The following is a 288358-nucleotide window of genomic DNA, read 5'->3' as shown; positions in this document are numbered from 1 at the left end:
TGTACAAGTCGTAAGTTCGGTCCCATTCTAGGCGGCGGAGCGCGCGCGTTTCTACGGCCTTCGCAAGAGTCCTAGTTCCTGCCTGCGGCCGCTGCGAAGACCCGGCGCTGCAGGCCCAGCCTGATGCGCGCATTTCCGGCGCTTTTGCTCTTTTCATTTTTCTCTACAATCTCGTCTACTAGCCTCCGCAGAAGAGTGGTGATGGCGTGTAGGAGAACACAGACGGGGCCACCGGCTCCAACCACATCACCGGCTTTCAATCTTCCGATAATAATTTCTGCGTCGGACGCTACGCATAGTAGGCGGCATCTATGTAATGCTCCCACCAGGACGATGAACCATTTTGCAATTTCTCGAATGAAATTACTGAAATAATTGGAAAATCAGACAGAGCACTAAATCACCCTCCCCCCTCCAGATTTTATCATTACCTTAATGGATCCTTGCTCTGACTTTTTCTGTTGTCCTGTTTTACTTATTTACTTTTTTGGTCCCTCACGTTATACGTTATCCCCCCCCCCCCCTTTCCTGAACTAAAATCCTGAGTGCTTTACTGTTGTGGGCGCAAAAGATTCGAAGCAAAATTTTGCTCTTAACGCGTGCCTCATTCTCCTTGGCTAATTTCAATGTTTCGGGCTCGTATGCAGGTTTGGAGTACGTTGCTTAGCGGCATACTTTAATTGAAATAGGTTACTGCTTAAAACTTCCACAGTGGCTATTAAGTAACCTTTAAAAACGCATGCCGGAGAAAAATCATCGCTGCTGGATAACAGTGGGTGAACTGAAGGGCACCAGGGAGGCTGGAAATCAGGTCATTTGGGGAGAACCAGTGAGATATCATAAAATTGTGCATAAAAAGCACGAGAGCTCGCTAAAAGCTAGCCAGTGGAACACTGGATGATTGCGTCAAAGAGAATTTTACAATACATTGCATCCAACGGTAAAAGCACAACTGCACCACCTGATTACAAAAATAATAAAATATTTGTCAGTTCGAACACTAACTAAAAAAAAATCATCTTCGACGTTACCGAATCAGCCACGTTATCTTCCTTGCGCAAGAAAAAAAAAACTGTTCGAGCTGGCGTAGCTTTATAGTCGGAAGTGCTTCCTTGAAAGTTTCGGTACGTAGCTCATGGATCGTAGTCCGCTACTCGATTGGAATTAGAGGGATTCTGAGAAATCTCTCAGAAATAAAACTTCCTGAACGCCTTCTATGACTGATGTGAACAATTTGAGGGCAGCTCTCCACAGGCTTGTGTTGATGGTAATATTAACGAGTAGTTATAGGCTATTCGTGCACTCCGTCGACTGCGTCCAGCTTCTCAGGTCATCCATCTTCACAGATTGGAAGCGCACTAACTTTTTCCTTGTACTTACCTTTACCTTTTATGGTGTCACTCCTCAATTCCCCCCCCCCCCCCCCCCCATTTTTATACACCCTTTCTCTTTCTTTCAGTCCCCCCTTTCCCATTTCCCATGTGTAGAGTAGCCAGCCGGACTTTCCTCTAAGAAATTAACGTCCCTACCTTTCCTGTAATGTCTTATTCTCCCCTCCTATCCTTCTTTTGCCCGCAGGGGTCACGGAAGCGGAATTGTTTGGAGAGACCCCCTCCACCCTCATTCGGCGGCCAGGAGTTATCGTTCCCTGGCAGTGGTCTCCGCTATCCGGACCAGACGAACGTGACAAATATGTCGCCGTTTTAAAACCTGAAAATTTTCAAGGTTTATTTTTCGTGACAAAACCAGACACAGACTTTCACAGACCAGCTGACAATGTTTCCCCGGTTGGCATGGAACAAATGAGCACAGCTTCTCTGTGACTCTAAGTGCAAATATGTACAGGAGGTGATGATCATTTTCGTGGGCTGCGGTCTTTGTCACGGCCCCGGCAGCCCTGCTGCCAGCACCTGGAAGAGACGCGTCTACAGCGGCATGCTGACTTCATGCCTTCACACGCCGTCACAGCATCCGATCCCTGCGCTTCACGAACTTTTGCAGCAGGCAAGAGCTCAGGCGCTGAGCTTTTGGTGCTTCCTGTGCAACGAACAGACGAGGGTTTGGAGGGACATCATTCAGCACCTGTTACCAATAACAGCACTGTTCGCTTACCTTGATCCAAGGATCCGCCAAGGCTTTGCTAGCGGACGGCCGCTTGTGGGAGTCCACGACCAGCAACTTGGAAATGAGATCGCGTGCCCGAGCGGAGATGGAAGCTGATGCAGGGAAGGCATATTCTGCAGCCTTAATTTTGGCAGAGGTTTCTTCCTCACTGCGGCCAAAGAAGGGTGACCGGCCAACTAGAAGCAGGTACAGCACAGCGCCTGTGCCCCTGCAAAGGAAAAAAAAAAAAAAAAGAACGGACGTCAGAAGAAAATACGACGCAAATAAGCAGAGCAAAAAAAAAAAAACAGCAAGAAATAACGGTACCCGTTTAGTACAAAAGTTTTACCCTGCCATATCAACGAGGATTAATGGGTGACAACGTATGTTTCAATTCAATCTATACGCCCTTCAATGTTAGTTGTGTACTCCTCGTGAAGTCTTCCGAGTCGGCTGTGCCTTTCAGACTGCTTTTCCGCGCCTTCCCCTTGGCTGAGTCCATTTCCGGCACCCTTCTTAATAAAATTCTCGTTTTTCTTTTAGTTTACCAAAACATTGCGGCTGAATTTTACTCCGTAACTGACGAGTAAATGCGTTATAAACCCTCCTTGCTATCCTCTCACATTTGCCAAACGCAACACATTTGCTGTCATGAGCCCGAATCCGTTTGTGTCGCAAGGTTTTTTTGCCCCGGGATTTTTAAACAATCAAATTTTGTCCGCGACAAAAGCTGAAGATATGGAGAGATTTAACAAATAGCATAGTTATGAAACCCTGCGTACAGACACTGCTGAATGTTGATTAAACAGCGCAAACTAAACGGCACGAGAAAGGGGCACACAACAGGAGCGCTACAACAACTGAAGTTTTATTGCGCACTAACCTGTGCGACCTAACGCACTAGGGCTTGCGCACTAACCTGTGGTGAGTGCGTTTGGTGAGAGTTGAGCCTGTGGTGCGTGTGTTTGGCACGTAGTCTACGTCACGGCTGTGGTTAGTGCGCAGGCTCAACTCTATATGTTTTCATGATCTTCAATAAAACTTCAGTTGTTAGTAGCACCCATGTTGTGTACTTCTCTCTCGTCCCGTTCGGTTTGCGCTGTTTAATCAAAATCAATGTATACCAACCTGCCCAGTTTTCGACCTTGCTTCACTGCTGAATGCACACAGAGCACGCAAACACAGAAAATACAAAGGAATAGGACTCTCAGGGTTGACACTTTTGCGTGTTCATGCATATTTGCAGGAAATTGTGGCGGTGAAAATACTACAATTTGTGCTTATATTTTTGCGCAACAACAAAATTGTAGCTCAACTAGGAGGGAGCGAAATATAAGAATTTCAGAGTTAATTCCTTGTGCAATGAAAGTGGTGAAACACGGAATGTGAAGGGAGGACACAGATACAGATAACATCAATCCCGCTTTTACAGGCACACCGTTGAGACGGTGGAATTAAGCAGCTCCCCACCAAACAAATCCTACTCGTGGTTTTATTACCGCTTTGTTAAGCCTGTACTAGTGCTTGCACTGGAAGCTACTGTACAAAAAATTACAGATAATACGCAACGCGTACACAGTAGAAAACAAAGTTTTAAGGCAAATTTTTAAGTTTCTTGGGTACATTGCTCTTTTTAATTTAGATGAATGATCTTCCTCTCTGTTTAACTTCTTCACAATGCATACTGTATACTGACGACACCACCATCTCTAACTGCCATCAAAACGTGTGTACCTCAACTCAAATGATCCAAGCTGACCTGTTTTCCCTCGAACGATGGTGTCTCCTCAACAAGTTATCTATTAACGTACTTAAAACTTGCTGTCTGCTTTTTAGTTACCCTCAAAGAAAAATTTACGCCATCCTTTCCCTCTATATTTAAGGCGATAAAATTGAACTTCGTCGTAGCACTAATTTTCTTGGGGTAATAGTCGATTCTCACCTTAATTTTCCTGAGCCCGTCACCTTCATTTCAAGTAAAGTTACGTTTGGTATCAGAGTTTTTATTCGAGCTAGACCATACTTGCAAACTCTTCGAACTTTGTATTACGCTTTTGTCCACAGTCACCTAAATTACTGCATTTCTTCTTGGGGTGGTGCGTACCATACTTACATCGCATCATTAATAACACTGCAGAAACAAGCGTTACGCATCATTACATTTTCCCATCGACAAGCAGAATCGTCCCCATTGTTCTATCAGCTGCGTGTTTTGCCCCTACATCAACTTTATAGTTACAGCATTGGTATTTTCTTTTTAATATTTTTTACGATCACCTTACTTTAGATAATTTCCCTCAACGCATCACTTCTAATCTCAATTCAACGCGCTTTTCCTCACGCCAGAATCTGCTACTTCCGTGAATACACACTAACTACGGTAAACATACGATTCGATTCTCCGCCATTTCACTCTGGAATTCACTAACCCCGGATATTAAATCTTCTAATTCACTACGCGCTTTTAAATCTAAACTAAAAACTTTCTTGTTAGGCCCTTCTGTTTGATTGAATTGTAACTGCAGTATTCTGTTTGATTGAATTGTAACTGCAGTATTATGTATTTTTGTTAATGCGGCATTCGTATCCCAATTTGTGAATAATCTGGAGTTGTATTCATTGTTTTTTATTGTTCCTGGTTCTTAGTGTAATATTTTCTTTCTTTGGTTTTTGTATTCATCGTTCTCTATTTTATGCTGAGTGTTTATTTGCTGATATTGTATCTACTCTTGCTTGTTATTTATTCATTTTTTTATTTTACAATCATCATGGATTCTTACCTTGGGACCTCCCAGTGCCTCTGTACCCATTCACGTTTCATGTTCACGCTTTGTAAATAAAATTCAATTCAATTCTATTCCTGCGTATGGTGCAATGTAATTGTGAGCGATTGTGGCAAATGAACTGAAGTTCTTGGTCACTGGAGCCTTAGGTTTGCGCCTTCGGCGAGCTCTCGCAAAGACTCCACAAATTACCATTGATAGTTTCGCAAGACGGCTTTCTATCAACGTGAACAAGGTATTTGGCTACGTTGGCGAAAGCGTGCACCCGGCTGGAGGTTGGAAAATGAGCCTACAAAACCACACAAGCGCAAAAAACCTAGGGCATCTAACTAAAAGAAATGGAATGCACTTCTGCTGTTTCGCCTTGAACCGCGAAACGCACTAGCATTGCTAGCATTATCGGGCCGCGTTCGCATTGCTTGAAAACTATCCAAGGCAGTGCAAACTTCCCGCTGCTGATCTGACGCCATCTGTTGGCGCACCGCCTTATGATCCCCGCGGTTTCAGTGGGTGCCACACGGTGGCGAAACGGGATTTTTCGCTCACGCAATTTTTTCTCTCACGTTCAATGTCGCCACCGCCGCCGCCATGAAGAGAAAATGCAAGTTTGGTTCATTCGAAAGATTGCCTCGCAAACTTCACTAAAATAAGCAGCATAATGAGGAAAACAGAGAATGGGCATGCGACAACCCAGCTGGTTTTTCACACTGAAAGTTTGCTGCGATTGGCTGAGGCCGAAAAAAATCTAACAGAAATTGCAACCGTTTATCTGGTATTATAAGTTTGCAGAACGAGCTATTTGCGCTTAAATTAAGTGCACATCCTTTTTATAGCAGTAAGAATCTTGGGCTAAGCAGTCGAGTTTACGAACGAACCTATGAACGTAAACTAGCACTATTGCGTACGACGCGCCCTATGCCGGTTGACGCTGCACAGCCGTCAAGCGCGTTAGCTTGTCTCAACGTTTTTAGAAAAACGTTGGCTTGTCTTACATGACACATGGGTAACTGGCCGAAGCGGCACTGGCACTTACGTGATCTTTACTGCCGAGTCATACACAACACTTCACGACGCGATAACTATCAAGCATTAACAATAAGCTAGGTACAAATCCGGTCAGAAAAACAAACAAACAAAAAAACGTGTGCGGACAGTGGTTCTTCAGCGGTATTGTTACGGCATCTATGAAGCGAGAAGGTAACCAGGCTAACCAAATTTTGTTTTGCCATGAATGGCAGCCCTAGTCAACATACTAACTTTTGTTTCATAAACCTCCCTGAATACGTCATTGTCGTCGTCAAGAAACACATGATGCGGCGGGAGAATTAACATTTTGGCCTAAATTGTTTAATATCTGAGCGAATAAAGCATCCTTTGCTGCTGAACAAGAGCTGGGGACGCTATAAAACCCCAACTCTTCCAAATAAAACCAACTTCTATTTTGTTTTTAGGGCCCCTTTAACGCTGCGGGTAAAAACAGTGGCAGGAACGGGAATTGATCAAACTCAGGGACACGCGGTGGCAGTCAAGGAACGTAACCACGCCAACGTCATGCGGAAAGCGCTGTTCGAGGTACACGAAATATGAAGGGAAGCGTGCTAAGAAAACAAAAGGAGAAAGTGTCCCTCGAGTGGCTCCATAGCGGGTGCCTAATAAAAAAATGGAAGCTGCTTAGCTCAGCTGACCTTGGATATGCAAAGCAGAAGCTTGGCTTAGTCTAGTTGAGTCTTGGTTTCGCTCGGTTAAACCTCTGATGTAGCTGTACTGCCGACCACGGCTCAAAGCCGTTCGGCCCCGTGCAACGCTCACAGGAGGAGGCCCGCGCGGCGTTCATTCACGGCGAACGCGCCGTTCCTCTTCGCCGGGCGCGAGGCGAATCACGACGACCGAGCGGCGCATGCATGGGAGGCTGCGGGGGTGGTCGGCTGCCGATCAGCTGGTCGCCCGCTACCGCGGCGGCGGCCGCCGCTCATATGACCAGAACGACTGAAAACGAGGCCTTGTGCGCAGCGCCGAAAGCGAGCCCGGCGAATCACGCGATGTGCTTCGAAGGGTGTGTCGCGGGGTGTGTGTTTCCGGTCAATAGGTTAACTGTGCATACTCCGCGAAACCGCTGAACGAAAGTAGTAAAGCTTTGCTTTAAAAAAAAAACGCGCACTCCTCAATATAGTTTCAACCAGAGGTATAGAAACACTGCATTTTGGACATGGTTGGGTGCTGCTTCACGGGCGATTCGCACGATGGCAGAAGCTGGCCTAATACATGTAGTTTGAAGCTGATGCACAGAAATTAATTGTCTGATAGCAGTGGCGCCACTGTCAGCGCTACATAGTCTTCGTTGTCCGAATTGTTCAATCGCTCGCCAACTTTTGTGTTCTCACCTCACAAGAAGGTGCTTAGGGAACCCGTGCTACTTACCGTACTACACCCGTCTGAAGTTTCGTTCTAACTGGATGTCACATTCGCGACACTCTGGTGCAAGAAGACGCAGACACCAGCGAATGAGGAGTGTTTTGGCGTTGAACCGCTCACGGAAGCTGCTTTTGGTTCGCATTCAGTTCCTATAATTGGGTGCTTCCTTAAAAGTACTTGTAGTGAAGTACCCTTTACAATAACTAATCCTTTTTTAACGTTAGGTCTAAGAAAGCGAGAATATTCAAAATTATGAATGCGTATATATCGAATAGATCTTGTTATTCAACTCTTATTTATTCCAAAACATTTTATTTAATGTTTCAATATCTGGTCCTTATCGAACACATGGCCGTGCTACCCATATGCGGGTTAGAATAAACTTCTTAACATGCTGTGGACGATTGCTACGCACGCTGTAGCCCCAAAAGTCAGTATCAAAGGATAAATCGTGCCAGTTTCACGCTACATTTTCCCATGTCTGGGTTATTCAAGAGTTGAGAGTACCTTTGCTTGTAAACATCATTTCGTGTTCCAAACATAATATAATCCAGTGGAAAATATTCGTACCTTGATTCGACGCTCGAAACTAGTTTTTTATTAAATAGTTGCATTCGATTCGACCACAAAATTGTACTATTCGTGCAACTCAGATTTCGTCCCGCCATGTCTTTTGTAAAGTTGCCTTTATCGCTATGCGCTATTCCTTGCAGCAAAGCATTCCTTACAGGTTTGCAGGGCAGGTGCATTGCTGGTGCGACAGCCCTGGGAAGTCCGCCCTGTACAGCTGCCGGCTGCCGGACATTCAGTAACAACGAAAGCAATGCTGTGCGGGATGGCAGCTCCTATTCTGGTAGTTCCATAACGTCAGTACTGCGGCAACGAACACGAATAGTAGAGGCGACAACCAACTGGACATACGCCGCATTCACGAAGCGCTCTGGGAAAATGCCTCCGGAAGCCTTTGCAACGATTGAAAATGTTGGCCTTGATTGGTATGTACAGTGATGCGTAAATGAAACATGACCACGCCCACCCACAAGGTAAAAAATAATGGATTCTGGGATTCAAATTATGGCATGTTTCTTTTAAGGATTTCGAAAATGCTGGCCCCGCGCTGCAGTACCGATAATCCGGTTAGGTGGAGAAAAAACACGACCTTTGTGAGTTCTGATTCAAATTTTCATGTTCGCGCTTCAATTTTCTTTTCATAGTGCGCTTCTTCTAGGCCTTTTGGCAATATTAAGCTCTGTGAAGTTGGGCTCACCATTGAGGCTGCTAATAAACAATCAAGCACGCAAAAGGCATTCATACGAACAGTGTTTCTCACTGACTGAAAAAAGGTCGCAGCGTGAGACCGGAGTGACCGTGTTTTTTAGCGCAACCAACAAGCTAAGCGGTTTGTGTGGCAAAATAAACTAGGAAGAAACTGCCACAAAATCCTGCCCCCCCCCCCCAAAAAAAAAAATGCACGGCGATTCGTTCAATGCCAGTTGGGTGTAGTGTATGACGTTGCGCTGTCTTGCGGAATGTTGTATACGGGCCAAACAAATCGTCTGAATTAATGGCTGTGACAACATGTACGCACGCACATTGAAGAATGGTGCATGCAGTGCCGTTGTCCTTCACTGTTTGGAATCTTGTCCGCCATCAGTCAGCACACAGAATGATAGACGAAGTGGCTGGCAGTGGTCATTAAAACAAAAATGCTCAGAAAGCGCTTTTAGATGCGACTGCATCTCATTCACTCGCCTTGTCCCTCCATACATCGTCGTTGTCCGTCCACACCCCTCCCCCATTCTCCTCGCCGCGCGAGCTGCGCTCTCCGCCGCTCACCCCCTCTCCTCTCCGATAGCGAACACTCTCTCGCGAGGGGCATTGGATTGGATTCGATTGGATTGGCTTGAGTTGGCTTGGATTTGATTGGATTTGAATTGGATTGGATTAAAGTGAATTGTGTTGGATTGTGTTGCGTCATAGCCGCGCCACGTTGCGTCATAGCCGCGCCAGGGGGTTCACGGCACGTTTCACGCGATGGGAGAATCAACCTAACGGAAACAACAACGGAACCCCCTATGCGTCGCATCTACACAGGGGTTCCCGCGAGGGGAGGTGGGAGTAATTTTTTCTGTGGATTGCACAGCTTGTACCAACATGATCGACCAGACCGTACACTAAAAAATAAACCGCGAGAAATACCACTTGTTTGCGATAAAAATGGTACCATTGTTGTAGGCACAAAGCAGTATTTTTAATGAACCAAGCTTGTATTTTGTATTCACGGCTCCCTTAAACGGGCGATGCAGACAACACAATTAAGTTTGGTTCATTTGAAAGATTACCTCATTAGAATCATACTGACACCATTTTTAACGCACACTTCAGTCAAATAACCGATATAATTAGTAAAAAGGGAATGGCCGTGCAACCCACTAGCACATTTCCCGCAACAGAACATATGATGTCAATGTGCCCAGCTGTGCGATTGGCTGAGGCCGGCAAAAGCGAACGCGAATTAGGCACGGCTTATAAGTATCATCTTGACGAAACAGCGTAAAAAAAGGGGACACTAGGGGAGAAAAACGACAGGACGACGCTGCGTCGTCCTGTGGTTTTTCTCCCCTAGTGTCCCCGTTTTTTACGCTGTTTCGTCAAGATGATACATAACCAGTACCAACTCGCCCAAATGTTGATCCTTCTACGGCTTATAAGCTTGCCGAACAAGCTATTTGCGCATAAATGTCATGCATATTCATTTTACAGCAGTACGAGTGGTGCGGTAAACAATTACCGTGCTCTAAAAAATAAACCGCGAGAAATACCACTTTTAGGCACAAAACAGTATTTTTAATGAACCAAGCTTGTATTTTGCCTTCACGGCCCCCATAAGCATTAAGCAAATGCACGCAAGACTCACCAGAGATCTGTGCGGGTGGCCAGTGGGTTGCCCATGAGCATCTCTGGCGCCATGAACTCAGTGGTGCCGACGATTGACATCCGGCATTCAGCTCCGAGCACTTTTCGAGCATCCCCAAAATCGATCAGCTTCAGCACGTCGCTGCACTCTTCCACCAACAGGTTCTCGGGCTGGCAGCGGAGAGCAAGGACAAGAGCAATTTAGGCACGTGTGCTTCAGCAAGCGAAATCCACTAAAATTCCATGGAACGTTCAAGCGACACTGGGTTCCTGGCAAAGCTGTATCTTCGTAAAAGTCACACAGTGCAGTGCTTCTGTGGGCTGCATTTTTTATTTCAAACATACTCGTTTGCAGAAAAATGCTAAACAGACCTACAACTGCACACAAAATGAAAGAAATAGCTCTAATAATTTCGCGATTACTCGTAAGCATTATTATCCGAGTAATATTCCTAAACAGCCCTTACGTTGCACTTGTGCGGTTGTGGCTGGCGAGGTTATCTAAGGCGCTCCTCTGCACGTTTATGCACGTTTAAATCGTAATCATTCTTTGCCGAGCACCCCAGCTGCCAAATGTGTATCTGCAAAAAATGCGTAATTTTCGAAGCTACATTTAATCATTACAATATTGTAAATATGGATAACTTGTTTTAGGAAAACAAGAACAAAAAATACAAACAAAAGCAATGAGAAGGGAAGTAACGAAGTTGCACATGTCTAATCTACCGCCCTCACGTGATTAAAACAAAAAACAACAACAAAAAACCACGAAAAAGCATTAACCATACAGCGAGCTGTATTTGCACGGAAATGCATATATATATATATATATATATATATATATATATATATATATATATATATATATATATATATATATATATATATATATATATATATATATATATATATATTGAAAATATTGTTTCGTTATAACAGTGTAAATGAAGATTTCTTGTCTAGGACAAACAAGAAAAACAAGGATCAAAATTGAGAACTGAAAATGAGCTAACAAAATAAAAGTTCCGTCACATCTAGTGCCCTCATGTGATTAACTAAAGAAATGGAAATCGCCGCAAAAGACACCACCAAAGAAACGTAAGGTATGCGATACAGGGAAGCAGTGTAAGACCGCTTGCACAATCGTAGACATTTTTTGGAATTTCTGTACAATTTATCGCGAAGCTTTCTATGTTTCATTGATTGCCCGAAAAATGCGCTACGCGAAAGCCAACTTTCTCTGACGATGATGATCGCGGGTACTGATGATGATCGCGGGTACTGTGAAAAAAATTGGGCTCATCTCCCCACGAGGGAGACTCGAGTAAATGCGTCGCGTAGGGGGTGGGTGTATTGCGTTAACGTTAGTGTTTGGGGGGTGGTGGTGGGGTGGTAGTGAATGTGTTAACTATTATTGCTTATTACTATTAATTATTATTTCTTTCATATATTAATTATTACTTTCGTGATTTTGCGACTCGAGTCCCCCCTCGTGGAGAGATGGGCCCACTTTTTCTTTTTTTTTGTGACGCAAGAAGTGAAGGCAAGGAGTAGGTTGTTGTAAGTCGTTATTTATTTATTTGTTGCTGTTGTCGTTGTATTGGACGCTGAGAACGACGGCTCCGCTTTATATACCTGCCAGGCGCGTTGGAGGGAGAGGAGCACGGGGAGAGACGCGCATGCGCACACTTCCGTATACATGCACTCGACCCTCCGCGCCGCTATCGCGCAGCTGTCACGTTGCTCGCACGCCCCTATCACGTGTACAGCACGCCGCTAGCACGTCTCTATCACGCAGCTGGCACGCCGCTAGCACGCCGCTATCACGTGCACACCTGTTACTCAGCACGCCGAGCGCGGGGTACAGGTGCGCATGCGCGCGCAGACGCGCTCCTCACGCACCGCTGCACCTTTTGTTGAGAGCGAGGAGGGTACGGGGGAGAGACGCGCACCTGCGCCTCCCCGCGACGCGCATGCGCAGTGAGCGTGTGGATGCCGCCGCCGGCGGTCGAGGGACATCGTGCGACTAAGAAACGCTCCGCGTTTAAAATGGTTGAAACGTGAAGGTTTCTCTAGTCCAAAGTCCAAGTCCAAATCGTTACGCCTAAAACACACTGCAGGAAAGCCAACTTACACAATGGGTTCCCACAAATACACGTCAAGCGCCTCAAGAAAAAAATACTTCCTGTGGTCGGAGCCAAATCTGGGTTCCTTGCGTCACGAAGCCGAAGTCTATCTGATTGCGCCATTCTGACAGAGTCGAAGCAGTTTGGATTTTGGACTTTGACTTTGACTCAGGCTGCATGGGAGAAAGCTTCGCAATTTAACCATATTTCTCTTAAGAAAGCGGCTTTTGATTTTTTTTGTATGTGGTAACTCTGTCAATGTTTGAGGGTGAAAATTACGGGAACTATGCTGCGCGAGACATATACCATCGGGAGCCCTTTTAGGCACACATCATATGACCGACTCGTATTTCATCTTCTCGTAGCGCCGTCTCCAACCTTTATGTCGAGGTGCGCGATGCCGGACAGGTGCAGGTAGTCCAGGGCAGCCAGCAACTGCGACAGGTAGTGCGAGACCGTGTGCTCACTGTAGAAGCTCCCCTGCATGCAGATGTGATCCAGCAGCCGCAGCCCATCGATGCTGCAAGGGGGAAAAATTGCGATATTTTCCCTTTCAACGCCATTACGCAACTATCCAAACTCATACGCACAATGGGAAGATGAGAATGTAGTTTATGGGAGTGATGTAGCAGTCGAGCGGCTGCACCAGCCCTTGGTAGTCGAGCCCATTCAATATCAGGCACTCGTGCTCCACACTGGCACGGGACTGTTGCATGGAGTGGATAATTTTCGCAGCCACCTGCGAAGTGAAAAAGCAAGCAGTAAAGTCTCCGGACGGACACTGGTGAAAAGAAGGTACCATCCACAAGCGGTTCTGTCACATCCAAATTCATGAAACCGCACCCACTCCTACGAGGTAGTGGAAATTGTTTAAATGACCCGGGCTATGCAGTGAACGTGCTTGTAGTCGTTGCTGCTTTCCAGCAGAACAAACATTTTAGTGAGCAAAGTTCGTTGTATTTCCTGGTGTGTTCCAATCTATTTGAGGGGGAAATTGACGGATTATATATATAAGGTAGTTTTGAATAGACTAGATCTGAATTTATTAGTTCCAAAGATGCAATTGTTTATCTTTTACTTGCGGCTGCTCTGTGCCCTGTTGCGACCGTGTCATCCCAGCGCTGACACCAGTTGTTGCGACCGAGTGGGGGCACCCGATCCGAGCTCCGTGGCCTTCGACATACGAGTGGTAGCGTGTATGATGCGAGCGGCCAGCCGCTGTTGCAGCCGTGAAGAAGTCCAGAAGCCGTAGGCTAACGTAACTGTTTACTTCATAGCGAGAGGTGAGCCGAAGCCAAAGAACAATGCCCCGACGGGCGAGGTTACAATACAGGACTCGAGCAGAGTGCAGCATGGATTCGCTGCTCAAACAGGAATGGGTTATAGCGCTTGGGCGGCTTCTATTTATACCCAAAAGCGGTAACGGTCAAAACAGCCTTCCCTCTGCATTTTGCGCACGCCACGAGAATCACAGACACACACAACGCTCTTTCCAGAGCTCGTAAGCAGTCGGTAGCCTCGGCGCACGTTGAGTCCGAGAGAGGGGAGAGAGGAGGACTCCGCTGCGATCGCGGGGCCTCTGTGTCCTTGGGACGGGTCTCGACGTGCCGCTGGCAACCGCCGGACCTTGAAGCGTGTTGAAATCGAGGCGTCTGGCCCAAGCTTGTCCCGACGTGAATCATGAGTCACCGACATGGTGGCGCCTGACTGCTGAAAGGCGCACGCAGTGGCTTCGCCGCACAGCCGAGGCGTGATGCGGGAAAGTACGGCGGCGCGGGTCGATTCGTAACAGCACCGATGTATGCAGTATCTTAGTGATCTAGGTTGCAGAAGTGTAGAATTTGAATGTATGCAGTATCTTAGTGATCTAGGTTGCAGAAGTGTAGAGTTTGAGTTTATTTTCAGAGCTCGACGCAAAACAAAACTATGTGCCCATTCACAGTCGTCATTAAAACTGACACAATTGCGTTGCCCTGGTTTGTGATGTGGTTTGATTGTACGCAAGCCTTTTAAGTTTTAGTACTTTTAAATTCAGTATCACTGCCGATATGGTTTTGTTCCTGCATAACTTAATTGTGTTGGATCAATTGGCTAGCAGTCTGGTAAATAGCGCCAGCACTTGTGTCAGCACAGACGGCGTTACTGCGAGGCCGATAATGATAACAAATGCGTACAATATTGCAGAAAGAATTCAGACCTAGTCCTTTGAACTCAAAGTTGTACACTGATAAAGTGATAGACAATATTTGAAAATCTCTTTAGTGAGTCTCGGAACTGAATCTCGTTCCATCTGTTCAATCATGTGCTCAATTATTGGTGACAATGTTCTGATTATTAAAAGCACTACGTGTGCGCTTAACCTAAGGCTACGTAAGGTAACTCAACAGCTCCAAACTTGCACGAACACACTCACGCACACGTGCACACGCTGTACGTACACTTGTATATCGGTCTCTGTGTGCGTGCTTGTGCGCGCGTGCACTTTGGTTGCATGCATGAAAACGCACTTCGAAGGCAGGTGATGGGCACCCGCCACAACGGAGGAATACCCCGTATGGGTATGCACCTTATACTGCTCGTGTGTAAAGAGGACTTAAGTATCCTAGCGAGGTGTAAGATGGTTTCGTGTGGAGCTCGCCAACACCATAACCTAGCCAAGGGACGTTATCCTTATTAGCCATATCCTCATCATTATGACTGTGACGTTGCTAGTGAACGAGAATTCAAGATACCCGTCAACCGCTAGCATATATCAAAGCTAACCTCGTGATTACTATGGTGCTCAAGACAGAACTGGAAAACGCAGAGTAAAGTGGATCGCCAATCTTAATTGTGTCAGTAGAGACAAAAGAATCCAAGCCACCGGGCAAGGATCATTGTTAGCATTGAGTTTGTGAAGAATGCATAACAGACAGCAGGCACTGATCCTCTGCCATCGCTCAGTGCTCTTATGTTCCATCCTGGGCCATGGGCCCATATTACAATATCTATATATCCGTACTATAAAAAAATACATAAAGTACACGAGGAAGTAGAGGGGAGCGCAGCCTCCCTTTTTATTCTTGGTATAGCATAAGACGCATTATCTGAATGTCGTGGGTCCGGGTCCCACTTTGGGAGCATGCTTTTCTCCGCTTTCTCTCTGCACACTTACCTTCTCTTGCCCTCTTTAAAAGCTTCACTGCGCAATGAAAAGCTATAGCGGTAGGCTAGGCTACAAGAAAGAGTCACAAAAAGCTGCGCGTAGTTGGGATCTAGATCTTTAGACAGCGCCGTTGGAAGGGTATAACCACGTATTGGTAAGGAGCCCACTCCATAATACCACTAGAATCAATTCCTTTGCTTGCGGCAACCCAATATATTATTATCGAACAAATCTCCAGCTTTGAACTCCCCATCTCCAGATCACTCGCGGTGACCTTCTTCTCCAAACAAGTGTTCATATGAATAAACTGTTTCAGTCGTGCTTCTAATTGAGCGGAGACCGCGAAGCCATGGGGCTCTTAGTTACAGACAAAAATGAAATACTGAACAAGCAGAGGCGAGAAAAAAGGCCCTCTTACCCTTTCACCTGATTCACGGTGGATGTATTTCTTTACCATGGAGAACCGTCCCCTGAAAGGTTGGAAAAAGTTATTTGGGTGATTCGGACAAACGCCGTCATAATTATGCATCGAAACCACGTGAAGAATTATCCTTCTATTACGAAAGGGACAAAAAGTGTTGGCAAAAAAACTCAAACTGGGTTCGCGAGGCAACCTGAAAGTTGAAGTGATCACGTACGCACGCACGTGTGTATGTGCGTATGTATGAATTAATGTATGTATGTATGTATGTATGTATGTATGTATGTATGTATGTATGTATGTATGTATGTATGTATGTATGTATGTATGTATGTATGTATGTATGTATGTATCTATGTATGTATGTGGTGAGAGATAGACTTGCACAACTATTTCGCCTGAAACCTTTCTTCTACATTTTTCCCTCTCAGAAGCTTGGTACAGACTAACTGGCCGCAATGTGACTCCGTATAGAGCCAAACAGCCCACCTCATGTGCATACGGAACAGTACCCGGGATTCGTTACTGACAGTGAATTCCATAAATGCTGGCAGGAAGTAACTCACGCCTTTGTTTCCCACGCAGAACCAACACACGCTCTGCAAAACTCTTTGCATCTAGCATCTGCTTTGTCGCATATACATTAAGAAACAAATTTGAACTAATCACGTAGATGCGCCACATCTCTTCTACGCACCTGCTACACGTATTCAGTTTCACGAGGAATGTAAAAAATAAAAATATAACTAACCTTCCGCATTCTGCCACCGCGACGAAGTCTTCTGGAAAATTTTTTCTCTTCCACTCGACCACTCCAGAATCGGATACGAGGGCATTACCTAAACAAAGGGAGGATATAACATTCGCACGTATTACACACGCTTCGTGCACGGCTGCAGCGTACACCTCAGTACCATAAATAACAACGAGGGCCAAATGAAGTCTCAGCGTACACACAGCGTTCCCGGGGGAAGCTTGAATGTTCACACAAGCAGTATCCGAGAACCTCTGCGAGACGTGCACAGTTTAGTCTGACAAGCGTCCCCCGGGTGCCGGGAACAGGGAAGGAGCATAGCCGCCTTATAAGAATAGGGTGAAGCGAGGGGCTCGCCGTCCATGAAACAGTGGAAGTGTTCCCATTTAATAAGCGCACAAAATCTACTATTCCCCCTTCTCCTGGAAGAAACCAGACATTGAGGACTACTGCCCCCTGCCCATCACACATCATCCCCAGATGTTACACGGAGGTGCCATAGCCATAACTGCTGCTTCTCGCAGGACAGAAGCATCGCTGTTGCTTACATTTCGTGGGTAGGATACCAGAGCTAACAGAAGTCTCATTAACAGGGGCAGTCTCGGCAAGCGGAACAAGTTTAACCGCTTCCTTAAGGTTCCTTTCACTGAGATGGCACCGTAGTTGCGGCGCAAGTTCGAGCTCCTCACAGCACCTTCTTTCTTGTACGGGTAAAGAAACCTGGTAGTGATAATAACAGGTTGAGAAAAACGCATTACGTTCGACAAAACAAGAATGGGGCCACTCAACTCGTGAAGGAAAGAAAGTCCCCCTGCAAACCTCGTGGTCTTGTTGGAACTGACGTCAAAACTTGTGTATTTGATACACTTCATTAAAATAGGCGATTTGTAGGACGCCAATGTTGGAGCTAATATCGAAACTGGACTGTTTGATATACTCAATTAAAATGGTCAACCTGTAGGATTTCCAAAATCCTGTAATTCGTCAAGTGAACAGCTGGTTCTATCGGCATAACGTGGAAACGCGCAGATGTTAAATATTTCTGAGATCTGACAGCCTCCTAACGTACAGGTTTATAACTGGTTAATTTACAGGCTAAAAAGTGGATGAACAGTTGTGACTGCCAGCAGCACCAAGGTATGCGACGCGCTTGTCGCCGGGACTATCCAGGCGCCTGATGTAGAGTATGCCAGACCGAAGGGCACTGCCTTGCAAAGCGACATATACGATGTCTCATCATTCTATGCTGCGTTCATGGCAGAAATCGTTCCTTTAGGACACCAAGGGAACACAAGCACCTGTGACGGTGATCGCCTCAGACGGTGGGCCTGGATTGTTCATTCCAAGCTCTGAGTAGCTGACGACGCGGAACACGAAGCAGCCGGGATCGCAGTGGATGACCTGAGAGCAGAAGGCGGTGGGGGGTCCAGCCGGCTCCCAGCACTCAAGGCCTGAGTTAGGGAAGGGACAGTTCTACTTGTTGCATTGACCATAGCAGTTCAAGCAACTACGAAAGTGGTAAGACATTACCGTTCACAGTTTTCTCAAGCACGTATCCAGCCATCGGAGCGCCATCACTTTCATGAGCCGCTTCCCATTTGAAATGAAGCTTGGTCCCTCGGGCATAAACCAGGTTTGGTCGTCCAGGCTCACTTGGACTTCCTGGCAGAGCATGAAGGAATGTTTGTACGTTTTGTAGTATACACGAGCAACTGCGATTGACATTTTGTTAGCATCGAGATTGTCGCGTATATGCGGTATGAAAAGCTTAATACCACTTAACAAAGTGCAGTTTCTCTGATCTCTAGCTGCTTGATATCGCTTCTGCTTCAAGCAGCTGAAGCCTGTTTTGCTGGCGGAAAAAAAAAAAGATTGACGACGATTAATGCAAATGGCTGGATGTTTTACCGCAGACTCTATACTCGCACAGATGAATTTCTTGAAACACTACAGTATTACGTGCACCAGAGAACTTTGCGATCTGGTTGGTGAGGGGTGTCGTGAGTGCAGGCAAGCTTCATAGCAGTCCTACAGAATCTGCGAAAAGATGCACGAACGCGTATGCAAAATGTTTCTTTGAACGGCAGTTGAAAACCACGGTTGGTGAAGTCAGCTGCAGAGTACCAAGCGGAACTCCGAGTTTATACTCCGCCACTTATAACACGGCAGTGTATATCCTACGCTTTCCGCGCACTACGTATAGCTAGACAGAAGTAGACCATGCACAGCAGCGTTAAATCGTGCTTCGCCACCGATTTACAAAGGCTCACCGCGCTTGCGCCGCTGAACATTACGTGCACTACGTGCACCGTCTTTCGAATTTGGCGCTCCCACCTGTCACGATTAGGCGTGCGGAGACGACCGCGGCCTTAGCTCCGTCCGTGTAAAAACAGCAGGCGTAGATTCCGGCGTCCGGCAGGCCGCAGTTTGCTACCTCGAGTGTGCTCGAACCGTCGGCACGAAGCCGCGCCACGAAGCGATCGGCCAGCGATCGCGACGGCGCGCAGCCCGTAGGCGGCTCGAACTCCTGGGACGCGCCCATACGGAATAGCACGTTCCTGGAATCGTCAAGTCTGGAGGCCCGCACCCAGCTACCATCCAGAAGGTGCCACGTGGCTGCAATAGGCGGTGACGCACCGGCCTCCAGCTGACAGCGCAGCACGGCAGTGGTGCCCGGAGCGGCTGTCACCACCACACTCTGCAAGGGGACACACGCACACTTCTGTTTTCAGTTATTGGCTGCTGCGTTCTTGGCTGCGCGAGCTCCAAGCTAGCCGTTGAATGGCTCAACAACAACAATAAAAGAAATGCCAGCCCCGCCTTCCCGAGTTCTCTAGTTCATTCCACAAGCTGCATGGAGCAGGCTACATTGTTGTCAAAATTCCACCCACTGAGCACGACAAGGGGGCCTTGAAAGGACATTTCCTTCTCCCCTCTCGGCAGGTGCAACCGCAAAGGCCTCGGCGCCTTTGGTCGCTTCATTCACGGTGAATTGGGCGCCCTGAGTGGGAGGACTATTGACAACCCGCCGCGGTGGCTCAGTGGCTAAGGCGTTGTGCTGCTGAGCACGAGGTCACGGGTTCGATTCCGGGCCGCGGAGGCCGCTTTTCTGATGGAGGCGGAAAGCAAACACGCCCGAGTGTACGAGATTTCGGCGCACGTTAAAGATCCCCAGGTGGTCAAAATTAATCCGGAGCCCTCCACTACGGCGCGCCTCATCACCTGCGTTGCGTCGGCGCGTTAAACCCTACAATCAATCAATCAATCAATCAATCAATCAATCAATCAATCAATCAATCAATCAATCAATCAATCAATCAATCAATCAATCAATCAATCAATCAATCAATCAATCAATCAATCAATCAATCAATCAATCAAGGACTATTGACAACAATGTAGCTTCCACAGTACTGCACGCAAATTGTGGAATGAACTATCGAATTTGCTTAGTTTGAGCGTCTGGAACACCACTGTGTGACGTGATGCTGTGGTGGACATGACGGAAAGTCTCCATAATCGCTCCCAGAAGCAAAAGTACAGCCACACACTCTGCCGTCACCTCGCTGATCTCAATTAACACATTGAAGCCCACACTACATATCGCATGCATGCAGTTAACAATGGGACACCCTGACCGACTGCACGGAGAATCAAATGCCAGTTCCCCAGGGCGATAACGGGCGCCAACACATCCATGCGGCCCCATTTCCTCGCAACATGCACAATGACTATTTCAGAGAGAGGCGTATCGTCGACGTTAAAGCCCTCCAGGCCAGCAACCCTGACGTCTGCTACGTAGATGCTGCCGCTGTTTTCCCCATGATATCGGCGTTAGCTACGGCCATTGTGTCTGACTCCAAAGCTGCCATCCGTAACTACGCAACAGAATGGGCTTGAACCCAACTTACCAAGCAGCTAATCTCATACGCGCCGGCACTGGCAACACACTTCAACACGATCGCCTGGTTTTAACACCAGCCCACTCTCCCCTCGTGGGAAATGAACTGGCTTACGAGGCAACCCAAAATTTCGGCAACCGGGATGACCTCGGTGGAGATCTTGAGCCAATCAAAACGGGAGCGAGGGGCAGGCTGGCCACCCACCGGGATATTACCCAACATTCAGACTCAGCCACCTTCTTTATCCAGCAGCACACCCCATCTTCGAAATGATGACCGTCTGTCGCATGGTCAATACTTTCCCACAACCCACTCTAGTACCACAAATCTTTCAAGACACAGACCGAAAATGATGCACTGTTGCCGATTTCCCTCTTCTCTTACGCACATTGTGTGGGCTTGCCCACCAACAACCCTCCACATTAGCTACGCCAACAGCTGCCCCTATTACTGAGCGATGGGGGGGGGGGGGGGGGGGGCGTTAGGACTACCAGCCCAGCACCCATATCGCAAGTCATCATGCCAGCGAAGGACGCCGCGAGAATCCCTGGGCTCCTCGCCGACAGCACTCTCGCAGGGCTCAACCCACCTTAGCGAGCAATTTACCATAAAGTTTACCTCACCTGAAACAGTCGAGGGAGGTGAGCGACACTCCAACACTTGGACGCCATGGCCTGCATTCTTAAATTACGATTACGATGATGATAATGACAGACGCCTCATGGCGCCCCTACATTCTGTACCGAGGCTGGCTTGGCGCCACTTCTGAATGTAAAGCAATGCATAACATTTCGCATAAGCGGAACCGTTATGAAAAAAAAAAAAACTGCCAGGTGTCCTTAGATGTCGCTCAAGAGACGCGAACCAGGACTCTGGTTCACGTGGTATTTTGGGTGCATTTCGGGTCCTAACCGTTTGAGAAGCCATGCAAGATACAAAGTTCCATCGACATCAAAACCGCGTCCGCTCGTGCTACGAAGCAGCCGGCGTCGAAGCGGTGGAGTGCGTGCACACATAAAGTTATTTTGTGCACTATGGCCAAGGCCAAACGGGGACGTGCGCGTGCCTTATAACAGGAAGACACCGGCAAAGCTGTCGTTCCAGCAGTCATTCAAGAGAAAGATATCGCTATTTTTGGTACGTTGCGCGTCCTCACATTTTGGGACGACTTTGAGACGACTTTTTTTCTAGGTCAGTCAAGGTGAGCTCCCAATGAGGGCTTCATTTATTTGTTGCTTGTAATTTGAGGGAAAGAAGAGGAAATGAATGCACTGAGGATGTTACTGAGCTCGGCAGGGAGCTCAGTTGCATACAACACAGTGCGAGAGAGGGCAAGTAGAGGGAAAGTGAAAAGAAAGAGAAAGAGAAAAAAAAGATAGGGCTAAGGCAGCCCGGGCTACAGCCGCTGTGTTAGAGGCATGCACGCGTGACAAGCCTTCAAGAAGAAAGCAACCCGGTACATGTATCGCGGCTACCTCATCATCATCATCATCATCATCATCAACAACAACAACAGCAACAGCCTAAGAATGCACTTGGGCAGCGCGGGACAGGAGCAGGTGGAGGTCAGTGGGAGAGGCCTTCGTTCTACAGTGGACCTATAACTAGGCTGTTTTTTTTTTTTTATTCCTCTGATGCCCTGGGGCAAAATGGCGCAATGGGGCCCATATTAACCAGACATGACAGCATATGCGCCGCACATGTGACGTTAACGTGTAACCAATACCACTGCTGGCTACAAAATAATGAAGGATATGATTCTGTCCTCCATGGGTTTCCGAGAGTCCACGAAAACGTAATTGGTAGATTGCATGAGCTGAGAGGGGTAGTTTTGGGCTAAAAAAGTAAAAAAAAGAAACACTCTTAGAGCGCCGCCGTACGGCGCTCGAGACACTGACTGCTCTAGACTTTATAGCCATGGCTATATATATAGTGGCATTCGTATTTTTAAGGCTGGGCTGGCGCAGCGTAGATAGTCTGGCATAATGGTGCAGCGGTTATGTCTTATAGAGCTCCGCGATCTCAATGGTCGAGGTTCGAGTCCGGCGCTTGTGGGTTTAAGTTTTTTAGTTGTTTCGAAAACTGGTTTCTTTATTTAGGTTAATATTTGGTTTTAAAGCGTTTTAGATGATCGGTTCTATTGATTCGATAACGCTACTTTAGCTTAGGTTACTTTAGCTTAGGTTAGATCAGGTTATGTTAGATTTGGTTACGTTACGTTATGTCGATCAGGTCAGGTACGTAGGTTAGGTTACGTTAAGGAAAGTCTGGCGTTTTCCTTAACGTAACCTGGTGTTTTCCTTAAACGAAAAATAGTGCCAGACGAACAGTTACGCAAGATAATTTGAGCAGACCTCATTTTGTGTTGTGCTTATAGGGACGTCCGACGGCACTCTGGACACAGCGTAAAGAAAAAAAGAGAAACCATAAAAAGAAAACTCTTAACGCATTTTATATCGAGTCCTCATCCTTCGGCATGCCCTAAAATAATTCTACTTAACATAAGTAGAGGTTTAAAGAAACGGGTGATTTAGAAAGCGGATCTCATATTTAGCCCATTCAAGGTGACAGCCTCGAAAGCAAGAACATTTGGTCCGGGAAGATTCATTCATTCATTCATTCATTCATTCATTCATTCATTCATTGAAAATTTTCCCGGCGATTTTCGGGATGCATCACTACGAATCTCCGTTGAGTTGAAGATTATATAGGCATAATTACGTTTCTTCTTCACCTCAGGGCACTGCTACCTACCTATGATGGGGACTGGTAAAAGCCTGAAGGCTGAGGGCGTAGCCGTTCTGGGCGTGCTGGTGCCAATGAATGTGTGAATGAATGAATGAATGACTCAATGAATTTCACTTTTACGGAAAGAAATCGCGCTATCTTTGTATTCTTGTTCATCTTTTCGTGTTCGCGTTTTATTAGTCCATGAGTGTACATGTACTATACTCGCCTCGGCGGTAGAAGCATTTTCTTCAATAGAAAGGGACGCCTCGTCTTGCGACTTGCGGTGCTTCTTGTCAGCCCTGGAGCTCTTCTTCAGACGCAGCGACCAGGACCTTCTGCACAGAACGACGGTGGCGTATACATAGGTCTTTACACGTAAATATGGACTCGAATGGCGCTCTGCGTACTTCCTCCTGCCATCAAAGGAGCTTGTACAGAAGGAAAGGGAAGTACCAGAGAGCTCGGTCGGACCCATGGTGGAGGGCCTCCAACGTCGACGAAGGAATTAAGGAGGACATTTTTTTTATTTTTCTCTCCCGTGTAGCGCACCTTGGACGAAAAAAAGAAATGTTCTGCGCACGAACAACAAGCACACGGTTTCAGCAACGTATTGCGGCAATTAAAGCACGGCGACAACTGTAGCACAATCCTTGACACAGTATTCGAATCCTCTCGATATTTCGGAGAGGTCCGTTGTGAAACTGGAGCCGTTAGAAGCCCCCGTTCACCCATGTTCCCGAGTGCTCATGCAGGCAGGCATGCAACAAAACATGTTTGTTTGTAACTTGCGATTGCGCATTACTTCCTAGTTGGCCAGCTGAATGAAACTCGGAAGGCTAGTGTTTTATTCTAGCGGAAAAACGTGGGGCTGCCCGTTTCCCTCTCGAAGAAGCCCGTGTATTGAGGGCAGACGGGAAGTGCCGCAATAATTTCACCTCCGCTGTGAAATATGACAAATGCCACTCGGCGTAATGACAGAGTCACCGTTGCGGTCAATATCAGTATGATTTTTCCCACGTTACCTACATCAGATTGAGAGCTTCGAGAGAAAGCAGAGACGGGATTTTTTTTCGTGTCGACTACTTTTTTTTTTTTTTCTGTGACACACAGGCGTAAAATGTTTGGATAAGGTGCTCCTGCCCAGGGGTTCCGTAAGAAAATGAGTGAACTGTACATCACGGACGCCATCTTTTCTTTGTTGAATTAGTGGGTCAGTGACTGCAGTTTGTTTCTAAAACACACAGCCGACTGCGGTCTTACATTTGTATTCGCCGGCTGTGCCAATCCCGCTTTTATTTCTTATTTAAAACACGCTCTCCGTGCTCGGTCTTCAAATGTTGCTGTACTTCGTATGACGAACACGGTTCCCCCTCTGAAGCTTCAGTGTTTCGCCAACTAAGAGTGGAAATTTCGAGACTGGCGAACAAGGCTGAAACGACGGAGATGCGACCGAGCGATATCAGCGACGCGAATTATGGTTGGGGCTCGCAGGTGGTACTTTTCGCTCACCGATCCCTCGTTCCAGCTGGCTTTGCACCAGACTGTTCGTGGCGTTGCGAGCACCGCATCTTAAAGCGCCGATTTTCCCCGACACAGCTTACCCATTCCTGAGGTCGACCTGGTCGTCAGTTCTGTGGGCACCCGACGTGAAGCTGGCCACCCGGCGCCACGTGGACGGTCGATCGTCGGGGCTACGGCTGCGCGCTCTCTCGTCGTCGTCAGCCGCAGGCTCCAGGGCGATTCCCGGCAAGGGCCCCGTCTTCTCTCATGCGACAGAGCAAAAATGGAACCCCTCTTAACGCCACCACAGGCGGCTCGGATCGGCGGCAGCCTATCTCGCCACCACACAAACAATCAATCAACGTAACAGCGAGGCTGAGGACTCTAAGAAAATCCTGTGGTTCTGCTTCACCGCAATGCACTTGAGCGACCAATCCATACAGCCAACAATGAAATTACGGTGAAAGTGGCGCGAGCCTTTCTAAAAACCAACGTTATCCCGATGTGCTCATCTCCCCGAACGCCCCGCGCACTGCGTTGCAGTCCTCGGACATAACTCCCCTCACAGTACAGCCACTGCCACCATTCTAACCTCTAACATCACGACGGCGGAGGAGGCGGCTATTGCCCTCGCGCTTTCCCAGCGCCCCACCCCCCTCTACGTCCTCTCCGATTCGCAGACAGCCATCCGCCATTTTCTCCGGGGCAACATCTCCCCACAAGCCCTGAAAATTCTGACCACCCATCCCCCAACCGACACCGTGTGCCTGCTGTGGACTCCAGCCCACACAGGCGTGGGCGCTAATGAGGTGGCGAACGTACGTGCTCGTGAACTAGTAGACCGGGCCACCGCTTCATCTACGCCTACACGCGGTGCCCCTTCCGGTAGCCCCGCCGGGCTCCTGCATTACAGAGACATCACCCTTCACTACCGCCTCCTCCGCCGCCAGTACCCTCCACCACATCCCCAACTCACCCTAGACGCAGCTCACTGCCTGCGCGTCCTCCAGACCCACACCTTTCCACACCGCACTCAGCTCATTCACACCCACCCACACCTCTTTGACTCCCCAACATGCCTTGCCTGCGGGGCCCTCGACACGCACTATCATGCCTTGTGCGAGTGACCAGCAGACCCCTTCCCCCCCCCCTTCCTTCCCCCTCCCTCTGGGAGCAGGCGTTGCGCGATCCGGAGGCATCGAGTCAAGGCTTGGTTTGGTGACCACCCGGGCCCTGGCGGTCGCGGCGGCCCTGTGGACCGTCCCCACCCCCCTCACCTGATCCCTGAGCATAAATAAAGTTGTTTCTCTCTCTCTCGGTACGCTTCAAAGCGTGTGCGGCTTCGAGCAGGTTTTCTTGTGCACGTGGAAGCTACACATTCGGCGTGACAGTCCTCCACATTCATGCAGTTCCAAGCTAGACGCGGTACTCTCTAGATTTCACTTGGCGCAACATTGGAGGCTGTCCTTTATTACGTCCCTGAATAACTACAAATATGTTACAGGCAACGCCTTCTATTATGTTCCCAGATGTGGAATGCTGCGTGGTCTGTAAAACACGGGATAATATGAAGGCTGCATCAGATAAGTGCAGTCGTACTGCGAAGGTTCCCTGGAACACCGTTCCCTCACATGGACAATATTGGCCCTTCCAATGTAACATTCGGCTGCATCTCCCCATTGCAGGAGGGGCCTTTGTCATTCAGTGTACGTCCACGGTATCCCTAGTCCACGTCGTTCTCACTCTGCGCTTGACTCAGCTGGTATCCCTCAGAACTCCAGAGAGGTGCAACGCCGTTCGCAATCATCAGTCCGTCGGGCTGCACGACCTGTCTATAGAGAAAGTCCAACCAACTACCGGTGAACTGTGTTCCGTAGTTTTTCGGGGGGGAAATGCACTACACTAAAGCCTACAATTCCTCCGGAACGTCCATGGACCATGTTGTCAGGATGTTTAGAGGTGTTAAAATTACGGCCCTTACTGAGACCTATTTCAGTAATAAACATACCTTTGCGCGTACGTTTACGTAAGGTAAGAACTCCGCACAGCGGGCCTTCATTGTTTGGTGCCAACGATGTTTGGATGCAGCCCTCGGGAACAGTACCGTGCGTGTTTTCATTGGCAGGCTTTGGCGTCGCCTCCAGGGTGCAGTATTTTCCCCCTACGCTCACCAACTCATTCTATAGGATGGGACTTCCTCAGTCCGTCCTTTGTTGTAATATTTTACAAGCGACGTCAAATAATCATTTCGGCCACAGAGTACTCAAGTGTTGAGGAGATATATCTCCTCAACAGCGGGGCTGCGGTATACCGCAGCCCCGCTTTATAGCCAGTGCTGACTTTGAAGTCGTCCCGGTCCAAGAAAAATCATTTCGGTTCTTTTTGTCAACATCTGTGAAGGGTATGTTATTAGTACATCTGTTCATTTGTTTTGTAACGGTGGCATCATCCCTTCTTGCATGGCCAATTTGTCACGTGCGTCTTCAGTGCTAATCGCTACGAATACCCGTATACCGAGACGATCCTGCTGTGCAAAGTTGTACGTGTCGCGACTGTTGCGACTACCGCAACTGTCTCTCTTGTTCCTCTCTTCTGCCTGTACTTGTTCTGGCAATCCAACATCTTCGGTCAACGTCCTTGCAGCCAGAATCAGCCTTGATCTAGCTCTAACGAAGAAAGAGTCCATTGAATCTACTGAGCAAACACACATCGTCATTTTACTGCCATGTCACCACTTCAGCAGCAACTCATCTGCTAGAAACGGATGGTAGCCGTATTGTTCACTGTCGTCCCAATCCTGAAACGCCACGCTATCAGGGAAGATGTTGCGGTCACGCTGAAAAGCAACATAATTCGCCCATCAGTCTTCACCTGTTGTTTTGGTGCAAAAAAAAAGAGTGGGTGGGGGAGGTGACAGCGCTTTTTTGTATCTGTCTCAAGCCCCGCACCGGGGACGCCTCTGACTGTTTACGAGCCTTGATCTCCGCTTAGTGCACAGCCAGATTCTGGCGCCTGGAGGCGACCAAGATCAGTGCACTGACCGATTCTGATGCCTGAAGGCGACAAAGAGAGCACAGAATTTGCCACACCGAACGGCCTGCGTGTTGTTTTTGTTGAAAACGTTTATTGAAGAAGGAGGGAAAGGGGGTTGGGTCAAAAAATGGAGCAATGGGTGGCCATCCTATTCCGGTAGGCTGCGGGCCATAGCTGCAGTCTTCACCCGGGGAATCAGGCTTCATGTCCTTCGAGCTGGATGCAGCTCAGCACGCGCTTCCAATACTCAGCAGAGGGGAAACAGAAGAGAAGGGTGGGGATGAAGGGGGGGCGGACGGAGATGTCCAAACTAGGAGGCTGGTGGTGTTTGGAGAGTGGCAGGATGTACAGTTGAATGGGCAGAGGGTCAACCGCCGGCGAGACAGTAAAGACGGGTGTGATTGTATACGTCCGAATTTGTAGGCGGCGCCATATGCGTGTGTTGGTGGTTATCACTCGTGAGGGAGGAGTGGGGGGATGGAGTCGTCTGGGGTTCTGTTAGTGGGCTAGGATGTCGGCGTAAGTGGGGGGTAGGGGGTGAAGGGTTAACATCGTGGGCCTGTACTTCGTTGGACTCTTCTTGGAATGTCCGATAAGTGAGCTCGGCGTGTGCCACCTCGTTCCCAGGAAGAGATGTGTGGACAGGAATCCACACTATACGGGTCACTGGGAGCGCTGGTCGGCGTGCTAGGATGTTGGAGCTGATACGAGTGATGCTACATGTGGCGTTGCGGTGGCAAGCAGATTAGGAGTCGGTCAGTATTGTGATGTCCGATGAAGGTGCGTTGGTGATGGCCAAAGCGACTGCAGCCTCCTCGACAGGGGTCAATGGATGTCGTTTGTATTGTGGCAAAAGCTGTGATAGCATTGGTGGAGTGGATTGCTGATTCGGCATGTGATGGGTATACGTGCGGTATGGGGCTGGGTCAGCCTAGTAGGCGTCGGGATTGGCGCCGTATACCTTCTTGAGGAGTGGACGAACGCGATGTTGGCGGCGCCCTGCGTTGTAGGCGGGGTGCGCGTGATTGGGTATTGGGAGGGCATGAATCGCAGCTCGGTCTGGTGTCGAGAGGCTGCAGGAGGTTTTGGAAGCAAGAGCAGTAAAGTGGTCCAGGTGATCAAGGAGGATTTGAAGTCGATGTAGCTGGCTGGGAGTATGTGCTTCAATGACGTCCGACAGGGTATTCTGGAGTCCAAGCTATAGGCTATCTGTAGATGTGTACGCTGGTAGGCCTAGCGCTGACTTGTATGCTTTGCGTATGTGGATGTCCATCTTTGCTGTTTCTTGTGATTTCAATGCCAGATAGGGTGATCCAAGTGACATGCGCCTGCCCTGAGCCGCGGCGGCGAAGAAGACCCGTTGTATGAGGTGTGCGAATTTATCATTTTGCCCTTAGGACTTTGCAACGCTCCTTTCACCTTGGAGGAAGTGGTAGTGTCTTTCCTGATCCTAAATGAACGACTTACTTGTGCTACCCTGTAAACACTTTTTAGAGTTTTTCTGAACACATGCAGCGCATATCGGCTACGTAGTCAGAAACGACGGAATATAACCCGACAGAAAAATTACGCCCATCTTCCCGCGAGGGAACCCTGATGTCATGCGACGCATCGGGGGGTTCAATTGGTGTTTCCGTTGGGCTGATTCTCTAAATCGGGTGAAACGTGTTGGGAACGCGTATGATGCATTTCCATCACATGCGAGTGTTCTCATACGCGGGAAGATGGGCGAACCGCCGCAGCGCGATACCCGCTTTATATTCACAGCGCTTGAAGGAGAGGAGACAACGGAGGAGAGTCGCGCATGCTTGCGCACACCGCGCGTCGCCGCGCGACGGGAGCGGAGCGAAGCGAGCGAAGCGCGCGCACGCAGCTGTTGTTTATGATAATGAGACGGAGTGAGAGTGTTGCGCACAGCTGTTGCGCACAACTGTCGGAGAGAAGAACGGAGGAGGGATGCGGACGGACGGCGCGACAACGACGACGCAGGAGGGACATGCCTCAGAGCAAGAGATGTGTCGCATCTAAAAAATTGCTGCGATTGTTGATCCCCCCCCCCCCCCCGGCTTTTGTAACATAAGGTCCTCCGCAGCTTTCCTAAACTGGTGTAATTTCCGCCCCTTGGTCCGTAGCTTCGGTACCGTCGCTTCACTGCACCGCTAGTTTCTGAAACTCCTCTGACGTGGCTTGACGACTGCTTACAAGTCACTCGATACTACGGGCTAAACAGGCTTCCGCTCCCTCCGGGCCACCCCTACCCCAGAAAGAAACAGCTGGATCACTCGGGGCGTCTCCTTTAGACTAACACGTTCCCACAACGCGACCACACTCCACGTATTCTGGCTGCAGCGCAGTACGACCCAAGATTCAGATTCTGTAAGGCGCCATGCTCCCTGAATCCCATGGTGGGGGAGTGTCAGCTTGATCCCACCCTTCCCCGAATTCCAAACACCTCGATTGAGCAGTACGACCAGCTCTAGCCGCGATGACCAGCTTCGGCTGATCACGCGGGCTGAGACGGCTGGATATTCTAACGGTACGGGGAACTGCGGAAACGGGGCAGTGTACTTTGCGTTTAATAAAGTTTATTATTTTTTATCTGAACCGTTCTCAGACCCTTCAACGAGCACAAACATTGTATTCTTCGCACACACGCTAGTGGACACTAGCTGGGCCCTCTGATCCGGCAACTCAACGCTGAACTTCGAAAAAGGATTGCTGCATAGTGCATACGCCTGTCGCTGACTGACTCCTGCTGAGAAGTATACAGTCAAACCCGTTTATAGCGAACTGCAATATGCACCGCAATTAGTTCGATATAGCCGAACCTGCCTATGACGAGCTTATTGTTACGAGTTCACAATCCGAGGGAGCCCCCCGCCCCTTCCCCAACTCCGCCATCCGCGTATGCAGAAACGAACACAGTACAGTAGCCATTACCAGACCAAAATAATCCATTTTGCAAGTATCAAAGCTACTTTCCGCCTTAACTGCCCACGTTGCAAAAAAAAAAAAAAAAAAAAACGGTGATTTTTGTTTTCACTTCCGTTTTGGCGGCTTCAACTAGCATAGCATTCTCTACACGAAACATTGTTTGCACCAGTTCGAGGCCGTGTCCTCAAGAATCTAAGAAGCATTGGCGGAGCACGTCGACTGCCGAAAGCGCTTCATTATAAGCGTCGGACGGATTTCACTGGCGACATCATCGGGAACGTTGGCGAACTCTTCCCACAGTTCACCGATGCTGCTGTCTTGGTCCGCACTCACTGACTGGGCGGGTTCCGTTGCGAGTCCCGCGCATCAGAAACAGTTCCGGAAAGTATTGGGCGTCACGTCGCTCCGTGCGAGGCGCAATGTCTCAGTCGCGGCTCTTGCTCCGTGGTCGCGGCCAATCCACATCTCAATCGCCGCTCCGAGATCATGCATTTCGGCGGCCAGTCTAGGCGCCCAGAGTTCGATATATCGGATGTGAACTTCGTTATAAGGAATATGTTTCCCATGTATTTCCGTAACTGAATTATTTTTGTTCGATATATAGCATAATTCGCTGTATCCGGGTTCGTTATAGCCGGGTTTGACTGTATTAAATTACCGACCAGGAGTGTCTTGCTGTTGCTTGGTCAGGTCAGACATTTCACCAGTTCCTAAGCGGCCGTTCCTTCACAGCTGTGACAGACCATGCACCATGCACTCAGCTGGCTGCAGTCACTTTAGAGCTCCAGAGGTCGGGGCTGCTGAATTCTTTGCCTAAAAAAGTGCGCCTTTACATTACGTACAAGGCTGAGAAAAACCTTGACACAGGCACCCTTCCACGCTGCCCATTTATTCTACAGCCCACGCCCAATCATGACATCTCCCGAGTACATTTCGTCTACGGTCACTCCGATTTTGTTGACCATCAGCGAACAGAACTCAGCGTATCACATGTGCCACGCAGGCACACAACAGCCGAGACCTGAACCAAGTGGCTTCTTGACAGCGTATTGTATCGTTCTGCTCAGTGTTCTGACTGCCCCAAACGGGTCGCCGTTGTTGCTCGTTTACTTCACTCGAAACTTTTTGCTGCTCTCAGTGGCGGTCCCAAGGGGGGCGGTGCGCAGGGGGCAGTCGCCCCCCCCCCCCCCCCTCCCCCCTTAAAAAAAAGAGGTCCTCAGCTTCTTATTTTTTGGTTTTTTAAGCATTTCACTTGCCCGAGGTTAAATACCACTATTGCGAGGCCGCAAACGTGTTGCGACCGTCAGAAATGCCGGCTCGAGCCATCCGTTGCACCACCTAAGAGGCGCCAAAAAAACACTGTGTCGCTAAGTAATTTGTGCAAAAGCGGGTTACACCGCATACGCGCACACGCCTCCACAGAACTGGCGCAAGGAGGGGAGCGGTTATTTATTCGCCCCCCCCCCCCCCCCCCCCCCCCCCCAACCCCCCCAAAACCAATCTCTGGGACCTCTACTGGCTGCTCTTCACAATGACGCTACCACCGGACAGTTGAACTCTCGCTCCCGTACCCGTTTCTTCTGTTCTGGACTGTGTACTAGTGTCGCTCGTTACGTCGCCTCGTGAGCCCTCTGACAACACCAGAACATCTTGCTTCACATCCTTTTGGAACTTAACGGCTGCTTTCCTGTTGCGGTGCGCCTTTCGAAGCAGCCGACACTGTTTTGTTCGTCTCTAACCTGGAGCTCCGCGAGAACTAATATCTCGTCTCGTAGATGGCCCGCTTTGCAGCCATTGAAGCTCTTCGAAGGCTTCCAAAACGCACCTCACACTCCAGTAATTCAACGCATGCACTGCGCCTTGAGGCTGTAAACCATCTCGCCAAGGCCCAGACCAAATGCCCCTCGTTATCTCACGCGCTGTCCAAGTACTGAACCAGCGGCTACGAGCAGGCTTTAGCCGCACATGTGATGTCCCCGAGCGGTTGCGAAGTTACAAACCTCGTCGTCAGTACGAGGCCTTCAAGGACACCCACGACCGACCGACCGCGGCCGACATCACATCGATCATCCCGACAGCCACAATCCCCCAATCGGACAACCATGCACAGTCGCGCAAGATGTGCGCAGCAGCAAGGCTTTTCAAGACAGCGCCCTTCACGCTGAAGCCTTGCAACGGCTGTAGATCCGCAACTTCAGTAATCCAGCTTGACGAAAACACTGCAGTTAATGATGGCATCGTCACTATACTGATCCGACGGATATAACTTCCCTTCCGTAGCCCCCTTTGCATGAAATAAGGCGCCTCGATGCACGCGAGTTGGTGCATGGTGTTGGCTAGGGGCACCCTACCTAAAACCAAGGCGCCGTTCTACCAACATTTATTCATCATCATCATGCCATCATATTGTTTTTCCGAACCTCGATAAAAGCCAGCAAATTCTACTATTTTCGATATATGTTTACAAGGTTCTCTTGCTGTCGGGAATGATAAAAGGTTCTCGTGGAATCAATCAGTGGGTATGGTGCCGCACACAGAGAAAACGACGAGGCGGTCGCCGCAGAGTAGCCAAGCTCGCGGCGTAGCGTGAGCTCGCGAGGCCTCGCATTCCGCTCCAGCCGCGTCCGACGGGCCGCCAAGTCAATGCGGCGACATGGCCGACCGGCGGCGCCGAACACCACAAGGGCGACACATTCTATCCTTTTTCAGTGGCCGCTTGCGAGCGAAAGCCAGCAAGGAGGCCCCAGCTACTGACAAGAAGAGAAGGTTTAGGGAGCCGGGGCCGCCCCGCGCCAATGATAGCGCCGCAGCCCCGCCCGAGAAGCCCCAGGGGAAGATCAAACAAGCCGTCTACTACTGCTTTAACCTTAAGAGCCGGCGCAAGTCGACTGGCTCTCCCTCCCGACGTTCGTTTGCGTCCGGAATCTCAGCAGTGTCAGGAACATCGTCCACCGCTCAACCTCTGCTCACCACGAGGGGCTACTCAGAGGACCTCGTGATTCGACGTTCCTCGCGCAAGCCAACCGCTAGAGCATTGGCTGCATCTGCACCACCACACGCTAGGTTTGATTCAGGGGATGAAAAGGGCTTCGAGGACGTGACAACCTTCTCGGACGTAGATGACCAAACGTCTTCAGGGTACAAGGACCAAGCTACCATGCGTCACTCAAGATGCAAACGAGCCACGGAAGAAAGAACTGAGGGTCCTGCCTCTGACATCGGCCACAAGGGAGCCAAGGGGGACACGAGCGCTACCTTGGAGGATGATACTGCTCTGGAAAATGCGACAGGAGACGCATGCACACGTCCTTCCACGAACAGCAGGATCGAAGACCGCGAAAACTGCAATGCCAGCAGGCAGCCATCGCATCAAGAGCTCTTGGCTGAAGTAAGTGAAGACGGCATCAGCCGTAACACATCTAATACGTCAAATCAGTCTGCTGAAGACGTAGCCTACAACAGTAACATCGCTACGAAAAACACAGACCACAGAGACCTTGAAGCCTGCGCACCACTTGGCAAGGAGAGCACAGCCGCGAATTCTTTCACCGTCACGTGTGAAGACAACGACGACGAAGTAGAGACAACAAAAAATGGCCCTCCAGGTAACGCCCCGAACCTTGAGGGGACACGTACCTGTATCCTGTTCGGTGTTGCGAGCGAGGACCATGACGAGAAAGTAGTAACGCCAAAAAGCAGCCGTCAGGAAATTGGTGCTGGAGACCTCGACAACATCAATCGAGGGTCCCCAAACAATTCGTCAGCCCACACTCCTTGTAATACTGCATCACCGGACACTTTGGACCAAGCAGCCAGCGGCTGGGCCGCACTGCCCGATGAGAACGACGGGTCACCAAAGGAATCCGTAGGCTACAGTCCTGCCTCTACCGCATCTACGGACATCATGAACGAAGCAGCTGACGAGATAGGCTGGGCCGCACTGCTCACCAAGAACGGACTGGCCTTTCGCGACGACAGCACAAATTCGTTGACGATATCTGACGACGTGGTATCTCCGTCTCTCTCTCCGCACGTGATCAGCAAGCCTGTTTGGTTGGAATCCATTCCCGAGGAGGCCGACGAAGATGTCGCCGATGAATGTGACCCAATACATATGAGCAGGTCACTACCGAAAAGCAGCTGTTCAACACCGACGAGAAGCAGCTCAACACCGATGAGCAGCATTTCAATACCGATGAGCAGTAGCTCAATACCGATGAGCAGCTCCATACCGATGAGCAGCTCCATACCGATGAGCAGCTCCATACAGATGAGCAGCTCCATACAGATGAGCAGCCCTACGACCCCGAACGAGTCCGATCAGCCAAGCTACGCTGAAATCCCATGGGTGCAGCTTGACAGCCGCACTTCCGGAGACTCGGCAAGCGACGCTAAAAATGCAATCACAGAGCCCACAGAGATGGATAGTTTTAAGGATTCTGCTCACCATAGCGATTCTGAGCAAAGCTCTGGGCAGCAAACGCCCGAAGGTTTCCGTTGCCCTTCGAAGGCAAGTGGATTCGAGCCAGACCTACGGGGCCCTTCTACCACAGAAATCGGTTATCTAAATAAAGGAGTAGACGTATCGTGCACCGATTTACGAAAAAGCAGCGCGAGTGCCGACGCAACGAGTCGAAACAGCGATTGCGACCCCATCGTAAGCCCTTTTTTCTTCGGCGAAGAGGTATCTGAGAGTGATGGCCTCTGTGAATCTGTGCTGAAAAGCTCCCCTGAAAATGAGGCTATGCAACCTGAGGGAGCTGCTGGGGAGACGGCGATCCTAAGTGGCGATGGACAGTCAGGCGAAGTGAACGCCAGCCAACTAGAGCCGCCCGCCGTCGTGCCAGACCTACACCCCGACTCTGCCGAGGGACCTGATGACAACGCATTAGGCGCGTGCGGCTTGCCAACGGAAGGACACATCGCAGAGGCAAACCACGAACAGCCCACCGGCGACACAGGTTCCGCGCCGCAACCCACGGAGACAAGCGTGCTGGGACACAGCCGCTTGGGTGGCTTCGGCGTACTATCACTGCGTGCACGAAATAGCAGCTCTGCAGGGACTCGCAGACTGGGGCGGTATGAAGACACGCATGCTCGGTCATCCCGACTGCAAATGAGCCTGAAAAGGCGCAGGCCGCGATTTTACGATGACTGCATAATGAAGTTGCGTCCGAGCTCTATACTTGCGCTGTGGGGGAGAGAAGCGGCCATTGCCCCGTTGACGCACGATTCCTCCACGCAAACTGATGTGAGCCGCGCCGTGCCTGGACCAAGTGTGTCTACGCAGACAACGTTTGACCCGGCGCCATCGCAGTCTGATGGGCACCACCCGGGTCGCCAGAAGCCTGTGATAGAACCCTGGGTGCTTCTCTCCCACGCTGCCGTCCTCATGGTTGTCGCGCATAGCCTTGGCGCCTGGATTTTTCACGGAAAGCTGTAACACTGAACAAGCGGCAGGACTAGCTCGTCCAAAGCCCGGCGGAATGCAGGCCGCTTTATTTACCCGACTTGTGGAAGGCTAATGGCCAAGCTTGGATATTCAGGTTGCTTCCAAATCATCCGCGAGATACGCCTTCGTATGAGTCCATATGTTTGTTAAACTTTCAATCCTCAACGGAACACCGCTCCCCTCAGAACGAAATAAAATTGAGCCGCCAACCCGGCCCTGCGAAAGTAGGGGCTGTCCGACGAGTCTGTTCAAAATCACTAGTAGGGCTGACGGTAGTGCGCAAAGATTCGTTTTAGAGTAATGATAGTGACAATCATGTGGTGTCAACGTGGTGGCGTACGTGATTAGTTTTTAGGTGACATTCAATATTATTATTCAATATTCAATATTATTTCAATATTATTTCAATATTATTTCAATATTATTTCAATATTATTTCATTCAATATTATTTGGCCAAGGCCAAATCCAAACGCCATCTGTACCAACGTTTCTAGATCTGTACCGGCTGGTTAGATGATTGGAGTCGTTGGAGCCCGCGAGTCCAAAGCGGTCCTTGATGAAAACCAAAAACCAGTCCTACTTGTCGGGTTTCGCGATGTCCACATTGCAGTCGCAGACAATAACCACTAGTATGGCAACGTGCCTGGCCCATGTTGGTCACACTGTGCGAGTTTTGGGATCCTTAGGAAACAGAAAATCCCGGAAAAGGCGCTGGCCAATGCATCTCTGCGGAGATGAGCTGATTAAGTTGGCATGTGACACCCCCTGGTTTTGAACCCACCAGAAATGTCAAAAACCTGGTTGGACAATATATTAGTGCGGGTATACGTTTTGCCCTTGGGGTAGATAACTGTACGAATATTGGGACTCGAACATGAAAAAAAAAATATATCCCGATGAAAGCATTGACCCTTGATTTTAAAGGCCAACTGAACTCAGATTTCATCTCGGCCAAATTTACTTCTACCAAACCAGCTGGGACGTGACATGGTACTCGCGTTAAATGCGTTGTTAATTAGTTAGAAACGTTTACAATACAGTTTAACCTGGATATAACGAACCTCTATGTAACGAATTCTTGGATTTAACGCAATTTTTCAATTTCCCTGCGCCAATTTTTCAATTTCCCTGAAGACCATGTGTTTGCACCATCTATGTAACGAAGGCGTTGCGGCGCTTAGCCTTGATGTAACGAAGTCGGCAAGCTGATCAGTCGTTTTTTTGCACTTTTACTAGAAAATAGGCCGGAGAAACGAGCTAATTTAGCAAATACTAGCACTACTGCAAGAATTCAGCAGCAACAAAAACGTCTAGCATCGCCTAAAAACGAAATTCATTATGATAATGATAGTTGACAAAGACGACGATGTGACGATGGACGTTGATGTGGATCGATCGCTCTTCGATGATGTCGTAGTCGACGATAGATGGCTCGTTGGTCGAGGGCACGTAGCAGACGACTGACTTTTCAAGGAATATTTACAGTTTATTTACAAGTACAACTATGTACAGGGCATGTATTAGCCACTCAACATTGAGCCGAGCCCGCAACCTGCGAGACTCGCCTCGCCTCTCGATCGACCTGATCTCTCAGATCTCCTGATCTCTGACCGACCCTAAACAATGCACAACACTCGGTTTTTGATCACAAAAACCCCGCCTCTAAAGTGGGCGTTTAAGAAAGAGTGAAAATCCCTCCCAAAATGGTTCAAAATCAGCACTCATTGGCCACAATTACACCCAATCACGGATACATTCATTCCCACTCACGTGACCAAACGCTCTCTCTCCACCCGGGTTCAAGCAACAAACAAACCAAAATGGAGCACTATAGAACGGCACAAACCCGGTCGAGCGGTAAACAAACCGTTTCGAAGAACGCGTGTCTCTTACCACGCCGAAGCCTTTAAGGTCATAAATTTCCCTTTTCTGTGACTGAGCACGGAATCTACCGCGTCTGACACTCGACTTCCGCGAAGATGACGGTTCACGGAAACCCCGCTGCGCCATGAGTGCGAACCCGTGTTCTACAGCCTAGCCCTCTATGGGGTGGCTTGACATGGACGTTTGACGAAATGCGTACCGGAGCAGGGAAGCAAATGACAAAGGCGGCAGTGCTGTCCCCGGGTCTTAAGAACCCGTAATTTACTGCCGCCACGTGCCGAACAGAGTGCGCGTCTGGCATTCTGACTTTTCGGCTCTTAACGATTCCTGAAACCAAAGGCAGCAGAGTAAGTTGCCCGTCCGCCGGAGACAGTAGCGACACACACACTTATAAATCTTGACCCCCTCGCTCCCGGCCATTACTTTGACACTTCGTTTCACCGTGCGGTTGGACCCTCGTCGCTAGCGCGCTCCGGCTGCACCCTCCGCAGCGCTGCTCTGCGAGGCGGCGCAGTACCCATTCAAGGCTGCGGTCACGGCGCCGGGCCGACTTCGAGCGTCCCCGGCATCCTTACAACAATGAGCGGGAGCGCCAGGCGCGCCACTTCTCGGAACCTGCCTCATGCGCCCCCCCGACTACACGAAGAAAACGCTTCCCCATCGTCGCGTTCCGCTCTGCCCATTCATCTCCTCGTCCCAAAAAGGCGGGAAAAGAAAAACGAACGACCGTAAAACGAGCAGCTGGCGATCTTTGCCAATTAAGAAGGGTGCTCGAACATAACAATGATGATGATGATGAACGGAGCGGCTTGCGCGATCCCGTGGCTAGCGTAGCATCCACTTCGAGTACTGCTAGTGTAATGACGTGACACCACACCAGGCAGCAAAAGTAACCACACTTCACTTTTGTAGCGTGAGCTAAACTGGCCGAGGTTGAGCAGTTTCGCGTGGCTCCTGCAGCCGTGCTGTGCATGCGCGAGGAGCAGTGACATTTCACGGCGCACAGCTGGCGCGCCGGAGCTGCCGCCGCCGCGACTGGATTAGATTGGATTGGATTGGAAATCGTTTTAGCAGCAGTAAGCATGACAATCAGCTAATCCTGATAACAAGGAAACCTAAGAATAACCAGCTGAACCTTAGCTCACGCTAAGTATATCCTGGCATAGCCGAGCTGCGCCGCTGCTATTTTTTTTTCTTTTCGCCCACACCGCTAACTACTCTGTGCTTCCACGTGTACTGCACTGAAAATTTCAACCTCGTGAAACCGTTATTTCCGTATAGTCCGCCTAAAAAGACTGCAAGATACAAAACATGACAGCTGAAATGCGCGTATCTGCGGTGCGAACGACCATCAAAAATCGGTCATTTTGAATCCGAAATTGTGAGGAGCGCGTCCATTACGGCCAGGCTGAAGTGACCTTCCCAGCCCCCCCCCCCCCCCCCTTATTCGGCGAGCGAGAGGCGCGATCGGCCCGTAGGAAAAAAGCGCAGGGCCGGCCGCAATGTCACTTCCGCTTCATGGCTGTTTGCGCGATCCGTCGGCAGATGCAGCGTCGCCTGCGACGGAGCTCTTTTAAACGTTTCGAGCTAATTAACCACGCATTTCACGGAGCTACCAGTCATGTCGCAGTTGGTTTGGTGGTACGTACTCTACGTTCAAAGTCAATTTGGCCGAGGTAAAATTTGAGGTGCTAGGCCTTCCTGTCGGCGTGGAGTCGCGCGTCTCCACGCATGCGTTCGTCGCTGATGAGTTCTGCCGCCAGAAAACGAAAAGTTTTGTCTTTTCAAGACAAGTTCACAATTTTAAATGTCGTCTCCTCAGGCGAGAAAGAAGAATGTCGCCGCCCGGTACAGTATCCCAGCTAGCATACTCTCAACAATTTTGGGCGCGGAAAAGAGCATCAAGCTCGCAAAAAAGGCCCCCTTGTAGCACACGTTTGGTTCTTCAAACGCGTTAAAGGGGAACTGACACAAACATTTTGCATCTTGTTTTTTTTGTTGCGATAGGTACCTAATGATTATCACGTGTAGATCGAAACCTCATTTGCTTCAGCGCGCGATGGTTGTATAATCAAGGCGTTTTTAATGCGGCCATTCGCAGTTTCGGTTTCAGCGGGTGCGACGAAAGGCTGGATTTGATATAAACAAAGTTGCCCACGTGAATGTCGGACGGATATCACAGAACAGAGCTGCCGTAGCACTGTCGATTCCGCGCCGGCGGCAGCTTCTGCTAATGCCATTACGTACTGATCTCGTCAGCCGCATAATTAGCGACGGTGGACGTAATGCAGGCGCCGCGAGTGCAAATTGCTGTCGCGGCTACAGAATGACGCGCGACGCTGGAGACAGTGGGCAAGGAGAAACGCGCTGGGAGCAGCCGGCCGGTCTGCCTACATATGTGTTAGGTTTGACACTGCGGCGGATATTCGATTGCCGCTCACGTAAGCGGCGCAGATGACGATTTTTAATGCAATTCGCCATCGCATCCTTAACTCCTTTCTCGTATGTGCTGCCTTGTTTGGAATTCATGAGTCCCATTTCGTGCAGCAGTAGCAAGCTATCGGCCTGCGCCACTTCGCGGCCGTGGCCGCCGCCTGCGCATGCAGCGACCGTGCGGTTCGTTCAGTGCGGTTTTCGTGTCCCCGGCGAGTTTTCGCGTCCAGTGCAATAAAAAGCAATACAAATAGAGTGTCTTGAATCGCTGTAGAAGTCGAGAGCAACACCGACCTCCGATCGGAGCGGCTCGACAACAGTGCGGTAGCGGCCAACACAAACTCGTGACGTGTTTGGATGTTATTTATTTACTCCACATCCAAGGAATGTCAATTGGCGAAATCCTCCGCTGGCTGCTCGGTTGCGTTTCGCACACTTTAAAATTGATTTTAAATATGTTCTAGGCTGTATTTGCCGCTGATATTTTGCAGATGATGTACGTGTGTTCACGCCAATCTATCTCCGAAGTTATCTCTCCTTCAAAATTTTGTGTCAGTGCTCCTTTAAGGCATTGAAAAGTGTCAAAAGAAAAAAAGTGATACTTAAAGGGGACCTGTAACACTTTTCAACTTTTTTTTTGAAATCGTAAATGCTTGCAGAACGTAGTCACCCAACACACCCAGTACTTAGATTAGGGGGTCGCAAAGTACCTCAGCCAAAAATTACTGCTCTACCAGATTTTAGGGGAAATCGCCAAGGTGGAGTAAGTTTTTGCGAAGGAAATTTTGACATCCACCTGTGGATGAGGTGGATGTCAACCTTTCCTTCGCAATTACTGCTCCATGCCGATCAGATAACTTGGAAACTCGCTCGAAAGATTTTTCTCTCTTTCCCGGTATTGACGTTCCTCAACGGCCCGAATTACGTCACTGAGGCCATGTAGCCGCTGTCGGCCGGTTTTCCTTCAGTTGCAGCAATGAACGCTTTTCGATAGCAACTTTAAAAATAAAGCCACAGAAACAAAACAGAAACGGAAGGCGTGTCTGGTGCGACGAGCAAATCACGCAGTGCCGCTCCGTGCTGGCGATAACTGTAGCTTTTGCAGTGCTTCCAGACGCGAAGGAAAGAGAGAAAGCGTTTATCGAAAGTGTTGCAGGGCCCCTTTAAAGGGGCCATGCAGACAAAACGCAAGTTTAATTCGTTCGAAATATTGCCTCATAGAATCACACTGACACCACTTTTAACGTAAACTTCGCTCAAATAAGCTACATAATTAGAAAAAAGGGAATGGCCATGCGAACCACTAGCTCATTTTTCGCTACAGAACCAATGATGTCATATGCGGCAGCTCTGCGATTGGCGGAGGCCGCCAAAAGCAAACGCAAATTCGACAGGGCTTACAAGCTTGCCGAACGAGCTATTTGCGCTTAAACTATAAGGGCACATTCTTTTTATAACAGTAAAAATGGTGGGGTAAACTGCGTAAGTTACGAAAATACACGTAAACATAGAAGTACCTATGCTTACTGCAGTTGGTACTGCGCGCACTTGCTTGTTTTAGCTTCTCATCACTGCGGCGCGGGTTGTCTCAGACGACACTGGCCGATTGGAGTAAGCGACGGTGTCTTACGTTACCATATTTGTCGAGCGAACACCATGTTTTAAGAAACGAAGCCAGGTACAGATACAGTAAAAAACAAAGCACAGTCAGAAAACGGCCCGTCGCGGTATGGTGGCGCCATCTAGGTTGACTAACGGTAAACGAGGCGCCACAATCGGCTGGAGAACGGTTCTTGTGATGTCATTGCAGACGTCGCGAAAACACACGATTTAGCAGGAGAATCAAAATTTTCACTTAATTTCTCAACAAATAAAGCATCGTTTGCTTCCGGACAAGCGCTGCGGCCACTATGAAACACGAAATCTTTCAAATAAAACAAACTTGTATTTTGTCTGCATGACCCCTTTGTTACATTTGTGAATTTGTTACATTGTCATTAAAGGTAACAGAGTGGATCCCTAGAGAAGGCAAGCGTACAGGGACGGCAGAAAGTTAGATGGACAAAAGAGAAGTTTGCGGGGATAAATTGGTCGCAGTTAGCACAGGACCGGGATAATTAATGGGAGAGGCCTTTGCCCAGCAGTGGGCGTAGATAGGTTGGTTATGATGTGAATAGGGGGGTAAGTGACCTTGCTTCTTTGAAGCGCGTGTAGTGCCTAAGCTCGTACGAAAGTATCAGGCGCAACTCAACCAGTTTTTCTCTGGAAATAAATCCTTGAAGGCCGAGTTCACCTTCTCTGATGTCGAGCATTCTGGCTTCGTTTCTGCTTCGTTCCCGCGAGCTCTAATTTGAAACCTGCATGTAACGAAAAATTGCGAACTTTTGTCAAGTTCGTTACATCCAGGTTTAACTGTACCTCCGCCTAGGGTGCCTGGATGCGCGCGCCGGGCGCCCGCATCTGCAGGCACCCTACCTCCGCCGCAGGCCACGCTGCACCTACCGGCGGATCCCGCATCCCGCAAACAGACCATGAAGCGGAAGTGACATTGCGGCCGGCGGGGAGGTTGCACCTGCGGCCATGGCCAGGAGAACCGGTCAAGCTCCGGTGGGCGCGCTTCTGCTCGGGCGAAACATAGCGCGCAGGTGGCCGCTTGCGAGTGCTCGCTCGCCGTATGGTCCCTCGCCGGCTGCAACGTCACTTCAGTCTGGCCGTAATGGCCGCGCTTTTCTCAATTTCGGTTTCACGATCGCCGATTTTTAATGGTCGTCCTCGCCGTGGATACGCGTATTTCAGCTGTCATATTTCGTATAACGCAGTCTTTTTAAAGGCCAACTGCACTCAAAATTTCGACCGCGCGAAATCACTGTTCCTGCATAGTATGAGGAGAGTGAGAGCGCGCGCGTGCGGGGGTGTGGGAGGCGCGAGGAAAAACGAGCGCTTGTCCTGCTTGTCCCGCCACACCGCGTAGGCATGATGTCGCGACGACACTCGAAAAGGAGAGAACCGCACGGTTGACGAAGCCTCTTCGGAGCCACGAAGGCCAGGCGTACCGGCGGCGCGAAATACGAGTTTCCTGGATTCTCCCGCTGTGAGCCTGGACGGCTGTCATGTCACTTCCGCTAAATGGCTGTTTGCGCGACACGCCGGCAGGTGCTTCGTCGTCTGCAAGGGCGTTATTTCGAGTGCTTGAAACTAAATAACCACGCATTGCACAGAGCTACCGGTCACGTTGCAGTAGTTCTCATGGTACCTACTACACATTTCGAAGGCATTTAGCCCGGGTGAAATTTGAGTGCAGTTGGCCTTTAAGCAGATTACACGGAAATAAGGTTTTCAAGAGGTCGAACTTTTGGAGTGCAGTTGACCTCAAACATAATCAAGCTAGTTAGGTGGCACGAGAAAGTCCTCTAAGAAGGCCATGAGGAGGAGACGCCAAGAGGAGAACCACCTGCAGGAAGTGCATTGCGCAAAGCGCCCTAGCATGCCGATGACCGCTACGCCACTGGGCGAGGCAGTGCAGAAGTGCAAACTCAGCGGCGCGTGCTAGAATCACGTGTCCTCTTATCACCCTTTTTCATTTGCGTCTTGTCTTTCTTTCCGTTACTAGGATTAAAAGCCTTGGTCCATAGTCTTCGTTAGGCCTATATTTAGGCTTAACATTTGGTAGCCCTGTTAGGCCTAATGACCTGCCAAGCAATGTCAAACACATCGTACATCAAGCTGCGGGTACCGGTTGAAGAGGTTGGATCTCAGAGCTACATCGAAGTCATTTCACGTCAAGCTGCGAGTACCGGTCGACAAGCGTAACGCTAGGCTGGCACATACCAACCCTGCTCGGTGTTGAATCGAACGCTACACTATTTTTCTTTGTTGCATTGCAGCCTGCACCGAGTAGAGATGTCAGGCAGGCGCATATTCACATTCACAGCCAATGAGAACTCCTTTCCATTTTGCAGCCAATGGGAATTTTAAGGCCCACCTTATATGCCCCATTGTGTGATAAACCGGCATTGTTGTTCAGCACAGAAAATGGCTGCAAAGGTATAAAGAATAAATATAAAACCCACTTTTTTTTTATTGCGGATGTTTGCTATTCAGCATAAGGGAAAAACCCACTTGAGCTAGTGCGAATTGAACATGGGTCTCCAGAGTAGGAGCCAAGTGCATTACCTCGGCATGTTGCCAGCAGCGAACGAAGAATTTGCCTAACGTGTGCTGCGCGACAGGTGAATGTGATGGCACCCGAGTAGAGCAGGCCTGCCAGCCATCGGGAACTCTGATTCTGGGGAAGCTGTTGCCAATAGGCCTGTCGAAGTAATTTGCACCAAAAGACAAAGAAACAAGAACTAAGAACGGGATGTTAACATGATGTAGCTCTAAAGAAGCCTATCACTATGTGTTCGCCTTGAAAGCATGTAAGCAGGCTTCGGTGCCCTGAAGAGTTTTATCGGCCTCATTTCTGTCGCGATGGCTTTTTGCTCAATGGGTAACCTAAAGCTTTCATCTTAAAAAGAATTTGCATTGTAAGGACATAAACTCGCCTGCAGCTTATCTTGCTTACACACCTCATAAAAGCCTGGGGGTTGCGGGAGAGGCGGTAGTAATCTGTAACCTCCCTGTAAGTGGTGAGGGAGTCCCTGGTGGAGTAAACTCATTGACGGGAAGTGGTCTCGTCAGGCGCACGGGTGACGAGTGCTCGTGCCGCCTTATGAGCCCACTCCACGCCGTCTAGTCCCGTGTGTGCCGGTAATCAGAGGAGCTCCGTAGGATGCTGGGGGGCTGAATTTTGGGGCAGAATTTTGCAGGCTAGCGTGGAGATACAACCACTAGCAAAAGTTTTGATGGCCGGTTTTGAATCAGATAATATTAGACCAGGGGGAGGCCGGTGTGCGAGAGCCAGGGCTATGGCCACCTCTTCCGCAACCCATCCCTAACCCCCTCGGAGGAACGGCTTTGGCGCCTCCTCCAAACGGAATCACTCCCCAACCGAGCCCTCCTTTATCACATTTACCCATCCGCCTACCCCTCTCCACTCTGCCCGCATTGTGGCGCTAAATCCACAGTGCAACACCACATGTGGGCCTGCCCCTATGACCCCCACCCCACCATAACTTCCCCTGACCACTGGACGGAGGCCCTGGGCTGCTCGGACGAAGACTCCCAGCGCCCACTGGTCACCCGAGCACAAGCCGTGGTGGCGTCAATAACAGTTTTTATCTCTCTCTCTTATGTCAAGAGGAGAGCAGCTACAAGTCATAACACCACATATTTGTCCAAGTGTGTTTCTTATGCAGTAACGAAGTATTGCTTTTATCCGAATGAAACGGACACAAATGCCTTTTCGTGTTTTCAGCGCTCATGGGGATGTGGGAAACTCCCTCTGCCTGCTTTTCTGATGGAGGCGAAAAGCAAAAACGCCTGTGTATTCGAGGTTTCGGTGCACGTTAAAGATCCCCAAGTGGTCAAAATTAATCCGGAGCCCTCCACTACGGCGTGCCTCATCACTTACGTTGTGTCAGCGTGTTAAACCCCACAATCAATCAATCAGTCCGGGACAGCGTCCAACCAGGGATTTATACCCCCCCCCCCCCCCCCCCCCTCTCCACCCAGGAGGATTTCGATACCCTCCCAAAATCGAAATTCTGGATAAACCCCTGCGCCTGGCAGAAGGCGCACATGAAATAGCGGCACTGTGATGGTGCCGCCAGAAGCTTGATCGGTATGTGGGACTCTTCATCCATAAGGTGAAGTACGCATACCTCGTAAATTTTACCTCCATGAGCAAACCCACTGGTACTTGACACCAAAACATTTTACACAAAAACGAAAATAAGCTTACTCGGAATTTTTCGTGACACAGAGGCTTTCCAGCGGAACAGCGCATATCCAAGCATTGCCCAATATTTCCTCCCTCAAAAACTTGCCCGTGCACCTACCTAGGTGTCCCTAGTGTAGTTGCCCGGCGTCGTGGTACACAGCACTTGCACAGCATCTCAGCGTCGTTCTTTTGACATTTCCGAAGCTCGCAGATACAGAAACACTCACAGCAACATGAGCAACTCAACTGTGAAGAAATGCATGCCGAGAAAGACGTGCTGGGTAATGCCGAGGGGCAGCAGGGCCCGTCTTCTCCGGACGTGTGATGCTGCGACGTCGCGGTGACAGGTGCACAGGAGATCGAATCTGCCGAACTCATCAGCCGTCCCATGTAGTCTCCCCATTAGCTGACGTAGTGAGAGTGGAAAGGGGGCAGAATTGCGGCCTTCTCCCTTTCCCATTGGTGTTGGCCAGACGCTCCTCTCCGCTTTCTTTCTGCTGCATTCGGTCGTCTCTGGTTTCATTCTTTGTAGAGCCACGTGTGTGAATTCAAGTGACGTCGCATAGGTAATTGTTGTGGGTGTTGTTTACAGCTTCGCAGTCAACCACCTTCACAGCGTGGATTGGAGCCAATTTTTTATCAAAGCGCGAAGCCAGAAAAGCAGCGGCAGTAGCAGAGCACACGGCATGGAGACGCTTCTCGAATGCGTGATTTCAGCCGCTTATAGCTTCGGTACAAACAAAATGATGCAACATGCTTTTTTGCAGTATTGTTGGTCCTTTTGAGGAGTCTTGTTTCTTCAATTCTGAAGAAAATCGGGAGCGGAGTTTTTGTTTTCAACCAAATTTTAGCCAGAATGATCAAACCTTTCCGTGTGCAAAGCCCCAAAGTTGGAAAGCCGGAAATCACGCGTCATCCACGCCACCTTTGAAAATTTTTTTCTCGCAAAGTGCGCACGCTATAGGAACTGGCTTGAACATAACTCAAAAATATGGGGAAAAACAAAAAATGCATGCTTACACGCATGTTTGTCCTCTTGTGGAATCGCCCTGCAGCAGAAATTACGTGGAGGGCTCCGGATTAATTTTGACCACCAGGGGTTCTTTAACGTGGGCCGAAATCTCGTACACACAGGCGTTTTTGCTTTTCCCCTCCACCAGAAAAGCGGCCGCCGCGGCCGGGAATCGAACCCGCGACCTCCTGCTCAGCGACTTGTTTGTTTCGACTACCATGGTGAAGTTGAATAGCCTGCATTACATGATGGCAATCTGACTTGCTCCGACAGTACCACTTGTGTGTGTGTGTGTGCATCATTGTTCTAGCCTGTTCCGACAGCGGTTTAGCCATTTAAATACGAAGTCTCGGCTCTGTTCCCTTCTCTGCGTTTTCCCAGTCCCTCTTTCCCCCTGTGCAATAAATTTTTTATGCTGCAAATCTGAGCCCTTGGATTGATTATGCAAGGGTTATGCTTTGGGGGCTGCCCTTTCCACAACGGCGTGGAAAAGGGACATTTTTTTCTTCTCAGAGCAAAAAGGCGACACATTTGAACTTGTGTTACGGTTACGTGTGCTTTAATTTTAATGGTGCTCAAAGAAATGCAGGATAATTAATTCCAGTTGAATGCATGGTTTCAACGCATCCTTCACATTAACCAGTCAACCCAATGCATACGTATGCCTAATAGACTTTGGATGCACAACACAATTTACGTCCCTCCATAGGATTCCTTCAAAAGGGGGAAGGGGGGGGGGGGGGATTTCAAACCGAAAATTTCAATTAATGTGCTACACATAAGTACAGCAATGCCTTTTCAATGGGCAAAAAATGCGGTTTTTATATTTTCATTGATATTAGATCTCTACCACAGGTGCCGTTAAAAAAGCACGGGTGAGAGTGGGGAAGAAAAAAAAAGAGAGAGTCCAGTTCTGGGGATTCTTAAAATAGACATTGATCCCCTAGACCCTATTGTGACTGGTTACATCACGCTGCATTTGCAGCTGTGGGAACAGTTGTACAATGAGTTTAAAGAAACACTTTTCTGATGTGGCGTTCAAATGCACTTTACTAAGCAAATGGATATACAGTAAGGAGCTTTCACACCAAATGTGAGCCCTGTATGCACCTAACTCACACGTACTACACTTTGCAAACACTTTATAAAAATACCCCTGCCAGCCAACAACTCCACTACTTTGTGCATTTTTACTCAACCCTGCCATTATAGTACATTAAATGGAAATGCTACTATCGGCTCTACTAAGTGACATGGCATGTAAAACAAAAAGTATGCTTCCTGTTAGCTCCTCCATTTTTCCAATGGGCACCCAGCTCCACTGAAAACGGGGAAAGGCGACGCCAAACTTCAACGGCTCTAGTGCTACTAAACGGCGCCCATCATGTTAGAATGCAGGTCTCTGCTACGGCTTGCGAGGCAGCTCGCCCACACTTTTGCAAACACACTGGTTGTCCTAGCAGCTCCAGCAGGCTCGGTATGACCTTACAGTGGCTAAACCAATGCAGCAGCACCTTTCCTGGCACTGTTAAAAGTGTGTCCGCTGTGGTCGAAAGACTTAACCCGCCAGATGACACCGAGATTTAATGAACCTTAAAGGGACCCTGAAACACTTTTGAAAACGCTTTCACTCTTTCCTTCGCGGCTGGAAGCACTGCAAAAGCTACAGTTATCGCCAGCATGGAGCGGCACTGCGCGATTTGCTCGTAGCACCAGATACGCCTTCTGTTTCTGCTTTGTTTTTGTGGCTTTATTTTTAAAGTTGCTATCGAAAAGCGTTCATTGCTGCAACTGAAGGACAACTGGCCAACAGTTGCTACATGGCCTCAGTGACGTAATTCGGGCCGTCGAAGAATGTCAAGACCGGGAAAGAGAGAAAAATCTTTTGAGCGAGTTTCCAGGTTATCTGATGGGCATAGAGCAATAATTTTTGGCTGAGGCACTTTGCGACCCCCTAATCTAAGTACTGTGTTGGGTGTGTTGGGTAACTACGTTCTGCAAGAATTTAATATTTCAAAAAAGTTGAAAAAAGTGTCGCAGGGTCTCTTTAAATTGCACTGTCTCCACTGCACATGAAATATTGTTTCATTGGATTCTGTGTCCGTGACACTATTAAAAAACAATAACACTACATGTGTTGTGTTGTCTCTTGAAAGCAGCGGTGTGTGCTGCGTCATTGGTGCGAAAGTCGCCTTTGTGCTCACACTAAACTGTTGCTCATTTAGGTGAATATACAGTAGCACACCAAAGGTGATGCATCCAAATCACAGACAAAAAGCAGCAAAAATTTGAGGAGGATCATGTGAGGCAAGGGCCTCCAACATTGCAGGTACATAGTCGCTGAGTGCGCACAAACAAATGTAAAGTCAATGGACTGATGAGTGGGGCTAATTTCCCGCAGCATTGCATGGGCGGAAGGGGAAATCATGCGGCAAATAAGTATTCCATTATTGATGCTATGAAGCATCGAAGGTTTTTTAGTAATGCTTAGAAAAAGTATCCTTTCTGGGTCCCTTCAATGTACGAATTCATGTAATCATCCGAGAGAAAAGCAGGATCTATTTGTGCTACCCATTAGTAGTTCATGTTATGCCGCTCCTTGGTGGAGTGTGGTGCCACAACACCGGACAACAGCCACTGACACACCAAAGCGAATGAAGACAAACTATTGTGAATGCCTTGCACTTAAATTTGCAAGTGTGCCATTGCTGTAGTGGTGAATTCAAAGGGGTCCAACCAGCACAATGCGGTAACTATGTGGATAAAGCAGCTGCGTGGTTTAACGAGTGTAGTGCCATCTGGCTGTGTTGAAGCACTGGCCAACTGTGGTTACGTGTGGTGGTCAGACATGTACCAGTTCCCAGAGAAGGTCAATACTGACCCGCGAGGGTACACCAACCGCAGCCAAATGGCCCTACACAAGCAACCACTGAACACTGAACTACAGTGAACAGACTTGAGATAAGGCGGGGAGCACATCCCATAACAGCCTCCCACAGATGTTCCGTTCCATTTTCCCTAAACCCTGCAGCGACGTATCCTTTTCAGGTGCAGCGACTCCAAATGTACTCAAATGCATGAAACATTGCAGGTAAATTTTCTCTCTTTGAACTTCTCTCCACAGCCTTTTCTAAACCTGTTGAGGGAAAGTCAAGAAGTTAACAATTGCACTGTACATGGTGCACGAAGACCGCTACTGCAGGTCGCTGCTGAACTTTTTACACGAGACCGGACTCCATGCCTACCTTTAGACTTGTACAGTGTCATCAATTTCTTGACTACCTGCGATTTTGTACCCCCTCTCTCTCTTCTACATAATGTCTTATCTTTTCTTCATAAACCGCATGGCAAAAATGCGAAAAAAAAAAAAAAAAAAAGCTGCTGCGTCCAGGGCCTTCTGCACACTATTATTATAATGCTTAGAAAATAGACACACACATTTTACAAGACCGTTTAAAACCACATTTATAGTTTGTTTTCCACATGTACAGCTGATACCACTTTAGGAGTCTAAAAATAATGTAACTTCATTCTGGCCTATGCGACGTGTTTTGGTACAATTAAAATGCAGTGCCTCTGCAGTGAAAATGTTCTACTTTTGCGAATTATCCTTGTGACGGTAAAGTCGGGGCTATGACCAAGTGAGCTATGGATCACAGGTTTCCCCAGGAATGCAGTTGTGCACGAGGTGGTTTGCAATCAGACAGCCAAAATAGGTTTTGAAATTTACCTTCTACATGCCTTTTCTGTGGCATGTGGTTGCAGAACAGTCCTTGTACATTAAGCAGGTTATCAACAGAACATGATAGAAGATAGATGCATACTGTGACAGCCAAACCCCAACAACAGATGCCACACCGAGGAACTAAACATTGGAATGCCACTGCAGGGTTCGTACTGGCTTCAATGCAAAAAATGTACGAGTTTTTAAGGCCTTTCGAGGACTCCACCTAATGTTTTATGTGGGATTATCTAAAACTTTTTTTAATCCAATGCAAAAGTTGTTAATTGCACAATACCGAAGAACATTTGTGCACAATACTCATAAGTGCCGACGAATTCTTGCAAGCAGCCCAGCTTTATTTTTTCTTTTGTTTGGTGCAAGTTCTTTCTTCAGTTTTGCTGTTTTTCTTGGAACGTTTGAATTTACAATGTATGGAATGTCCCCTGTGCTTAGCCAGCAAAGGTACCAGCTGAAGACATTGACATGAGAAGACTATCCAAATGGCAGTGGGGCATAGCTCTGTGGTCCCAGCCTTTGACGACAAAGAAGCTCTGTGTGTGCATGCAGCCTGCGAAAGCTCTCTCATGGCTGCCATGTACATACAGTAAATATGTCAATCGCATCTCTTTGTAAATAGATCTCTTCACCATCAACCATGGACTGTCTTATCCCTGTTCTGCAGCCACGTAACAATATTAAATCAGAAACTGTTGCTGCAAGCTTTGCCTCAGTTTTTCTCAAGTTGTCAATCTCCTTTTCTACGCTGAGTCTCTTCGGCTGCCTTCTCCTGGAATTGTGAACTTTGTCCGCACCAAAAGCACTGTTTTGAGCTAACAGAGGTAGCACAATGGCTCGGCCACTTGCAGCATTCTATTCGGGTTCTTCGAACACAGATAAAACTGGAACAGATAAAATTGAATTGAGTCGAAAGTTCACCGCAACGAGAACGTAAGTAATGCACAACAGTGGAACTTCGATGGCATGAGGAGGGCTGACACAAATTTTGAGACAATAGAGTAAAAAAAAAAAAATTCCTGGACAAAGTGCATTGTGCAAAGTGGGCTAAACTTTCAGTATTATAAATGCAGTCTTGCACCACGATGGATAATAAAAATCAGCAGGAGCTATCATAGCCGTACAGTACAAGAAAACAGGTCCGACTTGCGGATTCATAGATATCGCATCTTACTATACCATTAGAGTTTTGCAACTCTAGGATTGTGGCAAGTTCAGGTAATTTCCTTCACTAAATATAGAAATTAGCACTCAAGTTTTATAATGAGTAATGTAGCCAGAAGGGGTATGGGAAAATGGCTTCAAATCTAGTTCCAATGCGAATCCCTTCAACAGAGTACCGTAAGAATTCCTGATATAATGAACAGATAACCCCAGCAAGTTTCATTTTGCTAACTTAGGAGCGCAGTAAATTGAGATTTGAGAAAGATTGTAATTTAGTATTAGTATTGTATCTATTTGTTCACGATTACAACGTGTCCCAGTAATTTCACCCGCAGTTCACCAAGACGGAATAGCCTTTGTGGCTATTGTGACGACACTGGCCGATTGGTGTAGGCGACGGTGTCTTACGTGACCACACTTGTCGAGCGAACACGTTTCGTAAAACGATTATTTTCTACCTTAACAAAAACAAGCCAGGTACAATACGGTCAAAAACAAAGGCAGAAAATGGGCTGCCAATGTATGGTGGCACCATCTAGGTTGGGTAACAGTAAACAAGGCACCCCAGCACATATAACGTCATTGTAGATGTTGCGAAAACACGCGATTTGGCGGGAAAACCAAAATTTTCACTGAAATCAATTCATTTGTCAGTGAATAAAGCACCCTTTGCTTCCGGACAATTGCTAGAGGCACTACAAAACACGAAATCTTTTGAATAAAACAAACTTGTATTTTGTCTGCATGGCCCCTTTAATATACTGTCTTTTTAGCACACACATTTGCAATATGGGCAACATCCAGTTTTCTGCCTCTAGCATGCCAGTTGCCACATAACTGGCCACAACAGCCCCAGTTAGCGTGTGTAAGTGGTTACGGAAACAGCCACTGCTGCTGCATTCCAGGCTTTCTTGCACGAAAGCAGTGGGAGAGGCTCCCCCAAGGCACCTTCAAGGAGGAATGGACGCATGCTGGGCTTGCACTTACCTGTTCGCTGCATGTTCCCACGGTCGGGGCCAAAGGGGGTGCACACGGTTAGTGCTGAAGAGCCCATTCAGTGAGCACAACAAACAAGGGGACATGCAAGTGAACAAGTTTATTATAAAATCATTTAGCCATAAATACTGACTAGTACTTTATACATCCCTTGCTTCCTCCATCCTGCAATGGGTCCATGAAACGCACATAATGTACAGGTTGTATTTCACACTATACAAAACAAGCCATCCTCCAGCCAGTGTAAAATATTATGCATCTCCCTCGCTCTGCCCAGCCACAGAGGAGCCCAGGCCACTTGCTCGACGCCACCCTCGAAAGACGGAAGAGGAAAGGACTGCGGCTGGCCGGGAAACACGGGCCGCCGCAGCAGCATTGCCTGCCAAGGTACTGTGTTTTTATGTAGTCTCATCTTCCACCGTGTGTCAATTTGGCTGAATCGCTAGCTCACTACCCATCGTCGGGGGGCCCCAGAGACTAGGAGGGCACGAGGGGGAACAACGGGTGCAACACTGCAGAAGAATCACAACGGCCAGAACGAACACTCCCCACTAGCCCAGGGGGGAGGGAGGAAGCTGAGCATTTGTCGGCCTCGGAGGATGAGGGACCCGTGGCCAGCCCGTGGGGGGCAGCAAACAACACTACGGTGAACAACAGCTAGGCCCGCCGCCGGACGTCCCCGTGCCAGCGAGGCACGCCATGTATACCTATGTACAACATTCAGACTCGGATTAGCAATGCCGTGAGTAGCCGCACACATGCCGCGCCGCCGCATGGGTGCTCCCGCGCAGGGCATTGGCCGACAAGCATGCGTGGTGAGTGGGGGGGTCACAGTGATCATCACACTTTGCAGCGGAGCTGTACACATATCTACAGTGGCGGTGTCAGTCCTGCGCGCTGCTGGCCAGGGGAGCCTCGAGGGGGGCCCTTACCGTCTCGGACCAGCGGCGGCCGTCGGCGGCCGGCTCGAGCGTGGCCGCCGCCCGGCTGGCCGAGTCCAGGCTGTGGCTGAAGCAGAGCGCTGCATCGGGCTTGGCCGCCGGCTGCTGCTGGGCCTTGGGGCGCAGCGTGTTGCGGAATCCCTCCAGGAAGGTGCGCTTGCCCTTGCCCGGGCTGTGCTGCGGCGGCTTGCGGTCCTCGGCCTCGGCCGGCCTCACCAGCTTCTTGTCCCGCTGGCGCATCGACTTGGACGTGCTGCCACCCACGCCCACGCCCACGCCGCTCTCCGCCACCGCCACGCCGCCCCGTGCGCACTTGTGAGCCGCCGCCGGGTGCGACAACGTCTTGCGCAGTGACGGGTTCCACAGAGAGCTCAGCTCGGGCGCCGAGCTGCAAGCACCGTACACAGTCAAACTCCGCCTACGGTGGCTGGGGGCAGGCCGGCACACGTCCGATCGCTCACATTTGTCAGGAAAAGAGCCTCTTAATAAAAAAAGCCCCTTTACAATCGACTGAATTTAAGTAAGACGTGCTCAGCCAGATCTTTTTTGCCTTTTTTTAAAAACTGCAGACGAAGAACTTAGCATTGTAGACAAGTGGGACTAGACAAGTGGGACATGCACAAGGTGAGAACCCTGGTCACATGCCAGACCTCACGCACAGCAATGCCAGATGTTATTTCAGCTAAAGGTTGTTCGCTACAAAAAAAAAAAAAAAAAAAAAAAAAAAAAAAAAAAAAGTGATCAGTCAAAAGGATTAGGAACCTGACATACTGCAATTTTGATCACCTTGATGCATTATAGCACCTACTGCTAATATATCTTGTGCAAACAAATGATAAAGCAAAAATTCCAAAGTCCAAAACTTCCAAAAAGCAAGGACAATGAAAGTTACTGTCATTTTCCCACCAACAAAGTTGTTAAAAGCACTACGACAGATAACAAATCTGCGCAACGGCAAAGAACTAGAGTCTACATTGCCACTATCTCCATCATGTTCTCCTTTAAAAGTGCCATCATAGCTCAGCATGATATCACTTGAGAGAGAAAAAAAAAAAAAAAAAAGCAACTGGCATGCTTTCCACCAGCTCATGATGCCACTGTAGCAACATCAGCCCATTCCAGCGATGGTAAGCTTATGAAAGCAAGACCACTGAAACTGCTCGCAGATTTGAACGCGGACTGCCTCTATGAAAACTAGTCTATAAGGAACAAAGACATTTTCAAATTTTCTATGCTCTTCACTACAGCGATGTGCTGGCAAAATTACAAAACCTGCACACAAAACTGTGCTCTTTTTCCAGATTGATAGAGATGGGGATTTGCTCACTATGAAACGACCCTTGCAGAAAGATTCTCCATTGCAGTGTGACAGTGAACATTTGAATCATTGCCTTTCACTTGAAGTCCATAAGTATCCATGCGCCAGGGCTACAAAGTTGATCACACCTCCCAGAATTCATTCTTCAGTGTATCATGCTGCCTTCAGTTAAAGTAATTTAACTTTCAGGGCATAATAATCTTCTCATTAAAGTCTACAGAAAAACAGCTTTTCGTAGCATGCCATTGCTAACCTTGAACACAGCCTGTGTGTCGACAATGAACACCCAAGATATAACTTGCCTTGAAAAAAATTCAAGTTGACATTAGGATGAAATATTAGAAAAATAAAAGTTATCAGTTAAAGGTAGAAAATTTCAATTTTTATGTGAGCAATTAAAGCATAAATTCTGCAAGCTAAACAAAAGGTCAATTTCAGATGCCATGCGAAAATGCATAGTCCTACAAAGCTTGCGAAAAGCAATGCGACAAAATAAAGAAAGGAGGTGAAGCAGGGTAAAAAATACCACAGCAATGTAAATGGAATGGATTGGGGAGGCCAATGATAAGAAAAATCATCTAGCACAACACAAGCTGGGGTCAACAAAGCATTGCTAACTAAAAAGAGCCAAGTCAAGCCTTGTTTATCCAATGCTCAATGAGAAAATTTAACATGAACAATCGCCATTTCAGTAACAGTGTCGCCATATCACCAATTGCCCATAACTAAGCAATAAATCCTGCAGTGCCCTATGTCTGTATGCTGAAACGTTCAAACCACCCCAGAAAGTGCTTGTTTAGCTAAAGTTCAAATTAAGGTACAGAAATTTTGCCTTTACAGTTGAATTACACGGCCACGGAAGCAGAAGATTCAAATTGAGGGGCTTACATGCTAAGGCTACATCCGGGCTATGAGGCAGAAAGTGGTGGAATGCTACGAATTAGCTTAGACCACTAGGCGATATTTAAGATGCACTGAAATCTCGTGCCCACAGCCTTTTTCGTTTTTCATCTCCATTAGGAAATCACCCCCTGTAGCCCTGAACTCGTGTCGTCGTGCTCAGCAGCACACATTAGCCACTGATCCACCAAGGTGGGCGTGGTTTGGGACAATACAATGTGAAACATTGGATGCGGTACCTGCATGACATGTGGCTAACAAGAAATGATTAGTTATCGTCCTAACAACAGGTTGCAAGGCCTACATTACTGCTGAAGTGACGTTTCGATGCACAAAAGCAAGTAAGCAAGGGAGTGCTACCAATGTTAACACTGCACAATTAAGTGCATTTCTAAAGACAAGACTATGCGTTTTTTGGAAACTGAAACACGTATAGCTCAAGGTGTCTACTGCTAAAGCAGATTGTTGAATATACCGACATTTCGACTAATACTTTAACAAAAGGCATGTCCACATTGATATATGTTACAAGATGAACTAGAATACCTTCAATGGCAAACTTTGACATAAAGGATTATGGGATAAGGGATTCCTGAACTGCTTTGCGCTAATAAAATTATCATCCTTATTGAATTTCCCTGATAATTTGGTAATTAAATCTCACAAAATTGTACATTTTTAACATCATAAACGTGCGCAAAGAGTCATCATTGTAATATTGTCACTTCTTGTTGGGGAAGCACCTACCGATACCACGGCACCACATTTAGTTGTAAATGCTATTGAGTGCATTACTGTTTGATGGCGTTGACTATGCGCATAGCTCACTTGCAGTCAAGAGTCAAGCCCTAACCAAGCCCTACTGAGGCAAAACTGCATCCGAGTCTTTATTGTGTCGTAGTGATACAGGTTAGCAACTTCTATGCACGGTGCCGTCAAGCAAACAGGGGCAGCTTCCTGAACAATTATGAAAACATAAAAAGTGCTCAGGATGAGTCAGTTTCTGCAGCAGCACAGCAGGTACGTCCGATGTAAGAATCTTTTGTGGGACACTGTTGGGCAACTGATCCCTGAATGCCGATCAGGGCACTTGTAACAAGCACAATACAAAAAGCGTCTCCCTAAGACGAATTTCTGATAATAAGAACAAATCCCTTCGAGTTCATCTTAATGGGAGCTTACTGGACAACAGCAGCGAGTGGTGAAGGTGGAATCCGCTGCCACAATGCCTTAGCCAAAGTGCCCTACACAACCTCAAATAGGCTACAGCCCATTAAGAACCTTTCAGCAAATCCTAACTGATGCACAGTGCGCGAAAAGCAATACCAATCGTTCCTTATGCACAGCTCGGTGGACCAGGGTACACGAATGACTGGTCTTTCCCCACCCTTACCCGACTTGCCAAGAAGCCAGAGGCAGCAGATAAACAAGGCTTTACTATGTCACTCAGAGAAAGAATGTCGGGCAGAGACAGCAACCTTACTTACAAAATAGAACCACGGGGTTGGTTATGCGGGGTTTTGGAAGGAGATCAAATTTGGAATGTTTTGCTTGGGGAAGGTGGCCTGGGGGAGGGTGCAAACAAAGCCAGGGTTACACATCTCGGAATGCCAGGGAGGCGCCCCCAACAATACAGCTGGCATGCAAGTGCCCACAAGAGCAGCCTGCTGGGATGGAGGCCAGGCACGATCCAGAGCTAACCAGCCTTGGCTCTCGGCAGCAAAATGCCAAACACAAATGCTTGTGACAGCAAAGCATATAGGGCCACTCTACAGCTCCGCAAATGATGCCTGCGGCCCAGCAGATGCACGGCCATTGCACGAGTACTGCTAACTAAGGCCAGGGCCGCAACATCTTGTCAAATGGTGCGAATGAAATAGAAACTCAAACTTGCGCAAATAAACGCTTGAAAGCAGAAGCAGAAACTTAGGCTCGCAAAAGCAATGCCACAGCATGGCAAGAAGTCTTAGCGCAAGTGCAGAATATATACATATACATGTATGCATACACGTACATACCACGCACCTTTTCTCTCACAGTAATTGCAAATACAGAAGTCAAAATATTCAAGAAAGTTGCAATGAACCAACAAATCGCGTAGTAGTTTACCAGCAGTAGAGCTAGCAGGTGCTACTTGCAGTTAAATTTTATCCACATGGTTATGCTGCAGCTTTTATGTTATCCTAAATGCTAATAAGTGCCATTTAGAACCAAAGACATGGCTAAACTGATTTTAGAGCACAGTTCCTAGCTTTGTTTTATGCAAGCTATAAGGGCAGGCCTTTGGATGGCCTGAATATTCCTGTCTCTACTTCGAGGGACCCTCCTGTGAAAGGATTGGTCAATCAAACAGCAACAGTTTTGACATGACAACTAACTGCAAACTTAATCATATCAGTTGTATAAAAAGGTCTTGTACTTACATGTCCTTCGTGAGCTCTTTTTGATAAGCTATAGGAGACTGTATGGCTGTGAGAAAAAGAAAAATCGCAGGTAAGTGACTCATGTACATACCAATAATGTTACACGGGAACATTCAAAGGTTATCAAAATAATCTTGGCTGAACATATGTTAAGGCCTATTCACAGTGGAAGCTCGACGATACGAATCTCGCGGGACTGCGAAAAATATTCGTGTCCTCCAAAATTCGTACGAACTAACTAAGACCGAAAATTGAGCACACACAAAAAAAGTTTGTTTATTTTCTTACTTTCACGTGAAGAAATCTGTGATGTTTTGCTTTTTTTTTAACCTCCATGTCGCCGAGCAGTCCTTTCTGGAGCGTGTAAAACATTGCACTCTTCTCACTCATCGTGCCCAAGCTTATTACATGCCACACCATGTCAAGGGCATGAAGGGTTTCGCTCATCGATGCTGCTTGTTCACTTCCACTGCAGTCCTCTTTTTCATTGATGTTCAGTCCAGCCGCAGTCACTTCCTTGAAGCACATCAGGTAGATGCCTTCAACTTTGACATGATGGGCTGTCTTGGCCTGCTTGACATTCACGCTGAAGTGCTGCACATTTTGCAAAATCATGCCGCGTTGCCCAACGATGTTGCACAATGTCGACAGCGGCAGGCTGAGCTCTTCTGCCAAGTCACTGCGCTTCCTTTTTGGTTTGCTGTCGGCTATTCAGAATCTCCAGCTTCTCCTTGAAGGAAAGGGCTTTCCTTTTACGCGACATAGCCGACAGCCTGGTTTATTTGGTTGGGAGAAGCCTGTTCACACTAAAAACCTTGCACAGACGTCTCAGCAACCAAACATCCACTGTGAGCAGGTGACAGCAATGGCGAAGAGAGGGTCAAAAGTCCCCGCATTCCGAAAGCACGGCCCCCCCACCTAAGATCAACGGGACTCCAGAAACTGAGCGACGTTGAGTTAATAGCCGAATGCGTCACAAGCGCCTGCCTGCCCAAGGCCATCAAGGCGTTCTTCTCCCTGGAGCGACGTTGCCCAGATCCTGGCGAAACGGCTGCAGTAAAATTGGAGCAGTGTGCATGCGTGCTCACCACAACAGCCCGGCTATTCCTGGAGGAAGTTAAAAAGACGAGAAAGAGCCCCTATGTCTGTTCCCGGAGAAAGTGTCACACAGAGGAGAAAGAGCCCGTGCGTCCATTCTTGGAGAAAGAGCGACAAAGAGGGAAGAGAGAGCTGGTGCCCTATATGTTGCCGTCACTTGCTCAGTGGTCACGGCGGCTCTCACACATCAAGTGCCTCCCCAGCTCGTTCGTGTCATCCGCCGGGTCACAGAGCCGAAATTTTTCCCATTGTAACAGCCGAAACAGCCGAAATTTTGCCCATTGCAAATAATCCAATTTTGCCAGGTCTTCTCACAAATTCGTATCATCCCGAAATTCGTATCACACAGAATCGTATCATCGAGATTCCACTCTAACCATACAATAAGCATTAAAAAAAAAAAAAAGTCACGTGTATCTTCCTTTAATTGTCCCGTAGTTAATTCAAATTTTCAATTATTGTGGCTTCTCCACGCCCAAGCTACATTTGGGCTATGAAGTGTGTTGTAGTGGAGGGCTCTGGATCAGTTATGACCAAGGTTAACAAGGTCCTTTTAATGACAAGCAACATGACTAAAAGGATTGACCAGGAATAATCAAATCTTGTTATAACAACTACTGATATAGTGAATTATTGCGTAAAATTTGAAATTTAGTCACTTAATTTCTGTGCAAGATTTGCTTTTATAATGAAACAAATAATATCAGATCATATTGATTTTAGTGAAGGAGTTCTTACCGCTGGTTATCTAAAAAGAGTGTCTAATTAAGAGTTGAAAGCCAAAGCCTATTAAAAACAATTTTCAAATGCAACCATGATAACACTACAACCACCCAACACTTCACAAGCCCATTTCAAGTGTTTGCGACATGTGTTCGCCTTGCATTCACAAAGTGAGTGGGTTGTTACCAACTTTTTTCTTCCCACAATGTCAGCTTTGTATACCCCCTTTGCCCACTCTGGGTCTAGTTTTTATGGCAGTATCCATTAACCTGTTGAATAATTCACAACATGTACTAGAGAACAACACAGATGAAAAGGAACACCACACAGTGTTGGACAAAGCCAACTTGCCCAGGAATCTGTACTTGCGTCCATAAACCTCGTATCACTGCCACTAAATGAGGATGTGAAAATGGTATGACTAGTGCCCAGCTATAAACAAAGCTAGCGAAACAACCGATTAGAATAAAAATGTAAGAAATGGATAGTTTGAGTCATTTCATTGTGCACAGAACCTAAACTGGATATAACTTTCTTCTTAAACGTATGGAATTTTCTTATATGCCAAGTTCTCTACCTTCGATCGTAACATCTATTGCAAGGTCAGTTACTGCCCGCTCAAAAGGGGAAGCAGAAAAGCAGCCAGATAGTACTTTATAACGTAAATTTCCATTCGTGTGGCTATAAGTTTTGCAGAGAGACAGCTGAAATTGAAGCTGCGGTGTTGTTACACTCTCCTCTGGTCCTTAAAGAACACAAGTTCATAAAAAGTAAGCCAATATCTAGTGCTACCCAATAAAGTTTGGGCCCACCAACTTATGCTGCAGTAGCAAAAACTGATTGTGTGGCTGTTATCAGCATCATAAAAAAAAAAAAAAAAACTATTAAAACAGCTACAACGTGAAAAGGAACAAAGACACGAAGAAACAACAGGACGAGTGCTGTCTCATGTCTTTGTTCCTTCTTCCGCTGTAGCTATTTTAATATGAACTACCAACTGGCCCAACAGCACATCCTGTTACGCTAAAAAACACTGAAAATTTTAAGTGCACAGGTAAAAAGTAATAAAAATGGCTTGGAGACCAAGGTTTCTCTTAAGGTTGAGTAAAACAGGCTTTGTTCGGATCATGATGCCAGACAAATTTTATGATGAAAGAGAAGGAAGGCAGTACCTCGAAGAAAGTCCAGCTGAGTTTCTAAAATGGCCCTGATATTTGAGACCCATTTGTTGCGAGCTTCCATGGAGGGTGTCTGGATGATGAAAGATACACCTTCCTGGTGTGGGTCTTTAGAGCAAAGGGTGAACTTTAGTGGGTCGCCATCTTCCGTGTGTTCGTTGAGCGACATCTTGTTAACCTGAGTAGGAAACAGTACATGGTTGGCAAGCTTAATAAGGTGTTCTGTAATACAGTTGTAAATGAATGACATATATATAAAAAATGAACTATACATGAAAAAGGATGCTCACACTGTTAAAAGTCTCATTTGTGCAAATCTCTGCCACATCTCTGGCTACAAGCTTTTAAAAAGCACACACAAAAAAGGTATATTAGGGGATAAAAGTTATGCAGAATTCACAATGTTGTTGGCTCCATTGCAATTCGTTGTTAGCTTCAGCTGTGCTCGTGCACTACTCCTCCATGAGACATTGGAGGGGCTTCCAATGAAATGGAAAGCACACAGTTTTGTTCACAAATCAATGAATATAAGAAGTACTTCTCCTTTTTACTCCATATGCTTATTTTTCCCCGAGGTCATAAATCATGAAATCACACATTACTTGCAGCCATTCGAAAACCATCCTACCAAAGGTTGCATTTTTCACTTGCAAGCTGATTTACTTTGACAATAAGCACAAGATATTACTACCGCCATTTGTGACACCAGATGCCAACAATAGCCTGTTAGCTGCAACAGCTATATGTGTCATTTTTGTGTTTGTGAAACAGCAGCTGTCACCCTGCGCACCATTTATGCGAACAACTTATGTTAATTTGGGAATAGAGGTAACCTTCTTCGTTAGTTTAGCATCCCTTTCCCAATTAGTAACTAGAACTTTCCAAGGTTAAGGGCATGCATTATAACGTTCTAAGAAAACCCAGGCAAAACAGTGGAGAGGTTGCAGCCCACCTTGAAGACCAAATTAGCCCGCACTAGCCAATTATTAAAGTGAAGCTTTAGTGTTCTCACTGATGGCGTCTGTAACGAGAAAACGCCCTGCAGGAAAGCCAACTTTCTCAGACGATGATGATGAATGATTGTGGCTGAAGTGAAAGAACAAAACTCTTCCCGTGGCTGGAATTTAACCTGGGTCACTCGCGTTATGAAGCCGGTGTCTATCTAATTGCTCCATTTCGACATGGTCGAAGCGGTTTCGAGACGACAACCAAAGAATCCATCATGAGAAATCTTCACATTCAACCACTGTCTTTGTTAGACGGAGGGGTGCACAATTTTACTAGATGGCTTTGCTGACCACACCATATCTCTTTGAAAATTAACATTATGCTAACTCGTACTGCTTTCCGATTATCCAGAGTACTTACGAAAAGTGGTAGTTTTCGTTTATTTTTTATTTCTTTTATTACGCTAATCATTAGTTTTCTAAGAGCTAGCACCAGGTCACTGAAGCAGGAGCCAGGATTATACTGATATGCATTGCGTGTTTACTTTCATGAAAGAGCTATTTTTAGCAGAGCACCTTAGTTCAAAGGAGATTTAACACCACCATATGCCAGAGAAGATGTCACACTAATCTTCGGTGCCCTGGAGAAAGGTTCAGATTTTTGTCTTGGAGTTCTGAAATTCACAGGACTGATTTCTTTGAAGCTTTGAACACGGGATACTGAGGCGGACACCTCGCCTTGTGCGCACTTCCAAGTTCAGATATTGTTTTACCAGTTCCAGGGTCATGGCCGCTGCCAGCTCCAACTTTGCGGGCATTAGATTTTCATGTCAAATTACACAAAAATGAGTTCTCCAGAGATACATAAATTTTTGCCCTGTTCACATTCAGGTTGACTCTTTGCCCTACATAAAACATCCCTTTTCTGCGATGGTTTTACCAGACTCTAAATGGTTTGCCTTTAGAGCAAAATTGCTGGGGATGGGACCAATTCATTAAAATCCAGTAAAGCAGCTACGCAATCGAAACCCACAGGAAGGCTATGGACAAAGCCCGTAATCTGGGATACTGGCGCCCCAGGGGCTCTGAATATGGCGAGACTCACCTGCAAGTGATTCTTGTAGATGTATGCCTGATTTGAGAAGGGCGTCTTCACTCCGACTGCTTCACTTAGAATGATGATCTGCTCGAAGAGGAACACCTGACGTTCCCGAAACTTGGCACCCGTTGACGGTTCACTCACTAAAAGCAGTCCCTGCAGGAGCAGCTTACCCTGGGCAGTGATCTTGCCCTGGCAAGAAGAAAGCAGCACACATAAAAAGCTTTGGCACAGGGAACACTGTCAAAAAAGAAGGATGCGGCCACGGGGGAAGGCACCTACGTCGAAACCTTGCAGCCTTCCCACGTTCATCATATCGTTGGCAGCCTTGGGAACCACATGCATGATGTGCACAGCTTTCCGAAGGTCTTCTGCCTCCTTATGCAACTGCGCCCTTTCAGTGTACTTCAGAATGTCCTGGAAAAAAAAAAACAGCAGCACACAATGCAGAAGCAAGCGTGCAGGCAAGCAACCACATCAATCTGTCAAATCTGTGGAAGCCGCACTGGAGGGAGGAGGAAGTTGAGGTTTAATGGCGCAGCAACCTTTCGGTTATAATGCGCCAAACACAAGGTAAGAAGATATCAATGTAAGTTAAAAGTTTTGCTCAAAGTATCATACATATAGAAATGATTATTTTTAAAAACAGTTCCGTGAGATGAAGTAGCTAAAACTGGTGTAAAAAGCCAGTGTCTCTGAAAACTTCAAAAACTTTAGTCAAAGGTACAATTGGTTCATCACCAAGTAAAAGCATTGGGTGTAAGGGTATACAAAAGGTGTATAAAGCTCTAAAATGTCTAATGCGGGCCGCTTCTAGGTATGGACAACTTATTAGGATATGTAGTACAGTAAGAGGTTCTCCGCAGTGCTCGCAAATGGGTTCCTGTTCCTTTTTCAACAGGAAGCCGCACTGGAGACACTGCAACTATAGGCCGTTGCTCACCTTAAGAAGCAGCTGGTACTTCATGATCCGCTGAACAGGCTTAATGAGCAAATCAGGCAGTTGCAACTTGTGCCCCAACTTCTGCCGAATTTCCTGAAAGCCAGGTCACAATGCAGTTTTTATGCAGTTAGCCCCTGTACTGCAATACTTGGGGGTTTGAACAAAAATATTCGCACTGTTATGCAAGAGGGTTGTCTTGAAAGCCCCCAACTGTTTTGAACACCTCATTCTCAGGAAGCAGTTGCATAGCATTCATAGAGCCTGGCGTAAATTGTTATAAGCAATGCCACTACTAACTCCACCCGAGTTTTATTTCCGACATCTGCACAGCCAAGCATGCATGCATACCACATGTAAAAAATTTGATGGTGGGTTGGGTTCTGGAAAAGAATTAAGTTATTTAGTGGGCCTAAGGCTGTGACCACTTGGTTTTTTTTTTTTTTTTTTCAATGCAGCTATCTACCAAGCTCTTAGAGCAATACACTGTCATCAAACAAAAGCCACCACTAGACAAAACACAAAGAGCAAGTACTTACTTCAAAATAAGTGTCGATGTATTCAGAAACTATATACTCAGACTTGGGTTTGTTCTGACAGTACACGACGTACATGTTGAGCCTCCTCTCGTAACGCCGAAACAGCAAACCAAGACGTTCTGGCTCTTCTAAGCATTTTTCTAACTCAGCTAAAAACAGGCTGGAAAGTGGAGAAGAAAAGAAAAAGAAAGGCACAGTTTAGACACTAGGCTTTTCCCTCAGCCTGCCTCTGATCAGACAGCAGAAAACTTCAACAAGGAAGAACTTACTCCCTGTGCCACTCATAGATGGCTTCTATGTTTCCGAATATAATTTTGTCTTTCCCATTTTTTAAGTCTTCCGGCATGGGTACTTCCCCAGACTGCATAACAGCAATGTAGCCCTGCACAATTAAACACAAAAAATGCACTGTAAGTACACTTCCCAGCCTGCATGCAACACTGCAAATCCCAGAGAAACAATGAAAATATGGGGTCATACCTCAACAATGTAGCCAAGGTCGATCACATACTGCTGCTCTGTGTCAACGAGTTCCTTCAACACGAAGCTGTACGGGGAAGAGTTGATTGAACCTCTCAGTAGGTGTAAAACGCAACCACATAGCACAGTTAAGTGCAGAATATCATTTGCTAGAGAGCTGTGAAATTGTGCTCAGCTGCTCTTAACAATGGGACCTAATTAACCAACATGTAAGGGTTTCAATTTTGCTGTTAGGGTATTCAGGCTCACACAAAATAATCAGAAGTCCCAGTGCTCAGGAAGGTTATTTTTACACCCCCAAGTACACTTATCTGGAAGTTTTGAAGTTTAAAGTAATATTGTAATCAGTTTACAATCAGCTTGAGCTATTATAAATACCTGTAAAACAGCCGTGCGAGTTACTGTAAAATACGAGCAGACGAAGTTGCAACCACCGAGTAGTACGCAGCTATCTTTAAGCCAAAAAGACATGTCGCTAAAGGCAGGCTCAGACGATGTACATGCCTGCGTTTTTGCAAGAACTTCTCCCTCTCCCTGCCATCAGGTACTGTTGTTTCAAGGCCTCCGTCGTGTGGGTCTTCTTGCGAAGTTGTGGTCTCAGAGTCATCATCCTGAGTGATCAGTGCCTGCAGAAAAAGAAGCTCAGTCAGTGATATCCATTTTACTTTCAATGTAGAGAGTTACTGAAAGAGCAAAAAAATGAGAATGGGCAATGTATCACCCCTTCATTTACACGGTGAAAATATTCACAGGGTGAAAAATGGACAGCAGAGGCAATACCGGCTTTACGTCAGCATTCCACCCAATCTGAGGCTTATTGAAGGAGTGCTCCTGCTACTGTATTTATTCAAATACATGTCAATCTTGTTTATAGCTAGGGGGGGGAGGAGATGCTACCAGAAGTTAACAGTGTGGCACGAAAAAGACTACATCCTCCGGCCACATGAGTAATGCTGACGAAGCACCAGTCTACTTTGACATGTGTCACACGATGGTAACAACGAAAGGAGAGAAGAAGATGCACCTTCTGACACCAAGACATGAACACATAAGTCGAAATATAGGTCGAGATTGATTTTTACACACACACACACACACACACACACACACACACACACACACACACACACACACACACACACACACACACACACACACACACACACACACACACACACACACACACACACACACACACACACACACACACACACACACACACACACACACACACACACACACACACACACACACACACACACACAAAAGAAAAAAGAAAAGCCAAAAAGTCACCCCTGGACCTATATACCGGTCATTGGTTTAATATTAGTAGCCATCTGGCAACTTTTGGCAACCAGGAAGCCAATCGGGCCAATCCAAACCGCAAAGGCACCATCCCCACCAACATCAATCAGACGTGCCACTACCTTTTATTTTGTTGCTTCTCTCACTGTCGTGAGCGCGTGCGTACTATATTTTCTTGCTCAAGATAAGTTCAGGCACTTGGCGCCAGTTCGCCACAGCATTTAAAAGAAACATTATCTAGTATACCTAAACCAACGGCAACATGTACAACTAGCACTAGTTCAGCGTCACCGAAAAGAGTGCACACTACTGGTGTAAGCTGGAGGGGCAGCTCTCGGCATGCAATGCGAGGAAGACCTCGTTTCGTGGGTTCCGCGCTGTGAACCAGGAATAGAAGGACAAGGTGGCGACTTTTGTCCGCGAGCATCGTGCGACGTCTCTACAAATGAATGGCCAGCGACAACTCCAAGATGCCTGCTGGCCGCCTGCAAGACCATCTCACGATGGTCTACACATGGGTGTCCCATGCTTGGCGCTCGCATCCTGATGACATGGTATTGTGAGTGTTTAAGAAGTGCTCCATAACCAATTCCCCGGAATGCTGTGTGGAAGACAGCCAGACAGAAGCAGTTGTCCAACAAGATTTCACACAGACCTAATGAGTGACTTTAGACAAAACAAGTGCTTATAATAGCCGCTAGGTAAGGGGGTCACAACCTATGTTCCGGCTCGACCTATATTCTGACTTAAACGGCACATGCTTCACCGTGATGCTGTGATGCGCAGCTGACGGGAGGAAGCTCCTGCCATACATCCACGTTTCGCCGGGAGACGAACAACAAGAATGAAGTCTTCCCCCAAAGTGGGATCATCAGTCAACGAAAAAGGTTTTATGAACAAGATTGAAATGGAATGGTTAAAGACTGACAAGATGAAGCACCACAAGTAACTCAGGGGCTTCTGAACATGCTGTCCATGGAGTCATTCAGGGGTCACATTTCACCGGGTGTGAAAAAGATCATCCACGAGGCATGCATATGTATTCCTGGCAATATGACGCCTCATTGAGCATGGCTGTAAACAAGCCTTTCAAGAACCACATCACCGCCCTTTACAAGGTGAGGATAAAAGGGATGATCTTTGAATGCACCGACAAGAGGCTCCTCTCTGAAGCTGTTACATGGGTGAAGTATACGTGGGAGGACCTGCTGCACTTCAAATGCACTTGATGGCACTAAGGATGACATCCTCTGGGGCTTCGAAGACGCCGAACAAAGCATTGGAAAACAACGACATATTGGCAAATTACGACAAGGATGCAGCTTTTGGCATGAATTCGTGAGAGTTAGCGGAACTTGCAGCTAATAATGGTACCAAGACTATTTGTCACCAAGGTTGTTGAACATGCTCCGCAAGAGGAGTTAGTGAAATTAAGAAAAGAAAAGAAAAAAAAAAAAAGTCTCGATATTCTCTTCACTATCTGCAGCGCAACAAGTCTATTACAATCTCCTCTTGATTTGGTCATGTTCACATCGCAGCCTTTTCTGCGCCAATAATGTCAACTAGCTCAGGGCAAAGTACCCTCACCACCAGAGAGGAACATTGCAATTGCTTTTTCACAACCAACTTCGTTACAACAAGTCTTGCCACTACGTACCTATTTATCTGGAAGGGGCACTAGCATTCTGGTTACCCCCTGAAATGAGCAATGTTCACATCATACCTGTTTTTCTTTTGATGGGTCCTCAAGCTCTCCAGGCAATGCCCTTTCCTCAGGTTCCTAAAATGGAAGACAGTAGTAGCAATGTGTAAAGAAGGAGCCAGTAATTGGTGCTGAGACCCAAAGAAAGACTCACTGCAGGATCAATAGTGAAGTCTGGAGTCTGCTGAGGTTTGAAGAGGTGATCCTGAATTTCCATTGGAGGTGGTAGCTCACACACTTCTTCCTCCTCAGCTGTTCCACCAGGATCAACATCAACAGATGAGGACTTGGTACTAGCACAGCTTTTCGGCTGCACTGCCTGCTGAAAACAAAGCACAGATTTCAGGCAGTTAAACTAGGTTTATTTGCTTAGTTCACATGCTGAGTGGGGGGAAAGACAGACTTTTTGCACAAGAAATTAACTGAACCACCTTGTACAGAAAGGTGAATGCCACGATGTATCAAAATAGCTACTTCACTTAGACTCAAACTAGGGCGGCAAAATTAGATGCCAAAGCAGCAACTGGGTTTATCTTCGCAGTGCAATACTAACAGGAGTAAGGAAAAAAGGAACATAGGTCAGCCCGCGTCCTGTATTCCTTTTACCTTAGTCCTGCCAGTTTTGCGTTGTGAAAATGAACATCAGTTCACCTGATTTTCAACATTACTGCAGCACCTGGGCTCAGAGGCGGTCTACAGGTAAATTTAGAAGACTGCCTGGGGATCTTTAACACGTGCTAAAATATGGTACACAAGAATGTTTGTTTTTCACCTCGAAAAATACAGCCATCATGACCTGAGGTTGATACCATGTGTGGTGCTTAGTAGCAAAATGCTTGCATTCATCCAAATATCAAGAGTCATACACAAATTGCTCTTGGGAGGAAACAAGGTGAAACAAGAAATTTCTTTTGAACTCTGCCTGCACTGTTACCCCAAGCTCTCAGAGTGGTTTAAGAGACAACACTAAAATGTATTCCTACACAATGAATTGTGAAGGTATAAAAAGGACTAAGCATTATAGTCATGCAGGTACGCCAGAAGGAGGCCGCTGGTCCGACAACATTCCCTACATTCCTTCTCATGCACCCACTGGCAAAAAAAGTACTAGTATAGGCCAGCTTGTACTTTTGATGCTGTGGGTGCACAAATCATTACAAAACATAGAAAGAAGAAAAATAGTGAGGTGGAGAGAGGCCAAAGGAAATTTGCTTTGCATGAGTTTAGCATTCTCATTTTCAAAGACCACCATTACCCTTACAATTTTATCTGGTTTGTGCAGACCATTCAATGCATACTAAAAAAAAAAAAAGAGAGAGAGAAAAAGGCTCTGCAAAGATTCTCATTCCACCAGAGCTACAGGCCCAAGAGGCAGGTAGTCTTCTGTTATTAAACAAATTGTAATGACATTACTATGCTTAATGCCACTGTTAACTTTAGCATCGGGTGGTAACAGCCAGTCATAATTTTGTTTACCCACTAGTCACTGATCTATTTTTTGGACTGCCCAATAGTTCGGACATTCGGTCCAGTAATATACCAGTGATTTTTGGACTCGATTATTCCAGACTGCCTGATTTGGACTCTTTTTACAAGCCACCCTGTCAGGTCTAAAAAGTCTGTTGTCAACTGTATAACCATGGGTCTTGCGTAGAGCTGCACACACGCCTCATGTTTAAGACGGCAACAGTGCCAGAAGTATTTCAAAAGCCTGCTAGATTCCACAGTAGATAATATGAAATATTTCAGTGTGTGCACATAGAGCTTAAATTTAATTTTCTCGCAGAGAGGCAAAATCCATCAAATAGGAAGCTGAGAAGGTGCAGTGTGCTTGCCTGTAACTGGACAGTGGAAGAACAATGCCCTTTCTTTTTGTGACAAAAGAGTAAGGAAGAGAAAAAGCTGGAGATTAAGTTGTCAAGCTTGGAGGCGTACACAAAAAGAAAAAGAAAGAAAAGAAAAGAGAAGAAAAACAAAAAAACACTGTTCATTGTGTAGCACACATGGCTTGAAGAAATGAAAAGACAACTGTTCCTTTGCAGTCCTTTCAAATGGTCAGACAGAAACATGGTATGCCAGATGCCAAGTGTGCTCACAATTTCTACTGGGCTTGCACGTACTGCAGTCGAACATGGATATAACTTCATTACAACATATCTGCTTACAACAGATATTCCGATACAACATACCGATTTGCGATGTTTGGTTAGTATTCCTATCTCTTCTATTGATTAAACTTCTTTTACTGAGGATTCAATTATAGCATACATTTGGATGTATAGCATACATACTATTGTATTGTATAGCTATTGTACAGCATACATAAAATAGCAAGTTCATTTTGCACCTCTACAGTGGATTTTTCAAGTGTAGACAACCTTTTCTAACATAAGTTTGCAGTGTGTTTCTAATTTGAAATGGTGATTGAACAAAAACAATTTGGAACAACAAAAAATAATTGTGAATTAGTAGAAGTGAAACGCTTTGCTTGCCACAAACTACCACACTATTAAGTCCATGCAGTCATGCGCCTACAGTATGCAACAAGTGTAATGTCCTAGCAGCCAAGTGATAGGATTTGAAATTCAACAATATTAGTCCGACATATCAGATGTTTGTACATTGTAAAGGTGTGAAGCACTGCAATGAAAAAGCTGAAAGCATGGTCAGCGGCCAATCCACTACAAAATTAAAGAGGACGGCTGTTGATTGGAAAAAGAGGAAGAAGCAGGAGCTCAGGCTTTTAGAATAAACATGGAAGTTTGAGAGACAGCCCCAGTTCATAACAAGATGGAAGTTACCATATTTGAAACAAAAGAATGTAAGCCCCATACAATATGCTAAATCTCCAAGCTGAGCAACAAGACCTTCACTTGCACTTTGCTTACATTCATGTAGAGACAATGGAAATGCAAGTGCAGGTTGAAGGAGTGAAAGAGCAGTAGTAATGGTATGAGTGAATGAAAAGACGAAGTGGGGGCCATACAACAGGAGCACAGCAAATATAAGAAGACTCGTGCGTGTGTGTTTATGAAGTGCTTCGTAGCGTCGCAGGAGGATGACACCGTCGAAAAACCCAAGTCATCCTGAAAGTTTATTGCCTTATCTAAACTTGAAAAAAAAAAATGGCCTGTGGCATACTTTCATTTTTTTTCTTTTGTTCTTCATAGTAAAGAAGAATGAACTCTTGTTATAAATCCTATCCATGATTCCATCAAATTCTGTAGTAACAGTATTTGGATTGTTCATAGTTCTTTTACAGCAGACTGAAATCATGAACACTATCATTGTCTGTTGTAACCTTTGTTGTTGAGGTTCTGTATTTTGGATACAGAAACCACAAAATAGATACATACATTAACAAGTCCCCAAACAAATGCATATACACCCCTGCCAGCTCCAATAAAAAGACTCGAGAGCCCCAAGCAACTGAAAAATATCGCTGGAAAAGTGAATAAAAAGCGAAGCTAAAAAATAGCAGGGCGGAAACACCTACTAGGCTCACCTGGAACCAGGGTGGGGCAGTTTCCCAATACAGAAGTGTTGCAGTAGTGTATTGGAGATATTTTTAAGTATCTCTATTCCTGCACTGCGATACATTTCCAAAAGGTATTTGCATCTTTGTATTAAGGTATCTTAAGGATTTATCAGTCATATCACGATAATCTGCAAGGCATAAGCATCTCGATGCCATTAATGCACGAACGTACGACGTGCTTGCACCTCGAGGATCATACATGACCGTTATCGGTTTTGCTATTCCCTTCTCTCCTGAGAGCATCCGAACTTGTTTATGTCTGGAATATATTTCGTCACCTTCACAAGATATCATCACAATCCAAGATTTTCAACCCATGAAGGTGGTATTTGAGCAAATGAGCTAATGCTAATCCACAGCAGGAGAAAGACTTCTCTTGTTTGTCACAAGCCTTGCGAGTTGAACCTAGACCAAGCTACAGCTGTTGAAAAATAATCTTTGAAAAGTGGTCATGTCGCTATAAAGTGAAATGAATGTACCTTTATTGCAAGCAAATCTTGCTTATGCAGGGTATTAAAACATTAATAAGTGCCTTTAAAAATTTTTCATGAACAAACCACTTCGCTTGCGATTCAACCTTGTTGCATATTGTGGTCTATTTTGTGCAACACGAATGCTGTTTATTCAGTAATCTAAAGAGAAAGATTTTCTCAGAACACAAACCTGAGTTAGTTTGTACATGTTCATTATGAACTGTGCACAAAAAACAACCACAAGGAGAGGAGTAAAAAACCCAAGTGCTCATGTCTTTCCTGTGGTTCTTGTTCTGGTTGGTTTAGTGCAATTTCTTGCAATGAAAATGATTTTTGCCTATAGGAGAGCCGGTGGCCATCTTGGGGAAATGTCCACCTTAGAACGGCGATGCCCCTTGGCAGGTCCAGAACAAAATGTGCAACGTCTGTTCACAGAAGGGTGCAGCCAAATATAACGAATCCCTTGCATTGTGCGTTTAGGATGATCCCACAGAGTTGCTACATTGTGCATTTCATTCTGAATGCGACAAGTGGTGTTGCAGTTCTAAGATGGTCCTTTTTTCAAGATGGTCATCAGATCTACCACAGGCCAAAATCATTTTTATTAAATTTTGAAATAAGCAAGTCAGTGCCATCTCAGTTCTTCGTGTTAAACAAAAGAGACCACAAAATGTAACCTTCCAGTAACATTTGAGTGCCACTGAAGCAGCAGTCCGCTCAGGAAAAATAAGAACACACACAGACCCAAGCTTATTTATTGTTGCAGGGCAACGTTTGTTGAAAACTCGCGTCTGCTTTTCATTCAAGTAACATTTTTGCCTTGCTATACAGGGCCCGTTGCGTGCATTATGGCATTAGTAAATAACCATAAGATAACCTTGCTAAAAAAATATATATAAAAAAAGTATTTCAATAACTGTATTCCTGTATCAGAGTTCTTGAGTATCTTTTTAGAGCATTTACAGAAGAACCTGAGATATCCTGTTACATTGAAAAAAAATGTTTCCAGTATCCGTACTCAGTGCTTGCAGAATGTGTATCGCGATACCACTTTTCCAGAATGCTTTTTTGGGTTGCTCTCCATAGCCCCGTCCGAAACTAACGAAGCTGAACAAAAACACTTTCAATAGCTAAATTGTGAGAAATACTGTGGAAAAAAAAAAAAAAAAAAAAGACAACATGGCGATATAACAGCATTTAAAGCAGGCCGACCAAAACAAAGCTTCTGCTGACAAGAAGCAATCCTACTACAAAGCAGCAAGCGTAAAGCGTAGTGCTGTAAGGGCAGACAAACACTGAAGAAGGAAACTAATGAAGCTGCTTGCCCATTTTAAGAATTGAGAGTAAATGCTTGAATGCAGAGAACACCCAGCACTGTGCTCTTGGATTGCACTAAAAGCCAAGCAGGATATTTCTACTTTTAGAAATGAGCTTTTGCATTGTTACACTTTTGCTTGAAGAAGCAACAAGAAACTTGGGAGGCATGAAATCTGCAATACCCCAAATTTCATTACGCTCAGCCAAAAGCATTTCCCTCCTTCCAGTGGCCGAGTCAACTCCTAATTGCTATTAACTGTTTGTGAATGGGAAAGAGTTCATATCATGAGATAATACTGCAGTAGTTTCTATTGAGCGAAAATGCCAGACAACCCTCAGACAGCACCATTAGTCTTACAGGTGCTCCTGCCAAACTTGTTTCGACCACGGCTGGCAACTTCTGACTGCGAAATCTCCAAGCCTCAAGGGACATTAGTTAAGACCACGCACTTTACGAGTATGCTCCGACATAAACACGAAAGTATTTTCACGCTGTTTTTATAAATGATTGTTGTAGCACACTACCACTGGACATTAGCCAAACACCATTCTCAACACTCTCCCCTCTTCTCCATTCTTCTGGCTAAATAACAGGAATCCACACCAACATGCCACGCTTTCTATTCTACTTCAGTTCCTTTTCTTTGTAAAATGGATCAAGCTCTGTTTTGTGTCCTATTAATGCTTGCTCCAAGACATTTTCCTGTGGGCTGCCTTAAGAAATACTTTACTAATTACTTACGCAGGATACAGAATAAGCTTTGCATGGAAATTCGCCATACTGCTAGTCTTCCCTTCACATAGCTCCTCTGCATTGCACTCGAGGCAACTCACCTCAACTTTGTTCAGCTCAGCACCTTCACTTGGTTTTGGTGGAGGTCCTGGAGAAGATGACTTGTTGCCCATGTCTTCCTTGTAGCTTAACAACTGGAATTTAATTTTGGCACCATGATTCAAGCTGCTCGCACAAAACAATAACACTGCAAAACGTTACAACGAAAAAGGCTTGCATACGAGAACCTCGGGGAAAAAAAGGGCTTCGAATATCTTCGAAAGGCTTCGAATGAAGAGAGAATACTTTTTTTTCACTGTTGTTAGTGCCATTTACTTGCACTAAACTTGCAGTGCCATTTAAACGTCTTACAGGCACGCCCTTTGGTGGCAAGTCCCTACCAATGAGCACTTACTACCCTGGCTGCCAGGATTGACTCGCCCCATACCTGAAGCCACAAATCACCAGCCCCAACAATGGACAGTGTCCACAAACGTCACCAACTGGTCTCCCTAAAAGGTTTGCAAATAAGGCGGGCATTCATCATTGGATGTGTTTTTCATTGTTATTGTTTTAGATATTTCTTTCTCACTAGTTTTCTTTTCAAACGCTAGGGCAAAGAGGTATCCTGTTTTAAATACTTTTCATTCACTCACTCGCACCATAACCAACAACAATAAGCACTAACCTAGGAAGAAAAAAAAAAAAAAAAACACCCTAAACCGCGCACTACCGTTTTCCTGTTTGCCAATATGAGACACTCCTTCTTGAATGCTGACTTCTGGGGACAGCATGTTTAGTGGTTGAAACTGGCCAGAATGATTGTAATACAGTCAGGAGGTATTCGAACAAATCAATGTTTAAAAATATTGACCATCAAATTCTCCAACTGAAATGAGTCGAATAACCAGAACTATCAGATTTTCATTCTATATTTATAATATTCAACACCCCTACGCAAGTAGCCAAGAACATGAATGAAACAACAGCATGTCAAAGCATTTACATGAACAGTAACTTATGCGTAAACTGTTCGATGTGTACAGTCGCAGTGAGTGATAAAGTTATAAAAAAAGTTGGGGAAGAAAAAAAAAAAAGATTTCAACAAATGACTGTTCTGCTGGACTCATGCTAGGGCAACGTTGATTACAGAATAAAAATAAATGTGGCAATTACAGTTGTATTAAACTCCTGCTAAGAGGAACTTAAGTTATGACCAACAGAAATTTTTACTGCACGAGCTTAAACTAAAACTGCCAGTCCCTTTAAGTTCATCTCAGGTATACTGTTATGGTGAAAAAGAGTGGAGGTGAATGATGAGATTTGAAATTCATTCTGAACTCTAATGTTGGTTATTGCTGTTGGAAACAATTACAAAGATTTATTGATGTTTTAACCGAAGTTTTATACTCCAGTCATTTTTAAGTTCTAATAAGCTCTGGGTCTGTGAAAACAAACAAGATTTACAATTGTATTATAAGGCCTTAAAAATGACTGGAGTATAAAACTTCGGTTAAAACATCAATAAATCCTTGTAATTGTTTCCAACAGCAATAACCAACATTAGTGTTCAGAATGAATTTCAAATCTCATCATTCACTTCCACTCTTTTTCACCATAACAGTATACCTGAGATGAACTTAAAGGGACTGGCAGTTTTAGTTTAAGCTCGTGCAGTAAAAATTTCTGTTGGCCATAACTTAAGTTCCTCTTAGCAGGAGTTTAATAGAACGGTAACTGTCACATTTATTTTTATTCTGTAATCAACGTTGCCCTAGCACGAGTCTAGCAGAACAGTCATTTGTTGAAGCCTTTTTCTTTTCTCTCCAACTTTTTGCAAGCCTCACCACTGACTGCTACTGTATACAAAAAAATACAGAGAGCAAAGAAAACTAAGCAGTGCAACGTTGAGCCACTCTTCACCAAAATCGCATCGATGCGCAGATGGCTGCAACAAGCCCACGACAAGTGCCCGCATGCAAGCCAACAGAAAGGCGCTTGCCTTCGAAGACTGCGGTGCAACAGCAGAAGATGCCAGCTTTTTTGAGGGTGGCGTTGGATTGCCCTTTGCAGAAGCGGGATCCGCCTTATCCAGGCGTCCATGGCTCAGCTTCCGGACTGGATTGGTCAGCCACTTCCTGCGGGCAGAAGAAGCACAGGAAGGCCACACACTGAGCATCCAGAACCAAATGTGATCGGCGTCGTGGCCAGAGTGCACCACTACCAACTATACACGATAACAACCATGTCTACCATTAAGCAAATAGAACAATAGAAACAATGCAAAGTTACGAATTAAAGATGCTTCTGAAGCCAACTTGCATGTGTTTTTCACACAAACAGTGCATCTAAAAACCCAGTTTTCGTCACAGCATTGTCCTGGCTGATTTGCCGACATCTACTATGAAAACACACTCACAATCGCAAGCCTGCACAGCAATATTCAGTGCATTGGAAACCCGTTTAGTCTGTATAACCTCTGCGTGAAGCAAAAGAAACAGTTTACAGACAGCATCAAACTGCATTGCAGTCATGTGACATCACTGTGTCAGGCAGCCACTAAGTGTCTTTCCCGAGCATTACGGATAAACAGCAATGTAAAGGATTACACGATTTGAACTATACAATGCAGCCCCAAATTCACTTCTGCGTTCCTTTACAAGCTTACACACGGTCGCATCTGTTTACGCGTCAAGGTTTGCTGCAAATGAGAAACGCAACTATTGTGAAATTCCCAGAGGATATGCACCAGATAATAACACCCCCCCACCAACCCGCACACAACCGTGACAGCGAGCCTTTGTTAACTTGCACGCTCAACTATGTTTCCTCACCCGAAGGATGCGTCCACCGAAAAACATAACAAATCAAGTACTGTTAGACGACCCAGTTTCCCACTGCATATTAGCAGTGACATCATTAAGGGCACACCAGAAACAGTAAGCATGTTAAATCCGCGGCGGTGTTCAAGCGGTGCGATCAAACGAAACAAGGGGCACCACTAGAATTTCACGTAGCTTTTGTCAGTGGCCGCCAATGGCCCAACTGTGACTTCATAGCAGGAAAATGGTTTCGAAAGTGGCTCGTGACTTTTGGTGGTGAAGTGAATTGTGTGTTAAGATTGGCATTGTTATTCGAATGTGGCAACCTTTCAAATCAACCAAATGTAATTTATCTTTATGGTCCTTTTAAATAGGACATAGTGACTTCAGTAAACTTTACAGGAAGAAGTTTCCCTCTCTTGTATGAACGGCAGGGTGCAAACACACACTTAACAGTGTTCATTATTTTGTAAAAAACATCAAAAGCTACAGCTTGCCCAACCTCAAATGTCATTAGGTTTTCCCTACGTCTGCTTTATGAAAGCTATGAGCAGATTTTTAGAATTATCAGCAGTGTAACGAAAATATCAAGAGTTTTGCAACAGATGGCTACTGATTAAATAACCAGTAGCGCTACAATAGTTGGCATCTTGAAACCTGTTTGCGCCCTGCACTGTCACTCGTGAGCTGTGGTCTGCCTCTTTGCATCCCCGTATACCTGTCTGGAAGGTGGATGGGATCCTTGAGCAAGGTTAGAATTCAAGTAGGCGGTAAATCTTGGTCTAGAAGTAGTGCAGGGTGCAAAAATTTTTGAAGAATGCTTAATAACTCAAGATCATTCATTAAAACAAACTTCTCAACAACAGCCCTCACCTGTATAGGCTTGCAGGTGGAGTAATATTATTTTTTCACCCTCACAATGTGTTTCATCAAAATACACGCACAGTGGTTTCCGACACACGCAAAGCTACATGTTCAGGGATAAAATAAATCCCTGTTGCGAGCATTAGCACTACAATCAGGGCAACATTCCTGTTTTCAGGGATGCATCATTTACTTGTAATGCATAGAAGAAATTTCATTTAATTGATTGCCCTTTGTTCTTGATGCAATATGTTGACTACTTGTGTTAACGGCACGTAAAAAAAAAATCGACACTCTACCAAAATGGTGATCGAGAATATACCAGTGATAATTTTCCAACGAGCAGCAGTCCACGATACTATATTGCAGTTGTGCAATAGTTAACTATCAATGCTAATAAATTGAGTTTCCCTATAGTGTACTATGGTACTATAAATCTCAATTGTGAGTAGACTACAGATTGTTTTGTTTCACTATCTAAGCATGCTTATTTCACTGTCTTAATTATGCATGGCTAAGCGCACTACGAGGGGGTGGGTCAGTGAGATGGAGTTATATTTTTACAATTCATGTTAAAAATAAAATTTGCATCCAACATCCCCCCCTCCCCCCCCCCCCCCCCCCCTCATGAAGCATACAAGAGGCACAAAAATGGAAGCTATAATTGACAGTTGTCAGCGTTCAAAATTTTGCATGCTTACTGCAGTTACCCTCAACTTAATTTCAGATCTGGTTGAACTCCTCTTTATCTACGTCCTCCCTATTTGCTTGTAGCTTGTTTGCCATAACCTGATTGATTTGTGTGACTACTCCAGAAAAAAAAAAAAAGCCTTGTTTTCTTGCCACTTTTTGCATACGGTTAAGAAACAAAAGTATCTAGGCATCTCAATTAGAAAACATTTTATTATGAACTACACCAATGCCATTTTCCAATCAGTGCCACTCACACTTGGGTCATTCGGAAGAAGACTAAAGCATGCAACTCCAGAGGTTAATTGGAGTCAAATTGGAGACATCTACCAATGAATGGTTCAACCTTCCTTGAGTATATGATAATTTTGGATCCAAACCTTTTTGGACCCAAACCATTGCTACTTACCAAGATTGTGTTGATGTTAAGTACATTTTTATTTTCTCAAGAATACGACAGAACACAACTGGTCACACCTAGAGTCACCAAATGACAGTTTTGCTTTATAGAAAATACAACAGCTGCCCAGCTTGTATTTGAATCCTCCTTGCAGAACATCAATCCCCTTCACAAATTGCCCTGATACCATCTTGCCTAATTTGTTTAGAGCTAATGTATTTAAATGAGCATCCTTTTAAAGAAAGCAACATAGCTCAAAAATTTAATGGCACTGGCTTCACTAATTCTTTCCAAAAGAAGCTGGAATGGCTATTTGCTGAAATTGCGATTGTATATTGCTCTTGTACTATTAACGTAAAATCCTGTCAGCAAAAAAAATTTATCCGGGTTGAGGGGTAGTTACAACAGCAATCCTCCCAGCCAACCTGTTCGCATGCTGCGGCAAAATACATAAATTAAAAAAATATATAAATAATACAGTGAAATTGGCAATAAGTATGGAAGGACACTGCTGCGCAGATGTCGACATCTGTTCGTGTTGGTAAATATAGATGTTTGTGCTACTAACAAGCTTTGGATGTCATATTGCTACAATGTTGCTTTGCAGAAGCTTCAAAACTAGTGACAGCCTAATTGAAGGAAAAGAGGGCAAACAAAAAAATGCATGGCATTGCGAAAATAGGAATAAAAAAAAGTTGAAATTTGAGTTTCCCACACGGAAGCTACACCTGACCTATGAGGAGTGTAGCAGAGAACTATGGAATAATTCTGGCCACCTGGGCATCTTTAAAGGGGCCATGTAGACAAAACACAAGTTTGGTTCATTTGAAAGGTCGCCTCGTTAAAATCATACTGACACCACTTTTTGCGCACACTTCGCTGAAATAAGGTATATAATAAGGAAAAAAGGAAATGGCCATGCGACCCCCTACCTCATTTCCTGCAATAGAACCTATGATGTCATATGCCCAGCTGTGCGATTGGCTGAGGCCGGCAAAAGGAAACGCAAATTGGGGAGGGCTTTAAGCTCGCCGAACGAGCTATTTGTTCTTAAACGTTATGTATTTATGTAATGCTTAAATGTACTGCTGAGCATGAGGATGTGGGTTCGACTCCTGGCTGCGGTGGCCGCTTTTCTGATTGAGGAGGAATGCAAAAATGCCTGTGTGCACGAGATCTCGGAGCACGTAAAAGAACCCCAGGTGGTCAAAATTAATCCGGAGCCCTCCACTATGGTGTGGCTCATTGCCTGCGTTAAGTCGGCACGTTAAACCTTGCAATAAATTAATCAATATATCAATCAATCAATCAATCAATCAATCAATCAATCAATCAATCAATCAATCAATCAATCAATCAATCAATCAATCAATCCATCAATGCTTTCGCCGGCCTCAGCCAATCGCACAGCACCCCATAATACATCATAGGTTCTGGCATGGGAAATGAGCTAGTGGGTTGCATGATCATTCTCTTTTTCCTAGTGATATACAGTGAAACCTCGTTACAAGAGAGACTGTTACAAGAGACACTTGGTTACGAGAGACATTTGAGTGAAAGCGGTTTGGTTGGCTTTCCTATGTTCGCCATGTTAGCAACATTACATACAGGAGACCTTGGTTACAAGAGACATGTTTTTTGGCTCCCTCGAGTGTCTCTTGTAATGAGGTTTTGCTGTAGCTTATTTGAGTGACGTTTGCGTCAGAGTTATTCTATTGGGGCAATCTTTCGAATGAACCAAACTTGCATTTCGTCTTCATGTGCCCTTTAAAAAGCACTAAAATCTCGTACGCACAGGCATTTCCGCCCTAGCATTTCAAACGAGCTGTGCACAATTAAAAAGATTGGTAAAAAAAAAATGACAGAAGGTTTGGCTGTGCCAACCACAGAATATTCGCCCCGAGCGCGAACAGAGTCGGCGCCCCTGGCGGCGGCGGGACGAACCGCTCCTAGTGTGGATGGCGCTCTCGCGTCGTCTGCTTTTTCACGTTGCGTGCGTCGCAAGACGCGTGCTGCACACGACAAAACAACCAATATGTGTGCTCGTTTGGCAGTAAGCAATGACATAGTTACCTCTGCTTGCGCATCTCCTCTAGAAACGCAATAATCAGCGGTCGTTGCGGGTTAATGCGCTGGCTTAATTCCACGAAACATCTTCGCCGTGGTCACCGCTTGAGTGTGCAATGTGTTATAAACATTGCTTCCACACATTGCGCTTTTTTTATTGAGTGCAGCCGTCTGCAGTTTCGGGAACGTCGAAGGGTGCTTTTTGAAGGTGGCATGGTGATTATTTAAAGGATAAATGTTTAGTACGCGAAACGGGTAAGAAGCAACAAGACCTGTGCATACGCGTGCAAATTCCACACCCTTGTAAAATTGCGCTGTGCCCTTATAGAAAGAAGAAACAAACAATAACGTTTACACTGCACACGACCCGTGCGCTATTGCCTATACATTACCGGACACGTATTTTACACCCGCAAGAGCCTGTGTGATCGTGTTCTTCCCGTACCTTTTCTAAAATAAATACCATTTTTGGACAGTCGTTGTTTATACTGCAGAGGATGAATAAACATTTATTCAACTGTATCGTGATGCTAATTTTACGTATTATTTAAAATACGTTTCTATGAATGCGCAAAAGTATTTAGGGGGGATTTTTTGGTAAAATTAGGCAGTTGTGAGTTTTCGTCTGTCATGTCATGTAAACCTGCTTGTCACTTTGCGAAAACCTAGCTAAACATGAGATGTTGATTGTACTGCGTGCGTTGACAATTCAATTCGCAAGTTCACTTGTTACGAAAGCCGTAAATAAGTGATCCGACACCGTTATTCATCAAACCTTCCTTCAGAGTCGCTAAAATTTCATTTAAAAGACCCGTTAGAGTGGTTACATTTATATCTCTGCGCTGATAAAAATTCAGTAATTTTATGTTGCCTTTTGAACGCACAAAAAACATCGTAAGCTCTTAGAAAGAATGTCGGGGCAGTTAAGTAGTGTTACCATTTCAGGGCACCCCACAAATGCAAGAATGCGTCATACCAGTGAAAGCGATCGAGATTGCCGTTGTAAACTGAATTTCAGAGATGAAGGCTTCCTGATTTGTTTCTATTTATGCTTTTATTGAAGGCTCAAAGCCATAGTACAAGTTCATTGTCACTTTTTCGGCCATTCTGAGATTCCCGATGGGTCGTCGCTTTTTTTGGCGTAATGAAAACTTACTGCCGCTTCCATGCTATACACTGAACGTTGAGGAACCGAACTACAGCATACCACTCTTGTTTTCACCTTTCGTGCGCACATACGGCGGGGAAAAAGGCACGAAGCGCGCCCACAGTGCGCGTTCTTACGGGCCGCTCAGCGCAGCATCCACACTAGCAGCGCGACGCTGTCGCCACCTACATGTCGATCTCGCGGCGAATAGTGTGAAAGCAGCATACAAAAAACACTGTCCAATACCTTACTGGCTAGACTAACAGAGTATGAGCAGAATGTTTTGTTGTGAAGCCTTCCATTGTCTACTGGCACCGACACCGAAAGCTTGGAAGTGAGTGTCTACAATGAGCACTTTTTCCAATGAGTGCCAATTGGACGACATATAGCCTCAAACTATGATGTTAGGCTTAACTTCCTATGTTTATGTTTAGGGTTTAGGCAACATTCAAGTTGAGCCTCATGACATGCCAAACATCATCTCGTTTTATGTCAAGCTGCGGGTACTGCTTGATGACAGACCTAAATTGTGGCATTAGGCCTAATGTCTGGCTGTCGCATACTCGCATACCCTCTACTTTCCCAATAGCAAGTTCTTTCAATGTAAAGTCTTTCAAGCAAAATCTTTCAATGCAAGGCCATAGCGCTTTCAGACTAAAACAGCAAATATGAGTTCTTTTTTTCCAAGAGCAGTGAATGAATAGAATAACCTTGAAAGTCATGTCAAACAAACTGATATTAACAAATTTGAAAGCCTACTTGACTTTTAGGCTTTTCTTTCTTGTTGTTCACTTGATATGCGCATAACGTGTTCTGGTTCTCGGTGTATATTGTGTGTGCCGGGCATTGATGTGCACTCTTCTTTTTGCAATGTGTGTTGTTCCGATGCGTGTATCGGTTTCTTTTTTGTGCCCTTCGACAGATCTATATCCCCGTGCCACTCTGAATTGGCAACCAGTTCAATCTTGTTTTTTTGCTTATGTTATGCATTCTTTTTGTCTGTTTTATTGTGAAATGTATCACACTTCTTTCAACCCTGCTACGACAAAGACTCTAGGGCATTGCAGAGAGGAGTGGGTATTAAGATGGGCATAGCGATCTACACACACCAAAAAATATCAATCTCTAATAGGGCTCTTCGATTCAATCTCGCACCCACAGTGGGTAGTCCAAATGTACTCAAAGGATTCCCCACACCATAGGAATATATACATATGTAAAAAAGGCCGGATTGCTGCTCGGAAAGTCCGCGGTGGGTCGGAGACTGATAACCGAAGAGCCCCAGTGAATTGTATGCAACGCTTCCACGGAGTCCCTTGGTATGAGGATAACGAAATGTCAAGTGCAGGTGCTTTCTCCATATCAGTTACGGACACAGGATCAACGCCCCCATTAAGGAAGTGAATACGCTGTGACTCACACAGTGCAGATAAATTTCTAATGAGTGATTCTCCGACCCAAAGTGCAGAGGAGGGCTATCGTTTACAGTAATATTATAGGTGTGCTATGTGACAAGTGGAGTGGAAGGCAAGAAAGGAACAGAGATTGTGAAAAGAATATAATATGATCAAAGTGCCAGAAACAAGGACAACCTTAAATGAATCAGACGTCATCACTGTTTGCAAAGCAAACTTCATGGGTTTGTAGATAAAGCATTGAAATAACAAGCAATTATCTATACGCACAAAACTATGGCCTCACGTTCACTAATCCCTCGACAAAACAGTCCCATGAACAAACATGGAACTGACCAATGGCTATGCACAGTGATATTTAGAGTGTACAACCTGCAAACATGTGTGCTATTGTTTGGGTGCAGGAGACAAATACATCTAATAATATTTTAGGCATAAAGTATTTTTTTGCCTGACTTAATCCATCTTCACCTTTTGTTATGCCTGTATGCACGCATGGACACCTTCAGCACAGATGTGAAAAATAAATATCACTTCACAGCTTGTGGGCTCTGGAGATCGATCCCCATACTCACAGCCTGGTGTTTCAAGCAAGTGGATGTGATGTCCACTTGGCTGCAATTCTTTGCCAATGTGGAGGGTTTCTATACAACTTCTTCAGACAGAAAGGTCGACAGAACAAAAAACTAACCATGTTTTGTAAATATTGCTTACACGAAACACTCGATCAAAAAAAAAAGAATCCATACATACACATGGAGGGGACCATGCAGGGAGGGAACTGGACAAATATATAAGCAGTGTGCCACATCCACAAATACAAATTTTATTGCATGCTTCTTTGCTTCGCAAGATGGTATTTTTTGCATTTAATTTACCTTCCAGGCTTTTTCGTGAAAATGAGTGGCTATTTCTGATGATGATGATGATGATGATGATATCTGGATTTTAATGGCGCAAGGCCAGCTAAGGGCAAAGAGCGCCAAACAAAAGTGATTTTATGACAGCGATGTGAAAGTAAAAGTAGAGGGTTTCAGTAAACATACACAAAAAACAAGCTAATGAAGATGACTGGTGAGTGGCTATTTCTCTTGGTAGTTTTTAACACTGCAAGTTCCAGTAACAAATTAAAAGTTAAATGCAAGAACGCAGCAAGTGCACTGTTACACAAATTGGGTGATTCGTCTGGTGGCGCACAGCGCCATAACTGCATGTAGTGTAAGCGATGCAACTTTTGTGAGCGCACAACTTTCGTGAATTGCTCGCAGTAATTCAGCAGCAGACCCCTCCAAGTGTCCATCCCCCCCTCCCCACCCCCCCCTCTCCCCCACATACACACGCAAAAAAAAAAAAAAATCACATTCCACTAATTTCAGCAGCAATAATATACGTGAGAACACAAATTGAAGGCTTTGACAGAGCCAGTCAGTTTTCTTTCTTAGAAACATATTCCTTCAAAATTAGAATAGTTAGTATAAATTTACAACCACAGAAAGTTCTCACCTTGAGGGAGTATATATAGATTCAAAACTAACGAGCAGGTATATTGCACCCTTGCAGTTCCTGCATGTGTCAATACACTGTACTCCCAGGAGCAACCTGGTGTTGGTGCTTCATCTGAGATGAAGGCAGATATTACTGAATGAAGCCCTTCAAGAAAGTGAAATATACGCACCTGTGTACGCATAAAAAATAAAATATAAAAATAATGAAATACAATAAAATATTACAATCCCCCTTTAGTAATAATGAAATAAAATAATAAAAGGAAATAAATTAATAATAATGAAATAAAATGAAATGCTTCTAAAAGGGTTATTGCCTGCTTGATGCTTAAAACAATTTTCGATCGTTCCAACCAAAATGTGTGGCTCAATGTTTCAGTGTGCCTACCAACTGGCTGAAACATTCCTATTTAATCAAGAAAATATTTTGCCGCAGATTAAAGAAAAAGTGCAGCCCAAGTTGTACACTAGACGAAGGTTCAGTACCCGTGGAACCGCAGATTACATTAAGTACACCGAATGCATAACTGTAATAGGCCAGTATATCGAATAAAAAAAAAAGCCACATAAGCAATCATGAGCAAGACATACAGCACAAACGTTTGTGTAGCCCTGGCAACCGAAACAGTTCTTACACCAGACCCATACTTCCTGCAACAGCTGCTTTATCTCTCTGCTTCTGAGAACACGGATGTCTAGAAAATCTCGATAGACGAGCAAGTAATCAGGAGAAAGAAACGACCATCGGCTGCAAGCCAGGGCAGAAGAAAAAGGAAGAAAGCGTTGCACCAGAAGGGAATACATTTCAGTTGATTGGGTCTTGACAGGGCAATAAACAAGCGGTTCCGAGGCGGCCTAACCCTGCGAGCTGTTGCTTCCCGGCCGCTCGCGTATGTAGGCAAGACGAACGCTGCGCGCGAAGCTGTGCCGACTGCACGCGCCTGGCGAGGGATGAACCAACGTTACTAGAAGAAAATCTAGTAACGTTGGGATGGACCGCAACCCCCCCAACAGGTTGGTGAGGAGACAAACCGGAGCAGTTCGCCCACAAAGGCCGCAGGCATTGACGGGCGCGAGCCATTTCGGAACATCTGACTGGAGCAGCGGCGATGGAGGCACGCGAGCCCCGGAAAAGCGGACCTGCTGCGACGTGCCGAGAACGCAGGAGGAACGATCGAGTGAGCTCATCGAACGCGCGAGATTGGTCGCCGATGAAGCAGAGCACCGCGGGAGCCAGCCCTACACCCGGCTCAGCCTGATCTAGCGCTACCGCTGACCGCAATGGAAGCGCACAAACGCGCCGAGCCTCATCTCCCCGTCGGTGCGCGGGGGCGGGGATCTGTGCGGGGCCACTAGAACGGGCCCGGTTTGCACGTGGTGCACTGGCCACGCTGCGCAAACAAAACAAAATCCACTCTCGCGCGGGGCAGCCGAAAACAGCAGCTACAATCACACTTGCGGGCACTTAAAGGCTAAAAATAGCGGGCACTCAAAAATAGCCCCCTCACCGCGCACCCCCGGTCGACGGGTCCGCGCAACAGGCCCTCGGGACGGAAGGCAGCGAGCGCAGGGGTTCCGGCAGAAGGGAACGAGGGGGCCCGCGAACGGCGCGCCAACGCCCAGGGAAGCGCCGCGCGCAGCCCGAGCCCCGCACGCCGGGGCCCGAGCGCGCGGTCGGCGCCGGGAGCGGGCTTTTCCCGCGAGCGCAGCTGCACGGCCGAGAAGCCAGCACGCATGCACGCGCGCGGTGCTGGCAGCGAGCAAGAGGCCGGCCCGTGGGGAAGACTCACCGGCGGCGGCGGCGGTGGCGGCGGCGGTGCGGCAGCGTCGCCGACGAGCTTCGCTCAGCGCGAGCGTCGGCGGGCGTCTCCTGGCCGCTGGACCGCCATGACGCACCAGTGGCGGCCGCGGGTCCGCGCGAGGGCTCTGACGGCCGCGCATGCTCCGCGCGCCGCGCCGCAGTACTCCTACGCGCGCGCTCAATTATTTACAGTCGACGCGAGGGCCTGCGCGGAACGCCAGTGGCCGCTCTGCCAATCAATGCCGCCGCAAATGCCGGCCTCCTCAGTAGGACACTACCGCCCAGCTGGGCCACCGGAGGATATGCAGCGCCTCCGCTGCGGTCTCCGAGGAGGCGGCTGAGATATGCACCCGCGATAAATTCCCTTCATCTCGCGGACAACGCTAAACGAGTGACGCGCATCCTCGGCCCGGCTGCCAACGCGGCGCCGTCTGTGGTCAACACGTCCGGCCGGCGGTTTGTTGTGACAGCAGGAGAACGACCACGAATCGACGCTCCTCGCGATTTCCGCCCGCATTGGCAGGCGTTAGCACTTTCCCTCCTCGTCGCCGACGAGCAGGCGGTGTGCGTCCAATAAAACACGCCCACCTCAACCCAGCGAGTGGCTGGCACAAAAGAGCACTTTGCTTGCCACGCTGGAAACAGCCCTGCAAACTGTTTCTCTCCCCTTGTTACTCCTTCGGCTACTACCACCAGAGTAACTTGAGCATAAACATAACGCTACGCAGTTCCCCAGCCAAGGGCCAAACACACGGGCGGAGTGCGACGCGTTTCGGCACGAGTTTTTTCCCTCTGGTCCTGTAGCCTTCATGCGTGTCCGTGACCGCTGCAGGACCGGTTTCAGGACAGGAAAAAAGCGTGCCGAAACGTGTCGCTCTCCGCACATGTGTTCGGCCCTTAAAGCAGAACAGGAAATAATAAAAAAAGAAAACACCGAATTATATCACTTCCGACTATTAAGGCACACAGTGACACTTCCGGATTTTTGCAGACGTCACATTACAAACCCAAGCATCATGGGCACATTTATCCGGGTATAAGTGCCCGTTCAGACGGCACCGTGATCGGCTACTTGGTTTTGAGCACGACCGGCTTTATAAGTAAAGCCGGTCGTGGTTTTGAGACACCGCGTAAAACGAAAAACAAAAAAAAAAAAAAACAAAAAACAGACGAAAATAGAGAGAGAGAGAGAGAGAGAGAGAGAGAGAGAGAGAGAGAGAGAGAGAGAGAGAGAGAGAGAGAGACAACTGCGCAGTTGCATTATGCATCCTAGCTATCAACCTGTTGCTTTCACCTGCAGTTTTAACGACGACCGCCCCAGAGCTTCGCCTTCTGTCCACCCACATATTATTCGAAAATACGGCGCAAAATTTCACTGCTGCATCAACTGCCTTTTTCAAACACAAGCAACAATAAATCACGCTGATCGTATTCAGGACAAAAACCCAACAATCGTGACGACTAATGGTTTTATGTGAACATTCTTAACGCGAAGCGTTGTTCGGCCTAGTCCAACGCGGCCTCCCCGCCGACACAGACGTAAGTTTGTCGCATTTCTGAAGCACATCGGGACTGCAAGCTTAGTGCTCAAAGCTGCAGCTTATCAGCTCTACACACGACCCATGGCGGCGGCGGCGCCTCCTGCCAATTAGCAGCTCAGGAGAGCAATTAAGATAAATCCCGTTCCGCCCGCAGGATGCGTCCCTGCTGCAAATAAAACGAAAATTTACTTCTACGCGAATGCACACTGATTGATTGTAGGGTTTAACTGGCCGACGCAACGCAGGCGATGAGGCGCGCCGTAGAGAAGGGCTCCGGATTAATTTTGACCACCTGGGGATCTTTAACGTGCGCCGAAATCTCGTACACACGGGCGTTTTTGCTTTTCGCCTCCATCAGAAAAGCGGCCGTAACGGCCGGGAATCGAACCCGCGTCCCTCGTGCTCAGCAGCACAACGCCTTAGCTACTGAGCCACCGCGGCGGGTCCGAATGCACACTGCCTTGCGTTTTACGGGATAACGTGTTAAAGCCAAGTTGATCTTCTACCAGGCTGAAATGCACGGACAAGACAGCTCTTAAAAACGAATTTGCTCGAATAGCCTCTTCGGCACGGAAAACCCGCTCCGAACGCTATACGTGCCACGACGGTCAGCGATGATAATAGACAGTAGTACCCTAACAGTCCACGATTCTGCGCCACCAGATCGCGAGGCGTAGAACACCTCGCATGGATAACTAATGGGAAGAAAAGCATGTCTTCAAGCTTCTTTAAGTACTTGACGGGCCCAATTCAAAAATATGCCAGCCTGACTAGGCTGAAATGTGTCAAGAAACAGAGCTTCCCGCAAATCACTGCATGGCCTAATGGCGCTGATTTTTTTTCAAAAAGAATGCGAGTATTCAAAAAGCTGCATGCCAAACGCAATTCGCTGCCAACACCCTCGCCGGTGTTTCTCAGCGCACTCGGAAGTGCACCAGAGACTTGCCTATTAACTCTGAAAGCTTGCATAGTTATTCTTATTTAGTAATTTGATAACGGACAAGACAAAATAATTATACTTGCGCAACTTACTACCATGCGGCGTACCTTTGTACCCGTGCACTGCTCCGTTCTTTTCTCTTAATAAACAACGGTTCAAGTTAGGAGTGCGGGACACCCAATATGCAGTTAGGAGTGCCCGTTACGCGACGGAAGGAGACAATCGGAAAGCGTCCTCCTGGACGGGGGCGCGGCAGCCGCGCTTGAAGAAAAACAAAACGATCGGCGCCTACCAACCAAATGGGCTCGCGGCGTTCGACACAGTAGGACTCCCCAGGCAGCTGCGGCTCCAGATCATTACGCACGCTCCCCCGCGCAGTTGCTTTGAAAGCCCACAAAGCCCAAATTGCGCTGCCGTAACACTGGCTGCTCACGTTTCACGGCGCGTTAAAGACGCCGTTTTCGATTACAGCGGGCGCGGGAACGGGCCCCGAGAGAAAGAAAAGACAGCGAAGGAGCACGAGATAAAGACAGGGGGAAAATCCCCGCCGCTCGTGGAACAGGGGTTCACCGCGAGCCGCAGGCCTCGCTGGCGGAACACGCGGGTTGGCTTACGCTTACAAAGAAAAGCTCAACTTATGAACAAAGACGGTATGTCGAAAGCAGCTGGTGGCTGCACAACTATTCATCGAGTACTCGAGAGAAAACACACGAAAATCCAGCAGTACTCAGGCTGTCCGGAGCGACAAGCCCGGACAGCCACCGAACAGAGCTCTCCTTTGGGGGCCAGCGCTGCCCGTGACGAAAAAATGCAGAAATGCTGCAAATACAAACCGGTGTGCGAAAAATGGCGACCAGAAAAATACGCGAAGCAGCTCCCGAATGAAAGCCGCGAAAATGGAGTAGGGTGCACCTACTGTACTCGCGGCCTTTCCACGCCGATGAGGCTTGAAACAATTAAGGCGGAAGTCATTAAACGCGAAAAGGGACCGTCGTCGCTTGCAAACATGACTGGTACCAAATGGCCGCCACTGTAAAGAAAAAAAAAAAACTGCGGTTGATTCCTCTGTCATAGGAACCGGTAAAACACGAAAGTGAAATGTGCAGCGAAATCTGCAGCTGAGCATGATTTCCGGGTCGGCGGCTGTCTTGTGGGTGTGCTTGGCGAGCGGCGTCCTGCTAGCGAGTCGCATCGGCAAAGGTGTACTGGCGTCATTTCAGTGACGGATATGACGTCAGTGAAATCTTGGTGTATCCCGGCATAAAACACTTTCGGGTTAAAATATAAAACCCGAAAACGAACGTACTCTTTAGTATTAAAGGTTGCTTCCCCGCAAGAAGACCCTGTGTGCAGGGGTGCACCCTGTACAGGCCGCTTGCTTCGTTGTGCTGGCGTCATTTCCGTGACGGATATGACGTCAGCGAAATATTCGTGTATCCCGGAATAAAACAATTTCGTGTCAAAATGCTTCCCGTGGTCGGAATCGAACCTGGATCCCTTGCGTTTGATTCCGACGTCTATCCGTCTATACGGTGCCTCTTCCACAAGTGTCGACAACCCTCAACGAAATGTTATATTCTCGAAATAAAATCCAGGCTACGCGTCCGCGCAACGATGGGCAATGAAGCTCTAAGATCGTGGGCTGTACCATAAACCGCACCTGGGCCGAAAGCTCGTCCAACGTCCCTCTCGTACGACTGATCTTGTGGCGAACAAGGGGGCGGGGAGGAGGATGAGGAGAGGGGGACGAACGTTTTCCGCCGCTAAACACGCTTCGTGGATACTGCCTAAACGGCGCGAGAGAACTGCGCTGTTGCGTGTCGGCGCAGATATGTCTGTGCGCTTCCATGCAGTGAAGCCCCAGTTTGGCAGACAGCCATTTCGCTCGAGTTAAAACGTTAAGGGTACACGAGGCCGGCATACCTACAAATAACAATAATAAAAGCATCCTGAAATCCTTCGCAGTCTGCCGCATTTCCTTTCCGCCCAAAAAGTTGAGGATCCAGCCAGATGCCCATCACGCCATAGGGGGTCCACTGCAGCGCAAAGGCAAATGTTCTCGGCAGCTGTTGCACCGATTAAAACAACACTTGCGGCATTTGGGGGTGAAAGCAAAATCCGGTGAAATGAAGGACATTTGTATGTCTCCCATCGCTCGCGTGTTTTGTGAATAAAAACCGGCTCCCCCGGATTTAGTTACGTCCACGCGTACCACACGTCACTGTAAAACCTTCTTTCAAGGCCGCGAGGAGGCGTTGTACGGGAGCGCAGGTCGCCTTTTTGAGAAGAATGGATGTCCTTTTTTAGAAGAAGCAGCTTTTTTTTTTCTCAAAAGCAGTAGCTTCGCTCGATGCGTCAAGTGGATCATGGCTGCAGCGAAGAAACCGAACTCCAACGCGAACGTCGGAGCTTAAACGCGCATTTTCTTTTGACTTCTCCGACTTCCTCTAGCGCGAGTCACAATCGGTCGAAGTACATAGGAGCAGGGAGGCAACAATGGAGCAAATCTCTACAAATACGACGTCGTCGACGCATCGCACGCGCTATTTGGAGCATGTGTCCCAAATTCACGCGTACTCAATCCGCAAGTTCAGTCGCGGCAGCCATATTTCCGACCAGTCGCGCATCGCACACGACGGCGTAGTCGTGTTTGCGTCTCGCGCTTAAGTCGGTGAGGCATCTGTCCGAGAAGCGTAAAATTATTTTTCGGGCGCGCTACCCAGGAGCCGGCAAGCCGAATCCCGACGGTTCCGCCGGCGTTGGAGCGGGAAAAGGCTCAGCGCGAGAGGCATGCACGCGGGGGGAGGCGAACGTCACTTGGCGGGCAATAAATAACGACCCCGAGAAACGCCGGCGCGACGTTCTTCTCGACGCCGCCTTTGGGCGCAGCTGAGTGACGCTGTCCTCGACTCGGACGGGTGCGCGTGCCGCGATCCTCGGTCGCCAAGAGATTAGGAAAGGAACCGCAAAGGGGCTGCCTGTTGCGGCCACGCGCTGCTTTCGCCGCAAGCGTAGAGAAGTGCAACAGGCTGCGTTTGGAATTTATGGCGGTTAAGGGTCATCAAAAGTGCAGAAATTTGGCCTCTCCCTATGGGTACATTACAGAGCCGCCAATGCAAATAAGCCGCTCGCGGCGGAAAATGCCAAAAGCGTGAAAACAGGTACCGCCACCCCGCAGGCTTTCCCGCACTACGCTTTGTGACGTCGCAAATCGGGAATGGCGAACCGGTATTGGTGGAACTTTTATAACCAGTTTCCTTCAACAATGATGAAAGCAGAGACACGTCCCTGCTTTACGGGAACGCCTGTTGAGGATATACGCTGTTGGGAAGCCAGGGCTGACTCCACTGTTGGGAATTTCACCGCTGTCTCCACTGTTGCGAACCATGGTAGCGTGGTCGATGTGGGCCGAAGTGGGTGAAGTGCCGGGGCAGTCATGACGGGCAAGTTGACGAAGAAGAAAACTTTATATACAAGTATTTACATCTTGGTATGAGAGCGGGCAGTGCGCTCCTGCGCGCGCGAGATTAAATAGGCACATTGGGTCCCTTCCCCTTCACCCTTTTTCTCCGGCTCACGTCAGGAGGCACCAATCACGGAGGTCATGGCACTGATAGGAGCGCCACCACGCAAAACACACGCGCACACGCACGAGACCCCTCCTCTCCTGGGCAGGTGAGCGCCAGGTTGCTCCCGCCGTGGCAATTCGCCGTGGTCAGAGCCCCCCCCCCCCCCCTTGTCCTGGCGATGTTGCACCACCACAAAGACTCCTTGCATCCCTCCGCGGGAATATTCTTCGAATGGCTTATTGAAGACAACACGCCACAAAAGGTCAAGACAATGAGGCGCGGGCACGCCGCCGAGGCTTGTTGTGCAGGGCTCCCAGCATTGCTTTTGTTAGCACCGCCGCTGGCCGGTTGGCGCTTTGAGAAGCCACGAGGTCGCTGAAAGGCGCATAGTTCAAGTAGGCGCAAAGTTCGCCACTGTGAATACGCCGGTTCGTGGCAAGTCGATGACGGAGGGTCAACGGCAGGTTTTCGGGGAATCAGCGTCGCAACAACGCTACAAAAAGGCACGAACTTTAGCTCTTACGCATTATTAAGCAGGTTCTCTTTCTACAACTGCTTATAAGATTTCGTTCGGATTTCTTTTTGGTGCAATGTTTCGCATACCGCCAGAAGACTTATGCGGGTGAACGCGCGAGCCATCGCCCCATTTTACTGCCCGTGTTTGTTTATCTGCAACCGCCGGCGAAACTCCGGGATTACTGGAGCAATCGGCTAAACGACCTGTCCGCCCGTCAGCAGCCGCGCTGGGGAAAGAGAGAAAACAAAATAGCGCCGCCAGTGGTGAAGGTTCTTGAAGGGACACTGAGGAGGGATGTAAACACTGTCAAACCCTTTAGCAGGTTAAAATCTAAAGCGTACCGCTGGGAGTTTTTTCGGGCCAATGTACACGCATCCCCACCCCCTCACTAAGAATTCCCGCCGCCGAGTTATTCGTATGGGCTGCGACGACGCATGTGAGCATCCGCACGGGGTGACTAAAGAATTTCCAGAATAAACTATGTGGAACTCATACAATGTTAAGTACAAAGAGGGTGGGAATCAAAGTTTTCAAGACAGGCAGCATTAAACCACATTCCGAACGGGTGTCACGTCAGTGCGGTGGATCGCAAGGCGGCCGCGAAGGGCGTGCCTCTCCTTCCCAGTTAGAGATCCAGACTTCCACCGGGCTATGAAGAAATAATGAATTACGCAAGTTGGCAATGCAGCCACTCGACCCCGCTGAGCGATCCCATCCACATCGGTTGGCTCGATAACGCACTTCCGCTGAAATGTGCGCATTTCGTATGTTGGAACAACTGGCGACTGGAACCAACCGAGTCACCCTGAAGGCGCAGCGATACCACCCAAAAACAAAATCTGCGCCGAAGCTACACCAGGGCTACGACGACCGCCGTAGTCAATCTCGACCACCTCAGGGGCCTTTAACGTGCGCGGAAACTCTGACACGGGGCACGAGCAGCCACCACGGCCGGGAATCAAACTCGCGTCCTCCGGCTCAGAAGCATAACGCCACTGAGACGCCGCGTCGGGCAGATTGCGTAAACTTGGACTTCTAATATCCCTCCCGCCTTTAAATGCGAAGGATTTGCATTTTTATTCCCGAAAACCTTCAACATTGCGTTTCGGCTATTCGCCATCTTTATTTATTTTATTCACAAAATCTTTACCATTGTGTTTCGGCTGTTCGCTGCTCAGTAGTCACACGATTCGCTTATTCTTGAGGCTAAACTTTGGTCCCCTTTTCGTAATTGTTTTTAAAGAAAGGCCGCCTTCTGAAGACGCTGCCGTTCGGGTTAGCATTTCGCATTGTTATTTGTACTCGATTTCTACCCTTCAGATGCGGGTACAACAGCTGGCATTTCTATTCCTGTTCTATATATATATATATAAAAAAAAAAACATACCACCAATTCGAACGCAAGTGAAACGCCACCAGGAACTGCCGCCCTGTCAGTTACGCGTAGACGGTACCAGCACGCTCAAGAGCGCAGCAAAAGCAACCTCGAGCGCGTCGCATCATAGCCGTTACGACACAGCGCGACCCAAGGTCACGTGTCCGAAAGTTTCACGTTACGCGGCCGGCCGAGTGAACTCTCCCGCTGCCTCCACGGCTATAAAAGAGCCGCTCAACTCGGCGACGTTCCCGAAGGTCGGGGGTACGACGATTCCCGCTTCGCAGCCATGTGTGGCGAGGTTTACTGAAACCGAAACACAGTGAACTCTCGTTATAACGAAATCCCTTTACTCGAAGTTTTTTCAGACCCCACTGCAATGGATTGAGAAGAAATCATCTTCACTTTAAAAGAAACCAGTAACTGTACCGAGGGCTTGGTTAAAACGGGGGTATACTGCGCTTATTTAAATGTCCCTCCCCACTGCAAATGTACGCGCTGTTCCTTTTTGTTCCTTTTTATACGCAGGCTCCCTTTCTCCCTTTCTCTCTCTCTGCGAGCGACCAATAGCTGCTGCCTCCGAGCAATTAAAAAGTCGCCATTCTTCCCTTAAGCCCTTTATTCCGCCTCTTTCTCCGAGGAACCCGGAGACGAATGTCCCACTCTGCGAAAACAGCCCGGCAGTCCCTTTATAGCGCTTCGCACGCTTGGAAGGAGACAGGTGCCCCAGAAACTGGGCTATTAATCCTGATGTGCGACTGTCCCCCACCGCCGTGTCGCTCGGAGCAGTTAAATATGGGTGCAACGTCGAAACAATCAGGAATCGGCTTAAATTGGAGCATCGCCGCCGAAGAGCACGCGCCCGATATAGCTCCCGGCGGGGCCGCCGCACGGTGCACTGGCCAATCATTTAAGGCGACGAGGATTGAAGGCAGGGCGGACGCCAGGAGACGCGACCTTGTCAACATTTAGCAGGCGAGACACCTGCCGGCCATTCGGGGCTGGCCAACGCTGCCGCCAGGTAGCGAAAATCCGGGCCGCAACTGAGGAAATCTCGGAGCGACCGGCCGTAACAGGCTCGTTTATTTATTTTTAATGACGATAGTCTTTCTTGGGCTACTAAAACACGAAAATCTTGATCTTGAACACGGAAGTCTGTCTGTCTGTGCCCCTCGATTTAGCCACTCAGCCAAAACTTCACAAAATTCTTAAACGGGAAGTTTATACAGCCAAACGGATATAGCGAACCCGAATGCGTCGAATTGTTGTCTAAATCTAGCAGTGTGAACAGCCCCTTGGAAACCCCATGCAATACTATAGCGCAGTTGTACGCGCGCATCGAACTCTTGATCACAGGCACATTCGATATATCGAACGCTGCGCCGGAAGTGCCCCTGCAAGTGCGCTTCTGACGAAATGAATGCGATGACGGTGATGACTTCTCGCGGGTGCTGTCGCGCTGGGTGAGCAGAAGGCGTCGTCGCCGCGTCGCTTCGATGGCCTTCGTCCCCTGCTTGCACGCTACAGCATGGGGGCAGCCGCAAGGCAGCGAGAACGCGGGAAGTGATTAGGTGCGAAAAGCAACAAAACAGCAAGGGAAACCAACGGCAAGCGCTCACTTTCCGGTGTTTATTTGCGTGCTTGAACAACTAGTTACCGCTGCTGGCTCGCGCAGAGGGACCGTGCGGCGCGGTGCGTGTTTTTTTTTTGTTTTTTTTTTTGTCCCCGGCAGGCGTTTCGGAGCCATGGTCGTTAAAAAAAAAAAGACCCCGGAAGATTTTGCTCGATAATTACTACGGCGCAATAAAGCAGGGACGAAGAAGAAACACGTACAAACAACATAGTACCAAAGAACTTGGATTTAGCGACGAAAGAGGACACTATTCGACGGGCACAGGCCGGTGAAAAGATGTCGGCTGCAGAGGTATTCGACATTTCTCGCAGCATTTTTGAGCACGGTACTCCGCATCAAACCTGGCGGCACGGCCACGGCCCGACCGATCCTGAGCATGTTGTGTGCAAAGCGGCTTGTTGCGCGGAACCAGACGAGGGGTGCTAGGATACCGAAGACGACCGCGCTGCAGGGTGCCTCGAGAGTGAATTTTGAGAGCTGTCAGCATTCCTAAGCGCCATTCCGAACGCCACAACGGCAAATAAGTTCGTAAGTGCTAGCGGTTCTGACGACGCTCCCAACCGCCTTCGCAGCGAGCTGGCGTCAGTTTTCAGATTCGCCACTGTTGTGGCACAGTGTACAACGCCGAATTTTCTAGTTCGGACAGCGTTCGTAAGCTTGAAGACAGTGTGGCGAACTTCGTAACGCAGAAGACGAAGCAAGCGAATCTCCCACACTTTTTTCATGTTAAATAAAGTGCGGTGGTCGTCGCACTGTGGTTCGAGTTTTCCGTGCCGTGAGGAACAATTCAGTAAGCAAGCGCTTGTTGCAATCTCGGAAAGCTCACAGTGATGTGCGGAGTTATCAGACAATCTTCAGACAGGCATATTTTGCGTTTCGTATCCCCTTGGAGTTCGATATATCCGCGTTCGACTGTACAAGCAAAACTTTTCCAAACCACTCAATCAGGAAACACAATTCATACTTGTCGATAATTTTCAGCAAAAAGAAAATACTAGGCATATTTGAGGCTATAAACATCAATACGTAACTGGCATTTGCAACGTTCTTTTAAAATAAAATACATGCACTGATTTTTGCGATAGAAATGACAAATACGCGTTGAAAACAACGTCTTGACCGAAAATTACAAAAAGCGCTCGCGCGCGAGCCTTGACCTCAGCATTTCAAGAAAGGTCCACTAGATGGCGCGCAAGGAGTGCAACGCGGGAAAATTGAATTGAGAAAACCCCCACCGCGTTTACCGTAGGAAGAGCAATAGAGTGAGAGGGGGGCGGGAAAGAGAGGAGAGGCATTTACATGGCAGGGGCCGCAGAGGATTATCGTCTTTATACGACATTTGAGCGAAGTGAGCAGATACGGGACCAATTTTTTTAGGGGGCGAAGACCCTTAGGCCTCGGGCTGTCGGCGTCTCCTGTCGTCGTCGTTTTATGTATTCACGGTAGTAAAACATCGGGACACTCGTTTAACAACGCCTCGCGCTAGAACGCTTCGTGCTTCAAAGGCACGAGACTTTTACAGCAAAGCTGTATACCTCTACCCCCAACGGTTTCATCTCCGTGGGCAAAAACGCCCACACCGCATGCTTCGCCCCTCTCAGGTTTCACGTTAGTGGAGATGGCCCGGGATCGCAGAACATAACCGGAATGGTTATGTTATTTCCAGGTGATTACGAATTATGCATGAAATAATAATGAATCGGTGAGAAATGAAAGTCACGGCCACCGCATTTTCCTCCTCTGGCCATGAGCGTTCACGCGGTTACCAATTCGTCGACAAGACTTTCGCATGACGACAAGCTGACTGACGGGTGGGGGTCATGCGAACCCTGTCAGCTCGTTTGGCAGTCCGTGTGTGGAGATTTACTTGTGCAAACGCAACAATTGAGTATTGTGTGCTCCCCGCAGGCCGTCTACAGTCCCTGTCGCCTTTAGTCATGTTATCACACACGCCCCGTTGCCTTATCCAGCTAGTATAAATCTGATTGCTGAATTCAAGGAAAGCTCTTGCTACGGCAGCATTCAAATTTCCCCATTAGACGGCTATCCACGCTCGCCATGTTAAGAGAGAGAGAGAGAGAGAGAGAGAGAGAGAGAGAGAGAGAGAGAGAGAGAGAGAGAGAGAGAGAGAGAGAGAGAGAGAGAGAGAGAGAGAGAGAGAGAGAGAGAGAGAGAGAGAGAGAGAGAGAGAGAGAGAGAGAGAGAGAGCTCTTTATTAGATGAAAGCAGAGAGGTTTGCCGGCATGTTCCCGCCTGCATGCTACTCTGCGGGGATGGGGAGAAGGGAGTATATGCCTTAAAAGAAGTAGGGCAGAAGAAAGAGGGGAAAAGAAGAGATTAAAAGAAAAAGTGAACACGAAGCTTTGCGTGGTGACTTAAGCCATGTTCTAATCCTAACGAAGCAAGCAACGAAGACTGCTTCACGAAGACAACTCGAAGTCAACAACAATGGAGGCTACCTTGCTGTCTTAAAGCGGCCACCAAGACAAAACACAACTCCGTGCAATTGGAAAGAATTAGCCTGTAACAACTTACTAAGCTCCCTTCCAGCCACGAAAGACTTTTTCACCGAAAAAAAAAAAGGGAAATGTGGGAACTTTCAAATTTCACGCTGCAGTTGCGTGGTATGGGGGCAAGAGTCACGTATTGCAGGATGTAAACTGCACGTCAGCATTCGAGTAGTGCGATCAAACCGCCCAGTCGTGTTTCTCGGCGGTGGCTTTGGTCGGCGGCCGCCAACCGCACAAACAAAATTACGTGACGTCATAGAAAGTTGCCAGAAAGTGGCTGGGCGCCACATGTTTTCTTTAATATTTCCATTATTTGTTTGGCGTTTGCGATAAAAGCGGCGTCATCGTTATCAGGACAACGCGGCCTTTTTAATGAGCCGGACTGGCATCATTGTTATCGGATAATCGCGACGCGTTTTTTAAATTAACCAAACTTGCACCTAGCCTTTATGGGCCCTTCAACTCGAAAGCGACGACAGCGTCTCCATAAGGGATACTAACATCGCACCAAACTTGGTTTTCGGGCAAAATGTTCCCAGTAATATATTATTTGTGTGCCTGATTTCGTTTACGCTTCTAATAGCGTATTATTTATGACAATACTGTCTGCTACGACGTTTTCGGCTGCGCCGTTCCAGTTCTTTTAACGTTAGACGTCAAATTAGATCGTTCCCTAAGCTATCTACCATGCTGTCCGTGAACTGGGACACACCCGAAGTACATCTGCGTGTTAAAGCCGCCACTAGAGCACCGTACAAACGCATCCCTGCAATCCCCGAGAAAGCTGACCACGCACGCGCAAAGGGCGCCTTCAGAAAGTACATCTCACGGTCCGTGCCTTTCCAGAGCGCCGCAGCGTATGCGAAACGTGAGGTACGAAATCGCCCACGGCTTCTCCTCGGGTTCGTGTAATTTTAACCCTACAACGTGCAGGTGAGCAGGCGAAAGCAGGCCGAAAGCGGGAGGCCGGAAGCCGACCTGGGAACATAATCAGCGACGGCCAAGTATACCGCCAAGATAGAGAGAGGGCCGCTTGTCGAGTTTTACAGCGGCATTCCGGTGCCGCGATTGCTCGCCGCACGCACTGTATAGCCATTGCAGTGTGCGCGCGGCAGCGGCTCGAGGCCCCCGGTGAGCCGAACGTCCCAAATTTGGCTTTCCAATCACCAGCCTGGCGCCCAGACGGACACGTGGCACGTGGCGGCCCCGTGGGAAATCGCGGACGCAACAGGCGCTCGGCCGCGCGGCACAGTAAACAGCGGCCCGTCCGGCGGCGGCGGCGGCTAAATCAGAGCCACTGGCAAATCTCTCCGCAAAGGGCAACGCGGCAGTGGCCGTGCCAGAGATTAGATGGCGCCGCGAAAGAGCAGAGCTGTTTTTCTCCTGCGAGCGAGAGACTTCGCCCCTTCTCCTCATTGTTTCCGGAGAACGAGGCGACCTTCAGACGAAGCACACCGGCAAACGACACGAACCAAAAGTAACACGTTAAAGCAACGTTCAGTACAGTGGCGCGTTGAAAAAGCGTTCCAAAGCTGATGTTCAGCAAGAAACGAAGGGTCAGCGCTATCCAATACACGCCGCCTCAGAGGGTACAGCATTAATTTACGCCAGGAGAAATTTGATCATCCCAACGCTGACGATAAAGCAAAACCCGGTGCGACAAGAACAAGATGAAAAACCCGGCACTCGAAAGATTTTCCGAACCGTTAGTGTCTCCGCCCCCCCCCCCCCAAAAAAAAAAAAAGAAAAAAAGAGAAAAGGTAAGACAGATACATACCATTAACGAAATGGCTAAGGCGCAGCTTGCTACTAGCATACGGCCATGCTGCTTTATGTGACAATGCACGTGACGCTTATAGCGGCATATGCATTTCCACATATTCGCTTCAGGCATGTCACTGATCACATTCCCACAAACGTTCAGACACACGCACACAGCTCGGCAGTTCCTCACCCTCCATCATTGTCTCATTATACTGAATTATACAACCCCGACGGAAATTGGCCGAGGTTACTTAGGTCTGTAGCCCCGTAGCAAGACTGCGACTAATATGCGGTAGACATTTGAAAGACCGCACACTTCTGGTCAATTTATAAATGCCCTGATTTGATTGATTGTAGGGTTTAACGCGCCGACGCAACGCAGGCGATGAGGCGCGCCGTAGTGGAGGGCTCCGGATTAATTTTGACCACCTGGGGATCTTTAACGTGCGCCGAAATCTCGTACACACGGGCGTTTTTGCTTTTCGCCTCCATCAGAAAAGCGGCCGCCGCGGCCGGGAATCGAACCCGCGACCTCGTGCTCAGCAGCGCAACGCCTTAGCCACTGAGCCACCGCGGCGGGTTATAAATGCCCTGCCAATGCACAGAAGGAAAAGAATCACAGCACTTCTACAGAGTGCTGAAGTGTAAACCACCTGCGAGATATTGCAAGTGACGGCAAATAAATGTCACTCAGCTCATTGCGACGTCTGGACATCTGAAACACACTGTTTGTGTACGGACCTCTCAAGTTCCATTTACATTTTCGTTGATGATCTTCAGTTCGTTCAATAGAAGTTTAGGTTCGTGTTCCTCTATGTTTCTGTGTACGATTTTTTTTACTTATTCCGAACTACGTTTTTAAAGTAACTATTTGCGCAACACAGATGTTGCTGGCCGTTAGTTTACCCAGACAGGCGAACATTACGATTTGCTCGTCGGAGCAGATGCCCCGTCCAATTTCGACTTTCCGTTTATTGCGATTTCCTATCGAATACGTTTACTGCTGAAACTGAAAAAAAAAACACACACACGTCAATAACCGCGATATGGTTTGAGTGACGTCCCTCAAACCAGCAAACAATTCACTGACCGAGAGCGAAAACGACCATTTTGACACCCCGGTTGACCCTGTGAGTGCAGTGTTTACCTTAGTTAGGGCTGTTATTCTTGATGGCCGCGTCATGGCCATGTCGGGCCTAACCCTCCACCCCCGGAGAGCTGGGCGCGGCGCCTGTGCCTGTCATGCAAGAGACATCGAGCGTCGGAGACGGCACTGTGCCCGTCTCAGTAGCTGACTCCAGTCTTCCCCTGGATACCGACACGGACCCAGAAGTAATGGAAGATGGCCACGCAGAGTCCAACGCAGGAAATAGCCATGGCTTCATCGAGGTCGTGTCTAAAGCGCAACGCCGACGCCAACGTGGCCTATAGCTACAAAAGGAAGGGCGCAGCCAGCCCTACCTCAAGCAAATGCAGGGGTGAAACAGCTGAATCAGATTTGGGAACAGTTTTTGGAGCAGCGAAATCTTGATTTTGGAGCAGAAGACCCTTGATTTGGAGAAGAAGAATGACATTTATGTCATGTCACCTTAGAAGCCTCAAAAATCAAATTTTAAGTGCGAATGCACTTCTTAAGCGACCCTGAATCACGCGTCCACCGCCGTCCGTCCATCCGCACCACATACCCACTTAGGGCGATTGGCCAAGAAGAGTTCCTAATTTCTTTAGCACATACCCACTTAGGGCGATTGGCCTAGTCCCCCAGCGCGCCACCGCGCCCGCCGCCCCGCCCCGAGCCTGCGCCCAGGCCACCGACGCCATCGACGACTGCTCCTTCGCCAGGAGCGGAAGTCGCGGCGAGTACTGCGGCGTCTACCTCGTCGGTCACGTCTACGCGAACCTCGTGTCGCACGCCGTGTCCACCTCGCCGGTCAGGGACGAGTCGCCGTACAGTGCCGTCTACACCGACGCGTACTCGGGCGACGGAATCGTGGTCGTCACCCTCTACCTCGCGCCAAACATCTCGCGCGACGACGTCGTCGAATACGTGGACGCGGCAATGGAGAGTGTGGCCAGGCGCGTAAAGCCCTCGGACCCGGTCGTGGTTGTTGGGGACTTTAACGTGGACGTGCGAAAGGGCGGCGAGTGGTTGATGGAATACATGCTCGCCAACCACTCCATGACGCGCCTACCGCTAGAGGCTCCCACCACCATCAACGGCAGCTACATCGACCTGGCCTTTGCGAGGAACTGTCTGATACTGTCTGTGTGTGTGATCTCCTCGAACATACACTTTAATTCACCAAGATTTCAAGAGAACGACTAACGGGGTGTGTGAATCCCCACTTGATCACGCGGGGGTGTTAAATGCAACTAACGGGCGAATGCCAACACAGTTCAACATAACTCCCCCTCATAGCATCACCCGTGCATTCGCACTTCCCCATGCTCCCCTTCGGGGAAATGCTGGTGAATTTTTTGGTAACTCGGGGTGGGGGGAAAGTGGACTTTTTAATCAGTTTTGAACGTACATAACACTGGAACAGCCTTTCAATAAAGTTTTTTTCTACCAGAGTATCACAAGGTACGAACTGCAATACCTTTATACAAACCATTTTTAAATTCTTAGGCTTTACGCATAGATAGCGTGGAGCTCCACTGAAAATATCGAATTGAAAAACTAAGCAATCGTAAGGCATTTTTATTATCATGTGAATGCCGAAATTATTATTTTTGTAATCCCAGAGTCGGCTTTAAAGGAGCCATGAAGAGAAAACACAAGTTCGGTTCATTCAAAAGATTGTTCAAAAATTGTTTAAATGCGTTAAGTATTAGCCGAGTTATCGCTCATCAAAAGGGGCCACCCATAAGGCCTAGGGCTTTCCTCCTCTAGTAGCTCCTCCGAAGCACTGTGGAAGCCACGACGTCATCGACCCGGCGCAAGACCACCGAGAGAAACAAGGCAATCCATCACCCTCCTTAGTGTACGTGCAGTCATTGGCTGCGCTAAGCCCTGCGCGCGTTTTTTTTTTTAGCACTCGACGCGCATGCTCCGCCCACCAGATTCCGGTTGCACGGTGAGCGCTGTCGCTGTGGTTCGCGTTCGCGGCGCCGTACTGGGCAATGTCTCGTGCGTCATAGAGGCGCGTCAGAGCCAGAAAGAACTGCGTCAGAGCGCGGCAGTGTGGCGGCAAGGTATGGTTGGTGAGCCAGGAGAGAAAGTGAAATCTTTTTTTCGTGTTTGTGCGGCCACTGCTTTACGCAGAGGTGTAATATTTGGTATACGTGATTGTGAAGGGGTTCTCTAGCGATTGCGCGATTGAAATGGCGACCTTCGAAAACCTATTTAGGGCCCCTTTAACGTAAACTTCGCTCAAATAAGCCACATAATTAGGAAAAAAGGGAATGGCCATGCGACCCACTAGCTCATTTCCCGCAACAGAACCTTATGATGTCACACGAGACAGCTGTGCGATTGGCGGAGGGCGGCAAAAGCAAACGAAAATTAGGCAGTGTATAAGCCTGCCGAACGAGCTATTTGCCTTAAATTTAGGGCACATTCTTTTTAAAGCCGTAAGAATGGTGGTAAGCGTAAGTTACGAAAGCACATGTAAAGATAGAAGTACCGCTGCGCACTGCTGTTGTTGGTACTGCGCGCACTATTCTTGTTTAGCTGCACAGGACTGCGGGTCTTTGGGGTTGTCTCAGACGACGGTGTCTTACGTGAACATATTTGTCGAGCAAGCAGTATGTTTCACGAAACAATTTTCTCCCAGAAAAAAAAAAAAAAAAAGGCAGAAAACGACACGCCACGGTATGGTGGCGCCATCTAGGTTCAGTAGCGTAAACAAACGCGCGAATACCTCTATACCAACTCTGCCGTACAGGGTGGAGACACCCTTTGAACGGTCCCGTGCCTCTGCGATTGGGTCAACGTGCTCAGTGCATTGTTCGTTTCATTTCCCACGCGACCCAGCAACGCGAAACGAATCAGTTGAATCAAACTTCGCCAGTTTACCGCGTTGCGGCGATACTTTTAGCGCGATTTTGATACAATGACTTGCTTCGGCGGCGAGCGAGCGATCCAAAATGGCGGCCCCAGCGTGTATGTGTCTCTACCCTGTACGGCGGATCACGAATCAAGGGATCCTAGGCTGCAGAACGATCTGTGATGTCATTGCAGCTACGAAAACAGACGATTTAGCGGGAAAATCAAAATGTTAACATAAACTGATTAATTTCTCAGTGAATAAAGCAGCGTTTGCATTCGAACAAGCGCTGGGGGCACTACAAAGCAAGAAATCTTTCGCATAACACAAACTTGAATTTTGTCTTCATGGCTCCTTTAAGCCCAAGTGCAGAGCCAAGGCAAAGCTTGCGCAAAGCGACGTGACAGTCAGCACACACCCCCTCCCCAGCCCTCCCATTTCAATTCCCACAGTGCACGCTCACTACGATCGTAATTTAAGTAACGTTGGCATGTTTAGCCACCTCTCTTTCGGCATTAAATTTCACTTCAGATAGATGAACCATTGCAATATTCCTACCTTGCAATAATAGCCCGTCCCGCAATCGGACACTGCTTGAACATTTTGTGGCGATGTAGCCAGCGCCGCCACTTCTGCATTGTCGATCGTCCCATTCCCGCCGCTCGCAAGGCAGCAATAACTGGGCGTTTTATAACACCACAATGAGTCCGAAATTTCACTTCAAGCACGCACTGCGCCTCAAAGGCCGAAACACAGCGAATTCGCGGGCACCACGTTGTTTTAGACGAACTCCATCTTTCGAGTCACGCAACTTTCCGCAACAGATCAGACGATTGAATGTAGACCCAGCCACCCCCATAACCACAACCACGGTACAAATCGGCAAAGAGCACTCTGCCTGAACCACGAGCAACTGCTTCGCCAGGCGGCCATATTTTCCAATCTTCACCACACAAAGACGGCGGCGCCATTCCGGAGATACGGCGCTCCAAAAATTGCCGTTTTTTTCATCTACTTGCACAAGTAGTTTGTCGCCTTTTTACAGGACTTTTGAATGTTTTTCGATGGGAAAACTTTGAAAACGCACAGAATATAACATGTGCAAACCGACATTGTGACTTTTAAAGAACTATCTCGGGGACAATGTGGGTTTTTTTTTTGTTGAATGATCAATCAATTAAACCTTTACAAACAGCACCATTTCGGGTAAAATTATGTCGTCAGTAAGCATTTTTCTCCACTGAAACTGAAGAAGAGTTAAAAGCCTCGGCTCTTAGACTGTTTTGGAGCAGTTTGGCGCAATTTTTGCGATTTTCAAGCTTTTGGAGTAGCCCGGCGCAGAAAAACCAATTTGTATCAAAACTGCGCAATATGCGCAGCTGTCTCACCCCTGCAAATGCCACTACAGCCTCTACGTCAACACGTAAGCCATCCATTCGTCCTCAGCCGCTACCCCGTGACGACTTCAAGCTTGTCTTACGACCTCAAGGGGGCCTTCGCCTCGTCGATGTTCAATACGCAGAAATCTACATCGCCTAAATCAATTTCATCCGGACTACTTGGCGACAGGCGAACCTGAAGCTACGTATCTACACAACCCAGAATACGGCTACAGTAAGCACACCTTATGCGGAGGCCACTCGTGCTCTAATCCAAGTTAAACAAATCACTATCGGAGCTGCCATCCACCAAGTCTCGCTCTGCGGCTTAGCACCAGACGACTCAATCAAGGGCATTATCCGTGGGGTACCCCTCCATTTCACAGATCAGGAAATCCTGAACCTGGACCAAGCCCACGACGAGATCTACGCAGTGCGCAGATTGGACCAAAGTACAACGGTCATCCTTACTTTCGCGGGATCAAAGTTACCTTATCATGTACGACTCTGTGGGGCCGAATACCCTTGCTTTCATATACAAAAAAACAATTCCCGTGTGTTCTACATGTCGTGCGATTGGACACCGTTCCACAGCATGCCCTCAACCGACAGCTCAAGTTTGCCATCAGTGCGGTCTTCGGGACCCTGTTCCAGATCACCCGTGCTCTCCCACCTGTGGCCTCTGCGGTGGCCTTCATCTCTCCGGCTCCCCTGGCTGCACCAAGCGCTACGCGGAACCGTATACTCTGCGTCAACGACGGCTTCGACAAGCCAGCGCGGAAAGCCGGGAGCCAGCGCGAGACCCCTCTTTGACACGAGGGCGACGCCGGGAGCAGTCTGCCACGCCGAGTTCGAGACTGCGCAGAAAATCCAGCAACAGAAGTTCTCGACCCGAGAAGACCGGGAAAACTGGCTCAAACGTGGACACAAAACAAGTAAGATCGGCACAACGGGTGTCTCCCACAGATCTCACCTCAACCTCTCCTTGCAACTTAAATCACTCCTACAGCTTCTTGAACAACAAAAATCAGTTATGTCAGCTCTTCAATCGCGTATTGATGCATTAGAGCTCACTAAGGGTACCGTGACCGAAAAACGCAAGAAACCCAACCCACAGCCCCCACCCTTGACTTCCGCGCCCCTTATCACACCACAGCCCCCTCCCTTGACTTCCGCGATCCCACTTACGCCACAAGAAACCCAGACCGCAGAGGCCGAACCCCAATCCGACAAGCCCTCGTTGTTCCAGTCCATGTTAACCAAGCTTGATGCCCAACATGGCACCTTAAATCAAGAAATTCAAAACCTCAGGCAAGACAACAACCTCCTTAAACAAGAAATTAACTCGCTACGAACCGAGCACCTAAATTTCCGCCAAGAGTTAATGTCTCTTCCTGCCCTGTCCGGTCATTTAGAGACCCGACCTGATGCCTTGTCCGGCCAGCTAGAGACCCGACCTGATGCCGGCCCCATACGCCAAGATAGACCTGAAAGCACGGGCTCTCGCTCCCACCGCCGACCCGCCCCTTATGCCAGATCCGTCGAACCCAAACCCTTCCACTCATCCCTTGATGACCACGACACAGCTTAACAAGCACGCCACTGCACTCCTGCAGTGGAACTGTCGAGGATTCAAGAACAAATCAGGCTCTTTACAACAATATATAAACACTCGATCCCCCACCTGAAATCATCGCTGTCCAAGAAACGAACGGCCTCACCAAGCTTCCTGGCTATATCAGCTATGAAGACCCCTCTAAACGAGCCACAGCCACACTCATCCGAAATTCAATAGCCTCTGTACAGCATGCCACGCCACAAAAAGGGTGCGAACATACACTATTAGAAATTTTATCACCATCGAACAAACTTAAATCCAATTTCTCATCCTCAACATCTACTGCCGGCCCTCCACCAAGAAACCTGACGTTCAATCTACGATACAGGATGCTATCGCCCTAGCTGGCTCCCGTCCGGTACTTATTCTAGGAGACTTCAATGCTCACCATCAACTTTGGGGCTACAAGTACAGCACGAAAAAAGGTCGGCAAGTTGCCTCGACCATTGAGCAGCTTAATCTCACCATCCTGAACGACTCAAACACACCGACCCGCACTGGCACAGGGACACCACCCCAGACTTGTCTTTGTTGGCGGGCCAGCTCGATGTCACGTGGTCATCCACCCACACTAACTTAGGCTCAGACCACGACATCATTCACCTCCTGTTGCGTAAGCGGGAATACAAGGCACGATTAGGAAAAACTCGGATTACGAACTGGGATAATTTTCGCAAGGCGCTGCGCAGCCACTCGCCAAATCCCGATCAGTCCTACACTGCAGACGACCTTCTTCAGACAGTTCATGCTCATACGCGAGCTGTAACCACGACTTATCAGACCCCTTGTGTGGATGCGAGGTTGCTGAACCTTTGGGAAGCACGCCATAGCCTTACCCGTAGATGGAAACGCCAGCGCCACAATCGGAAGCTCCGTAGGAGGATATCTTCTCACTCAACAGGCGGCGGAGTATGCACAGTCGTTAAAGGAGCCATGAAGAGAAAACACAAGTTTGGTTCATTCGAAAGATTGCCTCGTTAGAACCATAACGACACCACTTAAAAAACTTCGCTCAAATAAGCTACATAATTAGGAAAAAAGGAAATGACCATGCGACCCACCAGCTCATTTTCCGCAACAGAACCTATGATGTCACTCGAGAATGCTCTGCGATTGGCGGAGGCCGGCAAAAGCAAACGCATGTTAGGCAGGGCTTACAGTTTGCATAGCGAGCTAAATGCCCGTGAAACATACTGCACATTCTTTTTATGACAAAGGACGGTGGAGTAAACGGTTGAAGTTCCGAACGAACACGCAAGCGTGTATGCCAATGCGTACGAAACTACCGCCAGCCGAACTCGACATCTCGCTTGCAAACGGAGGAGACTTTGCAAACTTTGCAAACGGAGGAGAAAGAGAGCTAAAGGAAGTACGAGTGTGCTCGCTTAATTTCCGATGAAGTTATTACGGCAGGGACCCTTACGTTAGCTCACTCCTGGGACATGCTGGCGCTCGTCGCCGACTTCGTCAAATCGCCGTCAAAGCGCTCTGACCTTGGGGGGAAAAATTGCCGTACACACCGCGCATTGACGCTCGAATCTTTCTGGTCGGAGCAGAGAGCTCGAGCGAACGGCTTTCCATACACGACACCGGCCAACTGGCATAAGCGATACTGCTACTGAAATTGAAAATACGGCACATACGTACCAGTCTGTATTCGTCCGTCGCGACGGGGCTGACGAGGCAGCGGTGCCGACGGCTGGACGTTCGTCTGTTGTGGCTATCGCGGAATGGTCGCTTTCCCGTCGACCGCGTATCCCACAACTCTTGCCGCTCGTGCACTTAGAAGCATTGAGCGTTCAAGTGGTGTGAGGTTGTTAAATGCAAGCCCGAGCTCCTCGGCGAGGGTTTTGTTCTCCGGATCAGGCGATTCCATGACTAGGGCTGCGGGTGCACTAGGTTTTACTAGTATTTTTAAAATGGCTGCCGTCTCGGTCGACTCCCGCGTGTGGGTGCTATATGGAGTCGACATACTAAGTATCTGTTTCATGGACCGGCTCGTATGACGCCATTGTTCACGTGACGAAATGTGCAATTTTAGCGGGATATTTAAAATTTTGGCTTAAATTGCCTTATTTCTCAGTGAATAAAGCATCATTTGCTTCCGGGAAAGCGCTTGGGGTACTATGAAACACCTAATCTTTCGAATAAAACAAACTTTTGTTTTCTCTTCATGGCTCCTTTAAGCAAAGAAAATTGGCTGCAGCTTTGCGACAGCCTCCAGGGCATTCTGACCTCCCGGAAAACTTGGAACCTACTTAGGCACCTTATTGACCCCTAAACAGCAAGGGGGAGTCACAACGAAACATTGCCCGCACTCTTCCCGCTTACCCCGGCACTGCAGAACAGCTCATTCAAGACTTTACGGCTAAATACCTCCAAACAGAGATCCTATCCCCTCCGCCACCGTACTCTGGTACTCCCAACGCAGACTTGGACCGAGATATCCAAAATTTTGAACTGGAAGCAGCCCTGGCTGAATGCAAGAAAAGGAGAGCCCCGGGTCCTGACCAAGTAACCTATAAGCTCCTGGCCAATTTAGGTGACGATGAACTTGCCATCCTGCTTAAACACCTCAATGAATTTTGGACATCTGGCCGCCTACCTATACAATGGAAAAGCGCCGAAGTCCGCTTCATTCCTAAAGCGGGCAAATCCCCACACATAGACAATCTGAGGCCTATTTCCCTTACCTCTTGCGTAGGGAAGCTACTGGAACGCATTATACTCAAAAGGCTGCAGTCATACCTTGAAGACACCAACCAAATGCCGAAAACAATGTTCGGATTTCGACAACATTTAAGGACCCCGGATATTATGTTGCGACTCAAAGAAGAGGCAATTGCACCTGCCACTCGCCACTCCCCTCGAGCCATTTTGGCCCTCGACCTAAAAGGGGCCTTCGACAACGTTGCGCACGCAGCGATTCTCTCCCGCCTTAATAATATTGGCTGTGGCAACCGAATTCATTCCTACATTTCGGACTTCCTCACAGGCCGACAGGCTGTGCTCAAAATTTGAGATATAAAATCCAAACCAATCTCCCTTGGCAGTCGCGGTACACCGCAAAGCTCGATACTGTCTCCACTCCTCTTCAATATCGCTTTTCTAGGTCTACCAGGACAGCTAGAGCAGATGCTGAATCTTCACCACGCACTGTATGCAGACGACATCCCCCTCTGGACTGACACAGACTGTCTCGGTGGGCTGCAGGACACATTGCAGCGTGCAGCCGAAGAAGTCAATAATTACGTCCAGTCTTGTGGCTTATATTGTTCACCGCAAAAATCAGAACTTGTCATCATCCGGAAAGACCCCCCCCACGAAACCACGTCGAGCCCATCGAAATATCTCTTGACGGCCATTCGATCAAACCTAGCCACTCACTCAAGATATTAGGCCTTACCATACAAGCCAATACCCGAAATGACTTTGCCTTGTCAAAACTACATAATATGTCAGATCAAGTAGTGCATATGATTAGGCGGGTCACAAACAAGCATCGAGGAATGAAAGAAAAGGACACAATGAGATTAATTCAAGCTTTCGTCATTTCTCGCCTCACCTATGTCGCCCCATACATGGCCCTAACTAAATCCGACTAACCAAAAGCACTTAACAGGATCATTCGGAAGGCATTTAAACAAGCACTCAAGGTCATCTCGCAAGCCAGCGCCTCCGCCTGACACACACTCTAGCAGGCCGCTTTGTTCTGTAATGCATCAACGGGCCCTGTGCAGAACAAACCCACCTGGCCCCTTTGTCAGCCGAGTGGCGTAAGCATATATCTGTACGGCCCCTACCAAACAATATGAACCCCAGCCTCCATCCCGAGCGCCAGACCGCCCGCAGCAAAGCCCACGAACGCTTATATGGCAATCGTTCTGACGTGTGCTACACCGATGCGGCGAGCTACGCTGAGGGGGGGTTCAAGCGCAAGCGGAGAGCAACCGTCGACCGAAAGGCCGCCGGAGAGCGGCACACGCTGCGCGCCCGAAGGGGAGGAGACCACGGAGAGAGAGAGTACTGCACATGCGCAGCACCGCCCACCGGCGGAGTGAGAGCGCGCTGGGCCGCACACCCGCAGATGTTGAGACAGAGTGTTCGCTCTCACCTGGGCACCCGCCGGCGCCAGTGCGTCTGCCGCGGCTATGACGCAACACAATCCAACACAATCCACTTTAATCCAATCCAAGCCAATCTAATCGAATCCAATCCAATGCCCCTTGCGAGAGAGTGTTCGCTATCGGAGAGGAGAGGGGGTGCGCGGAGGAGAGTGCGGACGCCGAGGACGACGACGGACGCACGCAGGAAGGACAGGGCCGCCGACAAGAGATGCTCTCAGCGTCGCATCTAAAAAACCATTTAATTTCATGCGCATCCCATCCGTACGATATCCCCTCGATACGCCGAAGAACTCGCCATTGCCTTAGCCCTCATCCAATGCTCCAGCAGAGTCATCACGGACTCTCGAGCAGCCTGCCGCAGTTTTTATTCAGGGAGGGTGGCACCAACGACCCTACGGGTACTTCAGCGATACCGTCCATCTCACCGAGTGGAGATCGTTTGGACACCTGCCCATGCCTCTGTAACGGGCAACAACTTCGCTTACCAACAGGCTCGCGAACTGGCCCACCGAGCCCCAGAGGTCAGCGCAGCTCCGACGCCACTTCTCACCTATCAGGAAATTACTCAATTTTACCATCCCTCAGCAAAGCGCAGGAAATAACACTCCGACAATTGCAAGCAGGGAAGTACGTACATCCGGTTAGAATGAATTTATTGTTTCCCACACAGTACAGCGCTCTATGCAAATTTTGTCCACAGCTAGGTACCCTGCAGCCCATAATTGTGGAATGCGCTCACAACCCAGCCGTACAACCCCTCTCTACCCGGTCCTTTCCTAAGCTGTGGGAGACACTGTTGACCAGCTGTCAACCGGAGGACCAGACTCTCCTGGTGACACGGGCCAAGACGGCGAGGGCAACGCATGGATTCCCGGACTAGAGTTCCACTCACATTAGAGCTCATTAAAATGCTCTCTCTCTCTCTCTCTCTCTCTCTCTCTCTCTCTCTCTCTCTCTCTCTCTCTCTCTCTCTCTCTCTCCCCCCCCCTTTGAGTGACTTTCCAAGTCATTTCATGGGCACCTAAATAAAGGACTGGGCGCCCCTGTTGACTACGTTCTACGGCGTTTAATATTTTTGAAAGTGTCGGAGAACACCGTGGGCTAAGATCTGGGCTAAGTAATAACTAAAGCTAGCACACTTTAAAGAATCTGCAATCTGCCTTGTGGTTAGGCGCCTAAGTCCACCCTAGAATTGGCGCTCAAGCTCTGAATGCCGCCCATGAGGCGTCAGGCGAGGCATACCAGTTAGAACGGCAATGCAATTGACGGTGAACATTGGGGACGCACCTCAAACCATAAACTGAGGTCAGGATTTTTACAAAGTGGATGATCTTTATTTTAATTAGTAGCTGCTTCAAATTACGCCTCTTATAACAGTAGGTCTGAAAGGTACATAAAACTAAAACCCTTTTATTCAGCGTTAATACGATCGTGTGCGAATTGACGCTCGTTTGCCGCCGATACATAGCTAGCACTGACCAGTGAGTTTCTTACAATATACACGAGATGAATCTGGCGCTAGCGTCTATGCGGCTCACATCAAGGCCGTCTGTATCGTCATGGGCCGCCATTACATCATGCACTCGTCTTAGTTTCATCATTGGCTTGGATTGAAACGTTTTAGTGACCGCAAAGTTAAACAAAGTGCCACAAAAACGCGAAGAATAGTGTGCAATTATGTAAGTGGAAAATGAAACAGGCTGTTTTAAAACTAAAAAAGTAAAGCGTATTTTTTTGGCTGAACGGTTGTGCCTGCTATTCTGCGGCCAAGAGAGTAGTTACAAACAATGTTAAAATTTGGAAGGGGGGAATCATTAGACTCTTATTTTATTAATTTTAACATTACTTCAAATAATAAGTTGTTTGAAGAGGTTGGAAAGCTTTTTGAGCGTACCTATGAAAACGTCGCCTTCGTGGTGAACCAGTGCACCGACCGTCAGCTGCAGTTTAACAAAACTTGCTGCTGAGCGAGTTGGTTTATACTTGAAGAAAAATAAAATGTGGCGTTAAACAGTCGTGGACGATGACAAGATAGGACGGATTCAGGCGCCCGTATCCGACATATCTTGTTTTCGTCGAAGTACGTTTTGTTTCTTTTTTTCGTCGGCTACAAATTTCGCGGCGGCATATTACTCACTCAGTCATACGTCCCTCGACTGCGGCATGACCAACGTCAGGTACGATCACGCACTGTCTGCTGTTTCACCAAACACGGCTACCACAGAACCGGGAGGATTTCGGCTTCCTCGTAGCTCGTAGACGTGTCAATGCATAGTGAAGAAAGCAAATTCCAAAAACCGCTTAAGAATCCAATTGTCATGCCAAGTCCAAGACAAAAGCGGGGGTCTTCCCATAAACCCCCACGACGACATGGATTACCAGGCACAGTTTGCTATACTTACTAAGCAACTCTATGGCACTAATGTCACTGTAGCTGCCATGCTGGAGCAATGCGTGCTTGTACAGTGGAAGGCTGCAGCGAACTTATCTGCCGCTGTCATCTCGAACAGCGTAGAGAAAACTGAGAGCAGTGCACAAGAAATGACGGTGGTGACGTCATGTGCAAGCCATCTATAATGCCCATCCGGTCATACCACATCAAAACACTAGAGTTGCCTTCTTTGAAAAAGCTTTTCTATCATTTCAAAAAAAGAAAAAGACAGACAGAACCTCGCAAGTCATGGGCACATTACCAGTAAAAAAGTAAGTGTGACAGTTACCTAAGCCGGAAAAGTAACTCTGTTAGTTACAGTTTCCAAAAGTAACGTGTTAAAGTTACTATGGAAAAAGTAACGTCGTCATTTTGCCGTTACTGTACAAAACTAATAGTAGAAACCAAATGATGGAGTCCATTTAATAGAAACGTACGACGATATGCGGGTGGTCAGAATTGCACGCGGTAAATCCCTAGACGAAGGGGACCTAAAAGGGGGCGCACTCTAGCCCAAAGCTTAATTTTCATTGATGCCCAAAGCTTCATTGTGTACGCTTCATTTTGCCTCACCAACTATTTGTTGATACACCTTTGGTTTCATTATAAGTGCCCCGTTCTCGGTGTGGCCTTTCTGCGGTGGTCTTTCTTTACGAGGGTAGGCCAGCTTCCCCCTCGGCGGAAGTCTAATTGCCAGATTTTTCTTGCTTCCGCTCGACTCAAGACGAAAAAAAGTTTCGAAAAAACTAAAAAACCGACCTCCAACCCTGGTCTTCTGCAGGGAAAATAATCGTCTTAGCGACCTCCTCTCCGAAACTGCGAGGGAAGACGTGTTGTGGAAAGGTGAAAAGTGGAGAGAGGATGTGGCAAATAAGAAAGTCCGAATAAATGCTAAGCCTGAACTTGTACGCCGTTTATCGAGTGTTGCTGTCGGAAATTTTTTTATATAAAAAAAGAAAAGAAGTAACAGTATTACAGTTAAAAGTTCCTTTACCTAAAAAGTAACTAGTTACAGTTACAAGTTACTGAAAAAAAGTAGCTACTTACCAATAACGCATTACTAGTAATTAGTTACTGCCCAAAACTGCACTTTGCATACGCAGCGGCAAGTTCACGGCGCGTCTATGGACCTGCGTCGGCCTCTCGTCGCTTTCCATCTGTGACCTGAACGTCTACACAAATAGTTTGGTCATCGACTGCCAGCGAGGTCATTCCACCGGCAACCTGTTTATCGCGGCTTTTGGAGCTCGGCTCGACACCGTACAATAGCCAGCGGAAGTGTGCGGGCGGCGTGTTACTGGCGAACGAACAGTCCGCTGTCGGCGATCGGGTCAACGGATGCGCCATGCATGTGCGCTCGCCGCTCGCGCACGTCCACTCTCAACACGGCCCGCCATTCAAATCCCACAACCACGCGTTACAGCAAACGTTAAATGCAACCCCAACAACTCCCAGATAAGGATTGGCGACGGGAAATCGCGCGAACAAACCGGGGCCTGCATGCATGCATACCACTCCCATGACGTCAGGGCAAAGGTACAAATAAGCGGCCGTAAATAGTTAATCAACAGAGGGCTCCTAAACACGTCGACATTTCCAGCGGACACGAAACAAAGTGTTCACAATCTGAGCACCCATGCGCAACTTCTCGCAGCAGCAGCAGCAACACCGCAAATTAACTTTCGGGGCGACAGCTCGCCGAACGCGGAAGAGATAAGAACCACAGACGTGCTTACCAAACAAACGGAGCCCAAACCGGATGTAAGCGCCTCTTCGGCAAAGCGAATTGTGACCAGCTCCTTCCATGCCCCTAGAGATCGTTAAACAGCGCACATTGAGCGTCCACGTACAGGCAAGAAATCAAACAGTTGCTATAGCTAAGGGCCTATCGGGTCGTGCCTATCGGGAAGTCCCGCTGGGTTGCCTACAACACGGGCCACGCTAACAGCGGCATGGTTACAAAGAGGACCGGCATGCATTCGTGCCGGTTATCAAACGGACACTGCCCAGGTATACACGCCGGCAACGCCGGCGCAACCGTGCCGAGGGCTGACAAGCCTAGACGGCCGGAAGCTTGCCAGCGCCGCAAAGGAGCCCGGCGGCGGCGGCGCCGGCAGTCTTATCGATGGCCCGGCGACTCAATTATTTTACGAGCCAGGCGGCCGTTTCTTTCCTACGACCCGCCATCAACGTTGATCGGCGATTATCGCCGTCGAGCCTAGACGAGACATTTCCCCAGCACCTCCCTCGCCTGGGCGCAACGGCCGAAGGAGCGAGTACAAGCGGCTGCGTCACGGGGAAGACGGGGCAAGAGGACGTAGAAGCTCCACACCAGTAACATTCATCGACACCTTCATAACCCGTTTTACGGGCCGTTACGAAAGTGACTCAATTTATTAGGAGTCTCGGAACGGGCATGCGGTTTGAGATAAACATCGATCGGCAAAGTTTGCCCTTGACAATACTGCCGCTCCGTGCAGAAGTGAGGAGAGACTGAGGCAACTCGCGCTCAATCGTACAGCTCCCACAAGCAGCGCACGCGAAGCGCACATGACTGAAAGCAAGCTACGTACAGCGACTAAACAAGGGATTTAGTATACCGTAGCGCGAGGCCTTCTTTCCCGATCGGGCGAGGCAATAAAACTTCACTCGCCAATGGGCAACATAACATGGTACATCGATCAATTAGCCGGCACGAGGCGCTCGAGCGGACCTTCTACACGCCGCTGATAGCGGAGAATTAAAGCGAAATCTGGGCCGCCCTGCAAGCAGCAGCAGTGAGCGCGATCGGGTTCGCCGCTGGCGCTTGCGGACTCGCGGCCAGTAACCAGGAAAGCGAAAAGGCGATCGCAAACGGCAGTTTTCCGCGCCGTTCGCAAACCGACGCCCTCTGATTACTGGTGGCAGCACGTCGCCTACGCAGTGAACACTGGCCCCTGAAAGCAGAGTATCGGACACCAAAACCCTCGGAGTGAAGCCGTGTCGCAAAGCGCCGCGCGCTCCTCAACTGGCGGAAGTGAGCCGACGATCGTTGCGACACCGAACAACGCGGTCCGCTCACGTAACGTCGCCTGTAAGCGGAGCGAGTTCCGCAATCACGTTTGCACCAGGGCTTGCAATCAGAAGCAGGAAGGAGCACGCGTCGAAATCGGGGAGACAACGCGTACCGTTATACGTTCGCAGCAAGACGGTGAGGGGTACCCGCCGCGGTGGCTCAGTAGCTAAGACGTTGCGCTGCTGAGCACGAGGTCGCGGGTTCGATTCCCGGCCGCGGCGGCCGCTTTTCTGATGGAGGCGAAAAGAAAAAACGCCCGTGTGTACGAGATTTCGGCGCACGATAAAGATCCTCAGGTGGTCAAAATTAATCCGGAGCCCTCCACTACGGCGCGCCTCATCGCCTGCGTTGCGTCGGCGCGTTAAGCCCCAAAATCAGTCAATCAAGACGGTGAGGGCCATGACGGGCCACGAAGAAGGACTCGCGACAAGAGCGACCAAATTGATAAAGGCATTGAAGGACTCTGCTGATACGTTCAAATTTCGTGTTACACGCACCAAAGGAACACCCGCTCACCGACGAGGCGCACGGAAGCGGAGGGCAACGTATTCATGCGAACTTCTTTAACGCGCTGCGTACGCCGAGGGACACGGTACCACTTAAACGTGGCAAACCACCTTTTTGGTTGAGGCGACAGCCGCTCTTTAGACCTAAGCTTCGACTTAGATGCCTTGAAAATTACGGGACCAGCTGATGCAGGGTAGTTTGGGTGCGCAAGCACGCCTCATTTTCGTTACTTAGAGAGCCCAAATAGTTCTCGAGTGTCGTCTGCATCAGACTTCTATTCCTATCCCTACCACCCTTTCACCCTATCCGCCTTTCCTCGTCACTGCCGTTGCTGATCGCGGAGGCCGTGTATGTGCTTATACGCCTCGAGCGCTGCCTGTAGGGGCGCCACTGAAATCCCCCTAGCGACCCGTTTCGAAAGCAGTCGCGGGAGTCGTCGGCCCGCTCACCACTGTCGCCGCTGCTTTTCAGGCACGTTCGCGACTGATATTTTCCGTTTGCATGCGCTGGAAATACATATTTATGTGGGGCAGTCAGTCTGTTCGCACATGTGGTGTATTTACGAGCGTGTGAATGCTTCTGACGCGATCTTAGTGTGGTACATTCGGTCCGCATAAGCGCTAGGTGAGTGTCACAGGCCGGCCTCGCGAAACCGGCACATGCATGGAGCTGATCGTATTTCCATGGCCCTGAAATCTACTAACAGTACCTCTCTAAGTAGCATTTATTCAAATACTCATCCTGCTGCTATAAATTACGATGTAAATCGGTTTCGTGTGCTGACATAATCTAGCGGAGCACAGCTCGCGAGTTACGCTTTCTATCTCAGATATTGATTACTACCCTGAACAAGCCAATGTGACATTAATTTCACCGGCATTCTACAAAATAAGTACGATAGATAATGTAAAATTTTATGCGGGAATCAGCACACGGCAAATAATTTACTGCTGGGTCGTCTTGTCGTAAGGTGAGCACTCGAAAACATCCTCAGCTTATATATCCGCGTCCGCCACTAAACGCTTCCTCGAAACATCGTCATATGACATAGGCAGCCTGCTGAATCTAGCAAAAAAGTGAAATCAGAGGGCTTTCTTAAATACCACTCTTCCAACGACACCTTTTATCACTTGTGACTACATATATACTTACTGTATACTTCGAAAAATCCGTCAGCCGGATAATCAGCTGTTCGTTAAAGTCGAAAAACGAAATAAAAGTGAACGCGCAGCTTGTGTGTGTGTGTGATGACTAAAACGTCCCTTCGTTGATTTCGCTCCGCATTTGAACATAACGATCGTTAAGCGTCCTCCTCCCATTACCCCCCCCCCCCCCCCCCCCCCCACCACCACCATGTCTTGCGAAATAGCAGTGCATTTCGAATCTAGTGGTCGGGTAAGTGCTACCTGGCTTAAGTTTAGACGAACTTCTTTAGCATTTCCGAAGATACACTGTGTTTATTTTTAATTCCCTTTTGAGCTATTTCGTTGCTTCTGGAGTTGCAGACCATTAATTTTTCCGTGGTTTCATTAACGCCCTGGTTCTTGCTATAAGGCGTTAATGGGCACATATTTCACAACGGAGAGCCTTGTAATGCAATTAACATTTTCGCGTGGCCTCTATTCCCATAAAAGGCACGTTATGGTCAGGTATTAGGTAATCACATCCCCGAATCATATTTTTCTACGGCGTAGATATTCGAAACAACGCCGCATTCGTTGTCCGCGCTGCAAAACGAAACCAACCTCTCACTGTGCCAGTACCAGGTCTAAACGAGGCGACAAAAGCATTCACTTCCGCCTGACGTATGCGGAGGCGACAGTGGTGATATGCTGCTGCCGTCGCCGACGCCCGTAAGAGCGGCGAGGAAACGCGCACTTCCGTGTTCCCTAATCGCTCTTGTTGTCGTTCCAGCACTCCATGAGGACGCGTCAGTTTTTCGAAGTGCCCAAGACGCACTATTTGCTCAATAAAATAAAATTCAATAAAATAAAATGTGCACTATTTGTGCACTATTTGCTTACAGACATCACCATAACAAGTTATTTATGGCGCCGAAATGCAAAAGGAACCAAAATACTGCATGAGCCGCTACCAGCTGCGCACCGTCCATCCCGTAAGCGCCACCTTAGCCACGGAGAAGTGGCGGCAGGCGGCGCAGCGATCGCGAAGCTCGAGGCGTATATCCACAGAAGTACCCGGCGCCAACACATGCGGCAGACCGCCGTCGCGCTGCCCCACTACAGTGCCTATGCGCTAAGCACTATAGCCCCACTGCGCAGGCGCGGCGCGAGCTGATATCACGCGTCCTCTTCCATCTCCCCTCTCCTATCCTTCATTTTCCAACGCTCGGCCCTCGCGCTTTAAGGTATTCCGAGACTTTAAAGCACTCGGAGTTTTTTTTTTTTTTTTTTTTTTTTTGTCGACTCTTGCACTTCGCACGCATTGAGCGGCTTTTCAAAATATGGCGCGGAAAAGCAAGCTGGCGGACGACGAACGCGCAGGCGCACTACCCGGCTAGAACTGCGTCTGTCAAAAATGAGCGGGGCGTTGCCTCCTCGTTTGTCATCTTCAGCCGGACACCACCCGGAACGCGAGCCGGCGGTCTCTCAGCTATCAAAGGCGACCACACCATGGATTCGCCGATCACAGAGGAGATACTGTCCACTACGCTTCCCCAGCCTTCCGCTGTCCCTCAACACGACTGGCCTGGCTGCTCAGAGGAGCACTTCCTCCCGCGGTGCTTCAGAATACCGGAAAAGGGCTTCTCTCAGACGCTCTCAGCCTGTGCCCTCGAGCGCCCTGTAAAAAACCGGAAATTCGCCGCTCGTATCTGCGTTGGCTCCTCTATTGGCAGCCTGAAGGCCGCCATCAGAAACCTGCACCTCCCTCCCCCTTCCCGTTGTCATGTGTATTTTCAGACAACTCCTATGTTCCACTACTTCGACTAAAACACGAGCAATGTCGCGGGGAAAATAAACTGAGAACGTCCAACCCGTTTCACACAGGGCAGTGCTTAAAACGCTGCCCTTGCCTCCTGTAAGAGCTCAACGCGCGACCATGGCCACCGCCTCAAAATGAACGTTTGCACGGTGGTCGTGCTGGACAAAAATTCACGCCTATTGCGACTCTCTGCCGCGCTCGCGAACAAAAGAATACTCGCTGATGTGAACGGCATTCGAAAGCATATACGTACACCTGAGGCAGCCCATTGGAAATACATCGATCGTTAAGTAGCGCTTGAAACGGGACGACAGCAGAGAAGACACACACGACGGCGCTAACTCCCAACTGATTTTATTACGCACAAACACAAATATATACTCAGAATGAACACGTGCCGAGGCCAACCCCTCGAAAGTGCGGTTTGATAAAAACAAGATCACAAAGGTTACAGGATTACGATTCGATAAACACAAGATTACAATGTACGGTGTCAACAAACAACCCACAAAACACCTAAGTCAATGCATTTGATAAGAACAGATATTCCTTTTCATGTATATAGTGCCACGTCGACACGTGGCTGACACACTTTTCATCGTGCTTTCTTATACAGAAAGCTTCAATCATCTCACGTGTCAATTGGTGATTGTGCCGCCACAACACGCTGGTATTTTCAAAAAGTGGACAGCATCGAGCCTGGTCCTTATCTTTGTGGGTCGCGCAATGTCGAGTGATATGTGTATGAGGGTTGTTCTTGAGCGACCTCCGGTGCCCCATGAGTCGAACATTGATGCACCTGCCTGACTGGCCAATATATACGTTATCGCATGATAATGACAATAAGTACACAATTCCCGTGTTGCACGGTACAAATGGCGAAGCACGCTTAACATTGCAACAGCCATCAGACTTCTGTCCTGACACCTCACTTTCCACCATTTTACACAACTTACAAAGTTTATTCGGAGCAGAAAAAAAGTACTCTAACCCCGTAACATACGGCAACATTCTTCAAACCATGTGATAAACGGTGCATACGGGATCACAGCGGTTTTCATTTTTTCTGCCGCAAGGTCATCTTTCCTAGGTTGCGCTGCCGCACCCACCACTTTTATTAACTTCTGGGCAGTCTTGTGCATTATGTGCTCCGGGAAACTGGAGGCGTTAAGCCTGGTGATCTGCGCCTGGAAACTGTTCCCAGTTTTATGCAAACAGGACTTAAACACCACCGACCTGAACACAGAAAAGGCTATTCCACTTTTTACCAATTTAGAGTGCCCTGAATTGAAATTTAGAAGTGGTTTCGCAGATCTAGGGCAATACTCCGAGCAGACATGCCCTGGTTCCAAATACAAGCGCAAATCGAGGAATTGTAGGCATCCCTTTGTCGGAAGCTCACATGTGAAATTGAGTCCAAGAACGTACTCTTTAAACAATTTAAGCACATCAACGACTTGGCGTGATACATTGCAGTTCTCCACAAAGACAAGAAAATCATCCACGTATCTCACAACTTTGATTGCCAATCCACACAGGTTTTGCGAGTTAGCGCCGTCGTGCTAACTCGCAACGGTGCTAACTCGCAAAACCACACAGGTTTTGCGAGTTAGCACCGTTGTCTCTGCTGTCGTCCCCCGTTTCAAGCGCTACTTAACGACGTATCAACACCAACTAGCCAAACTGTCGATTTTACATTGGAAATACATTCGAATGAAAAAGCAACTCGCTGAACTAAACGGAACTACACTGAACTGGGAGAATGGCGGCAGCAAAACGCAAAGTTACTTTTAGAAAAAGAAAAAATCGCAAAATTGGACAAACCTGATGTGCTATTTCTATATCCACGCACAATATCAGCTATCATTTGCCGCAACTATCCTTTATTTCGTTCGACAAGACTGCCTTGAACTCGAATGGTGTATTGATAGATCGCAATTGAAAAAAAAAAAAAAAAAAGAACCCTCTCTCTCTCACACACACACACACACAGTACCAAAGGGGTACAGGTTTCACCCACTTTAAATGTCCGCAAGAGTGGCTATATAGCTGCTCTGATTTAGGACTTAAGCATAGCTGCCGACCTGGGGACCTCGAAAATCCGGAGACTGGCCGCGAAGGGGGCGGAGGGGGGTATTGAAGCACACGTGGCGGCCTGGCTAGCCCCTCGGAACGCACAACACTGTCTTCATCGCTGCTGACAAAGCAATTGTCCAAGGTCCCCTGCTTCTCAGCAGCGCAGTGATTGGTAGTTGCCAAATGCAATTCTAAATCGCTTTTCCCAGCGTGGGCCACGTTCATGTCACAAGCACAAGTCGTGCAAAACCCGAAGTGCTTGCCTTTCCATGGACGGCAGAAAACACTGAAATTCTGTACTACAAGACCTTAAGAAAAACTGCAAATACTTCCCCTACGGCGATGCTATATTGTCAACGGAGCCTACATGTTCACTGAACTCAAGAAAAAGGCCTACAGTTCACTGAATGGCTTGGATGAAACTTCCGCTGACTTCGGCTGGTTACCTAACTCATGACGGCAATTACGATGCGGAGGCGCTCCTTGCATGTTTTTTTTTTTCTTTCGCGGCGCGGTTGGGGCGATTTTTTGGGAGATTTATGACCGTTCTCGTACAATCGGGAAGATAGGCAAAATATCGGGAGTTTCCCGCACAAACCGGGAGAGTTGGCAGGTATGCATAAGATAGAGTAAGGCCGAAAGTTTATTTCTTAGTTTTCACATCCATAATAAAATAAAAAAATTAATCGGTTTCCGAGGGCTTCGCTTTTTGTGCTGAAACGCCTCTCCAAAGATGCAACGGAGTTAGGATCCAGTCAAAGCTTGGTCTTTATGTGGACACTATTCTTGCAATCCCACAGCTTCAACTTCCAAGTGAAAACATTAAGATAGACTAGGTTTACGTCGCAAGTGTCAATTCTGTAATCTTGAAATGATTAAACGTACAGAAGAAATATGACAGCTGGTGTTGTTAATGAACTACATAATACTAATTAATCTCGCTCTCTCTACCAAACTTGGAAAAACTTTTGGGGTATCGGTCACCAACGTCTGGCAGATGCACGTTAGGTACTCGGCGTTGTTTGCGGTATTTCACTACACCTGAATTCTTACAGACATCTTGCGAGTTCGGCACAATTCTACAAGCGACCGAAAAATGGATAAAAACTATACCCGAGTAATTATTTTTAGCCTGGTTTCTAATACTCTGCACCCTCCCGAAGCCTCGACCATGTCTTTCATCACACAGGCCTTCACTTTCATGATTGCGAAATGGGTTTGGCGCTGTTAATATCTCGTGGAGGACACCTCAGTCAGGCGGCCTAGTTTCTCAGGCGCCGGTGCGGGTGCGTCCTTCAGGCGACGCATTCGGATGTCATTTCTGGTCCAAACATTTGGACGATGTGCGGTCACGAACAAAACGCCGTTTGCGGCACGACCCGAAGAAACTGACATCACAGTGAGACATTTTCAAGTGTCAGGCACCCCTTGCTGATGATTGACTCATTGCCGAGCGGGGTTTTTTTAAGCGCAGTAAATGTCTCATCCACCCACTACACAAGCCGCAGGTGTCGGCGCAAACAAACAGCCGTGCACTGTTGTGATGCAGTTGATGAATTTAGCTCGCGAATACCGTGCTATCCCAGAATCTGACTCAGCTCTGCCACAAGTCGTTTTTAGACAACGTGAAGGTGTCGAACACCGGTTCGTCTCTGTCGCACGCCACGGACAAACAGGGGCCCCGTGCCGCAGGTCAAGCTTCATGGTCTAAGAGAGAATCCTTCGAAGACGACGAGAGGCGGGCCATCGGGCCCAACAATAGCAGTTCGCGCGCGCCTGTACCCGACGAGCGTCACGAACAATCGCCTGCCCAGAATAGACGAGGGGCAATCGGTCATGAGCTTATCAAGCTGCGCGAAATCGCGTTTAAAAAAGCACCGCGCTGCCGCAAGTTTCAAGCGGCCTGGCTAAGTGTTCTATAAAAAGGCTCTACGGGGAAGGAGCAAGGAACCCCTCGCACTAACCGCTGCGACACAAAGCCCGAGGAAAGGTCACGCCTTCAACGTATACAATGGCCCGCAAAGTAAAAAAGGCGGAGCAGACAGTTGCATCTCCTCGCTTCCCTATAGAATGCTGCCACTGATCAGCTGTCATGCCGACTTACGCGCAGGTTCAAATCGACGCCGCCAACGCGTCTCTACGTAAATAATACGAGTCACCAAGGGGGGCACGCACGCGCCAACGGTAAGCCGCTGAAAACACGGCTGCAGCTTAGCGCGCGGCAGACAACAGGCTGGAGGGGGGAGGACTCCGACAAACTCTGCTCCCCCTGGGGACTGCCCGACCGATCGCGCCCTTTTACTCCAAACGGGCCCGCAAACTGCACGTTCCGCGGAAACGAACTCACTGGCGCGCGAAGTAACGGTTGCAAGCCGGAGGAATTAAAACGGTGCGCCGGCATTCTACTGACGCACGGAACCGCAAATACAAGCGAACACAGCAATAACGAGCACAGCGCGCGTGTGCAGCAAACCAATGCCGTCGACGTTCGCAGCAAGGCTAGACGACTGCGCGGGCGCGGACTGACGTCGGCAGCGCTAGCTCTCTCGATAAGGTGGCAGAAAAGACTTGCCTTAGTGGGAGCCACCCCGGGCTCCATATGCCGGCAGCACGGGCCCGGGCAGTGCCGCGCACACGGCACTCGGTGGCCCGAACAACCCCTGGCGCTATCGGTGAAACGGCGGCCGGGAGGGAACCGCTCGGAGTAGCAGGCCCATCGTGCCAGCCGCGAGGCAGCAGCACAGCGCGCAAGCAAGACGCGCGCCTTGCACAGCCCAAGAGTAGCCCAGCGGGAGGCCCCGGGAGCAAAAGAAGGCGGCGCCCTGCTGCAGCGCACTTGTGCACGCCGTGCCAGCCGTGCGTCGACAGCCTCGAGCGCCGAGCAGTGGCCGTGGCGAAGCCGCCCGGGAGAGGCGCGCAACGAAAGCTCGCCGTGCACAGTCGAGTCCGAAAACTGCGCGGAATACGACGGCAGCCTTGCCCTTCGCGCGTCCACCCCGCAGTATACTTAAGCTTTGCCAGGTTACGAGAAGTCGATGGGAGATCCTTCCGCCATGGCCTGTTTTTCGTAATAAATGATATAAAAAGAACCGGCAAATTCATTTACATTCTTAAGCGCGATTTGATCGAGGGTTCCCTGTTCGTGCTTCGATAGCGCGCATTTCACGACTGGTCTCGACGACGCACAGGATCCAGCTACACTTTCACTACGGAACTTCCCAAGTATACATATGTAACCAGCAAAAAAGCTCGTCATTTCCGGCCCCGCAGACACGAGATTACGAAAATGGCGATACTCTGCGCGGTGTTTTGCAATACTCTCCAGACAGAGAGAGCCTTTGTTTTGTCAGACTCTCCAGACAGAGAGAGTCTCCGGACAGACAGTCTCCGCCAAGTGATGAAATTGAGAACTGTTTCCGCGACCTTCGCAGCGTCAAGCAGGAAGCGTTTACCCACCATTTCTGCCGTCAGTTCGATGATACGGAATCCGCGTAATTCGAACTCATTTTCCTTTTCCTTCTTTTTACTTTTCGGTACCGTGAGATCAGAACTAACGAGTTTGTACTGCAATACAACGCGCCAAAGGCTACGATTGCTGCTCGGTATAAGTTACGGGCTGTCGTGCGCACGCGATCGCTAACAGTTTCCCCAAGACATTCGCGCTGCGAGGTCCAGCGATGCGGGTATATCTTACAAAAGGTTGTGCAGGGACGCCGAGCTTTTTTTTTTTTTTTTTGCTGAATACTTACGAAACGGTTCAGGAAATTTTATAAGTAACCAAATATTACTTCGTTACATCAGCTAAGATGCTCTACTCATATGCCAAGACGGGGCCTAAATTGGATTAGACCTAAATTCCATTGAAATGTACAAACTGGAAAGCTCAACGACGGTTTCTCTGTTATAAACCACTATTTCGCTCTCGCAGTGTGCGGGCTAAACTAACACGCGTAGATATGTAATAAGGTGCCTACCATAACCCACACTAAAACATTCAAAATATAAGACCTTAGGAAATCATCGGTATACATGCTGCGCGGCTCCGCGCATATTACGTTTTGAAGTAACAAACCTTCAATCTAGAACTGTAAGGGGTAAAAACTCAATGCACCAGTTTACATAAGTGTATATCAATGCAAAGGCTTTCTGCACTTCAAAAGAAACGGCGTTACACTCAAACGACATGCCAGTGAAGCGCACCTCAGTCATGCACCGTGCACCTACCTGAGTGGGGATTCTCACATCGCACACCACCGCCCAGCCCCGTCCACCTTCGACGTTTTGTACGGTTTGTTCACACGTCTTGTGTTCGCAATTTCACCTTAGGAGCTGCAGCACAGTAATTTAAAAAGCTTTGGGCTCCATTCACACGCTTGAGAAGTTAAGCCACCTTAATTAATCACAACTTAAAAATATCCTGAGAGACTGATGCGCTAATTCGCGTCTATGACCATTTCTCTGCTGGGGTAGGATTCGGCCTCCATAACCTGAAGACGTCATGGGGGTAGGGACACCGCGTGTGCGCAAAGGAACCCGCAAAAGGTCATTCAGGATGTTAACCCTGTGCACTCCTTTCGCATCGGGAAATTTGCGAGCCGTCCACGGCTGACGCGACGTACCACCACTGCTGCACAACCATTACATCTCCGACATTCAGTGTATACAGATCTCGGCGACGGCAATAACAGCTTATCTGTCAGTTTTGTAGGATCCACGTTCCTATCTTGCAGCGCATTTTGCTTGCACCGCTTGACACTTCATTTAGGACACGCTTTCCCAGTGTATCTTCGTGTTAATTTTCTCCAAGTTAATTCTCAGTGCGTGAAGCATAGTTTGACCTCAGCGGGACTTTACAACCGTATCAACTGTCGTTGGCTGCCCGCAAACAACTTGAACATGGTGGTGTATGCGGACGCACGCGACCGAACCTGGTGTAACCGTAAGTTGCGCCTCGTTTCCCCGATAAACATTGCAGGCTACGACGATCGCCGAGCTAACTTTCTACATTTCACAGTCGTTCGCAAGAAATGGATAGAGCGGGAAAACATGAAGCGTTTACTGCTCGCAGAAACGCTCCGCACACACGCCCGCCGTGCCTGCCTCCACGGCCGGCCCACGAAGCGGCTCGAACCGACGCAGGTCGAGACATGTAGCAACACCTTGTCGCCGCTTTTTAAAATCACGCTGATCGCGGAAAAGAAGTTTCACATTCGCGAAAGTGGATGTTAGCGTGGCGAAAAATTGTGCTAGGCAGTGTCATCAGTGGGGATTTTCAAAGCGATGCTCAAATACCTGCCGCACCCGCCGCGGTACGTAGCTCAGTGCAGTGGCTAAGACGTTGTGCTGCTGAGCACAGGGACGCGGGGTTTGATTCCCGGCCGCGGCGGCAGCTTTTCTGATGGAGGCGAAAAGCAAAAACACCCGTGTGTACGAGATTTCGGCGCACGTTAAAGATCCCCTGGTGGTCTAAGTTCATCCGGAGCCCTCCACGTATACGGTGCGCCTCATCACCTGCGTTGCGTCGGCGCGTTAAACCCTACAATCAAATCAACAATCAAATATCTGCCGCGATCTACGCCGACAGGCTGCGGAGGTATGTCGGCGTAGATCACCGACAGACCCTTTATTTGCGTCTTAGTGGCCCAAAAAGACAATCACATTCAATATGGTATAGTAGGAGGTGCGCATACGCATGCGCCCCTTGTGCTCCCACTCGACCAGGCGCGAAAGCCGCAACACCCTATCTGTGGTGGTGCACCCTTCACAGGCGGTGCAATTTTTTTTCTTGGTATTTTTTTTTTTGCTAACGTCACCGAACCCAGCTCCAGCTTAAACAGCTCCGCTGGTAATAAATTATGCCAATTCACATTATTTTAAACATCGTAAGGTAAAAAACACCCCCCTGCTAGTAAAAAATGTTCACGTCCATCCCTGTAAACGGGAAGAACATATCTCCAAAGCTGGAGGTCTTTTACACCCTTTTTCTTGGTTGGAGGTCTTTTAAAACACAACCTTTTTCTTAGTTTTCAACACCCTAATTTGTAGCTTTACACCCACGTGGCGAAAATGGTGTTGAAATAATGAACAGCCTTTTTGGTGGGTGTCGAAAGGGTGTGGAATACGTGTTCGGCATTTAATAACATTTCATGACCTATTGAAAATAATAACCACCCCACGATTAAAACGTTTTCGCAAATATGCATGCTGACTTGTATATGCTCACATTAAAATGCACAATTCAAAAATTAGCGCTAAAATATCCGATTCTTGCGACAAGCCCACAGACTCTATCGGAAGATTTTCTTCTGCTGGCCATCAAAGCAAGAAGAGCAGATGTATTTCTAAGTATGTACTCACCCTACCCATGCATCCGGTCCGTTTTCTCGCTCAATTCATGGTCCAAGTGTGACTCATGCGTGTTGAATGTGTCTGTATGTCGTGCTGGCCGCTTGGCCGATCCACATTGTCACGCGTAGCTGCTCTACCCACACCCTTATTTTAGGGTGTCAAGCATCCTTCCACCCTTATTTTAGAGTGTTCACAAGCACATCCTTTTTTCATCCTTACAGCCTTTTTTAGCCAATACACTTTAAAGGTGTATGAGTCACGGGACAAGATTTTTACACCCTTTGCGGGCAAAAATGGTGTAAAGAAAAGTTTAGTGCGTTTCGTCCTAGTTGCGTGAAGCAGCATGTACATAATTAGCATTCTTAGCTCGTGTGCTGCGCCTCGCCCCACACGTGCAGAAGCGAGATCGTTGACACACTGCAGGCGTGACGAGGAGGGCACCCACACGACTCGGGACGAACTCATTACACGACGGGAAGCTCGCGAAAGTCGCACATTAACCAGCCGCTGGATTGCAGTGGGCAAAACGCGCATTCGAAACGAGCCCTTCAGGACTGCAATGCCAGATTGAACATGGTCGTTACACACTCATGAAGAGTTCGTCTCGAGACACCGGCAAGCGATTTGCATCCCGGTCGTACGCTTTCCGGGTTGTCCGAGTTGAGCCCCCACGCAACAGAAGCTAACTGAATGCGCGTGCGCCAGGCGTGGACCCGTCTCTTCTAGGGTGGAGGCGAACCGGCGGGGGAGCTTTTTTGTTCGCAGCTATAGCACACGCGTTGGATGATTAACGAGCGGTCGCAATCAGCCGCTCATATATAGGATGCTTCGAAGCGCGGCTCATCAATTCGGCCCCGCTCCCGAGCCTCCGCTATGATAGTCTATTAAGCGGACAACGAACAGGACCCATTCTCCCTCGGCCCGCCGTACGAGCATTCGCGAGGCTGCACCACACGCCAGCGCTTATGGTCAGGACGTCCAACGAGTCAGAAAGAACATCCACTAGGTCACGTGATACGCTACCAGCTGTCAGTGTAGCCGATAAAGAACACACCGCTTGAGCACGCTGCGCTTATATAGCGAATCAGAACTGGAAATGGGAAGCTCGGTAAATTAAGACACACATAGGGTAGGCAGTGTAGGAAGCCAAGGAAAGCAAAGGGGAAAATGTTGTAAGTCGTGAACACAGTAAAGCACAACGGCGACGCACGACTCAACCGTACTAGAATATTAACGCGCCTAGTCGCAAGTCAACCGATCTTTTTTCTTTTTGGCTGTTTACATCGAACAGGTTCGCCAACAATAACATACTCCAAGATCCACGATTCCGTACACCATGCACGAGCAACGCGCAGCATTTCTGCTCACCGGGAACCGCCCGGCTGACTTCATAAATTTTGATAAGAGGCTTCGGCGCACGCAGGCAGCGGCGCTCCCGCCGTCAATTAGTGCGGCAAACGCGCGCCGCAACTCGAGAATTTTCCACTCAAAATTGGGCCACGCGTCTTAATAACCGAGAAGGGAGGATACAGAACTCAATTTGTGAGATGCTCGAGATCCCAAGGCGCCCGCGAAGCCACGTAAACAAGGTGTACCACTGACGGCGTTCCCTCCCTTCCGCGCACGTAGCAGGAATTACAGCGCTCGACTGTTGTTTTATCATACCCCCAAAGTGTTCACCGGCCGGCGCAAAATGCAAACAGAGGCGGCAGACGGTGGGTGCCGGATTGAGCGTGGGAGGCAGCCAACAACGCCGGGCCCGCTAATCGCCGGCCTCGAGGCCCAGGATAGAGTCTCTATAGTTCGCGACTAATCACTCCGGCCACCTGAATGAAAGCGTCCATGAAAGACGCGCCCGGAACGGAAAGCGGCTGGAGGGCGCCTGAATTCGCGCCGCCGGAGGGCACTGCAGCCACAGCGTGGTTCGAAAAGAGTTTACGGAAATTGCGCACATAACGACGCGACTTTAAACATGCCGACAAAAGTACCGCACTCGTCGGGCCCTGCGGCGCCAACAGGCGCCAGTTACCACGTGTTTACTAAGCAGGAATGGAAGAGAGGCCGATTGGTAGTTAATTTCGGGAAAAAATCCAAGCGCAATTCGAGCAACACGCGCGGTCCCCTTGCGGAGTGCTCCAGCCCGCCTGAGGTTCTAAGCGTGCGTCGAAACGAAACGTCCCTCCACAGCTATTTGTTCGAAGCCGCGCACCAAAGTAGAAGCCCTGAACGCGAGATACGACACCCCGCTGCAATGAAGAGTAGAGGTAAAACAAACGCGCCGCGACTGCTTGCTAACTTGAGAAGGAAAAAAGGTCGCCATCCCGCCCTGCGAAAGTGGATGTCCAGCGAAGCAAATGTAAACCACTACCTCCACATGCTGATGGGGCGGGTATGAAAGTTACTTTGAGTAATGGTAGTGATAATCGCTTTGTGGTCGCTGTGGTACACCGTGACTGGTTCCGCGCCTATTTTCGCTAAATTCTCGGCGATGAGCAATTACAAACACGATCTGTTCGGCGTGGTTTCGAAGCGTTCTCTGCTTGCCCGTTGGCGGCGCTCTTCCTCGTCTCGGAGGGCTTATCGCTTGATGCTTTAAAGGAGCCATGAAGAGAAAACACAAGTTTGGTTCATCCAAAAGATTTCCTCGTTAGAATCATACTGACACCACTTTTAACGTAAACTTCGCTCAAATAAGCTACATAATTAGGAAAAACGGGAATGGTCATGCCACCCACCAGCTCATTTCCCGCAACAGAACCTATGATGTCACATGAGCTAAGCTCTGCGATTGGCGGAGGCTGGCAGAAGCAGACGCAAATTAGGTAGAGCTTACAACCTAGACGAACGAGCGATTTGCGCTTAAATTTAGGGCACATTCTTTACAAAGCAATAAGAATGATGGGACAAACAGTGGAAGTTACGAAAGCACATGTAAACATAGAAGTACTGATGCGTTCTGCTGTTCGTACTGCGCAGAGCATGCTTGGTTTCGCTGCACAGCACTACGGGGCTTGGGGTGTCTCAGACGACACTGGCCGATTGACGCAAGCAACGGTGTCTTACGTGACCCCATTTGTCGAGCGAGCACTGTTTCAGGGAACGAATATTTTCTCCCAGAACAAAAACAAGCCAGGTTTAAATGCGGGCAAAAACAAACCAAACGCTTGCCACGGTATGGTTGCGCCATCTAGGTTACGGAACGTAAAGAAACGCGGGAACAAACCAACACCGCTGTACAGGGTGGAGACAACCTTTGAACGGTCCCGTGCCGCCGCAATTGGGCCAACGGGCTCAACGCGTTATTCTTTTCGTTTCCCACGAGACCTAGCAACGCGAAACAGACAATATGATTCAAACTTCTTCAGTAAACCGCGTTGCGGTGATAATTTTAGCGCGGTTTTGACACAATGACTTGCTTCGGCGGCGAGCGAGTGACCCAAAATGGCGGCGCCAGCGCCCTGTACGGCGGATGCGTGAATGAAGGTGCTCTAGGCTGCAGAGCGGTCGGTTTCTGTGATGTCATTTGGGACCACGAAAACGCACGATTGAGCGGGAAAATCAAAATTTTAACCTAAATGGTTTAATTTCTCAGTGAATAAAGCACCGTTTGTATCCGGACAAGCGCTGGGGGCACTTAAAACACGACATCTTTCGAATAAAACCAACTTGCATTTTCTCTTCATGGCTCCTTTAAATAGCTGGAAGGGGCAGGCCAGCGGAACCAATCCCCCTAACTTGACGAATGCCCAAGTGCCCAGACGGGTCCCGGTCAACACGCTAGCTACGTACGCGACGGAACGGACGGACTGCTAAAACTCTAGTTTTAGCAGTCCGTATGCTCCGGCCGTTCCGTTCGTCACGTTGCTACCGGGTTTACCGGGACCCGACTGCGCATGCGCGCGCACGTACCGGGTCCTTTCCGTGTAGTGAGACGGCTGATTAGCCGAGTTGTTGCAAAAATCCACACGCTAAAAATACGTATATAAACAACGCAGTTTCCCCTAAAGCATTGCAAATCTAAAATAAATCGCGCTCGGCCAGACGCATTGTGAGGCAGGGGCTGTGGCGGCGGCAACGGCGCCAGAGCGAGCGCAGGTGACGACATGGTCGCGCGCCGTTCACGTGGAGGAATGACCTTGGCCTTGCCCGATTGAAGCGCTAGACACATGTACGATTGGTACACGCGATTCGTATGCGACTGATCGTTACGAATGTCACCATGACTAGTCGTACGCGTGAATTTGAGACACATGGCCCGATGCGGGTGTGCGATGCCTCGTCGGCGCCGCTCCGCCCACTGTTTTTGCTCCACGGTAAACTACGACGATCGCTGAGCTGAATTTGTAGATTCCGCGCGTTTGTACGCAAGAAAGGGATAAAGCAGGCAATCGTGAAGCGTTTTCTGCATCGGAAACAGTCCGCGCACACGCCGGTCGCGCCTGCCAGCTCGGCACACTCAGCGGCTCGAACCGGCGCAGACCACGGTAGCAACCGCTTGTCGCTGCTCTTCCGAATCAATCTGATCGCTAAAACGAAGTTCCACCTGCGAGAAAGTAGGTGTTAGTGTGGTGAAAAATTGTGCTAGGGATTGTTCTCAGGGCTTATTTTAAAAGCGGCGATCAGATATCTGCCGCGATGCAAGCCTATGCTGACCGGACGTGGATGCCGCGGCGCGCGGTGCGCCGAGCGGCCGAGAGATGGCGATACCTGCGCGGAAGCATCGAAACAGGCTACGCAGATGTCTCGGTCACCGATCGCTGAAACGGCAGTTGTAGCTCAAATAAAGTTTCACATGCGAGAAAGGGGATGATAGTGTAGTGAAAAGTTGTGTTACGGATTGTCATTCGCAGTTGCACAGATAGCGGCGATCAAATATTCGCCAGGACGCTAAGCCTAAAGTTCCCAACACCCGAGCCGACCAGAGCAATGCAAGCCGGTTGCGGGCTCCGGATACGGTAACACGGAAGCAGAGCGCCGGGAGAGACGCCGGCCGCGTACGGAACAAATGGCGCATGCGCAGTCGGGTCCCGGTAAACCCGGTAGCAACGTAACGAACGGAACGGCCGGAGCATACGGACTGCCGTATGCTCCGGCCGTTCCGTTCGTTACGTTGCTACCGGGTTACCGGGACCCGTCTGCGCCTGCGCGCGCGAAAGGGCGAGGAGGCGCGGACATGGTGAAGGCAGGCCAGCGGAACTAATCCCCCTACCGTGACGAATGCCCGAGTGCCCAGACGGGTCCCGGTCAACACGCTAACAATGCAGGAGAAAGGTAGTAGTTACTGGTGCCATTAGGGTAGTTACTGGTGCCTTTGAATTTTCGACGTAGACTATGCCCGGGGTGACGCCTACGTGAATTCGTTGCACAGCAGTATTGTTTTTTGTAGTCACGCGTCGTTCCAAAACACAACACGGTTTCCGGTTTTATTTCTGAAAATCTCGTACATGTTGTTTGGAACACACGGAACGCATATTCCGTGCGTTCCGAGCAAGAACCAAATTATGGGAATTCAACCGACCGAAATCCAACCATTAGTAAACACGAAAATACTCCATATGGCGTTTCCTTTTTTCTCATTTAAACGTGCGGTCTTTGACAGATAAAGTAGATGACATGGCAACACTACTTCGTTTGGCACAACTTTTACCGCGATACTATTAACAGAGACGTGGTACACTTCAGCATCTGAAGTGTATACTGTCAAAGGGCTATCGGTATTTTTTCCGCAATAGGCAGGGTAAACGTGCTGATGCCGTTTATTTGCATGCATGCTTGCATATACAAACGCACAGAGAGACTTCCAGTCTACCATAAATGGACGTGGTCTAAGTAATGCCATAACAATCTTTACCCGAGTTACGATTGGTATTTCTCCACTTGAAGTGTTTATTCACTAATATCCCGAACAACTTACTTACTGTGTACGCTCCGAGAATAGGAGAGTTAGACGAAGTTGTGGAGCTCGAGTGATTTGTGCGCACTCGGAGCTAGCGTCTAGCTGAAGTTCGAAGTTTTTCTTTTTATTTCTCATGTACCCAGTTATCCTACTGTAAATAGCTGTACATAAACTTCCGTTTCACTTAATCAACTTCAACGCCTCGAGTTCGTCAATTCGACCGCCGCCTCCAAGAACTTCAACACCATCGCCCTGCCAGCCTCCTGCCAAATCAACCGGAGCCCGGGCGATTGTGTTCCTGATCGACACCGGACTTCGGGGAAACGATCTTTACTGCCTATGTTGTGCATGCAGATATTAGTGATCACCTTAAATACTCACCGAAAAAAATAATGCCCTTAACACGTCATGCCCATAAATTATGTGCAGAATATTACCCCAGCAAATCTAGAAATTCAGAGACAGTCTTTCGAAAAAATAGACATGTAGAGTCGATAGCGGTGTGAAACGCATCGCGGAAAGCCATGTCTTTTTCACTCACGGCAAATTATTTGGTAGCGAGATTGCGGTAGGTAATTGAAACCAATCAGCATATTAAAATAAAACGCAAAAAAAATGACTGATTCGTACCCGTGGAAGCCTAGCAGATTATTTGACTATCGTAGTCGCCTGCCTATAAACAATACACGAGAGCTTATCGGTATTATGTTTTCGCGCACGTGCACTCACACGCGCGCACACACACACACACGCGCGCACACACACACAATGGATACCTAGAGCGTTCGAAACAACTTCAAAGGCAAAAAAAAAAAAAAACATATTTTCGCGCTGCAATATCCCGCGAAAATTCTGTAACACCGAAAAAAAGTTCAGCACGCTGGCATTCACTCTGCCCGAGATGACAGAAGCCTGGGCTATGGCATTCGCCTTTCAAATAAACGACCACTAAAGCTGCGTGCAAAGGCAATCGTGGGTGTTAAACAACGTACGTTAAACAACTTTGTACTTGTAGGATCGAATCAAAATACATAGACCACATATTGAGAGTTTTCTGGCACGAAGACGCGACAACGAAGGCTGATTTACAACTCAAAGCGCAGGTAGCGTCGGCCAGACGAGTGTCTCTTCAGCCTTAGGCTAAGGCCGCCACCTCGCAGCGGGAATAGGAATTAACAAAATTACACCTCTCTGCCTGGCTCCGCGCCGAATGGGACGGCCGGAGCAACTGCGTCGTGTTTATCCAACTAACGCACGTACCAGTGGCGCTGCCTTTTTTGTGATTCGCTCGCGCCGCACAGCGGAACGGAACAGCCAGTCATCCTGGCTAGTTGGCACAGCTCACGCAAAAACTGCTCGTTGGCATCGGAGTATCTTAAAATGACAGCTTACGCGATATCGACACACGGAAAGCGGCCTCATACAACTGGATGCGTCCAACTTCGTAAAGCACTTTGATCTAAAATGGCGCCGTTTGGAAAGATCGGGGGCGTCGGACCTGTCAACGGGTGGGTTCCCCCTGTACGGCCGCGCTGGCATCGAGGCACCCTCGTGTTTCGTTCCCATGACAAACTGGCGTCGCCTGACGCCAATGCAAGAAAAGACGAAATAATGGTCAGCTCTACGGGGTACCGCGGAGTGTAATGGCACAAAACCTTCTTCTCGGTGCTTGCCGTATCGAATCTTGCGATTCGGGATAGCGAGTGCACAAATTTCGACAAATGTTGCTTGAAGGTACAAGTCGGACAAGTATTGTCGGTGCCTCCATCACGGCTGCAATCCCAAGCCAAACTTCCCAAACGCTAGCGCCCACCCTCATCTGATGCGGCCACAGTAGAATGAACCACCCGTTCCACGTACACTATTATATCGCACGGTATACTCGCTCCCCCCTTTAGGAACGGCCCCCACATATCCCACCTGTTGATGATCGGCTTCCACTGCGGCCCCATTACCGACACGCAGAGCAACCTCGCGCCCCGAAGTCGTTTCAATGCGTAAAGACCGTTCTACATAGTGCGAATTCGCAGATGTGGCACCGCTTGTGCGGCAAAAGGATCTACTATTGTTGCTGTGACAAATTTGCAAATGTTTTAAACAGTCGAACTTCTCCTGTGAACGTCACTTGGAATTTGGCAGTTTGTCGCAGCAATGAAAATACGGAAATAGATCATTCTGCCGCACGAGCGGCGCCGCATCTGCGAATTCGCAGACAAAATTCGCACCATGTAGAACGGGCTTAAGCATTCTTATGCCATGTCCCCCGAAACGTGCCTTAAACGCGTGGGTAGCGACACGAGTACCGCTGAGTTTTGATTACGACTATGCTATGACTTATGACCGTTCTGATAGGTTGATTATGGGGGTTTAACGCGCCGACGCTACACAGGCGATGAAGCGCGCCATAGATTAATTTTGACCACCTGGAGATTTTTAACGTGCGCCGAAATCTCGAACACACGGGCGTTTTCGCTTTTTGCCTTATCAGAAAAGCGGCCACCGCGGCCGGGACTCGAACCCGCGTCCTTGGGCTCAGCAGCACAACTCCTTGGCCACTGAGCTACCGCGGCGGGTCTTATGACCGTTCTCGGGACTATGTTGATGGCTATATGACCTACGACTATGCATGGTCAGAAATAGCAGCCATAACCATGTATGAATTATTGCTACGTTCTTTGACGTATGTCAGTGCTATGCTAGGACTAGGGCCATATGCGGTATATGACATTTACACTGAGTAACTACTGTAACTACTCGAGTTCACCGAGTTCGGGAGCGGCTGAAAGACACGCAGCGTTCTTTGGGTCAAGGTGCACGCGATGAGATGAGCGGCTGGAAGGAATGTTTACGTCTTATCCAACGATTCCCCACTTGAGAATTTCTGCAGTTTTTTTTTTTTTTTTTCATTTTCAAGATCAACCTGCACTGGCGCTGCAAAGTGGGGCGACTACTGAGCGTCGGCTGTTCAGAAGAGTCAATGCCGAAGATCCAAACAACCTTCCATTAATAGACTGCGGCCACATTGAAACGGCCGCGCCTCCCGGAAATCACGCGCCCATGCTCGAAAAAAGCGGGCGTAAACTCACCGAACTAAAAACCCTCCCGTTTTAGCAAACAACTTGGCGGAAATGCGGATGCGGGAGAGAAAAAAAAAAGGCACACATCACGAGAGAAACGCAACCTTGGGCCGATCAAAAATAAAGGCCCAATGAACAATGAGCAAACAGTCCCAGAAACGTAACCACCAACGCTGAAAATATCGCCCGCGGGGAAAAGCGAGGCCCGTGCAGTTGAGCGCGCTGCTGCACGCTTTCTGCGCAGGTCGGCAAGGCCGCTCTCGAGTGCAAAAGCAGCCACGTAAACATGGGCTCATTTGCGGGGAGTTGAGCGGATATGGCTTAATGGGCTGGGCTCAGTTTCACGGATGGCAAAGAGGCATTAGTGGGGAGGCGAGCAAGGAAAGCAACGTGCGGGTCCGAGGTATTAATACAGATCGGCAAAAGCACATATCGAGCTCAGCGGAGCAGGTATCGTGTCGCCGAAAGGGGCTCTTTCCGGCGGTAACCGAAGCCCCGCAAATAAACATGCAGCGGCGCGACGCGTGGGTGGCGGGGGAGTGCAGAAAGCGAAGTTTCGGTTTCCTGAAAACCGATTAACCCTGTTAAGCGAGGCGGCAGCCGCGGGCGAACATCAGCGGTAGCCAAGCATGGAGACTGCAGCTGCAGTGTGTGCATAGCGCTGGGCGCGCTCGGACGAAATGAGCGCGCTGCTGAGGAGGAAAACGCACGCACGCACGCACACACACACACAAAAAGAAGTAACCGAGAAAGTAGGAAAAAAAAAAAAAAAAACGCCGCAGCAGCGGCGGCAGCAAACTGTAAACAGGGTGCCGTCTTTCAATGCCCACTGCAAACAGGGGCCACTGCATCGGGAAGGGATGGCCAAAATTAAACGCGGCCCCTCTGCTCGAGAGAGGAGGGGGGCAAGTGGCCGGCGTGACGGAGCGGCGGCGGCCTCGCGACTTCGATGTCGGCCAGCGGGTCGCGGCACAAAGTGCGAACAAAAGCGGTTCAAGGTTGGCGCGCCGGTGCCCAGCACGGGAGTCGCTGCTTCGATTTCCTATTACAGCGGCGGAGAAGAGAGACCCACTCAAACGCACATGCAGGAAACCTAGGTTCCGGGCAAATGGCGCACCCGCTGGGCCCCCAGAGGAGGAGGAGGGGGAAAAAACAATTCGCTCACTTAGCAGGGCTGCGCACGCACCACAGGAGAGGCGAAAGGGAAGGAGGGCACCTCCAAGGACGACCCAAGGAATGTGTGGCATTGAAAATTAAACGCCAAAGAAAGCCGGCGGCAGCGCCAACAGCGCAAACTAATTACGCGCCAGAATTGACGATCCCCCGCTTCCCCCGTCCTCCGCGATCACCGCGCGCTGACATCGCCGCCCTCGCAAGATTGGCTCGCGAGCTTCGCGGCGGCCGCCCATCCACGCGGCGGCGTGCGCTCTTTGAAATTGTCGAAATCAATCTGTCCCGCGGGCGACATAACGGCGGAGCGGCGCTGACACCTCGCGACGCCCAGTGATTGCCGCGGCCAGGCAACGCCCCACGGCATCCGCTCTCCAACACGCAACTGCCTCCTCTTCAACGCGCGCGGAACGGCCTGCCGTACCTTATTCCACCGAAGAACGGCAGCGTGAAGAGAATGCGTTAGGCGTGCTTCCGCCCGTCGAGAGTCTGAACCGCCGCTGTTGGGTCCCGCGGAAGCTCCCGTCGCACAAGCAACGTCACGAGATCGCCCAACGGCTACGGAAGTTGATGATTACGGGGTTTAACGCGCCGAAACTACGCAGGCGAAGAGGCACGCCGTACTGGAGGGCTCCGGATTTATTTCGACCACCCGGGGATCTCTAACGTGCGCCGAAATCTCCAACACGGGCGTTTTCACTTTTGGCCTCCATCAGAAAAGCGGCCGCCGCGGCCGGGAATCGAACCCGCGTCCTCGGGCTCAGCAGCACGAGGCGAAATAAATTACACGAGTTGTGTAATCGTGTCCACAGTACGTCGTCCTAGCGCGTAACCTGAAGATGTTCTCGCCCCTCGTTGCGGCATCGTCGCTGTTGGGCTATTACTGCACCTGTGGCGTAGGCAACTTTGCCAGCCACGTTGTCAGAGTGGCTAAGGGAAAAAAAAGAGAGAAAAGGGCAACCTTAAAGAGGCCATCAAGACAAGATGTACTTTTTCTTAATTTGAAAGAAAGCATAGGTGACTCACTCACTCCAAAGCTATAGGTGACTAACTCAACGCAACTGAAGACACCAAGGACTTCCCAACAGAAAAACGAAGGAACATATCAAAACTCGCACATTTGGCGCAACAAGATGCCAGCAGTGACGCAATAGAGGTAACACTGGGGCTCTCCGATTTACAGTCTCTGCATGACCGCGCATAGTCCGAGGATTCTTCACGCCATGGAAATGCACGCGAAAAACGAATGCCGGATTGCTGCTCGGGGAGACCGAGAATGGTAATCGAAGAGCCCCACTATATTCTAGTACACTATAGCCCCACTGTCAACTGCCTGTAAACATAGGTGAGCGGTAAAAAGCTCAAAGGCTCACGGGTACGTCGTCTGCTGCCGCCACTTCCGGTTCGAGGTGTCTCCTGCCCTCCCGTACGCCGGCGGCTTTCAGGCACGTGTGTGCGTGTTGTTTATTTGTCACAGGGTGCTTGCCTGTCAGAAAAACCCCTAGTAGGGTCAATCGTTATTTATGTTATTCGCGTGAAAGCCGACGGCGTACGGGAGGGCAGGAGAGCTCCCGAACCGGAAGTGGCGGCACTCCGCGGGAGAAAACAACGTGCCCATGGGCCTTTGCGCTTTTTACCGTCACCCATTCCATAGAGTTTCATACAAATAACTAGAGGGGAAACTGGCGCTAGTGTCAACGCGAAGATGGCAGCGGCGCTTACGCTTCAATGGGAATGATGGGTATTTGTGGAACCGGATTGCGTAGGATCGAAACTGGCTTATGGCTGCGCAAATTGTGTTTTTTGACAAAAAAGCTCTCATTGCCCGACTCTCCGTTTACAAATTACATGGCAAACAAGAAAGTTAGTGACGAAAAACCGAGTTTGTACGAAATAAAACCGCGCGTTAAAATAAAAAGCAGACGCGGAGTCGAGGGGGTTTGTGGAGCAGGTTTGCCATTTTGTGCCAATTACAGCAGGACGCGGACTTCTTTAAAAACTACTTGTAAAAATTTCGGCGCTGGTGGTTTGTAATAGTAAGAAAATTTTTATGCTCATAAGAAAAAAGAAACCGATTACCTTTGGAGAAGTTATATAGTGACATACATCAAGCTGCGTTCCTATCAGCCGCCGGTGCTGCTGTTTTACGCCGTAGGAGCCGGCGTTCGCACGAAAGGTGTGGCTGTTCCAAGTGATTCGCAACCGTCGTCAGCTTTGACCAGTTTTGCAATGCATTGCTCTGCCGAATGAGCAGCGCCGCAACTCCTAATTAGCAGACAACTTCGCCGCACAGAGCGCCGTCATTTGTGTTTACATGCTCGCTCTGCGGCAATGCATTGATAACCCACCCAATTCGCAACTCTGGTTATAAAACATTTCACTCAGGGCGGCGTCAGTGCACGCGAGGCATGCATGTTCAAGGAGAAACGTATTTTGATCACTCCTCCCAACACCCCGCCTAGGCAAATGCGTTCATGTAAATCCAAAACGAAAACGAAACTGCCTGCAATCCATTGTAAGTTCCGCGAGCCATCAAGCGCCAATCCGAATCCACAACTACCCATCACGCCCATTGAGGCGTACGATCGCAGCGCCAGTTTCCCCTCTAGTTATATTGTAAGAAACTCTATGACCCATTCAAGTGACACGATCGAGCGGAACTAGCGGCCCCACTGCAGTCGCACACTCGTGTTTCTCAAAGCTGGCTTTAACCCGCTTTCGCCAATCGCACCAACCGCGTTCGTTATGAACCGGCCAGAAAGTTACTGGCGAATAGCCACTGCATATGTTTTCCCGAATATCCAAGACTATTTGTTTCAAGTGTGCAGTAAAACTAGTAGCATTGTTATCAAAGCGGTCTTTTCAATGAGCCAACCTTTATTTTCTCTCTGCAGCCCCTCTAACTTAAAGGAGCCATGAAGACAAAATACAAGTTTATTTTATTCGAAAGATTTTGTGTTTTATAGTGCCCCCAACGCTTGCCCGGATGCAAACGATGCTTTATTCACTGAGAAATAATTCAATTGAAGTTAAAATTTTGATTTTCCCGCTAAACCGTGCGTTTTCCTGGTCTGCAATGACATCACAGGAACCGACCGCTCTGCAGCTTGCAGCACAGCCGGACTCGACTATCCTCCTCCCGCGCGGCCCCTCCCTCGTTTACTGTTAGTCAACCTAGATGGCGCCACCATACCATGGCAAGCCGTTTTCTGCCTTTGGTTTGTTTTTGTTCAGGGAGAAAATAGTCGCTTCGTGAAACGTAGTGCCCGCTCGACAAATACGGTCACGTAAGACACCCTTGCTTTCGTCAATCGGCCAGTGTCGTCTAAGACAAAACCAAAGCCCCGCAGTCCTGTGCAGCTAAACCAAGCATAGTGCGCGCAGGACCAACAGCAGTACGCATCGGTACTTCTATAGTTACGTGTGCTTTCGTCAATCGGCCAGTATCGTCGGAGACAAACCCAAAGCCCCGCAGTCCTGCGCAGCTAAACCAAGCATAGTGCGCGCAGTACCAACAGCAGTACGCATCGGTACTTCTATGTTTAGGTAGCATTTCGGCTGGCGTACCCGCAAATTTTCCCGACATTTTTTCACGGAGATACCACGGTTGCCAGACCAGGAGTGCCCTCCCCTTTACGGACTGCCTTTACGGGCCTCATACGTTAGTAGTACCTCCCCTAATGATGACGCGAAAAAAAAAAAAAAAAAAAGAACGAACCTTGGCCCGAGCCCGAGCAGGGGCGCGAGCGTGCAGGGGTTTGTAACCAGAGCGGACTGACAGATACGCGACCTTCACGGGCCCCAATATGTTTGTAGTGCCTGCGGTGAAAACAATGCGGATAAAAAAACTGGCTCGAGCTCGAGTCGTGTGCTTTCGTAACTTCCACGGTTTGTCCCACGATTCTTTATGCTTTAAAAATATTGTGCCGTAAAATTAAGCGCAAATAGCCCTTTCGCCATGCCTATAAGCGCTGCCTAATTTGCGTTTGCTTTCGCCGACCTCCGCCAATCGCAGAGCTGGCTCGAATGACATCATAGGTTCAGTTGCGGGAAATGAGCTAGCGGGTCGCATGACCATTCCTTTTTTTCCGAATTATATTGCTTATTTGAGCCAAGTTTACCTTAAAAGTGGTGTCAGTATGATTCTAACGAGGCAATCTTTGAATGAACCAAACTTGTGTTTTCTCTTTATGGCTCCTTTAACTACTGTACCACACTTCCCTCCCCCCCCCCCCCCCCCCCCGCTTTGCTGAGCCCAAGGTCGCGGGTTCGACCCAGGCCGCAGAAGTCGTTTTTTAGATAGTGGCGAAAAACGTTAATGTACTGAGACTCCGGCGCACGTTGAAGACCCTCATGGGGTCGCAATTAATCTATAGCCTACCACTACGTCGCGTCATATTGCCCACGTGCACAGCTTCGGCGCATACAAACCCCAAGTCCTCTATTTTTAACGTTGACACGCCAAACGGATGGATAAAAAAAAATGGCGGTACGAAATGCCAAGTGCGTGCCGCGGTGGATGGGCTATGCTAATTCCTCGAGAATGGGAGCTAAACGCCATTATTTTTATGCTCCGTTCCTATGATAACCACGTTCACGCTGCCTTATTTACCGCGCATTACGACTGCCACAGCCTAGTTTGCGTAATCCTGAAGGGGTAAGTGCTCCTCGCTCTATGTCCGCAAACTAACGCGCGAACGGGTCCGTTCACCGGAGTGCGGCACGGTCGTTGCGCTTCTTCGCCCACGCGCTCTGCGACGCATTTTCGGCGCCCTGCTCAACGCTTCCCGTGACAAGCAGCGGATACTTGCGGCTGATGGCGGCAAAATAAACAGTTCCCGCGCGCAACCGCAACCGCACTCGCAAACAAACGATCTCCTTTCTGCCTTGCGCCAGAAAGGTGGCAACGCGTCGCAGCGTCGACGGATGCGCCTTCCGTTGCTTCAACGGCCGCGCCCGTAAGCATTCCGCGACCGCCTCTGGGAGTCCCGCGAAGTCTTTGTATATGCGAACGCACGCTGGCAGACCACCCCTCTTTCTGACGTTCCCCGCCCCCCGATCGTGTACCAACTTCTTTTTCACAGCACGAAGCTGTAGGCTTCCGTATTTATTCAGACTCAAGCATTTCGGCAAAGCAGCGCTTTCAAATACACGACACCGTACTCCCCCTCCGCGCGAGAGCCCCAAACACTACCGCCTTCGTCCCCTGCTTTCACGGAAGCGCGCATCTGGAATTAAGTGAGGATGACATCCGTGCGGTATTTTGAAAAGCAGCACATATGTTACAAGGTCACCTGCAGCGCGTGCAAACGACAGCGGACGGCAGGTCGGCGGAGACTGCGAAGAGGCGTGGGGCGCCCGGCTGCGCGAAAAGACCGCTATACGACTTTCCAATACTGCCCCCTAATGGTGTAATCAGCTGCAGCTAAACAAGATCAGCAGAAACGTGGCATGTACCTTTCGCCCGAACAAATTATTTCAGCGTTATTAAATACCCATTAAATACCTTTTCCAGCATTATCAAATACTCATCATTTAAACAAATTCAATTATAATTCTTGTACAACCGCTCAACTGGAAAAGTTCTATATACATTGCTAATTTGCAGTGAATTGTGTGGCTATGTATGTTCATGCTTACTATGTTAGCATGTTTTTTTTTTCTCTTGCCATGGCAAAATGATGGAGTTCTATGTCCCCAATTTGTAAACACACAACCGTGCGTGGTTTTTCTCTTAATCTAGGTGCTTGGGTTAATTTCTCCTTCGTCCCTCGCTCGGCCATGCATTTTTTTGTTTTTTTTTAAGTGCCCTATCACTTGTACTTATGCTAGTGCATATATGTACAGTTCTTTTCCTTACGTTTCGTATATTTTTGCTTCACTTCCGTCCAGCTGCTACAACTTACACAGGTTGTAAGGGCCAGTCAAGTTGCTTATGTGCAACTTTTTCCCTTTCTTTCCGCATAACCTTGTACAGTTTATGAAAAACAAACTATTACTATTACTAAGTAAGGCCGGGGTGAGCTATTGCCGCAACTTTCTAATAACATTAAAGAATGATGTCATTTCACGCCTAAGCCAACCGAACTGCATGACACGCCGTTTTTTTTTTTTTTTTTACGTCCACAGATCACGATATGTCTTTTGCGTCGGTAGTCTGAACATAGCCTAACTGAACTAATACCAAACGGCAAGGCGCTGAGGTAACTGACACACAACGTCATCAACCTCACGGTTAAAATGGCCTGCTCCCCGCGCTGACCAGCCTGCACCCGGAGGACCAGCAACGCCTGATCAACCGGGCCACCCGGGCTGCGGAAGCGCGCGGCTTCCTCAACTGAGGACGCCACCCACCTTCTTTCTTTCTTTTTTTTTTTTGCTCAATAAAACGTTTTGCCTCCTCCTCCTCCTCCCGCTGCTGCTGAATGTAATAAAAGTGCTTAAATCACGCCGCTTATTAGGAGTACTGCGAACGAAAGCCGTCAATCATGATCAAAATGGTAGCAGCTCATTCGGACAGGAGCGGCGGCAGGCACTCGGTTACTATCGGCTGCAACCTTTAGCTTGCAAGTTGCTGTTCTCGCGCCCGCGCTGCGCCACAACTATCTTTTGATTGCCGCTCGGCCATTTCAATAAACTGTCTATGACAGAGTAACATGTGCAAGAAATGAGGAGTCTTGTTTTTTCTCTTCGAAATCAGCCAAATCCAGACACCGAACCTAAGTCCGATAAAACTGTAGTGACAAGAAAAACTAGGCAACTTCCCCCTGGAAAACAGCCTGCAACAAAATAGGTCAGATAACGCCAGGCGAACGTGTGCGCAGATCGTATTTTGTATCAAAAATGAGCCAGATCCTGTTGTGGAACGGATCAAAATGAGCCAAATCCATTGTTCCCGATTCGAGTGTTCTTTTGGTTTGACGTCATACAACCAACATGGTAGCCTCCTTGCGAGTTCCTGCCTGACAGTCCGAGCTCTCAGGCGGGATGAAATAATTACTTAAGAAATTAGTAAATAATAACTTAAAAATAGCTGATTAAGTAGCTACTCACTTTTTAGTTACCTGTGGCCGTAAACTTCCCCTAGCTCACATGTAAAACATATCACATTATAGCATTGACAGGGTTGCATTAAGGTCCCGTAACAGTTTCGCTGTTTCCTCAAATTCTGTTTGGACGGATTTGACTAATTTCCAAAAAAGAAAGAAAGAAAGAAAGAAAGAAAGAAAGAAAGAAAGAAAGAAAGAAAAAAAGAAAGAAAGAAAACCCTGCCCAAATGTAGTATACTACCGATATGACGCTTTGAACTGGCATCTCCCTTCGAGACAGCTTTCAATGGCTGATGTCCCATGGGTTCAGGGCGGCGTTCGCACCGAAGGCTGCCTGCAAAGGATGCTTCACCACAAGCCCGGGTGTAAAGAAGGAAAGCTACCTTCATGACGGACGAGTGCATGATGCGGATGGATATTTCCTTAACACGAAAGTGTTTTACTCCGAAATTCACGAAGACTTCACTTGCGTCATATCCGTCACGGAAGTGACGCCAGTAGAACGAAGCAAGCCACCTGTAAAGGGTGCACCCCTGCACACAGGGTCTTCTTGCGGGGAAGCAACCTTTAGTATTAAAGAGTACGTTACACTTAGGGTTGTTCGTTTTCTGGTTTTATATTTTAACACGAAAGTGTTTTATGACGGGATACACCAAGATTTTACTGACGTCATATCCGTCACGGAAATGACGCCAGTACACCTTTGCCGAGGCGACCCACCAGCAGGGCGTCGCTCGCCAAGCACACCCACAAGACAGCCGCCGGCCCGCAAATCATGCTCAGCAGAAGATTTCGCTGCACATTTCAATTTCGTGTTTTACCGATTCCTATGACAGACAGAGGAATCAACCACAGTTTAAATTTTACAGGATGCCTGACGATATTTGGTGCAAGGAATAAAATTGGAAACGCTTAGTTGCTCATAAAGACAGTAAATCCTAATCATTCCGCGTAACATGAGCCACACACCCTATTTTTATATCTTGGTTAGGTAACAAATAAAGGCTCTCCCATAAACTTGCGAACAGTCCTGCCTTGCGAAGCCGAGTCCGTTCCTTCCACCGGATTTTTAATAGCGGAACTGCAGTTACTAGTCATAATGTGTGCGGCGTCATCCAAAAGTTGGACATAGTTACTCCCACAGTTTACCACGCGCGTGAGCACGCGCCTTACGGGGAGCGCCCGGCGTCGGTCGTCCAGGCTTGCGCGTGGCCTTCGCAAAAATGCCAAGTAAACAGTTCACGTGCGCCCGCGCCTCAGCACAAGACAGGTCGTGCTACAGACGCCCAGTTCACGAAGCCGGTTACCTCCCGTTCTAGCGCGTGCTGACGCGTCCCACTTCGGGAGAAATGTGAAATCCTGCGGACCCGCCACAGTCATGCACGAGGAAGACGACGATATAGATGGATATGGCGATGACTACTACTACAACAGTGAAAAGCGACGATGGAACATGTAAATAAACAATTTCAAACCTAATGCAATGCGTGGTGGTGTGTCTTTCAGTGCTTACATAGAAAGAAATCCTGCGGCTTCGCTATGGTTCAAGCCTTGCGCGACTTAGTAAAAGCTCCGCCAATTTGTTTATTTATTTATTTCATCCCTTCACCGATGTAACTATCCTTCTAGTTCCGTTTCTCTGTAGACATTGTTACTATGCAGTGGTCAGTTCTCTGATTACTTCTTTTCTTAGCTTGAGCTATGATATGTTACACTCGACTTTCTCCATAATTCAAGACGCTCGTTTCCTAGCCCTAAGCATCACTCGTGTCATATGTTTCATTTCCATGGCTTGTTGGGCTGACCAAGTTTATTTCCAGGCGTTTAGTAAGCCGCCAAGTTTCTGGCCCATAAGCCCACTTCAGCAGTCCGCACTGGTTGCATACCATTATTTTCAGTGACGCAATTCCAGGCCGGATTTCGTTCTCGTGACAGGGATCAGTACCGACTTGCCCTAGATAGGTATATCCATCTGCTACCTCAAGCATGTCTGTCTAACATTTATTGCAATTTATTCATATTCATGTTCAACCCCCCGACGGAGCTCTGTGAGCGCCGGTAATGAAGCATCCTGTGCAGGTATCCTCCAAACTCACTAAGCAGTACAATGTCGTTTCCAACTCTCAAGTAGCTATTCTACACCGAATCGTTTGCCTGGATGCTCCCAGCCGAGCTTCCTAAATGTAACCTCTAGACAGAATGCAAACAATTTTGGAGAGATAGTGCCTCCTTACCTGACGCCCTTCATGGTAACAAATTTACCCCCCCCCCCCCCCCTTTTTATATTGTAGAATTATCCTTCCCGCGTGCGTGCTGTGCGCGCACGTGCAGCAGTGCGGTATAGCTTCATCCACACACCGAAAGAAAAAAATGTCCCGTTCCTATTTTTTATAAAGTGCCGCGAGTGAAAACCTGCGTGGTAACCGTTTTTGTCTTAATCAAAGGTTACACAGTTTCAAAAGTGCTATGGGACGCTGCACATAAAGTTCCCGACTCAAACTTTTAGGGAACCCGAAAGAGAACCCGCAGGTGGGCACCAATACGGAAATCGGCTCCCACGAGAAGGCTTCCCTCCGTGCTCTGCTGGGGGAGAAGGGGGGACTCACCGGAACGTGCCCCGCCGCTTGTTTCCCGGCGAAGGCAGCGGCGGCACGGGCGCGCCAGGGCTGAGGTCGGCCGGCACCAGCTCCTGGCGCCTGCCGCCGGCGTCGCGCGACGCCAGCGGGACGTGCCACTCGGTGAACGCCGGCTCGCCCTGGCTGCCGCTCGGGGTCTGGTCGTCCGGGTCCGTGCCACCCTGCGCGACACGGGAGACACGACGATGACCCTCCCACCCGCACAGCCAAGGCGAGAGACCCGCTCAAACGGTGGCCTCCTTTGCGGCCCACGGGAAAGGCCTGAATGGGCCCGCACGAAGACCGAAAAGGCGCAACTGCGATAATGCGACAGCTTGACGGCCGGAGTAAAGAAACCAGTGTGCTCTTGAAATAGCGGCCAGCACTGATTGCAATATATAGGCCGGCTGTTAGCGGATCTGCGAGATAACAGCGGCTCCGTCTCAGCATGTGTTAAACAGCGGAGCTGGGTAAGCTCGAGCTTTCTCCGCGAGGAACAAAATTATCATCACCGTTAGCAGAAAACTACCATATCATCGGTGAAGTGGAGCGGGAAAATGCGATGCGTTGTTCTCATTGTTATCGCGCCGGTCGGGGCGGGAACAAGTACAGAACGAGGCGCACGCTCAGTTCAAACAAGTTCGTCAAAAAACAAATAAATACTAGCCGCTGTTGGCAACATTTCTCCCACCAGTTAGAAAAAGAAACACAAAATAAAAAAAGGGGGGGCACATTTGGCAGCATTGAGCCTCGGGAAAGGTCACTGTTTCACGACGGCAGCGAAGACACTGCAGTGCTTTCGTCGCTGCATGGTATCATTATCTAAAGTTTTGGCGCGGGCACCCTGCTAACAGGAACAAAACTGTCCGTGTAAACAAAAATAATAAAATTCTGTATTTGAACTTTGATAACATGCGCTGAAACCGAATTCTTACACTCTAGCCCGCATGTTTCGACGCTTTTCTCCCGCGATAGCTTTTTTTTTTTTTCTGTCACAAACACAGGATGATTCGATCGACACAAGGCATATTGGCTGTGCCGGTGCCCATCTAGCGCTCCACACTGCTTTTTCTGTAGCCCTTTCCTAGCTCCCAGCCTCCCCACGACGCCTCGCGGTGCCCGTGTTTTCGTTTTACCGGACGACTACAGGCGCGTCTCAGCAGCTCACGGCGAAGCAATAATGGCTGCACGAACTTCCCAACCCCATTTCGCGCATGTTTTAAATGTTTGAAGAAACGTACGACCCGAAACACATCAAATGCGCGCCGTCTTTTCTCACAGGCAGCCGTGGGAAAATCCGCCGGCTGCGCCCACTCATTCCTGAGTGTAACGTCACTTCCGACCGTCCGTAATGGCCGCCCTTTTTTTCCCAGTTTCGGTTTGAAAAGAGCGCTTTTGATCTTCGTTTACGATGCAGCGACGCATATATGGGCCTCCAAATTTTCCAGGAAGAAACTTTTAGGGTAATACTACTGGAAAATAGTCAATTTAGGGACCGAAAATTTCGTTGCAGTTGGCCTTTAATCCGTACCTCGGCCAGGAATTGTTTCCGTGCGCAACGCCCTCACATATTAAAATAAAACGTGGACACTTCAACAAAGTCCGAAGTTATTTAATACGACGAGGAGAGTAAAAGTATTTAAGCTCGAATCACCTGACTTCTTCAGATGACTTCGAATGGCAGTGCTCGTTTAACAGTCTCAAGTCATTCAAGGAAGGGTGTAGAAGAGGGGTCTAGGACATTTCGGTGCAGGACATTTCGGTACCGGACATTTCGGTGTACTGACATTTTCGTGCGCAAACTTTTCGGCGACCGAATTATCTGGTGCTTGCCTGTTTGAGGCAGCCGTCATATTTTTATTTCTGCTTAACGTGGGTTATGAACAACTTTTGATTGATGTCGTTCGATCTTGGTCAGCTATTTTTAGAAATTCAGCCTTTATATATATTTTTGTTTACTACCTCGCCCTGGGGGCACCTGTTACGCAGCGAACCTACTGAATTCTTTAACACAGGTTTCGTTTTTCTTTTTTCATTTACGACAGGTTGTTAATTTATCTTCGCTTTTTTTGCGGCATGCAAATCAGCTAAGACAATTAACCGGTGTTTACGATGGTCTAATGCCTTCGTTATATCATTTTTAATTACATACACTCAAATTACATAAATTACATGCAAACACTCAATATCCAAAACATAAACATTCGGTAGCCCCAAAAATGCAGAAAATCTTTTGAAGAGTATTAGGTAGGCTGGGCTGTCATGCTAAAATGAATTTGCAGACACTGTTCTCGCCAGCTTCTTTTTTACGGACAAGCTAGGATATTGTCGTGGAGGAAGAACGGGCCTCTTTGAAAGCAGCCGCAGCTTCCATATCTCCTCAATGCTGATTAAGCGCATACGGGTTGTGCATAAAAATACCACCTATTCTGTTCGGGAAAACCAACTTTCATTTTATGTTTACATGCTTACATTCACCTCATTTTAATTGCTTGTCTTAGCAGCAACCCCCCCCCCTTCCCCCCATTCCTGCCTTCAAGCTTGAATCTCAACCAGATTTCTTTTTCAGCTATATTATTTTCGGTTTCCCCTGAAAATCTTACACGCCTCGCGGAGTTCACGGTCTCCGAAGCGTCACCCCAGTGATGCATGAAAAAGCTTTACATTAACCATAAGCTCACAAAACATCGCTCCTTCCAGTGACGCTGGTGACGCCACGCGGAATTTGCCCGAAGCCGGGATACGGTGATCGGCGGCCCGATCGTTCCGGCGGATGCGGCCGGAGGCATCCGCGCGGCTTCGCAGAAATGAAAGGGAAATAGTAATAGAAAGTACAGTAATCTAAATTGCCCCATAAATGAGCGGAAAATAACAAGCGTTCGTAACAAGCGTATAACTAACAAAAAAAATCTTCTTGAATACCAGTACACAATTAACAACGCCCCTGTTAGCTTAACAAGTAGCTTTAAGTACCTCGGTGTGACAATTACTGGCAACCTCTCCTGGTAGACTCATGTTGATAATATTTGCGCTTCGGCTAGAAGGAAACTGGGACTCAAAAATAAACTTAAGCACTCTCCAACCAACCTCAAATTGTTGGCTTACAACACATTAATTCGATCGCGCCTTGAGTACTCTTCAGTGGTCTAGGATCCGCACACAAAAAAAGATATCGGCAAACTCGAGCAAATTCAAAGACAAGCTGTTCGCTTCATCTATAACCGCTATCAAAGGCATGATTCATTTACCACACTCATGCAGAACAACAAAATTCCAACGCTGGAATCTCGGAGAAGAAGCAATCGACTAAAATTTCTCGCCGATCTCTGGAACCGCAAACTGTGCCTTGACCCATCATTATATCTTACCCCTCTTTCCTCCCGGCCTACGAGGCAATACCACCCTTTTAAATTTACCCCCATGTTCGCCCGCACAAACGCGTATAAATATTCATTTTTCCCGCGAAAAATATCTGAATGGAACAATCTCCCTGCCACTGTCTTTACTTCGCCGAATCTGCATGCATCAATTGAGCAGCTTTTTCATGCGTAGTAATATTGTGTTTGTAATTTTTGTTGATGTTTCCTAGAGATTGTATAATTACTTTTGGCTGATATATTATGTAATCACTTTCCCGCTTCTGCTTGGGCCTAATCCTGGCCTGCAGTATTGTCTAAATAAACAAATAAAATAAATAAATTCTATCAACTTTCTTGAAGCTATAAAAGCTGCGGGTAAATGAAAAAAGCTTTGAACCTCATCGGTGTCTGCTTGCTGGGCGCCGCTTTTGTAAGCTCTTTGTATGACCTCGTGATAGTCTTTTTCGGATACTATTTACATTCTTTGCAGCGTAATATGTCGACCGACCTTCGCTTATGCGTTGCTAAATTGGCTCAGCCCCACTGCTTTCAAACATATAAACAGCACAGGCTGCCCAATCCGCTTGGTTTTATTTCATTAAAGAAACAAATGAAAACCTATTGCACGCGAAGGCGAGAAGCCAATGTGGTGATGCGCTTATTAATTCATGACTCAATATATAAACAATTATGTTGAAGCAAGATGTTTTAGCAATGACAGTAACTTTGGGCGTGGTAGCTCAAATTCGAGCTCTTGAGTACATTTACATGGTAACCCCCGTTTTTATTTTCGGGATAAGAATCGACGGACTCATAAAAATCTTACCGGTAGTCAAATCAGCATAACGTAATTTCATCCAGGAGATTTCTCTTAAATTAATTATCACAAGCAAAAGGCGCAACTGTAAATTAATGCTTGTAATTTTCATGTGCGCTTCAGTACCGCACGCCAGTGTGTGGTACGCACGCGTAAATACGTAGGCTAGTATATATATTTATCATGTAATGCTGACATATTCGTATGTCTACCACTCGACGAGACGTAATGGAAGCCTCGTGTTCACGGTTTTACTGCCCGAAGTCACAACTAGCTTTTATACTAAACCCAAGCAAAACACCGCAATACGCACATATCGCCGGCGCACGTATGGTGCGCATGGGCTTCTGCTTAGCATGCCCACAGAAAAAAGATGAACACACCTGAAGTATAAAGTACACTGCAATAATGTCCCAAAACTTAGCGCTGCACATTCTACAGCAGTTTTCCCAATGCGGCGGGCCACGGGAATGTTCTCAAACCATTTCCCTGCGGCCTGAGCCATGCGCAGCGGATTGCCTCGCACTCGGCGCAATTGTTACACCGCACCAGATAACCTGAAACGAACCGAATGTCATCTCGCCTTCAGCGACGTACGCCTGTGTTTATTCTCCAAGAAAGTAGTTGTTTCTAGCCGGACTACGGGCTTTTAGGCCGCTACTGATGCTGGCGCGCATGCTGCTTCGGGGGCCCGATCAACTTCTCGTCCGTCATTGCCGTTTTCCGCAGCGCCACCTGTAGGGGCTGGAAAGAGCGGATAACGTGCAACAAAAAGCCACTGAAAAAGTCACTGAGGACACAATGGCCAGTGTTGTTGGCGCCTGTCGCCCCATCAATGAACAAGCTTGCTGGCTACACCCTTCTGCGCATCGCGGTCATGCCAACGGCGCCCCCTCTCCAGCTGAATCGGTCTTTCTTCGCCTACTGTCGCCCCATCGGCAAATAACCCTTCAAGTCGCGCATGTCACGAACACCCCAGACATTCCTGGCTTTCTTCCATTATTGGCCGCGAGGCCCACCACTGGAGAGGCCGGCGCTGCGATCGTTTTGACGTCACTTGTAGGATCACCGTTCCTATCTTGCTGCGTAGTTGGCTTGCTGCGAGTGGCACTTCGCTTAGGAAGCGCGTTCTAAAAGTATTTTCGTGTTAATTTCCTTCGTTTGAAGTTAATTATCAGTGCAGTTCGATCGTCAAGTGCAGTTCGACCTCATGGGGACTTTAAAACCGTATCAACTGTGATACATTATGCGCTAACACCATGAGCGTGGTGGTGTATGACATATGTGACCGAAGCGTAAGCAGCGGCTTGTTTCCCGATCAACAATGTGGACTACGAAGATCGCCCAGTGAAGTTTCTAGATTTCCCCTGTTTGCAAGAAATGTATAAAGCAGGAAATCGTGAAGCGCTAACTGCTCGCAGAAGCACACGCACCCGCCGTGCCTGCCCGCACGGCCGACGGTGCGGCTCGAACCGACGCAGGTCGCGCAGCAACAACTTGTCGCCGCTTTTTAAAATCACACAGGTCGTGGAAAAGAAGTTCCAGATTGGCGAAAGTGGATGTTAGTGTGATGAAAAATTCTGACAGGCAGTGTCATCAGCTGTGGTTGTCAAAGCGATGCTCAAATATCTGCCGCGATTTACGCCGACCGGCCGCGGAGGTCGGTCCCGGCAGCGCCGGCCCGTTCGCGCACGGTGCGGCGAGCGGCCGAAGAGTGGCTATGCTTGCGCACAAGAATCGGCCGAGGCCGTGCAGGTATCTTGATCGTCGATCGCTTCAACAGAAATCACCGCGCTTACAGAGTTCCCAGCGTGGTGAAACGTTCTGTTAGGGAGTGTCACTCGCAACTCTAACGGCGATGAAATATCTACTGCGACGCCGAGCCTAAAGTTGCCAACATCGATTGATTGATTCTAGGGTTTAACGCGCCGACGCAACGCAGGCGATGAGGCGCGCCGTAGTGGAGGACTCCGGATTAATTTCGACCACCTGGGGATCTTTATCGTGCGCCGAAATCTCGTACACACGGGCGTTTTTGCTTTTCGCCTCCATCAGAAAAGCGGCCGCCGCGGCCGGGAATCGAACCCGCGACCTCGTGCTCAGCAGCGCAACGCCTTAGCCACTGAGCCACCGCGGCGGGTAGTTGCCAACATCCGATTACGTGCATCCGAAGCCGGCTGCGAGCTGTTGGCGAAGGCCCTCCCGTCGCGCACGCGCGTGTTGCGTTTGGGTTCCTCTAACTTCTTGGGGGCCACCAACGCTCGGTTCTCCCATTCTAAATCTCCCCATTACCCGAAATCATCAACGACGTGTTTTGCCTCGTACGCAGCCTCGCCTTCTGTGAGCAGTCGTGAGTTTCGAAATTGATGCTTGAGAAAGGCCGGCTCATTGTAAACATACAAAACACGCTGCAATTATAAATTACCACGCCGAGCACCTAGTGAAAACTAAATATAGCCTTGTCCAAACCCGCTCGAAGGCGTTAAAAGCTCGCGTTCATACCGTTCATACATTGCGGACAAGTCGCGAAAAGTAAACATCAGCCGTGCAGAGTACATGTACAGGCTACGGCAGTGATCGTTAATCAAATCCGGGCATGACTATAAAAACATCGTACGGGAAATAGGCACTGATTAAGCCAAACTGCAGACCATAACAATACTTTTAAGCATGTGTGGCGAAGCAATCTGATCACCGTTCTCGCGTAGTCATTCATTTACCAGGCAATACGAGCAGTTCGCGCGGTGAGATCATAAGTGAGCGACGCGTTTCCATCGCTGTTACAAGGTGTTTCCTTGCACACACATGTCCCGTCACAAGTATGTCATAATGAATTTACAGCGTACTTTTCTCGGCATCAGTTGCATCGTCCTTGGCGTTAGCTGGCTGCGTATACATATGTAAGAGCTGTGGGTCGCGATGGTATCAACTACCTAAACGCGGCGGTGTCGCCGGGAACAAGCGAGTCGCCGATTGCTTGCCCGAATTATTTGGTTTACAGACAACTTTTTTGGTAATTTGCATCAAATCCACAAGGATGGTGCGAGACAGTGGCCAAAACCACAACAACAACAAAAAAAAAAACACGCTTCCGCATACGCACGGGAAATGTGTTGTAGCAGACGACAACACGATTCGGCGTCCTACAAGTGACGTCACTCGTAGGTGGCGCCACGGTATGTCCTCGAGGCCAATATGAAAAAAATTGAATAGGCTGGTTTTGTCGAGAGCTGCGACAGTGGGGGATCCGGACATTTCGGTGTAGGTCATTTCGGTACACCGACTTTTCGGAGCACGGACTTTTCGGTGTAGGACGTCTCGGGGCGGTCATTGCGGTGTACAGGCTTTTTGTTGCGCATTAGAGAGGTTGTGTGAGCTCGTGGTGAACGTATAGCTTTTTCTTGCATCAATGCGGTGACGCTTCGGAGGCCTGTAAGGTTTTCAGGGGAAACAGAAAATAATATGAGCGTGAAAAAGAAATATGGGAACAGGATTGAAACGTGGAGACGAGGGTTGTGAGGGGATGGGTGGAGGCTGGGACAAAGAATTAAAATGAGATGAAAGTACGCGTGCAAACATAAATCCTTAATACGGAAATGAGTGGTATCAGTGTACGCACAACCCGTACGAGCTTTATCAGCTGTTTTCAAAAAGGTCCGTTTTTCCTCCACGACAATATCCTATAGACCTATAAGTTGTTTGTAAGAAAAGTTAGCGACAACAGTGTTTGCAAATTCATTTTAGCGTGACAGCGCAGCCTACATAAAACTTTTCGTAATATTTTCTGCATTTTTGGGGGGAAACTGAATGTTTGTAAAGCAGCTTTCTTGCGATAGTGAAACTGTTCCTTTAATTGAAAGAAAACTACATAAAAATGCGTTAAAACATGGCAAACACTGCCGAATTCCCTTAGATGATTTGCGCGCCGCAAAATATGAGCGAATATAAATTAACGCCTTGCCATAAATTAAAAGATATATATATATCATGTACAAAAGAATTCAATCACTTGGCGGCATTACAGGTGTTCTCTGAACAAGGTAGTAAACAAAAATGTACAAATGTTAAATTCCTAACAATAACTGGCAAGAATCAAACACGTCATCAATGTAAAGATGCAATCACTTCGCTACATTATGGTTCATCACTCACGTTATGCGGAAATAAAAACATAACGGCTGTTTCAAACAAGCAAGCACCGAAAAGTTTGTGCACCGAAATGTCCTTGCACCGAAATGTCCTTGCACCGAAACGTCCGTGCACCGAAACGTCCGTGCACCGAAATGTCCCTGCAACGAAATGTCCGTGCACCAAAATGTCCGCACCGAAACGTCCTGCACGGAAATGTCCTGCACCGAAATGTCCTAGACCCGCGACAGTGGTCTTCAAGTTTTCGACGTCCAGTTTACGCGATGGAGAAGAACAAGTAAAACCCTTATCTCTACCAAGGGGGCCGGTAACCGACGGTGCTCATCCCTCCCTACCCCCACCTATAGTAACGCCACTGTAGGTGCGATCGTTGGTTTGTTTTAAGTTCGGAGCACTTTAGGCGCTCGCCTTGTCGTCGTAGCTCCGCTGAACCCAAGTAGAGCAACAGGGCGTTCCGTTGTAGCGCTGCTGTCGCGGCGTACCCCACAGGCTTCGAAAGCCAAGCGGTTTATATAGTCATAAGCTTTCGAAACCCGTGAACCGCTGGCGCTTGTCCCACATCTCCCCGTTGTTTAGCGCAGAGAAAACTATACGTACATTTGAGGCAAAATATGCGTAATAAACCGGCAGCGCCCGCGTTCATTTAGTTAGGAACGCTCGTTGGGTTGGTTTTTGCGATAGTAAGCGAAAAAAGCGGCCGCGCAAGAAGAAAATGGCGCGTTCTAAATGACGCAGAAAGGCTCCACGCGCAAGAAGAAAATGGCGCGTTCGAAATGGCGCAAAAGAGCTCCAGCATAGGAAATTAAAGCAAGCACAGAAAGAACAGAACTCCCACTGGCGCAGTTTCAGGCAGGGGGCGCGCGAAGGCGGGAAATTTGAATTGCATGGGGTGGTAGCAGTGAGCGGATAACGGCGGTACAGCCCATTATGGCGAATCACTGCTCTGCACTTCCGACAGCCTTCACATTAAGTGGAACGGCTTTATTTTTAAGCAGAACCGAAACCGAATGCAAAGAAGATGATATCAATAGCGAAATAATTAAAAGCGAATGTACACGCGCTTAAGCCAGCTCGTTTCCTTTCTTTTTTCGCGGCGGTTTGGCGAGGAGGGGGCGAAGAGGAAAGATTGGAATGGACTGAACGCAGCAGCATCTTTCAGCGTTTGGGGAAGTGAAATTAAAGCGCTTCGGTAACGCTTAAATTATTACGGTAGTTCACATAATGAAATAAAATAAAATGTCAGAATAATAAAAAAAGTTGAACGGAAGTAAATGAACAACGTTAATTTTTAACATTGGGTTTTACGCGCTAATTAATGCTCCGCCGCAGTTAAGCGTTCGCTTCCGCCCACGGCGCCGCAAATACAACTCTCGAAAGTGAAATCATATCAACTGACTAAATTACAATATTAAAGCTAAAATGTTAAAAGAATGCCGGAGACATCCTGTGCACCGAAATTTCCGCACCGAAACGTCCTGCACAAATGTCCTACACCGAAATGACCGGATCCCCGCAGTATCTGTCGTCAAGCGCTACCGCGCAGGGCCGTACCCAGCGGGGGGGTTTGGGGGTTCGAACCCCTCCCGAAATATTTTCCAGGCAGAGCGTAAGCAATACTTACTGTTGCTTTCGGCAAAACTACCCCCTTCCCGAAACCCATAACCCCCTCCGAAAAACATTTCTGGCTACGGCCCTGCTATCGCGCATGTAATGCTTGGCATGAACACGGCGATATCGATGCATATGACGATGACTACTACTAGCACAGTGCAAAGCGGAGACGGAACATGTAAATAAACAATTTCGAACTTGTACAAATGCTGGTGATGTGTGCTTCAGTGCTCATGTAGAAAGAAAGCCTGCAGCTTCGCGATGGTTGAAGACTTACGCTACTGAGTTCAAGCTTCGCCAGTTTTTTAGGTCACCTTAGCCTATCAACACGGTGATCAATCGGCCGATTCTTTCAGCACGACGCGAAAAAGAGGCGAACACGGGGTGCGTCTAGGCGGCCAGGTTTATGAAATACGCGTCCCGGCCCAGCAATAATTACCCATATGCTTGCGATACATAATGCCCTGTCTGTAATAGAGGGGGAGGATTGATAACAATGGAGCACGGCGTTGTCTATACGCCATTTCAATCCAATCCACGCAACTTTCCTGTCTTGCAGCTTTGAACTTCTTATTACAATTTAGGCATTGATAACGTGTTCGGTACTACCAGCACAAAGCATTTGTTTGCCCGGAGCAAAAAACTACAGCTCTGCACATGCCTAAATTTCTAGACCGTGGCTGGTGCATATTACGACAGACCAGGTCTGGCCCGATATAGATAGATTGATTGATGATTGATTGTAGGGTTTTAACGCGCCGACGCAACGCAGGCGATGAGGCGCGCCGTAGTGGAGGGCTCCGGATTAATTTTGACCACCTGGGGATCTTTATCGTGCGCCGAAATCTCGTACACACGGGCGTTTTTGCTTTTCGCCTCCATCAGAAAAGCGGCCGCCGCGGCCGGGAATCGAACCCGCGACCTCGTGCTCAGCAGCGCAACGCCTTAGCCACTGAGCCGCCGCGGCGGGTCCGATATAGATAGAGTACTAGCGGGCAGCTGGCCGGCCCGACCTGGGACCACAACCCCACGGCCCGGGCCCGGCCATGCCAATTGAAAAGTATTATGAAAACAAAATATTTTTTGTCCTTAAAAGATAGTTGCAAGTTAACGGGGGAAAGAACAAGGTAAAAATGAACGAAGTACACAATAAGATTTCGAAATTTCGTACTCAAGTGAGCACGCAGACGGACTACATACAAAAAGTGTTTCGAAATTGCTGTGAAGGAGATTGTCCATAACTTCTGCCACGCCTGTCTTGGGGAAATTTTTCGTCACGGTGGGTGGGCGTTCCTTCTACTTCCGGAACTACTGTACTGCGTGCTTCCGTGTTCTCCTCAGTTAATCCAAAGAAATGCAGTTCCTTCTGACTCTTATGATATTTTTTTTTCTAGGCATGTTGGAGACTAACTGGCCTGCCGTGCGCCCACATGGGTCTCAGGATCATGCAATGAGCCCGCATTTAGGCTGCGTCGTCAACGTGTAGGTTCCTGCTATTATAGAAAACCAAACTATCCCTTCTCTTTACCGCGCCTAACGCTGACGACCCGGCCGGACCTAAGCATTTAAATTTCGCCACAAAGGACGGGCGCTTTATTCCTCAGCTGCAGTTCTTTTTTCTTTACTTGCACGCAGGGAGGCACAACCTTCTTTGCCCCCCAAGCGGACCGAGCTCGCACAATGTCATGCGGGGCTTTCCTGCTCGTTCCCACTAAAAGGGCCGCTCCCCTCTCCAGCTCGAGGAGAGGGTTTTCGAGGCAGGGGGAGGCGCAACGCGTGGGAAGGAAGACAGGGGTTCCGGACAGTTGGATTTTGAGACAAGGGGGAAGCGGGGCGGGAAAACTGCGACGGGGGAAATGCGACACGGGGAGGCGTGCTACCCCCGTTTCTTACGCACCAATCTTGTAGCCGAGGACAATTATGCTGGCACTACATGCGAAGTAACCACAGCTCCCTTATTTGAGTCAAAAAAGCTATCGCACATCCCCGGTTTCCCCTACGCAAGCCACGGTAGTCCCGAATGGAATGGAATGCGCCGCTAGAATTCTGGCGTTGATAACGCTTGCTCGTCATGCACCGGTCTTGCAGACAAGCCACATTTTGCTAACACTACAAGCGATGTAGCCCGAGCTCCCATACTTAACTCATAAAAAGCTATCGCAAATCCCCGATGTCCCCGATGAAAGCCAAACAAGCCACAGAAGAATGAGCGCTTTCGAACAGAAACAGCTTGCAATTTGTCTCAAGGCAACCGATTACCGCAAGTTCAAAATAAATTGATCGTTTTCTGCTGAACGGAATGACCCCAGGCAACAAGAAGGACAGGAAACCAGGACGCTGCCGCCCGCTTTGCGATGCTTTCCCGCGCTGCGTCGACGCTCGCGTCGATGCGGGACGACGTCGACGCGTGAAAACGCCGGAAGTACGCTGCGTTAGGTTGGGCCTTATAGCACAAGCCAAATTATATTTTCCTTGGCGCATAAAGGAAGCTCTGTCATTATAGACACAAATGCTTCTTTAGCTGGCCATAGACGGGTGTACGCCTCTAAAAATATTATATTGTCACGTGTTCCTTAAAGCGTGAACCACATGGAGCGTTTTCTGCTCGCGAAAACGCGCCGCGCACGCCACAAGCGCGCTGACGCTGCCGCGGAGCCACCCGCACGCTTAATTACGTGCCCCTAACTCCGCCGTGCAAAGCTTCTGTAAAATAAAGACTGTCTTTTTATATCTAAACTCTACGTCACAGAGAAAGAAGGAAAAACCACGACCCCAGTGAGCGGCAAATGTGAGACCAACTGCGGATGCTGCGAATTCACAACGGTTGAACTTGCGGCACGCTGCCGCGGTTCCCGCTCTTCCCGTTCTGACTCCCGCTTTTCGGTCTGGCCCCCTGCGCCTTCCCGCAAGCCACTAACCGGCCTAGAGATGGGCAAAACGGCTCACTTCAGTGAGCGGCTCAGAAGGGCCCAGTTCACTGAAGTGAACCGGTTCGTTTGAACGGCTCAGCGGTTCATTCAAGTCTGTAACCTGTGTTAAGCAAAATCTAAATTACTTAATTTATATACGGAAACTTTCCCTTGTTATGGAGACCATTCTTGACAGCATCCGGTGTATTTGTACAAAAAAAAAATTGGCTGCATCGTCATTACAGAAGTTTTTTGTGTCTTCGCGGTATTTCAAGATCACTCTCGGTCGAAATAATAACAAAAAATGTAAAGTTTCTGTCAACTTTATACCTCACAAACACTAGTGATCTGTGACTCGAGAAAAAAACGATACAACAATGTAATTTTACGACATGAAATGTAGATTGTGGTTTATGAACACTTTACTTTGTTTACCCGAAGTGAGTGAGCCTGCTCAAGTCCTGCAGGCAAGCAGGCTGATGATGATGGTGATGATGATGAGCCGGCTCCGCTTTGCAGGCACGTGCCCACACAATTCGTCCAGAGCCACCTGGTTCAGTACGGTTCTCTGATCGAGCGAGGAGCCGTTGAGCGGCGCTTCTATGGGAGAGCCGCTCTTCGCCGTGGAGCGGCTCCGATCTTTTGTGTGGACGTCGAAGATCTTTTAACACGAAAACGTTTTATGCCGGTACCAGTATATTCTAGGCACTATAATGCCGGGGTACACAAACCTCACCTACGTCATATCCATCACGGAAATGACATCACCAGAAAAAGTTTCGTTGGCGCGGCGGCGCTGGGATTCGAGCCCACGATCAGTCTGGCCGCAACTGGAGGCGCGAAACGCTCTGCCAACTGAGCCATGAGGTCATCTCCGAAAAGCTGTATGAACGCGCTTTATGTCCTTCCGTCTAACTCCTCCATTCAGATGGTGCTGCCGTCTAGGAGAGGTGAAGCGAAGTAGTGCGTCATGGCGCTAATGAGCGCCGATAGTTGGCGCTCAGATTTTTTATTCCCAACAGTACATCTTTTAAATCCATTGTATCTTTGCCTGCACGAGAAACCCCAGAGCGGGCCAGCATAACATCATCTGCTCCTTGCCCCAAACTGCCGACGTTGGGGCTCCCGTGACGTAGTACGACGCGTTGGCTGAGGTTCGCGTCATGCTGCCCGGGCGCGTGGGGATGGTCATTGGTGAAGACCTCGGCCGGTCTGAGCGCGCGCGTCCACATCGGCATTGGTGCGACCATAATGGTGACGTCACGTGCGCCCCCCTGTCATGGCGGCCGCTCGGCGTTCGTTTTATTACAGTGGCTAGAATAGGAAAGTGTGATGACCGGGCCGTCTCCCGCGTGACGCTGTAGGAGGAAAATCCAGGTGGCGCTGTCGCACGATTACACGTTCGCTGCGACGGCGGCGGAATATGGAGTACGAATATATTTTCTTTCATAGCTATTCTACGTGGTCGCGCAAACTGAGATGCAATGAATGTCGAATTTTAAAGTACTACAATCGAAGTTTGCAACCGACTGGGCGCACTTTGACAGCCGAATATAGCCGGCTGGCTCGGACACTTCTGAAGCAAATCAGAGAATTGTGGACTGGTAACTAGTAAACACGCATTTTATTTTCGATGTGCTCGTTACAAACAGACAAAAACTACTCACTTTTGGTGAATTTCTCATGATTCGTCCATAATTGCAAAGGCTCGAAGCCATCAACTTTCTTTGCTCAATGGGCCTTGCCTTTTGCTGCTATTTCTTTGTGTGTGTGTGTGTGTGTGTGTGTGTGTGTGTGTGTGTGTGTGTGTGTGTGTGTGTGTGTGTGTGTGTGTGTGTGTGTGTGTGTGTGTGTGTGTGTGTGTGTGTGTGTGTGTGTGTGTGTGTGTGTGTGTGTGTGTGTGTGTGTGTGTGTGTGTGTGTGTGTGTGTGTGTGTGTGTGTGTGTGTGTGTGTGTGTGTGTGTGTGTGTGTGTGTGTGTGTGTGTGTGTGTGTGTGTGTGTGTGTGTGTGTGTGTGTGTGTGTGTGTGTGTGTGTGTGTGTGTGTGTGTGTGTGTGTGTGTGTGTGTGTGTGTGTGTGTGTGTGTGTGTGTGTGTGTGTGTGTGTGTGTGTGTGTGTGTGTGTGTGTGTGTGTGTGTGTGTGTGTGTGTGTGTGTGTGTGTGTGTGTGTGTGTGTGTGTGTGTGTGTGTGTGTGTGTGTGTGTGTGTGTGTGTGTGTGTGTGTGTGTGTGTGTGTGTGTGTGTGTGTGTGTGTGTGTGTGTGTGTGTGTGTGTGTGTGTGTGTGTGTGTGTGTGTGTGTGTGTGTGTGTGTGTGTGTGTGTGTGTGTGTGTGTGTGTGTGTGTGTGTGTGTGTGTGTGTGTGTGTGTGTGTGTGAAGAATTCAAGCATTTCGACGTTCGATTCTGCTCGACGTTCGATTCTGCTGTTAGTGAGGCAATTGAGCTTTAAATGCTTCTTCCTTTCACGAAAAGGCATGCCTTCTCCTTTTTGAATGCCTTTGTGTAAAAGTGCAGCTAGAGGACCAAAACGAATTTGATAGTAATGGACGGGGAGAGTGGCAGGCTTCTTCAGTATGTCAGATGTTTCGTAAATACTTCCAATGTCTGCAAGGGTACGTGTACGGGCTTTGGCTTTATCCTGCGCAGTGCGACACACGCTGTAAGGTACGGTGAAGGGCGAAACACTCGGCGTGTGGTTTCCCCCATGTTTCCGAAGGACAAGTTCTTCACAGAAAAGGAGCATGGGCCGGGTTCTTCAAACTCTGCACTAACAGACGAGTCACCATCCTTAGCGTTTTTATTGCTGGGTGGGGCTGCGGGTGCGCTTCTCGCTTGACACTTCCTGCTCGGGGAAGTTGTTTGGGTTGGTACTTCGGAAGATTGGGAAATTGCGTGGGCACAGCTTCCGGGGGCAACCGAGGCCTGCCCCTGTAGATTGAGACAACTTCTCCGTTCACGGTATGTTCAATGTGCCGGGAGATTTACCTTACGTCGAAGTGTAGCTCGCACATAGCGGTGTTTTCCTTGAGCCGCTTCTCAGTACGTGGTATTGCTCGTCATCGCCACTGCGCCAATATAGACGCGCGTTCTTCGGAACGCCACACAACGACAGTTTCTTTTTGCAGGACTTGTACACCGTAGAGCGGCCCGGCACAGAATTGTGGCTCTGCTTTGGCGGCAGTTAAACCTGCTACGGCACAGGAAACAAGCGGTGCTTCTCTCTAGTCAAAGCAGCAATCGCATTGCAGACGATCCGCGCGCGCCCCCTCGCGGATCCCTATCGGCGGCTTCAAAGCGCCTCATAGGCGCTGCATGCGCCGCTAATCACACTTTCCTATTCTAGCCACTGTAGTTTTATCGAAACCGAAACTGACATAAATAAAGGACGCCCTATATGATTGTTTACGCTGCGCTCGACCGTCTAAAGTGTCATTCTGTGATTAGTGGGCTGGTAGGCACCCATAGCAGCGAAAAAAAAAAAAAAAACGTAGCATAAAAATTTAGCGTCAGTACTTCTTTAACGCTGGTTCAAAACAGGCAAGTCGGTTGCTAACAACCGACGTCCCGATCAAAATGGAGAGCCACTATTAATCATCATTATCATTCAAAGTGTGCGGTTCGCGCCATTTGTTTGCGAACATGGCAGAAGAGCCGATTGCGGGATCCTCGCGCGTACGACGCCTTTTTGGCGATTCTGTTGCGTCTGAAAGCGACGGAAACCGTCCATATATGTATGGTTCAACAGCCCATTTCGTTCTTTCTTTACTCATATTTACTGCGTTTCTATATATGCCAAACTTGTACAATAAATAGATACAGCTGTGCCACCTGTGCCACCCACGGCAACCAGAGTTATACACGATCCCGTCGTGTTACGTTACGAAATGAGCCGGTTGCGCGGTGAAACTTGCAGCATGTATACCCATACCGTTACTGCAGCCAACATTACGAAACCTTTCGGAACTCTTGGGCTAAGCGCTCGGCGTTCTCAGGCTCTTCCCCGCGTATGAGAAACAAAATCGACAACAGACGAGAGTAAATCACACGGCCGGAACAACAACGCAACCGGAATAGACACCCAATTTTTGGGGGGGCTACCAGGTCTTAATATGACACAAACTTGAAACTTCACTTGACTTTAAAACGTATCTACACGCTATCACAAGTAAAGGAGCATCCCAACATGATATCTATAATAAACACCAATGAATCAATTTAACTTAGCCACCACGACACGTTTTTGCTTTCTTTTCGTAAGGCATGAGGAGACCACGTTAGGCGAGATACGGCCTTTGGTAACGGTGTAAGCAGAAACCATCACCAGCTTTTTCTCAAAAGACAGCCGGTAAAACTATTAAAGAATGTGGTTGATCCTTCTTTCGTAGGAATCTGTAAAACACGAACCTGAAACGTGCCTTCACAGGAGCATTTGAATATTTATTGTGCATCGGTATCAACTTGCACATCGTTATTTATATTTCGTCGGTATGGCACCGTTAGACGCATAAACATTAGACACTGATTGATTGATTGTACGGTTTAACGCGCCGACGCAACGCAGGCGATGAGGCGCGCCGTTGTGGAGGGCTCCGGATTAATTTTGACCACCTGGGGATCTTTATCGTGCGCCTAAATCTCGTGCACACGGGCGTTTTTGCTTTTCGCCTCCATCAGAAAAGCGACCGCCGCGGCCGGGAATCGAACCCGCGACCTCTTGCTCAGCAGCGCAACGCCTTAGCCACTGAGCCACCGCGGCGGGTAACATTAGACACTGGATTACAAGCGCCGGAGCAATGCGTAAATCCGACTGAAACCCCAGGCGCTCGCAAACCGTGCGAACGAAACCCAACGGGTTGTCAGCGAATCGTTTGGTGAAGTGACGGTCCGCTATACAGCGAAAGCAGCATGACTTGAAGGTCGTCAGCAGTCTTGTGGGTGTGCTTGGCGAGCGACGTCATGCTGGCGGGCCACTTAGGCAAAGGTGCGACCACATTGGTCTTGCTCCGTGGCGTGTACGGCCGACACTTGCGTTGCGACGAGCTCAGCTTGTGGAACGCGACGGCGGCGTTCCACAAGCTGAGCGGCGTTCCTCATAGGCGGCGGACGGATAAACATGCCCTATCGAGGCTCCAACTATCGGCGCTCATTAGCATTAGCGTCATGACGCACTACTTCGCTTCACCTCTCCTAGACGGCAGCACCATCTGAATAAACGAGTCAGAGGGAAGGTCATAAGGCGCGTCCGTACAGCTATTCGGACATGACCTCATGGCTCAGTTGGCAGAGCGCTTCACACCTCCCGTTGCGGCCAGACTAATCGTGGGCTCGAATCCTAGCACCGCCGCGCCAATTGGAACTTTTTTTCTGGTGATGTCACTTCCGTGACGGATATGACGTCGGTGAGGTTTGTGTACCCTGGCATAAAACACTTTCGTGTTAAATGCGATATTTCGCATAGAGCAAAAAATGACTTGGGTAGGCTATTAACACTGTGACCATACACTACAAAACTCTAAACGGTTATTTGTGTAATTCATTGTCAAAATTGTTAGTGCCCATAGGCTGAAAGTTGATAGTTTCCAAAGCAACGTGCTCAACTTGAAACTTCGCATACAGCAAACTTTCGTCCCCAATACTAGCTGCGCCAGAATTGCTATCGCTTCTGCGATCCGCGATTCACGTCTTAAACGACAGGCTCGCACAAAAAACATTAACTGTGACGCGCCTTGCAGGCTCACTTAAAGGAAATAATTTTCAGGGCGAATTTCTTAAATTCCTTTTTCACCCATTTCGAACGATTGAAAAAAACACGGTACGAATAATGTTTTTATTCTTGCTCTTCAAAAAAGAAAACAATGTACGGGACTCGCAAAATTAAGACAACGACAAACATAAGAACGCGAGGTTCGGCTCGCATACATTCAATAGCGCAGTCAAATTCCAGAAACATTAAATACAACGCCTCTAGAACTTCAAACGGCCTAGCTACCAGTCAGCAAAACAAGATGTTTCCTAAAATAACTAATTAAAAATTGATTTTTAACGCAATTCTATCAAAACCGCAAAACAATTCATCTAAATCGCTACGTAGAAATCCCAGCAAAGTACAGCCAATATTAACGATTTTACAAAATTGGTGCCCAATAACATGTGATTGCAACTGAATGGGTAAATCATAAAAGGTAGTAACGGTCATCCCCACTAACGTCGTCACCCCTAACGTCTCGAATGGGACATGGAGACAAAACACAAGTTCCGTTCACTAAAAAGACTGCTTTGTCCCGATAACAATGACACTAGTTTTATCGCAAACTTCGAACAAATAATCTACACGCTAGGGAAAACAGATAAAGCAGTGGCAGCACACCAGCGACTACTACGCCGGGTCTTTATGACGTCACAGGATTTGTTCGTGCTATTGGTTGCCGCCCACCAAAGAAAACGCCGTGAAACACGACTGTGCGATTTCGGAGGTGTAGCTAGTCCAGTTTTATATCACTTTGATGCTAACGTTCAGTTCACACCGATTAACTGCGTTTACAGAGTTCCATCTACTGCGTCAATGCCGAGGTCGTGTAGCGCGAAATTTGAAAGTTTTTATTCGTTTGTTACGGTTCTTGTTTCCTTAATAACGTCCTTTGGGGCTAGAATGGAGTTGAGTGAGTCACCAAACGCTCATTCTTTCAAAATAAACAAAGTTGTATTTTGTATTCATCGTCACTTTAGATATAGGGAAGACAACTCTCTCCCCAAGATGTACAACGTCATCTCAAGCACTCTTCCGGAATGGATTGAGGGATAGCGTTTATGTCTGTGCGCGCGTGTCGAAATCGACGACAGCCACGAAAGATTGCGGCCGCACTAGCAGCAACAGTTTCAACGCACTTACAACAACAAAAATACAGCATGCGCGAGAAGCACTCGAATTTCACTGGCGAAGGAAGGCTCTGCTTATCGCACGCGAGGCAGGCCTCCCAAGCACAGGAAAACCAGGCCAAGAAAACGGCGTCACAGAGCGATTGTTAACCAAAAGTAGCGGTAGCCCCATGGCGCCGAGAGACGATAAATAAACGCCACGACCGCGGGAGCCTCGCAACGTGAACGGACGCAGAGAGTTCGACCTGCGTCAAAATCGATGCAACCGGTGACAGTGGCGGTGTTGGGCAGAGTTCCGCGCACACGCAACACTCTCGAAGGACTCGCGTGAGGTGCCGGGGCGGAGACGGAGCTAAACTCGGTCTCCCCCGCGGACCCCTGCGACGGGACACGCGACAAGCACCAGCAATCGACCTTGGGGCTGCGGCCCGAGCACGCCACGAAGGACGCCCCGAGAAAGATCGCGGGCCGGCCGGCCGGCTCCGTCAGACGCGACAGCCGCTCGACACGCATGCGACGCCAGTTACGAGAACGGACGCTGCCCGGAAGCGGCGCAAAAATAGACGCACCACCGAGAAACGGCGGTGCCCCGCGACAGAAGACATGCGCGTACCTTGGACGTGGCAGGCACGACTCCCGGAGTGTAAGAGATACTTCGAAACCAGCCGACCTTCTTCATCGTCCGCCTCTCGGGGCCAGACGGCGACACACTGGCGACATGCCCGCACGCGGCCCGGGTGGCGAACTGAGCTCGACCCGGAACTTGGGAACACGGGCGCTTCACCACCGCTACCTGGTGGGTCCTCGCAGGTGGGCCGTGTGCGCCACCCCGGGCTCAGACAGCACTACTCGCTCGCGAGAAGCCCACGGGGACAGGCTGGCGCTCTTAACGACGGCCGCACACGCAGAGATTGGCGCCTCGGCATGCGGCGGATGAGACAACGGGCCCCCGGCAGGCCATATGGTTCCCGTTCAGGAGGCAGTTGCTGGCAACACTCCGCCAATCTCCAAACTGACGGCGCACACTACACAACGCTGCTCTGACCAAGTATGTCGCGCTGCTTTGCATGCTCACGCAAGAAAACGCCGTTGCACGTGGTGCAAAACACGACGACGGCCGAGTTGGGCGCAACACGGCAGGGGCGTCCTTCCGCGTCTTACCGTGCCGGTGCCATGCAGGATGAGAAACGCGCACCGCGGGCGAGGGCGAATAAAGGAAAGCAGTTTACCCGTCCGCTGTGCGCCTGGATCCCGGCCAGTGGAGCCCGCACCTTGGGCGGCCGGTACGTGCGCCGCCAGAGATGAGCTCCGAAGGAAGGCCAAGTGGCGTTCCGGATGAACGATCGCCAGGAAACAGCGAGCGGATATCAAGCGAGGGCGCACAAAAGGGCGGCCTTCCCGGGGGAAACAAAAACAAGCCGGCCCGGAAATTTGATACCATCTATAAAATGGGCCGCCGTCGAAAGGAGGAAGACGCGCGCCCGTGGCGATATTCGATCGCCGCAATACCCGGCTCCGTCGTTTTCGCCAACGCCCGAGAGAACGCAATAACCCTTTGCCGCTAGTGCGCGCACACAGTTTACCCCGGTACCCGCTCCAACTGCGGATTAACGAGCCGGGGAACGGCGGCTTCAATTTGCACCCCGCTCTGCCGGGGCGGCAGACAACCGCTACCTGCAGTCAAGGCTCGCGGGCTCCCACAGAGACCCACCTTTCTGCTCTTTGCCGCCGCCTACGCTGAATAGGCGAAGCAAGTGCGCAGTGAAGAGTATACGAGTATACTTTGCCCCAAAGTTACAAATGCCAAACGTGGACGCTACGGCGTAAAGGAGCGACCTATGGCTAAAAAAGAACGCAGTAAGCAAACAAGCGGCATCCGCGCCGCATAAGCCAAGGAAGGCGGAACTGTTTTTTTTTTGCCCATGCGCACAGAACGACGCCCGCTGAGCATCCGACTGACAGCTCGAGTTCCCCCGCAGGACGCCAGTGAGAGGACTAACTCTAAGCGACGTGATAGGCCCTCGGTCCAACTCTAAACGAGTACCTCGAGCGACAAAAGCCCTATTGTCTTTCTTGCCAAGCACAGGACTGGATCAGACTGTCTAAACAAAACTCTATTAATGAGTGCGTCATAGTCATCATAATCATCACTTCATCGATTTCATTTTTTTCTTTCTCACACATCTGGTGTAGAAAGCTAGGCGCCATGGCCAGACTGACCTCACCAGTGTCCTTAAAGACTACTCTCTCTCTCTCTCTCTCTATGAACCTAGTATGCGGGGGAGCCCCTCTCACCAGGAAGAACTGTCTGATAAAGGCGATATGGTGCGACGCGAAAGTTTTTAGCTTGAATAATAACTCGGCAAAAGAACTTGGCGGTAATCTGGAAGATGTTGTGCCCAAGTTCGCCAAAGTTGTCGCTCGTAAAGTTAGGCCTCCATCTTCGTAGAACCTGACCAGAACTGCAAACAAGATCATGGGAACAAGTCAAGCGCCAGGCACAACTGGAGGAAGTAAAACAGACAGGAAAGGGGCGCCCCTTTCCTGTCTGTTTTACTTCCTCCAGTTGTGCCTGGCGCTTAACTTGTTCCCATGATCAAGTACCAACTAGCACGCATCGACACATTAATGCAAACAAGAGTTCATTTCGCAAGCTGGGTGCAGCAGGGCCGAAGCTACGCGGCTTACCGAGGCGGTTCCACCCGTCCTGCGGAGGGCAGAAGTGTCGACCTTACAAAGCTCCGACGCCCATGGTCGCTTTTCTTCAGCGGGCGTCCTTAGGACGCCACAACGAGTTGGGCGCGCTCGTTGGCGTGTTATACTATACCATCCACCAGGCTGCAAAAGCTTGTGAAATGAACTACAGAGTCCGCCTGTTGGGTGCTCCGCAAGAGAACTTTCGCAGAACACCCGAGATCAGCTGCGCGATGCATTTCAAGTGCAAGTTCAGCAGCCGACATTTCGTATACGCACACCCTGTAACTCCTGTTATAAGAATTTTAAAGGAATAAAGCAAATCTCAGTTGGCTGCGAGGATGGGCGTTTTGCCGGCGAAAAATATTCCTACAGAAGAATCGTCAGTCAAACGCGCTGGATCGCGGTTGTTGCTCCGAACACGCGGAAAGTGGCAAGTGGCCGGCCGAAGTTGAACTTTTGGCGTTTCTCTTCCATGAAGCCATTTGCATATATTTTAATTGGAAAGGCGTAAATTCACGCACGCAAAAAAAAAAAAGGACAAAATGCGACTTCGATAATATTTATCTAATGAATCCTCGAAAGGGCGTAGTCGAAATTTGTTATGCAGACCCTAATTTTCTAGCAAAACAAGTACGTTGTAGCGAGTGTTGCACCTGAAGAAAGGCAAAAAAAAAAAAAAAGCAAAAAGAGCTTCGGCAGTAGATCTAAGACCTTTATTCGAAGCTATATCGGAGAGAATGCGTCGTTACAAAAAAACAGTTCGACAATTTTCCCACTCGGTGCAGGCAGGTTCTGAGCGGCCTTTTTCCGACTGCCACAAAGGATTTCCGTAAGATACCGACGTCCAAAACAGAAAAGAAGGATGGAAACGCTGCGCTCAAACCAAGTTTTTCTTCCCCACTCCTGCTTGGCCAGCAAAAGGTTGAAAACAAAAACAAAGTGGCGAGTCGAACGGTCTTCACTGCCAGCAGTACAGGGCCCGATGCTCGCGTGGTTGCAATTTTGTTCCTCGCCAAGATGAGAGATAACCGAGACATGTATAGTCGGCATTACACAAGGCTGTTGTGACTGCTGCTCATGGGGAAATTGCGCAACTAGTCTGTTATAGTAATTTGCAGCAGAATCTGATCGCTTCTGGAATGGCCATGAAAAAAAAAGCTGGCTGAAACATATAGGAATCCCAGCTGAATCGCCTTTGTTACGCTGTTAGGTTTTCCGGTGTTATTACTATTACTAGGGCGTTGCGCTGCTGAGCACGAGGTCGCGGGTTCGATTCCCGGCCGCGGTGGTCGCTTTTCTGATGGAGGCGAAAAGCAAAAACGCCCGTGTGTGCGAGATTTCGGCGCACGATAAAGATCCCCAGGTGGTCAAAATTAATCCGGAGCCCTCCACTACGGCGCGCCTCATCGCCTGCGTTGCGTCGGCGCGTTAAACCCTACAATCAATCAAATCAATTACTATTACTAATTTATTTTTATTCGCATGAATACGCTGGATTAGATAGCCCTTTGTGCGTGATTGTGTTTGTAAATTTCGTAGATTTTTCAATTTTTCTATTCTTATTCATTTCTGTATTTATTTTCATCATTTTTCATTTCACTTTTTTTTTTATTTTGGCGCGCACATGCGAGCGTCTTAGCAGACTGTTACCATGTTAACGTTAACAGGCACCGTTTTAACTTTCCGAAATGATGTAATCACCGCGACGTCGTGGCAAGAGTACGTTTTATTTATCACAGATTTTGCGGCTTCTGTTTACCGGCCCACCGACCACCGTAACGCAAGTATCGAAATTTCACGAATTACAGCCAAAGCAAAGCTTTGTTCCTCGAAGTTATCCGCTTGATAATTTTACTTTGAGAGTGTTGTATACACATCTCGTACAGCTTGAAAGAAGGGTAAAAAATGCATTTTTCAGGTCGCCATCTACGGTTGGCACCATGTATCGATAACCAGAGTTCATTAACTTAAGCAATGGAAGTGTTTGGGCCTGTTGGTTCATACTTCACACAAAAAACAGCGCTCAAGACGGGACAGAAGAAAGAAGGCTACAGACACAGCGCTGTGTCTGTAGCCTTCTTTCTTCTGTCCCGTCTTGAGCGCTGTTTTTTGTGTGAACCAGAGTTCGTGCCCGCGCTAAATATTCCGGCGTAAAATAAGTAAAATATGTTGTAACAATTTTGCAACAACCTACATCGCACCACCCACTACGATATACAGTAGAACCCCGCTCTTACGTTCCTCAGTGCTGCGTTTTCCCGGCTGCTACGTTGTTTTAGATGCGAAGCATCTCATGCTCGGGGCTGTGTCCCTCCCACCCTCGTTGTCGTTGTCCGCCGTCCGCACTCTACTGCGCATGCGCGTATCTTCAGCCCCGTCAGCGTTCGGGCTGACGTCAGCGCAGTCCACTATAAAAAGAAATAGTTAGGCGGCGCCCGGTTTCGACCCCACGACTCTCTGGCCGCAACGGGAGGTACTTGGCGCTCTTCCCACTGTGCTACAAACAGCGACGGGAGCATGTGCTACGAACGCGCCTTATGTCCTTCACTCATTCAAACTACGTCAAGAAGCTACAGATACAACGAAGACACGCGAAGTTGAACGTCAACGGAAACGCCGAACTGAAAACTAATGGTAACTTCAGTCGCCCCCATGGCTGCTTCGCATACTACTCAGGGTTCCCCTACGGGAAGATGGTGTAATTTTTGTCTGGTCCCGGTGCAGCTCACAGAGTCCCATGTTATAAAGGGGTGACACAGCACAAACAGATTTGGGAGCAGTTTTTGGAGCAGCGAAATTTCGATTTTGGAGCAAAGGAACCTTGATCTGTAGCAGGTAACGACAGTTATTATGTCATCTTAGGAACCAAAAAAAATAACATTTTTGGCAACTCCGGGTGACAAGTGCGCTTTTAATTCGCTTTTAAGGTACATAACACTGCAACTGCATTCGGAGAAAGCTTTTTTTTTTCTAACAGAGTATCACAAGGTACGAACTGCACTACCTTTTTACAAACGTTTTAACTTCTGATTTCTAACAGAGTATCACAAGATACGAACTGCACTACCTTTTTACAAACGTTTTAACTTCTGAAGATTTCATTACATACAGCATAGAGCGCCGTTTAAAATATCAAACTGAAAAACTCCGCGCACGTTAGATTCCCTGGTGGTAAAAATTAATCCGGAGCCATCCACAAAGGCGCGCCTCATCGCCTGTGTAGCGTCGGCGCGCTAAACCTCATAATCAATCAATTCGAGTAACGTTTCTATGATTAGCCACCTCACTTTTTACAATAAATTTTACTTCAGAGAGATAAACTATTATTACTAGCGTCCAGTAATAACCAGCCCCGCTATCAGACGCTGCTTGAACATTTCGCGGCGAAGTAGCCTGTGCCGCAACTTCTGTAGTGTCGATCGTGCCATTCTCGCCGCTCACGAGCTCGCTGTCAAACGCAGCAATAACTCGTCGTTTTATAACATGGCAATGAGTCCAAAAGTTCACTAAATGCACGCACCGCGCTTCACACAAGGACGAACTATAGCGAAGCGCGGGCGCCACGTGGTTTTCGATTAACTCCGTCTTTCGCGCCGTGCAACTTCCCAAAACAGATCATCCGACTAAATGAAAACACAGCCACCCGCTTAATTTAAACAAGATTAGAGACAGGGTAATCGACCTGAGTGCCTGAACAACTAGCGGCCGCTTAGCCCGGCGCCATGTTTTCCATTCTCTTTACCAAAATGGCGGCGCCCAGTGGTGCCGTTGCGGAGATACGGCGCTCCGAAAATTGCCGTTTTTTCATTAATTTGCACAAATAATTTGTCGCCTCAGCTGACATAAGTATTTTCCTACGCCACTTTACAATAATTTTCGGCGAAAAAAACTTCACAGCAACTCGCCAATGTGAGGTCGGAAAAACACTATCGCTGGGACATCTTTTTCTTGGTGCGCCTTTTTTTGACTGATTGATCAATCAATAAATCCGCTAAAAACAGCGTCACCTTGGTGTGCTCGAGGATTATGCGGTCAAGTTGGAATTTTTCCCCACTCAAACTGAAGTGCACGTCAAAATTGTTTTTCAGACTTTTGGAGCAGCTTGGCGCAGGAAAACTGATTTGTATAGAAATTGTGAAATATGCGCAACTGTCTCACCCCTGCATGTATTAAAATCCTCACTGTTACGTCGTGGCTCAGAGTACGTTACCGGATCATTCGTCGCAATCTGAAACTCCGAACCCGACCGGGCAACATATGCACGGACCGCGATTTTGGCGTTTGACGAGCCTTGGCCAGCTTGGCTACGGAACTGACTGCATGAAACACGCGGGTGCGATTCGTCACCACTAGATGGCCCTATATTACTCTATGCTATCACCGTCATCACTGCGCTTACAACGGAAGTTTCACTTCGGAATGCCGAAGTGCGTGTTCGCCATAAAAGCACCACCGCAAGAACCGCACGCGCTCTCGTCCTCATAGTGCGCTTCAAGCTTTGAGAACCCCGTTGAACTTGCAGCCGCGAACTTTGTCGTGCCTTGATGGCGTCGCGAAAACGGGAAGCGCTTTCTCTTCAGGGAAAGCTTGACGTACTAAACGCAGTAGTCAAGCAGCCAGCGCGGATGAGAGTCGACATCGCTAGGGACCTTGCACTGCCACGCGTGGTGTTTTCCAGCGAACGCAAAAAGCGGCATCCGAGTTTTTTTAAGGTTCGAAAGCCAAAGTTCCAGAAATACATGGAAAGCTACACAGTTTTAGTTTATTTTCGAAGGTTTCCTCACGGCTGCGTTTTCTTGGTTGTTACGTTTTGTTTTCCCGGTCCGCTGAGAAACGTATGAACGGGGTTCCACTGTAGTAGACTTCAGAACGCTTAGTGGACTCAGCAAGTTTTCTGAACTATTTGAGGTAGGCAAGACTTAGTCCAAGTACAGTAGAACCTCGTGGATTTGTTTTCAAAAAAAAAAAAAAAAAACAAACGGATGGAGAAATGTACTATCCGGGAGAAAACGTAGGATTCGCCGCAGTAAAAACAAAAAGCAATGGAGAGACGAACATGCGCATTTAATGGCCTTTTTTACATGTACATGTCTGTCAATGTCTGCTGGCGCATGCTGCGGCCCTTTGAGAGAAAGAGCTCCGTTGGTAAACATTTCAGACTTTTGTGCGCACTGAGAATGTACTTCACGCGAAAGTAACACCGCACCGCTTCCAAGCCGACTACTGCCTGAGCATATGTGACCGCCGAAGACGCCACCTCTTCCTCCCCGTCGCCGCCGCCATCTTTCTCGGAGGCTTCGTCCAGCGCCGGCGCTCCTTCATGGAGTGATTCCGCCACGACTTCTTCAAAGTTCGCGTTTCGCACGTTGGGACGCCGTTATACAGGTGACGTTGGCTAAAGGCAGCCGTGTTACAAAGTGACTCCGGCAAGCCCACGACTGCGGGTAAGCCGCCACGTTGACCCAGGCGGCAAGCCCGCCGCTCGGCGCCTGCTTTGTGCGCCGCGCGCGCTGGGGCTCAGTCCGTATGCACGTCAGCACGTTTTTCGTTCACCGTAAAACGTATCATCCGGTCGCAGTTAGATACATTTATAAAATTTTGAACGTACTTACCGGGAAATCGTGTTATCGTTGAACGTAGTAACCGGGAAAAAAAAAAAAAAAACCACTGTAACACTATGGGGCATTTTTAGTGTTCGCAATATTGAGGGTGTAGCAACCGCGAAATCGTATGAACCGGGAACGTATTAACGGGTTCTACTGTATATAGCAGCGGCCACATTACTCCCCCGTCTGACAAATGTCATCTGACGACCTCCTTGTCACATTTTACATCACTTGATCAGCACTATCAAGCACGATTATTTACATTAATTTTATTGAGAGCAGTGTTTTTGCTGCTATAAGGCATAGGGAACTTACCAGTACAACCTGTTCTGGTAAGTTCCCATTCTCAGTAGCTGCTTGGGCATGCGCAGTCAACTGCCACAATAACGGTAACGGTATGCTCACCTAGCAGAGCAGAGAACCAGTACAAGTATGGCACCCAGTATACGGTCTGCGCACCTGCGTGTGCGAACAACTGGTTTCGCGGGCACTGCGCACGCGCAGTGGCGCCATTCGTTTACCGGGTACCGTACCGTGACCTGTATGTCGACCTGTTATAACTCTATGTAAGGTATGCTGCGGCCGTCAACTGGCGCCAGTACACATTCGTAGAAGGGCGAAAACTTATTGTGCGCATGCGTAGATGCACCGATCGTGTACAGGACGCTGCACCTGGAGTGATTCACCGACCTGCTAGAATTCTCTATGCTTATTTCACATCCGCATCCTCCTGATCGAAAAACGGCCAACGGTAACACCACTATCGCTACAGCATTCTCGGACACCTCCTTTCTTGCCTTCCTCTGCCACAGCACCTTTCAATCTCGGCGGTCTGTACCAGCCGTGGGGAGTCGCTAGTGATGGAAAAGACACTGACGTCGCCGTCGATATTCCCGATAAGTTTCAATTCCATGGAGGATATTGGGGTGAAGTAATTCCTCCTGTAGCAGACGGGGCGTTCTTTTTTTTTTTTTTACTCATAACAGTTACTTTGGGGTTTAGGCTGGGTTTTAATTTTATGACTGCAACCAGCTCTTTATGGTCAACAATCAAAATATATTCATTAATAAGCCCCTTAACAAAACTAATAACCTTGCCGCCATGTCAGATAAGCTAATGGCAAAATTAGGAGCGAGCTAATGCAAGGCCCAGCGGGATAAAGTCAACAAGAGTGCACTGAGTGAGAAAAAGGCCTTGTGCTTGTGCCTGCAGGATGGGGACGGGTGGACACTGACTTGCCCCAAGAGTTTTCTTTGCGGTCAGTGCAAAACCGCGGGGTAGCTTCCGCAGCTGCCCCATCAAAAATGAAAGTGCGGATGCCTAAGTGTATTAGCAATAAAGTCCTACTCACATCACTAATGTCACTAAACATTACACGAATGAAAAAAAAAAAAAATGACACCACAGCTGAGATGAGCACTAACTCACCAAAGGCTCGAATGAATACAAATAAACTTGGCATGACTTTGTGCAAATAAAATGAAACACAACATGTTCGCGTCGTTGAAACACCATGGCTGAGATGAAAAATCAAGGTACAAGATAAGCGAAATGTCCACGTTTCATTTCATGACATAATTGTATGTATACTTTTTTTAATTACATGTCGACGTCGACCTCCCAGCTTGCCCAGCAGAGTCAACGACGCAGTGACAGTGTGGGTCAAGCGCTGGCATGCGTAGTTTGACAGGCGCAGTTTTCCCAGTAAGAAAAGCTGTCTGTAGCCAATCTTACGGTTACTAAATTTTGTGTTTATAACAGCACAAAAATATGTTCTAATAAACACGTATGCAGAATACCACCCCTCATATTTAGAAATATCTACCCCCCCCCCCACAAAAAAGAAAAAAAAAAAAGCAAAAACCTACACAAAATACAAATATTCTGCTCAGACTTCAGCGCGTCAACTTTGAGCCTTTTGCTATGTGCAGATCCAAAACAATTTCCCGCCCCCTTTGTTGTGGCTGCACACGGCCCTCGACAGTGGGCAACGTTTGCAGCCCTGATTGCTTTCTGCTCCCTTCCACCATTCACAGATTGCCCCCATCTGCCAACTCGATAGTCCCAAAAAACGGCCAAAGAAATAACACACTAAAGAAGGCCATCCCCATACAAAAGAAAAGGCAGCTTGCATGCACGTTTGCTATCTCACCTCCTCCTGCTTTGGAGCAGCATAAACACGTGCTCATCTGTTGCATAAAGGGTTGCCCACCAGCTCCTTCCTTCCCGGTGCAATAATCGTTTTCCCCTCTGCCATTTTTTTTTTTTTGCATGTTTTTCAACGATGCCCTTATGCCAATGTTGTTCCTACCGTCTTTCCATTCGAGAAACACCAACGTGCTTGCCTACCTAGCAGCTACAGCTCCTATGGCCCCTAACATTTGGGCTGATCGAAGGCCAACAAAAAAGCTCTTGCTTATAACGAGCATGGCTGTCCCGTCCCTGAAAAGAGGGTAAAGAGAGCAGCTAAGATAATTTCTTGCCAAAGCTGCCCTCATTACGCGCCGGAACACCACTGCCTTTCCATGACACACAGCTCTGAGCCGTACGCTTCTTTCTGAATTATCGGCCCTCGGCGCAAAGGCTCCTGTTCCGGACAAGTGTGTACACTGCCCTGGGGATTAATTTTTGTACCTTCCACCCATTTTTTACCGTGTTCACATCTCCTCCGGTATTTATGTGGGCCTGGGTTCTACGTGGTTCTTCCCAAGCAATCTAGGACGTGCGGGTTTACTGGCTGGCCCACATTATCACTTATAATGTCTACACAGCTGGGGTAATTGTTCTGCACCACATACATGCTTCAAAAAATGTTGGCCCAAACCACCAGTCTTGTGGCGGATTACCCAGCATAGCTTTTTTGGTTTTATTGGGCTGCCCACATTCATGCAACAAAACACCGTTGGTGTAAAGCAGGGCGGCAAACTGAAACCGAGCCAGACCAAAAACTGGAACTGAGCCACTATTTTCCCCAAAACTGAACCCGAACCATTATTTTTTCAGCCCACTGAACCATAGCCAGAAAAGAACCAAAAAAATAAACAGTAGTTACTGGTTCATGACACAACGGTTCGACCTCCCATTGTCGATAAAGCCAGCCAGTCAATGTCATACGGGTCTTTCTTTTTCATACAAGACCCAACTTCAATAATTTCTCGCGCACTTTTCCCCTTCAGGGTAATCACATCTCTACCAACACGTTTACGTGGTCGCAGCATAGGGAAAGGAATGCACACTAATGCTGCAATGTTGCATGTATGCTGCTCCTGGTCGCACGTGCAGAGTGCAAGGCTAGGGGGAAAAAATGGCCCCATTTCGACGTTCTGCATGCCATATGAAACACTGACTGTGCCCTGCCATCTCACTGCGACTGAACAGCAGCATTCAGGCTGCAACGTAGCTGCACTGCGAAACGTCGAAGGCCCACTTCCTAAAAGTGCCTGCTTGTTGCACTTGACAATGTGCTTAAAAAGAACTTGACAGCTGTCATTCGCAAGCGGTCAAAATTTTTCTGCCGTCCTGCAGTATATGGTGCGCTTCATAATGAAGCGCAGGCATACCTTAGGAGCATCAAGCGCGGCAATATTACCAGCGAAGCTGTTCTTGGTCGAGGCTTTCATGGGACGAAATGTGGTAACGCGTTTGCAGCAATGTGGAGAGGGCATAGCCTAGCACAGAGGAGAGCAAGGGCCAAGTGCACATGCAGCAAACTCACAGAATGCTTGAATGCAGCGCTTACATAGGCAGAGCTTTTCTAAACTATCAAGTCTGGTGGCAACGTCTATATTTGTCAACGTTGCTGAGCAAAAAGAAAACGTTATGCATACGAAAAAAATGAATTGCCACAAATGGAAATTGATCAGCTGGCTTTGAAAAGTTCTACGAAGCTTAGCCTTGCAATTAGAGAATGCTGGGTAGCATCAGCATTCACAATGTGAAGTCAGTGAAGCTGCGCTAAATTTTTTTTTTTTAGACAAAAGTGTTTCCGCAGGAAAACAGAAAGAAAAGGCCCATCGCTTTGTTTCAAATTACTCTGTGCAGAGTTCATGCACGAATAGTTTATTGCTCTTTTTCGCTGCCTTCAGCCATCTCGTAAGTACAAAACGAAGACGTAGATTTTTTTTTTTTTTCTAGACGTCCCTTTCTTAGCCAAATTTTCACTTAGGAAAACTTCTCACCACTGCATATAATGCCTGGTATAATAGTTAGCTTCTAACATTGAGTACAGCGGATGTGTTCAATGCTGACGCTACGTGGGGGTCATTTCTTCGCCAGCGTCACAATCTTTGCTGCTGAGGACTGATGGCCCTCAGATGAGGCTTGGGTAATTTTCGTGTCAGTTATTATTCCACAGGTGTCTCACATCGTTCTCTTACTACACAAAACTCTTGAACGCTGCCCTGCCAAAGTTGTTGCGCGAGAGTAGAGCGGCAACGTTGGAGGAGCCACCACGCGAGTTGGCTCGCTGCTGAGCGCGTGTCAGGGGCGCAATATGTTTGAATAACCGATGCAAAAATATTCTAATTAAATTCATTTTTGCCCATTTGAACACACATCACAATCGCTTTAAATTACCTAGGCGTGGTTAAATTTGAACACACCTCATTACGAAAGAGATTTGGTGCAGAATGAAATTTTGAACAAGCAGTTTAAATGAGATTCGACTGCACATATGTGTGCAATTGAAGAAAGCACACAGTCACGAAGGTGCAGGTGTATTACTGACCTTTTCGCTGTCAGTGGTGTTGCTGGACCCAAATGAGGCTACCGATACACGCTCTTGCAGATCAGTCAGGCCCTCGTCCTGAGAAGAGTCTTCGAAGTCCCTAGAGAAGTAAAATGGACCCGAGAAGCTAAGTGAAACACAAAATCACATTCTGTGTTGCTATACAAGCTGTTACATTGATAAATAGAACACTTCCAATTTTTTTTCCCTGAGCGAACTGCTGCTCCGTTTGTGCTCAAACTTCACACGAAGGTCACATTTTGTGGTCGATTTTGTTTTACACAGGGAGCAACTACGGTACTTACCTGTTTATTCTGAAAATAAAAAAAGTTTTCGCCTATGGGAAAATGGCAGCCAATTTGGACGTGCAAGCTGATCTTGGAACGCCACCGCCACCTGGAACGTGCAAAACTAAACGCGCGATGGTGATTCACAGTAGGAAGGAGCCAAATAAGGTAGAAGACGATCAGAAAACATATTTTTTCGATAGTTTATAATGGCCACATATAGTTAGATAAGGGCTCATACGAATCACAGTTAAGTATTCCCGTGGTTAATTGTTGTCAATACCAGTCATCTGGTTTTACTTTTATTATTCTGTGCATGCGTGTCTGTGCTTGTGACATGGCGTCATGAGATCATTCACGGCAGACGAAAAAGCCGCCTGTTCTCCTGCCGTGAATGATCTCATGACGCCATGTCACAAGCACAGACACGCATGCACAGAATAATAAAAGTAAAACGAAAACAAAGCAACAGACGTGAAAACAGAATCTTGAGCCTTATTTCGGAAAGCGGGGTAACTTAGCACAGCAGATGACAGACAATCCGAAACCAGATGACTGGTATTGACAACAATTAACCACGGGAATACTTAACTGTGATTCGTATGAGCCCTTATCTAACTATATGTGGCCATTATAAACTATCGACAAAATACGTTTTCTGATCGTCTTCTACCTTATTTGGCTGCTTCCTACTGTGAATCACCATCACGCGTTTAGTTTTGCACGTTCCAGGTGGCGGTAGCGTTCCAAGATCAGCTTGCACGTCCAAATTGGCTGCCATTTTCCCATAGGCGAAAACTTTTTTTATTTTCAGAATAAACAGGTAAGTACCGTAGTTGCTCCCTGTGCAAAACAAAATCGACCACAAAATGTGACCTTCCTGTGAAGTTTGAGCACAAACGGAGCAGCAGCTTGCTCAGGAAAAAATTTAAAAGTGTTTTATTATCGATGTAACACTGTAGTACTTAGCTGTTTTTTTTTTCTCTCCTAACCGCTTGGGAAAAGAAAGAGAAAAAGAAGACTTCCAGTGTCAAAGGAAGACAATTAGGCAGCATGCATGGCCAACACGACAACACTTGTATTCATAATGCTTTTGTAGAATTTCACAGAACAGGCCAAATGCAAGGCTTCCTCCAATCTACTTACACACAGGCTTGCCACAACAGGCACTGCAAGCTTACCTGCTCGACCGGTTGCTAAAGAGTTTAGCAGAGAGCTTGGTGCTCTTGTTGAGGTTCAGCGTGGACAGGGCCGAGTTGAAACAGGTCTCCTGTATCACTTGCCGCAACTTTTTCACCCACGTCTGCTTCGTCTCGAGGGAAGATGCCTGCATCAAACAAACAGAGGGAAACGGCCACATTCCAAGTTGAACAGGCCAACTCAGAGCAGGATTCCTATTTTGGCCTCCATAGTGAATTTGAACAGCGCTGTCCTAAACAGCAATTCGCTAATAACCGGTGTGTACTGGGCATTTCTTTGTTTTCTACACTGTGAACATAGAATCAAACGAGTGTTTCACAACTGCTGAGCATATTTTACAGACTCAATGTGTAAGAGAACTGTAAGCCCACTGAATTTCTGTCACTGTTTCTCTTTTTGTGTTTTTATTGTTTGCCTGTCAAGAACAAGCCCATCTGGCGTCGCTGTCACACTACCTTCGCACACCCCCCCCTTTCCCCGCCCCTACAACACTACTGGCACTTCCAAGAGGATGACAAAAAAAGCTTAAAATTTCAACTTTTTCTTTTTTACTGCAAGTGAACAGGTAATGACTATTGGAAGCTAAGAGATTGCGCTGGTAATGAACATAGCACCCACAAAGCTTTTAGTAATGACTGCATTCCGTAATAGTGTATGATTAGTGCATGATTAGTGCATGATTAGTACATGATTAGTACAACTGTACATGATTAGCACTGTACATATAGTACTACAGTTGAACCTCGTTATAAGAGACAAGGATGTAAGAGACAAATGGGTGTAAGAGACACTATTCACCCACATGGTTGGCTGCCCTATCTTTACCATTACATTGACCTCTGAGACATGGATGTAAGAGACAAATGGGTATAAGAGACACTATTCACCCACATGGTTGGCTGCCCTATCTTTCCCATTAAATTGACCTCTTTTATAACAGACATCAGATGTAGAAGACAGTTGGTTATAAGGGACAAGTCATCCTTGAACTTTAATCAACAATCTCGCTTCTAACAGACATTTTAACTTCAGATGCAGTGCCACCAGTCACTAATTGCAGTTGCTTTCATTGTGGAAACACAGGTGGATGACAGACACCTGCAGTCGCTATTTATTATAACCTCAGCACACACGCAGTGGTTCAGTCAGCTATGAAACGATGATGAGAAGCCCTGCCAATGGAAATGCAACTTACAGAAGTGGTTGAAGCTTACTGCCATCCATTGGAGCGCGACCGCACATGCAGGCTCTCCCACTTACGTAGCTCCCAATCAAGAACCATCGCAGATGTTGAGTCCTGCAAGCGTAATGAATAGCCTGAGCACACAGTGGAAGAAGCTGTGCGCTCTGGCTATTCATAAGGCTTGTGAACTCAACATCTACGATTCATCTTCCGCAAGCAGTGAAAGAAAGGAAAAAAAGCTTGTAGAATCGGTTGTAAAAAACTGTAAATACAGTCATGAATCAAACAAAGATTCGAATTGTTTCATAAATTCTGGGGGCTAAACATAAATTAGAATGAATCTTTTGCAACATCCTGTAGCGTTTTTTTGAGCTTATTTTAGTCATTCGGTGCCCACACTGAACTAGGGTCTGATTAGTAAGTGAAAACATGGTCCCCTGCTTATAAGAGACATGTCGTATAAGAGACAGATACGGCTCCCCGGTACATGTCTCTTATAAAGGGGTTCAACTGTAGTACATATTGTACATATAGTATTAGTATTGTACATGATTAGTACAATAGTGTATGATTAGTACAACTAGGTCCCAAGTAGAGCGAGATTTATTCTTGCAGGAATGTGTAAACGTATTACAATGGTAATCAATTTACTCATTCTTTGCTTAAAAAATCACACTGGCTCACTCTTTTGGCTTTTTTAAATGCCCACAGAGTAGCTTCATAACACCAGTGTAAGAAAACCTACACCAGACAAATATTGCGCCCACCTTGAGTATTATCTTGTTCTCAGACGTTGGTCCATGTTCTGTCCAAACGGCCGTCCACACAGCAAACTTGCACTCATCCCCTTCGATGTGTTCTGTTATGCCCACTTCAGAAGTCTAAAAAAGAGAAAATGCCACTCAAATATCCGCCTTCCAAAACACTTTGACAGGGCAAATTCTGCATGCAAGCACAGCACAAGGCTCAAGAAAGTACAAAGGGGCTGTCACCATGAGTTTCTGCTTGTAGACATATTTGACTTTGCCATTCGAGTCCTTCATCTCCTTGCTAAAGAGCAAGTACAATTCAAAGAGGAAGATGTGGCGCTCCCGACCCTTGCGGATGATCGCCCGCGAATCAAACACTTGGAAAGAATCTTGCAACACCACTTCACCTAACTGGTCAAGAGAAACCTGAAAAGTAGGGAAGCACAAGGCATATTACAGCACGAGCCGATAATGCATCCCAGGTTACGGAAATACGGAAAACAAACTTATTCTGGAAAAACGCCACAATACGAGACAAATGGGGGAAAATGAGCTCACATCACAGCCATCCAAGAGGCTCAAATGCATTGCATCATTTGCCTTCTTTGGTACATTCAGCATGACCTCAAGGCCATCCTAAAAAGGCAAGAAAAAACACCATTGTAGGCACTTGTGCTTTGCACGTGCTCGCAGCGATTAAGCATTGCGACTGACCCGAATTTCACCCTGTACACCGTCTTCGCAACACGCAAGCAGATCTTTGAGAAGCAGTTGATATTTGGTTATCCGCTGAACTGGCTTAATCAAATATGCTGGGATGGGGTGAGGAACGCCGTGCTTGTGCTGTACTTCCTGAAAATATTTAACATACATGTAATGTGAAAACAACAGCAGCAAACTGAAAATACTGGGCAGCAACAACTAGTTATATGAATCTTTTGAATGATTGAATGCAAAGCGAGTACATATCATGCTCTATGGAAACGTAAACAAGAGTGTTTACCTCGAAAAATGTGCCGGCATGTTGAATAAGCAAAGCATTTGACTCTGGCTTGTTTTTACAGTATTTCACATAGATTTCAAACTTCTGGGCCTAAAAGAGAAAAAGAAACCATATAGGTGAGGAAACAAACATGTTAAATTTAGGGGTTTAATGCACTGGAGGAACACACAAGCTATGCGATGTGTCATAACAGAGGGTGCTCAATCCGCAGCTTTCATGTGCACAAAGCGCCATGCACCCAAACACGTTTACATTTCACAGGCATCGGAAATAGTACAGTAGTGACCCTGTAGTCCAAAGGCAGGTCCAAACTCACCCATGTGACAAAGCAGTGCCCTACATCTTCAGGCATGGTTTCATACTTCTCAAGCTCCCTCAAAAATATGCTGGAAAACAAAAAGAATCCAATTTAGCAAAAAAATGTCAAAAGAAAAGGTATGACACCAATGAACCTAAAAAGATACTGAAGCATGATTAGATATAGAGCGAACACTCATTAAGACGAACTCGGTTAAGACGAATTCTCGCCTATGCCAAACAACGTGGGAACTTTTGGTTGTCCATAGACCCAATGCAAAAAAATTCGCTTAAGACGAACATCCTTGCACATACATAACTTCAGTTAAGATGAACAACTTTCGGGGTGACCACCACTGCTGGCAATTCTGAGTAGCAAACACGGCAGTCTTGGCGGGGTGTGGCGGGGCATTCATGCAACCAGAGGGAAAGAAAAGCAAAAGAAAACCACAACGCATAGCAAATTCACACCACGGAGGAAGGGAAGGAGCGAGAAAAAAAGACATGCAGATAGAACTACCACTCCTCCCAACCCTTCGACCCGTGGAGAAGCGCCGGTGGGAGGGGCAATCGCGCACTTGCTGAGGCGGTGGCGCCCTGTACTGAGCCAGATTTAAGCAATTTGCATGCCCCAATTACCCCAGTTTGGGGTAGTGGCAGGCGTCAACAGGAGTGCAGTGCAATGCCAGCGCCTCACTCCGAGTGCTCGTCCTCGGTGACCAGGTACGTATGCCTTTTCTTGCTTCGACCGACCACCCGACCCGATCAGGCCTAGCATCAAGAGCCGGTGGGTATTTGAGTGCAACACAAATTATAACCCGTCTACAAACAGCTTCTGCTTGTGCTTGACGATTGCTGAAGCGGACAGGGAGCGTTCCACAAATCTTTAAATCATGTTAGTTTATTTTGAACCGGTTTTATCCAATATGCACTTTTCTTTTAGTACGCATTACGTTCTAGCGCGAGGCATTAGAAAACAAGTGTCTCAGTGTTTTAGTACCGTGACTATAGGAGACAATAACAGGAGACGCCGACAGCCCAAGCCCCTAAGGTGCTTCGCCCCTAAAAAAAGAGAGCAAGGGCAAGTTTTGTGGCTGCCCTGCACTGGAGGTAGCGCAAGATATCCTACCACGCCACCACCGAGAAAGCGAGGAGTTCCCTCTCTGTCGCTTCTGTGTTGCAGCTTGAGATAGTGGGTGTGCGCACTCAGTCGTCGCTTGGACTGGATAAAACCAGGCAAGAGCACTTGAAGACTGTCTTCTATCAAGTTGCACACTCAAATAAATAATTTTTTGTCTTTTTCCTTCAGTGTAAGTCTACTTCATTCACCGCTTTGAAGCAAGATATTTGCATGCACCTGGATGTGTTGCCGATTCTTTTTTTTTTTTTTTTAAGAGTGATTTTGATAAGACGAACTTCTGACAAGACAAACAAATTATCATAGTCCCTCCGAGTTCGTCTTAACGGGAGTTCACTGTATTACAATGCACAGTCATTCCAGGGGCCGAATTCTCTAAGGAAACGGCGCGCGCCGCTTGCCCCTCGTTTTGAAACGGCGACCTTGAGGGCGCACGTGATTGGCCGTGGGCAAAATGTCGTCACGCCTTGCGTCATCCGGAAAAGTACCGCGGAGCAGTCGCTCACAGCCCGTGACCTACTTATTACGCCGTTTTATATGGTTTGAAAGACAAAAGGCCGTAATTGATTACGTCACCTGTCAATCAACCGCACGCCGAAAGGCTGCCAGAACCGATGCGGGGGGAAGTGCGTCGTTTCAAATGGCGTTCCCTTCACGGCGAAAGCGTGCGAGGCTCATGCGCGTTGCAGAGGCGGTTGCGTTCGCGCCTTGTCGTCTGCTAATTGTTTTACCCCTGTTTTTTGTAAAACTTGAAGCTCGTTCGCGCCAAATCGTTCGGCGACTTAGCTTAGCGTGATTTCAACGAACATTTTCACGCTGTCACCGATGGATGTACCCGTCTGTCAACTCCGACGCCCCAATAACAACGCGGGCGTACGGAACAAACATATGCCGCACATTTTTCCGCCAGGCACTTGGGCTGCACGAGCGCCAGTATGCGGCTGCACCAGTACGGACAGTACGCGGTAAATAGAACGCTGCCGTAAACCGCGCCTAAAATGGTGTATCTCGACATGGCGGTGCATTAGCCTCTTCGTTAGCGGCACAGCAATCTCCGCAAGCTCCGAGACGACAAATGCGATGGCCAAGGCGACAACACAGGCCGCGCGACTCGTTCGCCCTGAGCGACGAGGAGTTTGCGCGCAAATTTTGCCTTTCCAAGGTTGCGGCGCACACTCTCTGTGGCGAGTTGCAGCTCCGTCTCGAACCTCAACGGGCAACGTTCCCTAGAAGTCTCAAAAGGGACAACGCTAGGGAACGTAGCTTGCTTTTTGATTGGCTAGTTCCTCTCCTCCGTTCTTCCCGACACCTTGGAAGGCCGGGGTCTTGCTCCAATTTTACGTCAAAATGACGTCACACGCGAAACGACGGCGCCGTTTTGGAGAATTGGGCCCCAGGCCTTTACGTCTTTATTAAGACTCACGGTAAGAGAAGGCCAGTAAGTTTACTGGTGTTCACACCACCGCACACGAGAGACAGAATGGAAAAGTAGAACTTCAAACACATTTAATGCAAATAGATCAGAAAAGATGGTTCAACGTCTCAAGGCTACATCTGGCAACTGGCCTCTGAGGTGCATCATAATCGAAGGTTTCGGTTTAATTCAGACCACCTGGGGTTCTTCAACACGCACTGAAATTTTCCACACGTGGGCCTTTTTTTAATCCACCTACAATTATTATGACAGCTTCTATAACCAGGAACTAAACCTGACGCATCGTGCATAATAGCACTACGCTTCCCCCACTCTGCCACCCCGACGGGAAGCACAAATGCATTTATTGAGCCTTCAATATACCCTAGTGCATCGCCTGTTCTGCTTGTCAAGTGCTGGATATGTGATGTTTGCTATCAATGCAGCACATGCAAAATAGGACATGAAATGCAAGCACAATACTGCTGCTTCAAGCTTTTGATGTACCTATTAGTTAACACTGTCGTAAGGAACTATATATATAACCTAAACCAAACTAAAAGAGTAGTCAACTCAGTTTTCATAAAAGCCCTTCAGATTCCCTTAATTAAGAGATGTTATAACAACAAAAGAAAAAACAGAACACCTTGACAATAGCTCAGAGTAGAAGTAGTCGCTACGCAAACATTGGCAGCAATCACTAAAAGACAGTGGTCCTCACTTCTGCAGTAGTTGCCAGTGTTGTGTATTACAAAAGGACAACCAATACACAACAGACGGTCATAATGAACCAAGCTATGCTTATAAACAAGCCCATTTGCAGCCAGATTATTGTTTACATGTCTGCACGAGACTTGTTTCAAGCTCTTTTTTTTTATCAGGTCTGTTCACTGTTTCTCTGGGGACAAGTGTGGCAGTGCAGCACACTATGTTACCAGCTAAAACGTTGCCTCTCTCTCAAAAGTTAGCGTAAAGTTACTGCAAATTTTTCTGCCCATTTGGATAAAAAAGAAGACAGAAATGCCCGGGACATCATCAAAAAAGAGAAAAATTGAACTGACCCAACCAAACAGTTTGATTGAACATATTATTAGGTAATTACCTATTGTGAAATTCGTAAATTTCCTCCATGTTGCCAAACAGAACGTGCTCCTTGCCCACAATGCCTGGCGGCCTGTTGACTTCTGGGTTCCTCAATTCAGCCATGTAAGTCTGAATGCAGGCCTCCAGGTCCTTCACATACGTCCTTTCTGTTTGCAGAAGTTCAGCCATTATAAACCTGCAAATAAATGTGAAGCACACAGTAAATAACAACTAAACCAATGTCTTTGATTAAAGTGCTTTAAAATCATGAGCAAGCTGCTTGTACTCTTAAAAGGACACTAAAGGTGGAATCTAGCACGAGCATCTTGGTCACGAATACTAAATTGCTCCCACAAATGCAATAGGAAAAGAAATTAACAGCAACTTAATTTACATCCATTAACTTTAGACAGTGAAAGTTACACTGAAGGATCAGTACAACAGAATGAACAATAGTAAGGTACTGCCGGTGTGTGTAACGCTATTTTCTCTCCCTCCATCTTTTCTTTTATGCATGGCATTACGCGTTTAAAGAAATGTATTTTACGAGTTCATAAACACAACACTATTTCGTTTCAAAATAAATTTACTAAAAAAATCCTGCTGGCCACTACCAAGGCTAAAATCCATGAAAACACACTGCTGTTCTATGTCGTATTCTGGTGAAAAAACATGAGATGCTCTTCTTGATTATGACTGAGCTCACCACAACCCCATAATTCAAGTGAACTTTTCTCAATGTGCATTCCAAGCCACATGAATGCTTTAGAGCTTTTCATAAATTAATCAGAAATAAAAATGACACCTTCACAGCATAGTTGGTCCAACAAAACCGTTGCCATATTAAGGTACCCTTCTATTTAGGAACACCAATGAATTGGAACAACCAATGGGAACATATGGAAATGGAACTGACTTTGAATTCAAGGGACATTATGCAGGACTAAGGACTTCACACAAGCTATGCTCTTCTGGCTAGACACAGTTTAAAAAACAAGGCTGACTCCAGTAGCTTCCATAGCAAAAAGGACAAAAATTGAGTGCCAGCATTTTTGCTTATTTTTTGGACTTATAACTTTACAAACACAGAATTTGCAGTAAAGCAAAGATGGGTAAGCCTTGTGAAGTCACATTCACCCTATCCAACCCTGAGGTCCTTCCATCAATGCAGCTGCAGTTGGTAGCCACACGAGGCAACAGTAACTATCAAAGCTCGCAAGCTATTAAGGAATGTGCGGTGCACCTTATCTGTCTTGCCTGGAGCATTTAGGTTCATTTTGGTGTCTTCAAATCTAAGTAGTACAGACTAGTCTACCTAGGGGTTTTAGCATACACCAAACCTAATACGAACGGGAGTTTTCGTTTTTTGCCTCCTTCAGAAAGGCGGCCGCTATGTTCGCCAATCAAATCTCCAACCTCGGGTTCAACTGCACAAACCTTTAGCAACTGAGCTCCTGCGACAGGTAACTTTTGTGCCCCAGTCTGTTCGAAAAAACTTTACTTTCAATTTGAACGAAACCTTGCAATTGTTCACCCATTAATTTTGCAACCTTGTTTGGTTTTTTGTAAATGAGAATTAAAAAAAAAAGCTTACAAACACTTTAAGAGCAATTCAGGTTTTCTTTTGATTCACTATTATTTTGCTCTTGGGTAGAAGTACATGTTTACAGCTTGTATTGCATGTTTATTCACTCCAAGCATGCTCAAATCATTTAAGAAGTACCAATCGCATCCATAATGCCAACCGTGCATATGCGCACAATGAGTACATGAACAAAGTTCTCCAGCTTACTCCTTTCGTCGTGCACTCTTGCGCTTTTCTTCGTTGAGTTCTTTCACTGCAGACTCAGCTACTTTGCTCTCCAAGTTTGGGTCGCTGTTCCGGTCCAAGGAAAGCTCCTTCGTTTCCTGTACGAAATGCCAAATGCAACAGGGTGCATTAACTCCTTCGTTACCGTGGGAAAATTGACCAATTTTTAGGGGTCCAAGAAAACATTTTTTTTTGCTAAAAAAATTTAGCTAGGCACGAATTACAGGAACACAAAATGCAGATTATTTAATGGCATTACCAATAACACCGGTTTTTAAAATGTTTTCATATATCATAGTTGCAAAAAAAAATCAAAAATAAAATTTGTCAAAATGTCGAAAAAAAATGATAAAAAAGGAGTTGTGCATAACAAACCACCGGTACTAGAAAAAAATTAGAATATGCATTTTGTAGGGAAATACTATTTCAAAAACACGCCCTAGAAAAAATGTCGATGTGCGCAGAACAGTTTTTCAGATATAGAAAAAAAATGTTAGCACGCGCGGTGCCCGTGTCATGCGGTGAAGCCCAACGTCCAATTCAAAATGTGCAATTTCAGGTGGTTCCATGGAAGAAATCTGGCGGTTCCAATTTGCCCCCACATAACGTAAAAACATTTTGTCAATGACTGACTTTGCATTTACAGGCAGCACAATATTTGGGGCAAGCACGCGATGCGGAAAAACATGCATGAAGTTGAAAACGGAACTCCGTGGTTGATGCCTGTTGACGTTCACGCTCAGTTATCTCTCAAAACATAAAGTTGAGCTTTATCATCATCTTCTGACTCGCAATTGTAGCCTTGCTTGCAGGAATGAGGTGCGATGCGCTAGAATCGTGCCCTGCAAAGTTTGGCCAAGTAGCTGTTGCGCGATAAAAAAGATCTGAACAACAAGCCTCCTCCATTGCACCGCCATCTAACATTTTTGAAATGAAACAGTACAAAAACTTATCGGAGACTCCGCCCGAATAGACAGTTCAATGAGTGGCACACATTCTTCGTTGGCAGCACTGACGTGCAATGACCACGCCCCTTTTCCACACCCAGGTGATTCAAATGCGTGTCAAAAATCACTCCACACCCAGGTGATTCAAACGCGTGTCAAAAACCACGTTTCTGTTACAAAAAGTGAAAACAAAACTGATTTTGAAAGGCCATTTTCTGATCTAGCTCCAAACAGCTTTACTTGTTCGAGCAACGCCTGAAACGGTATGAAAAGGCGCCCGCAAAGTATCGTTCAAATTGAACGATTTTGAATAGGCGCGGTAATGAAAGAGTTAAAAAGCCTACACCTTGTTCTAGACCCACACTGAGATGTCAATACTTAGCAGCGTCATTCATCTCGTACCTTGAACATACTATGGGCTCAATGAAGACCTCACAAACAAACATTTAAACCAAATAAAAAGATTCCAGCACTGCAACTTCACTGAGACAGACTGAGCTCAAGCAGCTTGCCCTGGAGAAACAGATTAGACTTTGTCTTGCTTGGCTATGAATTGACTTCTATTTTCTATGTTTTATTCAGCAGGTTTTTCTGATGCCTAACCTAGGATAAAATATAAAATTTACCATTATACTAGTGCATTTCATATTGCACTAGTGATGATGGTATAAAATTTCTGCAGACCAAAGCAAAATTGTAGTAGCTTGAAGCCAGCAAAGCACCCAATTTGAATTACGCAGTAGCTCACCCACACAAAAATTACAAGTTTTTAACGAGAACAACGCTAGGTTCAATTAAAAGCTTAATTAAGAAATCGACCGCATAACAGTAGAGTGGCTAAACAGTGTGCTCATGAAAGTGAAAACTGCGTTGCTGAACTGGCCACATTGGTTAGTCAAGCAGCGTTACAGCAAGAAATTCCACCCATTTTTTTTGCATTAATCGAAATAATCATGGAGTTCATTTCACAAGAAGCCCTTTCTCCCCAATAGCAGTGCAAGAGCAGAGGGCGTGCACGCACCTCCACCTGGATGCCCAGCTTCTGCTCAAGCTGACTGCGGTACTGGTCCATGCGGAGGCTGAAGTCCTTGTAGCCCTTGTCCACAGCAGCCACCCAGCACTTGATGGCGCTGGCATGTGCGTGACCCCGCTCCACGAGGCTGTCCGCCAACTGAAGCAGCAGCCGCACCTTCTCCCGAGTCTCCTGCGTCATCGTCCCCATCAAACGACGGCTTGCACATCCTCAAAGAGGCCTCGGAAAGCCTTCAGGGCAGCCGCTACAATACAGCTGTGCACAGTACGGGCCCACTAATCCAATCAACGAGCAGCAATATGTTGAACACGCAAATTCTATATTCTGAGGCTACCACTGCCACCCCAAAACACCCCGAACAAAACAATTGGGCCGCAGCCTTCTTCGAGGAAATAGAAATGTTGCTCAATTTTCACGCATCCTTTTTAATTATTGAGATGAAAAAAAGGCGCAAGTGAAGTTTTTGCTCATACTGCATACAGCACAAACACTTGCCTTCGCATTTCCCTTGAATTCGTTGTGTTCCTTGAGTAACCTCTCCGTCTCCTCCCGGCTTTCACCAACACTGCTATGACTGGCGAGGTAATGCTCTCCAGTCTCCTTGATCCATCCTAGGGCCTGAAACAGCAAGGTGCGCGATCATGAGGTGGCAGCAAGTGCCAAGGCACATCATCCTGACAGTATACACAGCCACGTACACTGCACAGAAGACATGCCTAATGCCAACTAAGGTCGCCCGAGCCAGAGGTGAAAAGGCAATTACAGTTTAGTTTTTTACCCTTCATCCATAATGCGAGTTTACCGCCGTCCTTGGTTTCCTAACTTTGCCGTCCTTGGTTTCCCAACTTGACCGCTAAAACATCTAAACTGTCTGTCACACGGTAAAGCGAAAACAGTGTGATGCGAGACGTAGAGCAGCTTTTCCGCCGCATTAGACCCCGAGTTCGCTGTGCTCCAGATAACAATGTTCATATGTGGTAAAAAAAAAAAAAAAAGGTTTTCGCATCAGCGACGATAAAACCGCAGGTAGCAAGGTGGGAGCGATAAGGTGAGTGGAGTGCCGTTAATGCTGACCCTCGGAGCGCTGCCCTCATGGCAACGGGTGATAAGGCGTTGCCACTCACTGGGTCACACTACGCGCTATTAAATTTAGTCAAAATATAAACATACGTAAAAAAAAAGCTAAGCATTACTTCATAAAACGACGTTCCAAATAAAGAAATAAACACACAAATTAACACAGCTAAAAGGGAGCAGTACTATTAGTTGCGGGTGTACCGTACCGGCGCAATCGTGTTTTAGCGTGGCCGCCGATTACCGACGCCTCAGCGAGCGTCAGTAATAGGCCACCCTCCCCCTCCTCACCCTAGTGTCACTAAATAAAGGTTAAGCGTAGCTTATTTAGTGGCTCTACCTCACCCGTATCGCAGGCGGGGCGAGCGGCGAAGTGGAGCATCACGGTGGAAGTGAAAATGAGAGTTTTCCCCGCAAGTCTAAAGTACATAAAGTTCACCGAACAAAAAAGATGTCTCGACATGTGACTACATGTAGCTGACGGGATATAGTCCTGCGATTTTTTAATTGATAAATTTCTCTTCACGAAAAGCACGTTGGATTGCTTTCTCAACTTAATAAGTAACGCGTCGGTCATTGTTGCTTTTATTTTTAAAATGCAACGCCAACTTCAATTGCAATGCGCCAGTTGACGCATAATCAGAAAGGCAGCACGTGTTGGCCATCACCGCAGTGTAAGTCGGCCAGACGGCGACGGAGTGAGAAGTTCTCATAAAATGCACACATTGCATGTTTACGTTCCGGCAGGAGTTGTATGAACCCCAAATCTACCAAGTAGTTGGTTATTCGTAGGTGGGTCGATAAATGTATTTACGCAAGCCTGGCGTATCAAACGATGGCAGCCGGTCAACATAAGTACAAAGTAGGCAGCTTTATATGGAAAGCCTGGCTTGCGAAATCTCCCATACATTTCTTTTTATTTCACATTAATTCCGACTTCTGCGTAAACTTAGGGAAAATGCCCCATTTCCGCTTCACTGCAAAGTAGGACTCGCGGCGCTGCGGATAAGTTCAGTCGCGCAACAAGCAGGCTCGGCTAAAACATGCTCACACACTGGAACTCCTTATAGATACAAAACAACCAAAATATCCCCGCCGCGTTTACACGTTGCCGTCAACATCCCACAATTAGCCTCGACGCGCTCATCAAAATATCGCTTCCAAAGCAGCCACAGGCGCGGCAGCACGCTCTGGGGAAAACTGGGGAAAAATCGCAGCAGCGAGAATGACAGTGGCTCAGCTCGTTTCATCTACGCGGTTTTATTTTCGTCGACTAATTGAGGCGGCACCCGGCCTGCTTAGAACGCCCGTTCGCTTCCGTGCTTTGTCGCGTACGTGTAGCAATGCAATCTGTTTTCCGCCAGCCAAAATTACTTTTCTTTCCGTTCACCTCGCTTCGGCACAACGGTACGAAGGCACCGACATATCCATTTTTGGACACGCGGCAATCTCCGCCGTTGACGCGATACCGTCACAGCGACGAAACTGGATGCCCCACCGCGTACGCCGGTGGAAGCAGTGGCACTACACGAGCCGCGAGTCCGCTGTCGTTCGAACTTCCGCGCTGATCGAAGCAAGGTATGTCCTTCCAATTATGTTCATCGTCGTATTACAAGGCCGCAAATTCGGGAAGCCGGCGAAAGCGACGACCCCCGAAGAAGAAGAAGAAGAAACGCGTTAAACGACGGCCTAGACGTCGGGCTTAAACGGGGTCACTCTTTTATAATGAGCTCTCGCGCGTCTGCGAGGCCCAAGCCCGGCCCCGCTCGCTTCTTTCTGTTTAGCCCCCCTTGACGCCCGCATATTGAACGCGAGGAAAGTTGTGAAATAAAATAGAAACGAACGGCCGGTAAAAATAAAGCGGGACCCGACATAATGAGTGCTCCGCCGCCTACAGAGACGCCGACAAACGATTTTCCCCTCTTCCCAACCCCCCTCTTTTCTTTCAACGCGATTTGGCCCTGATCTCGTTCCTCAAAAAGAAAAAAAAAGATGAGACAGTTCAGATTTAAAACCTTTACTACTCCCAGTAAATGCGGAAAAACCTTTTTTTAACACTCCATTCGTTTTCTTCTTTTCCTTTCATGTTTTTGTGTGCCCAGGGAATATTCAAAATGTGAGGCAACCCCAAAGCCCGGCAGACGACGAAGCATGGAGAGATAAGGCAGGAGAGAGGTACGCGGCCTTGATGCCAACAGGTGCACGGAAGCGAAAAGTGGGCCGCGAACGTATCAAAAGAAACAAACTTATCGCAAAATTTTGCTTTGCTGGAATGAGATAATAACGAGACACGCTCTAGTGTTGACCGCTTATTTTATAACCACTAAGTAAACGGGATATTTTGCCTGCTGCAAGGTTTTTTTTTTTTTTTTAGACCGAATACTGTCTGAAACTCCAAGAAAACTCTGTAAAGCGTAAAACAATAACAATTCAGCGTTCTGTGTCCACTGCCGGGCACACAGTTACGTCTAGGGCAGAAGTACGAGTTGTGTCCGTTTCAAATCGTGAAGTTGTTCCGGTTGCCGGGCCTCTGACGACATGCCTTGCGTCACATCCGTTTCGTCTGTTATCAATCAGAACTTGCTCAAAGCGGACACTTTGAAACGGAAACAACTCTTCGCTCTCGCATGAGACTCGGACATCTCATACACGGCATTCCACACACAACCAAATTCTCAATAAGGTTTGTGTAAACAATGGTAAAAGTCGCTTGATGTACCGAGACTCTGCGCATTAAAGCATAATTATATCCGCCTGCATAATTCAAGTTTCTTTGTTGCAACTATTTGTATCTTGTCGGTCAGCTACGCACAAAGACAATCTGGGTACGGCAAGTTTTAATCCCCCTGTGTTTCCACCGTTTTATGCTTGTTTTGTTTACATTTTTTTCCCTCTCTAGCTGCTCTCACGGACTTTCAAATGTAAGCGAAAAATAAAATGCTGTAAATAGCATAGAAAGCTAAATTAAACGACGAAGTATCATCGCAAATAGCTTAGTAACACTTCGCCAAACTCTAACCACTCAACTGTGATTACTATTTGCTCTCAAGAACGAAAAATTATGCATCCTTGGAGCCCTCCGTCTAGCTCGACTCTTCCTCGCCGCTCGCACCGTTCCTCCTCGTCTTGCTCAGCGCATCGCATGTGACCTTCGCCCAACGTTTTTAGATTCATTCGCCTAACCAATATGACGCGACGCACTGAATGAGGCCACCTTCCGCCATCTGTCAGTGACGTCACACCCCACCGACTGTTTAGTAAACCGGGCAATCAGGGCTTAGCTGCGACTAGGGACGTCATACTCATCGTCAGACCTATTGACCAATCAGCATAGAGGGTTTAGGCGACGTTATTTTTGTTTAGTTTTTTGGCTTCGGCTTCGGTTGGACAAGTAGTATAAAAACGTTTGCCGTTGAAAGGATATGGAAAGCAATTATTTTCCCCTTCTGCATACAGCTCTGCCCTCTATTACGAGGCCACTATTTCTGGGTGCACTTGAATTAGTTCCGATAAAAGTGTTTATCCTCTTCCAATTATTTCATGGAACTCCCGGTTCAGAGGCGGTGTCCTCATCTAATGGATACTTTGTAAAGAAGCTGTCGTCGCTCGGCCATTACGAAGACAGACAAATATTTCCTTGGACACCAGCCTCCACGTGCGTGACCTTGCCCCGGGTGCGGCCATTCCGAATCCAATATCTTGTCGTTCTCGTTCCGGCCACTTCAATCCCTTCACCGCCGCAAGGGACCACATCGGTTGCATACAACTTCCCGCATCGAATTCCCGTTCTTCCATACTGCCATATTGTCGAAAGTTGAGTCCAAGTATCGTTTCTCGCCATGCTTCACAAATTAACCCAAGCTTCCGCATTAATTCAAGTATACATCCTGGGCTGGTTTCACGCATGACCTAACTGCAGACACATCCTAACTGGGGTTTTCGCATTTCCAGACGTCCACTTTTTCGCACACCTCTATCTCTTCAAAGGGTGCCCTTCAATCTTCGAAACTTTGATTCCGTTCCCTCATATTATACAAACATTATCAACTGCGCGATGCCGGAAAATCCATTCCTTCTTCAGTGAGCCAAACCGATACGCACAGTGCGCGCCGTCTCTGGATCTCCGCAACCCAGATATTTCACGGACTAATTTCACGGCCGCAGCACGCATTTATAATCACACCTGTGCAAGTGGAGATGCACGCTCCCACCAGCTGCTGATTTCTGGGGACCGCGCTCCGGATAACAAATGTATATTTGCAAGGGGTTGATTAGCTGGTTGATTATGCTTGTGTAGGCACTACCCCACCTTTGTATTCGTATAACTTTATCTTCTAGGCTAATTTAGTGTGCCCCCTCCTCGATTTATTTGATTGATTGATTGATTGATTGATTGATTGATTGATTGATTGATTGATTGATTGATTGATTGATTGATTGATTGCAGGGTTCAACGAGCCGACGCAACGCAGGCGATGAGGCGCGCCGTAGTGGAGGGCTACGGATTAATTTTGACCACCTGGGGATCTTCAACGCGCGCCAAAATCTCGAACACACACAGGCGTTTACTCTTTTCGCCTCCATCATAAAAGCAGCAGCCCCGGCCGGGAATCGAACCCGCGCACGTCATAGCCACTGGGCCACCGCGGCGGGTAAGACTGCTCACCTACGTGGAGCCGAAGCGTGCAAGGCAAGTTCAGCGCAGGCTTGCTTCTTAAGAAGTTCCCAACGAGCGTCATTTGTGGGTTGAAATAAAGGCAAGCATAATGATAGACGTGGTCGCTGTCGAAAAAAAAAGTAAATAGATATGTTATCAAGCTGCAAGCATAAGAAGGCGAAAAATTCTACACGAGGCTCAAACACCCGACCTTCCAATCCTGAAGTGCGCACTCTAACCACTGCCAGATGGGCGCGCTAATTTTTATATTAAAAAATGCAAAACCAATTGCTTGGTACTGTCAGATTTGTTTTCTGTCATATACTGGAAGTCTGGCGAAGATATCGCTTCCTCCCCATGCCAAAATCATCGACAAGAGCCCCATCTTGCTTATACTAGCTATTCAACCAGAGCTCAGCTTGTACAGAGCTATCGCACATCCTGGATCTTGCAGCGGCAATTTAAAGCTTCCACAAAATAAAACGGCGGCGAGCCACTAAAATGGCAACATAGCTTTTGAATTGATGATTGTAGGGTTTAACGCGCCGACGCAACGCAGGCGATGAGGCGCGCCGTAGTGGAGGGCTCCGGATTAATTTTGACCAGCTGGGGATCTTTAACGTGCGCCGAAATCTCGCACACACGGGCGTTTTTGCTTTTCGCCTCCATCAGAAAAGCGGCCGCCGCGGCCGGGAATCGAACCCGCGACCTCGTGCTCAGCAGCGCAACGCCTTAGCCACTGAGCCACCGCGGCGGGTCATAGCTTTTGAATAGCTTTGTGAAAATCCACCACGTGTCTTACGGATGACTGCTAAACAATGCAATGGTTTTGGGGGGGATACGAGGCAACAGCTGGTCATCCTCAGCAAAATGGTGGCAAAGCCCGGCTCTTTTTAAAGCGAAAGCTTTCTTAGTGGGACCGGTGGCGTCCTGTCAAAAACTAATGCATTTCCCCATAGACCGGTAGCTCTGGACACACGGCGCGCGCGTGAAACGGGGCTTCGGTTACTTGAAAGTTGCGAAAAAGAAACGGTTCTAGATAAAGCGATACACGCATCGATCATGAAGAAGGAGTACATTTGAAAACCTTTTATCTAATAGACCATGTATTTAGATGGTTCGTACATGCGTTTACTTATTGCGCGAAAAGTCGTCGCATGGGCTCGTTCTTTATTTGCGATTTGGGTCTTCTAAAGGCTTGACGATCGATTGAACGAACTTTCAGCGAAGCTTGGACGCTGTTTTAGCGAAGGTTTTGACACACTTTTAAATGGATGGTAAAGCCTTTATTTTAGGCAGTGCTTTCAGCGAAGCTTGGACGCTGTTTTAGCGAAGGTTTTGACACACTTTTAAATGGATGGTAAAGCCTTTATTTTAGGCAGTGGCTATTTTTCCGGTAGCCGGCAGATTAGCCCAGAAGAAAAGTTGCCGGCAGCTTTTTCTTACTGACCCGCCGCGGTGGCTCAGTGGCTAAGGCGTTGCGCTGCTGAGCACGAGGTCGCGGGTTCGATTCCCGGCCGCGGCGGTCGCTTTTCTGATGGAGGCGAAAAGCGAAAACGCCCGTGTGTGCGAGATTTCGGCGCACGTTAAAGATCCCCAGGTGGTCAAAATTAATCCGGAGCCCTCCACTACGGCGCGCCTCATCGCCTGCGTTGCGTCGGCGCGTTAAACCCTACAATCAATCAATTTTTCTTACTGGCTGGCCCAGACCACGTGATTATTCTGCCGGCCCAACTTCTGGAGGCTATTTTGCCGGCAGCCGGCTGATTAGCTCGAGAGAAAAGTTGCCAGCAGTTTTACGGCAACCGGTGATGCCAACTTGCACACTTCATGCACACTTGTTTTTTACTGAAGTTGGTGTTTTAAACTTCGTAGCATTGGAATAACAATCGTGAATTCTAGCCGTGCAATCGATTTTTTGGCTGACCATTTTTTTTCTATTCTGCTACTTGGCTTTAAATTCTGCAAAGACCCGCCGCGGTGGCCCAGTGGCTAAGGCGTTGTGCTGCTGAGCACAAGGATGAGGGTTCGATTCCCGGCAACGGCGGCCGCTTTTCTGATGGAGGCGAAAAGCAAAAACGCCCGTGTGTACGAAATTTCGGCGTACGTAAACATACCCAGGTGATCAAAATTAATCCGGATCCCTCCACAACGGCACGCCCCATCGCCTGCGGTGCGTCGGTGCGTTAAACCCTACAATCAATCAATCAAATTCTGCAAAGGAAACAGCAAGGAACGTCCACTGTCTGTTAGAGTAAATAATGTTGACAGAATGTAGTTTTGGCCCACAGCTTCCAACCTATCAAATCCGCAGGTAGTTGAGGGAACGCGTTTGGATGACATGCCTTGAGTTTGAAAGCGGGAATATAACTGACGGAGCACTTCATCCTTTTTTCAGTGATGTGTCAAAGTTGGAGATGCCCGCCGCAACCTCGCATAATCTTGCTGGCTCTTTTTTGGTCGCTTCGATTGTCTGCGCGTCCCTTTCCAATACCTTAACGTAATTCGCTGAACACTATCGATCAATCTTCCCAAGCTCGGCAACGCTCGAAAACTTGTTCCCAACGTTCACACTGACACCTTCGGCTGCGGTAGCACTGGCGCCCAGGGGCAGCGTCTCCGGAAAGTTGCCAGCAACTTTTTTCTCCAGCTAATCTGCCGGCTGCCGGCAAAATAGCAGCCGCGAAAATGTGCCGGCACAATAATCACGTGGTCTGGGCCAGCCAATGGGAAGGAACTGCCGGCAACTTTTCTCTTGGGCTAATCTGCCGGCTGCCGGCAAAATAGCCGCTGCCTTTATTTTACGCCTGCTTTTCCGCCGCCAAAATAAAACGTTATAGCAACTAGACGTCGCACGACCTTTACTCAACTCTAATGTTTTCTATACCGAGAACTAATGCGACAAAAGCGGTAAGGTTTGTGCCTACGGCAATCAACCTGCTCACAGGTCGAACGACACCCTTTCCACACCAAAGTTGGGCACGAACTCGTAACTTGCTTACTGCGCCTACATGGCACAGCGCCAGGATGCGCAGCATAAACTGAAAGCCACGCGGTCCGTTGTCGGTATTTTAATGTATCTTGACAGTACACGAGGTCCAAAAAAACTCCCACCTCCCCTCGCGGGAACCCCTGTGTAGATGCGACGCATAGGGGGTTCACGTTGCAGCGTTGGACAGCGGAGGAACGGCGCTGGAACGATGGAGCGGAGCGGCGCAGGCACCGCGTTTTATAGCGCGCATAACGGTGAGGGGACGCGCCGGCGCCAGTGCGTCTGCCGCGGCTATGACGCAACATAATCCACTTCAATCCAAATCCAATCCAATCCAATCCAATGCCCCCCGCGAGAGAGTGTTCGCTATCGGAGAGGAGAGGGGGTAAGCGGCGGAGAGCGGCGGAGAGCGCAGCTGGCGCGGCGAGGAGAATGGGGGAGGTGTGGACGCCGACAACGCCGGATGGATGCAGGACAAAGGCGAGTGAATGAGATGCGTTCGCATCTAAAATTAACAACGCGTGGCCATTGATACATGCAGCGCAGCCTGCTGATAGTCACCGGCATGACCATCGAGATTAGTGGACGGCGTTGTAGCAGCTATGGGCATGTGAAAGATTTGTCAGATGCTTCCGTGTTTTCGGGGTCAAGGTTCGACACAAATAGTCCCTCACCGCGACAGCAGACAACGCCTATTTTTGAAATTATCTTCGGCTGATAACCAGTGAAGTTTTGATCTCAATTGGTTGATTAACGCGCCGAAGCTACACATGGGCTATGGGCAGTGTAGGGCTGTGGATTAATTTTTGACCACCCGGGTATCTTTAACGTGCGCCGAAATCTCGACAAACAGGTGTTTTCGCTCTTCGCTTACAGAAAAGCAGCCACCTCAGCCGCGATCGAACCCACGTCATTGGACTAGCCACTGAGCCACCGCGGCGGGTAAGTTGACTTGCCTGTGGCGCGGTTCTTTGGCACAGACGTTCATTATCAGCGCCGTGAAGTTTCAGCACGCATGCGCAAGCATGCGGGTTTGCGAGGACTCAGCCGCAGTACGATTTACGCGTGAGCTTCCTCACCAATGCCGACCGTGTGTCTCTTCTTCCCTCTGCGTGTAGCGTCTTAACACTGGTTCCAACCTCAAAAACCATTAACTGACTGGCCCAGCTTTCTACCTTAGCTCCCTTCCTTTATCTTCACACTCAGAAACACAGCCAAGACGCCATAGAGTTTCTTAGTATACTAGAGAGGAAACTGCGCCTGGGAATCCATGTCGGCGTGGGGTGGCTATGGCCTTATGGGAAGACCACAGCTGCTGGCTTGGCCATAGAGTTTCTTAGTAAGTATAGTAGAGAGGAAACTGCACCTCGGAATCCATGTCGCCGTGGGGGGTTATATGAAGACCACAGCTTTCGGCTGGGATCTTGGCATGACAATTGGATTCTTAAGCGGTTTTTGAAATTTGCTTTCTTCACTAAGCATTAACACGTCTACGAGCTACGATGTAGCCGAAATCCTCCCTGTTTAATGCAAGTCGTGAGCCGTGGCAACTGCGTGTTCGGTTGAAAGAGCTGGCAGTTTGTGATCTTAGCTAACGTTGGTCATGCCGGAGTCGAAGAAACGTATGACTGAACGGGGAACGTACACAGCCGTGAAGGTTGTAGGTGACGAGAACGATGAAACCAAACGTACAGTGCGCGTCAGGCTTGTCTAGGGCAAGCGAGCGCGCGGCTTCGGAGCGTGCTGGCGACATCTGCTGACAGCGGCTGGGTTGGAGATAGCTTGCCTTTGCGCGTGCGCGGATCTCGGACAGGCTCAGGCCAGTCGTCGTCTCGCATGTGCCACTCTTAGTTTCCAGACGCCACCACCCGAGCTCGTCGAGCGCTTTTCTTCCACAGGGCCAACAGTGAGCGTTGAACAGACGCGTCGTTCGACGCAGTGCACTATCCCCACAGGTGGTTACGCAATCATGCAAAACAGCCTGCGCTAATCTTCTGAATCTTACGTTTAGCAAACGAAAAGCACCAAACAAGAGTGCACTGCAGCGCTTTCCGTCGAACCTCTTGCGCGATTACGTAACGCCTGCGCTGATAAGGCGTCGCGTCAAATTACGCGCTTATTCCCGTATCGCCGCCTAGGGCTGGCGCTGCTAGAGTTCCTGTATATAGCTCCCCTAGGGGAGCAGAATTGCGCGTCCATCCGCCTTCTTGAGTTCCATGTCGTGCGGGAAAGCCACCCATCTCGCAGTCGCATGTAAAGCGTGAACCGCATGGAGCGTTTTCTGCTCGCGAAAACGCGCCGCGCACGCCACAGGCGCGCTGACGCTGCCGCGTAACCACCCGCACGCTGCGCCACCGCGGCGGCGGCGGCAACATGGCGGCGGCTTCGGCAGCGAAGTGATGTCGGGAGCTCGAGCGACCGCTTCTAAGCGCTCTCTCAAATGCCGCTCAAGGCACGAACGGAGTTGCTTGTGCGGTAAAGGAGCTTATAATGTGGGTGCAAACGGTACTATAAAACATCATCCACGCCGCTAGTGAAAGCGCCCATTCAATATCTGCTGGGGTGGTAAGCCTAAACATCCCCGGCGGAGCCAGCCGGCTGTCTCGAGTGCTTCGAAACCGCCGCCATGAGGCGCGCGCCTCCACATTGGCGCAAGTCGCCAGGCTCCCACTGCCGCTGCCAAAATCTAGCCAAGGCAGATGCTGCCGCGGACGCGGAATCGTCGACGCGGGCGTCGAAAAAACGCGCGCGCAACGCCGACGCGCGCGAATCGCGTGAAAAAACGCTCCATGCGGTTCGGCCTTAAAGGGACAGACAACCGATTTTTGTCGAGTATATATTCTCTATCCCAAATGAAAGGGCATCACTTAAAGCACATTGACGAGAAACGGTTTTGCTGATAACGCCCTAGAACTTTTTAAATCGAATTTTTTTATCTACGAGCCGTATGTGTCCCTCCCAAAACTAATGCTGACAACCATGACATAGAGTAGCTCGGCAACATACTTTTGTCTGTGTGCGAAATGAAAAACGATATTTAAAAACTTGCCCCCAGCTAAAAAAAGTTTGAATCGCAGGCTTTCCTGTTCCTTTATATGTTTTTTTATGCAACGGTCTATTTTGCACGAATGCGCCATCTGTTGGGATAGACGATAGGTAGAATCTGGCTTCACGTTGTGGAGGCGGGAAGTTCGATTCTCCCCTGGCGCGACGTTTCTTTCTTTTTTTTTTTTAAGCTGCCGTTGGCGTATTTGAAAACTGAAATCAAATATTTTGGCAGAACAAACACCCCTGACTCAGGCAGAATCTTCAAAGCTCCTTCGCTGGATCTGTTTACTGAACGCTGCCGTTGATTCTGGGCATGGAGGCTCAGTTAGCCACACTGAGAGGCATGCTGAGAGGCACCCAGCGACGGCGGGCGGCATGTCTTTAAAAATTTCAGAATAATGTTTAGAAATACATTCGCAATTTAACCTCGTACAAATACTTGTGTTAAAAGGTTTTCAATACGTAAATAAACGTTTCAGCAGTTACAGTAGCTGCTAGGTTTGCAGGTCACGTGACAGGGACACATATTGCAGTGTCAAATTTCGACACTACGAACCGCCACCCTTCCGATTTCAGGAAGTTTGCTGCCAAATTAAAATTATTTCCGCCAGTTTGTTTAGAAATTGCTTGTGGTTATCGGGCTATATAAAACGCTGGCTTTCGTATGAGCTAGAGAACATATACGCGACAAAAATCGGTTGTCTGTCCCTTTAAGAGCTGCCGCCGGGCCGCTGCGCCAGCGGCAGCGGCGAGATGGAGGGGCGAGGAGCGGCCGGTCAAAAATTAGCCCCATCTTCCCGAAGGGAAAGCTGAGTAGATGCGGAGCATCTCGGGGTTCCGTTGTGTTCGTAGAACTTCATCGGAAGAACGTCAACCGCAGCAAGCGCTGAACTGAACGCGCGCAGCGCGCTTACCCGCTTTACATTCAAGGTTGAAGGAGAGGAGACGAGAGGAGGAGATGCGCAAGCGCCGAGCATTCGCGCCAACGAAGCTCAGGGTCCGCCGCTCGCTTCAGCGTCGCGTGCCCTTCGCTGCGCAGCTTTGTCTTCAGTGGACGTAGCGTTACTGTTAGTTTGTGGGGTGGTGCTGACGCTTGCTTGCGCCAACCCACTAACTGACGGGACTGTTGCTTCCATCACACTTCATCGGAAGAACGGAGTGAAGTGGAGTCAACCGCCGCAAGCGCTGAACTGAACGCGCGCAGCGCGCTACCCGATTTACATTCAAGGTTGAAGGAGAGGAGACGAGAGGAGGAGAGATGCGCAAGCGCGGAGCATGCGCCGCGAAAGCAGAAGCGAGAACGCGGGAGAAGCGAAAGCGAAGTGCACGCAGCTGGTACGAGAGAAGTGGCGGGAGTATCGCGCAGCTGTGGGAGAGAGGGAAGGAGGAGAGTTGCGCATGCGCAGTGTGAGTGCGGACGCCGACGCGGGACATGCCCAGACTATAAGATGCTCCGCATCTAAAACTGGCGCACGATATTGGGCCGCTTATCAGATGAGCGGCCGCCGCTGCCGCCGCTTCCACAACCGCCGATGCCCAGTTGAGCAGAACTGACTGAATCGGGATCTTGTGCGCAGCACTGAAAGCGGGCTTTCTGTCGAACTGGAACCCGCGGCATGTGGCAATCAGACGCGACACTCTTGCGCTACGCGATATACAGGAACTCTAGGCACTGCAGAACAGAAGCGCCCCTTTCGGTGGGAGGCGTCTGTAAGTTTATGCTAAAAGGTGAGCGGCCCCAGCCTGTCCGAAATCCACGCACGCGCAATGGCAAGTTATCTCCAACCCAGCCGCTATCAGCAGATGTCGCCAGCATGCTCTGAAGCCGCGCGCTCGCTTGCCCTAGACAAGCCTGACGCGCACTGTACTACAGTCGAACACGGATATATCGAACTCCAAAGGGATCGCGAAATAGTTCGATATATGAAAAATTCGATATAAAAATATGGGCTCTGAGACCTCACCTGTGGCGGACGGCCACTTACCGATCGGCGCATTCAAGAATGACATCAAATTCCGCACTAACGACGCGACAGGATGCTTTATTTGCGTGAAAAGAAATCGCCGATCTTGGCCTGCTTGTTCGTCCTGTACATGGAATTAAAGACGCTGGTCTCGATATTCTCGAGGTTATCCAGGTGTGACAGCCCAGTTCCTCCCGTGTCGCCGCAACTACGTAGAATCAAGCTGAACGCAGCGGCCAGTTCACCGGCGGAGTACGATCGTGTAGCCGCATCTTCGTCCGGACGATCTTCACCACTCGAGCTATCAGCCTGGGTTCCTGCAACCGCAGCTACGATATCCTCGTCACTGACGCTCGCAACAGCCTAAACATTGCTGTCAGCGTTCACGAAGTCGCCAGCAGACAGTCCGGCTGGAACAGCAGCCGGGAAAAGGGACGACAGCTCGCGAAACGTGTCGTCCATGCCCTATTCGTCGTCGTCGCCGTCTTTGCAAGCTTCCGAATGTTCGGCCGTCACGAAGCCTGCCTTCCGGAAGCAGTTGGACACGTACGCTCTGCTTTACGCTGTTCCAGGCACCCGTCATCATGTGTATGGCCCCCAACTGGTCAACTTTAAGCTCGGTGCCCACGCGGAGGTTCATCAAAAGCCTATCGAGGAGTCGCCTCCTGTACCCAACCTTGAACGACTTAGTCGAGCGGTCGAGCGGCTGCAGCCTGGCTGTTGTGTTCGGAGGCAGAAACTTGAGCTCGATGTTGTCGAGCTCGCAGGTGGTTTGGTTGGCCGAGCAGTTATCCATGAGAAGGCAAGCGTGACGCTCCGACGCCCCGGCTTCTGTCCCTGTTGGGTTTCGGCGAAGGCACTAAGCGACCGCGGAAATCGGGGGTGCAGCGACCGCCGAAGAGCACCTTCCAGCTCGGGCGGTGTTCGATATACCAAATGTCGGGAAAAATACCGTTCGATATAAACGTGCGAATTCCTATACTTTTACACAGAATTTTCAAGGGGATAATTCATGAGTTCGATATAGACAATAATTCGATATACCCGTGTTCGATATATCCGTGTTCGACTGTATTATGAGCAATATGAAAGGGAACATAGGAACGCGTAGAAAACACCCTCAGACACAGCTATACGTGATACGCAGCGGCCGTCGTCGGAAACAAAGTGGAAAGAGGGACGCTGTTCTAACAACTGTTCCCATTCCCGCCGTGCGTCTTATCGGCTGTCGGACGATACCATATTATCGTCGAAATGACGTAAGCTGCTGCTTTGTAGAAATCACAGCGTGGTGGGAGTGCCACCATGCAGTTAGTGGAAGAGCGCCCTCCTTTCCCACTTTGTTTTTGACAGCGCCATCCGCGTATCGCTCCGAGTCCGTTTCGAGGCTGTTTGCCACGCGTTCCTGTGTTCCCTTTCATATTGCTCGCAATAGTACGTCGACGAAGACAAGATACAAGAAATACGGGCGGCTGTATCCGCCCTATCTTGTCTTCATCCACGACTGCTTAACGCCACGTTTTCTTTTTTCTTCAAGTATGAACCAACTCGCTCAGAAACAAGTTTTGTTAAACTGTAGCTGGCGGTCGGTGCACCGGTTCACCAAGAAGGCGACGTTTTCGTAGGCACGCCCAAAAACATTTCCAAGCTCTTCAACCAACTTATTAATTGAAATATTGGTAACATATTTAAACAAGAAACTCTAACGAGTTTCCACCAAAATATTAACACTGTTGTTAACTACCAGCTTGGCCTGCAGAACAGTAGGCACAACAGCTCCGCCAAAAATACGCTTTACTTCCTGTTTCGTTAGCTTTAAAACAGCTTGTTTCATTCCCACTTATACAATAATACACCATTCTTTGCGTTTTTGTGGCACTGTGTTCGAATATACGGCCACTAAAACGTTTCAATCCAAGCCAATGACGAAACTAAGGCGAGCGCACGGTATAATTATAGTGCTCTAGAACTTTCTAGAGCACTGTAGTACATGTGGCGGCCCATGACGACATGTCGGCCTTGATATGAGCCACATGTGCGCTAGCGCCAGTTGTAGTTGTAGACGCTAGCCGCCGCGAAAGTAATACCAGATGGTCCGTTACTAACGAAAACAGGGAATGAAAACACCGCGAAGGCGATGATGTTTTCATGGGAACGCGCATAAAACCTTTCTGAGCTTTTCAAGAAATTTATTATTTGAAATGTTTGCAAAATAAGTGTATTTAATGAATTTCTCCAAGAATTTTACATTATTGTTAAATACCAGCTTGGTCTCCAGAATATTAGGCATAACCGTTCTGGCAGACTTTCATTAAAGAGAGTTAGCTTTATTTTCAATTCTTTAGCTTTAAAACAGCGTGTTTTATTTTATAAATATATAATTACGCACTGTTTTTTGTGTTTTTGCGGCAATGTATTTAAAGGGGCACTGACACAAAATTTTGAAGGCGAGATAACTTCGGAGATAGATTGGTGGGAACACATATACATCATCTGCAAAATATCAGCGGCGAATACAGCCTAGAACATATTTAAAATCAATTTTAAAGTGTGCGAAACGCAACCGAGCAGCCAGCAGAGGACCACGCGCAATCGACATCCCGAGTATATTGTGTAACTAAACAACATCCAAACACGTCACGAGTTTGTGTTTGCCGCTTCCGCACTACCGGCGTTTTTCGCCGGCTCGCCCGGCTCGCCGCTCCAATCGGAGGGCCGGAGGGCGGAGCTTCTGCTCTCGAGAACGAACGACCCGATCGTTGGCGGCGGAGGCGCCGTGATTTCGTCAGCTCATCGGGCAGCTGGCCGCGACCAAAGTTCTACAGCGATTCCAGGCACTCTGTTTTATTACTGTTTATTACCATTGGATGCGAAAACACGCCGGAGGCACGAAAAGCCCACTGAGCTAGCCGCACGGTCGCTGTGCAGGCGGCGGCCACGGCCGCGAAGTGGCCCAGGCCGGCGCAGGTAGCTCGAGTGATAGCTTGTTACCGCTGTACCCGCCGCGGTGGCTCAGTGGCTAAGGCGTTGCGCTGCTGAGCACGAGGTCGCGGGTTCGATTCCCGGCTGCAACGGCCGCTTTTCTGATGGAGGCGAAAAGCAAAAACGCCCGTGTGTACGAGATTTCGGCGCACGATAAAGATCCCCAGGTGGTCGAAATTAATCCGGAGCCCTCCACTACGGCGCGCCTCATCGCCTGCGTTGCGTCGGCGCGTTAAACCCCACAATCAATCAATCAATCAATGTTACCGCTGCACGAAATTGACCCCAAGTCCTGACCATGGTGGCTTACATGAGAAAGGAGTTAATGATGCGATGGCGGGTTGCATTAAAAGCTGTCATCTGCACCGCCTACGAGAGCGGCACTCGAATATCCGCCGCAGTGCTAAGTCGAACACATCTGTAGGCGGACCTGTAGGCAGACCGGCCGGCTGCTCCCAGCGTGCGTCTTGCCACCCACCGTCTCAAGCGTCGCGCGTCGTTCTTTAGCCGCGGTAGCATTTGCACTCGCAGCGCCTGCGTCACATCCACGGTCGCTTTTTAATTAAGCGCCTCACGAGATCAGTACGTGGGGACATTCGCAGAAACTGCCGTCGATGCGGTTTCGACAGTGCTACGGCGGCTCTGCTCTGTGATATCCCTCCGACGGTCACGTGGTCAGCTTTGTTCACACAAAATCCTTCGTTTCGCGGCACTCGCTGAAACCGAAACTGCGACCGGCCGCATTGAAAATGCCTCTAATTAAACAACCGTCGCACGCTGAAGCAAATGAGGTTTCTACAGGTTATAAGTAGACACAGACACAGCTACTTTGTTGCTACTTATCGCAACAACAAAAAAAAAAAAACAAGATGCAAAATTTTTGTGTCAGTGCCCCTTTAAAATTACGGCCACTATTACATGATGAAACTAAGGCGAGCGCACGGTACAATGGCGGCCCATGACGACACACACGGCCTTAATGAGAGCCGCATAGACGATAGCGCCAGATTCCTCTCTGGTGTATATGCAGCATTTTTGCGATGTAAGCACCCCCCTCCTCCTCCTCCTCCTCTCCTCCGGTTCCAAGCACCGTCCCCGACTTTCCGGAGAAAAAATTTGAAAAAACTTTGCATGCTAATCAAGCAGCCCCTTTTCCAAGCAACCATCGCAAGGTGAATTTCAGACGCGCGGAAGCAGACCCGAGTTGACGCTGTGGCCAAGTCATTTATAAAGTTTTCAATTACAACCCACTTCAACGGAACAGAAAACGGCCTGCTGGGGAATACTGAGAACGGCGGCCAAGGCGGGGCACAACGGACTCGAATGGCAGTGAAGGTGACTGAGTATCGACGTAAGCCGTAAGTTCGCTCACTGTCTGTCTGTACCTATTTTTCTTTGGAATGTTTGCCAAATAAAACATTACTGTTGGCGCCCTCCTCGTCGAGACACAGCCTCGGAAAAAAGTGGCGGAGGGGGGGGGGGGGGGGTAATTAAGGGTTTTCGAATCTAAGCACCGCCCTCAATTGCGGCATCGCGAACGTGGAAAAAATGGGGTAAATACAGTAGTAAGAAATTCTATGCAAGACACAAGCTGCCTACTAGGGGAAAAAAAGGTAAAATAAACGATAGCTTTCACATGCTTGGCTGCCGCAGCGCCACTGGTGGCTCCATCAGCAGGCTGCGCTGGATGTATGGACGGCCACGCGTTCGCGCGTTGTTAGAGTACTGACACGAAATTTCAAAGCTGAGATAACTATGTAAAACGCTTCCTTTTTATCAGGAGATATCTCCCAGCTAGTTTCAACAGCAACCGTTCAGCGAAACATAGTTAAAATCCATTTTAACCTTCGCCAACACGAGAAAGCTCAGGGCGGACCGACAAGACATCTGCTATTTGCCCCAAACTGCCGACGTCGGGGCTCCCGTGACGAAGCCGACGCGCTGGCTGTGGTTGGCGCGCGCTGCTCGGGCGTGTGTACACGTCATGGTTTTCGGACTGATGTCATGCTGCTCGGGCCTGTGGGGACGGCGAAGACCTCGGCCGGTCTGGGCGCGCGCACTTCCAGAGCGGCAGCGATACGGCAAGAATGGTGACGTCACATGATACCTCCTGTCATGGCGGCTGGCGGCCGCTCGGCGTTCGTTTTGTCGAAACCGAAACTGACACGAATAAACGACGCCGTAAATGAATGTTTACGCTGCGCTCGACCGTCTAACCTGTCATTCTATGATTGGTGGGCTGGTAGGCACGCATAGCAGCGAAAAAAACGTAACACGAAAATTTCGTCCTTAAACAGTTTTGACTTCTGTACACACGCATGAAGCGGTCGCCTCCCTTGAAGGAAGATATGCAGTATGCCAGCACGCGCATGCGCAGTAGTGCTACGGAACGACGACAGAGGAAGCTTTCGGTGCAAGGAGTGCTAAGGAGCTGCAAGCCAGCTCACGCACTATACCTGCAGGGACCGCTGGCTATGACAAAGTTAACGCGTTGCACAGCGGTAAAAAGAAAAAAAGGAACTAATGGACGAACCCAGTTATTTATTGCATATATCAGCAGTTAATTTTTTTAGCCGATTATTTGTGAGAAGTGCACCTCTATTATTCCCTTTATACCTGGGCAACCGCGGTGACGTCCTATTCTCGACTAAGTGAATTTTCCGTGAATTCGCCATGTTAGACATGAACGATCAGCGACGTACGCCTGTAAAGAGCTCACGAAACGCCGCGTAATTTAACGCTTAGTTTTTTTTTTTTTTTTTCAAAAATCGAAGCTATCTGATATTGCGACAAAATATCTGAACACGCTTGATATGTGCTCTGAATATTCTAGAAATAAAGACGGAAGTTACCGCTAACAATATTTTAGAGCTGAAATTAGCGCTATTACCTTAACTAGACCTAACTTTGCCTAAATGCGAGCGAAATAGGTGTGTTGACGTTAAGAACACCGCAGAATATCCATTGTCATCGCTTTAGTAACACAAGCAAGCTATCTGCTTTAATGCTGACTTGCAAACTGCGCTTGCGTCATCGCTCTCAGGGCAATCACCGTCGCCACGCTGTCGTCTCTCGTCTGCACGCCCTTCATGCATGCCGTGGTATAGGCTATGTGTGGATGCGGTAGTGCCGGCGAAACGCTTCGCCCGATAATGGAAAATCATGTTGACGCTACCGATTCCCTCATTCCTCAAGCTAGAACTTCATCAGCGCGGTAGTGAATGGAACCGTCCTTTTGCTTATTATCTGTTTCGCCCCCGCCGCTACACAGAGGAAGTATGGACTCGCTGACTTTAAGGGATTTTGTGCGGAGGCTGGGAAACGACTTCACGGCTCACACTGCACAGATCAGGCCACACGGCTCCAGTATCACCTGACGGCCGTGCGATATCTCTCTTATCCGCTGCATGCGCCGCCGATTGCTTATCGCAGCGCGCTTTCAGCCGATTATTTTTACTACGCACACTACGCATGCATTGCGAGAAGGTTGTCGGCGCAATTCTCTCTACCCATTTCCGGCTTCGTGTGTCGGAAATACCCAATATGGCTCTCGCGACAGAACCGCGCCTCTCTTCAGAGTAAACAACCGGCGGTCGTTCGCAGCTAAAACGGGCTACAGCTCTTCCGTTACAAGCTATAGTAAACAGCCCTGTAATCGCCATCGAATCGTTTTTAGTTATGTGCGTCCTGATTACAGCAGCAATGTGACACGGCAGTGCACGACTGCGCGGTAGCGACGGTATCGAGGAGTTAGTACTAACCGCGCTTTCCCTTCACCGTTTGATCAAAGTGCAACAAGTGCGTACGGAGGCTCGCGTTCTTGCCGCAAGACTCCCGGGCGGGTGCATAGGCCGCTAGATTGAACAGGTCAAAAACAGGTGCTCGAGGTAGAGTTGCGCAACTGCTCGGGGCTGGTCACGACAAAAAGGAAGAAAAGTAGAACGCGCCACTTCCAGAAAACGCGAGAGCAATACCTAGGAGGAAACTGTCGATTAAGACTACCGCTGTGCGTGCAACCGGTGCCCTCTATTTGCGGCGGTAAACAGAAATGCCTCGGAGACTTATCGTGCCCCCGGCCGCGACAAGCAGGGCCAAACGATGGAACAACAGGCGACTTATATAAGGAGGCAACCCTTACGGGCCCGGAAATAAAACGACCGAGGACGCACCGACCCCAAACGCTGCGGCGGCAGCCCACGCGGTGCCCCCCATCTGTTTCCTGCCGTCGGTATATTGAGCGACAATAACGACCGTAGTCGCGGAAGATTTAAATAACGCAGGAGCCCGCCTCCGCGAGCACTGCCTTCGGTTTACTGACGTACCGCTGCTTTTAGCCTGGCATATCTTTTAATGGGGTCAAGGCGAGCAGATTACGGTCGCCCGTATACGCGCCAAGTGCCGGGGGAAAAGTTCTTTCAGGAATCTCTCATTTTTACTGACTAGGTTGGACACACTGAAAATGAACTATATAACGTTTCAGTTTCGACAGCATTCATCCTCGGTCACCTTGGCGTTCAAAGCCAATACAGCCTCATGACGTCGGGACGCGGCATTTTTCAGTAAGGCCAAGGAAGGGAAAGAACGGTTCTAACGCTAACTGCCAGGTATCCAAAGACGCGAAATAACTTCCAACCAGGTACCCGAAGACGCGACTTAACTGCCAACCATTGGTATTTAACAAAGATGCGGAGTGACAGTAATGTAAAGAGATCGATAAGAATGTGAAATTTTTAAATTTAAAAATTTACACTCGCAAGAACACCAAGTTCAGCAAGTTTTCTTTTAGCGCCTGCTTTTTTGCGGTGACTTCCAAAATACTCGCAGTAACGGAATCTTCGCGTCGTGGGGAGGAACAACCAGCTGCAGTGCTAAGACGCAGGAGCAACTTCCGTTGCTCCCGCGTCTTAGAGTCTCAAGGGAGCGCGTCCTGCGTCTCAAGGGAGTGGGGTAGCCGTCAGAGTCGACCGGTCAGGTCTGCCGCTCGCACGAACTCCCACAAGGAAAGGATCGTGCTCGCGGCGACCAAGTGAGGGGGCGGGGTTGTCTATTCTTCCAAAAAAAACGCACGCGCAACGCCGACGCGCGCGAATCGCGTGAAAAAAACGCTCCATGCGGTTCGGCCTTAAAGGAGCCATGAAGAGAAAATGCAAGTTGGTTTTATTCGAAAGATTTCGTGTTTTATAGTGCCCCCAGCGCTTGTCCGGATACAAACGGTGCTTTATTGACTGAGAAATTAAACAATTTAGGTTAAAATTTTGATTTTCCCGCTCAATCGTGCGTTTTCGTGGTCCCAAGTGACATCACGGGAACCGACCGCTCTGCAGCCTAGAGTACCTTCATTCACGCATCCGCCGTACAGGGTAGAGACACGTAACGCTGGCGCCGCCATGTTCGGTTGCTCGCTCGCCGCCGAAGCAAGTCATTGTGTCAAAACCGCGCTAATATTATCGCTGCAACGCGGTTTACTGAAGAAGTTTGAATCATATTGTCTGTTTCGCGTTGCTAGGTCTCGTGGGAAACGAAAAGAATAACGCGTTCAGCCCGTTGGCCCAATTGCGGCGGCACGGGACCGTTCAAAGGTTGTCTCCACCCTGTAGCGGTGTTGGTTTGTTCCCGCGTTTCTTTACGTTCCGTAACCTAGATGGCGCCACCATACCGTGGCAAGCGTTTGGTTTGTTTTTGCCCGCATTTAAACCTGGCTTGTTTTTGTTCTGGGAGAAAATATTCGTTCCCTGAAACAGTGCTCGCTCGACAAATGGGGTCACGTAAGACACCGTTGCTTGCGTCAATCGGCCAGTGTCGTCTGAGACAACCCCAAGCCCCATAGTGCTGTGCAGCTAAACCAAAGCATGCTGTGCGCAGTACGAACAGCAGAACGCATCAGTACTTCTATGTTTACATGTGCTTTCGTAACTTCCACTGTTTGTCCCATCATTCCTATTGCTTTGTAAAGAATGTGCCCTAAATTTAAGCGCAAATCGCTCGTTCGTCTAGTTTGTAAGCTCTACCTAATTTGCGTCTGCTTCTGCCAGCCTCCGCCAATCGCAGAGCTTAGCCCATGTGACATCACAGGTTCTGTTGCGGGAAATGAGCTGGTGGGTCGCATGACCATTCCCGTTTTTCCTAATTATGTAGCTTATTTGAGCGAAGTTTACGTTAAAAGTGGTGTCAGTATGATTCTAACGAGACAATCTTTTGAATGAACCAAACTTGTGTTTTCTCTTCATGGCTCCTTTAAGGGATGGAGGTGGCGTTGGCCCAGCCCAAATATTGCAAATATTGAACGCGGGAGTGCATGAGGTCAAGAAGTTACAAAAAATCCGTTTTTCCTGTGATAGATGCAACAACAATGACAAATGTAAGCCAAGTGTGCGTGTCGCGCTATTTTTTTAGCAGAAATATCATTTTCAAGTAAAATAAGCAATGACATGGTTACCTCTGCTTGCGCATTTCCTCTAGAAACGCAATAATCAGCGGCCGTTGCGGGTTAATGCGCTGGTTTAATACCACAAAACATCTTCGCCGTGGTCACCGCTTGAGTGTGAAACGTGCTATAAACATTGCTTCCACACATTGCACTTTTCGTATTGTTGAGTGCAGCCGTCTGCCGTTTCGGGAACGTCGAAGGGTGCTTTTTGAAGGTGGCGTGGTGATTATTTACAGGATAAAAGTTTAGTACGCGAAACGGGTAAGAAGCGACAAGACCTGTGCATACCCGTGCATTTGCCACACCTTTCTAAAATCACGGACTTTCCTTTTCCTTATAGAAAGAAGAAACAAACAAAAACAATTACACTGCCCACGACCCGTGCGCTATCGCCCATACATTACCGGGGGCGTATTTTACACCCGCAAGCGCCTGTGTGATCGTGTTCTTCCCGTACCTTTTCTAAAATAAATAACATTTTTGGACAGTCGTTGTTTATACTGAGTTGCTAATTTTACGTATTATTTAAAATATGTTTCTATGGATGTGCAAGAGTATTTAGGGGGGATTTCTCGGTAAAATTAAGCAGTTGTGAGTTTACGTCTGTCATGTGGCTTTTTGTGTGTCATTTTCATATATAACATTTTCAAATCCCGATATTAATCACCTTGTGCAGAAATGTGTCTCACTCAGCATAACCAAACGCCTAATATGGTCACGTCTTAACCTCTTACGGTGGACCTAAGTTTAAAGAAAGAGGAAAAATCGCGTAATATAATTCACGTTGTTGCCCACAGGTGTGAGGGGTGTGTGCCATGGCTCGCTGTTTTTTTTTTTTTTTTGCCACACAATGCTTGCTTTCAATAAAATTTTGAAAAAGGTGAGCCACAATTCCTGGACAATCTCGGACCAAAGGGGAATTAATCAGTTTTGAAAGCACGAGTTGAAGTAATGCTTTTTCACCGCTACAGAACACGACCACGACGCCTAGCGTACTTTCGATTGTGGCAGATCGCGCCTGCCACCGAAGAGACCTCCCACGGCCACTGCCACTACTTCGAGTATCTACCCTAAAAGAACTGCTGGTGGAAAAAAAAATCACGTCGTTTTCACTTAGCGTGGGTTTCGTTCAACCATATCACGCCTGCTACCTTAGTGTCTTCCCCCCCGTCTGCGGGTGTGAAACGGCGAACCGCTCAGACGCGCAGACGAGGTCGTTCACAGACGACGCGCGAGGGCCAAGCCCGCGTCGTCTGCTAGGAGTGGCGAGGGTGCGGCTGTCGAGGCGGCAGTGCTCTACTTGCGGTTTCCTGCTGGGTTAGTAGCCGTGACACCGAGTGCCGCAACGTTGTTTACCTCTGCGCCAACCAAGTTCCTTCCCGCTTCCTGTTCTGTAACTCGCTAAAGAGCGGCGCTCAGCGTAGCAGAAACGGTGCCCGCGGAGGCCGCAGACGCGGAGACGCCAGCGCCATCTCTCGCCCCCTCCGCGGATCCTCCCGCGGCGAAGTGTGAGGAGGTAGCGCCGCTCGTCGGCACCCCAGCAAAGAAAGAACTGAAACTAAAGCGCGGCAAACTGTTCGCATGGCGACGCAGTGAAACATCCCCCTCGCGAGGGGCACGATCAAATGCAGAGCATTTCCGGGGGCGCACGACGTTAAGTAGTTTGCGTTACGTTATTGTTGTTGCACTTGTGGCAACTGCTGACGAGAGAGCGCCCATTCTGTGTCGGCTTTGTGGCGCAGTGGGTAGAGCACCATGTACATTGCGTTCCGCCCGCAGGGTCGAGGGATCGAAACCAGGCGCCGGATAGTATTTTCTTTTATATAGTTTAGGGGGAGGGGTGCGGACTACGACGGGACAACGCGGGTGACATCGTGAGTTACTGAAATGCTCTGCATTTGAAAAAAATTTGAAACTCCAGAACGTTCGCAAGCGCGTGCATAGTGTGTAGACTTCGAATCTCTTTTATTGCACTGAAAAGAAGGAGGATTTTGCTGCACATGTGGTTAGTTTTCAACATATGACGGCGACGGCGATACAGCGCGGTGGTGGGCAGGCGCTCCCTTCGCCCGGCGGAGCGCCGTGCAAGTCGCCGGAGAAGCGCGAGCTTCGCGGGACAGGTTCCCCAACCTCCGTCCACGGCCGCTGGATGTAAGGCGCCGTGCTCCGTCACAGGCCGCTCGGAACTTGTTTCGGCGACTCTCCGCCAGGTGCAAACGTCGCCTGCACGGAGCTACTTTGAACTACAGGGACCTTACTTTGAACGACGGTACCTAGTGTGCTCTGTGCTTACGAAGCTTAGGATTTGAGTTCAGTTGGCCTTTAACAACCGTCACAGCGAGCGGCTGCGGCGTAGAACAGCCAACAGCGAGTACAAGCGCAAGAGTGGCGCTCACCGCGATAAGCCCCGTGCGATTTGCGGCTCACAGCGAGTGGCGCTCGCACTCACTCGCACTCGCCAGTCCAAAACGGTGGCGAGGCTCACTCACCACTCTCTCGTGAGTGAGCCTGCCGACCTATGCTGACAACACCGCCCAAAATCTTTCCTATTGCCTCGACAACAAAGCCAAAACAACCTCCGGCAACGCTGCCCCAACCCTTCGGGCGCAGTCCGAGGAAGCGAGCGTCATCTCGTGCAACTTCGCCACGCCTCTCCCCACCTCCGGCCGGACCCCGCGGGCGCGATATGCGGAGGCTAGCTGGCGCTCTCGGTTGTAAGACAAAACACAGCGACGTACGATGCAATGAAGGCAGCAGCCCCTTCAAACCTGGCTGAAGAGACAACGAAAGCTTCGCCTTAAAAATGAACCTGCACAGGGAAAACAGCGCAAATGCATGCCTTGGGCTATTGTCGCTGCGCAGACTCCATTTTTAAAGCGAAGCTTTCTTTGTCTCACTGATGGCGTATATCGCGTCGAAAACGCACTGCCGAAAAGCCAACTGCCCCCGACGACGATGATCGGGTGAAGTTAAAAAAAAAAAAAGGGGCCGCCATCCCGCCCTGCGAAAGCGGATGTCCAGCAAAGCTTCTGTAAACCACTACACATGCTGATGTGGGAGGGTATGAAATGTTCCTCGTCATCTCGACGGGCTAGTCTCTAGCGCTGGGTTTCCCTGGGGGCAGAGCCTGACGCATGCGCTCGCCCTCGAATGACGCCAACCCCCCTTTTGGCGAGCAGCTGCAAACCTAGTCTTTAGGTTTGGGGGGGTCCCATTGTTCACAGTCGCCTTATCATCTATCGTGCGGTTTCGCTGCTTGTTTTGTGGGTATTTTAACGAATACTGCTCTATGTCGCATGTATGATTGCAAAGAAAGATTGCGCTGGGCTTCTCTGGCGGTTAATGCTGGTCCTGCCTAGCCTGATGCATGCGCATGGCGTCTTGGGCGAGAACTGCTGGATCCTGCCTGGGTTTTACAGCAAAGCTGTAAATGGCTAGGATCAAGCAGATCGTCTCCGGTCCCAAAGCGATGTAGGCAGGAATCGCTAGCGAGCGTAGCGCCACGTTGCGGACCCCACTTAAATCCCCGGAATCGTAAAACTGCGCGCCACACTTCCGGGACACGAAAAAAATCATACAAAATAAAAGGTCCTAGGGCCTTCATAGAGCATGCGCCGTGATTACCATACCCGCGCTATAATAAATTTCTACCCACGATTCCTGTGTGTTTTGTAGCGTAAGCTACACTGGCCGAGGTTGAGCAGTTTCGCGTGTGCCGTGAAGGGCCGTTCTGCGCGAGCGCGAGGGGCATTGGATTGGATTCGATTGCGTTAACTTGGCTTGGATTGGACTCGGATTGGATTGGATTAAAGTGGATTGTGTTGGATGGTGTTGCGTCTTACACGCGGCAGACGCACTGGCGCCGGCGCGTGCTCTCGACTGCACAAATTGCCGGCAATTCTGGCAATTTGCCGGAAGTCTTTTCTGATTGGCTTTCAATTTTGTTCACGTGCTTCCGGTTGACAAAGCGGTTGTGTGTGCTGTCGTCATTTTGACGTTTCATGTCGTTTACGGACACGAGTTCTAAAGTTTGCCTTATTTCTCGTTACTAAAGGCGCATAATTCTTGACCGGCTCTGAAAAACCAGACTAAATGCAGCGGACATGACAACGTAAGCCTGCCTTTGCTATTCAACAACAATACTGCTTGTAATACACACCCCATCTGTGATTGGCTGAGAAGGCGTGACGTAATTTAAACAGTTGGTGGGAACGATTACGTCATGCATTGGCAACTTCAGCCTGCGTAAAAGTGACGTAATGCTACGTAACAGCTTGAAAATGGCGGCTGTTTTTGTCGCAAAATACAAGCAAAGTAGGGCAAAAATTGCTCCTACAAATAACGTGCAGCATATTGCTTTTGTGTTTGGCAATAAAATAAAAATTATTTGTTTGGCGTAACCGACACATAAGAGGGCAGTACAAGCCTCTCCATGACAAAGAGAACCCAATGCATGGCATTTGTCCATAGTCGTCCTAGTAAGCTGTTGGGTCACATGATCGAACTCAAGAGAAAAATAACAAAGAAAAGTGGCTATTTGGTTCATTACAGCGCTGATTGAAGTCTAGCTTGACGAATGAGTTAATCGGCGACATCGGTGCGCTCCGCGGTTATCAGGCGTAGCGCTTCGCTGCTCTTATGTGTCATATAAGCGATGGTCGCGGCCGTCTTTTTCTGTGATCACGCCATAAACTTGTAATATAGCAACAGACGATGGCGTGGCGGTGGTGGCGGCAGGGAAGGTGATAACGCAACAAAGCTTGCATTGAAGCAGAGAGCCCAGCTATGCTACTAAAAGCGATTGAAAGAAATAATTAGATACGGTAAACTAATCGTGTGATGTTCTTTAGCTCGACATCCGCCTTTCACTCGCTTTTGGATCAACGTTACTCGATCGCCTTGTGGTGTTGACGCCAAATTTGACCTCCAGAAATATGTTTTTCTTGTCAGCCTCAGCTGCCGTCTTAATTTTTATAGGACATGCCAAGTGTGTTTATATCTTTCTTGCACAATATTTGATACCTTGGTAGCGATCTTTATGAGTGACTCGTCAAATTACACTGCATGTCGCCATAGCTATAGGTGCAGCACGTCACTGATTGCTTACGTCGTGCTCACGCAAAAAAACATGGGCGAAATACCGGCAATTAGTGCAGTCGAGAATAGGGCCCCCGGTGTGCGCCTCGATTGCGCAGTAGCCAAGTCTGACGATGCGTCGGAGCCGCTTGATAGCCGTTTCACGTGGCTCGTGAAGAGGCGTGCTGAGCATGCGCGAGGAGCAGTGACTGGACAGGACTGGACTTTCAGTTAATAACCAGGAACAACGCTAATACAAACAAACGTGTTTTGCTTCGTGCACCCCTTGGACTACGACCAACTACGACCCAGTCAAACCTCACGCGGAGGCTCGGCACCGCAGCTTTGCTGGCCATCCCTCTTCACGGGGTGGAAGGGCTCTGAATTTTTTTGTTTACGACACGAAATTTTCCTACCAACGAGAGGCTAACAGCTTCGCTGTAAAAACGCTTTCCGTGGTCGGAATCGAACCTGGGTTCCTCGCGTTATGAAGCCGACGTCTATCCGATTACGCCATTCCGGCACTGTCGAAGCAATTTGTATTCGTAGAGATGCATGGATGTGCAAAATTAGAAAGATCATGCACCCCTCCGTCTAACGACGACTAAGGCTGAACGCGAAGGTTTGTTCGTGCGAAATCAAATGGCGAAAGGTCAAAGCCAAAGAAGCTGCGATGAAAATTCCAAACTGCGTGCGAGCCAAAGTGAAAGTTCAACGAGTCAAAGTTCAAACCGTCTGCGAGTCATAGTCCAAACTCAGACGACAACCAAAGATTCCCCCACGAGGAAGCTTTGCGTTCAACTATCGTCGTCGTTAGACGGAGGGGTTCATGATTTTTTTACTTTTATCGCGCGCTGGGCCTTGCCATTTGCCAAAGTCGCACATTTGGTCAAGCTGATTTGTCGTTCTGGAGCGGTGTGGTGAGGCCGACCTTCGGCTATTTCTTTAGAGTGCGTCCGGTCGGACGCCAGCCGGGCAGAGCGACAGCCCGAGCGGATTCCGCCCTTCGTGCACGCTGCTCAAACAAGGCGCGAAAGGAAAAACGAAAGCAGACAGCGGAAGGAATACTGACGTTCAGGAGCTAGATACCTTGTCCTCTAAACAGCGCGCTCGCCGCTTGAATGAGATGCCTTAAAGGCCAACTGCAACGAAAACTTACCTGCCCCAAATTCTGTTTCAACGTGTGGTATGCACCATTAAAGTCACTTGTGACGTAATTTTAAACTCCACAAACGAGCAGTTTTTTTTTATTAGAACTGTTCGAGAACACACCACTTCAGCTGACGCAGCACCTAGCGGAATGTCGTCACAACTTGTCGCCACTGCTGCGAACTTCCGGGTGTGACTTGACAGTCAGGACTCCTGTGCTGCCGTCGCGTTTCCTCAGTAGCCCTTTTATGTGCGGCCTCACGCGAGTGAACAATGTAATTCGTGCCTCTTGCATGAATAATTGTTTTCACGCGCTTCCGTAATGCGGCAAACTGAAGAAGTTATGGGTTGCCGAGACAAATGAGCAAATTCGAAGAGTGCCGGGGCCGGTCTACGCGAGGCAATACACCGGCGGCGAGCGAGTGCGACAGTTGCACAACAGCCGATTTCGTGGTCGCAATGGTGGAAGCCGGGTCCAGGTCGACTCGACAAGCACGCGAGACGCGTGTACGGCCTACTCGAGACGATACGCTGTTGGCGCGGCTGCTCGGTGCGTCGGCGGGCGAAGGAGTACGGTGGTTCTGTGGCGCACTGCAAGATCGCGGCCGGGCGGCTCCACGAACGGCCGACGCGAGACGATACGTTGTCGTCGCGGCTGGTCGGGGCACGAACTGGTGCGGAAGCTGTGTTGCGCGCTGCGAGCTCGCGGCAGGGCGTCTCTACGTACCAGTGCGCTTACGCAGAACGGACGCTACACGCAGACGATTACGCTTTTGCCGCGGCCGGTCGGGGCGTGAACGAGTACGACAGATAGCTATGCAACCCACTGTACGATCGCAGCCGGTCGACTCTTCAGGAGAGCGAGAACAGCCGACGCGAGGCGATACGCTGTTGTCACTGTTATCGTTCCGGTCGGGGCGCGAACAAGTACAGAACGCGGCGCGCACTGCGCGGAATCGAGTCAGTTCAAACAACGTCGTCAAAAAGCAAATAAATACTACCCGATGTTTTGCAACATTTCTCTAACCAGTTAGAAAAAAAAAACAAAAAAAAAAGGGGGGGGGGGGGCACATTTGGCAGCATTGAGCCTCGGGACAGGTCACTGTTTCACAACGCCAGCGAAGACACTGCAGTGCTTTCGTCTCTGCATTATCTAAAGATTTGGCGGGGAAAAAAATTCCCCTGTAAACAAAAATAATGAAATTCTGGATGTGAACTGTAATACCATGCGCTGAAACCGAATTCTTACACGTTAGCCCGCCTGTTTCGACGCTTTCCTCCCGCGGTAGCTTTTTTTTTTCCCTCACAAATACAGGATGGTTCAATCGGCACAAGGAATATTGGCTGTGCCGGAGCCCATCTAGCGCTCAACGCTGCTTTTTGTGTACCAATTTCCTAGCTCCCAACTTCGCCACGACGCCTCGCGATGCCTGTGTTTTCGTTTTACCGGACGCATAGGCGCGTCTCAGCAGCTCACAGCGAAGCAATAATGGTTGCACGAACTTCCCAACCCCTTTTCGGATATGTTTTAAATGTTTGAAGAAACGTACGACCCGAAACACATGAAATGCGCGCCGTCTTCTCACTATCAGCCTGGGAGAATCCGCCGGCTGCGCCCGCTGATTCCCGAGTGGAACGTCACTTCCGGCCGTCCGTAATGGCCGCCCTTTTTTTCCAGTTTCGGTTTGAAAAGAGCGTTTTTGATCTTCGTTTACGATGCAGCGACGCATATTTGGGCCTCCAAATTTTGCAGGTATCAATTTTTAGGGTTCTACTACCGGAAAATAGTGTACTTAAGGAGCCGAAAATTTCGTTGCAGTTTGCCTTTAAGTACGTAAGCAACGGTTGAGGCGGGACAGGACAGCTCGCAAATCCTCACGTGAAGCTGCAACAGCACGGCTGAATGGCCGCGGCGAATTCAGAGAATCAGCGGATGTGCAGCGATTTCAGGAAAATTCTATTTTATCGCTTTTGAAGCCTTTCCAGGGAGGAAAATGTTTCGCTACTTGTTCTGCGTACACTGAATAGTCCAAATATACTCGACAAAATCTGCCATAATTATTTGAAGCATTTAAAAAATGCATACAGGCCTTCCGCAATTTTGGCCACTCCCTTCTTTGTCCCACGTAACAGCTGTCACTTCACTACTGACAGGCGCGGCACCACATGGCGCTGCGTTCGGACCGTTTTCGATCGACTTACTCAGTGTTCATTCGCGTCATGTGGGTCACACTGGGGCTCTTCGATTTACCGTCTCGGACTCACCGCGGATAGCCCGCGGGTAGTCCGAGGATTCCCCGAAGTCATAGGGATACATGGGAAAATCGAATGCCGGGCTGCTTCTCGGGGAGTCCGCGGTGAGCCCGAGACTGTAAATCGAAGAGCCCCACTGTAGACATGTGGCACCTCAAATTCTACACTTGCGAAGACGCCGGGATTCGGGATGTCGTCCGCTATTTCACAGCGTGCATTACCGTTTTTGCTACTTTGCACTTTACTTAAAGCAAGCCCGTCTGTTTTTGTTGTGCACGTTTTTTTTTTGTTTTTTTTTAACCCTGACTGGTCGCTAAGGGCCCTAGCGCATCTTGAGACGTCGAGCTAAGGCCCCTGCCTGTAAAGCGTGCACCACCGCATTGCACGTATTATTGAGGGGAAAGCCAAAAAGGCCGCTGCCTGTAAAGCGTGCACCACCGTATTGTCCGTTCTATTGCGGGGAAGCCAAGCCTGCCACAGGCAAACAGCGGGACTGCGCTGCTCCGCATAGGAAACAAAGCCGTTCCACTCCGCGCAGGGCAGTGACTCGCCATAATGGGCTGTGGTGCCGTTATCCGCACACTGCTACCACCCATCACGCTCTTCACCTCCCTGTCTCGCTCCTCTCTTGGTGAATTCAACGGAAAAGGTTCATCCTATGCAATTCAAATTTCCCGCCTTCGCAGTGCCCGCGCGCCTCCTGCCTGGGGGGCCTGGGGCAGCGCGAGTGGGAGTTCTGTTCTTTTCGTGCTTGCTTTCATCTCGCACGTTCCGGAGCCTTACTGCGCAGTTTGGAAGGCATCGTTTTTGGCGGCCACTTTTTTCACTTACTATCGTAAAAGCCAACCCAACGGGCGTTCTTAACTAAATGGACGCGGGGACTGCCGGTTATATACACAGATTTCGTCTCAAATGTACAGCCATGATCGAAAGTTTACGGACTAGGAAAATGGCAATTCTAGGTCATTTCTCTTCCGGTAGCAGCCCGACAAACTGCCATGTGCATGCGAGATGTCGTATAGTTACTGAAGTAATGAAAAATACTGCATAATACCCCGGGCTGCCGTGCGGCAAAGAAATGACCCAAAATTGCTGCTTTCGTGGTCCGTAAACTTTTGCTCTTGGGTGTACCTAGTTTTCTTTGCACTAAACAACGGGGAGATGTATGACAAGCGCCAGCGGTTAAGGAGTTTCAAATGGTTATGACTATATAAACCGATTGTATTTCGAAGCCTCTGTTTGTGTCCGTTACGTCACTACACCGCCTGATTTCGGCAGTGGCTACAGTGGGACAGCGAACGAGCTACGAGGACAAGGCGGGACCCTAAAGTGCTCTGCACTTAAAACAACGCCCGACCACGCTCTCCCCGCCACACTGACATCACCATAAAAAAAAAAAATGTTTACGTCGGACGAAAAAACATTCAAGCTTTGGCTGTTTTACGCGCTGAAGCGACACCTGAGGCTGTAGTGAAGGTCTACGGATTGATTTATATAACCTGGGGATCTCTAATGGGCGTTTTTGTTTTTCAGTCCCACCGAAAACGTCGGACATAAGATTGCCATAAGCTGAACTCGAAAGAGCCCGGTCAGTAAGTGCGAGTCAGTAAAACCGAGTCCCGGAGGCATCAAGGTCCTGTGAACCTTGCGGCAGGTAGGTTGCAGGGTTCTCCATTACGGCTGCAGAGTTCTTTCGAGAGTCTCTCCCCGTGTAGCGGCACCTGTCATCTTTGTCACAGAGCCCACCATCGTGTCTGCCACTAGTGGCCTCGCATACCAGTGCGAGCCATGCGTACAGAACAATTCCTCTCGCTGCGCTGACCTGCCACCACCTCAAGAGCACTCCTCCAACAGGGCTCCCACCATCACAATCAACAAGGCATGCTAGTTCACAGCTATTCCTACAGTGGTGGCCCGTGACGCTGGCGCTATGGGTGTGTCCTGACCATCTCTTTGACCGTTCCACCCAAGGGTCCCTCTCGCCTGGTTCACGCAGGTGAAGGCGTGATTCGTCTGGTGTGGGATCAGTACGCATGGTGACAAAATGTGGAGCGGCCCACTCAAACCAAGTAAAAGGCCCTACAACGTCCTCAAAGCTATCATGGCAGGCTACGACACCACGTATGGCAACCGCCACGTGGTCCCACAAATCAAAAAGCGTGTGGCACGGCCAACCTGTACGGTACCGAGACCATTTCAATGCTGGCAACATGCTTACTGGTGGCCACCCCACAAGGTTGCCTTAATTGGCACCGAAAGTTAATTACCGCAACGTTCCCTACTGCAGCAGAGTAGCGCATCCGATATTCACAAGCTGCCGTGTCGCCTGTTTCACTATGGCAAAGAAGCCCATTTTCAGTGCAGCTGTGCTGCCCATGAGACTCAGCACCATGCATGCACAGACTCTGCGCCGCCGCTACCACCAAGGCTGCAACTGCCACTGCTTCTCCTACATGCATGACGGGTGGCTTTCCCGCACAAATTTGGAACTCAAGAAGCAAATGGATGCGCAACTCTGCTTCCCTAGGCCTAGGAAAGGTATATAACGAACTCTACCCCAACAGCAACCATTGATAGCTCAATCCCACCTCACAACCTCGCCACTGCTGTGTATTCCATTCCCCCTTCATGCAGCACCTTCGTCACTCAGACAACAATGCTTGCGTATCTAGACGCGTTTACACTAGGAGCTGCACAGCCACCAAGCACTACAGTTGACTCATGCACCGGCCTTTAGAAGACCGGTGCAGTTTTTGGGTGCCCTTAAAGGGGCACGACACAAAATTTTGAAGGCGAGATAACTTCGGAGATAGATTGGTGGGAACACATATACATCATCTGCAAAATATTAGCGGCGAATACAGCCTAGAACATATTTAAAATCAATTTTAAAGTGTGCGAAACGCAACCGAGCAGCCAGCAGAGGACCACACGCAATCGACATCCCGAGGAGATTGTGTAAATAAACAATATCCAACACGTCACGAGTTTGTGTTTGCCGCTTCCGCACTGCCGGCGCTTTTCGCCTGCTCGCCCGGCTCGCCGCTCCAATCGGAGGGCCGGAGGGCAGAGCTTCTGCTCTCGAGAACGAACAACCCGATCGTTGGCGGCGGAGGCGGCGTGATTTCGTCAGCTCGTCGGGCAGCTGGCCGCGACCAAAGTTCTACAGCGATTCCATGCACTCTGTTTCTATTACTTTTTATTTACAATGGACGCGAAAACGCGCCGGAGACACGAAAAGCCCACTGAGCAAGCCGCACGGTCGCTGTGCAGGCGGCGGCCACGGCCGTGAAGTGGCCCAGGCCGGCGCAGGTAGCTCGAGTGATAGCTTGTTACCGCTGCACGAAATTGTCCCCAAGTCCCGCCCATGGTGGCTTACATGAGAAAGGAGTTAATGATGCGATGGCGGGTTGCATTAAAAATTGTCACCTGCACCGCTTACGAGAGCGGCACTCGAATATCCGCCGCAATGCTAAGTCGAACACATCTGTAGGCGGACCTGTAGGCAGACCGGCCGGCTGCTCCCAGCGTGCGTCTTGCCACCCACCGTCTCGAGCGTCGCGCGTCGTTCTTTAGCCGCGGTAGCATTTGCACTCGCAGCGCCTGCGTCACATCCACGGTCGCTTTTTAATTAAGCGCCTCACGAGATCAGTACATGGGGGAATTCGCAGAAACTGCCGTCGATGCGGATTCGACAGTGCTACGGCGGCTCTGCTCTGTGATATCCCTCCGACGGTCACGTCGTCAGCTTTGTTCACACAAAATCCACAAAATCCATCGTTTCGCGGCACTCGCTGAAACCGAAACTGAAACTGGCCGCATTGAAAATGCCTCTAATTAAACAACCGTCGCACGCTGAAGCAAATGAGGTTTCTACAGGTTATAAGTAGGTCACTAGCTACTTATCGCAACAAAAAAAACAAGATGCAAAATTTTTGTGTCAGTGCCCCTTTAAATCGGACAAGAACCGGCGTATTCAGCATGGTATGGCCCTTACACTATTCGCCCGTGAGCCACTCTATGACTTCATTTGGTGAACATCACACGGAAGGGTCAGGGGAAGGGGCATGGGATACAGTGTAGCCCGATTCACCCACTGTCTTACCCGCTGCTGGCCAGACGTCAAAGAAAATGACAAAAAAAGGAGCCGTGTATAAAAAGGTAATTGTATCCTAGAAAAAATATATTTGCACAGAACAGTTCATCAGGTACCAAAAAAATGTTAGCATCCGTGGTACACAGGATACACCCATAGCGCCATGCGGTGAAGCCGATCCTCCATTTTAGACTGCACAATTTTGTATGGTCCTCTTGAAGAAATCCTCCACACATGATGTTAAAAAACCTTGACAATGACTTACTTCGCATTTACAGCCAGCACAACATTCCAGACAAGCACGCAATGCAAAAAACTCTGTTTGGAGTTGAAGACTAAACTTGGTTGTAAATATGTGTTGTTCTTCACTGTCACCTTATTACAATTTAGTTGTCGGAATTTACACTTGATATCTATTCCCATCTTCTGACTCGCTAGTGGGGCCCTGATGGCAAAAATGAGGTGTGACGCAGTAGTGTCATGCCCGGCAAGGTCTCAATGGGAAGCTACCACGTTACAAAAGCTGCCACGTTACAACTACCAACAGCCTCCTACATTGTAGTGCTACCTAACATTTCTGTGAAAGAATGCCACCAAACCTGTTACAGACACTGTCACAATTGACAGTTTTACTTAGAACCAACACTAAACCGATTAGAACACCCACAGACGAAAATGAAACTGGCTGATGAACGGCTGGTAGCATGCAAGATTGGTTTCGAGCACTACCCTTGTCTGAACTGATATCGTATGGCTGAATATCATTTTTTGACTTGCACCTGGAGCTTTCATCAGATAAATGAGGTGTAAGTACAGTCAAATCACGAGCGGCAAGGAACAGTAAGTAGCAGGTGATGAAGACAGCTTCGCAAATCAGCTCGAAGCTCAGTCAATTTCTTGTAGCGCGAAATATGAATTTTGCAACACAGAAATGAAACCAAAATTGCTGTACTAACACTTAGCAAATGGTCCTGTGGTATTTCAGACTATGATGGGCCCTTCCACAACATGCACAACTGAAATAAAACTGCCTGCAATCCAACACTAGCTTTACAAACAAGCACTTCTTGAAATTTTCGGCCTATTTCACTAATTATTCCTATTAGAGCACAAATCCGAGTATCAAAAATAGTCTTTGGATTCATCACTGGTGCTCCGATAACAAAAGTCACATGCTCATGCACTGTTATTACGAGCGGTACACCTTTTTATTATTTTAAAGTTGCGATGCACGATCACCACTCGCATTTTCTGCACTCAGACGATACAAATTTGCATCAAGAATCAATTTTTTTTCCACATAAACAAAAACAAAAATATTTCTGAAACGGCATTTTCTGAGCTAGACATCAAATGACTATACTTGCCTTAGAAATGCCTTGAACATATTGAAAGCTTACATTGAAATTGTGGTTCAATTTGAACAATTTTTAATAGGCACTGATACAAAAGCATTAAAAGGGTCCCAAGGGGGCGAACAGTGCTGCCAGGTTGGAAGGCTATTTTTTTTATATTTTTAAACCTCAAAGGTGCTAAATGCAAAACACTTTAGCAGACTACCAACTCAACATAGTCACAATGAAACCTACACTTCACTCCTTTAGCATTAACTCTTTCGTGACTGTGCCTATTCAAAATCGTCCAATTTGAACGACAACCTTGGGAGCCCCTTTTCATAGCGTTCTAGGCGTTGCTGGAACAAGTCAAGCTAATTGGAGCTAGCTCAGAAATTGCCCTTTCAAAATTAGTTTTGATTTCATTTTTGCGACGAAAATGTGATTTTTGACACGTGTTTGCATTAAGATGACCCCGCCGTGTCGAAATGTTAACTGAGAAGCATGCAGAACCACGATGACCCGCGCCCAGGGGTTAAAAGCTAGCTCCGCAAACTTAACTGGGTGTGGAAAAGGGGCGTGGTCATCGCGCGTCACGGCTACCAACGAAGAATGCGTGCCACTCGTAATTACTCTGCATGAGTGTTTGGTTTTTGTTGTCAGGGCACGAATGGTGAATCAGAAAATGATTTTCAATCGTCAGGCTCGCACTCTGACAGTAATAATCCCAGAAATCGGCTGAAAATGTCAAACAGTGCCTGTTTGCAAGGCTACTTTATGATTTTAGGCAGTTTTATTGCCTTTGCGCACGTTGTTCTAAGTTGTGTTGTAGTCATACTTACCACAGGACCATTCGCGAACAGTTTACAACAGTTTCGGTTTCATTTCTGCATCGTGAAATTCATATCTGGCGCTTCTATGCAGTTACCCAACTTCAAGCCGACTGATACCTGAAAAAAGCATGCTGCTCCTGATTTCACTGAACCGTAACCCAATTTCTGTGACAAGTACTTCAGATGCAAGTCAAAAGATCACACCCAGTTGCCAGATATCTGTTCGGACGAGGACAGCGCTTCAAACCGGCCTTACACACTGCCAGCTGTTCGCCTTCCAGTTTCATTTCCATAAGATGGTATCTCCGAGGGTCTAGTGTTGCTGCTTAGTTGAACTGTCTATTCGGACGGAGTCTCCGACAAGTTTTTGTTCTGTTTCATTTCAAAAATGTTAGGTGGTGCTGCAATAAAGGAGGCTCGTTGTTCAGATCTTGTTTATCGTGCAACAGCTACTCGGGCAAAGTTTGCAGGGCACGATTCTAGCGCATCGCACCTCATTCCTGCAAGCAAGGCTACAACTGCGAGTCAGAAGATGATAATAAAGCACAACTTTATATTTTGAGAGATAACTGACAGTGAACGTCACCAAGCGTCAACCTTGGAGTTCCATTTTCAACTTCATGCAAATTTTTCCGCATCGCGTGCTTGTCCGAAATACTGTGCTGGCCGTAAATGCAACGTCAGTCATTGACAAGATGTTTTTAAGTTATGTGGGGGCAAATCGGTGCCTCTGATAATGTCAAACTGCCAGATTTCTTCCAAAAAATCACCCGAAAATGCACATTTTGAAACAGAGCTTGGGCTTCACCGCATGGCACAAGCACCATGCGTGCCAACATTCTTTTTTATATCTGAAAAACCGTTCCGCGCAAGCTGACATTTTTCTACGGCGTGTTTTTGAAACGTTGCCCTACAAAATGTATATTCTAATTTTTTTCTACTACCGGTGGTTTGTTATCCGCAACTCCTTTTTTATCATTTTCTTCGGCAGCTTGACAAAAATTTTGATTTGATATTTTTTTTGCAACTATGATGCATGAAAACATTAAAGAAACCGGTGTTATTGGAAAGGCCGTTAAATAATCTGCATTTTGTGTTCCAGTAATTAGTGCCTAACCAATTTTTTAGCAGAAAAAAAAAGTTTTCTGGGACCCCTAAAGATCGGTCAATTTTCCCACGGTCACGAAAGAGTTAAACTTTTCGACAATACCAACAATCATGTCGCCTCGGCGCTCGAGTGGTCCAAATTTGAGAAGGCCTAAATCAACACACTCATGCGTAGGAGCATTAGCGTGTGCTAGGTTTGCCTGTCAGCACCAGCACGGAAAAGCTCATGCAACTGGGCATTCACAACACCCTCTCGGAGGTAATAGAGGCTCATCGTCACAGGGTGGCAGGCGCATCCTGGAATCAATTGGCTGTGGCCCAATGGCAGTAAATGGATGTAAAGTGTCAATTTCACCGTCCGTAAGGGATACATTTAGGGTAGGCCCCTTTCCAGGAAATGTACACCCACAACACAATGTAGGGCGCTGCAAGGCTTGGGCTTGATCTCTATCGAACTCTGTCGCGGGTAGTCCTGAGCTCGCGATTTTTGTAGACGTGACTCAGTACGGCCGCTCGGATTGCTTTGTGGTGGTCGCCGTAGACCACCGGGGCGGGATCAACTCTGCCTCGGTCAAGAAGGTCTGCGTGGCGGTGGCCGAGCAGGTCGCTATCGCCTTAACCATGAAGGACCTATTGTGTCCAAATATCTTTACGGACTCACGGGCTGCGGTTCGAGCATTTGCCTCGGGATCGATCTCGCGGGAGGCTGCGGCAATCCTTGGTCGTGAGGGGGCCGCTGGACATCACACAATCAAATGGTTCCTAGCCCGTGTGGAGACCAACATCCATCCCGACATTCCCAACGCCGAGTTGGCCCATGACCTATGACCTTGCGCGAGGATTATCTGACCGCGGTGGTCCCGGCGGATTCGCGGGGGGGGGGGACGCCGAGAGGTTCAGGGATCTCCTTCTAACATTTCACGAGGTCGTAACTCACTATCTTTTCTCTCAGAGGATCTACCCACCCCCTCATCCAACGCTTACTCGGTCTGAGTCGTCGGCCTTGAGAATGCTCTAGACTGGGTTCTTCCCTTCGCGGGGCAGGTTTTGCACCCAACATTGACCCGCACTGTATGGACTGCGGAGAGGCGTATTGCTCATTAGATCACATGCTCTGGCAATGCCGTGCAATACGCGACGCTGTGTGTAAGTACAAAAAGGATTGGGAGGAAGCCCTCAAAAGCGACGACCTCTCTGTCCAACTCCTGGCCGTCCAGAGGGCCTGCGAAAGGGCCATGGCCTTCCTGTCCCTACGTGGGAGCGGCCCGCAACTGCAACCCCAACGTAGTTCCTCAGGACCAAAAATAAAAGTTCTTTGTCTGTCTGTCTGTCTGCCAACAATACTGAAAGGCACTCTGCACGTCACGTTATTAGCACACAACTTTTGCAATTAAGTTTTCATTTAATAGTGATGATATCGTGGCCTGCTGCACGCAGAGAAACTTAATCCCTGCCAGAGTGTCAACTAATTCACCTTTTTTCCTTGGATAAATTTTGTATATGCACCACTCTAATGTAAAACGCTTGAGATTTCTTGTTCACAATTCCGAGTTCTTAGTAACCATTAACGTATTTAATCTGAAACTCGTTTCCTCTAAAAATATGTTAATTTGTTGAATGGCACAAACAACACATCAAGTTAGGCTCTCAATCAATAGCATCATTAATACTTGCTAATCTATTTTAAGCTGTTGATAAAGGAGACCTGGGGCAACAGTTCTCCTTGGATCGAAATTGTTTATTGCGACTTCATTGTTCTGATTTCTGATAGCAATGATAGTGTGAGTCTCTGTCTATCTCACCTTTGCTGCATCTCCAATGTGAAAAAGTGCGAAGGTGCAACAGTACAGCGAATGGTAACGTCCCAATGTTGCCCAGTCTGTGGTTGATATCAACACGGTTAAACCTGGTGGTACCTGATGCCTTTCCCCTTCAACAGTGCTTTGATCTCTGAAGATGTCTTCTTATGACCTTCTATAAACCAGATGCCTTGTTCATTCTTGATTGATTGAGTGTAGGGTTTAACGCGCCGACGCAACGCAGGCAATAAGGCGTGCTGTAGTGGGGGGCTCCGGATTATTGTTGACCATCTGGGGATCTTTAATGTGCTCCGAAATCTTGCACATGGGCAATTTTGCTTTTTGCCTCCAACAGAAAAGTGGCCACTGCAGCCGGGAATCAAACCCACGTCCTTGTGCTCAGCGTTGTTCATTCTTACAACATAGCAAAAGTTGCAGGCTTGCTCACGCAAAGCCCAGTTGATGGCTGCAAGGTGGTGTATGTCGAGTTTTTTCCTGCACCTTTCTCAACAGAAAGGGTCACGAACATCTTACTACCCTTTGCGTCCCTTGTGTTTGGATTGGTCAGTGTGTCTATGGTGACTCCTGCTTTTTTTCAAGCCACACATAATGGCAAATGTCAATATTTCCACCTCTTTCATTTCCTCTCCCACTAGCTGTGGGGGACGACAACGCTTTCCATTTTCATCTCTTCAGTGGATCTCCAGTGACTGTGAGGCGCAGTGACAGAGAGGCTGCATATTCACTCCCTCTAGGTTGCCTCATCACAACTGCGGCAGTAGTGCACAATTCATTTTTGTTTCAAAGCACGTTCGCAACCGTCTGCCAAGGATGAAAATGAGGGCTTGCCAAAACTGGGTCATTCTTCAAGTCCAGTGGACACACATTGACCTGCTTATTGTGAGTCATAATTGCGTCTCCCAAACTTTCATGTAGCAGGAACATCGAGCCACTCAAGATACAGACACGGAATATAGCAGATTCTTCAAGGTCAGCCTACATAATGATGTAGGTCTACAGGTTGCTGAATCTTAGTGTCCACTTTTGCAAGTTTTGCATGGCTTTGTTCAGTCAGTGCATAAAGGGACTCCTTCTTGTGGATGGGGTAATCAGGACTTCATCCGCTTCTCTACCGAGGTCAACAAAACTTCCCTAGATGATGTCCCTTGCCGTGATGTGCTGGCCCAGGTTGCGACTGTTGCGCGCTAGCGAAGGTAAGCCGTCAGGGTGAGTGTCCTGGGCGCTGACTCCTGGTTCGGCATCACTGAGAACTTTCCTGGTAGCATCATGGGGCGAACAGCCAGGTTCAAGAGCTAGGCCACCCGGAAAACTTGTCGCTCTCTGGGCTTGCAATCCTTGAATCCAGATTGCTGCCACGTGCAAGCAAATGCACTGGTCTCTTCATCCTGGGTTTCATGGTACCAAATATAGAGAACAGGCATTATCAGGACAAACGGTATTACCCAGGAAATCGCTATGCACCAGCATTTATGGATGTCATTTGCAGCTGCTCCTAAATCCCCTTCGTGGCAGTGGCGAGAGGTGTTTGACCTTGAGCACTGATGCTGTAACGCACTCGTGATGGGCAAATGTAGGTAACTCCGGAACCCCTTAGATAATGCTGTTCCTGGTTTCTGAGCAACTTCTAATGTCTAGCAAAAGCTGGTTGTGCCATTTTTTCTATTAAGGGGGTGTCTTCTGCAGCTTAAAACTCATGACAGAGCACTGGCCACCGATCTGCACAACTTTATTTCACCGAATAAGATAGAAAGGTGGCTTCCACCACATGTAAGGATACGCAAATTCAAAATTGCAGCAGAAATAAAATGCGGAAATGATTACCTCGCATGATAAACGCACCACAAATTCATGTAAATTTTTTTGGGGCAAAAAAAGTGCATTCACTATGCGAGTAAATACGGTACACAGGTGAAACACATTGCTATGGTTGGTAAATTAAATAGCAATTATTTGATTTCCAGGACCGCATCCATCTACACGTAGTCAACATACTGACTACCAGTTTTTTTTACTGTTCTGCAAAGTGATAAGCCCTCTCGGCATATCATGAGATTATTTAGAAAGTGGATAATTTTAAATAGACATTCAGGGGTGGAACAGGGTCCATGGGTTTGGGATCAGTCCTGGGAGCAGGCAAAAGTGCCTTTTGTAGCAGGCTTGGAGCAGCCAGAATTGCCATTTGCAGGAGATGTAATATCATTTAACAGCATTATGGTGCCTCCCTAATCTCCGTGCAGGCCCCTGTGCAAGTTCCCTGCCAAGTACCTAATCTCTCTACTATTCTCAGGCGTTCTACCATGCACTAGAACCTAATCTAAACCAGGAACGCAGTTCTTGTACTATATCTGGAGGTTTACAAAATGTGGAGTCATATACCCTCGGCTCCAGCATGTGCGTTGCACTACGTATTACCGTTCGAAGGCCAAACCTCGAGCGGAGAGTCGAAAGGGATCAGATAACAGGCCTTGCTTTCATGTCCACCAAACAGCACTGTTTATGCGACCCCATCGCGGCATTCCGTAAAACAAGGTGTTTGCTTGCATTTCTTCTATCGAACAGCAGTTTCAGTGCGTGCAAAGCTGGACATAGGTTTTTCTTCACCCGTCACCAAGATGCAAGAGTCTACGAACTTACACCGCAGACAACGTATTTAACTAGAGCGTGTTAGAAGGCCCTATTATATTAAACCATCCTCTACTAAGCAAAGCCAACCCCAAAGTTGAGTTGGATTGAATTGAATTTAAGTTTATTTGTTCTTTTCTGAATACAGAAAAACGGGGTGGGGGGGGTAGGCAAAAGGCAACCAGCATCCCTCCGTTTAGCAGGGAGTTCATTTCAAGTTTCAAATTAATTTCCCTTTCAAGTTTACAGGCGAAAATGAGTAGATACCTCAAAGCAAAAGTGAAACACTCCTTAAAGTGGAGCATGATGTCGCAAAATAAGACAGAGGAAAATACATCTCTAGTTTCTAACTCTTGCTACAGCATGGCCACAGTATGAAAAGCACCGTGTCACTCTGTTCCTTACGTGAAAAAAAAACAAGAATGCGACCGTACCCCCACAAAAATAACCGGAAAAGCTCTACGCAAGTAATGAAAACCTTTCCAAACAACGCTGGAAAACTACTTTCTGCTGAACTTCACAAACGGTACTTGCAACTTTGCACTTCCTTCAACGTCTATGCATACTAAAGAAAAGCACAAACATATTGTGCTGCCAACTTTCTTTTCGCAAATAAGACCAAAGCACAACAGCTAACAAAATCTGGACGTTTCCACGCGGCGCTTTTCGGACCAGATTCGTACGTAGCAGGCGATCCCGGCACCGCGGTTTACGGCGTGTTTCGTCGTTTCGTGCGCTTGCAGCGCGTAAATCGTTGAGTTAAAGGTCTCCAAGTATTGCGGCATGAGACAAAAAGACATTGTGACAGAATCGCAGTCACTAACGGCAGAGAAAACGCACCCGGATTGGAAATAACTGCGGCGGCAGACGCTCACCTGCAAAAACAAAACGAAAAAAAAAAAAATGGCGGCTGAACTGCACCGGCCAATCAAGACGCAGAAGGGGGGGAGAGGGGGGGCTTGCCTCTAGCGCGCGTGCTCTTGCCAATCAGCGGCTCGTAAACGATCTTTGCGAAATCGGCGGTAACGCTCGTTCTTCTCATGGGACGCCATTTTGAGATAGCGCAAAATACGCACAAAGAAAGAAGCCACAAGGCATGGAGGAAAGAATACTCCCACAAGGCTAGTCCAAGATGGCCACCGCCGGCAGTCTGCTTCGACTGTGGCGCGCACGCGAAGTTCCAAGCTTTTTTAACCCGATTCTCCGCATTTTGCGGCTCCCGCTGCGTTTACAAAGCCGCCTTTAAGACCTTTCCCGACCAAATTCAGCGGTAAAACTTTCAGAGTAGGTGCTTGAAGGTATGGAGACTTAAAAAATGCGTTTTTCTCAAAATGCATTTTTTCGGGATTTTCGACCATTTAAGACCCGTGTCCCCCTTAATAATTCAGGCGAGTTTGGCGCAACAGGGGCGGTTCGGCGCAGGATGGCGCAGCTAAACACGTTTGGCGCTCAATGGCGCAAATGGCGCAGCTGTTCCACCCCTGATGTCCTTTATAATGAAACTTTCTCAGTAATGAAGCATTGCTTCATGCCAAACAAAACTAACTAGTGCGTAATCATAACTGCCGAATATCTAGAATACAGCAAAGCTGTACACTGTCTATACCTGTACGGCCCCTTTAAGGGGGGACACTGGTCTTAAAACAATTTCTTTTAATTTTCAAGCAACCTTTGTGAAACTTGTCAGTCTTGCTGCTTTTCTCCCACTGATTTCAGATATGCCATTATTTTCTCAGTAGGTCAATTAGTTCCCATGATAATTAGCACTAATTAGCCATTTTTAGTCAAGCAATAGACAAAACAGTGTTGGTCATAAAACTGTAATCTTTATATTTTCCAATACCATGAACCCTGGTGAGTGCAATAATCGAAGCAGTTTTTTGATGCATCGCTTGGAACTAATTTTACAGCTCGTTAAACTTTGGTGTTTGAAATGGGCACTCAAAATGGCTCCTTGCCACTGGTGCTACCAAAGTTTAATGAGCTGTAAAATTAGTTCCAAGCGATGCATCAAAAAACTGCTTCGATTATTGCACTCACCAGGGTTCATGGTATTGGAAAATATAAAGATTACAGTTTTATGACCAACACTGTTTTGTCTATTGCTTGACTAAAAATGGCTAATTAGTGCTAATTATCTTGGGAACTAATTGACCTACTGAGAAAATAATGGCATATCTGAAATCAGTGGGAGAAAAGCAGCAAGACTGACAAGTTTTACAAAGTTCACTAGAAAATTAAAAGAGGCTGTTTTAAGACCAGTGTCCCCCCTTAAAGGGTTCCTGAAACGCGCTTGGAACATGAACATGATCAATGAACTTGAGCAAGTTAAATGCTTGAGGACATCTGAGCCTAACACCGCCTTAGTTGTGAGTCAGTTGTGAGAAGCGCTTGTCCATGTTTTCCTTTCTTGTCCCCGTTTGCGAGCTCAAAGTATCAATGATCCCAATTACACTGCAACGCTTGCCACCTCTCTCGTACGTCTATTTCGAATTGTTAGCAGCCTTCGCACTGCTTTTATGCGCTTTTATGCCACTTGGAGCTGCCTTCTATTTCCCTTCTCTGTGTCTGCAACCCACTTCAAGAACTTGACGTGTTGGCGCTGCTGATGGATGCATCAAATGCTACAGTGATATCAGACCGCATTGAAGCAAAGCACAGGAACACCGAAATTCAACCTAAAGGTTCAGCGAAGTAAACGCTGGTTTCTGTAGCACAAGGGGGAAAAAGGGGGAGGTCACAGCAAAGTGGTCCTGTTGTCCTGTCTGGTCGCAGCTGAGTTCGGCTTGGCTTGACCGTCCAGTCACACGCTGGGGACATAGGGCAAGGTACGTGGGCGTTTCCACAGCTTTGCCACAACCAATTACCGTTGGCAGGGCTGAGTGCCAATCACTTTTTTTTTTTCCCGGTATGAGTTCCCCAAATATTGCAACTAACTGCTATGTCTGTGTGTTGCCTCATCTGAGGGCAGTATCCGTCATTCAAAGCAATATACAAAATTTGGTAGCTTTTGTAACAACCATCAGTGCTAACTGGCGCAAATGTAAAAACTATTTATGGCTGTCACGGTCCTTCGTGACCTGTTGCAATTGTGATTGCATATTCCCTTCCAAGACGGAGGAAATTTTTTTTGAAATTTCTCGTTCCCCTTTAGATGAGGGGATGCTGAGGCCCAATCAGTAAACCTTCCTTCCTACCCAACATGGATTTCACATGTGTGCGATGTCATTTATACAGAAAGGTTCTTTTTGGTTTGTAACGATAGCACATTCAAGAAAGGGAGGGGGCGATTAGAGGATTAGTTTGTGCAAATAAGGGGGGTCTGAGTAGCAATGACATATTTTTTATGGAGCAGGGAGGGCATTGGTGTCCACATTTGTTACTCGGAGCTCGTACAGCACTGCCCTCCGTATCCGCCCAGTGCTGTCACTGGGAAAGGTTAGATCAATGCATTTCTCTTTTATCCTCTGGGACCGTATTCGGGATTTTGAGATGGAAAGCATGAGGGAACAATGTTGGTGCATCGAGTTCTGTTTTGAGAGAAGGTACACAGCAGAAACTGCCACAATGCTTGCAAAGGCTTTCAAAGAAGGAGCTTTGAGTAAAGCAAGGGTTTTCGAACGCTTTTCCGAGGCCAAATGGGCGACATGTCACTTGAAGTTAAAGGCAATTGATGTCCATCGACACGAAAAAAAAAAAAAAAAGCAATCCAAAAGTTTAAACTGTCATGGTTTCTCATCATTGATTCATACAATAGCTGGAAGCTTGTTGGAGGTTTTTAAGAACTCATGTCAACGGATTCTGACAGAACAACTTCACTTGATGCGAGTCGCTGCAAAAGTAGTTTTCCATTGGCACGTGAAGGTTCAGAGCGCCTCCGTTTAAGGTTTAGAGAGCCAACCGTTAAGGCTATGCAGTGAGTTCAAGAACCTGTTGAAAGCTGATCAAACCTGGTGCTATGCGGCATTACGAGCACAACCCAAAAACCAAGCAGCAATAGAGTTGGTGGAAAAGTCCACCCCCTTGGAGACCGAAAGTAAAACAAGTGAAATCAAACGTGAAACGAATGCCCACCTCCTCCACAGAATGAGAAAAGGGGAGCTGTGGTCAGCGCAAACGTAGGTGCCACATAACGTAGGTGCCACATAGTGTAGGTCCCAGTGCCCAGCACAGGGTGTGAGCCATGTTGCAGTACTCAGGTTTAAGCTTGAATAACAATACTGGTTTTCCTGGTTTCCTCTTTTTCAAGCATGAAATTCAAATGGTTGTAACCTCACTCCAATTTAGACAGAATGTTGATGTTAGTCTTATTGTAATCCCTGGCTTGCACACAGTTCAATGTTATCATGTTAGCTGCATTTCTGTCGCAGTTTTTTTTTTACAAAAGCCGTAACAAAATCAAATCTAAGATTCTAAATAAATTTCGAAATTCCCATTTACACAAAAACAAAATTTATATCTACAATCGGAATGAGAAATTACAAATGTTCCCCAGTTTTCATCATCATAATTAAGGTTTTTTTTGCTAAAGATCTTCAATCTTCCTCCCTCTTTTACACAGGATGGAAAGGAGGGGGGGCGGGGGGGGGGGGGCTGTGTCATGCATGTGCGAACAGCCTAGCAGCCAGTGCTCACAATCAGCATTCGACATGCACGCGTACTCACGCCACTTTCATTGCTCCGCCAGTTGACACTCCTGCGATATTTGTGGGGACCACGTGGGTCCCCATGCCCGCCATGCGGCGCCGTTGGGGTGGCCCGCCGACGGGGATGCCGCGGCATCAACGCGCGAGTGTGCGGGCCCTCACGTATGTGCAGCGCACACTTCCCCATCGGCGATCACAGTGCACGAAATGACGGCCCTCTAGCGGCCTGCTCCTCCACTAGCATCCCCCCCCCTCCCCCTCGGGAGACCCTTCTCTCCCAACCGAACTGACGTGCGACGCAAATTCGCCCTCCTTAGGGCTTCTTCTGCTAAGGTCACGAGCCGTGCGAGTCAGACAAGGGGAACTCGTGTTCCTCGACCCCAAGACGGGCGAGACCCCTATGCAAGACGGACCAAGTCGGCTGCCATGGACGGCTTAACGAGCTCGGGGAGACTTCATCTCCCGCCAAAGCCCAGGACAGCCTGTGCAGCGCATGTTCCACATCTTGACCGAGCAATAAAGCATGGTTTGTTGACATTGCCGGCCTCCGAGCGAATCCTTGGCACCTTCCAGTGAGTCGATTGAACCCTCAGCGGTGTCCTCGCGACACCGCAGAGAGGATTGTAGCTTTGGTTCTCACGATATAGCTTGCTAGCCGGATCATGCAGCCCACTCATAGCCGCAAACCTTACATATTTATTAAAAATGCGGCCAGCTGTACATCAGCGGATCTTAAAGCATGGACTGGCGCGCTACTCGAATCTGCAGACTCTAAAAATACGGCAGTACAGTGGTATTCACAATGCCGATTTCACGCACACTTTGTCAGCTCTACCGGGCGGGCTATCATTTTTCTTGCTTCGATTTCAAAGAAGCGGGCCGACGTTTCTGACAACAAACATGCAGCACCAGGCTGAATCTTCAAATATTGGCAAAGCGCCAATATTTGAAGTTTCAAATTACTCGTAACTTTGAGTAATAGCAATTTAAATACTTGGAATTCAAACTCCCAATCACTCTGTTTGGTCAATCATTACTCGATTCAAATTCAACTATTCTCACATTCCTACCTTTCCCACCATAAAGGTAGGTAGGTAGGAAACAGAACAAAACAGCTTACCTGTTTCGCACTCCTCTCGAAGAGCACGTACTGTTGACACTGGTCCAGCCGCTTCTTGCGCACAGTCCAATACTCCAAGACCTTGTTTTCTTGCTTCAGCAGCTGTTCCATGAGAGCTGGAGAGGGGGGCAAGCAAAGGTAACAACGTTCCAATTAATGTGCATTTCTTTTACAAGGCTTAAGAATAAAAAACCACTGAAAATTAAGAACGCTTTTAATGTGATGCTTTGTAGCGCCATGCATTTCACTAGTTTATTTGCTTGTATTCACTGGCGAGGCGCGCATGCAGGCAACCGTGTCAGTGCGCCGTTACTCATTACATTGGGCTCCGCAGGATGGAGGTACTTGTCCGTGCCAAGCACATGACTGTGTTGCAAGTTAACAAACTCTACCTCACCGAACGCAAAGTATTGCCTCGAGTCCAATGTGAGTGTGATTAATAACATTTCTGTTGACACCACCGTTGAGAATCGGGTTGAAACGGAGCAGACGACGCAGCGGCCAAAGCCGCGCCATGTCCATGGTGCATCGGCCATGTCTGTGGCCGTTTCCAGTGTTGCCAAGCGAAGAAATTGACAGCTAAACTTTTCAACGAACACCACCTATAGTCTTGCTGTTCCTATAATAGCGCTTTAAAATGTCGTAATGTGCATCAAAAAAGCTGGCTGAACTTGGTGACCACCAGTGTGCCCACCCTTGCGTCAATGCGAATGTCTCGACCGGCCCGTGGCACTCACCCTTGACCTTGGCCTCGGGGCCCCTGCAGCTGGCGTCTCCGTGGCCTGCACAGTGCTGGCTGCAGCGGGCAGTGTACTTGAGGAAGGTCTCGGCGTTGCGGCGGGCCATGGTGCACGCCTTGAGGAAGGCCTCTTTCTTCTCCTGGTGCTTGGCCAGAAGCTGGCTCAGCTGCGCACCCCGGTCCGTGCCCTCCAACTCCTCGCCAGCAGCGCACCAGTCTTCATCGCGCCGGTACTCCCGCTCTAGGCTATCCAAGACAGAGTAGACCTGCCAACAGGGTGGAAACGGGAAAAGGGCCTTCAAGGTCTTCTCCAACATTAAGCACAGCCTTAAGCCACAGGAAAAAAAATTTCCATTTGTTAGCAAATGACCAATTGCCTTGGGAAAGGGTCACAATAAACTGGCCCAAGCTCGAACTCGTCATTACAATAGCAAAAGAACGCCGTACACGACGGAAACAGACGGTATGCCGAGCACTGAATTGTCCACCACTGTAGTTAGTCGACAACTCAACACTCTCACCGTCTACTTCTGTCTATGGTTTTGTACCTCTGTGCTAATGATGCCCATTCATCCAACTCTCCCCTCTAACAAAGCAGAACAACATAACTGCTGCCAAGATGGCACCGAATTCACACCCCCCAGTGCCAGTGGCCCCTAGCCAGCCCAGGAGGAGTCACCTGCTCCGCTGTCTTGTAGAAGCGCAAAGCAGCCGTGACCATGCGATGTCGATCTTCAGCGTGAGTCATCATGCGATGCCACCAAGTGTCGACAGCCTCTGCGACAGCCCGCACGGCTGCTGGATCATAATGGTTTGCTTGCACCAGAGACTCTGCCCTCTGTTGGATTTGAATGGCACTCGCGTGCGTTTTCTGAAAAAGGGGAAGAAGGGAGGCCCACAAGCTGTCTTACATGTGGCTACCAAAACCCACAAGTAGAAGTAACAGTCAACTGCTCCCCAATAGGAAGCAGCATTTGACAATGAGTGGTGACATTGATTCTGCAAACAATCAGGTCCCAGAGCCCATATCCAAGGTCTGCCTTAAAACTGCAACATACTTGGACAAGGACTTCAAAGGCACAATGCTGTTCCGCACAAACTTTTATTCAGTGCACGCATGACAACTGAAATGGGAGCGGGGCAACGCAGTGGACAGCTTCAAGCAGCACAGACAAAGAACGGAACGTTTTCTAGCAGCTTGATCGCACCACTGAGTGCAGTTGTGTATACAGACCACAATCGAAAAAGGATAAATTTCATACGTCTATAAAAAAGTTCTGCAGTAGCCAAAAAAAAGTTGATCAACAATCGACGTAGTGGAATGAATGAGTCCTTAATTAACTAATCTTCAAGTGGTTCAATTTCTGGAAAAAGATACCCTGTAATGTAATAGAACTTTGAAGTAGAACTTCGGAATTTTTATTCTGCATTACTACTAACAGATACAATTTTGAGAAACGGGAAAGACTGACAGCTGTCTCATTCCCTCCCTGTGCTCCAGTTGAACCATCAGCACTTATAATGAAGATTACGTTAACAATAGGTGGCAATAGCAGACTCCTCCCGTAACTTGTGCCACCGTGAAGGTAATCAGGGCATTTCACCTCCCCCATTCCACAAGGTAAACAGGTGCCACAACCTGAAAACAAATTCGCCACCCCAGGCCAAGCAGTAGAACATCTTAGCCACTGAGCAGTGACAGCAGCCACGAAGGCAGTCAGTACCCACCTCTATTGCCAGCTGAAACTGTTCATGTTGGGAGCGTGACTGCTCAGCTTCAGGGAGGCAAGTTGGAATCGCAAACGTGGCAGAGAGCATCGCCTCTCCATTTCTGATCCATGTGTTCACCTGCCAAGTGGTCACAAAATTAGCACCGAAATAAGCCCCCAGCTGAAGGACAACACCAAGCAGCTGCCATTCCCACATGTGTTTCCCGCATGCCACGACAACGTCATCGTCAGGATTGTCTTAAATTCTTTTTCATGGTACAATGCCCAGATTCATTTCAAAGAATCAAGTGCACACAAGCATCTTGGGCCCTGATATTGTGATAGCCGCTACCTGGGACCAACAAACCATGATCAAACTAGGGTAATGCCAAAAACTGTAGCCATCAATGAATACACCCCTTAGAGACAGATTGTAACTCCCTTATTAAAGGCAAACTAAAGCTGGAAAATGTTCCCATAAGCTTCAGCTGAAATTATGAGAAGCCATCAAGGAAAGGCACTACAGAAAGCTGATAATGGCCATGCATTTACAGCACAACAATGACCCGGCTCCTTCAGCACAGAAACGGTGAAACATGTGGTCTTTCTGAATTAAGAAAGTTTGCCTCTTCAGCCTTACTCTCCCCAACCTTGCACCTACCAACTTCAAAGCTCCTTGCACAAAGAGCTTACTGCATGGGAAGCATTTCCAAGATGGCAAAGACATGATTTACAAGGTGGAGCAATTCATCACCACAGCGGGTTCGATTCCCGGCTGCGGCGGCCACTTTTCTGATGTAGGCGAAAAGCGAAAACGCCCGTGTGTACGAGATTTCGGCGCACGTCAAAGATCCCCAGGTGGTCGAAATTAATCCGGAGTCCTCCACTATGGCACGCCTCATTGCCTGCATTGCGTCAGCGTGTTAAACCCTACAATCAATCAATCAATTCATCACGACACAACATAAATAATCCTGCAACTAGTCTCTGCCACCAATTTTTGTCATCAGTTGGCTGGCAAAATAGCTGGCAAAAGCACGTGAGCTTTGACTAGTGGTGGGACACAAGCAGGGTGTTGCAACAGGATGTTGCAATTTCGAAATTGCAATTTCAAAATGCAATTTGCATTTGCAAATGCAATTGCAATTTGGATGTTGAAATTAAATATTCAGTACCTACAAAGCTGTACTGGCAGAAACTTCACTCTGATGCCCACTTTGAAGGCTGGACTTCATGGCAGTAATAAAGACTTCATGAACACCTGTCACACTTGTTTACAGCGCCGTTTCACAGCTCTGCAGGCAGCACAACGTGCAGGGAAGAGCACCAATAACCGCCCCTCTAAACAATGCTCCACAGCAGGGCATAGCCAGGGGGAGTGGTTCGGGGTCAAAACACCTCCCCCCCGCCCTCCCCCTGAAATTGTTTGAGCGCTGAACCGCCCATTTTTGCCCCACCACCATTCCTGGCCTTTTTTTTTTTCTCCTGCACATGCTATTTATACACCACATAAATATACTAAAACGTACAATGAAAATAAGAAAGAAGAGTGTCGATATGTTGACAGAAATCGTTCTTGTTTTGAAAACTCCATACAGTAAAACCTTGTTAAAAGAGACACTCAAGGGAACCAAAAAACATGTCTCTTGTAACCAAGGTCTCTTGTATGCAATGTTGCGAACATGGCGAACATAGGAAAATCAACCGAACTTTTTTCCTTCAAATGTCTCTTATAACCAAGTGACTCTTGTAACAGTGTCTCTTGTAACAAGGTTTTACTGTATATAATTTAAGTATTCTTCTCAGCACCACTGTTTAACTCCTCTTTTTTTTTTTTTCGTTTCTTTCCCTACCTATGTATTTAATGTATGTTCCATGTTAACCTTCCCTATGTGATGTATATATGCACCATGTTGACCTTTTCTTCAATGCCTATTCTCATCACCATGTACTCTTTCCTTCCAATCACACCTCCCCCACACCAGTGGGTGTTCCGGTGTCCACCCCTAGGTGGGATAATTTACGCCTGCTGGTGGACCTTCCTCTCTTCCTATGTTCAATAAACACACACATACATACTAAGCTAAAGTTATCGTTGCACCTCCGTCTGCATGCACTGAACTAAAGGTGCGAATATAACATGGTAAATTCCAGCAAGACACTCTCATTCATGTATGTAAGTGTTGGGATGCAGACAGGCAGCAACAATGCCTCTGGGTCATCACCACCTGAGTTATCTGAAAATGCTTTCGTATCTTTGTTCAGCATTGACTGATTGATTGATTGTAGGGTTTACCGCGCCGACGCAACGCAGACGATGAGGCGCGCCGTAGTGTAGGGCTCCAGATTAATTTCGACCCCCTGGGGATCTTTAACATGCGCCGAAACCTCGGACACACGGGCGTTTTTGCTTTTCACCTTTATCAGAAAAGTAACCGCGGCGGGCGGGAATCGAACCCGCGTCCTCGTGCTCAAAAGCACAACGCCTTAGCCACTGAGCCACCACAGCAGGTTCTTCGCTCAGCATTCAGACCTCCACAAGACTCTAAGTCAACTCGGTAGGAGCTTAACTTCGTTGCTTAACTCTATTGACTTAGACTTATACGGTGCCGTTTCACTGCCATTTCTAAATATATGTTAGATCTTGTGCTTATCATGTATGTGTAAGGGCCCGTATGTAGCACTTTAAAAATGAGCTCAAATAAATGACCCAAGTTGAGAATAGGCAATTTTTCCTGGAAAAAGATAGTTATGAATATTTTATAATGAACATTTGATCATATGTAATAATTATTTCGTAATAATTGGGTATAACACCCCATGAGAAATATTGCTGGCTATGCCACTGCTCCACAGCATTAGGAAATTTAGTAGCTTTAGCTAAAAGCAAGCACGAAACACATATAATGAATTTTAAAGAAAGAAATCATGTCTGGCATTGTCTGGGCCTATAATACCACCCTATAAATACTGCCACTCCCTCACCTAATACTATGCAAAATGCCATAAGCAATTTACTTGACATCTCTTGCTTTGGGCTACTGCCTCCACACTAACACACCTCTCTTTTGCAATCTGATTCTGCAGCCCACTTTACATAAATGTGATATGATGCCCACCTGGGAAGACATATAGTACCAACATATGTTTGCATCCAATTAGAACTTAACTTTTAGATAACTTACTTCGCACATTAATATTCAATGCAAGCTTAGTTCATGATGCTATGACGCTACTACTATACACGACTTTCTCACGAGCCAAAATTTCTCTGAAACCATTTCCCTAAAACACTTGCTTTAAAGATCCTCATTAAATACTGAAAGAGTACCTACCCTAAACTTTCATGTTCTCTTTTTACTACTTTGAACGATGCTGTACTCAAGCAGTGCCAACACTAAACTTTTGTGTTCTTTTTTTACTGCTTTTAACTATGCTTACTGGCCTAACAGCTCTGAAATGGCCCGTTAAATATGTCCACGCACGATAAATATGTTAATGCATCGTTATGAAAATCACCAGTTTCGGTTTCCATTGCTTCCAGCACAGAGGGCATGGCTCAAAAGGAACGCATGGATGTCCCCTTTCTGGCGTGAACGCCAAAACACCGTGTGCATTGCTCTGACAGTCCTGATGGAGGTCCCGCCAGAAACAGTTTATGCCTCAGCATGCCAAACATCATGCTGCACAGGCAGGGTCTGACATAGTGGGCCAATAGGAAGGAGCTTATGCCAATGGCAGTTGGCCTAAGAGGTTTAAGTTTAAGCCTACCATCACGGTAGATATTTATCGACTGCTTTCCCTAGTGGAGCGGACGACAGCATTTAATATTACTTTCGCCCATATCATCAGCTTTCTTGCCCCATGTGGAGCTGTTTTTGCCAGGAGTCCCACTCTGAAGGTTAGTTGATGAGCTGTAGCAGCAACTACCTGCATCAATCTGATCACCAATAGCACCGTGTCGCCATTCACAGAGCTGCAAGGGTCAAATGTTGTCACGAATTCCTGCCATAGGTTGGAGACACCAGGCTACATTACCTTGTCTTTATTTATAAAGCGGTCACCACATTCACGTCTTTGCTGCAGGGGACCCACCTACTGAGCTATTCCATCAGCCCAACAATTACAATCGAATTAAAATATGATAAATTCGACATAGGCCTCTCATAGATCACACAAAGCACCCCGGTAGGTAAAGAAAGCAAACTGTATAATAATATCAAGCCGAAACATAGCTGTCAGCACTTCTACAACTATAAAAAAAAGAAAAAACAGCAGCCTGCAAGACTAGAGAGGCAAAGGCCTAGAAAGCATGTGGGGAAAGCACCAGAGTTCATTCCCCCCGTATTGTGGCTACAACCACAAGATGGAGCCTTTCTTTCAGCTTTCAAGCAGCTTTCATTATAAAAATCTAGACAAGTAGTTCTCAATCACAAATTTGCAGGAACCACTTTTGGGTGTGCTAAAGCTACACAACGCACAACAGTGAACAGGGAGAGCAATGGTAACGTGCCATTGCTACCGCAACTTGCTCTCAGCTAGTGTCACCTGAACGCCAGGTTTATGCACACATTTATAGCTCTAGCTTTCTATAGCATTAGACAAAAGAGTTTACTTATGGTGGGATACGGCCTTTGAAAACCGAAAAATCACGAAAGAATTATTTTTAGAAACACATAGTTGGATTGCATATGTCACAAACTAACTTTTCTGAAATTATCAGCTCCTAATTCATCATAAAAATATGTAAAAAAAAACGAATATATAACGAGCCGCGGCATCTCCCGAGCAGCGAGCAAGCGTGAAAAGGGCCCCAACTTTACGCAAATGCAGCTCCCACGCCGTTTTTCATAATGCTGCCATTTTGGAATTGTTTTGTTTGTAAACTCTTGCACTCATCTTCCCCACCATTAGTGCTAGAAGCCGTGGCGTGGCTGAGGTGTGGTTTGCTTGTGATTGGGGGGGTCACAGGGATTTTGAGTTTCCCGCGACCCGTGTGCAAAGCTTTGACTGGACTTTGCGCATGCTCCTCGAGACTGCGAGGTGACACGCAACTGTTACTGACTGCTGCATGTGATGATGCGCCCTTCTCTCCCATCGGCAGCCCTGCACCGCCGCCTGATTTGCTGCTCTTTTTTTCTTCCGCCTCTCTAAGCAGTTTTTTGATGCACCACTTGGAACTAATTTTACAGCTCGTCAAACCTTGGTGTTTGAAATGGGCATTTGAAATGGTTCCCTTCCACTGGTGCCACTAAGGTTTAATGTGCTGTAAAATTATTTCCAAGCAATGCATCAAAAAACTGCTTCGATTATTGCATTCTCCAGGGTTCATAGTATTGAAAAATATAAAGAGAACAGTTTTATGACCAACACTGTTTTGTCTATTGTTTGACTAAAAATGGGTAATTATCCCTAATTATCTTGGGAACTAATTGACAAACTGAAAAAAATAATGGCATATTTGAAATAACTGTAAAAAATTCAATTTCACTGTTTCCCAGCAATAAGCTACTTTGGTTTGCATCACTTCAGTAGAGAAAACTTTCTGAGGTCTCGTAAAGCTTTCCCAATTGAAGTTTCACTGCACATGCCTCCAAATCTACCACCAATAATAAATAGCTAGCGCCCCTACGAGTTCTTCTCAGCTAGTGCAAACGGGACATATGTGCTTGATGGTGTAGTTCACAAAGCACAGGGCATGAGCACACCCGCCCTTACCTGGTTGGCATCTTTTTCCAGCTGACAGAGCTGAATGCACTGCTCCAAACGAACCCGCTTCACTTCGGCCAAGTCTTCGATGTCCATTTCCCGTTCGTGTAGGAATTCCAGCAGAGTCTGGATCCTGTTCTGGGCGTCATATTGGCTGTCGGCCATGAGCTGAACACCCGACGACTCCAACACCTGCCGCATGGACAAAGAGAAAGACTTAAACTTCAAGTACAAAAGAGAATCCTTGTGGCTAGGCACGTTAATTTGAGGATAGAATCGCGAGATGGATTCCCTTGTCTGTTACTGCACTATCAGCGACATACAAAGCCCAAACAGAAGAATAGAATATCAACCTGAATGCAAAAAAAGATTTGGATCCCCAAATGCCTGGCGCATTTGTGTAGTGCCATGGCCACAATTTATGCTTATACCCAATCATGCAAACTTTTTAGCTCGAATAAATGAAACATCGGATTGTCAGCGTTCAGATCCATACTTGCTTCATCACATTTTATTTGCTATACAGATAATACAAGTTCATTATAAATACAGCGGAACCCCAGTTACACGACCCCGGGTTTTACGACAACCCGGTTTTTATGATGGACTAGTCGAGTCCCAGCAAAGTTCCCGTAGAAACAATGCATTAAATACCTTGGTTATCCAACACTATTTTATGCCTGACCCGCGTTATCCGACGACCCACCCAAAGTGCGTGACCGACCGACAGATGTAATGAAAGTGCCGAGGGCCTGTTCCACGGACCTCGAGCCCGCTGGATCATTCTGTGCTGTACAGCTTTCTGCACCGTCTCATCTTTCCCTTTTCCACCCTCCTGCAGCCGCCTGCTCCTCTGCACAATCACTTTCTTTCTACCCTCGCCGGCATCTCCTTTTGTTGTGCAGCGGTCACAGGGGTAGTGTGCGGCAGGTGTTCACATCTTCCACTCGGCAGTGAATCGCCAAGGATGTTACACTGACAGGCTTAGGCTACCACAGATGTTTGTCGTGATCGTGTGTGCCATGATTCGCCCTGGCCGGCACAGATCGCAGCAGTGGACTGCGGTACAATATTTGTTTTATTACAGCATGATTGGCCTCATTGCATTATTCTTTCCACATTTACTTTTTCAGTGATTTGGGTACGCCGGCCCTGCAAAGCATTAGTTTCTTGTTTCCATTGATGTTTCCCGCAAATTTTTAGTGCGCAAGCGTATTTAAGGGCATAGTTGTTGTTGTTCGGATTTTTTGATGCCCTCATTATATGACTTTTTCACGGTCCCAAGAAAGTTGTATAATTGAGGTTCCACTGTAATTTCACAAATTCCTTGGAACTTAAGCAAAATTGGTAGTGCAAACAATCTTCAGCATTCCAGGTCCTTCTTTCATTTCCATGCAAAACCAAACACTTGAAAATTAGTTTAAAACATCCTGACACTCCTATCAAGGATTACCGGACCAATTTTTAATGTGTCAGAAATAAAAAAATTCCAAAAAAAAAAATTCCTAAACAACTATAAGGAAATGTTAACACTCATCAGGGTTCAGGCCCTATTTTCAAACAGTGGCAATTTCATAATGCATTTTTACCATTTTCAAGTACAAATTACAGGTCTTACAGTTCAATATGCCCAAGACCAATTCACAAGTGCACCTTCACAGCACGCATCTCCTCTTGTATGCATTCATCCATACCAAAATATTAAACAGACCCTCATGGTACACTTCAGACGTTGAGAGGAATGACAGCAGAACATTACAAATGCTAAGAGTCACAGAAAGAAACGAGAATTTTGCGACTTCCTCATTCCCTGAAAGGAGATATCTTTACCCACGACATATATTGGAACTGGGGCTCAGCTATCGGGCTGCTAACCCCGACTAGATTGGACTAGATTATAGTCCGGCTGTGGCACGGCAGTGTTGGCTGGGTGAGGTAGATTTTGGGCTGGCGGACATTATGAAGCGAGGAAGGGGAAGGGGGGGGGACACTTGTTCGGAATTATACGGTAGTGCAAATGCACCAATCACCTCGGAGGTTGTGAGCAAAGGATCGTCGTTGATTTCTCCATTGCACCCGCTTTTGCCTGCGCTTAATATGATCTCAGCAGCATAGTCTTACAAATTCTTCCATGGTCGCGACACCATCATCCACATACACACACTCGCCGGCCGTTGATCCTGCAGCGGCATCCGGATGTCCGAAAATTGACATTTTTTCCGTTACACTGAATTCAGTTGTCTGCAGCGTACTTACAGCTGTGAAAAAAAGCTAACTATTCTACATTTGTATGGTTAATAAACACGGAAACAGCACTTCAGCATAAAGGCTTCCTATGGTTACACGGGGCTGTTCAAGGGCCAGTAACAAGCACTAGAAGCCCCAATGGCTAAACTGCAACAACTGCCAGCTTCCCGCGAGCGGTTTTGGCCAGGTCACGATGGTCAACCTAAAACGTGCACGCCAGTACGTGCAAGCATGACGGCTGTGCTTGCCTGCGACAGCTCCTGGCCGCGCTGCAACAGCTGGAAGACCGCCTGCTGCATGTGGGCCACGCTGTCGGCGTGCAGCTGCAGGTGTCGCTCCGCTTGGCTCAGCTCCCGGCTCAGGTCCATCTGGTTCAGCTCCTTCATCCACAGCTCAAACTGGGAGCTCAGCTGCAGTGAGCACAGGGGAGGCGGGGGGTCACCCTCATTCAAAGGCCTCACGAATGGCTGCATGACACGAGTGCATTCGGAAACTTGCATGCCCCACGCGTGTAACATCATCAGCACAAGCTGCAAAGTGTTTTCAGCCCATCTTGCCAGCTCTATTGGCCAGTAGAAAAGGTTTTCTCCGGCTTTGCCCACTCCATGAATTGGTCAAACTCCCACCAGCTGGGCCTACCTCAATTGAATCTCGCTCGAAGAGGCGCAGCTGCAAGCACAGGTCCAACTGAAGTTTCCTGTTGCTCCAAAGTGCCTCCAGTTCGTGTCGAGTTCGTGTGAGGGCTTCCAGTGTCCCTTCAACAGCCGCAAATGAGCCGGTGGCATCGGTCTCAGCATTCATCCCAAGGCTCCTGCAAAGAGGTCACACAGTCCACGTGCTGCAACCACAGCAGGCTTGTACAGTCCAATCCCTGATATAACAAACTCCAAGGGGACTGCAAAATATTTCGATACTGATAGGACTGTAACACTTTGAGAGTACCTTCCTTAGAAAAAGTATATTATAAATAAAAATACAGTAAAACCCCGTTACAAGAAAACCTGTTACAAGAGACACTTGGTTATAAGAGACAGTTTAGCAACAATGCATAAAAGATACCTTGGTTACAATAGGCACGTTTCTTGGGTCCCTTGAGTGTCTCTTGAAACCAGGTTTTGCTGTAGCACACATAAATTTTTGGCACTTTTTTTGAAGACAAGTGTTTTCCCCGTATGTTGCAGTTCCATCAAACGCAATCACGAGGAAGCCTCAAGCATAGTGTCCCCTCCTAAGTTTCTTGTACTGCGCACAGAAGTACAGGCATAAGAAAGAATATATCTCCTCAATTTTCTCAACACAAAAAGGGCAAGCTTAGACTAGTTGGACTCCCAATAAATGTATTTTTCAGCCCAATGCATGTCACTAGACCTTGCTGGTGCTCTGCTGTAGGAGACTTACACTCCTGCAACATGGGCTCCTGAAACATGACAGTAGGATGTCATACAAGATTACTGATGTCATTGAACAAGCTGGAAAGCACCGACTGAAGAATGAAACGTTAACAAAAAATGCCTGCTACCGTGCGAAAGCTGAAGCATCTTCTTTCTCACATTTTATTCTTTCATCAGTGTCTTCCACTTGTTCAATGTATCCTCCCGACCGGATGGGCATTCATCAAAGCCTTGGCTTCAATAAATTTCACTCAAACCTCAAGGAATTCTTCCAATCTGTGTGCTATTTTTTTTTTATTCTGTTCTTTAATAAATTGAATAGGGCACGCTGATCTTCTTCTATGTTCAGAATTTATAATTAACAAAATAAGCTGATGGATGTAGTTTGGACTGACTATAAAATTCAAAACTGTGTTAAAAGGGGGACGCGGCTTTCAACTTCGGAAAAATGACCAAAACATCGTTTTTTTGAAACCCACATATTCGGCTTCTATGTTTCCTATTCTGTGCGTCTGCAAAGTTTTTACGCTGAAAAGCGTCGCAAAGTGGCATAAAAAAATACTTTTGTCAGGCGCGGTGACAAACTATCAGCGCAAAAGGGCGAAAAAACGGCAATTTTCGGAGCGCTCTATCTCCGCAACGGTGCCACCGGGCGCGGCCATTTTGATATGGTTAGATCGGCCGAGCGATCGTTTTTCCGGTTCCGCTCGTCTCTTTTATCTTCATTCATTCACAAACGCACAAACGGCCGAAAAGAAACGACGCACAAACGAAGCTAGAAATAGATGCTGAAGCGCTATTGGTCCTCCGGTCGGGGCGCAGAACGACGACCCTCCTGATTGGATGTCGCGGGCGCAACGCAAGATGGCGGCCGCCTGAGCTGCGTAGCGAGCGGATTGAGTTCATTTTCGCCGCTTCGCTCGGCCGAGTTTCTGTTCAATCTGTGGTATTCAACACGGACGTTATCGCGATGGGAATGCCAGAGATAACTAGCCAGATTACGGGAAGTTGTGTGGCTCGAAAGGCGGAGGTCATCGAACGCTTCGTGGTGCGCGTGACTCTACCGTCGCCAGACCCCGGAGGGTGACGCGGTGTGCGCGCTTGCGATAGCGGTTCGTGAAGTGAACTTTTAGTCGGATTTGCGATGTTTACACGCTTAGTTATTGCTGTGTTTTGACTGTGGGCTCGCTAGCCTTGAGAAAGAAACGGTCGACGCGTCAAACGCTGCGGCGCGCACGGCATAGCCGACGCGCATTGGAGCATCACATGACTGGGCAACCGGTTACGATTGAACGCCAGTAGTTGTAATTAATGCCTGCGACGTTAGTTTTAATCTTAAAAGCGACCTGACCAGCCATATCAGGTATAATCAAAGCTCGATATGTCGCGGTAAGCATGTGCTGCGATGCGCGCGAGCCATATCGCCTTTCTTGCGCAATGTTTCCCGTGCACTTGTAATTTTCATGCAAACAGGTTTGAGTTAGTAATATAGGAATAAAATATGCTCTCTGCGTTAAAAATGTACGTTACTGTGGCAGCATTTAACAGTGATTTTTTTAGGGAAATTATTGATACCATTGCTCAGGGCATACTGGCTGTGCTGCGAGAAATATTGGATGCCTTGAATGTCAAAAGTAGTAAAAAAAATATGCTCTTGCATTGAAGTTGGGAGTTATGCAGAATACTCTACCAAGCTTCGAAGTAGCTCATTTTCAACCTTGTGGTATGCAAACTTTTGGCAATGAACACCTGCACTATGAGTACTAAGTTGCTGTGCCAGGCAAGATAAAACATGAAAAAAAAAGCCAAAAATGTTCAAATTTAAGTTAAAAAAATGCTTAACTTGTTGCCATGGTGACAACACTGCAAAAGAAGGTTGTCCAGTGCGATACAGCCAACCAACTAACCTACTTTGCATTGAAAGCCCATTGAAACCCATCTCCCCTCCGTTTGGTTTGCAAAGGGGGGTATGTACTCTTCACGGAGGAGCTGAAAATGATGTTTTCTGGAAAGAGAAAGGCTGAAAAGGCACTCCAATTTCAAGGCAAGGCCTTCCAGAAGCCCCATGTTCAAAAGGACATGAAAGGCTACAACCGTGACGACTTTTGATATGTGAAACCTATGTTGCAACTTCGGAAGCCGTTTTCTCAAAACAGTTTTTTTTGCCACCTGTGTCGCTTGTCCCAGGGATTTCTTCGTGACTGCTGGGTCTATTTTGATTCCGTTTCTTGCATTACATTCCTTGATGAACTGTTCAAGTCGTGACACTTTTAGTTTTCCAGATTTGTTTTTTGTGATTTTTTTATTCAAATAATCGTTCACAGTTGACATGCCTGTTGCACATTAACCTCTAAAAAAATGAAAACTAAAAAACATTGTGTTGTAAAAAAAAAATTCTAAAACTGTCACGACCTCGTCCATTCATTTGGGAATGCAAAGCACTTCGAACAAGTTTTCTATCGTGTTTTATAAGCCGCTCAAGCTCGGTACAAGTGGAACAGAAAGAAAATTTCATACATAAAAAAGTTATCAAAATACTATCTTCAAATTTTTATGGTGTTATCACAGAAGCATTTCCAGTTGCTGTGCCAATTTTCATCAAAATCCACAAAGAAATAAAAAAGTTGATTTTGAAAGCCACGTCCCCCCTTAAAGAATGTGTGCCCATAAGTTAGAACAAATCATTATGCATTGGGGTATCTATCCAGGAGTCACCATGATGAATTGTAGCCTCCCACTGCACTTTGGGATTCCTCCTAGGCTTCCCTAAGGGACCCTTGATAAAGATAGAACAACGCCACGTCCAGGAGAACACGAGAACCCAACTGTCTTTTTGCAACTGAAAATACGCTGGCTAGAACTGGAGCGGGAATGCAATAAAGGTCGCAATGATACATGAATCACAGCATGTATAACCAGGACCCTAACTTATCACCGTTGCGGGTTATACAAGTGAAAACTTGGCATGTATAAAGTATAAAGAATGGCCTCGGCCAGCACAGGATAGGAGCGGTTGGAGGCCAATGGGAAAGGCCTTCGTCCTGCAGTGGACCTAAATAGTCTGATGATGATGATGACAAGTCCACAAGAAGCCCAAACCAATTGCATTGCCCACTTACTCAATAAAAGCTTAACACCCACAGGAATTATTGCCTACAGATTACAAGGGCTCAAACGAAGGGTTACCTAAGCTTCTCAAGTGGTGTCTCCCCCTTGCTAATGGTGCAGGTTATACGTGTGAAAATACGGTATGTCAGTCCACATGGAGCCCCAAACGATTGCATTGGTGAAACCCGCCGACCCAAACAAAGCTCAAGACCCACAGGAACCACTGCCTCCAGATTGCAAGGGCACAAATGAAAGATTACCTGAGCTCCTCAAGGAGCGTCTCCCCTTCACTAATGGTGCTGACAGCAGCATCAATGGTGGAATCGCGTTGCTGGGTAAACTGCTCCAGTAGTTGCTCTGCAGCCTCCACGGAGTCTGCCACCTTGTTGCTATGAAGTTCTGCCCGCAGCTCTTCAAACCAACTGCTCAGCTGCATGTCCGAAAGAAAAAAACACCGTGAGCGCAAGTGAGGAGTTGGAGCAGGACAATTCCTTTGTACTGTGCCCTTTTGGCCCTGCAGCTGTGATGCGGGGCTGCAAATGAGATTTCCGTAGCCGTGTCATGGCTGATATCCGGCAAAAATGAAAGATTTTGTGTTCATTCTTGGTGCGGAGAATTTCATGTCAAGTAGCAAGAGGCTCCTTGCTGTGCAGGGAGCTGCGCTGATGTTCCCTTTTTTCTGCACATTAATGCATCAAATGCTGCACACCCAGACATTACAGGGCCTATGATTTTTCTCACCCTTTCTTCTCGCGCTCCCAGGCCGGGCAGGGGGCTCACCTCTTTGTCGTGCGTAAAGAAGATCACGGCCAGCTGCAGAAGCTGCCGCCGTTGCTCCACACGTGTTGCAAAGCTGGTGATCTGCTCCTCCAGATCCTGGGCTACGCCACATATTTCATCTGCGTTGCATTCACCCGTCTGCGCCAGCTCCTCTGCAGCCGCCAGCAGCTTCTCCGCATTGGTGTACGTGTTCTGGGCAGACAGTCGGCACCTCACTTCCCTCCCCTCTGTCTGTCCCAACAGCGGAAGAGCGTCAGAACCCCGAGGCACAGTAATACTGCCACAAAACTATTTTACAACAGTTTTGTTGCCCTGCGAGGATAACAGCGGTGACTTCGGTCTCTGGCAGAGGGCCAGACGGCACAGTGCATGCGATATGGTGCGAGCACAACACACTGGACAGCCCCTGCCTCGCACCATTTTCAGCACTCACGCTGCCTGCTGAAAGCATTACATAGACAAGAGTAAGAAAAGTTTGTTCCTGCTTCTACACAAGCTGCTTGCACAGTGACTCTCCACCAGAACTTTCTCGTGAAAAGAAAGAGCAGCAGATGGGCAAATGCATGTGCTAAGCGACCTCAAAACCAAAAACAGAATAGGAGGTGCTTTGGCGGTAACAACGATAGCTGCACCCTTTCAAATGCGGTTGAAAAAAAAAAATTCATTGCAAAGCAAATTTCCATCCAGATCTTTCAAAAACTCCAGGCCAGCTTTGACATTTAAGCTTACATCAAACCTATGCTGATGCTGCTTTGTCCTCCCTTGATATCCTGACTCTTAATAATAGTCACGCACGCTATGCAATGCTTTCAGTTTTCTCATTTGAAGTTTTCAATTTTCTCTCATCATTGCTACAAAAACACAGCAGAATGAATATTACAGTGCACAACACTTCCACGTTTTGTTTTTACCTATGCTCTAAGCACCAATTTGCCTCAGCAACGGGACAAAATGCAGAAAGCAGGAGTGAGAGACAAGTGCATATCAAGAAAAGTTGTTGACTGGCCAAGTTCCAAAAGGGTGACCCAGAAATATTTTTCTTATTAGTTGACCGTCCGATGATCTGTGAAATAATGCATGTAGAATACCAGTGCTAGTATCAGCTCAAATCATCTTACACTGTAGCAAGTAGTTAAGTTCCGCTGGACAGCATAAATATTAAAACCTTGAACACACTTTTGTGAAGCCGACAGTAAAACAAACTGCAGTGTACAAGCGGGCATATTCCATTTGGGCATGAGGAACGATGTGCATAATTGTCTTAGTTGTGTGAACTGCACAATGAAAAAAAAAAGAAAAAGGAACAATGCAGATATTCCCATGCTACAACTCCCCCCTCCCCCCCTTTTTTTTTATGTGGGATACATTTGACTGGTGTCCAGGAGGTCAGAAAAGGACTAAGGTGGCTGAATTATGCTTCACACACCCGGAACAAACATGAACTTACCCCCATAAAATGCGATTACGACCAAATGTAGTGTGCCACAAGCCAGATCCACTGTTACGTTCGATTGAGCATCCTGCCTATGATGTCAAAGTGATCACAGCACCAGTATCTCCAGTGGTGGCCCCCACGGCCAATGTATTTTAACACCACCTTCATGGAAACTCCACATGCATGGCAAAAGACCTCATTTGTGCTCCCAGTACCGCTACTCCCGTAAAGTAGGTTATGTGCCCCAAACAGCATTATGTGCAAGCTGTGACACATTATTTTTTGGATTTTTAAAGAAAGCCAGCATCAAGAGCCAAAAGGAAAAAACACACCCATCCTCATCCCACCACCAGTACCGCCACCACAAATGCCTCCGACACTGCCACACATCAAGCAGTAAAATTTAACCAATACATACATTAGCCTGTTAATGGAAAAAAAGAGGAACAGGTATGTGAGCTTTGTACTGCTTCGAAATTTGAGAATACCAATGGCAGCAATCTGTCCTACCTGAGCAACGTTCTCGAAGTGTTCGTGACTCTTTTGTAGAACCCGTGCCCTAACCAGGTTCCGTCCTATGCCCGGATTTTTCCGCAGAAAGACCTCTCCGTGCTTTTCCAGCCAATCCAAAACCTAGGACCAAACAACATGTTTTACTAGCATGCAGACCTGCCAGTCCATGCACAGCACTACAGCTTATACGAACACAATGAAAAAACAATACCACGCAAACAACACTATCACCACCAATCTCAAGTTCAGATTTCACAAGCCGAAGTAACACCATGAAGTGTGCCGTATGAGCAAAGGACTATAGATTAATTTAAACCACTCGGGATCTTTGGCGTGCGCTCAAAAATTGTAAACACTTTCCCATTGTGCCTCCGAGAATGGCACCCGCAAGATCGTGTACAACAGTACAATTTCGTAACTTTAGCCAATATACCACTGCTGTGGGTACCACTATAACTTTAAAGCACAAGTATTCTCTCTGAAGTGTGACAGCATTTTATAAGATGAAAATTTCCTCAACAGAGGCAGCACACAATAACTGTACATTTTTTTATTAGGATTACCCATATGAACTGAATATATTCACTAACAATTGCCAATAGTCAATACACCAAAACTAAACCTGGGCTACACGATGCACTGTAGCAGAAGGCCATGGGTGAAAGGGAGCACAACCTAATAGATATCTCAATGTTCCTTTGGCGAAAAGGACGCTTTGTTTGTTTGGAAATGAATGTTTACAGTTGGTGTTTCTTTCTCTTCTACTGATATCACACAGTTCGCCAAAAAAGTGCGTCAACCAGACCCGAACAAACGCAGAGCAAGTGTGAACAACACAAGGACACCTGAAAAACTACTGCCACCTAGCAGAACAAGTTGAAAATAAAACACAGTAGGTCAGTGTTTTTGACCAACATGTAGTCAATGACCTTATGACTTCTGTGACTGTTGTACATATGTACGCTAACACTCTGAACAGCAATAGCTTTCATATCTAACAGTACAAACCATTTGGCTGCTCTCGCGCACTACAGCAAAATATTTGATTGCAATCAAAACTGAAACAAAGCTCACCAACCATGGCAGTAAGGCAGCCTGTTTGGTAATATTTAATTAAAACCTTTGGTTCAAGCCTTTTAAAAAGTATATACTAAGCAAAATTTCTCCAACAGATGTTCTACATTTCTATTTTCTTAATTTGCTGTTCCTTTCTGAAAAAAGCAAGCACTGCCAAAGGCCTTGCACCATTCAAAGGTCGAGTGGGAAAATGCACAGGGCGGCAATACCTGCTTTCACAGTTCTGGCAGTTCCTGTGTAACTAAACAATTGCAGTCGTCTCAACTGCAACATGGTTGTGTTCTTGGCAGTGTGGCCTACTAATATGTAAAGGCCAACTTGTTTTCACACTTCAGCACCACTTTGGTATAGGCCACCTGGGGCGGGGGGGCCCTTGTGAACGTGGCAGCATTTTACCTCCATCAAATATACAGCCGCTACACAGCAAAGGATCAGTCTTCAAAACTCGTCGTAGGCCCTCTGCAACGCATGAGCGCTGCCCCCACCTGGCGCACGTCTTCTTGGAAAAGGCGCAGGGCCAGCCGCTGGTGCAGCTTGAGCTTCTTGGCGTGCCACTTGGACTCGAGCGCCCGGTGTTGGCCCAGAATCTCGTGGATCACTGACAGGACGTGCTTGGCCCCTTCCGAGTAGTCGCCAGCCTGGCAGCCCAGCAGCAGGGCCTTGCTGCCCTCCCCTGCCCCACTGCCACCACCACCCTGCTGGAAGAGAAAGGGAGTGAATGACCGTACGTTTGAGAACTAAGTCCTGCAGAGAATGGCCCCCTTCCAAAAACAAACTCAAATCTTTTTCCACTTGCAACAAAACAGCCCACCTACTACGAGTGGTACACTCACATGTTTGTGGGCTTCTGTCTTCGATGGGTGACAGACTTGGACTAGGTGGTCAAGCTGGTAAAGCAGCTTTTTGCTGGCACTGTGAACCTGCGTAAAGAGCCAACAGAATTGGTCCAAAGCTCTGGCAGAGGCCGCCAGCCCTGCACAACACCAAATTCCCAGGCTGCCAAAGGGAGCGACACAACTCACTTCGGTGTACGCTTGGCACATGGTCTCATATAGAGACTGATGTTTGTGGATCAGCTCCTCCAAGTCAGCAACTTCACGTGGGATACTGGAGATTTCACTGGACTTGCTCCAAGATGGCACATTTGCCAAATACTGTATGAAAAAAAGTGGAGCACAATTTTCAGCACTAATACTAGAAACGAGTCTACGCAGTGAGCGAAATCTTCTCTGAAGGGTGATGAAAAAGGCCCTACAGTGAGACTGCCAGCTTAATCATCAGCCTTTTTGTATCCCCAGTGGAGTGAGTAACACTAGTCATATGACTTAATTAACAGAAAACTGTGATATCTCATGCCAGCATCCCGATCACGCTTGTCCATCAGTTATGAAAGCATCTGGGCTCAAGATCCCTTTTGTGACAAAGTGGTGCGACAAAGGGCTCCCTCGGGCCATCTCACCTGCTGTGCTTTCTGGTGGAAAAGTACAGAGAGGGACAATACTGTAGTTCGCTCGTCAAGGCCTGCTGCAAACTCCTTCCACGTGTGGTCGAGTGCGGCCACAATCTGCTGCACAGTGCTCGCAGCGTAGTGGCCGCCGTCAATCAATCTCGATCCCGTCACCAAGATTCGATTTATGTTCACATAGACATTCTGCAATGCAAGCACGCAAGTCGCTGTGAGCAGTGCACGCGTCACAGGAGCCAATACCCTCACCATCGAAGCCATGGTGAAATGATCGTGCTCCTCTTGTAAGACCTTTGCATCTTGAATGGAGTGACCGATTTCCACATAACTCATCAGGAATCGTTCTTTGTTGTGGTAGATCCACTCCAACATCTGCAACAAAATGAAGACAAAAAGACACTGCATTTTCTCTTTCTTTTTCCCACTTTCGTGCTAAGACTATGGCAGGAACATTTATTCAAGCACAGCTATGCTCAACATTTGTACAGTGTAGACCGCTTATAACGTATGCCGCGGGAGCCGCAAAAATCCGCACTATAAGCGGTACCGCACTATAACCAAAACACGCGCGAATTCAACCACATCGCCTCCTAGCTCTCAAGTCAACGTATATTTATCATCACTGAAATGCACAGCACTTAAAAACGAAGGCACGATCTATATTCCGTATTATTTTTAACATCAGCCGCTGCTGCAGGGCAAAAGCGCAGTCTCACAAATGGCGAGCGCGGCTTTAGCTTCCGTTGTGTTTGTGTTTTGAAAGACTATGGCTGCGTTTTTAGCGTCTATGAACAGATGCCGCAAGACGTGATAAAAACGCCAGCGGGATTTTTTTTTTTACCCCACCTTGTGTTCACGATGCCGAAGGCGGCTGCTTATCAGCGCAACGTACTGGTGGTGGAAATCTTCGGCTTCGCGCGGCTCGAATGTTCGGAAAGGGAAAGAGCGGTGGCTTATCTGCAACAACGTTATAAAGCGTGAACCGCGTGGTAGATTTGGTATCGCGAAAACGTGCAGTGCACGCCAGCGCGGATACAACTGGCGTGGTGTGGGCGGCGCGGTAAGAGGCGGCAACATGGCGTCGGCACTGGCCGTGAAGCGGTGCAGGCAGTTCCAGCGACCGCTTCTAACCGCTCGCTGAAATGCCGCACGGTGCGCAAGCGAAGATGCTCATGCAAGAAAAGAGCTAATAATGTGGGCGAAAAGTGGAATATAAACTGCCATCCACGCTGCTTGTGAAAGCGCCCATCAAAAAATACCGCGGTGGTAAGCCTAAACATGTCTGGCGCGGCTAGCCGGCTCGGAGCACTTCGAATCTCCCGCCATTAGGTACGCGTCTCCCCATTGGTGCAAGTCGTCAGGCTCCTCCCACTACCACGCGAAGAAGCCACCGCGAGCGCGGAATCGTCGACACGAGCCCGAAAAAAACCAAAAAACTCACGCGCAACGCCTATGTGCACGATTCGTGCGCGAAAACGGGCCATGCGGTTCACGATTAATAAAATAAACTTGCCGCGCGCGGATGGGGAGTCTGTCGCTATCTTCCGAGGTGCATCAAGCAAGGTGTGGTTATCAGGTACGCACGAACTGAAGGGTGCCTTTTTTTTTTTTCTTTGGGTGGGCAAGGGGTGCACGCTGCGTCAGATGGCCGATTTCATCCTTTCTTTTTTCTTTTGCTACCCTAAAACGATGCCTCAGCTGCGCCGGTCGATCAGCAGACCCGCCGAAAAACCGCACTATAAACGGTATTGTGCTTCGGCCAACCGCATCTTAAGCGGTATGCTTATGCATTGAGTTCTATGGGAGGCAAACCGGTGGTCGCAAAAATCCGCGTTATATCCGGTCCCGCACTATAAGCGGTTACGTTATAAATGGTCTACACTGTATAACTATTAACTCAACGCATCAAATGTGCAAAGTAATGCTCTATCTGATGGTGCCCCCAAGCTTGGTGGTGTAGCTGTTGTGGAAGGGCAGAAGAGGGAGGAATAAAGAGCGTGGCGAGCATTATGTGTAGCTTTTGCAGCAGAAGACGGGCATCAAGTCATCTAAGCCTCAGTACGCATGAACAAGCCGACAAGAGTGGGCTCTATAAACACATGTCACATTGAGGTGGAAAGGCTGGGTAGCACGACCGAGAGCTCAGTGCTAGTTTTCAGCAGATGAAGCTAATGACACTGCGGTGTTGTCAGTTTCTCCTCTAGTGTGAAGTGTTTTTTTTTTTTTTTCCCTATGTGGTCATGAATCTCCTCTAACTTGTCCAATTTTCAGTGTGGCTGATCTACAGAAAAACCTCAATATGGAAGACTTGAATACAACGAAATCCTCGATATAATGAAGTGAAAATATTTCATACCTGGATGCAATGTACTACAGTGGAACCCTGATGACAAATTTTTCACAGGACCGAAAAAAAAAGAAACATAAGAGCCGAGAAACACAAAAGCCAGGAATCGGAAAAAAATATCTGCAATGGTGAAACTACGCATAACCTCATTGCTTGCCTAACAGTTGAAAAAATCATACAGCAATGTCTGCTGCATTTGCTTGACGCCATCGATGAAAAGTGCACACTTCCATGGCAGAGTAGTTTCCATATATGCCTGCGCACGGGAGATAATCCACTGACAACAGCCCCCGCACGACCACGACAAGTCGGCGCTCGTCGGTTGGGCTGGATCAGGGTGCCCGTTTTTGACGCAGCATGCAGGAACGTTCCTGTACAGCAGTGAGCTCGCTTAGGGTGAACATGGGAGTGTGTGGCCACCGGTACTATCAGAGGAGCCTACCGCGGGATGCGCGAAGCAGCTCACATCCCGCTTGCATCCTCGAGCGCGAAGCAGCTCAAGGTTATGCTTTCAGCGCGCGTATAGCGTCATCGGGACGTCTGAGCGTCGTCTGCTAACTTCATCTTGCTTGCAGTGGTGGAGCAATCGGCCGCTGTGCAAATAACTGGAAACTGGAATTCGCAAAAAAATGTTTCGGAGTGAGTGGTTATTCATTCATTAGCTTGAATGCAATGCAATTGGTTCGTCACATCGCAAGTTGCGAGCTTGCTCAATAAAAAGACGACGCTGATTTTAACAGCGCTTTATTTTTTTAAGTATTTGCCCCTGAAACCATAAGAACACATGCACACAGTGTTTATCTAGAATAAATTCAGAGCTTGACGTGAGCTCGGGCACTACAACCTCGATTCAATTTATGGTGGAAAAGCACCTTTGTGATTTTTATTGAGCATGTTTATACAAGGATCGAGGATTCGATGTTTAAAGCGAGATACCATTAGAACAGGACGCACAACATAGCAGAAATCAAGCAGACGTTTGGATGACGCGATGCGCGCACTGAAAGCAAATTCTGGCTCAACATGGACAGTGCATGCGTGATGCTTCGCGCAGCCCCCGCTAGGTTCCTCTGATAATACCGGCGGTCACGCACTCCCGGTGTTCACCCTAAGCGAACTCACCGCTGTACATACATGTAACAGCGAGGCTTCTAATGCATGGGATCCTATGGGGGCAATGCTGGGACTAACCGACAACGACATAACAGTCGGGAAAACGCAGCACCCAGGAACGTAACAGTGGGGTTCCAGTGTATCAAGATATTTTAAAATACGAATGGCGAACCATGTGGCTTTCGGTGCATGCCTTGCATCCTGGGGACGGGCTGGATATGTGCAGCAGAAATGAGTTATGAAAGTTTGTGTTCAACTTTGTACAAAAAAATCATCATTCAGCGTGTCAGCATATCAACTTCGGTCACCGCCGTGTTTGCTGCCTGTTGCCGCTGCCACAATCCAACTTCGTTGCTGGTTAGGGTGAAAACAGCACACGTCGCTACTTTTTTTTTTTTTTAAGTGTCACGCCGAGAAGGTATCCCAGAGTTTGCCTGCCAAAGCAATGCTGTTCACTTGTCTTATTGTGGTGGTGAAGTTGGGTAACAGTGGCATGAGCGGGCGTGAAATGCCTTGGTAGCCCCAATCAAAACTCTCACATGCCAACGATGGACTAGCCTCCACACAATGAAGAAAAATTTTCTGCAAAAGGGCGACATTCCCAGCCCCCTCTCTTTTCATCAGTATCAAAATATTTGGAGAAAAAAAAAAAAGCAGCCATGAAGAGCCGCCCATAAAATGGCAATCCTTTTAGCAGCATAAAGGCACTGCACAGCGTTACCTCAACTGCTTTTCTGCTGTGTTGGAAGCGTTCGGGGCACTTGCTGTTGGCCAAAATTTCATTTCGACTGGCCCAGAGGCGACACACATGGCACCGCAACCTTTGTGCCAGTTAGCTCAAGCAAATAACTAGCGCTGCCTTGCTTGGGAGCACAAGGGAACTATAAAGCAGCAAATGTAATCCTGTGCAACCACCGCCTTTCTGTGCCTCTTTTTTTCTGTCTTCAAGTTGTGTTTGCACGATCTATGAAAAGCTGGAGCAAAAGCAATGATGCGGCCTTCAATGTAAAACCGACAGATCGTTCCCGAAGCCGTTGTGAGTAAGTGCAACGACTGGCAGGCATGGTGCTAAGTTACGTTTTGCGCATACCTGGTGTGAAATTTCCGTCGAACAAACAGTCAATACGAGGAAGTAAAGAGAGCCATTTCCCAACCACTCTGTCCTCACCTTGTGGGCGTCCTGCTGGTAGAGGCTGAGCTGGAGGGCCTGGTCGAGCTGCACCTTGCGCACGTGCCATAGCTGCAGCACGTGCTGCCGGGCCAGCCGCAGGCTCTCCAGCAGCCGCCCCACCTGGGGCCCCGCCGGGTCGCACCCGCCCGAGTAGCCCGAGTCGCTGCTCCCGCTGCCGCCACTGCTCACGCCCAGCCTGCACGCATCACACACCCCCCTCGTTGTGATGCAGTGCTGCTCGCACTTCCACAAGGTTTGCTGCAACGTAGCCATTAGGTCTCCTTTAATTAAGGGGGCACACTGGTCTTGAAACAAATTCTTTTAATTTTCAAGTAAACTCTGTGAAACATGCCAGCCTTGCTACTTTTTTCACACTTATTTCAAATATGCCATTATTTTTTGAGTCAGTCAATTAGTTCACAAGATGATTAGAGATCGTTAGCCATTTTTGGTCAAACAACAGACAAAAAAAAGTGTTGGGCATAAAACTGTTATCTTCATATTTTCTAATACTATGAATCCTGATGAGTGAAATAATCGAAGCAGTTTTTTGATGCATCGCTTGGAACTAATTTTACAGCTCATTAAACCTTGGTGGCACCAGTGGCACGGAACCATTTTGGGTGCCCATCTCAAACACCAAAGTTTAATGAGCTGTAAAATTAGTTCCAAGCGATGCATCAAAAAACTGCTTCGATTATTTCACTCATCAGGGTTCATGGTATTAGAAAATATGAAGATAACAGTTTTATGACCAACACTGTTTTTTGTCTGTTGTTTGACCAAAAATGGCTAACTATCTCTAATCATTTTGGGAACAATTGACTGACTCAAAAAATAATGGCATATTTGAAATCAGTGGGAAAAAAGCAGCAAGACTGGCAAGTTTCACAGAGTTTACTTGAAAATTAAAAGAAATTCTTTCAAGACCAATGTGCCGAAATGAATTCATCAAAAACAGATCCCTTATTCGAGACTGTCAGCCTACGGTTTTAGCTATCTTTCAAGCCTTGGGAAAAATAAAGACGTAGGACACCTGATAGTGCTACTCAGCAAACTACTACGATGATGCCGCACACGTTCCCGATGGGGTTTGATGTCGTCTCAGTTAACAAAACTTTAGCCACGATGCCTAATTAATACAAACTCTGCACTTTTTCGGGGCCAATTTAAAGCAAAACAGGCTCTCAATCTGTTGCATGCCACTTTGCAAGCTTGCGTTACCCCAGCTGAGGTCTAACAAAGAGGACGGCAGAAGTGAAGCAGCCCTTTTAAGCAAGTTTTCCTAGCAAAAACAAATGCAAGAATTGGCTGAAAACGCTCTAAACTTAAAACACCAATAAAATGATATGAAATGTTCACAACTCTCTTCAATGTCCCTCTAAGATCCAACAGGTAAAGTACGCCATCATAGTTTAGAAAACACGATGCTGAAATGTTTCAGGTCTTCCAATTTTGGGATTTTCTGCATTAAGAAAAATTCGAGGCTAAAAAATTCCAATTCTTGCTTTCTGTTTACTAAAGCAGACCGGCTTCCTCTTTGACATGAAAGTCCAAACGTGCAACTTTACAACCTGTTTCCTGCATTTATTCATCGCCACTGTGGTGTGTTCCCTTTCATGAATTTTTACATATTGCTGTTGCTTTTGTTTTGAATCCCAAAAACAGCAAAACAAGTCAAGCTGATATTTTTTACTTCCCCACAATCAGATGTGCATTAGGTGACTGCCAATGCACACTGTAGCGCTTTCTCCTACTCAATTTTTTAGACTAGCTATTCAGACAGTAACTGCAGTTTCTGACGAAAAATATGCATCACTTGTGTCCCAGAAACATCACAAACTCATAACACTTTAAACTCGAGAAGTAAAGCCTGGCAAAAAAAAAAAAAAAAAAAAAGAACAGCTGGATACAAAAAAACATTTCTTATTTGTTACCTGAAAGTTTCATACCAATATATACTACAGAAAAATCTGGCATAGTGCCTAGGCGAGCCACACTTATGCAAGAGTGGCATCATGGGCCCATTGAGAAACATCCCATTCTTACTTGGCAGGGCTCACAAACAAGCTCAAAAGTTACCTGTGGATGCAAATACCGAAATATTGTTGTTTAAAGACTAAAGTTTTTTTGCCAGTATAAAAGTATAGCTCATAAAAGAGTTATTCATCAGATTGTTTTCAAAAGCTTCATACAAGACAAATAAGAAGAAAGTGCTGCCCCTGTTGCTTTTTCATCAGGACAGGCGCCACACTGTGTTTCAAGTTTTCAAGTCAGGCCAAGTAATTAATGAAACACGGTCAGCTGTTACGGCAGCTCCCATATATACAGTTTTCCCTCTAATATATTACTATTAAACTACGTTCATTACCACCCTGAACCTGAACATGCCCCAGCAAACAATTCTGATATGCCCAATGAAACAACAGCTGAACGGCAGCTTTGTGCTTTGGGGCGTCTTACTGTGGCCGACTTTCACAATGTCTGCATTTGATTACACCATCCTACCAAATACATGCCGGCTTCTAAGCCAGCAATATCAAACAAGACAAACCAAATCTGCCACCGCTTGCCATCATTCACTGCTACTCTCTCGGCGAAATGCCAGACGTGCTTCTGCTACGGTGATCGCACCTGTGCAGCACCTGCTGGCCCTCCATGTCGACCTCGTCGACCGGTATCTGCAGCACGCGCTTCTTGGCGCTGAGGTGGTCCTCAATCATGCGCTTGGCCCCCGCCACGTCCTCGGCAAACTTCGTGCTCACGAGGTCCTCCTTCATCATCTCCAGCCGCTCCAGCAGCTCACTAGTCTTCCACAGGAACTTCTCCAGGGCCTGCACACAAAGGGCAGTGGCTGACTCTAACTGTTCGCAGGCCTAACCTGGTAGGTCAATGCCAAATGGAATCGCGCCAACCGTATTTGTAAAAACTACCATGTCTAATGGCAAAAGTCACTAAAAAGATTTATATGAGGGTGCTCGGCGAGTTATGCACACTTCTTATCAGAAAACTGGCTCTGCAGAGATCAAGGGTGCGTAAGAGAGGGGGTGGGCATGCACTCTTCACAGCAAGTCATGGTGGGAACAAGAGGAAAACCCCCCATGGCATCACACCGTGCTCTGCACCTGGTGGTGAAGACACGTCATGCGGCCATTGTTGTAAATTGCAATTTAACTGCCTGCGGTTCAAACTTAGCCACGCAATGAAGAGGACGAAGAAGAAGAGATGTACTTGCTGCACCTTCTGGCTTGTCAATTTGAAAGAACAACCAACGCTTGCTGAAATGGATGCCCGGTTTTGCGTCTCTTTTTTTGGGCGCCACTAGACGCCGAGGCACGGTTTTGCCACAGCCATGTCAGACATGGAGGCAGAAGTTTCATCATTTAGAAAATAAAGTGCGGGGTTCTCTGTAGTGCCACGAAGTAGAAGCTAGGAGGGTGCGGCACTACATTCCCACAGAATAACTCGCGGCGTGTTCATGGAAATTTCGAGGTTGGTGCCAATGAGGATACCCGAGAGCAGTAATATTGTGAGATAGGGCGCCCCACCAGCTATCGCCACTACGTCTCTTTCACGTGACAACATGAGCAGCCACGAATATAACCTAGGGGGTGCCTACTATACTTGACAAACAAGTCATTTGCCCTCAAGCAAACCACCAACATGTTTACAGCTGCTCAACAAATTACCTTTCCTGTGCTCTACTGCTTCTCCGTAAAGACGCAGCGTGTCATTTCACAAGTTTTACGAATCCCGATTGCACAGGTTGCTGGCACATAACTTGGCATGCGACCTGTGCATTGAGGACAAGTCATTCCTTCCCCTGCGCATAACAAACTCGGGACCCCAGGAAAGAAGGGGAGGGAGGGGATGTGATGGCTGCCTTCCCCCTTCCCTACTCCTCACAACAGGATGGATCATTGCCTTTCGTGCACAATCAATCATTCAAGGGAAAAGCAAAAGCAACAAGGGCCTGGGCATAAGCAAGTACGCTTTTACACTGCATCCTTTACTTCAGCAGTGGCTGGACTATAGCAACAGGAGTCAGCCACAGCCAAATGAGATTTCTCCAAATACTAATAGCATGATGTAATTTATCTAAACCCATCCAAACTGTAAACAAAAAAAACACAGGCACGCAAGAATTCTACGATTCGTATGTGCTTGTTACATTAAATTAAAGCATTGCACATCTAGTAACCTCGTAACGGAAAGTGAAAACTGCAGACATCTTTATGCCTGATACTTTTTTTTTCTTTTGGAAAGTTTCTTCGAACTTGAAGTAAAAATTATACTACACAATACTAGACTTTTTTTTTACTAATTCAAACTACTTGATGCGAATTTAATCCAAAGGGAAATTTCCCTATTTAACCATCTCTACTGCTTACCATACGAAGTTCCAGCCACTGGCCATGGTCATACGGCAACGTTCCATCTAAATCTGCTGTCAACTGCGATGGATCGATGTATTTCGATAGGGCTTCCGGGGAAATCATATTAGTCTGCAAAAGAGTGCGTGTAATTGTAGTGCACAACGCTGTTGAAGCTCCCAGTCAGTCATGCAACATAAGAAGAATTAAATGTAAAAAAAAAAATGTACAGCTTCTGTTCAACCCTAATCGTCACCAAAAAAAAACACCCCTGCCAAGTGCAAATGTGGTCTATAAAGAAGCCCTGCCCCTTTCAGTCTCATCATCTATGTATTGGTTGAATTAGTTGTATTGGTTGAACTGAATTGGTTGAATATTTACCTTTCTTACGATTGAAAGACAATTCTCAAATTAAAATACAGAGCTACAAACAGAAAGCATAGTAGATTACTCTCACTATCAGTATGCCAAACTGGCATACAGTTGAAAACTTCTGGCTATCTGCACTGCCACAGCATGCCAAGAACCTATACCTGAAAAAAATATATGTGCAGTAAGAACAGATATAAAGCTTATTTGTATGCATTTATACAGACCAGCTAAAAATCGGCAGACGTGGTAAAACTAAACAAAGCAATACATAAGGACACAAGATACACCCGGTTTTCTTAAAAGTTGCCCAACACATTCAGACATGCACTCCACTGCTTTGGAAGGTGGCAGGTACCGTCCATGAAAAAGGACGATGGCATTTGCTCATTGAACTATTTGGTCGCCACATCGGAAAACAATCACCCTTTACACCCTTCTTTAAGGGTCCGAACAAATGACAGTTTTATATAAAAATCTGGGGGGGGGTTAAACGCCAATGCTACACCTTCACTATGAGGCGCGCCGTAGTGAAGGGCTCCAGATTAATTTTGGCCACCTGGGGAACTTTAATGTGCACTGAAATCTTGATACACAGGAGCGTTTGTTTTTCGCCTTTGCCAGAATAAAACAAATGAAAGTCACATGCTGGCCGGACGGGATGGAAAGCTGGGCAGTGCAAGAACCTCCCACCCTTTTTGCACCAACACCTCCTGCACAATGGTCGCAACATGCAGATGTGCATTGCTGTGCAGCAAAATTACCCCACACGAAATCACGCTGGTAGCTGGTAGCTTGTTCAATGTGCCGTGCTCTTGCAGCGGCTTGCACTGATCTTCATAACACTCTGAACAGCCTTCGACACCCTCCAGTTGTTAGGAACTCACTTTTCCATTTTACACAGGTTCCCAAATCCATATTGTCAATGGTGCCCAACACAAACAAGGCAAGCAAGGACAGTAAACTCTCGCTCACTTGTCCACTGTACTCTTGAGCACTGATCTCAATAAGTGCTACGTCATCAAACTTTTCATGTGCTGGTCGACGTGACGTGGTAAAGATGGGCTTTGTTTGATTGCACCTCACGTGATTATTACATCTTTTGAAAAGAAATTGCGCTGGGTATTGCTCACGAAGACGGACACAAAACAATGTACACTTTGACATGAAGGGCGCTGTCTTCATGTCAAAGTGTACATTGTTTTGTGTCCATCTTTGCGAGCAATACCCAACACAATTTCCTTTCAAAAGGTGTGACGCCAACTAGCCCGACACCAAGCATTACTGAGCTTGATTATTACAGCTTTAAGATATAAAGATTTGCAAGATGCTTATATTCATTTAGCCCTCATGCAACGTCTCATAACAAGCTAGTCACCTGGCATGAATAAATGCACTGCACATAAACAACCTGCTGTCTACGACTAAAGTGCTCTTTCTAGCGCCATAAATTAAAAAACAGCAACAAAACCATTCGAATAAGATGCTTGGAGTGCATAAACTTCTGTAAAAACAAATTCCCAACTCATGGATGTCACAAGTTATTATATATTCACTGATATAGTACTACCCACCTCAAATTTGTATTTTGAACTACCCATGCTTGTCCTCTGCTTCTGCCAAAAGTTTTCTGGCTTTATTATGTATGCTGCATGAATTTTTGCAGGGAAGAATTCCTGTAAAAAAAGGGAATAGAAAAAAGGTCAAACACCACAGAACATAAGCACGAACTGAAGTAAGCACACGATTAGTGCTACAAACGTTTACAAACACTACAGGGGCACATAAGCCGAAGAAGCGATAGAAATTCCAAAAGCTGCGCATACAAAAGTGATATTGACAGCATGCAGAGTTTTATGATTAAAGCAACACCCTCGCCAGTTGCTTAAAGGCAACCGACAAGCCTCCTAGTAGAGGACTCCACATTAACCTGATCCAGCCCTTGTTACACCTCTCAGCCCACACACACACGTTGATGCACATGGTGGCTGCATTCTGATTCACTCTGGTCAAAGTGCCGCCAACAAAGGCTGATGCTCTGTGGGAGAACACTAAGCAGCCCAAACAGGCTTGAGTCACAACAGCCCCAACACTAAGCAGCCCCAACAGGATTGAACACACAAGTTTGTACGTGCCTGGAGTACTTTCAGGATGGGTTTCACGGTGGCCCAAGTGGCGCCTCGCATGTCAATCACAACAGAAAAGCCAAGTTCTCTAGCTTCCTCACTGAAAGGATAAAAACAGCACAAAAGTGACACCAAAAAGGTCAAATTTCTTTCCGCTTCCCACGGATGGTGGGAAAAATGTCACAGTGGCCTCACCAAGGAATGCTAGACAGGTAGGTCAAAACCTTGCGCATTTCTTCTGGTTTTAGCCGATCCGGTCTAGACCTAGCAGGGAAGGTGAGAACCGGGCCTCCGCGAAGGTCTCGGCCACCTGGAAGCAGGCACGCACACCGCAGCAATAAAAGGCACAGCCATAGCCAAAGACCAGGGACTCGTGGGCTGTGCAGCACTGGCCATGACAGAAGATCATCCAGCCGCTCTACTGGGAAACTTGCAACATGGAATGAGCACAACTTTCACTTCTGTGCAGTGCACGCAGAGGTATTACTAGTAGCTGTGCAGGCTGTTGCATATACAGAGCTTGGCGCCCTCCAATACAATGAAATTTTGGCTCATATTATGCACCAGGCCCTAGGAGTGTTACAGGGACAGACAACCGATTTTTGTAGCTCTCTGCCCCAAATGAAAGGGCATCACTTAAAACACCTTAAACCGAAACGGCTTTCCCCATAGGGCCCTATAAAGTTGAGAAGCCCAATTTCTAGATCTACCAGCCAAAACAAATGCTGGCAACCACGACAGTGAGCCGCACGGTAACGCTTTAACTGCTTTTTACTGAGCACAAGATGAAAAGAGGAATTTAAAAACTTGTACCCAGCTTAAACGGTAATAATATGCAGTCTTGCCTATTCCTATAAAAGGTTTTTGAATCCCCAATTGAAACTAAAAAAGTTGTTTGTACACAAACGGTAGCGTCACGTTTCGGCACTGCCTGGCGCCACCTTTCAGATTTCAGAAAGAATAGTACTAAATTAAAATTATTTCCACCAATTTATTTCAAAATTCCCCGTGGTTATCCTATTGTATAAGACGTTGGATTTCATGTAAGCTAGACGACACGCCCTTCGCAAAAATCGGCTGTCTGTCTCTTGAAATGATTTCAATCAGATAGGACCTACAATCTGCTGGTGCTTGGCCTCCACACTGCCATGACAGGCGCAACAAAATATAGCTTTCATTCATTAACACTGTGTTGTTCTTACACATACAAAATAAATGACATTTAATAAATGATACCATATACCTACACCCGGATGACACTTGCCTGAACAGAACCCTAACAGAAGACACAGCCAGATTAGTCAATGCACGTAGCCCAGAAAAACACACACACGCAATGCGTCTAAACATGCATGGGCAGTTATCACACAGGTGCAGGAAGTTGCCTGGCGCTGAATTTCAAAAATTTAAACATGACCAGGTACCCATGTTGGTTAGAACTTGCCCAAACTTCGGGGGCACAGGGAGAAACTTGGGTGCTAAAAGCCAGATTTACTCGATGAGGCCTTTTTCCCTGTCCTACCAGCATCCCCCCTTTCAAGTGGAATGAAAGAACTAATATACCTCTTCAACCACAATCCACAACTGAGCTAGCACTACTTAGTCTTATTAACTACTGCCCTAAGAAAATGTTGTGACATGTCAAGTTGTGAACTCTGCAGCGCATTACATTTCATCTGGAAAATGCACCTGGCCAATTAGCAGACATGGGTGTATTTGTGCGTGGAGAACAGACATTAAGCTTTTTCTGCATCAAGTGAGCCAAAAAAGCTTAGTCTGGAGCGAGATGGCTTTTTTCTGTAGCAGAAAAAAAAAAGAAAAAAGAAAAACACACATAATCACAAAAACAGTCAACTAACAGTGCATGTGCCCCCAGTATTACATACAGGGTGTTACACTGATAAATGAAACACTAAAATTTTTCCCTGAGCAAACTGCTACTTTGTTCACGCTCAAACTTCGCACGAAGGTCGCATTTTGTGGTCTATTTTGTTTGACACCAGGAACAACGATGGTACTTACCTGTTTTTTCTGAAAATAAATAAAAATTATTTCCACCTATGGGAAAATGGCGGCCAATTTGGACATTCAAGCAGACCTCGGAACGACGGCGCCACATGGGATATGCAAAACGAAACGCGCGATGGCAAATCACCATAGGAAGGAGCCAAATAAGGTAGCAGACGATCAGAAAACCTTTTTCATCGATAGTTTATGATGGCCCCAAATAGTTAAATAACAGCTTATACAAATCATACGAATCATATGAGATAACAGCATACGAAAAGGCAGCCCGTTCGTCTGCTGTGAATGATTTAATGACGCCATGTCAGAAGCACAGACACGCACGTGCCGAATAATAAACGTAAAATGAGAACAAAGCAACAAGAGTGAAGAGAGAATTGCAAGCCTTATTCCGGAAAGCGGGGTAACCTGGCGCAGCAGACGACAGACGATCTGAATCCATATGACAGGTATTGAAAACAATGAACCGCGGGAATACTTTACTATGATTCATATCAGCTCTTATTTAACTATTTGCGGCCGCCATAAACTATCGATAAAAGAGATTTTCTAATCGTCTGCTGCCTCATTTGGCTCCTTCCTACGGTGTTTTGCCATCCCGCAATTCATTTTGCAGGTCCCAGGTGGCGCCGTCATTCCAAGATCAGTCAGCGTGCATGTCCAAATTGGCTGCCATTTTCCCACAGGCCAAAATCGTTTTTATTTATTTTCAGAATAAAAAGGTAAGTACTGTCGTTCCCAGTGTCAAACAAAATAGATCACGAAATGCGACCTTCGTGTGACTTTTGAGCACGAACCAAGCAGCGGTTCGCTCAGGAAAAAAGTTTAGTGTTCCATTTCTCGGTGTAACACCCCGTATGCAGTCGAAAGCACCTAAAAGCATAGGGAAAGCAATAAATAAGAGACAGGTGACATGCAAGCCATTGGAACACACGAAATGCTTCTTTTTTAAATGTTTATTAAAATAAAAAAAAACAGGGGTCTCACCTTGCATATAAACCGAATGCTGCTCAAGCTAAAGACAGAGGCTATGAACGAGGTTTAAAACTCCACTGATTCTACTGGTTGAGTGGAGCTATTATAGAGCAGCCACGCCTAATTATACTGCACATGACAAATTTAAATAATTAAACAACTCCCCACCAGCACTGAGCGCAGAATGAAACTGATGACCAGTTTAATCCCCCCATGATTAGTGTAAGCAGCAGTGTCACCTGCAATGGTTTCTTTCGGGTCAGACAAGGTGGCCGCAGAAGTGCCCCCTTTTAAAAACCAAGTGGCAGCATGATGACACTCCGTGCTACACTACAAACTCCACATGCCACTGCTTGCTTTAAATCCACTTATGAATAGAAAGAGTCTACTCTCGGCCATGCCCAAACATGCTTAGTCCTTTTATAAGTCAAACAAAACAACAACATAATTTTCATACCAGCAGTTACCATAGCCAAACCGTCTGCATCTAATTTTTTGCCAACACCCACACACATAGAGTAGACAAACTATGACAAAGCACTAAAACAACAACTAGGTGTATCCTGAAGGCCACCTCATTTGTACAGAAATGAACCCAGTGCTGCAATAAAAGCAGAGAGAATGGGAAAGAAACAAGGTGGGGTGGGTACACCTAGAGCCACTAGCTTATTTAGTGGCTCTAGGTACACCCAGTTTAGATGAATTAGCATTGCGGTCTAGCATGGGGAGCGGGCAATAGGAATGTTTTTCCCGAACAGAAACTACTTCAAATGCCGTAACTATTTCACGGGTGACCCGACCCATGTATTTACTTCAGGTAGCATAACCCCACGGAGTTAACGGTGTAACAATGTTCCCGTAACCTTTTTAAGGCACCATCCCATTGGTGAAATGTAGTTCTCTTACAGCTTAAAAGGACCTTGAAGATTTAGTAAACACAGACTTGTCACGTCATCAAGCAAAGTTTAGACTGGGTAGCTCGTGCTCCGACCTTGCATGGCCAATTCCCAAATTTTGTCGAGAGGGAAGTCAGCTTAAAAGTGTCGCTTCCCTCAAATAAAATTAATAAAATGTCATACTGCAACAATGTAAGCAAAATAAAAGATTTGAATTATGATACATGGCAACGACTGATAGCAGCCTGTGACTCGACTTAGGACTCGATATGTCTAGATTGATTGATTGTAGGGTTTAACGCGCCGACGCAACGCAGGCGATGAGGCGCGCCGTAGTGGAGGGCTCCGGATTAATTTTGACTACCTGGGGATCTTTAACGTGTGCCGAAATCTCGTACACACGGAATATGTCTAGATTCAAAAGCAGGCTACTCTACATAGGGTGCAATGCAAAGGCAGTAACCAATTATGTCGATGAAATATTTATTTATTGAACAGAAGGCAAAAAAGCTACTTTTCACTTCCTATGGCACCAAACAGCTCATAAACCACAGCCACTGTTTTTCAGACTGCTGCATGCGGTAACTTCCAAGAGGCATTTTAATTGGGCTGAATATTTCGAATTTTAGCCTGATAATTTTCGGAGGAAGAGTTTCACCAACCCAAGCAAACACGACTTACAGCCAAGCTGTCACTCACTTCCAATTCCTGAAGAACCATGGCTTGTGCTGGAAGCCTAATTTTGGTTTCTCCCCAAAATACATCACGAACTATGTAGCAGGTAGTTTAAGATTCCCCTGTTAAATGACAAGTTTCTCAGCGAGGGCCGCATCATATTCCATCAAGCTTAAAGGTACTGAGGTATGCCATCTTCAATATCCCTTTGGGTGTGAACACATTTTTGTCATGCTAGCTACATTTATTATGTTCTAGGGCAAAATTCTAGATTTTCTAGAATTTGCCCCTGTCACTAATCGTTCAAATGTACAACAATCGTCAGTTTCAAGTATTTACAGCACAGGAGACATGGGAACGACAGGAAGAATGACGCACCACGAGCGCTGCCATCCCCCTACCCTATCTTCCTACCATCCTCGAGAGTACTGCACTGTAAATAATTGGCATGAACTACCAAAAACACCAACAGGTTCTCAATAATTGTTATTTTTCCATGTATCATCCAAGTCTCAACTCTATAATTGTACATCACTGAAACCAAGCATATTTGAACTATTCTGCCCCTCTAAGGAAAGCGATAAGGCATAAGACAAGATAGTGAACTTTTTCACTGCTTTAAGCTTATTACGCTTCATAAAAGGTTGCTCAGAACTGAGCAACGTACCTGTAGATTATACAAAGACAGCAAGCAGATAAGAGCTTTCCCCAACAAAGATTTTTTGAATAAAACAACAATGTAAGTGACAGCTTATCTTTTTAAAAACAGCTAGGCTTTTTTTTTTTTTCTTCACTTGCTCAGTTTGATACACTGTGAACAGTGCTCTTAAATGCTGCCCCACAACCCGCAAAGCTCGTGCCTAGTTCCCACCATTATTACTACTTTTTCCAAAGCCAGCAACAACTGCAAAGCATGCCTGTTGCCCTCTGGGCTCGTCTTGAAAAGCAGCATAAACGGTTTCGCACACAGGGCGAGCTATTCATGGGGGCAAGATTTAGTGTCCCCATTGCACACGCCAATAACTCCTTCGGTCAAAAAGTAAAATTTGCAAGCTAACCACCGCTGGGTATTGAACACAGGCACTTTTAAAAGTTCACTGTCTGCAGCCCAGAAGTGGCCCTTAGAGCAATCAATCAATACCTGTCATAGGAGGCAGCGCTAGTCAACTGTGTGCAAACTGCGCAACAGTGGGCAGTGATCGACAAATGCTGCTGCTTGGTGGAGCTATAAATGGCAGTACTTTGCTCCCCCAGTGCCCAAGCACTCACTGTACAGGTGCCGTCAGAAGTAATTGGAGCATGGGAGCTATGACCAAATAGCATAGCAGCGCCGTGTACCTGCACCGGCGGTAAACGAAAGGAGCAGAACACGCAAGCACGCCTGCCAACGGTGATGGCCCGTCTATAATTCTCAACCCATTTCTTCTACCGCGGCTTCGAGCAAATTATTCGCATGGTCTCAGCGATGGCGCTGATAGCGTACCCACCTAAAAATATTAGAAAATAAAAATTGCCACTTCAGATCCCAGCGATTGCGACACTTCTCCAGCAGCTCGCGTGCGCTGAGCTGTGAGCGACGCGGCCAGATACCGCCTCTGCTATCGGCGCCATCGCTGGGACCAGTATGCTGCGAATAATTTGCTCGAAGCCGCCTTAAAAGAAGTGGGTTCAGAAGAATAGATGGGCTATCACTGTCGGCAGGCGCGCATGCGCCTGCCGACAGTGATAGCCATCAACTTTACCGCCGTTTACCGCCGGTGCAGCTACACGGCGCTCGTATGCGGTTCGACCACAGCTCCCGTGCTCCAATTACTTCTGACGGCACCTGTACATTGCACAATGTGTGCCAATGGCATTTGCACTGAAGTTTTTCTGCGTGGTGTGGCACAAAAGCAATGGCCGGTCACAGTTTATGAACTACGCTGCTGACAGACCTGAGTAAGGTATCGACCTGTTTAACAGGGCGAGTATTTATTTAAACACTGACCTGATAATATAATGAGACGTTCCTGCAAGAGGGGTAATAATTCATGTGCTCCCTCCATCATCCTTGATGACCCTGAAAACAGCCACAAGTCAATACATTTTCTACTTCGAACAGCATATGCACTGACAGGATTACAAACAACACAATGACAACTTTAAAAACGCCAGATTTTAAATACAAGTCTAGAATTTTAGATTAGCTTATTTAAGTAGCCACTGTAAAAAAAAAAAATTGGCCAGTTAAGGCCCGTTCACACTGCGACGAAAGCGATGTGAATTCTGTCGCTTTGTCGCGCGACGACAAGAATTGGTCCCGACCATTCGCCAAAAACGGTCGTCGCGCGACAGAGCGACTGTTGCCGTCCGAACCCTTTTTTTTTTTTTTCGTTTCGCCAACACAACGACACTGCATTTGCAAAATGCGGTATTGCCTTCCAACCCATGCTGAAACCTGGACGGCTAAGTCCCGTCGACGGCACACAGTTTGACTAAAAGCATCATTATTATAAGACAAACTTTTGGTACGCAATATCTACCAGACACACATGATTACCACTTTATAAACATTAAAACACACAGTGCAGCAGTTCATTATTTTAGATACGCAGTGGATTTGTCCTTCTGTATCCCAACCGTATAATTTAATTTTCCGCTGTGCTATTGTGGCAAATTACGCCATACGCCGGTGGCGAGCGTTGATGAAAGATATACGCGGCGCTGTCAGAGTGCAAAGGAAAACGTGCCATCATACGAAACAACAACAGGCGCGACAGACGGAAGCAGCGCAGCGACAGATGCAACCTCGAACAGCTGAATGAAACGGGATACAGTAGCAACGCGCAACGGTATGGAAACGCACCCCAGTCCGCCGTATCTAAACCAGCGGACTCTCCATCTAACTTCTTACGTTTGCTTTCAAACGTGAACATTACATAGCCAACGTCACACCATGGTGCCGAGGAACGACGCAGTGGTGAATATATTGCTTCGTCAACGCGCACGTTTACAGGGCACCCGCCGCTGTCAACTCCGAAAGAGCACGGCGTGGTTAAAATTACGACAACTGTGCAGCAAAGTAAATCAGAGATAGGTAATGTCGCGCAACGCAATCTTCAAGCCGGCTGCAGAACAGTCGTCTTGCTTTTTTTTTTTCCTTTACCGCAAACAGGCAGGCCAGAAGAAGAGAGATCGATCTGATTCTGACATGTACCGTTAGGCTAGACCAAAACCCTGCGCTCGCTCTTCGCGATACAAAAAGGACTCTTACCAGGTTTGTAGCAAAAAGCTCCGTCGCTATCGACTGGACCATCAGTAGACGACTTGGTTGCACTCATCACCTATCTATGTTAACCAAAACATCATGATGACGCGTGAAAATAGAGCCAGCTATAATATTGCACTTCAAAAAACAGCATCACTAATCGGCCATGTTTACATCCATCGCCGCTCCTGTCACCATTGGTCGATAAATCAACGGCTAGTTTTTGACCTGCACAAATAAACAACATCCAACACATTTAAATAATTTTAATAACTAATTTTGTGCCAAAAGAGGTATTTATAATAAAATTTGTTTCTTGATACCTTGAGCACCATGCTGAGTAAGTGCGGGCCTTGCCCACAAAAAATCAAAACATCCGCCATCTGCTTGACGGTGCGGCCCATGTGATTGTACGGTCGTACGTCGAGTGCGAAATTCTGAGGTTCTTTTTCACCAAGTTTCTATTATCTGCAGCATGCAGTGCTTATGCAGCAACTTTTCACGCAAGCCGTACTTCTTCTTTGGCGCAATGCTGACTCCCCCTTTTTTTTTTTTTGTCAACAATACTACGTCATTTCAACCCAGGAAGGCTGGTGTGTGTGCTGGAAAAGCGGAGAAGGCTGTAAAGTTAAGCTGCATTTAAGTTTATGCACATTGTGTTTATGATGGCTGACGGCTGTGGTTTCGTCCAGTGGGTCGTGACGCAGGCGTTACACTGGGTTGCCGCGGTATGGGGAGATTTGACGACTCATACGAGACGCCAGCCGTTGACGGCGAAGTTGTGACGCATCGAAAAAAGTTGATGCGATCAAAAATTCCAAGCGAGGTATATGGTACCCAAGCAACCATGCGATTGTTGATGGTTGATTGTACAACGGACGGACATACACTCTGGATGCGTGCAAGCCTGTGGGGTGTCAGCAAGGTTCCAGGAGGTGTCCGTAGGAAGTTGGAAACTTGATCCTCGACGCACTTTTTTTGGTTAGTGGTCAGGCTTGGCACCGTAGTCAACTGAATGAAAATGCCTACTTCGATTAAACAACAGCAAACGGATAAAACAAAAAGTAAACTTACAACGTACAAGTCAGCAATGGAACAGGGATGTACCTCCTTGTTGATTACAGTCAAGCTTCGTTATAACCAGGTAGTATCGGGGCAGTAAATTAGCTCGTTATATCCGATGTTCGTTGTAACAGTCGAGTTAGAAATCGGCGGCTGGCACCTCGCAGGCGTCGTGAAATCTCCCCCCTATCCGATACTGTTAATTCGGCTGGCGCCTCGCAGGCGTTAACAAATCGGCTTTAACAAATCGACAAACTGGCTCGCCCAAAAAGCCTAGATACAGAATCGCAATATTTTAGGCTGCGAACCCGCTATAAACGCGGTAATTCTTGCCTGTCTCTTCATGGCATTTCAAACTAAATGTACCGGAACGTGAGAATCTGAAATTACAACTGAACAAAGTTTGTTTGACGGAACAGGCCTGCATTCTTAATTATTTGAAGAAGGATGGGATCTTCATCTGGTGGCTTTTCACAGCATTGAGCAGGATAAAGTTCTCCACACTGGTCAGTGACCACGCACGAAAGGGCCTTTTCTACTTCTGCAGTTGTGTCAGGAGTTTTTCCTTCATTACAGCCGGTATTGCGAAAGGACGATGCTATATGTACTACGTAGTGAAGTCTCACCGGAAATTGCTATACGCACTACCAATATAGCGCCATCTATGGACGCTGTCAGAAGCACTTTTTTTTTTATGTTTTTACTGTTTTTACGCGGTCTCAAGCGTCGGCCGGTCGACATGGCTGCTTTTCGTCGCTTTTGACCGATCCATGGATGGATCGACCCCGCCAATCTCGTTGCGACAAATCATGGTAATAAAGCGCAAGTCTTGAATCGTGGGCCTGGCTGATGCACACGATTCGCGCCAGGGCCGTCAAGCTGGCGTGGCAACTTCCCGATCGCGCCGTCAACACGCCGCAGTGGTTCGAAGACGGCTTGCCCAGTCTGAAGGTAGGTATTTCTGGCCTCGTTGGTTTGTCCCGTAACGCTTGCTTTACTGATGTTGAAGTTGGAGACCCGCGTCGACCGCCGAGCTTATATTTCCGTCACCATCCTTTCCACCCGATGCGCGAGCAAGCATGCATGTCGCGTGGTTCCTTCAGCCGGCCCGAGCAACTGAATGGTGCGAACGCGTATTGGATACCTTCAGCGCGTTTCCCCTCACCTTGTTAAATGACGTTTCATGCATTGTTACAAGTGCGATAACGCATAAGGACAAGCACTTTTTTAATCAACAAGTGTGAGAGAGAGAGAAAACTTTAATGAATAAGTGTGAAGCTAATAATAGGAGATGGGGGGATCGAGTCAGTGATGATGCTTGTATCCGCTTTCTAGTGCCGTGTATAATTAGTGTACTGAATCTTTCTCAGGGCCAAAACATCGTTCCAGGTTGTAGTGAAAGTTGTGGAACATACCAGGAAGGCACCAATGCCTCGTTTCTCTTTGAAGCAGCCTTGTATTTATGCATTGAGAACCAATTCGACCAGCTGCACACTTTTACTGGTTCCGTATGTATTAGCATGGGCGTCTGCAGAATTTTATCTTGAGGGGGCAAATCCATTGTTTTGGGCAAGAATAAGGAGAGGGCATTGGGGAGGGTGCAAGTGCTGGGGTAGCGTGGGGGGGGGGGGGGGGGGGGGGCAACATGTATATGTTCCCATTGTGTAGTATGATTCTAATCTTGTGCATTGCTCTTTTGACTTAGAAGTACAGGTTTTATTTGCTCTTTTGACTCAGAAGTACAGGTTTTATTTGGGTGGCAGTTCCTTTTTCCTAAAAAAATGTAGTTCTTATTGTACACGGGACCAAACAGTAAAAAAAGGAGATCAGTTCAAAGTGAGGATGAAAAAGGTTCACGTCAATTTATAACAAAAACTACGACAGCTTCTGCATGCGGTGTGGTTCCTGTCGGGCTAACAGATTTGGAAAAAAATTGCACAACACTTCACACGGTGTGGTCGCATGCAACCCTGCACCAACGGCATCTGTTCCCATTTTCTGTGACTGGCCATAAAAACTGGCTGCTTCAAAATAACAGTAAATTTCTTAGCCGCATTTACATTCAGGCAAAAAGTATTGTGCAGCCATTTAATGCAGTAATTGTTGGTATGGAAAATCGTGCTCAATAGGTTTTTCACGAAAGTTGGTTTCAAGAATTCAAATTGTGCCAGTAAGACAAAAATAACACAATGAAAAAACGTAACAAAGGTCCTGAATTTTGCCATGTTTATTTTTTTTGCTTTTTTTCTATCGTTTATGCAAGCAACATAGCCTTATTGCTAATTGTATTGCATCTTTGGTTTTACAGGTCACCCAGAAAGGACAACTTCAATTGAAGCTGAGGATGTGGTGTAATAAAAATTTACTTTATATTGTAAAACAATGGCAGTGTTGATGTCTTCTTGAAAGTGTAAGAAACAACAGCCTTTCTTGGACCTTTTGCTTGCAGACTTATTTTTGGATAACTGGAAAACAATGTAAAATAGTTAACCCGTTTCTTCTTGTCATCTTTTTCTTTTAGGGTAGGTGGTGCTTCTTTTCTTTCAGGTTGTTTTGAGTTGACTGTTTTTCATGATTGATTCAGTTATTTAAGCATTCTGGAGTAGACATATTCTCAGTACAACTGAGCTGACGTCGCCTGAAGTTTATCATGCTAAGCGTCACACGTGCACCCTGCATGCTCACCATGGGCACGGACGAGTTGCAGGGTGTGAATGAAGGTAGCACAGAATTCTTTTATGAGCATGTAACCACCTAAGGGTCCACATACTTGAGCAAAATCATGGGCATCTTATGTGGCATAGAAATAATAGCAGTTGCCCTGCCAGTTGGAAAACGTACAATTCAAACAATGCAGATGTTAATCAATATATATTTCCTTCTGCTTAGAAATGGCCTCTTTCTGTATTTTATACTTTATAAATAACACAATGCTTGGCTGCAGCAGCTCTGATAAACTAGAAAATGTCAATAATGAAGAGATGGGCATTGCTTCCACATAATTTACAGATTTTTTTTTTTTTTTACCATTCGTGATGTGAAATTGCCTAGGCGAGTCTTTGGAGGTTGGTAAGAAACTGCTTCAATGCACAACGTAAACCGTGTTGGACAAACGGCACTGCTAGCATGTGACATTATGCACGTGAAAGAATGCAGGATAAAAGTTCTATACATCTTCCGGTTTCCTTTTCCTGTGTCTGCATGTTGAAAGCGCCTTTATTTGCCAAAATAAGGCTGAGTGGGAGGAGGGATGTGAAACGTTTAAAGGTCACACTGCAAAAGAATGTGTCTTAAGAGTTTCGTAAACACTATGGATTAGCTGCTTTACATCAGAAGCGTTTCTTACCATCACGTTTAGCCCCGACGGCTTTCTTGCACAGCTTAACAGCCATGCGGAAAAGCCAACTAACAGCTCGAGGCAAGGTGTACGAACGCATACGAGCTAAAAGCACAGGTGCGCGTTCCCCCGTTTGTACTCAAGAGTTCCTGTTGAACATGCTTTAGTTAACTGCTGCGTAGTCAATTAAAACGCGTTTTGTGCGCCGCCGAAACCACATGCGCTAAGAGGCACGGGGTAGCGTATTAGACATCTCACTCAGGGATCTCAATCAGAATCTTATTAAGGCGAATAAAGCCACCGTGGGATATTATTTAGAGAGTTGGCGATACCCAGGAGTAGACAGCTTGAGGCTACTATAGATACATACTTGATTACACAAAACTCAAAAGTAAAATAAAAAAATGACGCGGGCGGCCCGACACAACATACGATATGTTGATCAACACCGTATGTTATGCACCGGCTGCCCGCGTAATTTCTGTTCCTGCCTCGATTAAATGCTCAAACGTGTCGTAAACGGCCCTGTGGGCAGCCATAATCTATTTCACGCCCATGACTACAGCGCAAACTTTGCTGT

The 288358-nt window shown here is 47.8% G+C and overlaps 2 protein-coding genes and 1 long non-coding RNA gene across 6 annotated transcripts; 1 reads left to right on the top strand and 2 right to left on the bottom strand.

The window, feature by feature from the left end:
• Positions 1–1727: 1727 nt before the first annotated feature.
• Positions 1728–25904, bottom strand: LOC144162190 (kalirin-like). The gene is made up of 13 exons (XM_077692665.1): positions 25785–25904; positions 24894–25051; positions 23519–23627; positions 18995–19358; positions 18191–18322; positions 17959–18111; positions 16658–16745; positions 15904–15955; positions 12931–13079; positions 12719–12860; positions 10216–10385; positions 2113–2332; positions 1728–2037 (listed from the first exon to the last, which is right to left on the bottom strand). The coding sequence occupies exons 1-13, from the start codon at positions 25902–25904 to the stop codon at positions 1963–1965; spliced, it is 1932 nt and encodes a 643-aa protein (XP_077548791.1). The 3' UTR covers positions 1728–1962.
• Positions 25905–53347: 27443 nt separating this feature from the next.
• Trio (trio Rho guanine nucleotide exchange factor) lies at positions 53348–283577 on the bottom strand. 4 transcript variants are annotated; one of them, XM_077687543.1, is made up of 51 exons: positions 283386–283577; positions 282120–282191; positions 275757–275871; positions 275571–275661; positions 275010–275111; positions 273085–273198; positions 271328–271527; positions 268691–268889; positions 264312–264434; positions 264057–264248; positions 263620–263751; positions 263431–263517; positions 263083–263295; positions 261518–261640; positions 259573–259764; positions 259053–259222; positions 254933–255104; positions 254542–254703; positions 252056–252238; positions 246357–246476; positions 245308–245499; positions 244627–244894; positions 243890–244005; positions 195185–195307; positions 194678–194860; positions 192692–192807; positions 190919–191095; positions 187284–187353; positions 186968–187057; positions 186679–186816; positions 186523–186600; positions 186208–186390; positions 185983–186096; positions 184014–184159; positions 182546–182645; positions 149787–149977; positions 76958–77093; positions 75018–75110; positions 69010–69177; positions 68877–68933; positions 66353–66474; positions 65849–65915; positions 65638–65750; positions 65369–65528; positions 64833–64925; positions 64172–64306; positions 63896–64081; positions 61838–62021; positions 58845–58890; positions 57909–57986; positions 54452–54591 (listed from the first exon to the last, which is right to left on the bottom strand). In XM_077687543.1, the coding sequence occupies exons 1-50, from the start codon at positions 283450–283452 to the stop codon at positions 57953–57955; spliced, it is 6708 nt and encodes a 2235-aa protein (XP_077543669.1). In that variant the 5' UTR covers positions 283453–283577; the 3' UTR covers positions 54452–54591; positions 57909–57952. The 4 variants fall into 4 exon arrangements, with proteins under 4 accessions (XP_077543666.1, XP_077543668.1, XP_077543667.1 ...); XM_077687540.1 differs by lacking the exon at positions 57909–57986 and having other exon boundaries at positions 53348–54591; positions 283386–283576; XM_077687542.1 differs by lacking the exon at positions 57909–57986 and having other exon boundaries at positions 53348–54591; positions 69010–69174; positions 283386–283576.
• Positions 75117–77094, top strand: LOC144155864 (uncharacterized). Its single transcript, XR_013319666.1, has 2 exons — positions 75117–75474; positions 76900–77094. It is a non-coding gene; the product is annotated as an uncharacterized LOC144155864 (long non-coding RNA).
• Positions 283578–288358: the final 4781 nt, after the last annotated feature.

This window comes from Haemaphysalis longicornis, unplaced genomic scaffold, assembly GCF_048455015.1.
Source record: "Haemaphysalis longicornis isolate Haplotype H1 unplaced genomic scaffold, Haemaphysalis longicornis Haplotype H1 scaffold_1, whole genome shotgun sequence".
Classification (NCBI taxonomy): Eukaryota; Metazoa; Arthropoda; class Arachnida; order Ixodida; family Ixodidae; genus Haemaphysalis; species Haemaphysalis longicornis.
Note: the sequence above shows the minus strand (reverse complement) of the source record. Positions and strands in the feature narration are given on the sequence as shown.

Bases quoted from the DNA above. Each gene is read 5' to 3' on its own strand.
- LOC144162190 (XM_077692665.1), bottom strand. From the start codon at position 25,904: ATGATAGTGCGTGTCGAGGGCCCCGCAGGCAAGGCATGTTGGGGAGTC. The intron at 15,956-16,657 runs GTTAGTTATATT...CCAACCTTTCAG, and splicing joins GCGGTGGCAGAATGCGGAAG to GGGACGGTTCTCCATGGTAA. The intron at 12,861-12,930 runs GTGCGTATGAGT...TCCCCCTTGCAG, and splicing joins TACATTCTCATCTTCCCATT to CATCGATGGGCTGCGGCTGC.
- Trio (XM_077687540.1), bottom strand. From the start codon at position 283,452: ATGAGTGCAACCAAGTCGTCTACTGATGGTCCAGTCGATAGCGACGGA. The intron at 184,160-185,982 runs GTGGGCGCAATA...TGTTTGATGCAG, and splicing joins AGAACAAGATAATACTCAAG to GCATCTTCCCTCGAGACGAA. The intron at 75,111-76,957 runs GCAAGCGCCTTT...ATTAAATTCCAG, and splicing joins TTGCACCGCAGTCTTCGAAG to TTGTTAAGCTACAAGGAAGA.